This window comes from Macrotis lagotis, chromosome X (assembly GCF_037893015.1).
Source record: "Macrotis lagotis isolate mMagLag1 chromosome X, bilby.v1.9.chrom.fasta, whole genome shotgun sequence".
In the NCBI taxonomy this organism is placed as follows: Eukaryota; Metazoa; Chordata; class Mammalia; order Peramelemorphia; family Peramelidae; genus Macrotis; species Macrotis lagotis.
This window is the reverse complement of record NC_133666.1, coordinates 305,349,573-305,637,930: the sequence shown is the minus strand read 5'-3', so window position 1 is coordinate 305,637,930 and position 288,358 is coordinate 305,349,573. Positions and strand designations below refer to the sequence as shown.

The 288,358-nt window shown below is 38.4% G+C and overlaps 1 protein-coding gene across 1 annotated transcript; it reads left to right on the top strand.

The window, feature by feature from the left end:
• The first annotated feature begins 57,648 nt into the window (after positions 1–57,648).
• Positions 57,649–285,399, top strand: MAPK4 (mitogen-activated protein kinase 4). The gene is made up of 7 exons (XM_074202705.1): positions 57,649–57,772; positions 112,135–112,262; positions 208,179–209,786; positions 257,726–257,870; positions 264,559–264,720; positions 275,083–275,284; positions 282,549–285,399. Exons 3-7 carry the CDS (start codon positions 209,238–209,240, stop codon positions 283,231–283,233), a joined length of 1,743 nt encoding a protein of 580 aa, XP_074058806.1. The 5' UTR covers positions 57,649–57,772; positions 112,135–112,262; positions 208,179–209,237; the 3' UTR covers positions 283,234–285,399.
• Positions 285,400–288,358: the final 2,959 nt, after the last annotated feature.

Here is a 288,358-nt window from a genome sequence, read left to right as displayed (position 1 = left end):
AGGTTTTTTCCCCCTTACTTTAGTTCATCTTGTTTGTTGCTCATGGTTTTGGATTTGCAGGCAGATTTCTGAAACCAAGGATTTTTAATACCTGGTTGCTTTCTTAGATTTTTTTTTTATCATGTAAACTTTTGGATGTTTTCTCTATTCTTCCTATGTTATAATTATTCACTATGATATCTGTCTTAGCAAATATATGTTTAAAGCATATTTGATTTGATTTGCAAGATTATAGGTAAATATACTTTTATCAGTCCTTCCTAGGTAGACTCCTTTTCTGACCAAGGGTTCATCATTCTTATATTTTATGCAGATGTTCATAAGAAAACTTGTTTCCTCATTTTTTTTAACTTCTACTACCACATACCCCAGATGAAAGTTAGGAATTTTCCAGGGTTTATGCACAGGGAAAAAATATATGACTATCAAAAATGAATTTGAAGGTAATAGACTTTCAGTTCCTTGAGAACAAGAACTGTTTTTTGTTTGTTTTCCTTTTTTTAAACCTTTCTTTGTATCACTGGTGCTTAGCACAATGCCTAGTAATTAATTAGGTTATTAATAAATAATCAGTAGACTGATTAAATGTTTGTTGAATGAGAATGGGCATCAAAGGAACTATTCCCTACAGACTATATCTGAACTTTCTAACTTCAGTTTCTAGTTAAAATTCCTCAGTTCCAGCTCAGACCCAAACTGTTCCTCTGTTGGCTATAATGTATTTCAATCCCAAATGTGTATATAAGAGTGTTGGGGTGTGTGTGTGTGTGTGTGTGTGTGTGTGTGTGTGTGTGTGTATACATTGTTATGGTAGTAACTATGTTTTTGGGTCTGTCTTTGATCCTCCTTGGTTTAGTTCAGATAAGAATAAGATTCATGAGATGCTCCCTTCTCCCCCAGAGTAGGTGGCATAATAAAAAGTGCTAGGAGTCAAGAAGACTAATTTTCCTGAGTTCAAATTTGGTCTCAGACACTTGTGTGATCCTTGGACAAGTCACTTAACCTGGTATGCCTCAGTTTTTCATCTGTCAAATGAACTGTAGAAGGAAATGGCAAATCATCTATTATCTCTGCCAAGAAATCCCTAAATGGGGTCATGAAAAGTTAAACATGACTGAATGTGAAATGACATATATTTTAGCTCCTGACTGTCCAAATGTGTAACTGCATGCAACAGAAAAAAAACTCATTACAAATATATTTATCATTCTAGATTTCTCTGGACTCCTGTTTTTGTCTTTCAAAGATTCTACCCCACTTTTATCTTTTTATCAGAAAAACTTAAAAATCGTCTCTTCTATTATAGATTCATTTTTCCTCTTGTAGGATTATACTGTTTTGCAGTGTAAATTATTCTTGGCATTATGAATCTTTATCTTTTGCCTCTTGCAATATAATATTCTACTTTCTCCTCTTTTTTATAAGCTCATTATTAAGTCTTGTATAACTCTGACTATGGTCTCTTGATACTTGAAACTTTTTTTTTTCTGGCTGCCAATAGTATTTTTCTTTGATCTAGAAGCTCTGGATTTTGACTGTGACATTCCTGGGTGTTTTCAATTAGAGTTTCTTTCAGTAGGTTGGATTCTTTCTATTTTCACTTTGTCCTAAATTCTAATACATCTGAGGAGTTTTCTTTATGACTTCTGGAAATATAACATTTAGGTTTATTATTTGGTCATTATTTCCAAGGAATCTAAATTATCCTTAAATTAACTATCCTATATCTTTTTTCCCAAATCAATTTTCTATTAAAACTCAGTCTAGCTTCCACCACCCCTGTTGCAATACCTCTTTTAGCATCTTCAGACTTCTGATTATCTTCTTGTGTGGTTCTAACTCCTTTTTGGGAGAGAGGATTTTACTACTGCTTTTCTTTGACTTTCTTGATCATTGATCTTTCAGATACAGTTTTAGATAATTGTTGGAGCATTTGTGAGAGAGTTGGAGTCCTCTATAGTTTTTTTTTTTTTTTGCCATTTTAACAGGAAATACCATAACCATGTATTCTTGAAAGTTATGCCAGGATGATGCCAACTTTGAAGGTTTTCTTTTTTGGAAAGGGTTTAAATATGTTCAAATTTTATGAAGACTATACTGAGTTCTCCTGTCATCACTAATAGCTAGACACCAAGTAATTTGCTTGAAGAAAATTGCTGTGATAGCTATTTTCAGGTAATAGAGAAGCAAATCAAAGAAGGATTAGATCTTTCTGTCTGAATCTAAAGAGCAGACTAGGAAAAGATGTTGAATATTACATATATAAGGTTTGGTTGTGTTTTCATGGGGGGGGAAACTGTTTCCATTGGTGGTTTAATTGTGGTTCTTGATAGATATTGACAGAAATGATTTGAAGTCTGGCCTGCTCCAGTGGAAAAAAGAATAGTTAGTACAATAGAGAGCTCCACCCCACCCCTCACCCCTGCCCCAGGGGGAGAATTCTTTTCTCCTATCTCCAAAGGGTTATTGGAATAGAATAATATTTTATCTGCCCACTCCACCAATATTGCTAGTCTTGATACAAAATAAATTCAAAACAAGTCATTTCTCATCACTTTATTTTATTTTTTAAATTTTGGGGTGCTTTTTGGTTGTTTTTGCAAGGCAATGGGCTTAAGTGACTTGTACAGCTGGGTAATTATTAAGTGTCTAAGGATGGATTTGAACTCAGGTCTTGCTGATTCCAGGGCTGGTACTCTATCCACTGCACCACCTGACTGCCCCTTAAGAGGAAATTAAAAAAAAAGAATACTTACATCTAAAAAAAAGCATTTCCCACTCCTAAGAAAAAGAATAATTTGATCCAAAGCCCAGTTGTCATTGTTGTCTTTTATTTTCAAAGAGATTGGATGACATCATGGGGTGATGTCTTGACTAGTTCATGAAAAAGTATCTCTTTCAGTGACTTGAGCACTTTGTCTTTTACATTTTTGTATCTCCCAATGCCTACTGTCAAGCTCAGGAATTATGTGATAAAGTCAGATGCTACATCTTAGAAGTCAGTTCCCTTAAATCTAACTGGACTGAATTTGCATCAAACTACTTGTATTTAAATATATGTATTGTACAAACACACACTCACGGACACACACAATTGCTTTGATGGATTTGCAATCTTATAAGAATTTCTTCTTGTATACATGTCGTAAATATTCCATAGATGATTCACTCAATATATACATCCAAATTTCTAAAATACATATTTTAGAAGCCTAATTTTTACTTCATAATTTCAGCATTATGGATTTCCTATGTCCCCTATGCTAAGTATCAGAAGTGATAGAGACACAAACAAGTGATGATCCCTACTCTAAAAGCACTTACAATTCAATGATATTATTACAAATATTTGTATATAAATATTATAAAAATTAGAATATGTAAAGTTGACAAGAGGAATGTAAATGCTAAGGAATCAATACTGGATGGTCATCCTGCAGCAAACACTTAATAAATTCTGTTTCATTAATTCATTCATTCATCACTTCAGAGATCAGGGAAGACTTCTTAAAGGAGGTGAAACATAAACTGGACCTTGAAGGATTGGCAGAAAAGTGGTAATTGGACATTTCTGGCTTAGAGAGCAGCAAGAGAGAATGGTCAATTCTCTCTTTGATTCTTGTTCTTTAAGCAGCTTTATATAACAGGTATTACCAGAAAGTGATACTTGCAAACTGCCCAGGAGAAGGGGGCCCTAGGTATTTCCAAACCAGGAAACTCTTACTTGAAATGCCCACTTAAAAAGATGGATGGAGATCATATCACAAAGGGCCTAGAAGCTGGTGAAATCACATGTTCCTCACACAAAAGAAGACCAATATTTTTCAATTATATCAGTCCCTCATCATGTGTAGATTGATAACAAATACCTTTTAGATTGATTCAGCTCCTTCTTGAATATCTGAAATGGTAGGAGTTCACAACCTCAGAGGGTATCCCATTCTATTGTTAGGTAGATGTAATTAGAAAGTTAGAAATTTTCTAATTTTAGTCTAAAGGAACTAAAAGTTATCTTTTCTTAATAGATGACTAGTCTGAGAGTCAGAGGGCCTGACATAAGTCCTGACTCTAATATATATTCTTGAATTCCATAGACAACATATTTAACCATGTAATGAGGGGCAATTCTCTAAGATGTTGTTATAAACTAAGTACCAATCTATGTGAATGAAATGAAACTTCCACACTAAATCAGAAGGCATAGAATCATAGACTTAGATTGAAAGGAAATTTGGAAGCCACCTAGTTTAATGTCTTCATTTGTAAAAAAAATATACATATTATTTTATTTTTTCAATTACAGAAAAAGACAATTTTTAACATTCATTTAAAAAAATTTGGCTTCCAAATTTTCTCTCTCCCTTATCATCCCCTCTCTAAGATGGTAATTTGATAAAGGTTTTATAAATGCAATCACATAAAACTAATTTCCATAATTGTCATGTTGTGAAAGAAGAAATAGTTCCAAAGAAAAAAAACAACGAAAAAAATAGAGTGAAAATAGTATGTTTCAATCTGCATTCAGATTCCAGCAGTTCTTTCTTTGGATGTGGATGGTATTTTCCATCACAAGTTTTTTTGGAATTGTCTTAGATCATTATATTATTGAGAAAAGTTAAACCAATCACAGTTGATCATCATATAATGTTGCTATTACCTGTATAGTGTTCTCCTAGTTCTGTTCACTTCTCTTGGCATCAGTTCATGTAAGCCTTTGGAGTTTTTCCTGAAATCCCCCGTTCATCATTTCTTATTGCACAATAGTATTTTATTACAACCATATACTACAGCTTGTTCAGTCAATGCCCAATTTATATGTCTTTATTTTACAACTGAGAAAACTGAGACCCAAGAGAAATAAATGACTTACTAAGTTCATACTCACAATAATGTTCAGAAGTAGGAATCCAGGTCCTCTGACTCCAGAGCTGGTAATTTCTCTTTATTGAAGCAAGAAGTTCTTTATATTATGCCAAAATTTGCTCTCCCATAATTTTCTCTTTGGTTCTAGTTTGGATTTCTGAAGGAGCCTAGAATAAATAAAATCTCTTCTCTCCTCTGTGTAAGAACCCATAACAAGCTGTTGAATTCCATTATGGTACAAATTTGTAGAACTGAAGGACTGTGGAAGCACAAACGGCCTCCCATGTGCTATCAATCCTGTTCCCTGATAGCCCTACCATAATGGGGTCTCAGCACAGCTCTCCTGACTGAAATCAGAACTCTCCATCAGAAAACCACCTGAAATGCCTCACTGCTTTGAGACTTACATCCTAAAGACCAAGGACTCCTACAGCAGCCAGACCATCTCCAGAAGTCCAGTTTCCTACTAGATCAGGTCATGGGGTGATGATAGTTCTGGAAAAAGCAGTCAGAAGGATGTCCTCTGCACAGCATTTCCCCTTGCTATAATCAACATGATGGTAAGTCATGCCATCTTCCATTTTATGTCACAGGCTTCTTCAATTATAAAGGGTAGCAGCAACAACAACAACAAAAAAGTTCACATCCAAAGAGGTCCTTTGGTAAAACCAACTCTTTTTTTAAAGTTTTTTTTGCAAGACAGTGGGGTTAAGTAACTTGCCCAAGGTCCCACAGCTAGGTAACTATTACGTATCTGAGGCTGGATTTGAACTCAAGTTCTCCTGACTCCAGGGCCAGTGCTCTATCCACTGCACCACCTAGCTGCCCGTAAAACCAACTCTTAAATTTGTCTTTGGTTCCTTCCCCTCTCTATGTCTGAGTCCATGCTCCCTTCTGTCATGGTTGTGAGGATCAAGTAAGCTTAAAATCTGGTTGGTAAACCTTTGGCTACACAAAAGTCAGCTAGATACATTGAAAGGCTCTATAAAAGAAAGGGCAGCTGGGTGGCACAGTGATAGAAGACTGGGCTTGAAATCAGGAAGACTCATTTTCCTGAGTTCAAATATGGCCTCAGTTACTTACTAGCTGTGTGACCCTAGGCAAGTCACTTAACTCTGCCTCTCTTCCTCACCTGTAAAATAAATCAGAGAAGGAAATGGCAAACACCTCAGTTCCTTTGCCAAGAAGACACCAAGCAAGGTCATGAAGAGTTAGGCATAGCAGAAATAATAAAAAAGAACAACATAAAAAAAATGCTGTAGTGACATCAGGGGAGACCTGAATCCTGCCTCTAATACCATGTAGATGTGGTTTGTTGGATGAAATCATTTACCCTCTAAGTTTCAAATCCTTCATCTGTAAAATGGGGATTACAATACTTGTAATGCTTACTTCTAGGAGTATGCTGATAAATGGTTAACAATCAGCTATAGAGGAGAGATGTACCCATTACTCACTTTTAAGTTTAATCGGCACTATTAACATTTTCTCTTTCACTTTCTTAAGCCTAGACAAAAATTGAAACAATAATTCAAGCTCTGATTTGTCAAGTTTGCCAATTTCTGAGACATAAATTTGGGAGCAGAGGGTCTTGCCAACTATACTCTCAAAACATTGCACATTGGTGGCCATCTACTAAGCCTATGATAAGGCTTTCTGGTACCTATTTTCCATAAAACCATTTCTTTCATAATTGTATGATAGAATAGAAAAGATCTAGATTAAAAGCAATTAGTATTGCTTATTATCTTTGAACCACCTTCTTTAATTCCAAATAAATATTTTTGTTTTTAAATAAAAACCCTGCCCTAGGAAAACACACCTAGTTATCAGAAACCATTGCAAAGCTTGAATCAGGTGTCTGTAGTCAATGACTGTGCATTTGGCAGCTCTCCACTCCTGGGTTTACTCCTCATCCATTCTTCATATAGCTATCTGAGCATGCCACAGGGACCTGTTCTGCAAATACTGTTGAGAAATTAATCCTTCACTCACAGAGCCACTTCTGTAACTGGGATGAATGACTGAGGTAGTGTGTCAGAAGACAGTGGGAGAAGGAGCTGGGGTAAATCATAGACTGACTTTCTTAAACAAGTTATAGTTACAATGGCCCACCTCCTGCATAAATGCATCCTACCATGTCTGTAAACCAGATGAAAGAGAGGTTTATTTTTTTTTAGATGTGCCTGACAGGGAAGATGTGGGTCTAGGTATAAGCACCATCAATGATTAGCTACAGGCAGGACCCGTGAATGTGGCTAGCAGCTCCATGCTCTATCCTGTCAATTATCTTTGCAAGGATGTAATATAGAAGGTAAGCATTCCAGTTCTGCAAGGTGGGGAGCAGGGATGAAGAAGGTGGAAATAGAGTTCACCCCATTCATCCACTTTCTTCCTTTTCTCAAATTGATTTAATTACTTCATTCATTTAATTAATTCATTAAATCAAATCATTAAATTCATTCAATGAATTCATACTAATCTCCATTCATTCAGCACATTCTTATTAAGCAAACACTGTAATCTGGGTAACATGATAGACACTAGGAGACTATGTTTAAGTAAGACATGGTTCTAATCTTTATAAGCCTACACAAGGTATATATATATATATACATATATATATATGTATATATATACATTATATATATCTATAGTATTCAATATGACATAATAATTGTACTGTTGTTTTTCAGACATTTTCAGTTGGATCTAACTCTTCATGATCCCATTTGAGGTTTTCTTGGCAAAGATATTGGAGTGGTTTGCCTTTTCCTTCTCCAGTTCATTTGACAAATGAGGATATTGAGGCAAATAGGGTTAAGTTACTTGTTCTAAGGTCATACAGTTTAATAAATATCTGAGGTCAGATTTGACCAGATTACCAATCTATCCACTATTCCATTTAGCTGCCCCTCAGTAAGTGCATTAGAGAATTACAAAACAAGAAACAATATGGGGCCTGGAGGAAATCTTGCAAGGCTTCTTGGAAGAGGTTCCTTAAGTTGAGCTCTAAGGGATGAATAGGAATTCAAAAGGTAAAGGAGGGGAGGGACCATATTCCAAGTCCAGGCAACAACATGAACAAAGAAAGGCATGGAGTCAAGAGAGGCCAGACCATATCTGTGGACAAAGTAGTCTCATCTTTCCCTCTCTGATTCATTCTCTGAAACAACTGTTAAGATAATCCTCCTGAAGCACAGGTCTGACCTGGTTACTCCCCTGCTATAGAATCTTCTCTGGTTCTCTTTTCATCCATTCATTCAACAAGCATTTATTATTAGTGAGCCTGGTGCTGTACTTGATACTGAGAATACAAAGACAAAAACCGAAATGATCTATGCCTTCAAGTAACTTACATTCTAATTGTCTAGTAGTTCAATGGAAAGAAATGTAGAGTCAGAAGAAGGAACAGATTTCTGTCGAAAGATAATAATGTTGGTTTTAAAATGCTGAATTTGATGCACTGATAGAACTTCCAATTGCACATGTCCTATAGGCATTTGGAGATGTGGATCTGCAACCCAAATGATAGGCCACAGAACTGATTCAAATAAGTCCTGCACAGAGGCAGTATCAGAAATCATCAAAAGAAATGAGAGAGGAGAAAGAGAGACAAAGAAAGACAGACAAGGGCAGATAGAGACACACAGAAAAAGAGACAGAAAAAGACAAAGACAGAGAAAAAAGAGACAAATAGAAAGAAAAAGAGAGACAGAGAGAAAAAGAGAAAGAAAAAGGAAAGAGACATAGAAAAAGAGAGAGACACATTGAAAGAAAAAGAGAAAGAGAGACAGAGACAGAGATACAGAAAGAGAGAGAAGCAGACGAGAGAGAGAAAGAGAGAGAGAGAGACAGACAGACAGACAGACATACAGACAGACAGAGACAGAGACAGAAAAAGAGAGAAAGACGCAGAGACATATATATATATATATATATATATATATATATATATATATATAGAGAGAGAGAGAGAGAGAGAGAGAGAGAGAGAGAGAGAGAGAGAGACATACACACAGAGACAGGGAGGGAGAGAGATAAAGACAAAGACAGAGAGAGAGAGAAGCAGAGAGAGACACACACACATACACACAGAGACAGGGAGGGAGAGAGACAAAGACAAAGACAGACAGAGACAGAGAGAGAGAGAGAAAAGAAGGAGGCAGAGACAGAGATCCCTCTTTTCTACTGGACTCTTACTCCACGACATTTTCATGCCTTAAATACCATGAATACCCTAGGGCTTAGCTATTTTAATTTCTCCTCCTGTATGGCAAATCTGTGTTCCACCAGTCTTGGTGTTCCTTCTAACTTAATCAGGGTTGTACATACTTTGTAAATGGGTCACTAGATGTGGCTATGATTTTATAGTTAATTTAACATCTTGTTACCACATTAAGACCTCATCATCACTGACTAAATCCTGTGACTAAATCAACTGAGGTAGGATGGAGGGGGCTGTTAGGAGGGAGGGGGTTGCACACACATCCCTTAAAAGTATATCTAGGTCCTAATTAGTAGGAATTATGAATCACTCCCAAAGTGGTCACATGTATTCGAATTTGTGCTATTCAAAGTTATAATTATATAAAATATTATAATTGGTTCCATCTCAATGGAAACATAGAGTCCTAATTCATGTAATAAGACCACTTCAGAGGATTCAGTATTAAAACTTACCTGGGCCTAGCTGTAATTAGAATGAGGTCAAAGATCAAAAAGGTCCCAGAGTTAAATAGTCCAGTGGATTAGCTAAGAGTCCTAAAATGGAGCCCAAAGCAATAATCTGAACTTGGAGTGGGCAATGTTTTTGTAAATACAGAGTGGCTTAGGGGAAAGGTACCAGGAATTTGGAGTCAAAGGATTTGAATTTCCATCCAAGCTCTATTTGTATGAATTTGATCAAGTCCCTTAATCCTTTGCACCTCACTTTCCTCCTTTATAAAATGACAGGGTTAGACTATATGGCCTCTGTCGTTCCTTCCAGCTTTAAATCCATGATTCTTTTATGGCAATAATATACCAGACCCCTGTTCACTTGACTGTGTCCTTGGGACTGTGAGTACAAGCAAGTAAGATTTCCACAAATGAGTTATCATGGAGAGAGGACATTCCAGCTGAAATCTGAAGAAAGATGTTGAAGTACGAAAACCTGAGTTGTACTCTTGTAGGACATTGAATAGTTGAGTTTGGATAGCTTCCTATCCAAACTACTGAGTCATTTCAGAATTTTGAATGGAAGGAACTTTAGAGATCATTTAGTCCAACCTCCTCATTTTTCAGATGAGGAAGTTACATGACTTTATACACAAGAGCAGAGGTTTGACCCAGATTTATTGATTCCAAGTCTTAAGCTCCTTTTACTCCACAATGTGAAATGTGGTAAAGCATGACTGGAGAGGGTCTTTCATGCCAACTTAAGGACTCAACTTTTGGAGTGAGCCATGGCAGGCTTTTGAGCAAGGAGTGATGTGACATTTGAGACCAAAGGCTCTGCATTTCAGGTGTCACCACAATGTGATTAGATAGAGAACTAGGTCTGCTACTGACTTCCTCTGTGAACTTGGACAAATTATTTCTCTGGGCTTCTGTCTATAAAATGGTGGATGATAAAGTCTCTTCTAAGAGCAGGTCACCACTCTGATTCTTATGTGTATGGAGCCACCTAGGCGATCTGGTAAGAATGTGATATTTTTTTCTGGGGCCAAGGTTAAACAAACCTACCCAGTTTATAAAAATTGGCTTCTTTCTGATGGATTCAATTTTGAGGGTAGGTCAGAGAGTAGGATCACAAGACTCAGTTAGGGATGTTTTGGTAAAATCTCAGGTAAGACAGACATCCTGGAACAGATGATCTTTATAAGATCTCTGACCCAATCTCTCTCCATGGGGGGAAATTCTACTAATTTGTCTGCCACTCTTAGCATCTACTGGAATCTCCAATGCATGCACTCACCTAGAAGAATAACTCTACTATTTGGTGGAAATCTGTGAGTCTTTGCTTAAACAAGAAGGGATGAAAACTTGGGTCAGAGTCCTTGCATACCTAATAGCAATGGTTATAAGATGAAGAAAAAACATACTTTAGTGATATGGAAGGGAAAAAAATCTCCTAACAATGAGAGTTATGCCAAAGCATACAAAGCTTCCTCAAGAGACACCAGTTTCCCCTTTACCATGGAAAGCTGCTAAACAGAGGCTAAACGACCATTTGTCAGGGATATTGCAGAAGAGATGGAATCAGGGTTCTTAATGTATGGCCCATAGAATTTGACTGGCTTTTAAAAAATATTGTGATAATTATATTCAATGTCATTGGTTCCCTTTGAAATATTATGTTTTTTATTTTATGCATTTAAAAGCATGATTCTGAACAGGAGCCCACCAGCTTCAGCAGAATACCAAAAGGAGCCATTATATTCACAGCAAAGGCTGTAAATCTCTGGCCTTAATCTTGGTTTTCTCCCACCTTTGCAAATGTGTAACAAACCATTCTGGTTGCCCAAGGAAGTCTAGCCTCTTTCCTCATTGCAACCTCTTACACTTGACATCTTGGGTATGTTCATATTTCTCAGCTTAAGACAAGAACTAGCAGTTTAGATCCTTAAATATCAATGAAAGGAATGGGAGAGCAAACAAAATGGGAAGTAGTTGAATGTATCCATCAGTTTGTGGATACCTAATATAATAAACCTTTTTGGTTTGCTTGATTAGGTTATTATTTTTTGCAGTCATGTTTGCCTCTTTGTGACCCCATTTGGAGTTTTCATTTCAAAGATGCTAGAGTGGTTTGCCATTTCCTTTTTTAAGCTCATTTTACATTTTGAGGAAAGTGAGGCAAACAGAGTTATGTGACTTGCTCAAAGTCATACAGTTAGTAAGTGTTTGAGGTCAGATTTGAACTCAGGAAGAGGAGTCTTCCTTAATACAGCCCAACATTCTAATGTACCACCTAGATTGTTAGGGTACCTTTAAACTGAATGAATAATCTTTCAAACATCAATATGCCTTATCTTGGATGGGAAATCTTGGGTGAGGGAAGGGGTAGAAATGAATTTTCTCCTCACGGTTTCTAGCTAAATAGGAGCTTGGGAAGAAGACTGGATTTTTTTTAAATTAATATTTTATTTTATTTTTCTAATTACATGTTATAAAAGTTTTTCAACATACATCCACTTGCATATTTTATAGGTTACACAATTTTCTTTCACCCTCCATTACAACCTAGTGGTAAGCACTTTAGTGAAGGTTGCACATGTACATTTTGTATTTTAACATGTTTACATAGTAGTCATTTTATTATGAGGAATTAGGCCTAAGGGAGAAGAAAGAAAAACCATGGGATGGAAAGTAAAAACATAAGAGAAATTTTTAAAAAAGCAAGCACAGGGGCAGCTAGGTGGTGCAGTGGATAGAGTACCGGCCCTGGAATCAGGAGTACTTGAGTTCAAATCCAGCCCCAGACACTTAATAATTACCTAGCCATGTGGCCTTGGGCAAGCCACTTGACCCCACTGCCTTGCAAAAAATCTAAAAAAAAAAAGTAAACACAGTGTTCATTCAGATTCTGTGTGGTTGCTTTTTTGATTTTTTTCCTTTAGCCTGGATATGGATGGTGTTGTCCCTAACAGGTCTCCCAGGATCATCCTAGCTTTCTGATCTGCTGACAAGAGCTGATGATCAACTTGCACCATTGTTGTTAATGTATACATTGTTCTCTTGGTTCTGCTCCCTTCATTCATCATTAGTTTCCATAATTCTTTCCATGCTTCTCTAGAGTTGGACCATTCCTGGTTTCTTATAGAACAATAGTGCTCCATAACATTCATATCCCATGACTTATTCAGCCATTCCCCAAGGGATGGGCATCTCCTCAATTGAGGACTGAATTTTAACTTTGAAAACTGTTCCAACAATCATAGAATTGCAAAGCTGCACCTGAAAAGTAGTTTAGAGGCCTTCCAGTCCAAGACCCCTCATTTTACAGATGTGAAAACTAAGCCTAAGGAAACTAAGCCCAAGATAGTAAATATCAATTTTGAACCCAAGGCTTCTGACCCTCAATCCATTGATCTTTTTCACTTTTCCACTTGCCTTTGATCCTTGACCTTGGAAGGTGGAATATTAGCTTGATTAGAGAGAGAATGGATTTCAAATTTCCTTCCATTCCTATTGGCTTACTTAGGGTGGAATCTGAAGTAATGGCCTTAACCAGATTGACCAGTAATCTCTTTCTACTTCTGGAAAGCCACTGTGCCTGAAAGTTAAATAATCATTCCCTGAAAAAATTTTGAGCCAATTATTCCTTTAATAAATATCTCTGAATGTCATTGATGCATGGCTCATTTTTCACTGGTGCTGAAAGCTACTGAGCTGAAGAAGTGGAGGAGAGAGTAGACAAAACCACTTGCACCACCCTGCTTTATTGTTTTCTTTATTGTGAGTGATCAGCTATAGAGATTATTGGAGGTAGTTTGGGGGGAGATGTTAGCTCTGTCTTTCCTTTTCTCCCTTATTCCACCTAGTCTACCCCAGCCCAACTCTGTCAGAGGTCAATTGTTTATTTGTTGCTTTTCCTTTCATGTCCTTGGGCAATTCTGGTGGTTTGGATGCTGGTCAGCAGCTGCTAGTCACCATGGTGTTGCTGTTCAGGAGTGACATCACTCCTCCAGCTGGCTGGGAGAAGTCCATGTGCAAATCATAACCCTGGGACTGATGAGGTCCAGGGCTGCTGCTATTCAGAGACAAGAATGTGTAGTGCCTAGCTGGAATGTACTTGTGGGGCTGCTCCTATGGGCATTTCAGAATTGTTTTCTTGACCTAGACATTCAAGGATTTACAAGGTCTAACTCTGATCTCCCTTTCCAACCTTTTTTTTCCATTTCTCCCCAGTGCAAACCTTCCATTTTAATAAGGATGTTTTTCTCAGTGTCCCCCCCAACCCCTCAACCATTTCTGTGCTTTTCCCTTTTTTCATTGCCTTTACCTACCCACTTCTCTCTGTCAATCAAATTCTACCTCTTCTTTAGTCCAGTTATTTTTTTCATGAATAACGTACTTTTTTATAGTCTATGCTTTACAAGGTCAGGGCGCCAGATTCGATAGTTTACTTCAGAAAGGATCAGAATTTAACTATTTGTCATATATTACACAAAGTCCAAGCTAAGCACTTATAATATTGCAGATAACTTCATCAATGTGTTATCTCTGTTATTATTGTTCTTTAACTCATACTGTTATTTCTATTATTATTATTATCTAAATATTTTATCTATTCTTCTAATTACATGCATCAGCAGTTTTCAACAATCATTTTTTTGCAACCATGGTAAACATAGATCCATATTAATCTGTTGTGAAAGAAGAATCAAATAAAAATGGTAAAAAAAAAAACATGAGAGAAAAAAAGACATAACACATGTAACAACTTTTTTAAAAAATGAGCTTTGGTCTGCAATTAAAACTCCACCATTCTTTCTCTGGATATGGTTGTTATTTTCTATCACAAGTCTTTTAGAATTGTCTTCCATTCTTGTACTGCTGAAATGAACAAGTTCATTATAGCTGATCATCTCCCAATGTGTATAATGTTCTTTTGGTTCTGCTCACTTAACTCAGCATCAGTTCATCTAATTCTTTTCAGGCTATTCTGAAGTCCTGTTCCTCATGATTTCTTATAAAGCAGTAAGGTTTCACCACACACCTACATCACAATTTCAACTCATTCTGTTATTGAACCTTTTATAAGTCCAGTCTTCTCAACTAAATTGCAAATTCCCTGAGGGAAGGACCTTGTTTTACAGTATTCTTATACTCCATCCCCACCTCTTCTTCCTTTACCTTATCCCCAGCACCCAGAACAAAGAATTTACTAAATATTTGCTGAAAAAATGAAGAACTTTTTTAACAGGTGAGGAATCCTTTTTCTGCCAAGGGTCAAAACTTAAAAATTAGCCTGCTATATTTGGTCAAACATTTAATTAATTCACCCCTAAAAAGTCACCCTAGATTTATTGAATTTCAAGTCCTACCTGTGGCTGCCTTAGCAGAGCCAGACCAAATGATTTTGAGGGTCTTAAATGAACTTCAGGATGGATGGTTCCTGGACCCTGTTCTGTAACATCAGTCCAGAAATTAGTGGTCAACTATTCTTTTTCATCTGATTAAGTTCCATTCATTCAATTCAATTCTGATCCATTGAATTGTATTCCATTAGCAAACTTTTATTTATTGGTTCTGCACAGGTGACCCAGACCTAGTCCCTAGGCCTGTATAAAACCCAGCAAATAAATAAATCTTCTTTCTTTTAGTAAAAAGGTAAGAATCTGCAGGTATGGAATATTGCTTACACTCAGTCAGTTGGTTTTGCTTCTTGTTTTACTTTGTTACAAGGGAAAGCACTCTCTCTCTCTCTCTCTCTCTCTCTCTCTCTCTCTCTGTGTGTGTGTGTGTGTGTGTGTTCCTGCACCTGCTCATGCATTCACACTTGCCCTCAAAAAGATATGATTGTGATGTAAAAACAAAAGGCACCAGAAAAAAACAGTTTTTTACAAAAGTTCTTAAACACACTCCTTCCTCAGTGATAAAGAGATGAGGGACTTGGAGACAACTTAGTACAATGTAAAGAACACTTGTCTTTGGGTTTAAATCTCTGATTCTTCTACCTGTATGAGTTACTTTATATGAGTCACTTCTTTTCTCTGGGTTTCAATTTCATTATCAGTAAAATAATAGATTATACTAGATGACTTCTGAGACTACTTGGAATTCTAGTATACACTGTCAGATACTGGAAAAATTATGCTTAATTGCTTTTCCTAGGCAACTAAGTACTACAGTGGATAAAGCCCTGAAACTGGAGTCAGAAAAGACTTAAGTTCAAAATCACTCTCAGACAGGTCAAATTGTGTTTATGACTTGATCTCTGTCTCCCTCATTTTAGCCCCTACTTCACAGTGTTGCTATGAGGATCAAATGAAGTCATATTCATAAAACATTTAATAATATAGTAGGCACTTAAATGTTTGTCCTCTTCTTCCCCCTTCTCCCCGCATTATAAGGAAAAATTCAGAGGGAATGAGTGAAATGATTGTTATATAAAGAAGCATCAAGCAACAGTAGAATTTTCAAAAAGCTTCTTGGAGAACAGAAGCAGGAGACAGGGCGGGGGGGGGGAGTTACAAGAAGGATAACTTTGAAAGGAGCATTGGATTGCTTATACTTGACAAAAGAAGTTTTCCATAACTGAAGTTAAGTCTCTTTTTCTATTCTTCTTTACTTTGTAAATATTCATATTTAATTGATATTTGCTGAGCTCAAAATAACCAAAAATGCTTAAATAATAAAGGCTTCAAGATAGATATAAAGATAGCATTTGGGCTGGATCTTGAAGAATGGTGGGGAGAACATTTGAAACCACTGGTGAGTGAGAGAGCAGTGGCCCATATCTGCTCACTCACTCTGCACTCATCTTAATGGATAGGGACTTTCAGCTTTGAGAAATATCCCCATATCAGGGCTTTCAAGGGCAAAACAGATATCTGAGGAAACTACTCTCTTTCCTCTGGCTCAAAGGCATTGGATGTGTGTCTACTTGCTGCTAGTTTTTTTTTTTTCTCAAATTGAGGTCAGGAGATGATCCCTCATATTCCAGGGGATGTTGATGAGTGTTAGAATGACAGAATTTCTATGAAAGTATATACTACTCTTTCTATTCTCCTTATATAAAAGAGCAGAATTATTTACCTAACCCTTTGGGTACTGGGTATTAATTTATTTATGGAATGATGGAACCTTGGACTCTAGTTCCTATTCAGCCACCCTATGTTCCTATTGGTGAGAGTTGATTATATCCAAACAACTCTATATCTGCTACACTAATTTCTGGTCATTTTTATGCTATGACAAAACATTGCTACATTTCCTGCCACCATCCCCTTTCCACCTCTACCATCAACAATAGCAATAAAATCAACATTACCATTCCTGGGAAGGTATTTCTCTGTGACTCAGCATTCCAGATCAAAACACTTCTGACCATTGTTCCCCTCTGTATATGATCTTTCCCTATTAGAATGTAGGTTTCTTGAAGATAGGGCTATTAATCTTTCTTTAGCCCATATAGTCATATGATAAGGATGAAATGAATTTTTTATTCATTCATTCATTGATTCTTTAATTTGCTGACTCATTCCAAATGTGTTGGAATTATAGCGATGAAGATGTGATAATCATAGATAATGATAATATCATTACCTGGCTCCTCATTGCAGCAAATGAAAAATTCTCATTAGAAATTCATTATGATAGTATTGCTAATAATTTCATTATACTATTTCTTAGTGTTATGAATAAAGAATTCTCAATAGGAGTGCATATGAAGGAAGCAAATGAGGTTCTGTAACAAACTAAAAGTAATAGCTAATATCCAGGGATATATTGGATAAATGTTTATTAACCAGCTCTCCAATATAAATAGATAGATATGGATATCTGTAACATTAACATAGATATACCTGCATTATTAACATTTTCTCAATCACTTTCTCAGCAATCTCCAAAATAATAAACCAAGCCCTAATTTGTATCACCTGCATCCTAGTGTAAATGCTCATATTGAAAATTTAACAATAAAAGCTGTCCCAGGCTATGTCCTTTCATTAATTCTCTGCTTTGGAATTTCCAAAGTACAGAAAGTGACTATAGTGTCTTCCTGTTTCAGATATTCCCTTTTCCACACCAAACAGCATAGTATACTCAATAAAATCCTAATCCTGGAATCTCAAGACTTGGACTCTGATACCCCAATTCCCACATATACTACCTCTGTGTCATTGAATATGTGACTTCTTCCTCTCCAAGTCTTAATTTCCTTATCTGTAAAACGGTCATTCTACTAGTACTGACCTTAAAAGATAATTGTGAAGAAAACACATTAATACAAACCTCCCAAGGTCCTTTTTCTGTGAACTTCTTTCTAGAACCTCATCCCATATACCTCTGTTCAGACTAGTGTTTCTCTTTTTTCCTTCTATGAAAAACTGCTATTAAGAAAGAATCCCATAAAATGTATTTTATGCTCCAGAATGAAGGGGTTTATGGCAAATTGTTCTGTTTACCAAGAGGCTTAGCATTAAAAACCTTTATTTACTATGAAAGCAATGAAATAACATCTGTGAAAAGTGAAAGGGTCTGTGAAGTGAATATCTCTTTAGAACTAGCAGTTCAATGGTTCTATTTTATATATTTTTCCATGTCTTCTAGGCATCTTTGGTACCTTCTGGTCTTTTGAGCTCTTCTGAGTCTGCTGGCATTCTGATGAGAAAGGAAAACACCTTGCTAGAGTTCTTAAAATCTTGAAACAGAACTCTAAGGGATTTTTTAGCAATCAGGAAGAACCTCATATAGGACAACTGAAGAAATTGAGATTCAGAATATTCATATAGCCTTCTCAGATTGCAGCAGCTTGACTGAGTGAAACTACTCAGGCCTCTTAATTACCAGGCCAGTGTTCTTTCTCCAATGAGAAATGGACCAATTTATGCCATCCAACCACCCCCAAGTCCCAAACTCAGATATTTTTCTTCTAAAACCAAAATGAGAAGTGATCTCAGATGGTCATGGATTCAGATAACATAGAAGACAGAATTTGATCTTTCAGAATTTCATTATTGTTTCCTCCTTTCTAGCTTTGTATCCTTTCATAAGGTGATATTTTCTTTATTGGAAAAATTGAGGTAAAGAACATTTGCATAAGAAAAGGTGATTAAAATCAACTTGAAAAGAAATATACACTTTAGGGTAAAATATTGAAGTGAGATACAAACTGACAAATTGAAAAGCTGACCCTCAATTAAAAATACTGAGAGAACCTTTTTGAAGACAGAGTAACAACTGAGGTAATGATAGATGAAAGGTGCCAGGATCCATATACTTCTTTGCCTGAGGCTGTTTTCAGAGTTTTGAAGCTCTATAATTGAAAATTTATAAATCTTGCTTCTTTTTTTTTTAGTTTTTTTTTTTTGTAAGGCAAACGGGGTTAAATGGCTTGCCCAAGGCCACACAGCTAGGTAATTATTAAGTGTCTGAGACCGGATTTGAACCCAGGTATTCCTGACTCTGGGGCCAGTGCTTTTTATGAAAAATTATAAATCAAGCAACTATTTGTAACTATGGTAGGCTTATATTGGCTAATAAGCTCACACATGATAAGAGGGCGAAGAGTTTGGGTTTTGCATCATAAGTTAGGTCGCTTCTTATGAAGAAGCTCTGATTTGCAGCATTAGAAGAAAATAAGTAAAAAGAAGAGGAACGTCAGAGAGATTCGGAACAGGAGGCATAGGAGTTGGTAAAAGTTACTTAGAGATGACAGAATAGGGGCAGTAGATAGAGCATGACCCTGGGGTCAGAAGGACTTGAGTTCAAATATGGGCTCAGACACTTAATAATTACCTAGCTGTGTAACCTTGAACAAAAGGAATGAAAAAGAGAAGACAGAATATAGAAGCCCATTAGAATCAAATGACAGGAAAGTGTTGCAGTTTTCTTACTGGGAGTTGTGATGATTGGAAGAGTGTCATTCTTTTTTTTGCTGGGAGCTGACTGTTTCATCTAAAGAGTAATGGATGAACCAACCCTTTGCTCTTTGTAGAGTTGACTTGGCTTATTGCTCTCTAGCACCATCTATAGCCAAAGAGGAAAAACTCAGTAGTGGCCAGGTTGCCTTCTACTGCTCTCTGTGGTTTGAGAGGGAGTCAAAAAAAAGTGCATTTTGGTTTTTTTCTCCTATGAGAGAAAATTTGGCATTGCTGAGAATTGATTGGACAAAGTAGAATTCCTTGAGATTGAAAGAGTGAGTTCGGGAAAGGTTGACTGCCTCTGTCACCTAACTACAGAGTAAGAGGGGGAAACTCAGGGTCTTAGAGTAGATCCAAGGAACTTGGTGATTCTTTGGTTTACAGGAAATATTTGTCACTGAAAGAACATAATACTTTCTCAATCTCCTTCTAAGGATAGCTATGTTTTAAATGAGTTTGTCACTGCTTCAGATGCCCATGAATAATCAAGAAGAGGCTTCATCCAGAAAGAGAGATGTGAGAGCCAGAATTGGACCAGATCACCGTATTTGTTTTAACTAGTGCCATATGGTAAAGACTATTCACTAAGAAGACATAGGACATCAAAACCTGTCATCTAGAGTCATAAATTGCCTGGGTTTGTAGGTTTCCCACCTTGATAAGTTGACTCCTTGTTGGCTTTATGTACATACAATACTGATTCTCCCACAAAGACAGAGTGTGAATTAATTAAGATTATTGCCTTGTCTTAAGTAAATGTCATAAATATTCTTGCTTTTGCTTTATCATTAAACTCACTATTAGTGGAACTCTGAATTGATCCAATCATTCTGGAAAGTAATTGAGAATTTTGTCCTAAAAAGTACACACCCTCTGATCTAGCTATTCCAGTAACAGACTCAAATGACCAAAGAAAGCAAAAAAAGAAGCATATCTATAAGAACAAAAGTAATTGGAAGATGGTGGCAGAGAAGACAGGCACAGTGCTAATCTCCTGATCTTCCCTCATAAATAATATGAAACAAATCTCTTAACAGAAATCCAATCCACAAAACCCAGAAAGAGAAAATAGGAGAAGCTCTACCTCACGGTTTATCCTCCAGGATCTTGGGTGAGCTGGGCACAGAGGGCTGACTCTGCCAGGAGCACAGGATAGGGTCAGAGCCTGAGAACTCAACTAGCCTGATCAATGGGGTGGACTAGAGCCTGAAAGCCTAAAAGCTAGGCAAGCCTGATAGGCCAACTAGGGAGCAGAGGCATTGGTTGTGGCACTGAAGGTCTGGAGCTTGCTGCAGAGCTGGAGGGAGAGTTCCAGTGCTTCATTTCAACTGAAGCCTCTTCTCAGAATAAACACAATTACAGCCCACCTCTGCCCCAGGAATGTGAGCAGAAGACCTCCCTCAGCTGTGAATAGTGAGAGCAATTACCTTGCCCTAGGGCAAAATCCACCTTTGATCAAAGATAAAAACACTCAACAGCTTCATCCACCCATTCCAAGTTAAGGAAAAGGGCCTCTAATTAAGGTCACAGGCACTCCAGAGAAAGCAAGCAACACAGCCTACTGGCCAGCCCACTTGGAGTTACTAAACCCAGTGAGTAAAGCCTCTAGGGATCTCAGCACCAAACCTCTTTGAACCAGCCCTTTGCCAACATAAGGTCTTAGTAAAATGAAGAAAGGCCAGAAGAAGGGGAGTCCATGAAGGAAAACACGCTAACTCAGAGAGACCCAGAACCTCTGAGAATATGAGCTGGTCTCCAGCACAGAAGGACTTCCTTGAAGAAATCAGGAAGGTGTTTAAAAATCAATTGGAAAATTTGGGAGAGAGAATTTAACACCTTGCAACAAGAAGACAAATCATTAGAAAATCAATTGGAGAAATGCAAAAAAAAATTCTCTCAAAACCTCAATTGGTCAAATGGAAAACTCAAAAATAGAATCGAACAATTGGAAAAGGAGTTGCAAAAGGTAAATAAAGAAAGTTCTTCTCTAAAAACAAGAATGGAGTCTGTGGAATCTAATGACTTTAGGAGGCAGCAACAGCCTGTTAAACAAAACCAAACAATGGGAAAAATGGAAGAAAATATAAAATACCTCATCAGCAAAACCACTGACCTTGAGAACTGATTGAAAAGGGACAACCTGAGAATTATAGGTCTTCATTAAAACATTGAAGAGGGAAAAAACCCTGGATTTAATGATGGAAAACTGCCCTGATATCATGGAACCAGAGGACAAAATTGTTATTGAAAGAATACATCCATTCCCTCCAGAAAGTGACCCTAAAATGAAAACACCAAGGAATGTTGTGGCCAAATTCCAGAACTATCAGATAAAAGAAAATCTTTCAAGCAGCCAGAAAGAAACAATTTAGATACCAAGGAGCCACAGTAAGGATTACACAGGACCTGGCTGCATCAACATTAAGGGATCAAAGGGCCTGGAATGAGATATTCTGAAGAGCAAGGGAACTTGGAATGCAGCCAAGAATCCACTACCCAGCAAAGCTGAGCCTTCTCTTCCAGGGGAAAAGAGATCATTTAACAAAATTGGAGACTTCCAACATTTCCGGATGAAAAGATCAGAGCTTAATAGAAAATTTGGACATCAAACAGGAGGCTCAAGTGCCCAATGAAAAGATTAAAAAAGGGGGGTGGGTAAAGAAAAAAAACCCTGCTATCTAATAAGATGAAACTGGCTATATATCCTCTTGGGAGAAAGGTTCTCATAACTCTTGAGAATTGTAACTCTATTAGAAAGAATATACTTAGCCAGAAGTAATGGACACTTATGACTTTTCTGTGACTCAGATAGAATGATTTAAAAATAACACCTCCTTAAAAAGGGGGGACAGTAAGGAGATGAGAAGAGGGAGGAGATTGAATGGGGTAAATCTCATTACATTAAGGGGTACAAAAGACTTATTGTAATAGAGGGGAAGAAGGGAAAAGCTGAGAACCACCTTCAAGTGGCTTAAAGTTAACTTACACAAACATTCAGTTATGTTAAGAAACTTATTTTACCTTTCAAGTATTAAAAGGAGAAAAGGGGAGAGAGGAGACAGGGAGGGGGAGAAATGGGGAACTAACAGAAGGAAGGGAGGGAAGAAGGGGAAAAGGGAAAGGGGAAAAGAAAGGGGAGGAGGGTTGACATAGGACGACAAACACACTGAAGGTGGCGGTATACAGAAGCAAAGTACTGGGGAATATGGATAAAGGGGAAAAGGGGGGAAATACAAACAGAGGGAAGATAGCATGGAGGACAATAAAGAGTTAGTAATTATAACTTCAAATGTGAATGGGATGAACTCTCCCTTAAAACATAAGCAAATAGAAGGATACGATTTCTCTCTTATCAGATTCAACTTAGATCAATGTACCATGGAAATATTGTAAAGACTAACACACTGACTTCTGTCAGGGGGTGGGGGGGGGGGGGAGAAAGATTGGAGGGGAATTGTAAAACTCAAAATAAATAACATCTTAAAAAAAATTAATACCTTCCTCCCAGGGTTACTGTGAGGATTAAATGAGATGATAGTTGTAAACTGTTTATAGTGGTGCCTGGTACAGAATAAATATTATATAAATATCAGCTAAAAAAAGAACAAAAATAATTACAACAGTTCTCTTTGTGGTAACCCAAAATTAGAAATTAAGGGAATATCCCTCTATGGAGAAATAGGCTAATCAGATTTACCATATTTGAATGTAATGGAATAGTGTAAGAAATGTGAAATGGACAGTTTCAGAGAAAATTAGAAAGACCTTTGTAAACAGATGCAGATTAAAATGAGCAAAACTAGAATAATTGATGCAGTGATAACAGAATTTTAGAGAAAAACAACTTTGAAAGTCTTTAGAATTCTGATCAATAAAATGATCAATCATTAAGTCCTAAAGTATGAAGATGAACTATGTCACTCATATACTGATAGAGCAGTGATTAACTGAAAATACAGAACAGGACTTCATTTTAGACTTGACCATTGTGGGAATTAGTTTTGCCAGACTGTGCAGCTTTGTTTTGAGGTCTTTATGTTTCAGAATTTAATTTTTACTCAGTATGGGAGGAAGAGGGAATGGAAAAGACAGATTTAATTGATAAAACAGCAACAAAAACAAAATTTATTGCCACAAAGGATAAAATGCCACACTTATTTCAATATAATTTATTGCTTTGTGGAGGTGTTGCTCTGAATTAAAACTTCAGTACTGAACTATATTGTCAAAGAATGGTGAAAATCTACTGCATCAATTTGCTACTAAGAAAAAAAAGGATGACTTAATTCACTGTCTTTGTCCTATGGGTCTGCTATTGATATTACTGTAAATGGTTGTGAATGGGCATTATTTATTGTAAAAAATGTGTCAAATATTTATAGTAGACAGCATTTATATTTTTAAATCATTTTATTTCTAGGACACACATGCTATTAAACAAGAATCAATAGTTATATGATGACTGATATTGTGTAAATCAGAAGTACTGGGCTAGAACTCATAAATTACAGTAATGAGAAATCCAGGTACATTCTTCTGCCTTCCATTCCCTCTGTGTCCCCCTCATATACCTTCCCTCCCAGGTAATCTCTAGGACTGAGAGCTATAAGCTGATAGATGTCCATGAGTAGAATCACCTCTCTGGAGATATCACCCAGTCCTGACAAAGTGGATGAAAACAGAATAAGCAATGATCCCCATCCCAGAGAGAGAGAGACCCTGTATAGGTTAGAATCAGTGCCACTCCCAGGCTACACTGCTTCTATGAGTAGACCTGATGCCATATCCAGGCTATACTGCTATACTGTGATTATATAGTGGAGAACAATAGAGAGTAAGTCATGGTAGAAACACTGTAAACTATCTCTATTCTCATTCCACATTTCCTTCAAGGCCACTTCTGAATGATATTCATTCACAGCAGCCATTCTGCAGACCTCTCCATCTTTGCCATTATTGCAAAGCCGTTGTCTTGTCTACTTAATAACGTGCCCATGCGTCAGAGATTATTATGATTATTCATGGCTTCTCTTATATGATAGTCAATACCTGGAAAAGCCATATGATACTCCTGGTATATAGGGGCCATCTCTCCCATGTCAGTATACAATTGATAAACAAAGTTTCATTACAACAAGGAAAAGAACAAAAAAAATCCTAAAATGAATAATCATTTTTCCCATATTATAAATAAATCCCTACGGTTTGTTTTCATGTAGGGTATAAAGGATTTTCTGGCAAAGTTCTTCTAAGTCCCATCTTCTCCCACTGCTTTTTGCTGGTTACTGATGGAGATATATTATTTTTCCTTTCTCTTAAGTTCTTTCTGTAATTCCTCAGTATTATATACAAGTTTCTCAGGTGATTCTCTGGAGTTCTCCAGTTTTTCACAAGAGGGCAAAACCCTGAATTTTCACAAGAAGGCAAAAACCTGAATATGGGCTAAGATCCCAAAATGGAGAACAATTATAAACAAATTTATTGATAAGTATCTTGTTTATAGTAGTACTTTGTGAAGAATAATCACCTGTAAGTGTAAACCAGACTTTGGGACTTTAACTGTTTTTCTGTGAAAATACACAGGTAATTTTGGGTCCTTAACAGAAAAAAAATATTTATATAACTCACATGTACTTAGAAAAATACAAGCATGTTATCTCTTACTGACAAGTATAGTTAGGACAAGCTAAAGAAGATCAAAATTAAAATAAACAAATGATTATAGTTGCTTCTAGAACTGTAAACATGATCCTAATTCATGAATTTGCTAATCCTCCCTTCCTAATATCCTAGTGTAAATACTAGACATGAGATACACTTTATGTGTTCTCAGGTTTAAGCAAATCCTTTTTTTACTGAAATGTTCCCACTTCCTGAAAGATCTTAGGTTATTATTCTCTTAAATCCATCAAGTAAAATATGTTTTCTGATATTTGATAGCTGAGCAATTGACTTAGCAAAATAATTAGCATCTCTCACGCATTCAAAGGAGATTTGTGTAGATGTGTTTTTAAAGAAAGTAATGTAAGCACATGTGGGTTTAATAGACTTAGCCACAAATGATTTTTTTTTTCCCTGTGTAAATTACTCAGGCAAATTGGACTGCTCAGAAAAGATTCCATTAATAGTGAGACTCCTGCTGCCTGGTATATTGGCTGGTTTGTACATGTGTTGAAGTTTCATAAATTACTGCCTCTATGTGCTTATCCTGTGAGTATAAGATGATTGTCTCCATGGACCCATGGACATTTGCTGATGAAGTAAAAATTTGTTCCAACTCAAGAAAAAAAAATACTTCCAAGCCTCCCTGGAGGTTTTGGTTTGCCTTAAAAAGATCATATAGGGCCCATTTGAGATTATAGTTCTGGAGTTCACCTAATATGTGTGTGTGTGTTGGGGAGGAGGTGAGGAGTGGCCTGGGTTTGTTGAACTACATACAAATCTTTTTTTAATTTATTTTTATTAAAGATATTATTTGAGTTTTACAATTCCCCCCCAATTTTCCCCCCCAATCTTGCTTCCCTCCCTCCCCCCCACGGAAAGCACTCAGTCTTTACTTTGTTTCCATGTTGTACCTTGATCCAAATTGGGTGTGATGAGAGAGAAATCATATCCTTAAAGAAGAGACAAGAAGTCTAAGAGGTAACAAGATCAGACAATAAGATATCTGTTTTTTTCTAAATTAAAGGGAATAGTCCTTGCACTTTGTTCAAACTCCACATCTCCTTATCTGGATACAGATGGTATTCTCCTTTGCAGACAGCCCAAAATTGCTCCCGATTGTTGCACTGATGGAATGAGGGAGTCCTTCAAAGTTGAACATCACTCCCATGTTGCTGTTAGGGTGTACAGTGTTTTTCTGGTTCTGCTCATCTCACTCAGCATCGAACTACATACAAACCTTTACATATATGTTTGGAAAACTCCTGGTTATCATAGTAGAGAAGGGGAGGAGAAAAGGAAGTGGGGGGGGGGGGAGAAGAGGGGAGAACCAGAGCCATGGACAGGGATTTTATAACAGTAGAGCCCCTATTAGGCAAGCTCAGTTCAAACCTAGGATCACATAATAGTGTAGCCTAATCCATGTAACCAAATGAGAGCATGTGATGAACAGAAGTCCTGGAATTGGGATCAGAGGGCCTGATTCAGATCTCAACATTGTTCCTTGCTAGCTATGTGAAATTTAATAAGTCATTCATCTCTGGGCCTGAATTTGCTCATCTGTAAAATGAATGGTTGCAGGAGATGATCCCTGACATTGTTTCAAACTTTGAATCTTATGGTCCTAAGTCATTTAATCATTTTGAACTTTTGTCTTTGTCATCTATAGAATGGTCATGGCCTTACCTATTGCAGAAAATTATAAGGAAAGCTTTTTATAGCGTTGCTCATAGAGCAGCTTCCTCCACCACCTCAAGGACTACCTTGAACTTACACTGCTTGGCTGTGATCTTGGGATCAGTAGTTTTCTCTGGGTTTTTCTCAGTTCCAGAGGAAACAACTCCACTGAAATCTTTAAAATGAAACTTAAGTATGTATTGACTTTCCTTCTATGTGATTAAGAGGGTCTCCATTTATAAAGGGATTCAGAGTACAATATGGGTATCATGTATGGAGTCATCTTTATTTTTTATACCTTAGAAATTGCGTAAGATACAAAGGACTCCCATTTGCCCACTAATAAATACTGGAAACAAAACATTTAAACAGACCATTCCCTCAATAGGTATCTGGGGAGGTAAAAATACTTTCCACTAAAGAAATATTTCCCTTTACCTAGGACCTTTGATCACCTCAGAACAGGATTATGAAGGATTATCAAAGTTAAAACCTTCTGGCTTGTCATGACATGGTTTTTAGTTCTTCAGCTGGAGGTTCCTGCTGGTTGAATTCTTTTCTCCAAGCAGTAGGTTGTTGAGGAAGCCTTCTCCCTCCGATTGGCCAGTACCTGACCCTAAATCTCAGAAACTCTCAGATTCAGGGATAAGACCCAAGGAGGCTGAGAATGTTCATTCTTAGGCTCAATAGTCCCTGACCTCTCTAGTTGTCCTGATCTATATCTTGATACTGGACCTAGATGGCTCCAGAGGAGAGAGTGAGACTGGTAACTCTGCATAGCCCTCCCTCATTTAAATCCAATTCACTTAAAGTCATCTTCCTGATGTCATGGTCCTCTTTGAGAACAAAGGGCATATAACAACCCCAACCTATATTCAGGAAAGGAAACAGAAAGACAGAAGACATCTAGGAGATAGGAAGGCCAAGAACTCCTTTCTGAGGTCACATACAAGCACTATTAGGTACATCTATTTTAAGACCCAATTGTGCTCTCGATGGAAAAAGAGAAGAGTGAGAAATCCTCTTCTTTCACACTTGCTATTCTATCTTCTGAAAGTACAAGGAAGAGATGATGCAAAACCAGGGAATGGTGAAGATATTTCATAGGTCATTGTTCAGCCTGGGGAAGGGCAGTTTCTTTGACCCAAAAATTAGGTAGGAGAAGTATTATAATCTCCAGATGGGGAAACTCAAGGTCAGAGAGAAAAGTGGTCTTTCCCAAGGTCACACAGTAATTTTTATTCCAGGCCCCAGTCAACAAATTATTCAGAGGCAAACTCAGTCACTGAAGACAAATCAGGAAAGCTTCCTGCCCCTCATAAGGAGGGAAGGAACATCAAGAAGGTAGGAAATGATACTTCTAACTCTATATAACAAGTATTTAAGTAAGTCTTGTTTGTTGTTGTTCAGGAATTTTCAAACATTTTGAACTCTTTGTGATCTCATTTAGTGTTTTCATTTTTATGTTTTTGCAAGGCAAATGGGGTTAGGTGGCTTGCCCAAGGCCACACAGCTAGGTAATTATTAAGTGTCTGAGGCCGGATTTGAACCCAGGTACTCCTGACTCCAGGGCCCATGTTCTATCCACTGCACCACCTGGCTACCCCTAAACTTTTGTATTTAGTGTTTTCTTGCAAGGTTGTTAGTAGGGTTTACCATTTTCTTCTCTAGCTCATTTTACAAATGAGGAAACTGAAGCAAACAGGGTTAAGTGACTTGCTCAGGGTTATACACCTACCTAGTATGAGTCTGAGGCAAGATTTGAACTTAGGCCTTCCTGACTCCAGGTTTGGCACTCTATCCATTGCATCACTAAGTGTCCTGGCAACATTTTTGACTAATATATTAAGCTATTATTACTGTATGCATAAAACATTCTGAATATTATGAATATGTAATAATGGGATTCTGGAAACTATTCCTTAGGGGAAACTGAGTAACGAATCATCCAAGGAAAACTAATTGAGAGGGTATGGAGCTGATCTTCTGAGTATGAGATAGGTGATTACCAAGGATAAGGGTAGCTCACATTTTTTAAATCAAAGTTCCTTTCCCCCATCCCATAAAAATCCTGGGAGTTATAATAGTCATCTCTGGGGCAAGTGAGCTAAGATTTAGAGACATCTTTTAGACCATAAACTAACAAACAAACAAATAAAAGCAATTTGGGGTATGGTCATTGTGAAGTAGATTTGGAAGCAAAAAGAGATGTTTGCCAAATGAAAGAAACTTAGAAAGTTCAGAGAGATCAAGGACCAAAGGATCATAGATGATGGGATTCGAAGGCACCCTGAAATCAATCATAATGAATTGTTAATGAAATATGATTCAGCAAAGCAAAAACACTACTTGGACAGAAAGAAATGACATATGAGCTAAGGAAGGATTTCCAGAAACCCATTTAGGCCATGTAGGTGCCCCAGGAAAGTGAGAAAGAAGTAATTACAAGTTCAGAGCTGGATGGTCTGAAGCCAAGAGGAGGAATCTTTGGGGTTAAATAAGAAACTTTCTTCCACAACAAACAGAGTTCTCCAGACAAGGTTAACATGAAAGATATTATCAGATTATAATAATCTATTAATTTATCAGATTGAAAACTCCTAACAGATAATGAAGAAACAACTCTTACTCTTTGCAGACAATATGGTAGTATTCCTAAGGAACCCTAGAAAGTCATCTAAAAATTACTGGAAATAATTAGCAACTTTAGCAAAGTCACAGGATTTAAAGAAAACCTACATAAATCCTCACCGTGTGTGTATATGTATATATATATATTACTAACAAGATATAGCAGTAAGAGATAGAGAAACCCCGTTTAAAATAACTGCAGACAATAGAACAGAGGTCTACCAAGGCTTTTGATATCATCAGTCATGAGGGTATATGGAAAATTATGTCAAAATTTGGTTGCCTGGAGAAGTTCATCAGTATTGTATGTCAGATCCATGAATATTTTGGCCATGCTTGCCTTGGTTCTGGATAGTGGATGATGCACTCTAGATTTCCCAGTCACCAATGGAATAAAACAAGAATGTGTCCTTGTTCCCATACTTTTTCTAATGATGTTTTCAGCCATGTTATCAAACACCTTCAAAGAAGATGAACATGGCCTCAATGTCAGTTACTGCACTGATGGTAAATTCTTCAATTTGAAAAGGCTACAAACCAAGACCAAAGTGGAGGAGTATTGATGGATGATCGTCTGTTGCAGATGAAGCTGAGATGCAACAAAATTTGGATTGATTCTTTGTTACTTGTGCTCATTTTGGTCTAACAATTAACACTAGGAAAACATAGGTGCTGCATCAGCCAGCATCACACCATCCATATGTGGAACCATTGACAGCAAATGGAGAGGTTTTGAGTACTGTGGATAAGTTCTCTTACCTCAGCAGTATCCTTTCCAAGGAGGCTCACATTGAAAATAAGGTTGACACACACATTACCAGAGCTAGCTCAGTATTTGGGAGACTCTGAAAGACAATGTGGGAGAGAAGAGGTATTGGACTGATTACCAAACTGAAGGTCTACAGAGCCATTGTGTTGACCTCATTGCTGTGAAACTGTGAAACCTGGACAGTCTATAAGTGCCATGTCAGGAAACTGAATAGCTTCTATTTGAATTGTCTTGGGAAGATTCTGAAGATCACCTGGGAGGAGAAGACACTGAGGTAATTTCTTGAGCTAAACTGCTTAGCATTCCAACATTACTACAGAGACTACAAATAAGATAGACTGGACATGGTATTAGAATGTCAGATGTACATTTGCCAAAAGTCTATTTTATGGAGAACTCACACAGGGCAAGGGGTCAGAGGAAATGATACTAGGACCTTGAAGGTCTCTCTTAAGAACTTTAGAATTGATTGTACAGCATGGAAACCCTGGCACAGTTCTGTTTATAAGCTTTTGAAATTGTTTTGATTTTCCTTGTTTTTACTAATGTAAATTAGTTTACTGATTTAATTCATTTGGTAACTAAGTCTCAGCCTTTGACAAAACTAATTGGATTTATCTTGAAAACCTCTTTCAAAAATCTCTAGGGTTTGGGCTCATGTTTAGGCCAAGAGAATGGAAAGAGACAAGAGCCCCCAGAGGCCAAGGTGGGGCAAGCAGTAGTTGTGCCTCTGCCAGGTGGAAGCTGATGACCTGGTGTTGACAGGTGAAAATTCAGGGTAGAGAAAAGATAGAATTCAATGGAAATAATTTATCTCTATCTGGTGAATTCCTGAATTCATAGTTGGTGGTATAATTTATATGATTAATTCAAAGATCATTCCTCAGGCAGGCAAGGTCATTTTATAATCCTAAATCTCTCACAGTGTGGTTCCAGTCTACCTTACCAGATGATTCCCAGTACAAATGGCCTCTTCATTTCCTTCAGCATGCCATCTTTTGCTTCTATTACTTTGCTTGGAGACCTCACTTCCACCTCTTAGAATTTTTAGCTTCAAGGGATATGGAGCCAAGATGGTGGCATGAGTATAAGCTTTCCCAGGAGCTCTCCCCAAAATATTCCAGAAACCTTAAAATTATGACTCTATCTAAATTTTCAAGAAAAAGAACCTACAGGAAGATCCAGTGAGGCAATTCTCAAGCCCAAAGTAACCTGGAAGATCATGGGAAGGCTCTGTTCCATAGGTTTGGAGGGGGCAGCAGCACAGCCAGGCTCACTGGGCCAAAGTGAAGGAACTCCAGCCTTCCAGGAACAGCCTGTGGGGTGCCTGGGTCACTGGGAGTGCTGGCTCCTGACAATAGAAGCAGCTTCCTGACCTGTTAACCCAGGGAACATCAAACAGAACTTATCAGCGGGGAAACCTCTGCCAGAGCAAGCATGGAGTACAGGCTAGTGGGGCCTTCAGCGTAGTTGCAGCTCTCAGTGCAGCCCAGGTCCTGGGAGATGGAAGTAGGTCCACAGAGCCACCCATCAGCTACAACCAGAGTGTTCAGCCCACTGAAGGTAAGGGGGTGAGGTGGTGGGGAGATTGTAGAGGCCTCTCTACTATCCCTGGGGCAGGACTCTGTTGTTTTGTCCATATTCAGACCCAGATCACAATCTGGGATCCCCCATTGCCACAGCAGGGACCTTCCTCATAGCCTCAGGGCAGAGGGGAGGGCTTATGGTCATCCACAGACCAGAGCACAGGCAGGAGAGCAGTCAGTCTCATAAGACTTTGAAGGAACTTTGTGGGGGTATCCCAATAACAAATCAAAAGCTCAAGAAGCACCTCAAAACTAGGGCATAGGCTGGGGAAATGAGTAAACAGGAAAAAAGAAACCTGCCATAGACAATTACTTTGGTCCCATGGAGAATCAAAAACACTCAGAAGATGACAAAGTTCAAGCTTCTGTATCCAAAACCTCCAAAAAAAAAACCCAATAAGAATTGGGCTCAGGCTATGGCAGAGCTCAAAAAGATTTTGAAAATCAAGTAAGGGAGGTAGAGAAAAAATTGGGAAGAGAAATGGGAGCAATGTAGGAAAATCATTAAAACCAAGTTAGCAGCTTAGTCAAGGAGATAAAAAAAATGCTGAAGAAAACAACATATTAAAAACCAATTTAGGTCAAATGGAAAAAGCATTCCAAAATGTTAATGAGAAGAATATCTTAAAAAGCAGAATTGATCAGATGGAAAAGCAAATAATAAAGCTCTCTAAAGAAAACAAATCCTTCAAATGTAGAATGGAGCTAAAGAAAGTTGATGACTTTGAGAGGAATCAAGACACAATAAAACAATACTAAAAGAATGAAAAACTAGATGAAAATATGAGATATCTCATTGGAAAAATAACTGACCTGGAGAACAGAGCCAGAAAAGGCAATTTAAAAATTATTGGGCTACCTGAAAAAGTCATGATCAGAAAAAGATCCTTGACTTCATTTTAAAAATTTCTAGGGGAAGCTAGGTGGCACAGTGGATAAAGCACCAGCCCTGGAGTCAGGAGTACCTGAGTTCATATCCAGCCTCAGACACTTAATAATTACCTAGCTGTGTGGCTTTGGACAAGCCACTTAACCCCATTTGCCTTGCAAAAACCTAAAAAAAAAAGAATTTCTTCAGGAAAGAAGCAGAGGATAAAATAGAAATTGAAAGTATCCACCATTTTTCTCCTAAAAGTGGTCCAAAAAATACTCCCCTGGAATATTATAGCCAAGTTCCAGAATTCCCCAGTCAAGAGAAAATATTTTAAACAGTTATAATTGTGGATCTATAGTCAGGATTTTACACAGGATTTAGCAGCATCCACATTAAGGACTTGTAGGGCTTGGAATATAATATTTCAGAAGGCAAAAGAATATGGAATACAACTGAAAATCAATTACCCAGCAAAACTGAACATCCTCTTCTGGGGCAAAAGATGGGCATTCAATGAAATAGGGGAATTTCAAGTGTTCCTGTCAAAATGGCCAGTGATGAACAGAAAGTCTGATCTTCAAGTATAGGACTCAGACAAGAAAGGTAAATTATGAGGAATTTAATGATGTTGAACTGTGTGTATTCCTGCATGGGAAGATGATACTGATAATACTCATATGAACCTTCTCATTTATTAGAGCAGTTGGGAGCAGCATATTTAGACAAGGGAGCTGAATTTGAAGGTATAATATATTGTAAAGATGGTGTCAATGAGTGAAAAGGGAATGTACTGGGAGAAAGAGAAAGAAGAGATAGAAAGGGCTGAGTTATTTCACGTAAAAGAGTCAAGAAAAAGCTTTTGCAATAGAGTGGAAGGGGGAATGGTAAAGGGAAATAAGAGGCTTCATTCTCATCGGAAATGGCTCAGAGAGGAAATAGCATACATGTTTAATAGGGTATAGAAATTATTTATCCTAGAGGAAAAAGGAGAGGAAAGGGGACAGAGGGAGAGGAGGGGAAGTGTAGATGTTAGAGGAGAGGGTAGATCATGGGAGAGGGTGGTCAGATACAAGATATCTTTTTGCTTTTTGTAAGGTGGTGGGACTGAATGGCCTGCCAGTATCATGGGACTGGGTGATTGCTGGGTCTCTGGGGTGGGATGTGGACTCGGGGTCTTCTGGTCCCAGGACCTGTGCTCTGTCTGTCATGCAACTCAGCTGCTCTACAGGCAGAGTGGAACAGAATGAAAGGAGAGAGAAAATAGAATAAATGGGAGTGGGGAGGAAGGATGGAGGGAATTACAATCAACAATAGCAACTGTGGGAAAAAATATGGAAGTAACTTCTCTGATGGATTTATGATAAAGAATGTGATCCAACCTAGAGACTGAGCTGATGGTATCTGAACACAGACTGAAGCACAATTTTTTCTCTTTTTTTCACTTTATTTCTCATGAGGTTTTTTATTTTTATGGGAGATGGAGGGATTATGATTACTCTTATTTTAGTAATGTATAAATAAATAAAAATATAAATTAAAAAAAAGAATTTTTAGCTTCCTTCAAGACTTAGCTAAATGTTGCTTCCTAAAAACAGTCTTTCCTGAAGCTCCCTTAGAAGTCAGTGCCCTCTTCCTTCAGAATTTAACTTTTATTTACTTCTCTGTTTAATATTTTCTACTCTAATAGGATTAAGCCTCTCAAGAGAAGAGTCCCCAAGTATATAAAACACTGCTCTGGATTTGTAATAGGTGTGTAATAAATATCCGGGGTATACAAGAACAACTAGCATCTCTGATGGGAGGACTTGTTGGGTCCTTCCTCACAAAAAGCTGACTGGGCTTCCCACTAAAGCAGGTTGAGGGTAACTGACAGTTCTCATAGCCATCAGTGAGTTGGGTAATCCTATCTGAAACATGTGAAGACTTTCTCTGGTGGAATGGACAGTTGAAAACAATTTGTTCCAAAGGCCAGGAAAGCAACTGAAGCAGATGCTGTGATGCACTTAGAGCCTGGTCAGCCATTAAAGATGCCAAGGTCACCCACTGTATCCTGGTTCATCATCAGTCATCCTGACTTTTGTCTTACCACTGGAGAGGGAGACTGACTTTGTATAATTCTATCTCACTTAAATTGGATTCACTCACAAGTCAAGACATCATCCCATGATATCATTGATCCACTCTGAAAACAAAGGAAAAATAGCAATTATAAATGATTATTGAATTGTGCTATAGGCCTTCTTACACAAATAGGTTGTAAAACCTATAAAATTGAAGACATGCATCATCTGTCGTAATAAAATCAGTAAACATTTATTAAATATCTATCAGGTGCTAAACACTTAGGGATATCTCCCTCCCCCCCAAAAGAAAAAAGACAGTCGCTGTCCTAAAGGAGTTTACAATATAATAGAGGAGTCAACATACAAACAAATATATACCAGGCACGCTATATACAGAATAAATAGGAAATAATTAACAGAATAAAGGGACTAGAATTAAGAGAAGTTGTGAAGCATGCAAAAAAAAAGCATGGACTAGGGGAGGGCACAATTAAGAAAGAAGGATCAGGATAGGTAGTTAAGAATTTGGGGGCACTCTTCATCAACTTGTTTGAAAAATAGTATCATAAGATTGACTTAGAGATCTTTGAGGTAATTTAGTCTAGTTTCTTCATCTTAAAATTGAGGAAGGTAAACCCCACAGAAGAAGCCAAGGAATTCTCAGAAATTAGAGCTTTTTGAAAATGGAATAGGTAGGTCTTGAGTTATCTGAGGTATGCATACAAAGAGGCTAAATCACTTTTTGGAAATGTCGAAACTGTAAATCAGTGCTTTGGATAAGGGTTAGACTATCAATGACCTTTGATGCTTTCTTCTAGGATTCTGTAATTCTGTTCTAAGTGCCTTGCCCAAGGTCACATGTATAAAATAGCAAAGAATAGATTAAAATTCAAGGTAGCTTGTTTTCAGTCTGCCTTTTCTGAAGGGAAAAAGAGGGAGTCCAGGTGTGTTCCTGGTAAATACCTTGGTTCTGATAATTCAACCCATACCAATCCAGCATTTCTTAAGGGATCACAGTCTTATACTTCAAGTGTAATATAGGCAGAAGAAGAAAGAAATGGAATCCTGATGTTGATAGCAAAGTTGTGAAGGGAGAAAAGATCTTGTATCTCCCTTTACTCAAAGAATGGCAATGAGTGCTATATTTGAAGTCAAAGAAGATGGATTTGAATTCAAATTTCCTTCCTTGAAAAGAGAGTCCAGGTGGAGTAGTTCCTGACCAAACCAAAGAATTTCCTTAATCCACATCACTGTCAGCAATGTTCTTGAGTAGAAAGGGCAAAGGTCAAAAAGTCCAAAGATTGCTATACTTCTCAGTGGTTGTATAATCTAGGACATTCCTTCCCTTCCTGCCCTCTGTGATTCACCCAAATTGTTCTTTCTGCTCCTCATTCATTCTTGTCCCTCTACCTTTGGACTGGTGATACCCCATGTATAGAATGTACTTTCCCTTCCTCCTCCTCATAGAGGCATATATTGAGGTATGTAGATACTGCAGGAGGTTAAAAGCAGGTTAATGCTTAGGTAAATCACTCTCTGTCCTTGAGAAATTTATGATCTAATGGGAAATGAGACATCAACATGACCAGCTAAACTATGTAATATCACACTATAAGGCTTTAAAGTTACAAAATAAAGTGCTTTCTAAGAGCTGAAAGGAAAATCTGGGAAGCTTTCCAAGATGATTGGCCTCTGAGTTGTTTTAAAAGATGGATAGGAATTCCACAGGTGAAGAAGGAAAGGGGACAAGACATTTAATAAATCAAGTAAAACAAAAGTGAGCAGTCCCTACCCTCAAGGAGAGCATTCTAATTGGGGAAACAGCATGTGCCATAACATATACAAAATAAATAAAAACATAAATATATGAGAATTTTATGGGGCAGAGGTATCCATGGGGGTGGGGTTGAGGGGGTAGGACTTGAAATTAGGAAAGACCTGAAGTAGATTATAACACTTGAACTGCCAAAGAAACTAGATGCTAGGAAGCCAACATGAAGAGGGAAGGCATTACAAGCCCATGAGATTTCTGTAACAAAGATTTATGGGGAGTGGAAAGAGCAGACATGATGAGACCTGATGTGTTACTCCATGACAAGAGTTTGCAACTTAAAAGAGATTCAATCCCTAGAAACAGTAAGGCTTAAACAAAAGAATGAATCACTAATGGAATGATTTCAGCAAAGGGAGATATTTTTAGAGGAGTTTCTTGTTCCCTTCCTCAAATCACATGATATAGACCTCTACCAGATCATTCTGGGCCTGTGGGCATTTGCAGAGCTTGGTATAAAGGAGTGAAGGCTGTAGAGGACTTCTTAAAGAGAGAAAAAAACTAAAGAACCCAAACTCCATCAACTTTTAGATAAACCTAGAAAGAAAAACTAGACTCCTTGAGTATGTAAAGCAGCTACTTCTTTTCCTTCTATAGTTGCCCCAGTTAGCATACTCTCTAGGAGACTTCTCTTAGGCACAAGAATGCTGACCAACCTGTCTCCAGCCCAGAGAGCCCAGAAGGGAACAGAACCAGGTGACATAAATCTGATGAACAGCTCATCAATAAATACCCTCGTTCCTTATTTATTCCCTTCCCACTGCTCCATAACAGACTTAGATATTAAAATGTGTACTTCACAGAGCATTGGGTTGCAATTACCAGGACAGCCATTCACTATGCATGAGCCCAGTCACTTGTGCTGCTTACAAAAGAAGACTGCTCCTTCCTGGGTGTTGAATGAAAAACATCCATCACTTTCTGTGATTAAGCTCCCATCACTCCAAGGGGCAGGCTTTATTTCCTCTGGTTAGCTATCAGAAACAGAGTAATGAATTTAAGTTTTCTGATCCAGGCCTAAATGGCATTCAAGGGGGTATTGTGGCCTGTAGCCTTAAGAAAAGATCATTATATGAAGACTCGTAGAATGAGAAAAAAGGTAGAGAGGACCTAAACAACTTCCCAACTGTGGCCCAGAGTGGTCAAGTGATCTACCCAAAGATATTCATGAAATAGGCCCCCAGGTTACGTTTGAGCTGACCACAGAGATTTTGTTGACGTTCTGACTCTCTGTAATCCCATTTGCGGTTTTCTTGACAAAGATACTTGAGTGCTTCACCATTTTCTTCTCCAGTTCATTTTACAAATGAGGAAACTAAGGCAAATAGAGTTGTGAGCTGCCCAGGGTCATACAGCTAGTAAATGTCTGCAACTGTGTTTGAATTTAGGCCTTCTTGACTCCAGGTCTGGCCCTCTCTCTACTACCCACCTAGCTGTCCTGGTCACAAAGATACTAGTTATATTTTTTCATAGTTTGGGAAGAAAGGAAGCTAATCCAAATCTGGATTGGAAGATGGGATTTTTCTCTATCACATAAGCAGAAGTTTTGAAGATTTTTCTTTCTCCTCCTCATCTCTATTTTTTTTCTCTCTCTCTCTGTCTCTCTTTGAGAGTACAAGTAGCACAAATAATTGAATTGTGAGAAAGAGAAAAAGAGGGGAAAGATACAGAGAGAAAGAGAGAGGAGAAAAGAATGTGGTGATCTTTTACCAAATACATAGAGCCAGTGTTAGCAATATCTGTAATCTCCTTTTTAAGTCCATGCTTCTCTCTTCCTCTAGAGAAGTCCTTAAACCTCTTGCTATAGGAAAACCCTCCCCTCCAGTCTTGACCTCTTCTCTTCCCAAAATGATAGGAAATATGATTCCCAGAATCTTTTGGCCTGCTCAAAACTTACTAGAGGTTTTTTCCACACAGATAACAAGGAGCAGTGGAGTACTTGAACCCCCTGATGACAAATCCTATGTTCTTCTTAATCCTAACTTCTTAGAAATTTGGGAGACTATAGAATTCCTAAATGAACCACAAATCTACTAAGCAAGAACAATTCTGTCTTCAGTCAGCTATCTGGTTATCTGTGAAGCCCACTCACTGGAAAACCAGTATCCTTCACAAATAAGACAACAGGGTTTACCTTAAATAGGTAAGAACATTTAAGAGTTCTACTTCATCCAGGGTTGAGTCTTTCCAAGAACTTTGAATAACCAGGGTGAAAGATTTCAGTCACAAGAAGAACTCCAATGGAGCCACTTTTTACTTGATGAGAAGCAGGATGGTTTAGCAATGGCATGCTTGCTTGTGGAAAAGGAAGGTTCAGATTCCATCACTGAATTACTTAATGGCTATGTGACCACTGGAAAATCTCTAAATTTCAATTTACTCATTTATAAAATGGGATAATAATACCACTATGAATTGATCATTAATTTATGAAGTTATGAAATGGGGCAGGTGCTCTAGGTTCTTTGAGAACTCATAAAGAAAGACCACAATTGGATAGAAGCAAATAGGACAATCACACTTTAGGGCAGCTAAATGATACAGTGGATAGGGTACTGGACTTGGAATCAGGAAGATTCACTTTCATGAATTCAAATCTAACTTCAGACACTTAATGATTTGTGTGGCCCTGGACAAGTCACTTCCCCCTGTCTGCCTCAGTTTCCTCATCTATAAAATGAGTGAGGGAGGAAATGGCAAACCACTCCAGTATCTTTACCAAAAAGAACCCAGACTGGGTCATGAAGAGTAGGACACAACTGAATAACAACAACAAATCAGATTTTAATTAAGCATAGAGGGCACGGTGGAGAAAAGCCCATAAAGTGATAAGCAACGAAAGAGGTACAGAAGTAGGCAGTGTGGCTTAAGGATAAGGGAATGGATGGGATGGTGAAGGAAGGCAGTGTGAGGAAGAGGATGGGGAGGGCAGAAAGGCAGAGAAGATCCTTCACATAACCATGAGGTGGGAGCACTAGGTAGCTGGGTCCTTAAGAGATGGAAGAAAACTCAGTGGCAGGATTTTGCTGTTTCATTTTTTTTATTGTTTTGGGGGTTATTTTTTTTAAATTGAAAAACTCCTATCTGTGCTACCTTGAGGTAAATTCATCAACAACTCCAGATCATCTCAAAGTAATTGGTAAAATTTCAAAGTTACATCTCAAAATTGTTTCAGCACCTTTTTGATGTTTTGCTGGTCTCTGGCATTTGGAATTTGCATATCATAGGCCTGGAACCCCTACAAGCAGAGCCTGGATGGTTTTGCCTCATTCATCACATATTAACAGGGTGAGAATTCTGGATAATATATGTTACAATTTGTAAATTATGCTTCTTTGATATTTTGGATGATTTGTAGGACTTCCAGATTCCGTTATACAATCTTATTTCCTGTTTTTGCCTCTTTGTACTGGCTTCTTATAAACTTATTATACTGACTAGAAAGTGGGATGTAGTCAAATAAGATACAATTTTAACACACTCTAGTGGGTTGAACACACACAAGACTCGGTAAATAATATGTGTAAAATGCTTTGTGTACTTTTTGTGAAAATAGATAAAAACTAGAGATATAGATGGATATATACTCACAAATACAGAAAGAGGGAGAGAGAGAGAGACAGAGACAGAGAGAGAAAGAGGAAGAGACAGACAGAGGGAGGGAGAGGGAGAAAAAGAGAATAAGTGAGAGGAAGAAAGGGAGAGAGAGAAATAAAGAGGGAGAGAGAAAGGAAGAGAGAAAGAAGGAGAGAGAGTTATTTTTGCTGCTATGTCAATTGTGCTTAAATCTCTCCTGTCTTCCTAAAACCATGGTGACACTGGCTTATCTGGCTGAGTGTTGGGCTGGTGGCCTGAGCTAAGTGGGGAGCCTGTACTCATGTCATATCACCTGGATTCTGTTTGGTCTTGCTCCATCACCATGACCTAGGTTGTCTTGCTTGGCCCTTCCAGCTTCTCTGTGGCATCCTGTCAGTCTGCCAGTCCAACTCTGACAGAGCTCCAATGTTTGTTCAGCTGTGGGCTTCACATTTTAGGAGAGGATGGTAAGAAGCTGGAGAATATTGGGAGGATGGCGACCAAAGTGGGAAGTAGATGAAAACAAATCAAGAGAGGACTGACTAAAGGAACTGGAGATGAGATCAAATCAGTCAGTACTTAAAGAAAGTAAAGTGGAAGGTTAAACACAGTAGCTGAACTTAAGTACTTTGATCACATAATTAGAAGATGGGACTCATAAGAAAAGACCCAAAAGATTGAAGGCAAAAAGAAAAGGGGACGATAGAGGATAAGATGCCTTAGAAACAATGAACATGACCTTGGACAGACTGTGAAAGATAGTGGAAGATAGATGAATCTGATGAGCTATGGTTCAAGACCCACAAAAACTCAAATACAGCTGAACAACTGAAGAAAAGGAACTGGAGAGCTAATTCCAAATACAGTTATCCCTTGGGTTGATAGCAAAAAGTGAAGACCCATGGACACACAATTGAATATTAGGCTACTGGCATGGCTCAGGTACTGATCAGTCTACAGAGGCTGAAGAAATTAGGGGTTTAGTTCTGAGGCAGAAGGCAGATGAATCCTCCAGGCTAGGTTGAGTAAATAGTAGCTTCCCAATCATGAGTAGGACTAATAAGACTAAACATCAAGATTAGTAGAAGTGCTTGGAGTTAGGGTCTTTCCTCTTGGGTTTTCATCAGTCACTCTAACTACTTCTATCTGTATCTCCCTCCTCCTCTGCAGCTTCCCCCATTCCTAAGTGAAATATATTGATCTATCTAGGCTCTTTCAGTATCTTCCTAGTCTGGGATATTCTGGCATTGACTAAAAGACTGATCATAGGGGAGGGATGAAGTAAGAGAAAAGTGTTTCTTATTTGCCTACTATGTGCCAGGTCCAATACTAAGTGCTTTACAAATATTATATGATTTGATGCTATTGGTGACTCTGTGACCTGATTTGAGAATCAGCATGCTTAAAAAAACAATGAACCCTTGAATTCAGTGCCAGGAAAATTTCTTCTCACTAGACTTGTTTCTGGTGCAATGGATAGAGCACCAGCCTGGAAGTCAGGAGCATGAGTTCAAACCCAGCCTCGCTAGCTATAAGACTCTGGACAAGTCACTAAACCCTGTTTGCCTCAGTTTCCTCATCTGTAAAAATGAGCTGGAGAAGGAAATGGACAGCCATTCTAGAATTTTTTGCCAAGAACATCACAAATGGGTCACAAAGAGTTGAACTGGGCTGAAATGACTGAACAAGAACAATAGACTTGGGTCTGTTTGTTACCCTACCACTGACTTATTTTGGACAAATCACTGAGTCTCTATGTCCTCTGCTGCATCTATTTGGATTTTTAAAAAAAACAGGGTCATTTTAATTAATACTTGATTTATTCTGCCTGAAAGAGATGTTATAAACAGAACTTGAGGAAGCAATTGTTCAAAATGTTCACTATCAGCTTCTGTCCATTTTTGAGAATGCCATACTCCCATGGACATAGTACTTCCTGTTGCATGGTGAAGGACCTTGAGGGGACAATTGGAGTCTTGAGGACTGAATGAATTCAAAACTGGAGTTAGAGAGGCAAACATTAATTTTCTGGATTCTACAATGCTGGGCTTCAACCCTTGGGCTCCCTTATCAGGAGATTTTTCCTTTGAATCTGGCATTTCATTTTTCATTTGGGAGTCTCAGGTGTCATAGTTAGAGGCGTTTTCTCTCTCTTCCTTTTTCTCCCCCTCACTCCTAACTTAACCAGAAATTCCAACCTATCTCAAACTCTAGTACTAATCAGGAGAGTTATAAGCCCTTTCTCTTTGACCCTGCTCTATGATGGATTGTCAAGTTTTTGAAGTTCCCCCTTCAAAGAGTCTCTGGTTGAGGGGCATATTTGTCTCTGAGCTTTCCCAAGTAATCAATGAATATTTTAACCATTGTCCTTCTTTCTCAAAAAGACCATACACCAGGCAGGTGATGCTATGACATGAAAGTGAATTGTATTTGAGTAACAGGGGTGCTGCTAGGTCACCAGCCTCACTTTCTCCTCTGAAATCATCTAGGTCTAGGGGCCATATGGACATGACTGGATTCAGTGACTCTGGAGACCTTGGCCTTTTTTTCAGCTAAGTCTTTGACAGGTCTGTTTGAGTGAGGTAATGACCATTCCAGTGATCAAACAACTTTGTTTTCAAGGAGGAACCTCAGTGTGTGCATGCATGTGTGTGTGTGTGTGTGTGTGTGTGTGTGTGTGTGTGTGTGTGTGTGTGTGTGTGTTTGTGTGTGTCTTACTGGGTATAATCTGTCAAAGACAAACTATTACGATGTTAAAAAAACTCTCAAATTCACAGGACTCTTGAAACTTGTGTATACACTGATGAGCAATCTAGTTTGGGTGGAGAATCTGAAGAGTTCTGTTATCAGGAGGGAATGACACACACACATAAACATTTCTTCATTTCCTCCTTGTTCTGCCCATCTTCCAGGCAAATGAGGATTGAGAAACTCTGCCATGGTTCTCTTGCTAGTACACATCTCCAGCTGATCTTTGTACCCTATAAAAATTTTCAGAAATGTCTTAAAATCCAGGTGCATTCCTGGAACAAGCAATTCAACTCAATGAGCATTTATTATGATTTACAAGTCACTGGGTTACATACTAGGGACAGAACATATAACCTGCCTCATAACTACCCAAAGGGGCATTAACAGGATGGGCTCTGAGAGCTTGTTTGGGGAGGGGATTCTACCTAGCATTCACAAAGTTCCTAGGGTCTGACCCCTCATCTTGAATGTGAACCAATTTTGGGGAAGGAGAAACCAGAAGGGGTCATGGTAGATTAGCTATAGGGAAGACATCATGAACAACTGAAGAGAAACAAGGAGCTTACAATGCAGCAGCCTATATGAACAGGATGAGAACACTGGTAGCAGGATAGTTATAAACTTGATAGTCATCACAAAAGCAATTCCAACAGGATCCTATGAGAATATAGATGAGAGTGAACACCTTGACTTGATGCCATTGTCTTTTAAGAACATAGTAGAAAACTACCATGTTTTTATCTATATGGATAAATATATCCTAACATTCATTTTAAGGTATTTATTTTACTGAAATGCTTTGTACATAAATATGAAAAGTTTTAAGTCTCTTAGGACATAGAAAATACAAATAATATATTACTTTTCTTATTGCTGTATTCATGTCATTTATCTGTTTTCCTGTGATAGTGGGTTCTCTAGGTTTTATTCCTGTCTTAGTCCAGTCATGCAGTAATCAATAGTTGGTAAATGCTTATTAACTATCTACTACTGTGCTAAGCCCTGGGGTAACAAATATGAAAAACAAAGATTGTTCTTGCCCTTAAGGAGCTTACAATCTAATGACAACACACAAAAGAAGGTTAAAATGGGGTGGGGAGGGAGTATACAGGGAAATGATATGGGGTGGGGGCAGAGAAGTCCAAAATGAGTATAGCCAGAGAAGTCAAACCATACCATACATCTCCAAATGTCTCCAAATCCAAAAGACAATGCTAAGAGATCTCAGATTCAGTTCTGTAGTGTAGCAAACAGCATGTTTGTTCATCTTATTCTCTTCTCCCTTTTCCTTTCCTAATTGCTGCCAGCTTCCAAACTGGTGGCTTGCCCCATCTTAAAGTTTGGCTACATTCTTCTTATTCCTTCTCATTAACTTTATTATTTCTTTAACTTTATATATATTTCTTCTTCTTCTTCTTCTTCTTCTTCTTCTTCTTCTTCTTCTTCTCCCATATACCCCTCACACCCACCCACCTACCCCTTAAGGGAAGGAATTGGATCATTATTCATCTCTGTATCCCTTAGCACAAGCCATTATTATATCAAAATATCCAATTTCATCAGTGTCTTCTCTGACACTGTCAGAGCTGTGGTACAGGCTCTCATCAAGTCAGGCTTAGGCTATTACAATAACCTGCCAGTGGATCTCGGCCTTAAGTCTTTCCCTACTCCAATACTCTTGGCTGTTAAAGTGATCTTCCATAAGTAAAGGCCTGATCATGTTTTTACTACCCTTTCTCCTCTCCCCCCCCCCCCATTCAATAAGCTACAAGGGCTTCCAATCACCTCCAGGATTAAATATAAGAGTTTCTATTTGGCATTCAAGACCCTTTATAGCCTGAATTTCCACTCCCCTACTTTTTTTTTTATACCATACACACTCCCACACCCATGCTCCATGATCCAGTGATACTGGTCTCTTTGCTGCTGCTCTAATGAGAAACTCCATTTCATGACTCTTAGTATTTTCTCTTGCTATTCCATGCCTGTAATCATCTCCCTCATGACCACCTCTTGATTTCCCTGGTTTCCTTCAGATCCTAGCTAAAATCTGCAGAAATTTATGTCCTTGTAAACTAAGTAAAGACTAAATTTGTGAATGAAATTTCTCTGCTGTAAATTCCCAAATTTAATGTTTCTATAAATACTGAGATATTTTGGTGAGTTCTGGTGTACCGCTCTGTAGAGTTTATTTTATTTTTTATTTTCTTAATGCAAGATAATTGGAATTAATTGACTTGCTCAGGGTCACACAGTCAGTAAGAATATGAGACCAGATTTGATCTCAGTTCTTCCTGATTCCAAGATAGGTGTTCTATCCATTGCACTACCTATGTACCCCTAGAATTTGTTTTAAGGAAAAATAAGAATTAAACACTGTGAAAGTTATATGAAAATATTGTTTAGTCTTTTAATAACTCTTTCCCAAGAGTGACAGATTTATTGTTTTAATGTAAGAAAGTAAAGTGATTTCATTGATTAGAGAAAAGATGGGGGGGGGGGTTTTTTCCCATTTGTAGCTTAAATGTATCTGGTACTTTCTTGACCATGAAAAGGGAGATCTGTTTAAATCAAGAAGTAACTTATAAGTAAAAAAAAATCAATCTGAAAGACTATTTTGTATTTTGTATTTGTACTATTTATTCTGTGAATGATATAACAGAACTTAATTGTTTAGGTGAACTAGAAGCAAAGTCACCAAAAGTTATCAGGAATAGATTATGTATTCATAAACTTTTAAGAACATCAAAGGCAACAGTATTGTAGTTAATTGGTATTGTATAATAGAAATTTGTGTTAAATTGTAAAGGAAAAATTCAGTGAAGTCTTGGATGTGATTGAAATAAAGAGAAACCAAGCCAGGTAGGGTTAGATTAGTTTGAAAAAAAAAAAGGAATTGCTTTGATTCCTTGGGTGATTTTAAAGAAAAAGAAAGAAAGTTATGAAGAGGTAGGGGTATCACCATGAATTTTTTTAAAAAAAATTTATAGAGTAATCTCATTTACAGTAATATATAGTCTTCTATAATAATAATTATGGTGAATTGGAATTTGATGCAGGATATGTTTGCTATTGACAGTAAGGAGACATGCTTGAAAATACTCATTTTCCACATGTATAAAATGGTATAATAATGGCACAATGAACAAATGATTTGATAATTGTAAATTGCTTAACATAGTGCCTGGCACCATATAAGTATTATATAAATGTAAAATATTATTATTATTTTATTGGATGCTTTTAGAAAAGTAACTTCTCTTTTAATCTGCATGCTATTAGATTATAAATTGAGCAACTAAAAGAATGTAATAAAAATGTCTGAAAACTTTAAAATATTTAATGTAATATATTTGTTTTAAAATAGATATAGTAATAACTTAATGTTGGGAGAAAAGTAGCAAGGTCCTCTTTAAGTTATCCTTATATGTGAGGTTCCTTGAGATTTTCTACTTGAGCAAGGTCTTGGATCTTATGTCAGACAAAGCTGAAAAATGTGGATAAAATTCTAAAGTACTAAAATTTGAGAAATTAGGACCATATCCCAAAAAAATGATACATGATTTGGCTATCATTTATGAAAAGCATGAAATTATTCCTTTTAATAGTCTATATTGAAGTTATATCTTTGAGCCAGCTAACATGTGTTTATATGTAAAACTCTAGAAAGTGAACATTCTTAATTTATAAATGAAGGAAAATAAAATATTCTTATCTATACCTATTAATGCTTGCTTTCTCTCTCTCTCTCTCTCTCTCTATATATATATATACATATATGTGTATGTGTATCAACTGATGATGGTAATCATCATCATCATAATAATTAATAATAATAATAATAATATATTTTGATTAGTGAAATACTATGCTTTGATTAGTGAACTTTTTGCTATTTAAGATAAATCTTTTAGGAGTGCAGTTTGATGTTGTTCTAAGTTTTGATCTCAAGTATGATTGTATGAATTCTCATGAAGCCACTACTCATGAAGTTCACTACCCTAGGGAAATATCATGTGCCACTCAAATGAAATGGAGTCTGAAAACTGTTACAGGTAGATGTCCCAGGGAAAAGTTGAGGGTATGTCCCTGTCATAGCCAAAGGTAGAATCCTCTTGACTCTGTTTCCCATTGTACTATTTCCTTTCAGAATAAAAACTTTTCTCACTTAGTTAATTCTGAGGCTATAAATAATGTGGAACTTTGCCACATAATTGATCAGTAAATATGAATCATGCCTAAAGTCAAGTGTAGCCAAGGGAAGTTTTCCCCTGTAGTTCAGTTTATATTGAATATTGATATAACTATGTCCCTTCTTAATTTTATAGCAAATTTCTATAATGAGGACAGGTGAACAGTGGAAGTTTTTGTCATAGAAATGCCAAATCTATTTAAATAATAGTTTAATACTAAAAATTTTGAGTTATAATAGTCTGAAAATATTAAAAATCTTACTGTTTTTGCTCAGTATTTGTGTTCAACTCCATAACCTATGAAACTAAGTAAATGAATTTTTAGCTTTGCCATTCTCTTGCTAATAGTTAAATATTCATGTATAAGATTAGGTCCTTGAAGTAGCTCATTTTTTCAGGATGATATGGATATAATATCTCAAATGAAATAAGATAAAGATTAAAAGTTTTCTAATTAAATGGAGTAGTAATCTTTGAGAAAACAGAATCAAATTGTTCATATATATGTGCATGCATATATATATATACATATATACATATATGTGAGTGTTTATATGTATATGTGGGTGTGTGATTGGCTTCCAGATTTTTCTATTGGAATATACTGGTTTTGAATGTCTTTTAGTAACAAGTTCTCAAGATTGGATTAAGAATTTTACATAGAAAATTTGCATTGATAATTGTAAAGAAAGTGAAATTATTTTCCTATTTTTAAAGTCTCTGAAAATTTAAAAGACAGAAGATCACATTTTCCAAATCAGGCCTTCATGAATTCTTTTTTAAGATTCTTCTTCATTGGGGCAGCTAGGTGGCACAGTATATAGAGCACAGGCCCAGGAAGATCTGAGTTCAAATTCGGCCTTAGACACCTAATAATTACCTGTGTGACCTTGGTCAAGTCACATAACCCCAATGCCTTGCAAAAACAAACAAAAAAAGATTCTTCTTCATCCTGTTTTTGGTAATGCTTATATTAGATATAGGGTTTAAGCCAAGATAGAAAGAGCAAATGGTATGTAAACTAAAATTCTCCAAAGTTTCAAGTGATTTATGGATTTTAAATTTCTTGTTCTTCTTATAGATCCATTATTAATAAGATTAGATTCATATGAATTGAGTTGCTTTTCACCCCATGAACTAGTTGCTGGAAAAACAAATTTAAGACATTGTACTAAATTGTATTAAGTCTTGTTACTGGCAGATTTTAGCAGAAATACCCACAAGTGATTCAGAAACAGAGGAGATATGTTAGGAGGAGTCCCCTTTAGAGCTGTCCTAAGAGTGTGACCTATTCCAGAATATCCAAAGGAAGATGTTTCCAGGAACCAGACAACAATATGGAACATCTAAGATTCAAGATGAAATGTGATTAAATGGACAGTGTAAGAAGGTTATCAGGTTACAGAGGAGACTTTTAATATTGACAATTGCTATTATATTGTTTTGACTTTTTGTTTCATGGTTACTTCTCTAAATAGTTTGATCTTGGGGCAGCTAGGTGGTGCAGTTGATAGAATACCGGTCTGGAGTCAGCAGGACCCGAGTTCAAATGTGATTTCAGACACTTAATTATCTAGCTGTATGACCTTTGGCAAGTTTTTGGCCTTTCAAAAACTAAAAAAAAAATAGTTTGATCTGTATCACATCTACCTATATAGTCTTTTAAAACAAGATTTGACTTCTTAAGGGATATATGAAATTATAATTCAGTTTGTGTTCTTTGTGCCCCTCACCCCATCCCTTTAATGCTTTTTAACATAGTCTAGCATTCCATTCAGAAATCCCTAATAGATGAAATGCTTAAGTAAGTGATCCTGGGGATTGAGAACCATAGAATTAAAGTGGGGAAGATAACATTAAAATAGCATTAGTGATCCCATTTTACTCTTAGCCACATTTTTGTGAAGTTGAGCTTCAACTTCTTGGAAATTATCTGATTTTGGAAGTCACAAGATCATTCCATTACCCAAAGGTCATTTGACTTAAAGGATGTCACAAAATTACCCTCCTCTCTCACCTCAGTGTCTCCAGATCCTCTCCACCTATAGTAAACCAGGTGTTTTAATCCCTATAACCCTATAATACTGATAACAGTTTCCCACTCCCTCAAAATCCTATATTAACTGTGTAGAGACCAACCATCATTGCTCGTGGCTACTGTTATTTCCTGCAGCTGCATGCACTGGTAAATAAATTGTTGTCTTGATGCAACTATTCAGTTTCTTTATTCTACCATAACTCTTGGTCACTGGAAAAAACCTTTGACTGGAGTGAAAATATTTATTACTGTAAGGTTGACATTTTCTCATTTATAAATTGAGGGGGCTAGAATAGATAGCCCAAAATCCCTTTGGTTCCAGATCTATGAGATTTATGAGACTTTTGCCTGAACCACCCTCCCCACTTAGAAGCCAAAGAGTTGCCATCAACATAGACTGAAGAAAATATAGGTTAGTCAGGGTAGGTTTTTTTTTTAAATAGACAGATGAGTAAAGAATAAAATGTCTGTATATTTCACTAAACTTGTTGCCCATATTCTGGTAATTCTGGTTAATCTGAACTGACAATAATATACAAACATCTTGCTGATTTAACTTCCAGATAAGCCTGTTTTTTTCTTACCAAGAGACCTTTGCCTTTGATTCTGAGCCTTTCAAATTTCATTTTGTTCTTCCTTGAACTCATGACCAATAATTTGAGAGTCTTTTGCTCTTTTCTACTACCCAAGTCTGCTTGGTTCCTCATCTCTTTTTATTCAAAATCAATCATAACTGATCCCTGATAACTTTCTCTTCTATTTTCTGCCAATTCCAAGACAACTAGATATTCAAGTCTGGTTCCAACTTTATAATTATTATTGTTATTATTATAATACATTACCATAATTAAGTATATAACAATTATAAATATTATTATTGTTATATTTATAAAACACTTACATAGTGCCTAGTGCATAGTAGATGCTTAATAAATATTTGTTTCTTTTTCCCTTTTCTTTTTGTATTTGCTATAATTCTGACTACAAGAATGATTTTTCAGTATTTTTTTACAAGGACAGAGCAGTGTGGCAGAGAACTAATCAGGAAGACCTGTGTTCAAGCCTCACCTCACATGCTAGGTGTATGACCATGAATGAATCATACCACTTCTATTGCTTCAGGAATCTCTTTAAAACTATAAACTGTGTGAAAAATGGCTGAACAAGTTGTGGTATATGGTTATAATGTAATGTTATTGCATTATAATGAACAGACTGATTTTGCATTATATATTGAACAGACTGATTTCAGGAAAACTTAGACTTATATGAACTGATGCAAAGCAGAGTGAGCAGGACCAAGAGAACATTGTGTTCTATATGATGATCAACTATGAATGACTTAGCTATTTTCAGTAATACAATGATCGAAGACAATTCCAAAGGACTCATGATGAAAAATATCTTTTTCTAGAGAAAGAACTGATAGTCTAAATATAAATTGAAGCTTATTGTTTATCACTTTTTGTATTTTGTGTGTGTGTGTGTGTGTTTTCTCCTTTGGAGTTGTGTCTTCTTTCACAACATGACTAATATGATGATATATTTTGCATGATTAAACATATATAATCTATATCAAATTTCTGACTGTCTCATAGAGGGGGGGAATTGAGGGAGTGAGGAAAAAACTGAAATTCAGTTTTTTAAATGATGTTAAAATTTTCTTTACATGTAACTTGGAGAAAAATAAAATATTATTTCAAAAACCATAAAATTATGGAAAAGATTTGATATTAAATAATAACAGTTTCCTAAAGGAGAATTCCCTATATTAATGAAATTCAAGGATTTGGGTTTTCATCTTAATTAGAAAGATCATCCCATTTCTTACCTTCTCAGTGATTGGGGAAGAGATGAAGTAAGGGAGAGAATTTAAAAGTGAAAATAAAAATTTTTTAAATAAAATCATTCAATAGAACCAAGAACAATGAGAAGAATCAATAAAGCATACAGGGTGGTATGGTAAATAGAGCACTGGCTCTGGAGTCAGGAGGACCTGAGTTCAAATTTGGCCTCAGATACTTAATAATTACCTAACTGTGTGACCCTGGGCAAGTCACTTAACCCCATTGCCTTGGAAAAAACCATACAAATTCAGAAATACTGTTCCAAAATAATATTTCAAAATAAAGTCAATGTAAATTCATATAAAAAAATCTATCCAATTCCAGAGTGGATGATGGAGGAAGGAGGGGAGTGTCTTGCCATCTTCCTTTCCTTGAGGCAACTTTTCTCTGATAATTTGCATATTCTCAATTAAAATCTACTGCCTGCTCTTTGCCTAGCCTGAAAACTCTCAACACAGGAAATACTCAAGACCTCTTAGGATCTGTGGCAATGCTAAACACAACAGTCTTAGGGTGTCCTCAGTTCTCTTTCTCTTCCCCTACCAACTAAACTTTCTCCAAGTACTAGAATTCTGAGTTATAGCTCTGAACTTCAACTAGTGATTATTTCAAAAATAGGATATAACTTTCTCTGTAAGTATCTAGTGATGAACTTCTTCCATTATAATCCTTGAATCACCAATGTTCAACATTCTATTAAGACTTTGGGTTCAGTTAATTCTACCATTTCTAATTTCTACCTACTGAGTAATAATACAAAAAAAAAAAGAAGGAAGATTCCATATTCTCGATGAGTTTATATTCTACTAAGATTGGGGAAGATGCATTATATATACAGGTAAGTAAAGTAAAGGAAGTTTGAGGATGGAGAATGCATTAATAATTCTGAGGGGAGGTAACATTTGATCTGCATTTTGAAGGAAAATAAAATTTCTAAGCAGAGAGAGAAGGAGGAAAAGTATTCATATGAGGTAGCTTGGGTGAATGAATCAAGGTAGGAGATGGAAGGTCAAGTTCTGGGAAGAAGTGGTCCTCTTTGGCTGGAACATAGAAATGAGATGATGGGAAATAAGACTGGAAAATTTGGTTGTAGTCAGAATTTTAGAGGGCTTCAAAAATCAGGTTGTAGAGTTTCTATTTTATCTTGGAGGCAAATAAGGAGCTTTGGAACGCTTTTATAGAGGGAAGTGACCTGGTCAAATCATGTTTTAAGATTATATTGGCAACTGTGGAGAAAAATGATTACAGAGGGAGACTGGAAGCACAAAGGTCAAATTAGAGGTTATTACAATGAGGCAGGAGAGGCAAATGAGAGCTTGAATCAGAACAGTGGTAGTTTGAGGGGGGGAAAGAGATTTGAAAGATGCCATAGAGGTAGATTCAAGTAGACTTGGCAATTGATGGTAGGGTGAGGGAGACAGAAGAGTCAAGGGTGTCTGAAGTTTTGAACCTAAATAATCAAAAAAACATGGATTTCCTGAACAGAAATAGGGAATTTTGGAAGAAGGTTATACTTAGGAGAAAGATAGTAATTCCAGATTCAACATGTAACCTTGAAATGTCCATATCAGGATTTTGATTCTGGAGAGAGACCGAAGTTGGAAATATAAATTTGGGGAGTATCTGTGTAGAGATCCCAGGATTATAGATAAATAATTGTAAAGGACCTTTGAAGTAATTGAAGTAATTAAATTGAAGTAATAATTAAGTAATTAAATCAATCCCCTTCTTTTATAGTTGAAGAAATGGAGTTTAGAAATAAAGTTATTTGCCTTTCATCACACAAGGAGTAAGTGTCAACTGGGATTTGAGTCCAGATCATCTTACTTCAAGTCCAGAAAACTAATGAGATAACTAATGAAGAGAGTATAAACTGAAAAGAAATTTGAGGAAAAGAGATTTGGGAAAATCATATTTGTGGGGGTAAGAAAAGGAATGTATTGAAAGGTATTAGTACCTAAATAGCTCTTAATCCCTGTCATCCAATATTACAACTCCAAATGGAAGTGCTCTTCCTCAATGGTTTTCTCTTATTTTTATCCACATATAACTCAGTCCTTCTCCTTGATAGCCCAGTCCACTGGATCCACTGGAAATTTTAATGTTACATGGTGTGGTAGATAGGATACTACAACCTAGGTTCAAATTCTGCCTCAAATACTTACTATTCATGTGAATTCAGTTAATCTCTCTCTCTCTGTACTTCAATGTCCTTGTCTATAAAATGAAGGGGTTAAATTTGATGGCCTCCAAACCTATATCAAGGAATGCCCCTCTCTCCATATTTTCAATTTTTTCCTCCAACACTCTACTTCCTTACTTTAACAGAATCCAAAATTTCTCTTGAGGATAGCACATCCATCTCTCAATTTTTATTATCTTGGAGGCCATTCCACCAAATCCCCTTGCACCATTGCTAGGATTTGTTCCAAGGTGTCTCACTTGGTTTGCTCCTTGCTTCTCACTCTGCATTCCCTAGTTTTTCCTGTTCTTTAAAATAAACAAAATCTGATTATTCCACTCTCCCCTCAATTTACTAAACTCTAGATTAGCCTCTCTACTTTCTCAGTAAACTTAGAATCTAGTTTACCATCTTTTTCTCCAATCCACTTTTTGCTAATATCCTTGGGGTTTTTAAAAATATTTTGTTTGTAATAAATATCTTCTGCCAGAAGTACTCATGGTGATTTTCTTTGCTTTCCCCTATTACACCTCCCAGAAATTTTCAGAGGTCAGAGGGTACTTGAGTTCTCAGAGGCCCTTGAGAAATGATGCATGTGTTTGTCTGGGCACAGGACTTTCAAGGTGGAAAGGTAGAGAAATGGAGGACACAGGGAGAATCTCTTTTCATGCATTGGTCTATCTGTGTCTGATTTTAAAATTTTTTCTATTTTCCATTAGTAAAAGCTGGAGGTATGAATAGAGGACTGAGTGAGACTGTGTTGAGCTAAACTGATGGGGAGTAGCACTGTCCAGACAAGCTGAGAGAGAATAGGATTAGCATTTTCTGGGACAGGGTCATGGTGCCTGCTGTTTATAAAATGATTGGTGAGAATCCTGGAAATAGACTTCACCAGGGGAAGATATATTTTTCTCCCTTTACTCAAAGATATGCATTAAGTTCCCAAACTTTGGTGCTTAATTCTGGATTGAGAGCCAGTGATAATGGAATTCTGCCCTGATCAGGGAAGGGGGAAATAGAGATGTTTGTTACTTTTTATACAGGTTAGTATGCTTACTATCCACCAAATCGAAAAGGGAAGATCTGAATTCAAATTTGTCAGATACCTCAGAGAAGTCACTTAATTCTGTTTGCCTCAGTTCCTAATCTATTGAGTTTCAGAAGGAAATGGCAAACCACTCCAGTATCTTTGTCATGAAAATCCCAAATGAGATCACAAAAAGACACAACTAAACAATTGTCTAACACATTATCTACTTTTCCTAGGTTACTAAGTATCACTAGAGGTGGTCATGAAATTGTAGCAATGGTAACTTCAGCTCGTTCCTCACTACTACTTGGATATCTTTCTATTCTGGACTTCTTGAATCCCTCCATAATATATCACATCAAATACTACAAAGCTTTTAATTCTTTCCTGTTTCTTACTTGTTCTTTTACGCTTAAACTTTATAGTAGATGATTTAGATTTCTAGTTCATTAAGAAGATTGTGACCATGTGATGGAAATCTCCTTAGATCCCCCTCTCAGCAACCCTCCTACACTCCTCAAAATCTTTCAGCACCATCATCCATACTTTCTTTATTTCCCCTTGTTCCAAGGAAGATGTGTCCCTAGATTGTCTAAGGTGTAGCCTCCTGCTTATACCTTTCATTAAATGCTCATGTCTCCTTCAAAACATTGTTTCATCAGTCATTCTCTTTCTATTAGGCTCTTAGTCAACTTCCTCTGTGAGGGCTCTTAGTCAATCTACAACCATATTCAATTTCCCTGCTCATCAAAATATGCCTTCCAATCTAGTCTGTTCTAACTCTTAGAAAAGTATACTCTGTTCCACATCTCAGTTTCCTTATTTTTTCTATTTCTCTCTCAGTTCTTGGAGATCTAACTTTTGTCTCCATTGTGCCCCATCAAAATTCCAATAGCCTTTTTCTCAGTTCTCATCCTCCATGACCTTTTGGTAGCATTTGACATTTATTGTTGACATTCTTCTAAATGTTCTTTCTTCTCTTGACTTCTGGCATACTACCTTTTATAATAGGAAAGATTTGGAAGTCAGGTGATGTGAGTTTGAATCTAATACTTATCAACTTATCAACTCATGCCTCTGTGCTTCAGTTTTCTCATCTTTAAGAAAATTATTTCATTATTTACTGTACATGGTTAAGAGCATTAAAATAAGTCTTAAAGTGCCATATAAATGTGAGTTATTATTATTATTATTGCTAATAAACCCAACAGTTCATTGAGCATTTATTAAGGGGTAATTCACTGTGCTTAGATCTTGGGGATTCATAGATTATTTTTGCATGGTTCCTATTTTCTACCTATTTTTCTAGCTATCCTATGGGAATGAGAAATACAAATACTGAAAAATCTCTGAAACTGGGGAGAATGAAATAAAGGCAAAACAGAAGACTGAGCAAAGTATTTTGAGATATTTGAGGGAGGAGAGATCACCTGAAAGAGTCAGGGAAATTTCAGAGGAGGTGTCTTCTGAGTTGGATCCTGATGGAAGGGAGAACAGAGTGGAAAATATAGATAGGAGAGAAGAAAGTACATTTCAGATTTAAGTAAAGGTAAACTTGTGAGGGAGCAAGATTATAATGATAGGTGGAAAGTATTCCAGATTGGCTGGATTGTAGAATACTTAAAAAGGAATAATATGAAGAGTAAATTTGAGCAGGTAACTTGGAGCCAGATTGAGGATGGGGGTGGAAGTGAGGAGGAGATAATAATCTTCAAACAGGACAAAGACAAGTTGAGTTTGAGGGGAAAAGGACATCTAGATGAGGGTCTAGAGTTCAAGGGAGAAGTTAGAGCTCAATGTCTGAAGTTGGAAGTCATGTAGCTCCATAGCTCTAAATAGATGGAAGAGTGGATAGAGTGCTGAGCTTGGAGTCAGAAGACCTCTATTCAAAGCTGGTATTAGACACTTGTTAGCTATGTGACCCTATTAACTGTTGTTTGCCTCAGTTTCCCTAGTTGTGAGGTGGGGATAACACTGCTTCCCAGGGGTGTTGTGAGGATCACATGAAATAATCTTAGCACAGTGTCTATCACAGAGTAATGTTAAATAGTATTATTGTTATCTAGCTCCATAGTACTAAGTAGTAGGAACAGTAGTCTCTTGGAACATCACTCCATCTGGAGATGGAGTCAGGAAGACTTCAATTCAATCCTGCCTCAAATACTAGCTGTGTGACCCTACCCTTCAGTTTCTGAATCTTTATTTATTTATTTACTTACTTTTGGTCTTTTTTTGTTTTGTTTTGTGAGGTAATAAGGTTAAGTGACTTGCCTAAGTTCACATAGCTTGAAAGTATAAAGTGTCTGAGGCTGGATTTGAACTCAGGTCCTCCTGACTCCACTGCACTATCTAGTTGCCCACCCCAGTTTCTTTATCTTTAGCAACAAAAAGAAACCAATAAAATTTACCCGGGAATGAAAGCATGCAGAGCCCTCTCCAAGCAGTCAGTTTACAGGAGACTGGTGGAAGATGGTCAGAGTGGAAAACAGAAGGGCACAATCCAAATTCCTAACAGCCCAATAAGTGGTTGGACACATTATTCCCTAAACCCCTTCCAGCTCGAATCTAGAGTGCTATGACTTTCTGTATTTTCTCCTCTGGGGATCTGTGTACATGTCACGTCCTTTACTCCTGTGCAAGCTTCATGAGGGCAAGCTCATGTCCCAATTTTGCATTTCTTCTCTTAGCCCAGTGAGTGCTCGCCCTACAGAAATTGTCTGCTCAGTTGAATCAAAGTCTCTCCTGCAGGGAGGGGACCTGGATCCCACATATGACTCCTCCTTCCCTCTCAGGGACCCCAGATCTGTGGGGTGGGCACAGCAAGCTGGGTGGGGGCACCTCTTGCTGTGTGTGTATGTGATCACTGTGTGTATATGGGGTGGGGGGTCACTGTGTGTGTGTGTGTGTGTGTGTTGGGGTGGTCACTGTGTGTGTATATGGGGGTGATCACTGTGTGTGTGTGATCACTGCATGTGTGTGTGGGTGATCACTGTGTGTGTATGTGGGGTGCTCACTGCATGTGTGTGTATGTGGGGTGCTCACTGCATGTGTGTGTGGGGGGGTGCTCACTACGTGTGAAGCCCGCTGTCCGAACCGCCAATTTCTCAGGAACAGTGGAAGCAGGTCAAAGAGTTGGCAGGCAAAGTGGGGCGCGGGCTGAGGCTGCCTCCGACCTCCGGGGCAGGCAGGGGCTCGGGCGGGGCAGAGTCCGCCGCCCCGCGCGTGCCTCGGCCCGGGGCTCCCCCTCGGCACGGCCCGCGGCCACGGCTGCAGCAGGTGGGGCCCCCGGCCGGTGAGGGGCGGGGGAGGCGGGGCCGGAGCCCGGGGCGGAGCCGGGAGGAGAGCGGGCCGGGCGGCGGGGAGGCGAGGAGGAGGAGGAGGAGGAGAGGAGAGCGAGCCGCGGCAGAGCGAGGCTGGCTCCCGCGCCCGGCCGGCGGCTCTGCTTCTCCACGGCCGGTCCGAGCTCGGGGCTCGCCCAGGCGCCCGGCCCCTCGGCCGGTGAGGCAAGGAGCGGGCGCGCGGCGGCGGCGGCGGCGGCCGAGGCGCAGACAAAGGCGCCGCCGCGGGGGGACGCGGGCTCTGCTGCGGGAGCGGACCTGGGCAGCGGCCGGGGCTCCCTGGGTGAGTGCGCCCCCTCCTCCGGCTTGCTTTCTTCTCCGCAGTTGCTGCTTCCCCGGGAGTTCAGGGCAGGGTCCTCGCGCTGCCCCCCGGCCCGCAGAAGAAAGGAGGGGACGCTAGTGCCCCCTCTCCCCGGCAGCCCCAGCCCGACCCCCCCCCGAGGAAGTTCCCAGTGGGTCCCACCGAGAGAGGGATGCCTCAGGGCAAGGCAGTTCCGACCCCCTTGTGGGCAGCCTCCGCTAGGTCGTGCCCAGAGTGATTGGAATGGAATGGTTGCTGTAGATGTGTGTGCGTGCGTGTGTGTGTGTATGTGTGTGTGTGTGCGTGTGTATGTGTGTGTGTATGTGTGTGTGTGTGTGTGTGTGTGTGTGTGTGTGTGTGTGTGTGTGTGTGTCACTAGAGGACTGGATCTGGGAGGAGGAAAACCAGGTTCCCAGAGGGTCACATAAGGTTCTTAAGGTTGTTTGAGGGGGATGGATACAGCTACTTCCCGATTTGGTCCCTCGATTAAATAGACCCTGTCTTAGTTTCCTTGTCTTCAATCCTCCTTGTTTTTTTTCCCCCCAAGAAAGGGTTAATGTAATAGTTCCCACTCCCACTCCAAACACACTCGGGTTTTCCCGGTGTCACCGGGAAAATGGGGTCTGCTGCTGTGGGTCTCACAGCAGAGAGCAAAGGCTCCGTGTGTGAGATAGACAGAACCGGGAGAAAGGTAACCTTACCTTTGTAATTTCTCCTTCTCAGACTGAGTCCTTCATTCTTCCCAGGAGGAACTGGGAGGACAAAATCTGAGGGATTCTTTTTCCACGAAAACTCAGTCTAATGCAGCATCTATCCACCAGCATCTTGCATTCAATGCGCCTTATTCTTAGAAGCAACCCAGAAACCGAGGCAGCTTTAGCTTTTGTTCTTTCTTCTACGTTCCCGAGGAGGCAAGGTGTTAGGTAGCCTAGGGATTGTCACAAGATCCCCTAGGAGGTGGGGAGAGAGGAGATGTAAGGGGAATGGAGAGAGAGGTCAGTGGGGTTCCAGGGCTCTGGAAGGGGAAAAGTGGATTCAGCGGTGCTGCACAGAAATGTTCTCGGGACCCAGGCAATTTGTCTTGGATTTGTTCATGAATTGGAGCATTTATTAGACTGCTGCCTCTCACCCCATCATGTGCCTCTTCAAATGCGCTCACAAGCTTCACCCTCCCAAGTAATTTCCATTCACATAGATTTGCAAGGGACTTTCTTAATGTAACCTCTCCGCCTGTCATTGAAGCTTGCTACTCTAACTTTCTCTTCAATTCAACAAACATTTATCCCTGCTCACCATGTGCAGGGAACCTGTTCATTGGGAAATATTCTTTAGCTAGCCTTGTCAGAGGAGGGAAGAGAGAGATATACGATTTAGCATCTTTTGGCTTATGTCCTTTTCCCCCCTCTCCCTCTTTTCTCCCCAACTGAGCCCTGACTGCCTAAGACAGTCTGAGAAAAAAGGGACAGCCAAGCGTCGAACCTTTCTGAACTCCTTATCGTATGGTGTAGGAAAAGCTATAACCATCTGTTTCTCCCTACTGAAGACAAAATGTGAGAAAATGTGCCTAAGATGCAGAGTGAAAGATTTCGGTTAGATCCAGGGAGGTTAGCTCTAAAATAAACAGCAAGGTAGAATTGAAATAGCCCTTGGCTAGGGATCAAGAGACTTGACTTGTAGTTCTGGCTTGGACTCAGACTCACTGGTCAAATGGCTTTACCCTTCCAGGCCCTAACTTTCCTCTGGTATTAAAAGAGGGAGGTGAACTAGATGATTTCTAAGAGTCCTTTTCAGCTCTAATAGTTTATGCAGCTGGTGCAATGGGAAGATATAAACTTGGAGTCAGAAGACCTGAATTCTTATTTTGGGTCTGCCACTTATTTATAACCTCTGTGATCTTGAGCAAGTCACCCTCTTGGGACCTCAGTTTCCTCATCTGAAAAATGGGACTAGATGTTCTCTAATGCCCTTCCAGCTCTGATGCTAGTGATCTGAGTTTTATTAGATAATGAAATAGATCACCAAAAATGGTAATGGGATTTACAGTCAGTCACTCCAAAAATATATTGAGTCAATACAATGTACTCAAGCAATAAGGGTAGGCAGAGTGAGGGATGCAGCCTCCATCCCCAGTCTGAAAAAAACATACTCTTACATGAAGTCTTTCCATCCCATCAGAATATGCTCTCAAAAGAATCTGATATTTATATCAGAACTTGAATTTAAATTACTCCCCCATGCAATTATCCTCAGGCAGTTTGCATTTTAGGAAAGGTCTCGACCTCTTTTTATGGAACTCTGAGCATCAGCAGGCAGATGTTTTTCTGGCAGCAGAGTATCCTCTCTAGGGTTCCTAAAATCACATTGCCCCCATTTCAACCCTCCCGGACCTGGTCTCTTCTAGCTAGCCTTTGAGTTCTATAAAAAGTTGTGACACTGTCATTTTTTTGTCAATTTGTTGTAGCTAAAGTGAAACTTTGGGGGTTTTGGTCAGGTGTCAACTGAGGAATCATATTCTTGGTTTAGTTTAGATCATACTTGGGAACATTTTCACAAGGAGAACCCTTACTCCTCTCTAGATCCAAAGAGGAAATTTATTTTCTTATCACTAGCTTCATTCTGTGGCAAGATTCTCGAAAGGGGGAGTGAGATATCATGTTTTTTGGTATTCAGACAGATCTAGTAAGGGTTGTTATGTTGTGTTGTTGGGTTTTTTAATCACCTTTTGGGCTGATGTATACACAGGGGACATTGACTGCTGATTTCTCCCTGCCCAAACTCATAGCAGCTATACTTGATAGGCAGCAGCCTGCTGCTTTTAAGCATCTGCTAATGGGCTAATGAGTAGCATTGGGAGAAAGAAGAGAGACTGGGGGGATCCCTTTCTATCAGCAGCTGCTAAAGCAGCAGGTCAGGGGAAGCTCTTCTGTCAGTAAGTGGCAGCAAGTGAAAGCAACTTCTGGAGGATAGACCTGTGAGGGAAGTCAGTACCAAACTGGAATTGTTAATCACAGTATTCAGGGTGACCTCTATCCCTGATTGACTTCTACCCCACTGCGTGTGATCAGTGTTCCCTTAGTTTCTCGTTTTCCTATCGGTCAATCAATAATCCCCCTAAGGGACATAACTACATATAATAACATACAATACAACAGTAAGACATATGATATACAGTAAGACAATTTAAAGAATTGAGAAATGAAACTAGTGAAGTATATAGATTCTCTTAATGGAAAGAGGCTGCTGCTTTTTTCTTGTCTTAAGTCAGAGCTTCCTAGTATCCAAATAGAAGACATTAACTCTTTTTATACTTCCCCCTGTGGAAGTCTGATTATTTTTTCTGCTACTAGAGTGGCATCTCAATTCCAGTGTGTGCTGCAGCCAAATTATATAGGCTCAGAGCCAATTGTTAAATTTTTAGCATAAGCTTCTATATTTCAGAAATCAGCAAACATGACACAGACCAGAGGTTGATTTATTGTTGATTATGTAGCTCAGTGTATAGAAATGTGGGTCCAGAATCAGAAAGATGTGAATTCAAATATGGCCTCAGACTCTTACTAGATGTGTGTGTCTTTGGACAAATCACTTGACCTCTATTTGTCTCAGTTTCTTCAGTGCAGACTGAGGATAATACTAGTGCCTACATCCCAGGGTTTTTTGTGAGTATCAAATGAGATAATATTTGTAAAGCACATACATATACACACAGAGTTTATGAATGCTGTCACTTCTTTCTCCTCCTCCTTCTCCATAACTCTTCTCTTTCTCTTCTTTGACACCATCATGACCATTATTATTATTGTTTAGAAAATGTTGAAGAAAACATTAATAGTGCAGATTAAACTAAAAGTGTGTACATGTGTCCATTTTTCTCTAGCAACTCAACATACTGCTACATCTAATATATTTACAGCAAAACTTCATGGGCTATTTTACTAACAATTTGTTGAATTACAAGAATTTAAAATAGAAGGTATCTCAGAAGTCCCCTAAGCCTGAGCAAAAATATCCTCTATTTACAACACATTCTCTGCCTGGTAGTCAAAATTTTGCTTTGGTCATAGGGAACTCACTACCTCCTGAGGCAAACTATTTTACTTTTGGAGGACTCTAATTGTAAGAAAGTTATTTTGGGGTTTTTTTGTTTGTTGTTTTTCTTCTTCAATCAAGTCAATATAAGCTACTCTGTGTTCTTGATAGCTAGTCCAGGTTGGCATTTAAAACTGAGAAAGAAACTTTATCATCTGCACCAAAAGTTCATAGTCTTAAATCCTACCTTGTATGTAGTGTCTGAGAAGAATTGATTAAATGACTGAAAGAAAGGGATTTCAGAGCAAATTGATACTATAAAATAAAATCATTGTGGAAATGTTTAAACTACTATATTAGTTTAAATTTTATTTAAATTTATTATGTAATTACATCTAATTTAATATATAATTTTTCTGAGTCAATGACTAACTTCATTGAGATTTAAAGTGCTCATTAGAAGTACCCCCTTTTTTCTATTTAATATAACAGGTTACCTTGGATGTCTACTAGGCACCACTTTTCAATAGACATAATCACTTGACTAGGACTCAGAATATTCAGATTGAGCTCTTCTCTTCCCTTGGACCCACTAGGTGGCACAATCTCAGGCCTGCAGTAAGGAAGACTCACTTCCTGGGTTCAAATCTATCCTCAGACAATTACTAGCTTATGTGACCCCAAGCAAATTTCTTAAATCTTTTGGCCTCAGTTTCCACAAATGTAAAATTATTTGGAGAAGGAAATGCCAAACTACTGCAATATCTTTATCAAAAAAGTCCCAAATGGTATAACAAAGATTTGGACAGGCTGATCCAACAACAAGCTTGTCATATGACCTCCAGTAAGCCACTTAACTCATGTGAGCCTCACTTTTCTCTTCTGTGAAATGTAGCATGTGGATTAGATGAGTTGCAAGGCTCCTTTAGTTCTAACAGCCCTAGTTTGCTCAAAATGTTCTAAAACCCGATTTGTAAAAAATAGAAAATTCTTCATTAAGAATGTTCCTAACAAGTGGTAGTTAAGGACAGCAAGGTGGTGCAGTGGATAAAGTACCATCCCTGGAGTCAGGAGGACCTGAATTCAAATCCAGCCTCTGACACTTAATAATTATTTATGTGACCTTGGGCAAGTGACTTAACCTCATTGCCTTGCAAAAAGAAGAAGAAGAAGAAGAAGAAGAAGAAGAAGAAGAAGAAGAAGAAGAAGAATGTTCTTAACCAAGCTAGTCAAAATATCTTAGCTTCAGTAAGGAAAAATGCTCCAATTAATACGTAGATACAACTTCACATTGTATGAAGTCAATCTTGAGAATTTTAGGGAAAAAAAATTCAGATTTCAAATTTGTTTGTTCACTAAAGCAAGTTACAACCCAAATTCTTGTTAGGGGGAAGGGGATGTGACCATTGACTTTGCAAAATGATTTGTTATTGTTGTTTTTATAAAAGAATTTGCAATAATGTTGGCTCTTGTGCATTTTTGAAAATTCAATATATATACAACCTCTCTTGGAACAAGATTCACCTTTACTAAATCATAATCCAGAGGTCCAAAGATTAATGTAGCTTCTGGTTGTTTAGTCATTGGGAAAATTTGGTCCTTGAAGCCACATAATCATAGAATATTAGATCTACCAGGGACCTAAGAGGTCATAGAATTTTAGAACTGAAAGGGACCTCTGGACTCAAATTCTAGTCCAATGACAAGGCTGGAGGGCAATCAGAAGTTGGTATAAAGAAAAAGAAAAAAGAGGACTCAGGACAGAACCTTGGAGAGCAAATGTAGTTATTGTGTATCAATGAAAATCCAACAAAGGAACTGAGGAATGGCAGCAGAAGAGAGAGCAATATCATAAAACTGAGAGAAAAGAGAGTATTGAGAAGAGGTCAAGAAGAATGAGAATTGAGAAAAGGTCTGTTTGGTTTGGCAATTAAGAGAGCAGTTTCAGAGTGAGGGGAAAGGAAGTAAAGACATTGATTGTAGACAGCTTTTTCAAGGAGATTAGCCACAATAAGGAAAAATGATTAAGGACAATAGATAGCAATGATAGATGCATCAAGTTAGTTTTTTTGAGGATGAAAACTTCTAGACAGTAGGGAAGCAGCCAGTAGACAGAAAGGGATTGAAGATGGATGAGAGAATGGGGAAGATAAAAGAGACAATCTGCTGAGGAACATTGGGCTAGAATGGAATCATTTGTACATGTAGAGGGGTTTGCCTGGGCAAGAGAGACCACTTCGTTATATGAGGCAGGAGAGTGTAAGACTTGACATTTATCCTTATTGAATTTCATTTTATTAGATTCAGCCTTGTACTCTAGTCTGTCAAGATCTTTTGGGATCCTGACTATCATCTCTCATGTTAGCTATCCCTCCCAGCTTTATGCCACCAGCAATTTTGATGTTTAAGTCAACTATGCCTTTATCTAAGTTGTTGATAAAAATATTAAACAGCATAGGTCTGAGCCCAAATCCTTGCAATATTACATGGAGATCTCTGCATGCTAACAATGAACCATTGGGAAATACCCTTTGAGTGGGGCTATCTTACCTGTACTGAATTAATCTAATGATATTATTATCTCATTAATAGTTCTCCAAATGAACTCCTTGTTAACTATCACCCCTTGGTCATAGTTCTGCCCCCTGGCATCCAGCAAAACAGCTAACACATGAAACCTTTCAATTAGTTCAAAGATTATCATTGATTCAGTGCAGTATTTATTAATCACCTAAAACAGGTATCTTTCCCTCAAGCAGCTTGTAGTCTAACAAGGAGGTTAAAACAGCCATATGGAATAGTAACATTCAAGGAGTAGAAATACACCAAATAGACTTAAGGGTCATGGATGCCAAAGGAAGTGATCTGTTGGGAGAGGGTTGTGTTAACAGTAGATGCTGCAAAGAACTCAAGAAGAACCAGGACTTGTTTTTCTTGCAGTAGAGTTTTGATTTTCCTTACTATCTTGTTCTTTTTTTTTCTTGGATGCTGTCCAGTTTGTTACTGCCCTTTTAAGACATGTCACAAAGAAACCAAGAAGCAGAATATTAAGGCAGGAGGATTATTGGATTTTCAATCAAAAGCTCTGAGCTCATTTTCCTGCTCTGCCATTTACTGGTTGTGATGATGTTGATGCTATTGTTAATGACGATGATGATGCTTGTCCTTCGTTCGTGATATCAGTGAGGTAATGCTATGATAAGCAAATGAATTGGGTTTGAGTGGGGGCGGAGCGCTATGCTAAGTCACCAGTGTCATTTTCTCCTCCAGAGCCATCTGGAGTTCAGTGGTAAATTATGGATCAGGATGACTGGCGATGGCCCTGGATGCCAGACAGTCAGGATTAAATGACTTACTCAAGGTCACATGGCTAGTGAGTGTTAAGCAACTGAGGTAAAATTTGAACATGGGTCCTCCTGACTCTGCTTGGACAAGAACCTTAATCTCTCTGTTCAGCTCCTTTCATTTAATATATGTTATCAGCTGTTGTCCTTTGGATCTTATAAAAACAACTGTTTGTGCTCTGTTTATTGCAACCTGTAGTTCTTCTTTAAATTAGTTGACTTATCCAGGGTCATACTGTAAATTAATAAAGACTAGGATTAGATCCTTGACCTTTCCACTGATTTTCCTACTGTCTGGCTGCTTTCCTTATTTTCTAGTTTTCAAATCAATTCCACAAACTTTTTAAGCATCTGTTATGATCAAGACAACATCTTAAATGTTGGGTGCCTCTGGTTCTATAAGATTTCTCCATTGTGAGTATTCCCACTAACAATGTTCTTTACTTCTATGTGCCAATCTCTTGTCCGTATCTCCCCAAAAGTTTGCCACATAAGATCCATCTAATGTGCTAGGGTTCTTCCTCAATTTCTGACAGCCTAAGGATCCTAGTAGAAAAAGGAGTTAATCAGATGCTGTTTGACATGTACCCCTGGTAGTCTTCCAGTTTTTTTGGAGTCATCTTTTGCATGACTTCTTATTTTTAATTCCTTTTCTGCATTTGTTGCAGTCTGCTCATGTCTACTGTGGTGCAGCAAGGTGGTGAAGGGAATAGAGTGCCAGGCCTAGAGTCAGGAAGACTCATCTTTCAGGTTCAAAATGGTTGCAGATACTTTCTAGCTCTGTGACCCTGGGCAAGTCACTCAACCCTGTTTTCCTCAGTTTCTTCATCTTATAAAATAACCCAGAGAAGGAAATGGCAATCCACTCTAGTATATCTGCTTAGAAAACCCCAAATGAGGTCACAAAGAGTTCTACAGTACAAGTGAACAACAAGTCTATTATGTTCTTTAGGTGATCACATTGTGTCCTTTTGATATTACAGATCTATGACTGATGGTCATGCAACATCATTGGGAGATTAATATTAAGAAGATGGGCCTTTGTTTCAGAGAAAACATGGGCTCATTAAAAGAACTTTGAAATTTCTACAGGCAAGCTGGCTCTCTTTCTTGGTTTAATTCTGAGTCCTACATGATAATACAACTGCTTATGTGAAGTGTTATGTATTCTTCATCCATTTAGACTTTCCTGTGTGGATAGTTAGGTTTGATCCATTAAATGGATTATGCATCTCTTTAAGGAGCCTCTACAGCACTATTAGGTCTAATGCAATCAACATATCATCCAAAAACAGGACCTGTGAAAGGCTAGACCATTTAAAAGGAATCCCTCTAATACATGTTCTATACTAGAACTACTCCGAATCAAGGGTGAAACCCTTTGACCAAAGGTGCTAGGTTCAAAAAAAAAAGGGGGGGGGGGTGGCTAGGTGGCTTAGTGGACAAAGCACCAGCCCTGGAGTCAGGAGTACCTGGGTTCAAATCCGGTCTCAGACACTTAATAATTACCTAGCTGTGTGGCCTTGGGCAAGCCACTTAACCCCATTTGCCTTGCAAAAACCTACAGAAAAACAAAAACAAAAACAAAAAAAAAAAAAGTGCTAGGTTTGGGTTTTGAGGTTCCCCCCAATATCATTGAATTGGTGTAAGGAATATCTCATGAGGAAATGCTTCCTAATGGGATGCAACATCAATTCTGTAACTTAGACTCTTAGAGAGTTGCTTGGGGGTACTAAGGAGTTAATGACTTGCTCAGGGTTACATAGTATGTATTGGGTGGGTCACTGCAGAAAGGGGATTCAAAAGAAAAAATTAAATAGCTGATGTCCTTGGATACTGTCCTCTTTCCAGAACTCTTTTTGAAAGGCTAATAGTTTAGTTATTTCTGCCAGATACTTTTGAGAGCCACAGGGTCACCTTTCTCATCTTGGCAAGAAAGAAGTCATGTCCAAGAGGTGGATCTTCAATAAACCTTGTCTCTGTGGCCAGTTCAGTGGACATAGACTAAGCCAAGGTTCTGAGATCTCTTAGCCTTTCTTTCCAGGCTGATGACCCATCACTGTCTCTCAAACTGTCTGAATTCTAGACAAACTGGACTCCTGAAAGTTCCCCAGAAATGTCACTCTATCTTTCATGCTTTGTGCACACTGCTTCTACTAACACATTCTCCCTCTTCATCTCTGCCTCTGGGAATCCATACCTTCCATCAAGACTCATGTACTACCTGTTTTGAAAGACCCGAGTCTTCCAAATTTTAGTGTTCCTAGCTTTCTGAGATTAATTGTTATTAAATTTGTTTATACTCTATATTTATTTACTTGTATAATTGTTATTTTCATATAGTAGAATGTAAACTCCTTGAGAGCAGGGAGTACATTTTTTTTAATATGCCTAGCATCTAATGCAACAAATAATAGGTATTTACTTTGTGCCTGAATTGACCCTTTCTGAGGTTTATATGCCCAGAGATTGGGAATATAAAAGTTTCCTTCCTCTCCTGATGAGGGATCCTGGTAAACTTAAGAAACAATTCCCAATTTCTGCTAATCTGGTGAATTGAAGATTATTGGATCATCTCATTGACCTCCAGAGCATCACTGGCATATGAAACAAGTCAACAAACATTAAATGCTTACTATATGATGAGTATTGGTCAAAATGCTGAGGATGCAAAGACAAGGGGGAAAAAACAGTCCCTGGATTCAAAGAGCTCACATTCTAATGGACAGATAACTTGAGTAACTATGCACATGGAAGATATATAAATTGGAGGCAATTTCAGAAGGAAAAAGCTAGCATTGGGGAGGGCTTGGAAAGGCTTCTTGCAGAAGATGACATTTTGAGCTGAGATTCAATGAAGATAGGGAAGCCAGGAAGTAGAAATGAAAAGAGAGGGAATTCTAAGCATATGATTGCAATTTATTGTCATTCACATCCTTTGTTCCTTCCTAGTACCAGGATGATTGGTGGAAGACACTAAAGACCAGAGTATAGAATGATGGCTCCTTTCTGACATGCCCGTGATTTAGCTAACTTTCCTAGTTGCCTTTGAGATATGTACTGTCACCATTTTAATTTTGTCAGTAAAAAAAGCCCAAGATATGAATCTTCAACCAGTACCATCAGAGAGTTGATTCCCTGGAGAGGGATATGTAAGTTCCCAGCCCCATAATCCTTGCTGAACAGTGCTCCTGCCTTCTGGTAGCATTCTATTTTTTTTCCCATGTAATAGGTCATTCTGCTGTCAGTATGTCCAGAAAGATACCCAGGGATAAATGCAAAAACCCTCTCTCAACATTCTGCCCCAGGCTTAAACAAGAGAGCTTTACCCCACCAGCTACTTCCCAGGTTTGGACTTGAGAGCAGAGGTTGGCAAGAATGGAATTTTAAATACAAAAAAGTGGTTGCATATCTATGGCCAATGTGTCCATACTTAGGGAGACTTAACAGCTGAAGCCAGAACCGGTGCCCCATTAAAAGTGCTGTCAGGAAGGCAGTCTTCCTCTGTAGATCAAGCTTATCTGCCTATCTTTATATCCTTCCCTGTCTTTCATTGATTCCGTGTGTGTGTGTGTGTGTGTGTGTGTGTGTGTGATACATGTGCACAACTTGCACAGTAATTAGATGAATAGTGACTGAGGTCAGTGGGAAAAGAGAGTGAGGAGAAAGAGTGAACTTTTGCTCTATGAAAATACAAAATATTTGGATAAGTGTAACTGCGTGAGGTTGCCCAGGTGCAGCTCTGGTTTCCTTGGGCCCCCTCAGCATTCCATTTTGAAAGCAGCGAAACCAGCCAGGGTCCCCATCCTTGAGGTATTTATGCAGACTGAATTCTTGATGAAGAAAAGGAGAACTGGAAGGGGGCATCTGAATATCAGGCCTGGTTTTTCAGGCAAATTCCTTAAGGAACCCTTTTATTTCAGAAGAGGGAATCTATTCTGACCTTTAGAAGGCATGTGTCTAGATATCATTCCTGTGATAAAACATTTTTCTCACTCCTTCCCATGTTTCTAAGTAGTTCTTTCCCCTAATTATTTTTGGTCACAAAGTTTGAGAAATAAGGAATGAGGAAGACTCATTAGCAGAATTTGCTAATGGGTACTTCTGGATTGGTGATGTAAATGGCAACCTGAATCATGTCCTTTACCTGACCTTGAAGAACTGTGCCAGTGGATAAATTCTTACCTCTTTAGGTCATTTTCAGTTCTTCCCTCTCCATGTTATGCTCTGAGGGAGGACAGCTGGCACTGATTTGCCCAGTTACCTATGGGTAACTTGCAGATTTTGCATCCTTCCAGGGCAATGGAAAGGGAATAGTGTGGGTGGGAGTGAGAGAGAAAAGACAGAGCACATAGTGGAAACATTTGAGTTTGAAAACTCATAGGTTTGCTTTAGAGGTCACTGAGTAGTTAGTTATATAAGCTATATAAAAACTATTCTTGTGAGACAGGTCACATAAGGGCCTCAGTTTCCTTATCTGGTAAATGAGAGCATAGGATTAGATAAATTCTTCTGTAAAGTTTCTTCTAGTTTGAACACTGTCCCATTAATCTGCATCCTGTCCTCGTGGCCTGGTTTTGCAAGAATTTTCAATCTGTTTTTCTGAATTTATCCCATTTTGTCCACCATTTCTGCTTGTTCTGAGCTAATTTATAGTACTGGGTTTTTCCAGGGTCCAATGATGATTTTTTTTAAAACTTTTTTTTCTTAAAGGAGCAAGTTTAAAAATAAAATTCCCAGGTCAGAGTTCCAGTCTGGCTATGCCTATGAGGAATAAAGGTCAATGAACTAGTTACTCTGGAGAAAGGAACTGATCACACCAGAAAGAAAAGCTGTCAGGGCAGTTGGATATTTTTATTACATATCCGCCTAGAGGCAAATGGAGCTCAATGGCTTAGCTAGCTATGTGAGTTTATGAAATATCATTAATCGAGCTCTAGATTTTTGAAGTTAATTACATCTCCTAGTGCTAGGCCTGCACAAAGGTATACCCTTGAGTCCTAACCAAGAAAAATTAACCCTTCCAGCATGATTAATTATAGGAACAAATCTCCATCATTGTTTGATAATAGTATAACCTTCAGCTAATGTCCCCAAATGGAAAAAATAAGTGTTATCAAATTCATCCATCATTTACACAGCTGCCAAATTGATCTTGCTAATGTATAGATCTGAGCATTTTGTTTCTCTGCCATCCCATCTTTTCTGGCTTCCTGTTATCTCTAGGATTAAAAGGTATGCTCCTGGACACCAGCTACTGTCAGAGTTGGAAGTCAAACTCAGGGATTTCCTGATTCCCCAATCAGTACTTTTTCTACTAAATCATACTGATTAGTGTATATATCCTGTCTCCCTTTTATTAAGCCAGGTCTGACATATGATGCTTCAGGTTCAAGCTATCTGACAGTTTACATAGTGTTTACTAGTCATAATAGGGGAAGGACATTCAGAGAACAGAAAAGATGTTCAGTATGTTATTAATTCAGTTCAGACTAATGTCCCTGAGCCAATGTTGGTCACGCTGCCCATCTGCCTAGCAGGAGCTAGGGGGAACAATTAGGTGACTGCCCACTTGGGTACCTCAGCCCAAGACTTTACTTCCTTGAGCAACTTTCTATCCAGAGGCTGATTTCTGTACTTTTAAAGGAAAAACTCACTAGTTTCTATGAGATAGGATCTTACGATATTGCTTATCCCCTCATTAAATGTTAAGCTCCTAGACAGTAGGAATTGTTATTTTTCAGCATTGTAACTCAGTTCTTAGAACGGAATCGTGTGCAGTTGGGATTTAGTAAATAATGACCTGAAATTAATTAGTAGGCTTGCTGTTTATACTTTTGTTAGCAATGATAATTCTTTGTTGGAGCTGGTTCTCTTCTGTTTAGGAAAGAGCCCTCACCTAGAAATGGGGGCCCTGGATTCTCATCTGGGATCTTACATTTACTAACTATACGATCAGAAGTATGTATGTGAGTATGTTGTCTATAAAATGGGGAAACAATTTATTAAATGGTCAAGCTCAGTCAGGAAGTCCTGGGTTTAAGTCCTACCTCTGACATATACTAGCTCCATGACCATGAGTACTTAACCTCTGTCAAAGTCACCAGCAGATTGCTAATTTCCATTAGTGGAAGGCATTTCTGTACCAGATTCCCTATATAATTTAAATCATAAATCTGTGGTGAAAGGAAAGGAAAAATGATATATTAAGTCAACCAGCATTTATTAGGCACTTGCTGTGTACTAGGAACTAAAGTTTACAAAGAAGGGAAGTCCTGTGTCTGCCCTCAATGAGGGTATATGTCAATGTGAAAGATAATATGTAAATAAAAAGGAACATTATAGGATGTATATGGCGTGAATTGAAGGAGGAAGCACTTAACTGGTCCTACCTATCACAAAGGATAACTGGAAGTAATTGTGCTGTCTGTGATGGAGTCCAAGAGCTTAACTTGAAGTCAGGAAGAGCTGCATTCAAATCATGACTGACCTTTATGTTTTGCAGTCAACTCTTTAATTCTGTTAATAAGCAGACCGCCATCTGCATCAGTAGAGGGATTTCTCAACTGAGGACATCTTGCCAATAGCTGACATTGTATTGTTAGAGTTAATACTCCATCAGGAAGAGAGAATGTACTGAAATTTCAGAAATGGGTTGAGCAGGAAAAAGCTGGCTAGGGAAGTCCACTGGCTTACTCCATAGTGGCTCATGCTTTTTTGCTTCTCAGAGTTACAGTGTTTTGGAGTGCTGAATCAAGCACTTAGAACTTTAGGGAAGACCCTAGACCCAAAGTCCCAGGGCTTTCCAAAGACAAGTGAAAATTAGCTGGAATAGGTTGCTGGGATTCTGAAGCTGTTGTGTTTGCCAAACTGGAATAAGGAAGAGAGTGGCAATAAAACACCTTGGAAGAGATGTTGACAAATTAAAAACAATGACACAACTAGAGTGAACATCTGCTGTGGGCCCTTGCAGCCTAGAGGGGAAAGAGGGTGAAAAATTCCCCTGCTAATTAGAATAGAGTTCAGTTGTATGCTTCCACTACCCATCCATCTGCCATGTGACAGCTTTCATGAAAGATGGACCACCTTGATGAAAGCACCTTCATAATACACCCAGATGGCACTGGGTGCTAGGCATCACTCTCTCTCTTTCCTACCAACAGGAGCATGAACTTGCTCTGTAGTACTGGGAAGCAGGTGTCCAGGATGTTATTTCCATCTATTCAACTTGGCTCCCCTCACTCCAATCCTCACTTCATTTGATCTACTTTTTTTTTTTAAGATCATATTGGAAAGGGGAGAGGGAAGAGATGGTTCAGGTTCTTATTTATTTTCTTGAAACTCTGGATCAAATGATCTTAAGCAGATACTTCTTGTTTGTTTTAGGTTTTTGCAAGGCAAATGAGGTTAAGTGGCTTGCCCAAGGCCACACAGCCCTAGGCAATTATTAAGTATCTGAGGTCGCATTTGAACCCAGGTTCTCCTGACTCCAGGGCCGGTGCTTTATCCACTGCGCCACCTAGCTGCCCCTTAAGCAGATACTTCTTAACAAAATGCTTAGCATTTACACCCTTTTAGGTGGAAAGGGGTAACAAGGGAATGGTAATAAGCTCATTAGTTCATGTTCCTGCTAAATTCTTGCAGCACACTCTCCTTTGAAAAGAAAAAAATCCTTTCTTCATGCTCTTTTTTAAAAATTGCTGTCAGGACAGCTAGGTGGTATAGTGGATAGAGCACCAACCCTGAAGTCAGGAGAACCTAAGTTCAAATCCGACCTCAGACACTTAATAATTACCTAGCTGTGTGGCCTTGGGCAAGTCACTTAACCCCACTGCCTTGAAAAAAATTTTAAAAAATTGCTGTCATTTTCCAAAGACCCTTCCTTAAAACAAAGATGAGTTAAGTAAGTGCAATAAATCACAATACTGCTCATGTCTGACAATATATGTATGTCTCGTTCAGCTTCCCTAGTCCATAATCTCATTGCAGAGAAAAGGAAGGTATGTTTACTGTCTGCCCTTTGCAGCCTTCTAGTTCTGTTTTCTTTTAAGTTTTTATGATTATCAGTCATATCTTCAAAGCATCTTGAAGTATCCTACAATTTATCCTCAAAGCTCCATTGTCCTCTTGGGTAAATTCTATCAATGTATCTGAGTCCATCAAGTAAATAAAATGGTACACTGGTTTCTTGCTCCAATATTGATACTAGGAGCATGAGAAGAACATAAAATACATTTGCCAGACTGGTAATTACAAATTATTTTCGATCATTCTCCCACTTTGAACATAACAGTGTTTTACTCTGTCCTTTGGATCCTAAGTTTGGACTTTGACTCTTTTAATATATTGAATTACCCTTTTGTCCTCTGTATCACCTTGTTAATTGGTAAGACATAATAATGCTATTATTATTTAATTATCACCAGTAGGGTAATGTCAGATTTCAGTAATTTAAAACTATATTGTTCAGTAATCTAAAACTATATTTAGTAATCTAAAACAGACTTAAATTATATGAAATAAGAGCTTGCCTATCAGATAATGGAGATCTCGGAAAAGGTGGTGCTCATGAATAAATGGCAACTAGGTGGCCCTTTGGTTAAAGTGTTAGACCTGGAATCAGGAAGACCTGAGTTCAAATTTGACCTCAGACACTTATTAACTAAGTGACCCTGGACTAGTCATTCAACCTCTGGCTGCCTTCCCTTATCTATAAAATGGGGATTTTAATAGCATCTTCATCTCAGGGTTATTGTATAGATAAAATGAGATTGTATTTGTAAATATTTTACAAATTTAAAACTCTATATATGCTAGTTATAATGATTTTAAAGTATATACTTGATATTTTATTTTTCCCAACTACATGCAAAAGTAAATTTTATAACTTTTAAAAAAATTTTGTGTTCCAAAACATTTTTCCATTTTATTCATGTTGTGAAATAAAACATAGACCTCCCCCCCAAAAAAAACTCAAGAAAGTTTTTTTAAAAATATGTTTTAGAGGCGGCTAGATGGGACAAGTAGATAGAGCACCAGCCCTGGAGTTAGGAGTACCTGAGTTCAAATCTGGCCTCAGACACTTAATAATTACCTAGCTGTGTGGTCTTGGGCAAGCCACTTAACCCCATTTGCCTTGCAAAAACCTAAATAAAAAAAGTATGTTTTGATTTTCATTCAGATTCCATCCATTATTTTTCTAGAGATAGATAGCATTTTTCATCAGGAACCTTTTGGAATCATTGGATCATTTTCTAAGCTAATCATTTAGCTAAGTTATTCACAGTTTATCATCATACAATATTGCTGTTATTAGGTGTAATATTCTCTTGGGTCTGCTCATTTTACTTTGCATCAGTTCATGTAAACTTTTCTGATTATCTTGCCCATCATTTCTTAGTAGTATTCCATTGCAGTCATAGTCTAGGTATAATTATAATACTATTACAAAAACTTGTCATTTTCCAGGTTATTCTCTGGAATCTTCCTATAGGACCAAATTAAGTTCTTTATAAATTCTTTATCTCTTAATAAATAGAATAATGGACATCTATAATAATAAAGATATGATAAATATAATCAGTGTCTATCTTATATTTTATAGGACCTTCAGTATTGAATTTTTCTCTTCTAAAAGAATTACCCATTTCACCCAAACATTATGACCTTGATCAGTTTCATATCACACAAGTCAATGAACCCTCTCAGGAGAAATAGGAATCATAGACCTTTTGACCTGGAAGACACCTAAAAGATTATCTGGTTCAACCCAGAGAAGAAAAAAAATCTCACTCAGTGATAGGGTCAAGAACAGAATGATCCTGAGTCTTCTGATATCTAATTCACAAATTATACTTTATCATTTATTCTAGAGAATGGTCCTTTTAGACATTAGATATTCAAAGAGTAAATATCTACTATGTTCTAGGCACAATGGTAAGTACCAGAGATACAGATTAAAAAAAGCAAAACCAGATCCTGTCTTCAAGGAGTTTATATTCTTTTGTACTGCCAATAGTTCCTCTGTAGATATGTGCACACAGTATAAATTCAAAGTCTTTTTAGAGGAACCAGGAAAGGCATCTTGCAAAAAAATGGCATGTGACCTGAGTCTTCAAGCAAGTCAAGAGTTTTAAGAGACAGAGTGGAGAACAGAGGCTCATTCCAGGTTTGGGGTAAGCCTGTTCAAAGTCACAGAGACAGAAGATTAAGGGTTGCATCTAGGAAGTAGATCAGAATGAACCATGGAGTGTATGAAGTAATGTGCAAAGAAGATCCCAAAGACAGAAAGGGGCCAGACTGGGAAAAAGCTTTAATTGTTATAAAGAAAATTCTAGAGTCAATAGGGAACTATTAATGAGAGTTTTTCCAGTAGAAGGCTAACATTGTCAGACTTGTGCTTTAGCCACTGTGTGGAGGATGGATTGGTTAGGGGAGAGACTTGAGGCAAAGAGACTAAGAGACAGTTGTATTAATCTAGGCAAGAAATGATGAGGTTCTGAACTAAGGGAACACACATAGAAATGTATTTGGAATAGCCTCTGAGGTGAGTGGGATAGATTTGGAAGATAATCTTTTTGCAGTGAAGTCCCAGATGAGATTAGATGACATCAATTTGTGATAGACCCTTGAAATGAATAACTGCTTCAGGAAGCCATGAATTCCAGCAGGGAATGAATGAACAGCAATATTAACTATGAAATCAAAGGTCACACTAAATTAAACCTAGCACGTGCACAGATCGTATATTAAAATTTGGATCATAAATGATTCCAGAGTTGGAGAGGGAGATAAGATTATACATTGCATAAAAGGATTCCCCAGTGCCTTTGCTGTGTTGGAAACCTTTCCCAAGGTTCAGTATTGCACACACCTATTCAGTATCATTTGTATTGTGTAAAGCCAGAACAGCATGCATTGATGTCTCAGAATGAGAAGCAAATACTGCTTTGAGTAGCATCCTGAAGGCAGTCAAGCTGAGAAGAATATCTGTCCTGGTAAGTGTCTCTCCAGCAAGAAGACAAGGTTGTTTGGCTTCCTGAAATCACCTCTGGTTACCTCTGAGCCTGAAAGTTTCATCTGTACTGAGAGCAGCCAGCCAAGACAATGAAAACGATGAGCCAGAAGGATTTATTTCAAAGCAGCCCTAATTGTGAAGCTTGTCCAGAAAGCAGTACAGGAGAAGGAATATGATAAAGGGATACTCTAGAGAGAAAATGAAGAAATTAAGAGTCGGAGAAGTCCAAAGACAGGGAGCTTTAGCAAAGAAACAACTGCATGGGTTGTAGCTCATTCACTTTGTAGTGTAGAATAGAGGACAGTGTGTTGGACCTGGAGTAAGGAAGACTTGTGTTTCAAGTCTACCTCAGATACTTGCTAGCTGTGAGACCCTAGGAAAGTCACTTAACCTTACTAGGTTTCAGTTTCCTCATGTGTAAATGAGGGGATTAGACTTGATGAACTCTAAAGTAGTGTTCAGTTCTAAATCCATGAGTAGATGGAAGCTGAGAGATGGAGAGAGGAGAGGAAAGGGTTAGGAGAGAGCCTGGAGGAGGATATATCCATGTAAAAGAAACAATAGTTGGATGATTATCAAGCTAAGGAGATTATTACAAGACTTGATCAAACCAGGAGAACAGAGCTATCAAAACCAAGGTTGAAACAGTGTGTAGAATGAGGGAGTGGTTAACAGCATCCAAAGTTAGAGAGAGGTCTATAAGGATAAGGCCTGAAGAAAGGCTATTGGTTTTAGCAATCAAGAGATCACTGGCAGAAAATTATTTCAGTTGCTTTATGGGGTCAGGAGACAGATTATAAAGGCTGGAGAAATGAGTGGAAGATGAGGAAGTGAAAGGGGACAGAGAAATAAGATGTGGGAGTGGAAGGATCAAGATCCTACCTAGAGTTATACCCAGGTAATAGGTCAAGATGACTGAACTATGGAGGGTATGATGTAATGTGCAAAAAAAGATCCCAAAGCTAGGAAGGGGCCAGACTGGGAAAAGCTTTAAATGTTAAACAGAAGATCCTGAAGTCAATAGGGAACTATTAATGAGAGTTTTTTTTTATCAGTAGAAGGCTGACATTGTCAGAATTTGCCTTAGCCATTGTGTGGAGGATAGATTGGTTAGGGGAGAGACTAATTAGGAGACAGTTGGATTAGTCTAAACAAGAAATGATGAAGATCTGAATTAAGGGAACTTACAGAGTATGGTCAAATCAAAAGGTTTATAATTTCTAATTCTCTTGAGAAAGTTTGTTGTCTTGTATCATGAAAATGACCAAGTTTCTTTTTATTTTGAAATTTTAAAAAACCCATAAAAATGCACTTTTTCACAGAGAGAGAGAGAGAGAGGGAGAGAGAGAGAGAATGAATGAGAATAGAAGCACTGGGATCTGTAGACACCTACAGATTTCAATTTTATACACAAGAGAAAGTTGTTTTGTTAAGAATGGAGAGGAAGGTAAGAGGATGAGGGTTTATTTCCAGGCATTAGGGAAGAAGTCAATTGATGAAGAAGGATTGAAAGAGGGAAAACCTCTCCATCACCCAATTCTGTTAATCAACTCTTCTTCAGTGAGATAGAAGTCTACAGTGCTGTTGTAGAAGATGTGCTGAGTTTAGAATTGGAGAACTTTAGTTCATATCTCAGATCTTCAAACTCCTTGTGTGGTCTTGGGCAAATATCTTAATAACTCCTAGCCTTTGCTATTTCATTTTTAGGATGAAAGGGTTAGGCTAAATCATTTCAAAAGTCCCTTTTGACCTGAAATCCATGATTGTATGGTGGAATTTGGAAGGTTGCATGGTTTCCATATGCAGTCTGGGTCTCTTATTTCTACTTGATTACTGTGGCAGGATGGAAAGAGCATTATGATCTGGACTTTATGGAAAGCAGTTTGGAACTCTGACTCCTAAAGTGACCTAATTCTGTGTATTCTCTTTAAGCAAGGGTGACCACTAAGTATTGCACAGATGTTATGGCAGCTATTTCTTTAGTACCAAAGAACTGAAAACTAAAGGAATGTCTATCGTTGGGGAATGGCTGAGGAAATTGTGGTATATGAATGTAATGGAATATTATTGCTATATAAAAAATGAAAAAAGGATAGTTTCAGAGAAATCTGGAAAGACTTGTAAAAGCTGATACATAGTGAATTGAACAAATCCAAGAGACTAATTTATACATTAATAAGAAGCAAAAGGAAAATAACTTGGAAAGACATGAGGACTCCAATCAATGAAGTTGATTACAATTCCAGAAATCCTTTGAGGAGGTATGCCTCTTACTATCTGACAGAGAGTCAAAGGACCCAAAGTGCAGAATGGGCTATGTGTTTTTGTACAAGGCACATGTGGTCATTTGTTTTGCTTGACTGTCTTTGTAATAAATATTGTGGTTTTCCTTCCTATAAGGGGAGCTAGTATTTGTATTGCAGGGAAAAAAGGGAGCAGCTACGTGCTGCAATGGATAGAGCACTGACCCTGGAGCCAGGAGGACCTAAGTTCATGGCCTCAGGCACTTAATTATCTAACTGTATAACCTTGGGCAAGTCACTTAACTCCATTGCCTTGAAAAAGGAAAAAAAACCCAAAGTATTGCAGGAAAAAATTAAAAAGACCTGAAACATCTTTTAAAATGCTCAAAAGGGAACAGATGGAAATTCAGAGGAAAACACAGAAGCTTTGAAAATAACATTGAATCTATTATATACTTTTCTTTAAAAAGCAAGAGGTGGACATAGTAGGTTATGATATTATTACCATCCTAGCATAATGTCCTAGAAGTAGGAAGAAAAGGCAACATGAGGTCTGATTCCAACTGGAGTCTACTTCTATGACTCTCATGTCCTGGTAGAACATTGATAATTTCCTTCTTGTTCTAAGGTGAAGGATAAAGCTAGGAAAGTAGAGATTTTGGTATTTCTAAGATCTATGATTGGGTATACATCAAAATCTTATTAGTACAAAGGGTAGAGGATCTTCTTGAGTTACTGTGGCTTTAAAAAATCATTTCTTTGGGGCGGCTAGGTGGTGCAGCAGATAGAGCACCAGCCTTGGAGTCAGGATTACCTGAGTTCAAATCCGGCCTCAGACACTTAATAATTACCTAGCTGTGTGGCCCTGGGCAAGCCACTTAACCCCATTGCCTTGAAAAATCTTTAAAAAAATCATTTCCTTGAGACCAGCTTGGTGGTGACCCTCTGATCTGAGCTAGGCTGGCCATTGGGCAATGACCATTCACAGGTCTTGTCCCTCAAGCTCTTCTATTTGGCTGAAGCTATCAGAGATGTTGGTGTTCTGTTTTCTAAGCCATTGAGAACTCAGAGACCCTACCACACCAAGAGGAGAAATCAGTGGAACTTTAATGAAAGACAGTGTTGTGTTGATGGGATCTATTTCTTTGAAATTATTGTGCTGAACTGCCCTCACATGTTGTTCTGGCTTTCTAGTTCTTCAGAGAATATGCCAATTAGATGACTAGCAGTTGTTACCACACACCTATCATGTGCTTTATATTTTGCTGCATAAGTTGCTCTTTGAGACCCTGGAGCCATTTTTAGTGTATATGATACCTGGTTAAAATGATGATTAAGAAAGCACTGAAGAAACAAAGAGGTGTGTTGTATGTTGAAGGGGAGAGGCATGGTCTTACCCCATGCTTTGTTCAGCTAGTGATGGAGAGTATTGAGTTAATGTTAGAGATATCCATGAAAAAATCTCAAGTCTTTTACATGATATGTTGGGGGAACCACTTTTTCTTCAAGTTTCTTCCTTGGTATTGCAATTGCCCTGATACCTGCTACTAACAGTAGGAGCTCCCCCCCAAGGTTTGACACTTTCCTGGGGTGGTTGCCCAGATTCCCTCTGCCTGATGGATGACCATTATGGTAGGATGGTGTTGGAAAAAGGAGGTAGTACCCAAGAAATGTACCCCAGTGATCCCTGCCCATTAGCAACCCATGATCTGATGTGGAAGAAAAGTGACCTACAAAATGAGAGACCAAGGGAGTATATGATGTCTTTGGTGTGGTGCAGACAAGTAAGACAAGGGCTCATTGTGGGTTATTTATCTCTTCCTGGTCTATAATATTAAAATTAAAAAGTCAACAGCTATGGATTTTATTTGTGGTCACCTACATAATGGACATTTGATTTGTGGCTTTCCCCTCACATCACATTGTAATTGATACATCTTCAACAAGTAGCTCTTGGGGAAATTAACTCTGGCAAGGAACCATCAGTGTCAGGAGAGCTCAAGAAGGATTTATAGCACTCTCATTTCATTCCTACTCCTTCTACTACTGTTTCCTAATGCTCCCCTTTCCCAGTTAGAGTCTTTTGGGGGCGATTCATGTTCCAGGCTGGAAATGTCTGGGGATGGGGGAAGGCACCTTGAATAGAATTGTTGGTCAGATATGATGAAGAAGTGCCAAAACTCTGAAGTAATTGCATCAGGATTTATAGGTCACCTTCCTTGAGGTAGTTTTGCAGTTTCAGGCCCATGAGGTGACTTATGGCATCTCTAATGGTAGGGGGCCAAGCTGGAGGGGAGGAAAGAGCCTTTACCTTCTGGTTCTTGGTGACTTCTAAGGTAATTACTAAAATGAGTAAACAAATACAGCCCATACCCATCTTTGTACCTATCCCAGAACAAGTTCAGAATCATAGCAAATTTAGCTCTTGATAAGTGAACCCCACTTCCATTCCACCTTATATTCTTCCTCCTAGGATTGTTTCTATATAGTACTTTAGATATTAAAATATTTTTTAAACAGCTGGGCAATTGTTTCCTGACAACTGAAACCTGAAATGCTATTTTATTTTATTTATTCATTTTGATTTGGTCAGGTGATTTCATTACCTTAGGGAACTGAGGGTAAGGGATTCTTTCTAACAATTTTCCAGTTTTAGAGAGTTGCCTGGGAGCCCCAAGATATTAAGTGACTTGCCCAGGGACACACCACTAATCATAGCAAGGGGCAAAACTTGAACCCAGCTCATCCTGCCTTTGTGATTAGCTTTCTATCTGCTACTTGATGTTGCTTTTCTATAGCTTTTATATTGCCTTGAATTATTTGCAACTAATTTCTTCCCAAGTGGATGGTATAACTTCAAGACAAGAGACTATTGCCCCTGACAAAGTGCTGAGTATCCAGTAGACACTCAATGTGTATTTATAGAGTAAATGAATTAATGAACAAATGAATGCTTGTTGAGTGACTGCCTTGAGCGATAGAATAGGATGATTGAGAAAACATTCTATGAGCATAGTAACAAGACAATTCTGATTTTGCTAGGAGGATTCTAGATGTATTTACTACCAGAACTATTAATGCAATTCTTCCTCCAGATTCTGAATGAATGAAATAGAAATTAGTAAGTAATAACTACATGCCAGAGGCACTGTGCTGCTGGATGGTAAGTCTAGAAAAACAAGCAAAAAGGACCCTTCCTGCCCTCAAGGAACTTAGATTTGAAAAGAGGAGGATAGTAAATAAAGGGCCACTAGGGTCAGAAAGTTTGGAAAAGTTAGGGAAATGATGTGGTTGAAAGCTCTTCTCTCAGAATCCCTGATTCACTGTCAATAAGAGGAAGAGAAGGACTGACTATAGGTGGCATTTTGATATAAATTATCTTGTAGTTTCAAGGATCTTTTAACTTTGGCAGTAATACAAATTGACAAGTAGCATATGAAGAATCAAACAGACATACACATTTCTCCTTGAAAATGAGTGTATGTGAATTGCCCAGAATTATAGTATGTATTTATTACTTTGGAGAAATTTTAGCTCAAAAATAAATATGCCTTGCTGCTAAATAACTATTTTGCATGAGGAAATGAAAGCCTAATGCAAATATCCTGATCAGTCCTCACAGGTCAAATGCTTATACAGGAAGAGAAAATCCAAGAAGATTCTACCTTCATAGGTGTCCTGATGGATTATTTAGGTACTTGGTCCTCCAGTTTTGAAACCTCATTGGGCTTGAAGATAAAATGACCCAAGAATAAGAGCTCTGTAGAGCTTTTCAGAGAGAAGCCCAAAGGCTGTAATTTCAAAATGTTTTAAGAAAAGGAGAGAAAGATGTCAAGAATAGCTGAATGTCCCCAGGTCACAAAAGACTTGTTTGAGAAGGAAAACAAGGCCTCCTAGCTTTATATCCTCTTCACTCTTCCCTGTTAACTGTCACATTTCTTTGACTATTTTTTTAATATCACCAGAGGGGAAGAAGAAGAAGGGGAAGATGTCAACCAGGAGGCCCAGGGTCCTAACCTAGATCCTGTTGTTTTTGACATTTTTATCAATGACTTGGTTGAGGCATAAAGGTATCCTGATCAAATTGCAAAGGACACCAGATGGAGAGAAATGGATAAAATGCACTGTGCATTCTGCAACTAAAAAAAATTTGGAATACAAGCATCAAACACAGGACTGTAAATGGGCAAGATCAGAACTAGATTAAAATGTTATTGGGAAATGTTTAACAAAACAAATAAAAATATAATACAATATAGATGGTGTCAATTTGTGATTTTCTAAATCAATATGCAACCATAGGTATTCATTCTATTTTGTTTGATACCATTAATGTAGCAAGGTGGACTAAAGATAATAAAGTGTAATAGAGGAAAATGCAAAGTTATACCCTCTGATTTAAAAAAAAAATCAGTGCCCAAGAACAGAATGGGGGGCAATGTGACTAGAAACCAATTTAAAGTGAGAATGTGGAGTTTTTAAACAACTAAAGTCCACTCAATGAGTGATGGACAACAAATGTAGGTTAGAAAAAAAAACAGAAGTCAGTTTGAGAGAAGTTGTCATTCTACTGAACGCTGCCATGGTCAAACCATTTGTGCAGTATTACATTCATTGATATGTGTGTACATATGTATATATATATATATATATATATATATATATATATATATACATATGTATATATATACTAAAATGAACAATATTGTTATTATAACCTTGCTGTTTTTGTCATTTTTTGGTCATATCCAGCTCTTCACAACCCATTTGGGATTTTCTTGGCAAAAACTATAGAATGGCTTGCTATTTCCTTTTCCAATTCATTTTATAGAGAAGAACACTGAGGCACACGGAGTTCAATGACTTTCCCAGGGTCACAGCTAATGTCTGAGTCTGGATTTGAACTTAGGGAGATAAGCCTTCCTGCCTCTAAGCTTGGTGCTGTATTCATCATGCCACCTGGCAATGTGAGAAATACCTTAAGGTTTTATTGGGCTGCAGTCCATTCAATGAGTCAGCAGTGTGGTAGACAACAGATATAGCAGCTTAATAGAAGAATAGAAATCAAGTCAAGGTCATTCCCTTATGCTCTGCCTTGTCAGACCATATCTGCAGTATTATTTTCACTGATGTAGTAGAAGGGACAATAACAGTTTGGAATTGGCTTAGAAGAGAGTGATCACAAGGCCAGGAGAAGAAACTAGGAATATACCTGGATGAGCAAAGATTGAGTATGAGAGTAATAGAAGAGTAATTGAGAAGCAATGCATAATCCTTAACATCATTTTTAATATTTATATGTTGCTTTAAGGTTTGCAAAACATGTGATCATCACAATAACCCTGAGAGACAGGTGCTATTATTATCCCTATTTTATAAATGAGGAAACCAAAGCAGGAAGAGGTTTGCTCAGGATTGCACAGTTAGGACAGTCTTTGCTTTCTCCACTCGGCCTGAGTTCAAGTTCTTTGTTCTATCAAGGAAGTCACTTCCTGGGTAGTGGGCCAACCTGCCATGGATTCAAATCTTGCCTTTATGCAATCTCGTTTAAGTCTCTTAACCTCGCTTTTTTTTTGTTTGTTTGTTTGATTTTTTTTGGGGGGGGGCAATCTAGATAACTCTCAAGAACACAGATTCTTATCCTGGGTCCATTAACTTAATTTTGTGTCTGTTTTTAATTGAATTAGTTTCCTTTGAACTTCCAGGTATTTTATTTTATGCATTAAAAAAGAGAGCTCAGAGGCTTTATCAGACTGCTAAAAGTGTCTATGGCAAAAAAAGGTTAAAAATCTACCATTACTGTATCAGTGTGCCCATGGTCCTTCCAGCATTTATCATTTATCATTTTCTTTTTTGTGCTCTCTGCTTTTTTAATGGCTTTAAGGTGAAATCTCAGAAATGCTTTAATTTCATTTATTTGGAGCATTTTTAGTAGTAGTATTTATTTGGAGCATTTTTCTTCATATAGTTGTAAATAGCCCAGATAACTAGCTTCAAGTCAGGAAGATTTGAGTTCAAATCCAGCCTCAGACACTTACTGGTTTTGGTATCCTAAGTAAGTCACTGAACCCTGTTTGCCTCAGTTTCTTCATCTCTAAAATGAACTGGAGAAGGAAATGACTAGACCAGGATCTTTGCCAAGAAAACCCCAAGTGGGGTAATAAAAAAAATTTGTATGTGGGGCAGCTAGTTGGCACATTGGATAGAGCACTGGCCCTGGAGTCAGGAGGACCTGAGTTCAAATGTGACCTCAGACACTTAATAATTACCTAGCTGTGAGGCCTTGGGCAAGCCACTTAACCCCATTTGACTTGCAAATACCTAAAAAAATTTGGATGTGACTGACCAAAACATAGATAGCCCGTATTTCTTTTGCACTTCTCTCAATACTTCATGCCAGATCTTCAGCCAGGTCTTTGAACTTAGATTTAGAATAGGGAATGACAGTGGAGACAAGAGAAAAGCTGCTCCATTTTTCTGCAGATAGCAATGTTTCTAATCTAGGTGCATTTCCAAATATTCTTTCCTAAAGCTTTTCCTATGCTTTTAGATCACTGGAAAGACTACCCTTCCAAGCAGGTTGTCAGTTGAAAATAGAAGACTTCATAAACCATATTTTTAGTGTTGAAGTGCCTGCAGCTTCTCATACTGACTTTGCCAAAGCAAATTCATAAGACACAGAGGATGAGAGGGAAGTAGGTGTTTAATTGTGTAGAATGGGGAAAAGGAGAACCTAGAATGGAAGAAAGAAAATAGCAAAAGCCTCTCTAGATATTTCAGAAAGGGAGAGGAACTTTTGAAGACATTGAGAATACAAGGTATCATTGACTGAAGCAATCTGGATGGGCTACAATAGGAAGGAAATGAGGATAATAATGGGACAAGGGGAGGCTAGAGAAAGAGATGATGAGGGTAAAGGTGGGTGAGCTTTCTGATCTGGACAGAACCACAGGAATTGTGGCTGGTGTTCAGTCATTTTCAGTCATGTCCAACTCTTTGTAATCCCACCTAGAATTTTCTTGACAAACATACCAGAGTAGCATCTGAACATATTTCAGAAAGATGAGTTCTCCTTACTCTAGATTTGGTACTTCATCTACTGTACCGCCTCAAGGCTGCATTAGTAGTTGAATGTTCAGACCAGGAGAGGTATTGACCCTCCATGCTTTTCATAGCTTAGATTATACCAGGGGTACCATGTTCAAATATGGGCATGACATTTTAAGAGAGATACTGACAAACCTGAATAAGGTCAGGGAATGGTGCTCAAAGTGATCTTGAAATTTTGTCATTGGAAAACAGTCAAAATCATTCAGATTGCTTTGCATCATTAGATCAAAATTTCATAAATTTAGAGCTGAAAAATAGGAAACCATTATATGTAAATGGGATATGCTTTTTAGTCCAGAATAAGGATACTCCCCAGTTGGAATGAGACCCAGATGGACTATTGATGATGTAGACTTGAATGGGAGGTATGGATTTGTGGGGAAGCTGATGCTGGAGGCATCATGAAAGACTTGAGGCACAGGATGGTGGTACCTGAGCTAACACATGACTATCCCAAGAACCATCTTTCATTTCCAGTGTTAGATTCTTGTAATGAGCATTTATTAAATGCCTACTATGTAGAGATATAATGCAAAACCAGTTAACCGCCAGCCAACCAACCAACCAATGAAATCTCTCCCCTAAAAGAACACATTTAATCACTTAGGGCAAATTTGCTGCCTTCTGTGGACATCAGCTCTGGACATTTTGAACCTCTTCTGGAAGTGAAAGGAGAGAAAGCAGGATTTAGACCCTGGAAGAAAAATTGGAGATGCTGGTTTGCTAGAGGAATGGTCTTGCATTCCTGTTTTCCCATGCATCTGTGATCATGAGAATCACTAGAGTAAATACAGCTCTTTCCAATCCTGTTGTCAGTTAACTTCCAGTGTTGCTCTTATTTTCCTGAAAGATGGAAAGTTTCTTATAAGATACTGAACTTTTGGGGTTAGCTCTTTCACATGTTATGGCTGGGAAAGGGGAGAAAACAGACTTCAACCTGTGGGTAGGGTTTGTTGTGAGATTGGAAAAGGAAAATGTTTGGAATGTTTCATTTTATAATATTAATGTTGAATGTTATGATTTTTTTCACTATGCTTTCCTCTAATCTAATTAAACAGCTTGTTTAACCATGACCATTGAGGTTCAAATGACTGAAAAAACAAGCTGAGTCAGGAAGAAATAGGAGGGGTCAGCAGGTGGGAGTCATACCCCTGGGGGACAGACACATTCTAAATGACAAAAATTCTTATAAGAATGGGAAGGGGAAGCTTGTACCTACCACCCATTATGTGCCAGATAACTTGCTAATAAGCACTTTACAAATATTATCTCATTGATCCTCTCTACCCTGGGAGGTAGGTGCTATTCTTATCCTTATTTTTCAATTGGGGAAACTGAGGCAGAGAAAAGTTGAGTGACTTGTCCAGGTCATAAAGCTAGGAAGTATCTGAAGCTGGATTTGAATTCAGATATTTCTGATTCTGGGGAAGCTGAGTGTTGCAGTATAGAGAGTGCTGGGCCTGGAATCAGGAAGACTCATGTTCCTGAGTTCAAATCTGCCTTCAGATACTTTCTAGTTAGGTGAACCTGGGTAAGTCATTTAGCCCTGTTTGCCTCAGTTTTCTCATCTGTCAAATGAGCTAGAGAAGGAAACGGCAAATCATTCTAGTATCTCTGCCAAGAAAACCCCAAATGGGGTCACAACAAACAACAACAATTCTTGACTCCAGACCAAGCATTTGATCATCTGACTGACTCTAAGGTAAGAGCCCAGGATATCCATGGGGCAGAGCGCAGTATGCTCCAAGGTCTTGACTCTTGGTAGGAACTAGACTGATGTACTTGGTTACAAACAGGTGAGAAGTCATACACTCAAAGAGGTGATGTGACCTGCTCCAGAACACCCAACTAATGTCAGGGCTGGGCTTTATAGCTGGAGGAAATCTTAGAAATATCAGCTATCCTAGTCCTTTGTTTTTACAGTTAAGGAAACTGAGGCCCAGAGAAGGGAAGTGAATTACTGGCCCAAGGATGCACAAGTATTAGGTAGCATTGGAAGTAGTTTGGGATTTAAAGTAAGGGAGCTGAGGGTAGTCAGTCAGTGAGTGAACAATTAAGAGCCAGGCACTTTGTTACCTGCTGGGAATACAAAGAAAGGCAAAAGACAGTCCCTTGCCCTTGAGCAGCTCACTATTCAAAATTACAAGGTGGCAGGTAGAAGTTGGACATAATGAAGATATTGTCTTAAAAACCATATCTGGCCAGTCACACTACTGGTTGATAATAGCTCTATATACGTGATCAGGCAAGTAGGTGGTACAGTGGATAGAGAGAAAGCCAGACCTGGGTCAGGAAGACTCATCTTCCTCATTTCAAATCTCGTTTGAGACACTAGCTGGGTGACCCTGGACAAGTCACTAAACCCTGTTTGCTTCAGTTTCCTCATCTGTCAAATGAGCTGGAGAAGGAAATGGCAAACCATTTCAGTATCTCTTCCAAGAAAACTCCAAATGGGATCATGAAGGGTCAGACATGAATGAAAAGGACTGAACATCAATGTTCAAGCACATACTGTCAATAATCACCTACCAGGGTTCCTGCCTTGTGCAAAGGAAATGTACCAGATGACCCCCAAAGATTTTAAGAATCCATGATTCTGGGGCAGCTAGGTGGTGCAGTGGATAGAGCACCAGCCCTGGAGCCAGGAGTACCTGAGTTCAAATCTGGATTCAGACACTTAATAATTACCTAGCTGTGTGGCCTTGGGCAAGCCACTTAACCCCATTACCTTGCAAAAACCTAAAAAACAAAAAAAAAAGAATCCTTGATTCTGTAGTTTGGTATATTTTATAATAGATACAGTCTCCCCTCAAATAATTACTGAGGTCCCCAAGATTGCCAGGGCCTGACTTATTTTGGGACTAGTACTTGAGTAAAGATGCACTTAGGAGAAATTTTTGGAAGAGAACCAAATACAATTTATCACCAGTAAGCATTTATATAGTGTTTGGTATTTGACAATTATGCTTTAGCTATTACTGCAGCAGTCCAATGAGGTAGGTCAATGTGATTCCACTTTAACAGAAAAGAAGAGGCACAGAGAGATTAGGAGAGATCTGGCCAGGGCTATGGGCTGATGCAGGAATGGGAATTCACAATCATTTCTCATCCAGATTGACTGAGTGACCTTGGGGAAGAGCTATAACTTGTGCAGGCTGATCCAAGATGCCAACAGTATAAGGCATGCCCATCTTCCCTTCCTATGACCTCCATTCTCATTCTTTGCCTCAAGATTCTCCAATGGTTTGTCTCACCACCTGGTAAACTTGCTCCTGAGTCATGACCCATTCCCCCAGGCTCACAAAGACATTCTAAAATCCTCACTATCTTTCATTCCCCTCATATCCAGGCTATTGCCAAGGTCTAGTAATTTCCTTTCCTATATCTCTGAAATATGTACTGTTCTTTCCTTAACACCGCTGCCACTCTAGTACAGACCCTTATCATTTCATGCAGTGATTACTGAAATAACCTGATGGGTCTGTCTGTATCAGAATCCCTCCCCACTTCAATCCATCCTCTCTATTCAGTCACAAAAGTGATTTTCTTAAAGTGCAAGTTTGACCATTACCCCCCTACTCAATAAACTCCAGCGGCTTCCTATTGGCCCCAGGATCAAATACAAAATGCACTCTTTGGCATTCAAAGTCCTTCATGACCTAGCCTCTCCTATCTTTCCAGTCTACAACCTCACATATACTCTTCCGTCTAGGGATGCTAGCCTCCTGGTTGTTCCATGAACAAGACAGTCCTCCTTTTGACTTCTGGAATTTTCTCTGGCTGTCCCCTGTCTTGAACACTCTCTCTCTTCTACTCCACATATTGACTTCCCTGGATTCCTTTTAGTCCTGATTAAAATCCTTTCTTTTAATGGAAGCCTTTTTGAACCCTCTTAATTCTCATGCCTTCCCTCTGTTCATTACTGTACTTATCCTGTATATAGCTTGCTTTGTATGTCTTTGTTTCCTTATTGCCTCCTTCTTTAGATTGTAAGCTCCTTGGGTGGAGGGACTGTCTTTTGCCTCTTTTTTTGCAACCCCCCCCCAACATTTAGCACATTAACTCAAATATAGAAGGTGTTTAATAAATATTTATTGTTTCATTGCTTGATGACCCTAAGGGTCTGGCAGCTGTGGTGGTCCTCCTTCTAGGGCATGCTTTTACTCCTCACCAACAAGTCCTATGGAGGCAAAGACCAGATTCTGCAAAGCATACAGTCTCTGTCCTGGCACAACTGTTCCGATGGTCAGCCTGTTGTCTTTGGAAATGCCACTCCCACCCCTGCCTCCAACTAATTTCCCTAGTTGCTTTGGGGATCCCAACCAGCCTCACTTTTCTCATCTCTGACTTCCTTTCTATTGCCTTGGAATATAATATCACTTATAATCTTAAATGTTTATCCACTGCAAGTGTATAGTCTCTCTCTCTTTTTTTTAGGTTTTTGCAAGGCAAATGGAGTTAAGTGGCTTGCCCAAGGCCACACAGCTAGGTAATTATTAAGTGTCTGAGGCTGGATTTGAACCCAGGTACTACTGACTCCAAGGCCGGTGCTTTATCCACTACGCCACCTATAGTCTCTTTTTTTAAAAGACTTTTCTTTTACTTTTTCTATACCATAGACATTTCCCAATTTCTCTCTCTTTCCCCCCCTCTATAGAATTCTCCTTTATAACAAAGAAAAAAATGAATAAATCAATCAATACAATTATCAAGTCTGACAGCATATGCCAAATTCAGTTCTCATAGTTTCCTACCTTCTTCTGAGAAGAGAGTGATATGTTTTGTTGTCTGTCCTCTGGTAACAATTTTGGTAATTGCATTTATTTTGAGTTCAGCTGCCTTTTAGTATTTTCATTTTACCTGACTATTGTCATCATGTGCATTGTTCTCCTAGTCTTCCTTTTTTCACTCTATACCAATTCATAAAAAGATTCCTTAATTTTTAAAACAATGATTTTAATGCATGACAGAGTGTGGTTGAGTGGAGATGAGACCTAGATGTACCTGACTGTAAGAGCAATGATGGAGTTTAAATTTATGGACTCGTGAAACTGTTAACTTTTGTTCCATAGCCAAAGACTGGCAAGCCAATCATCAGAAAGGAGTTTCATCTATTAATCTGATCAGGGAGAGGTCTGATCAATGCCCCTTACATCTATATAACCTGAGAATGGAACCTAAAATGGTTTGTGGGGTTTTTTAAAATCATGGCTAGATGTTGTTCAAAATGTCTCAGAAAATTATTTTGAGAAATAGTCTCTTAACTGAAAGTGGTTTATAAAAGATTAGGATGCTATGTGTTGCTAGGAAATAAGTTAACTAAGTAAGGGTTGCATGCAAATAACTTTAATTTAAATAAATTGTCCCCAGTCAGCATCTCCTTCTGGAAATAGCTGATAGGAAGGGAGAAATTGAAAAAAGTAAAGAAGAGTAAAGATGAAATTGGGACAGAAATGAATGTTCCCTCTCTGTCTTCCTTTCCTCCTCCTTCTTCCTGTCTCTCCCTCTTCTGGAGAAGGTTAAAAGATAATCCAAAAGTTCTAAATTTAGAGATTTTGCCTCTAAACTAAAAATTCAAGGTAATTTATAAAGTGTGTCAAATAATTAATGAGAAAGGCATTGTATTGTAATTTAGACTTGTCTTTAAAAGATGCTCCAAGTATTTATCTTTGAACTTTCCCGAGTTGCATCAAATTGGCAAAGCTGGCAAAAAAGTAAAATGTCACGTGCTGGAGGGACTATGAGAAAACAAGTACATTCACTGCTGGTAGAATTGTGAACTAGTACAACCATTCTGGAAAACAATTTGAAACCAAAACCTCAAAGCTATTAAACTGTATGTGCCTTTGACCTAGCAATTCTATGACTAGGTCTATATCCCAAAGGGATCAAATCTAGAAGAAAAGGGTCCACATGCATAAAAATATTTATAGCAGCTCTTTTTGGTGTGGCAAAAAGTTGTAAACTGAGGAGTGCCTGTCTGGTGGGGAATGTCTAAACAAATCAAGAATGTGACAGAATATTTGTGCTGTAAGAAAAGATAAAAGCAAAATCAATCCCTGCCCTTCATTCTTAATTCCTAGTTCAAAACAGATGGTATTTGAACCTCAACTTGAGACAGCTGGAGAGTCCTATTTGGAACAGAGCCCTGGATCTGGAGTCAGGAAGACCTGAATTCAAAGTTGACCTTAGACATCAACTAGCTGTGAAATCCTGGGCAAGTCATTTGACTCTGCTTGCCTCAGTTTCCTCAAATAATAACAACACCCATCTCCCAAGGTTGTTATGAGAATCATAGGAAATTTTTGTAAATAGTATTTAACACCATGTCTGACCTATTGCAGGTCCTTAATAGGTCTTATTTCCTTCATTTCTTCAGATACAGAGGCATCTGTGGTAGTCTGTAGCTAAGAAGAATCTTCTTTCCCCAAGGGCCATCTGAGTTTGCAGACTGTCCTCAGATCTTACCCAGGAGCTGTCCTTGGAGGTGATCTGAGAACTTTGCTCAATCAATTGTGAGCCTGGTTAATGAAACCACTAACAAGCACAGCAGGTGTGAGGAAGCCAGAGGAGGGGAGTGGGAACCTCTTCTAATTACCAGTGGGCATCAGCTGCTAACACCCTTCCCTGGCTGCCCACTCAGGTCTGAGCCCAGCTGCTGATCAAATGAATGGGGGAAGGCTTGGCTCCCATTAGCAGTCCCTGGAGCCTTCCCACTAGCGGAGAACACCTTGAATAAGTTAATAAGGAAACTTTCTCAGTATCAGCTAATGACCCTTCCTGCTGGGCTGAGATTAAAGCTGAAATGTAAACACAGACATATCACTGAAGTGGAATAATAATGTTAGGACCATATGGGGCAGTTGAAGGGCAGGCTCATAATTTCTGCATCGGGAGTGTCTGTTAGGCACTGAAGTTAAAAAAGAAGTTTAGTATGGTCAAGTCCCAAAGGATTCGGAATCAGGAGACTTGGATTTGAATCTTGCTTTTGCCAAGGCCAGCTGTGTATCTGGGGTCCATCTGAGCCTTAATTTCCCAGGAACAGTGATTGCTTTAGTGTAACTCAGATAATGAAATCTTCTCCAACAAGGCATGTTGGCACCTTCTCTCCAAGTTATTATTTTATTTTTATCTTTTTGTGTCCTGAGATACAGTTTTCAAAATATTTTTATAAACAAGTTCTCAGATCCAAGGTTAAGAGCTTGCCTCAGAGTGTTTGCCTAAGACCTGAGAGGTCAGGATACTAGCCTAGGATCGCTCAGACAATGTGGGTCAAAGGCAGAGACTGAACACAGATCTTTATGATTCCAGGGTCAATTTCTCTCTCCACTACTCCAAACGGCTTTCCTGGAAAAAAAATGCTAATTGATGAGTTACCTCTCAGTATTATGGAGGAAGAGCAGTTTATAAATGGAAACTATGTTAAAAAGCAATCCAAAAGATATCAATACTTAGTGGATTTGGGAGCTCAGTGTTGGGATTTCCTCCATTGGTACAACCATCCCCATCTTCTGGTCTCATAGGATTTTTGACAGTGTTTCTCTATAGATTCTTCATTGAGGAGAATAATGATGATAATATAGAGATCAAATTCAGGATTATTGATAGTGTTGAGGAAAGGATATGGATTGTGCTTAAAAAAATTGTTCCCTCTCAAGATTACTGCAAAAGTCCATCATATTAATTAAACTTTTTTATAATGTGAAAATACCTTTGGTCTTTTGACCAAGGATCTTGTGCCTTTCTGAATCACCCAAATTGTGTGATCTAAGTTCAACCTCCAGGTTCAGAATTTACTAGTTATATGATCTAAAATGGATATAATATTCATGAACTACATGCCTCTTAGAGATGCTGTAAGAAAAATGTTTTCTAAACCTTACCATGATTTAGTACAAGTTATTATATGTGGACCTGGTTAGGCAGCTAAGAGGAAAAGAAACTCAGAACCCCATAGACAGTTTACAGAGCATATAATAGTGCCTTGGAGGGGAGGCAATGAGGAAGAGGGAGGGAAAAATGACAGACAAAATTGAAGCTATGATTTCATTGCTATCTTGGTTCTAATCCAGTGTTCTTTTCATTATCCATGCTGCTTCTCATCAATGCCTTGAATTGCTTATATTTCTCTAGTTAAGAGCATAACAAGTTATTGAATGAGAAAACAATTTCCTCATAGCATTTGGAGCTGAAAAAAAAAACCTTAACAACCATCTAGCCCAGCTTTATACCCCCATTTCACAGATGAGGAAACTGGGTCCAGGGCCACAGAGATAGTGAATAGTAGAGCTGTGGGATTGAGCCCAAAGCCTCTGACTCCACATCTTGCAATTAAAAAAATTTTTTTTTGGTCTGCGGTGATTTAATATCTATGTTAATAACATTTTATTAGTCCTGTGTAACTTAAGTGATGACTTTATAACCTATTTGAAAAAGATTTTCGTTAATATTATTATTGGGAAATGAGTCTGACTTTAGATATAGTAAAGTTTTCATAATTATCCATTTAACAAAATACTGAGATGGTTCCTCTCTCCTGATATGGCACAAGTTGTGTGGCTGCCTCCTGAAGTCATCAGAAATGCAGTCTCCACCTTTGAAGCAAGAATAGTTTTGATGACCAGGAAAAACTCAAAAGGCCTGGAAGTTAATTAACCAGCTTCTCAACAAATAAGAGTTAAGTGTTTCAGAATGTGATTAAAAAAAGATGGGAAGACTTAGAAGCAAATGTCACTTGTAATGCTTGTAAATCACCCTCTCTGGTCTTGCCCAGAAGAAATGATGGATAGGGATCTCTCCAGGGGGCCTGTAGAGATTGAAAAAAAAAAATAAAAACAGCTCTGGGGGAAGCTCAGGGAGATACTGAGCAGATCCTCACTTAGGAAATAGCATCCCTTTCATTTATTTATTTGGTTAGTTGGTTGGAAGTAGGGAAGAGAAGTCAGTCTGGAGTGACAATTCTACCTTATTTCTTTTCTTTGTGTTTTGGTTTCCTCAACTGTAAACAAGAGAGCAGAACTAGATGATTATTAAGGCCCTTTCTACCCCTAAATTCTGTGATCCAATGACTCAGAGGTTCTAACCCAAAACCCTTAGAAGCAATAACCATCCACTGAGCACCTGGCTGAAGAAGGAAATACCATAAATAATGAACTGGGGGGGTGGGACAGAGGAAGTCTGAACCTTCTCAGTTACCTCCCTGGGAATACCATGGACTTTGATTGCCAGAGCTCATTGACAGGATCAGTGCTGATCCTCTGAGCAAACAAACTCAGCATTCAGGAAATTGGAGTTTCCTGCTATGAGCAAATTAATGGGAACAACTCCATCTATATTAGATTTTTTGTTGTTATTTTTTAATATCAACATGGATGCCTGAGACTAGAAACTGATTTTGATTGCTCTGTTTTATCTAGAGCAGGGGATATTAATCTACAGCTAGAGCCGATGAACTTTTTTTTGATAACTATATTTCAGTATAATTGGTTTCTTTTCAAAATTCCATGATTTTAGCTTTATTCTTCTTATGTTACTATTCTGATAAGATCTGGCTTTGCCAGACTGCCAGAGGCAACCTTGACACACAAAAAAGTTAATCCCTTATAGAGATTTTGTGTCCTGAGAGGTTAGAGATATACACATTGATCAGATTAGCTGAGGTCTCTTCTTCAGCTCCACCATATGAATATGGTCTTTTATGGGTCATATAGTTCGTGTCTGCATCTCTTTCAAAAATGTTAAATGAGTTGGATGAAGTATGGAAGCCAGCAACTGTGATTCAGCCTGCCTTATGAAACAAGATGGTGGCTGATGAATGTAAAAGGGAGGTTTTAGTAATGTCACTCCTAATTAACTTGGTATATTTTCGGTTACCATGATGAAATTATAGAGTATGAATCTTTGTTTGGAGGCCTCTGGGGAACAATTCCCCATAGGTGGTGGGGGGGGACCTTGCTGCCAGGATACAAGTAATTCATAGTATCTGAGTTATTTTTGGAAGGGACTTTTGAAGCCATCTAGTCATGAAAGTATTTGTGAATCCTAAACTCATTATCATCATCATGACTCTAGACCTAGAAATGGTCTCAGAAGTCATTTAGACCAACTCCTTCATTTTCTATATGAAGAAAATGATGCTCAAGGGAAGCTAGGTAATAAATATAAAACAGAAATTTGAACTTAGGTCCTTTGCTTTCAAAGTCAGTGCTCTTTCCACCATACTAACCTCCTACATGGAGGAGAGCAAAACTGAATTATCTAGGCAGGGTGATCCTGGACTCTAGCCTTCTTGCCAGAAAAGAGAGATTTCCTAGGTAACACTAACTTTGGGAGTTGCCTTGGAGGGAGCCCTGAGTTTGAGAGTTTGGGAGTTGGTCCTTGAAGAAGACTTCTGCTGTGCTTCATAGATAAGGAAGATCACTGACATGACTTCTGTGGCTAGTGAACTAGAACTATGTCATAGTGGGGTATATGTGTGGCAGGAGACCTGGACCTTTCCAACACTCCACACTGTTACCATGAGTTATGAAAACAATTGGTGGTGAATACTTGTTCAGTAGTTTAAAAATGTGTTTACTTTCTGGGGGGAATCTTATGGGCATTTTGAACTCTATATGTTTTTGTATCTGTGCATGGACTCCTGTGAGTCTTTTGTGCTGTACATTTTTTTTGTGGAGTGAAATAACTGATCTGATATGCATTTTAGTCCTGAGTACCTGTTCAAGACAGCTTGAATTGGCACATTGACTAGACTCCAAGGCTGGAGTCAAGACTCATCTTCCTGAGTTCAAATCCAGCCTCAGACGCTTTCTAGCTGTGTGGCCCTGGGCGAGTCACTTGACCCTGTTTGCCTCAGTTTTTTCACCTGTACATTGAGCTAAAGAAGGAAATGGCAATTCACTCTAGTATCTTTGCCAAGAAAACCCCAAATGGGGTCATGAACAACTGAACAATAATAATATTATTGTGTTTGTTTTGTTAAATATTTCCCAATTACATTTTAATCCGGTTCAGGCAGCACTTGGCAGTGTTGCTGGCCTTCTGTTGGATGTTTCTGGGTCAGACTAAAAGCTATCTAAGGTCGCTTCAAGCTCTGAATACTGTGTCTTATGATTCCTTCTCTATTAGCATCCTCTTTTGAAATTCATTGAATGCCTTGTTATTCATAGTATTATATCTGTCATTTCAATTCATCAGATGTTTATTACTATGAGGCACCGTGCAGGAAAGGGCATGAGCGCTTTTTTCAGAGCCCCTGGGTGAGGGGTTAAACAGAAGGGTACATGCCAGTGTCCCAAGCAAACCTGCAGAGCAAGGGGAGCAGGCAGAAGAGATCATCAGCATGGCCTCTGTATCCTTGCTCCCACTGTTCTCCTAACTAAAGTGCAAGCCTTCCTTCTCATTTCAGAAACCCTATGTTTTCAGTAGTTTTCATCCTTCAGTGATCTCTCTCTAAGTTCTACAGCCCTCCTCATTCTTAAGCCCTTATTTTGATACTCAGCACATTATCTTACATAATTTACTTTTTTATGGTTACATTTCACTGAACTATAAGCTCCTTGAGACCAGTGACCATGACTTGTTAACCTGAATGCCAAATTGAATAGGATAAGTTCAATCACTAATGTTGACTGTGAACTTGAATAAATCATCATGCCCAAGGGCCTCAGTTTCTTCCATTTGGAAAATAGAGGGTAATAAAATTTCTCTTATTTATTATCAGGTTCTAAGAGCACTTAATGAATGGAAAATATCATTTGCGCTTAGGTTCCCAGAGGAGAGAGTTCTTTGCTTTCAAAGTCAGTGCTCTTTCCACCATACTAACCTCCTACATGGAGGAGAGCAAAACTGAATTATCTAGGCAGGGTGATCCTGGACTTTAGCCTTCTTGCCAGAAAAGAGAGATTTCCTAGGCAACACTAACTTTGGGAGTTGCTTTGGAGGGAGCCCTGAGTTTGAGAGTTTGGGAGTTGGTCCTTGAAGAAGACTTCTGCAGTGCTTCATAGAGAAGGAAGATCATTGACATGACTTCTGTAGCTAGAGAACTAGAACCATGTCATGGTTTCTGAATAATATCAACACAGTGGAACCAGGAAGGGAGGTAGACAGGTTGGACATCCTGAATCAGGTGGAAGAGATAACTCCAGGTACAGAGAAATATTATAGGCCACCAGATTGTCTACTCTTTGCTGTTGATCTGTTTTACTCTTCCCCAAATGTGTTCCAAGTCTTCCACCTTGAACTGTGGTTCTTCCCTTAACACTTTCCTGATTCTGAAATTTGGCATTTTGGACCCATAGATTCTCATAATGAGAATGATAAATAGGAATCAAGAATTCTTCCTGTTATACTTTTGGCAAATGGTCATCTTATAGTCTCCACTTGAACACTTATAGCTGCTGGTAGCTGACAACCTCATGCCTTTCATTTAGAGTAGCCTATTGCTGGGCTGTTCTAAATTGCTAAGTGGTTCTTCCCCAAAGAGAAATAAAATTTTATGCTTTCTTTAAACATCTACTCTCTGGAGCAACACAGTCTACTTACAATGATTTTTATTGTCGGTTAGTTGGGTCCAACTCTTCATGACCCCATAGACCATGGCACGCCAGGTCCATCTTTGCCCCACTATCTTTCAAAGTCTGTGCAAGTTCATGTTCATTATTTCCATGATACGGCCATCCTCTACCACCCCCTTTTTCATCTTCCATCTTTTCCAACATCAGGGTCCTTTCCATAGTCCCTAAGACTTATATAACATTTTGCCAGTCACTGTGTTGCTCCCTTTACAATTATTCTCTCCTTTGATCCCCTCAACAACCCTGGAAGGTAGGTGCTATTATTATCCTCATTTTACAAATGAAGACCCTGAGGCAGAGGTGAAATAACTTGCCCAGGGTCACACAGCTGAGAAGTCAAGTCTCCTTGCCTCTAGACTCAATGTTCTATCTATTGAGTCATCTACCTGCCCTTTAAATATTTTAAGAAACAAATTGTTCCCTTCCCCTGCTAAATCTTAATCTGATGGTCCTGACTTTGCATCTTCTTTGCTAACGTAGTGGAAAGAACACTAGGTTGGAAGTCCAAGGACCTGAACTTGGCTCTGCTCCTCAGTTTCCTCATCTGTAGAAGGAGGGGGGAGGTTGGACTAGGTGATGATCTCTAAGCTTCCTGCGGTGCCAGGTCCTATGATTCAATGATTGTGTCTCCTTTCAGCTCTTGATTTTATTATTGTCATCTGGAGGTGGGTTACAGTGGCCAGCCAGAGCTCAATTTATGGTGAAAGCAGGGTCAGAAAACTGTTTCAGCCTGAGAACACTAAGGGATGACATCCACAGAAGGACAGAGCTTATCCCAGTGAGTTTCCTTAGCACAGACCCCAGACTAATGTTAGCTCTGTCTCTGATACAATAACTGTCCTCTTTTTCCAGACTGGTGGCTCCAGGGAGTCTGCTAGGATCAAAGCTCCAACTTCCAGAGAAGGCTGACAGGCTGAATTCTGTTGAAAGTCCTCCTGGGAAGTTCAAGGGTGTCAAGGATAGGGTTGCTTTTTTAAGAGTTATTAAGTGACACCATTTTTTTCTTTGGAAATAGCTGGGGTGGCTGTCTTTGAAGTCATAATAACTTGCATTAATATAGGACTTTGTTGAGGACTTTGTTTTATTTTGATATAGGGGTTCTCCCCTGGTGCTCACAATTCCCCTCTGAGAATGGGCTGACATTCTTCTTTTCTCTATTTTATAGAAAATTCTGAAACCAAGAGAAGTTATTGACTAGTCTAAGGTCACACAGCTAGTAAGAGATAAAGCTAGGATATGAACTTAGGTCTCCTAAAACAAAGTCTAGTTTTGACTACTTATGTCATGTTAAAACTAGATAATTTTATATTTTTCATTGTAGCATGTTGCCAATCCAGTAGAGCCCAAGGTATATCTAAAGGACCACTTACAAACTATTAGAAAAGAACTCCCTAGCTCCTAGCATAGTGTAAAGCACATTTTTTTAGGCAAGCACCTAAAAAAGACTTGTTTGAATAGAGAAACATGGAGTCTCCTAGCTCCCCTACTGATTAGTCAGGTAGATTATCCTGATCAGTCTTTCATATCTATCGTTTCTCACTTATCCATTAGGGAGACTATCTGTTTGCCTATTTTTCAGGACTATTATGTGAAATAGTGTGATATTGTTCTGCAAATGTATAAATCATTGTATAGTATAAACAGGTGCAGTGGCTGGATCAGGGGTGGGGAAACCTTTTTTCTGCTAAGGATCATTTGGGTATTTATAACATCATTTGCTAGCTATATTTGGTCCAACATTTATTAATTCACCCTTTAAAAGCTCCTAGATTTATTGAATTTAGACTCCCACCTGTAGTTACCATTGCAGTGTCAGACAAAATGGCCCACTTCTGGGATAGAGCATTAACCCTTGAGTCAGGAATACCTGAAATCAAATCTAGTCTTAAATACTGACTTTGTGACCCTGAACAAATCACTTAACCTTGTTTGCCTCAGGTTCCTCATCTGCAAAATGAATTGGAGAAGGAAATGGCAAACCATTCCAGTATTTTGCCAAGAAAATCTCAAATGGGGGGGGGAGGGCAGCTAGGTGGCACAGTGGATAGAGCACCAACCCTGGAGACAGGAGTACCTGAGTTGAAATCCAGCCTCAGACACTTAATAATTACCTAGCTGTGTGGCCTTGAGCAAGTCACTTATAACCCCATTTGTCTTGGGTTTTTTTTAAGTTTTTGCAAGGCAAACGGGGTTAAATGGCTTGCCCAAGGCCACACAGCTAGGAAATTATTAAGTGTCTGAGACTGGATTTGAACCCAGGTACTCCTGACTCCAGGGCCTGTGCTCTATCCACTATACCACCTAGCCGCCGCCCCCCAATTTGTCTTGCAAATAAAACCTAAAAAAAAAATCTCAAATGGGATCGTGAAAGAATTAGTCACAACTGAACAAATAATAATTAGTATAAACATATGCCACTATATTGGTTATTCTCAAATGCCTTCTCCTGAAATATCTAGGCCTTCTCAATGTCCTAATATCTGGTCTGGTCCTTTAAGGTCCCCTAGAACAATCTGAAAAGGATATGATTTTAGTGGTGAGATTTCAGCCTCCAAATATTTTTTTCTCCACTGTCCATGACCAAGCCTTAAAACCTATCATAAGAAACTTTGAAGGATTTGGAGTTTTGAAGTCTCTTATTAAAATGCAACTACCTCCCAGAAGGAGTTCTACCTTGAACCTTTATCATATAATACTTGGTAATGCTTCCCTGACTGGTGAAAGGAATAGAACACCAAAAGAAAACTTTATTTATTTCACAATTTTGCTCACATTGAGGGTGAGTAGGAGGAATAAAATCATGATGTCTTCATATTTTGCAATTCTATATAGCTAATGCTCTTCACTTCATATCTATTGTTCCTTCATAAAACAAGGAACAGAAATCCCATTAAGGCTATGAGAAATGGGAAGCAGGTACTCTTTCATTAGAGACAGCTGGACCTGGAGTCTGGAAGATCTGATCCTAAGCAAGACAATGAACCTCTCTCTGTTTGTGTTTCCTCAAATGTATAGAGGTAATAATTTTAATAACACCCCCCATTCTAGGACATTATGAGGATCAAATAAGATAACATTTGTAAACCACTTAACACAGGGCTTGGGCATATAATAGATGCTATATAAATACTTGTTTCTCTAGGAGACCAGTGGTTCTGTCTTTTCAGTTGTCTCCAACTCTTTGTGAATCCATCTGGGGTTGTCTTGGCATAAATGCTACAGTGGCTTGCCATTTCCTTCTCCAGCTCATTTTATAGATGAGGAAACTTAGGCAAACAGGGTTAAATAACTTGCCCAGAGACACACAGCTAGGAAGTGTCTGAGGCCAGATTTGAACTCAGGTAGAGGAGTTTTCCTGACTCCATTCCCTGCACTACCTAGCTACTTCAAGAGACTAATTAAATTCATTTTAATATAGCCCATTCCAGTGAGCCAGGCAGATAAAAATCTGTAATATCAAAGCAGTTCAAATAGAACAAAAATAGATGTATACAGTAAAAACCAAGAATTCTTGATTAGAAGACAGCCCTTGAATCTTGAAGGATGAATTATTAGGGCAAAAAAGAGTATTTTCCTAACATGATAAATAATAAATATATGGGACTAGTTAGATCTGAAGAGTCTTAAAAGTGAAAAGATCTTGAAAGGACAAATTCATGGGTATTTGAGACCTAACACATGATGACAGGAAATTGAGGCATGTCCAAGGCACTTTTCCAACACTGAATAGTTAATACATTGGATAATAGAACTGAAATACCTAGGCAGGATAAAAAGATGGGTCAGATCTAGTAAGATGAAATTGAACAAAATTAAATATAAAGTCCTATACTTGACAATACTAAATTTCTATAATTCCCATTTATAGATTAAGAGAGGTGTGGCTAGACAGATTGTGTGGAAAAAGATTTTGTTATTTCAGTGGACTATGAATTCAGTGTGAGTCAACAGTGTGAGACATGACGGGCAGAAAAACTGAAGGAAACCTAGACTATATACACGTATAATAGTGTCCATACAGAGGAAGATGATCCTACCCATTGTACCTTGTCCCGGTCAGACCAGGACATCAAAAGTATCATGTTCAATTTCAGTTGCTGTATTTTATTTTATTACTTCTATCCCTTAAAATAAACTTTTACCAATGCACTCTGTTTTTATGCCACAATTATTTATACTATCACTTTCCATCCCTTCCTCCAATCCAAACCAAAAGTCAGCCTTATATTGTAATTAAGAAAAAATTAAATAAAATGAATAAATGCAGTAAAAGCATCTGACTGTGTATGTGTGTATATATATATATATATATATAACATTCTATAATTAGACTCCTCTACCTCTCTTCTCTTCTGAAAAAGAGGGAATTATTTCTTTGTCTCTTCTATGGTTCCAAAGATTGGTCAAGGAATTGTTACCACCAAAGAGTTAGTGCCTGACTTTGTTTTAACAATGTTCTTTTTGTTTACTCATTGTAAAAATATATATACATACATACACACACACATATATATATATATATTCCTGATTCTGCATACCCCTCTCTGCTTCTGTTCATTCAAGTCTTAACATGTCTCTCTAAATTTCTTATAAAATAGCCTGATCAACTATGTCATATTTTTCTACTATATTTGTATACCACACTTTGCTCAATCTTTTCCCACATAAAGAGTGTTTTGGGAAGAAATGGATGAAAAATAAAACAATTAGGGTGACTAATACACTGGTGGCCATGCCACATGATCTAGGGTATTTAGACTGGAGAAGAAAGAGCTTATATATTTGCAGTTTTTTAAATTTTTTTTTAACAGAAAATCACATTCTCTCGCTCCCAAATCCCTTCAGGCCTCCATTGAAAAAGAAAAACAAAAATCTGTTACAAATATGAACAGCTAAGCAAAAGAAATTCATGCATTGATAAACACCCACAAATACATGTGTATATTTACATGTATACATGCATATAATAGCCTCCTTCTGCATCCTGTGTTCATCATCTTTCTGGTAAGAGGCAAGTGAACAGCCTGTGTCTTCATGACTACTCTGGAATCACAACTGGATGGCTAGTCATTGAGTTGATCAGAGTTCTTAAGTCTTTCAGAGCTTTTTTTTTTACATAATACTATTGTTATCATATAAATTGTCCTTCTGATTCTGCTCTCTTCACCCTGCATCTAAGAAATAACTTTATTTGGAGAGCTGTCAGGGCAGAAAGAGTAGACTTGTTCCCATTGGCTCCAGAAAGCAGAACTAGGATTAATGGATAGAAGTAGCAGAGAGGCAAGATTTAATCCTGAAGTAGGAAAACAAAAAAACAAGACAAATCAAAAACAACTACTTAGCTCTGTCAAAAATTGGAATAAATTGACTCAGGAGGAGGGAGTAAATCCGCCTTCCTTGGACATCTTCAAGCACAGATTGGGCAACCAATTTTCAGAGTTTTGGAGGAAATTTGTTTGGGTCAGGTATAATACTAGATGGCTCCCAAGGTCCCTTTTAGTTCCTTAGAATTGGTGGTTCTGATTTCGGTGGCAAAGTGGATAGAACTTGGAGTCAAGAGGGCAGGAGTTTGAATCTGGTCTCGGGCATTTGACTCCTATGAGCTGTGTGACCTTGGACAAGTCACTTAACCCTGAATGCCTCACATCCAGGGCCATGTCCAATCATCCTGATTCATATCTGACCACTGGGCCTAGATGGCTGTGGTGGAGAATGAGAGACTGGTGACTTAGCACAGTTCTCCCTCATTCAGATCCAATTTACATGCTTGTCATGGCATCAGCTCCCTGATATCATAGTCTTCTTTGAAAATGAAGGACAAATATCTCAAGGAAAACAGCAATGCTATTCAATGGCTTGTCCTTAAGAACATGGTCAAGGAATGAATCTAATCTATATATACTGTTCTCCTGCTCTTGATGTGAGCATTCTACCATACTAGACCCTTATCCTATTAGCTAAAACCCATATTATCTTCTCTATAGCAAGGGAAGAATTTCAAAACAAACCTGTTTTCATTTACACACTGATGCTACTGATATTCTTCTATAGCATTCATGAGAGTTAAATCAGGTCACCACTTTTCCACACTGAGGTTGAATCCAAGACAAGTAGCCTTTGTAGCCTGAACCTATCATGTCTGCTAAGTCACAACTAGACTGGATATCATTATGTCCTAGAGTTCACTTATGGATAATACCTTATTTTCATAGTTCAATGTCTGAAAAGTTTTTGTTTCATTTGAAAATTAGCAAATAAAAACAAAGGTGCCCCTGAAAAAAAATCTTAGCCCAAATCCATTGGTAACACTAGGTAGCATTTTAAAAAAATTATCTCCGAAGTGTTTTATGCATATTAGGTAATTAATTCTAATTAGGCATTGCAGTGGAACCTCACAAATTCTCACCTGACTGATTTGTAAAGGAACAGGTTCTACTTAGAAAGAAAAAAATCAATCTAACCTCACTTCTTAGCAAAGACTTATTAGCCAAAAGTGGCAATGATATATGTAATCAATGAAGCCTAGGATTTTCTTTCTAAAGAACTTATCCGAAGTGTCTTTCAGCACTTGTGACATTTATAAATACTTCACATTGTATTTTCTGTTCTTCATGGGAATGTTAGCCTAAATCATTGGGAGAAAATTGTGAGATACATTTTAGGTTTGTGCTTTTTTGTGGAAATTTATTATATTCTAGCCTACTAATAGGACACCTTTAATAATAATAAGAAAGATGTTTCAGTCATGTAATTAGAAAAGAGGTATCAAATCAGGACCTTCTTATAACATTTTTCTTAGAGAAACATTCATCTAACCCTTGCATTCCTTCCAAAAGGACTTAGTTTGTCTGCCCCTTAATTGCCCTGCCATGTTTTGTAGTTTTGGGGGGTTTCTGTGAGAAGCATCTGAATGTAATGGATAGCCAGCTAGCTTTGAAGCCTGGGAAACTGGGCAGTTCAGCATTTTAGAATTTAGAAGGTGCAGAATCTCTAGACCAATTATGTCCTTTACTGGAGGGAATTATTTTGTTTCCTTAATTTTCCATCTCATTCAGCCAACCATAGTTAGTGCCTTGACATTAGTTATTGTTTGTTTTGTTTTTCATTCTTTTTTTTTTTTTTTGCAAGGCAATGGGGTTAAGTGGCTTGCCCAAGGCCACACAGCTAGGTAATTATTAAGTGTCTGAGACCGCATTTGAACTCAGGTACTCCTGACTCCAGGGCTGGTGCTCTATCCATTGCGCCACCTAGCCGCCCCTGTTTTTTATTCTTGAAGAGGACCACGACACCAGGAAAGTGATGCCTTGACATGCAAGTGAATTGGATTTACATGAAGGAGAAATGAACAAAGCTACCAGTTTTACTTTCCATATGGGTCCATGGCCAGATATGGATCAGGATGACCAGAGATGACCTTGGATGCTGTAGGATACCTTGACCTTAAGCTAGGATCTAACAGGTCATTCAGTGATTAAGGCTAGGTAAAAAAGAAATGAGGCAAAGAGTGGTCTCTTTAAAATAGTGAAAGGGGAAGTTAGAGCATTGGACCTGCAGTCAGGAGGACCAGAGTTTAAATCTGACTTCAGACACTTAATACTTACTTAGCTGTATGACCATGGGCAAGTCACTTAACCCCCACTGCTTTGCAAAAAAAAAAAGTAGTTTAAAAAAAGTGTCTGGAAGGGGATTACCCTCAGAGTTTCTGGCCAAAATAGTAACAATTGATATTTACATTCACTCTGAGACAATCAGGACCCAAACAATACCCTAATGGGGCTTGGCTTGGAACCTATTATTGATCAATCAATGAGAATATGTCTATTGTTTCTGTTAATTCAACTAGTACTTTTTAAGTACCTAGCAGATGCTTAGATGGCTTAGTGTATAGAGCACTAGTTTTAGAATCAGGAAGAACTGGGTTTAAATTTGGCCTTAAAACACTTACTTACCTGTGTGACCATGGGCAAGTCACTTAATCCTATTTACCTCTGTTTCCTCATCTGTAAAGTGAGATGGAGAAGGAAATGGTAAATCATTCCAGTGTCTTTGCTGAGAAAATCCCAAAGGGAATCATGAAGTTTTGGACAGGACCAAAAAAATACTGAGCAACAGCTAGATATAAGTCTAGATCTTGGGAATATAAAAACAAAGCAATCCTTCTAACAAAAAGACCTCATTAGAAGCAACACACCCAAAGCAGATGAATTCTGAATTGTTTTTATTGAGTTATTTTCATCTATTTTGGTTCTTATTCTCATTTAGGAAGTTTGGCAGAGTGCCAGGGCTCCAAACAGTTGGTACTATGTCATTTACAAACAGAAGCATCTGGAGAACTTCACCATATATAGGAAATCCATCTTTGACATAGACCCTATATGGGATCTCCTATTAGGTCAGGGTAGTGGCAAATGTCTTCTTCATGTCTCCCTTGATATTTTACATGGTTGTCTCTGTTTTATGTCATTCAAGGAATTCTGACATAATATGATTTTGATATGCATGAGAAATCCCTTATTGCAGCAGAGTCTGAAAGGAGGCAGTTTACTCTGTTGAATCAGATGTTTTTTTAATAGTCAACAAACAATAAACACTGGAATCTTGTATTCTCTGTATCTTTCAGTCATTAATGTGATGAAAAAGATGTGGTCTCCTGAGGAATATTACTTCTAAAAACCTGCTCATTTGCATTCTAATACTATCATCAGTTTTGTTTTTCTTGTGCATCTAGATAATTCACATAAAATCTTATATACAGTACTAGAAGAGGGGGTTTATAGATTGATAATGTTTTCTTGGTCACCACTCTTAAGTAGTAATGAAGTTGTATATCATGTGAAATGTGTAACAATGAACCATATATTTATCAAGTACTTTCTGTGAGCCAGACATTGTGCTAAGCTCCAGTAAAGATATAAAGAATGTTTAGTAGAGAGTCCAAATAGAAGACAGTATAGATTATGAGGACCTTCAAGTGCTACCATTTGTGAATGACTAATTGCAACAAGCCCTGCTTGATTGTAAAACCATTGCATCAACAGAATTTCAACTAACTATCCAGACATGTGATAGCAAATGGATGAAAAATGTCTCTTGTTCATATTATAATATAAACTCAAATGGACAAAACATAAAGCTGGTGCATTTTGTGTATATATGAACCAGACTCTGTGGTTGGACAATGAATAAGACCCAGAATTAAACAGAAGGAAAATGAAAAAAAAATTATTTTGGGAAATTGTATGGGGTTCTTAATGACTCCAAGATTCTTTTATGAAATAGGCCCATCTTTTTTTTATTTTTTAAATTTTTTTGTTTATTTTATATCATTATAATAATCTTGTGAGAGTAAAGATAAACCCCACTCCTCCCCCAGAAGATGAAAAACATCAAGAATACTGACAGAAAAAAAAGTGTACTTCAGTCTGTGTTCAGATTCCATTGGATCTCTCTCTCTCTCTGGGATGAATTGTCTTCTTTATTATAAGCCCACCAGAGAAGGTGCTTCAATATCTTTTTTCCCACAACTGCTATTACTAACTGTATTTCTATCCACTCTATTCCTCCCACTCTCATTTATTCTATTCTCTCTCTCTCTCTCTCTCTCTCTCTCTCTCTCTCTCTCTCTCTCTCTCTCTCTCTCTCTCTTCTTCACCCTGTCCCCGTTCAGAAGTATGTTGTATCTGAATACACTCTCCCATGATCTTCCCTCTCTTCTGTCGCCTACTCCCCCCCATTCCCCCTTCTCCTATCCCTTTCCTCTCATTTTTCTCTTGGGTAAGATAGATTTCTAAACCCTATTGTATATGTTATTTCCTCTCTGAGCCATTTCTGATGAGAATGAAGGCTCACTCATTCCTCTCACCTTCCCCCATTCCACTCTGTTGAAAAGTTTTTTCTTGACTCTTAAGTGAAATATCTTAGCCCCTTCTTCCTCTCCTTTCTCTTCCTCCCAGTACTTTCCTTTACCACTCATTGACTCCATCTTTTTACTACATTATACCATTATATTCAGCACCTTCCTGTGCCTTATCTATACATATGCTCCTTCTAACAGCTCTTATAAATAAGAAAGTTCATATGAGTTATCAGTATCTTCTTCCCATGCAGAAATACAAACAGTTCAACATCATTAAGTTCCTCATAGTTAGTCCTTCTTGTTCACCCCCTCTGTGGTTCACCTGATTCCTGTACTTGGAGATCAAACTTTATGTTCAGCTCTGGTTGTTTCAGCAGGGAAGTTTGAATGTCCCATATTTCTTTGAAAGTTCATCTTTTCACCTGAAAGAGGATGTTCAGTTTTGCTGGGTAGTTGATTCTCAGTTGTAAACCAAGGTCTTTTGCCTTCTGGAATATCATATTCCCATCCCTACGAGTCCTTAATGTAGATGCTGCCAAATCCTGTGTAATCCTGACTATAGAGCCATGGTAGTTGAATTTTTTGTTCTGGCAGCTTTTAGTATTGTGTCCTTGACTTGGAAGTTTTGGAATTTGGCTATAATATTCCTGGAAGTTTTTCTTTTTGGATCTCTTTCAGGAGGTGACCAGTGAATTCCCTCAATTTCTATTTTGCCCTGTGCTTCTAGGATCTCAGGACAATTTTGCTATATTATTTCTTGAAAAATGAAGTCTAGGCTCTATTCCTAGTCGAGACTTTCAATTATCCCAATAATTTTTAAATTATCTCTCTCCTGGATCTGTTTTCAAGGTCAGTTGTTTTTCAAATGAGATATTTCAAATTGTCTTCTCATTTTTTTGGTACAGTTTTATTTTTTCCTGATTTCTCACAAAGTCATTGGCTTCCTTTAGTTCTAGTCTGCATTCGAAGGAGTTATTTTCTTCAGAGAACTTTTTATCTCCTTTTCCAGATGGCCAATTCTGCTTTTTAAGAATGCCTTTGCCTTTTATGTTGCTTTTCCATTTGGCCTAAACTGGTTTTTAACATATTATTTTCTTCAGTATTGTTTTGTATGTCTTTCACCAAGTTGCTAACTTGGCTTTCATGATTTATCTGCATCAATCTCATTTCTCCTCCCAATTTTTCCTCCACCCTCCCTTATTTGCTTTTCAAAGTCTTTTTTTGAGCTCATCCATAGCTTGAGCCTATTTTCTATTTCTCTTGGAGGTTTTTGATACAGAAGCTTCAACTTTGTCATATTCTGAGTATGTATTTTGATCCTCCTTGGGACTAAAGTAATTAATTTTCTATGGTCAGATTCTTCTTTTTTTCTGTTGTTTGCTCATTTCCTCAGGGGTTTGGGGGACAATCCACAGGGACTTTAACTCCTCCAAGGTCTTATGAGAGGCTCTAACTGCTGCCTTCCCTGCGCTCTGGGATTTGGATGACCTCAGGCCCTCCCCTCTGCCCTGTATCTGTGAGGAGAGTCCCTACTCAGCTATGGTGGTGTGGGACCCAAAATGCAACCTGTATTTGGGCATGGGCAAACATTTGAGTCCTGCCCCAGGGAGAGCAGAGGGACCTCTGCAATCTCCCCCAACCCCCTTATTGTCTGTGGCTGGGAGCTCTGGAAGTGCTGACTGGCTTTGTGGACTTCTGCTGCAAGTTTTCACCGCAGAGCTGTTCTGAGGCTGGCATTCCACTTTGGTGCAGCAGAATTCTCTCACCACCCCTTCCAACTGTCCCCAGTGATCCCTGGGCCAAGAGGTCTAGAAACTACCCCCTCTGCCACTGACCCAGGTGCCCAGCCTGGCTGCACTGTGCTGTGGCTGTGCTGCAGCTGTGCTGAGGTTGGTGCTCTTTTCACCTCCCAGTTCTGGTGAAATAGACCTTTCCTATGGAATTTCTAAGATGTCTTGGACTAGGAAATGGTATCACTCAGTCTTTCTGTGGGTGTTGACCCTCTAAATTTTAGCTAGAATCATAATTTGATGGCTTTTTGGAGTTTCTGGGAATTCCTGCCTTCACTCCGCCATCTTGGCTTTGTCCCTGGGCCCATCTTTTTTTAAATAAATTTTTGTAGACATTTTTGTTTTCATATTTTATGTCACTTACATTTCCCAATATAACTTTTGCTCTTCCCTTCTTAGGGAGCCATCCCTCAGAATAGGGATCTGCAAACTATAGCTTCAAGGACCAAATCCAGTAGGCAGTTTGCCAGTTCTTATCATATAACATAGAATATAAAAGCAGAAAAAGAAAAGTTTAGCAGAATTAACCAGTACATCAAAAAAGTCTGACATGATACACAATATTCCAAAATCTTAGTTATCTACCTCTTACAGAAGGAGGTAGGTGAAAGGCACATCTTATTAACATTGCTATTTTTCTAGTAATACTGTGAGGCTTCAAACCATGAGATCCTTTGAAGAAATTGTGAGTCACCCCAGACAGTGATAAAGAAATTCATGCTAAATATGAGTTCTACTTGACCCCAGAAGGCAGAACTAGGAGTCATGGATGGGAGCTACAAAGAAGGACATTCAGACTTGACATCAGGAAGCACTTGCTAATAATTGTAGCCATCCAAAACTGAAATGTAGGATAAGGTGGTTAGGTAGCATCAGTGGATAGAATGTTGGGCCTGGAGTCAGGAAGATCTGAGTTCAAATTTGGTCTCAAACTTTTATCAGTCATGTGACCCTGGACAAGTCACTTAATCATGTCTGCCTCAACTATAAAAATGAACTGGAGAAGAAAATGGTAAACTATTTTTTTTTTTGCCAAGAAAACATCAAATGGGATCCTGAAAAATTGGAAATAACTTAAAATGTCTGAACAACAGCAAAGTAGAATGAGCTACTGGGAGATATGATGGATTCCTTTTCTTTGGAGTTCTTAAAGCCTTTGTTTATAATGGGGATTCCTTTTTATGTGAGGATTGAGCTAAATTGTGAACTTCTATAGGACAGGCAATAGCTTTTGCCTTTCTTTGTATTGCCAGCACTTAGCAGAGTATTTAGCATACAGCCAGCACTTAATAAATGCTTATTGAGCAACCAACTAAATAGCCACTGAAGTAACTTCTAACTCTCAAGTTATGACTAGGCATCAATATATTACAAATGAATCATTGTGCTGGAGAAGCACCTTAAAGGATGTCAATTAGAGAAGTATATAACCAGAAAAGAAAGAAGTAGACCAGCCATCTAGTGAGGTAATCCAAGATTCAGTGGTTATAGACCTTGGGGTTGAATCCAGCCTCAGATGATGATTATCTGTGTGAACATGTTCTAAACACATAACCTATCTGTCCCTCAGTTTCCTCCTCTGTAAAATGAGGATAATAATGTTTTTTGTCATGGGTGATGTCTTGATTTGTATGAGAATTGGATTTAAGTGAGATTGAACTTCACAAAGCCATCAGCTTTGTCCAGTGACAGGATGAAAGTCAAGATGACCGTGATGTCCTAAGATGTGGTTGGTGACCTGTGAATCTTTGATACCTGACCAAGTTTTTAAGAACCACACAGTACCTGCATCAGTCACCTTCATGGCTGTTGAAACAAATTGTTCTCATCCCCTCTTTCTGTCAGAGAAAGTCTTCGCATTCTTGGGTTAGACATCCCCTTCACTCACTGACAGGTTTGAGTCTTCTTGGTTCTAGGTCCATCTGCTGAGATGGCTGCTGCACATTCTCCAGTGGAGATAATAAAAGCCCCTATCTCATAGATTTGTGAGAATCAATTGTGGTTAATATACGTAAAGCGCATTGCAAATCTTAGAGCTCAGTATATAAAAGTGAACTTTATAAAAAGAAATAACTTGGTGAGATAAGCCAATTTACCCTTTTGATTTACACACTAGGACTAGAGAAACAAGAATCACTTACCGAGGATTTATCAAATATCTACTTTGTTCCAAGCCTTCTTAGCCACTGGAGATCAAAAGACAGAAAAAGGAAGCAATCCTTGCTTTTGGTTGGACCCCCAGTGGAAGATGTATGAGAAGACATACATTATGAAAATATGACCCATGATCCATCCCATGGGTCAGAACACCCATGTCAATGAGACCACGGAGCCATCAAAATATCCAGTCCACTGAAGCTATTGTTTTCTCTCTTTTCAGCTGGCTGCCAAATCTTCTTGGTTCTGGTCAAGTAATGGGAATGGTGTTTTTCACATTGGAATAAGTTCAGAGAAGATGGCCCTGATTGTTACCAAATGCATTATCTCTTCAGTTTAATCTCCAGCATGGTAAGCTATTAAAACGTTTTGTCCTCTGTTTCTGTGCTAGTCAGCTTGAAATAGTAAGGGTCTAATTCACAGTGGGTGACGTGGAAGGTGTTTTGCAGGCCCCAGAAAATGGGCTTCACATGGAACAGTTTAGTGGTAGAACATTTTAGCAGTGTGACTAGGGCCATAGGAAACATTGAGTTCGGCATGCTGGCAATTTGCCAGGTATGCTTAGTATTTTGTTTTCTTTTCTTGGACCTGGAATTGAGAGTGGGGATGTGGAAGAGGACTGAGAGAAGGCTAGTATGTCAACCTAAATTCATCACATTTTTAACCATTCCCTAAGAACCTTCAGCTTCCTCAAGTCATATTTTCTTCTTTTTCACTTTATCCTGGCATTAAAGGCTCTATATAATCTGGTTTCTTCCTGACTACTCCATTCCTGTCAAGGTCTGTCTCCTTGCTGTTCCACACATGCTTTATTTAATTCACTCTCCATTCATTTCTCATGCCATCCCTACACCTGGGAACCACTCATCCATCCATTCTATTTAGCAACATTCTCATTCTGGCTTAAAACTCTCCCTTCTATGGGGACTGTAGCTGAAAGAGCAAAAAATTGGGAGATGGGGGTTCTAGTCCCAGCTCTGCCTTGACCACTTGTGTGATGTTGAACAAGATGCTGAATCTCTCTGGCCTCAGTTTCCCCATCTCTGAAATGAAGGTCTTGAATCAGATGCTAAGTATCCAGCTTAGAACCCCCCAGCTCAAAGTGAGCATTCTTTTCTCTTTTTATATCTACATATCATTTGATTATATCTGCTTGTTTCCTCTCTCTCTCACCACCTACTCATTTCACATAGTAAAAATCACAGTGTCCATTTATGTGGCACTTTACAGTTTTATTGGTATTCAGAATTTACTCTGTTCTAATATCATTATCAGTCTCCATACTTATGCATCTTCAGTTGAGGGAATATTTTTTCTTTGCGTACAAATGTGGTCAGATCTCTCTTTTCCTTAAAACAGAACACAGAATTTTTTTCATTTAGTATCTTCTCCTTCATGGTCAAACTTCAAGAAAGAGTCATCTACATTTCTGCTTTTGGCCTTCACCACCCATTCTCTCATCATAAAAATAGCACCCATGCATGTTATTTTCTAATTGATTTCTTATTCAGAACTATTTACTCTTATAATACATGCAATTCTAATAAGCTTTGTTATCAGATTCCTAGCCCAGAGTATTTTGGAAGTAGCAAATGAGAAGAATTTGGGCCTTCTTATAAAAGTAGAGATGTAGGACCACTTGACATGGGGTGTGATGAGGGTAGAGAACATAGGAAAACTGAAAAAAGTAGGCAAAAAAGTCCACAGAAAATGTAACAACTTAAAGGAATTTACTATAGGTGTCATTAGCTCCATATTCTTCAGTAGCTGATAGGGACATCCTCGTTGTACATCACCCAGGCCTAATGTACAAAAGTTTAAAAGGTAGTTAAATTTCAAAGGGATAATATTATAACTGGATGAGGTATATTTTTGGATAACCAAACTTTGAGCTACTAAAGTCTAAAATAGCCCCCAAAATGCAGATGGTATAAGCTTTATACTGCTAGTACCAACTTCTCCCTTCCTATAACTTTCCCATTTTCCTGCTTTATAGACCGCAGCAGGTAGAGGATTCCTGGCAGAAGACATTAATCATTTTTACCAGCCTGTTGGCTCTATCTACACTCAGTAGTTAGAATTTGGGGTTAGAGAAAGGGGTGATTTTGGGACAGCTCCCACTGAATATGTGACATTGCAATTTGGAATACCATCCAGACCTATTCAGTAAACTATGATATACCAGGGGTTTCCCCATACTTCTGTTATTGTTATTTAGTTGTTTCAGTTGTATCTGTCTCTTGTTGATTTTATTTGACGGTTTTCCTGGCAAAGATACTGGAGTGGTTTACCATTTCCTCTTCCAACTCATTTTACAGATGATGAAACTGAGGCAAACAGGTTTAAGTGACTTGTCCAAGGTAACCCAACTAGTAAGTGTTTGAGACCAGATTTGAATTTAGGAAGATTAGTCTTCCTGATTTCAAGCCCAGTATTCTCTTCATTGGGGCAACTAGTTACCTTCCCACACAGCTACATTCTTGATAATCAGATGCCCTGAATTCCAGACTCAAGGGGTTGAGGGACAGAGTAGACTACTACAATTGAGGAGGACAGTAGATCAAAATTGCTAGGGACAAGGTGGATTTGGGGAAGGGATGGGGTGGGGGAAGGGTGAATAGCATAATTCTTAGCTTCCTTAGAAGCAAATTCCATGGGCCACATCCTATATGAGGCCTTTACTGAATTCTCCTTACTTAGCACTCTCAACTTTTTGAAATCATTTTGTATCTATACAAATACTGGTATTGAATAAGTACCTGGAAGTTTCCATTGCGAAAGGGAACCATTCCATCAGTTGTATGCAAACACATTTTCTAGCTCCTCACGTCCTTTACAGGTATGGGCTGGGCCTGCCCTAGGGAAGGAGGAGCCCTGAAGACCTGGGATGGAAAGGGTCCTCCCTATAAGGTGACTTCATATTTCCCAGTTTAGATATAGGGACTGGCCCATGTCAATTGATACCATTCAAAGGAGTCATTCAAAGCTAGTTCTCATATTGATATTCATAATTGATTGAATAAAATTCTCCACTGAGTCTGATTTTGCCATTTAGGCAGCAGCACTGCAAATATATGCCTGGCTCCTTGGAAAAAGGAATTCTGTGACCCAGAATGATAGCAATCCTGTGATTCCATACATACAATCTAGGCAAAGTAACACAGAAAACAAAGACTTCTTAAACAAAGACATTTCTCCCAGTCTCTCTCTCCACTAAGTACTCTAAGTACTCCCTTCCACTGTTGCACAATTATTTCAAAAACAGGGAGAATTTGTTCCCTCCCCCTCCTGTAGCTGATTTTATCACAAGATGCAAACATAGATGACAGTCTATTAACAGACAAGATATTATATTAGCAATACTAAATATCTCTCTCTCTGAAATTTGGAACTATTCCCAGAGATTTGTAAAACCATGCAACCCTTTGACCCAGCAATACTACTTCTAGATCTGTATCCAACAATACTTTTTTAAAGGCAAAAGGACATATATAAACAAAACTTGATAGTAACTCTTTTTCTGGTACAAAGAATTAGAAATTGAGGGAATGCTCATCAACTAGAGAATGGCCAAACATAATGAAGTATATGATTGTGATGGAATACTTTTGTGCTCTAAGAAATGCTTTCAGAAAAATCTGAAAAGACTTACATGAACTAAAGCAAAAATGAAGTGAGCAGAACCAGGAAAACAATGTACATAGTAACAGCAATATTGTATGATGATCAACTGTGGATGACAACTCAGCAATATAATCCAATACAATTCCAAAGGATTCAGGATGAAAAATGCTATCCACCTCCAGGAAAAAGGACTGTCTGAATGCAGACTGAAACATACTCTGTTTTACTTTCTTTATTTTTCTAGGTTGTTTTATTTTGTCTGTGTTTTCTTTCACAACATAACTAATATGGAAATATGTTTTGCATGACTTAATATGTACAGCTTATAACAAATTGCTTGCCTTCTCAATGAGGGGGTAGGGAAGGAGAGAACTTGGAACTTAAATTTTAATAAAATTAATGGTAAAAAGCATTTTTTAATGTTTTTAAAATATTAAATGTTAAATAATTTTTGAAATGTCTGTCTGATAGAGAAGTTAGCAATACCATCAGAAGAGTGAGAATTGTTCAGTGCTCTTAAAGTATTTTTAAATAATTAAATCTTGGACAGTGGAAAAGAGTTCATGCTTAGTAAAGAAATCACTGGGTATTAACATATTGTTAATACATTAATATCTCAGCCATTGTTTCATCCTATGACTGTATCAGTTGAATTAGAGGAGTTGGGAAAACAAATCTCCCTTCCCTTACGTCTTTAGAACAGAATCTCTGAGGTTATCTCATTCAGTCCCCTCATTTTGCACTTGAGGGAGTTGAGACCTGTGGAGGAAATGTACTTAGTCCAAGATTATAACAGCAGTATTAAGTGACAGAATCAAGATTTGATCCCAGCAGGGCAGCTAGGTGGCACAGTGGATAGAGCACCAGCCCTGGAGTCAGGAGTACCTGAGTTCAAATCTGGCCTCAGACACTTAATAATTACCTAGCTGTGTGGCCTTGGGCAAGCCACTTAGCCCCATTTGCCTTGCAAAAACAAAAAAACAAAAAAACAAAAAAACAAAAAAAAAAAAAGATTTGATCCCAGGTCAGCAATTCTTGTTTAACAGTCCTCTAATTTCTCTACATCCAGTCTCATTCCCTCAACCCCCTTTTCCTTCCATACACTAGTGATCTGCCTACTTCTGGTCTTCCCAAAGTGACTCCAAAGAATTAGAATCACTTTCTCCCTTTCCCAGACACTGATGAGGATGAGAATGATGATGGTGGTGGTGATGATGATGATAAATCAACTAGAATTTAAGTAGTGTTTTAGGGTTTGCAGATCCTTTGTACAAATGTCATCTCACAACAACCCTGGGAGATAAGTGCTATTATTATCCCCATTTTACAGTTGAAGAAATTAAAGTCAACAGATGATAAGTGACTTGCCCAGATTCATACTGTTAGTAAATGTCTGAGATTGGATTTGAACTCATCTTCCTAACTCTAGATCCAGTGTTGTTTCCACTCTCCCATCTCACTGCCTTTATTGATGTTAATTGTGGAAGCCCACGCATCACTCTTTTCAGTCCATCAACTTCTGTCACCTAGATAATAGAAATTGCCTCCCCTCTAGAGGAACCTCTCTGGGAGTTAAGTCTCTTCTGACTTTGTGAGCCTGTCTTGGTGTGTAAAGCAGTAAATGGGTTGAGCATCATAATGGTAGGTTGTGATAAAGAATGCAAGAGGTAAGATCTGGAGCCTTTGGCCCTGTGCTCAGCAAGAATTGCCCTCTACTATAGCTCCAGAAGCTTGAGATACCCCACCTCCAGGTGGAGCAGCAGAGCAGAAGGAGGCAGGAACAGGAGTGCTGATGAAGCACAGTGAACATTCTTTCCACTCCACTTTTTTAAAGGCAAAAGGACAAATATAAACAAAAATTTATAGTAACTCTTTTTCTGGTACATCTCGCCACATGTCAGGTGGTCCTACATCTCTACTTCCACTCTTTCCACTCACTAACAAGTGCCACTGCTGAAGGCATTTTCCCAGTTCACTTGGAATGGGGTGTTCTAAAATCAGCCAGACCATGTAATCAATTACTTACTTAACCCTCAAGTCTTTTATCCTCCTTCGATTCCTCATTGCTAGATGCTGCTGTGAAATGTAGCCCAGGAAGGTCAGAGATTTTAGACCATTTCTATTTTTTCCTTTGGGTGTAAGTGTGGGGGAACTGGAATTGACCTGTAATTTCTTTCTATAAATGCTCTAAAGGAAGTGAGAAGGAAGAATGGATAGAGAAGATAAGACAAGCTTATTTCCTAGATAAAAATAGTGGTGATATAGATGTGTTAAATATATTCACATATACGTATCTACACACTTGTATATGCACACATATATAAATAATATTCTTGGCAAAGACACTGGAGTGGTTTGCCATTTCCTTCTCCACACATTTTATAGGTGAGGAAACTGAGGCAAACAGGGTTAAGTGGGATAACACAGCTAGTAAATGTCTGAGACTGGATTTGATTTCAGGACTTCCTGATTCCAAACCCAGTGCCCTATCTACCAAGCCATCTAGCTACCTCTCATATATGTACATATCTATATTAAAAGGGGATATATAATATACACAATATATGTATAACTATAATCATATATTTGTATACAAATACTTATATGTGTATGTATAGATTTGTATATATGTTTATTTTTCCTATTTTAGTTATTTCCTATTATCGTGTTAATAGTTTTTTATATGTTTGTTTTCATGTTGTCTTTCCACATTCTATTATAAACTCAAGGTTAGAGAGTATCTTTTGTTTCTTTCCGTATTTCTAGAGAGAGCACATATATGTATGTGCTCAGCACATACATATATGTGCTCTCTATATATACATATATGTATATATACACATATATAATATCAATATACATATAAAACTATATATACATATATTTTATGTTATATCTTTGAAGTTTATAAGACACTTTACCTACTTTTAAAAAATTTAAACCTCATAGCAATACTGTGAGGAATGTTCTAGACATTATTATTCACATTTTACTGATGAGGAAACTGAGGCACAGAGAGCTTAAGTGATTTGCTTGTAGTTATATAATGAGCCTCAGACATGGGATTTGAACCTAGACTTTTTGGATGTGTCCTTTGGTCCAGGATGTTGTCTCTGGTGCCAGGAATCTTTGAGTTAGAACAGTCTTTTCATCCTTATTCTCTCAGCTCCAGTTGATACTGCCACATTCCTTCCCTGGTCACATGCTTGCTGCTTTTTCTATTCATTGTTCATTGTCTTTACCAAGGTCCCAGATAGATTTGTGCTTCCTTACACACTCACAGAAGAAGAAGCTAGACATGGGATCCTTAGTGATAAATCTCAGAGGAAAAGAGTAGCAATAGTCAGACTTGGATCTGAGGCCAGACAATTATGTACTCCCTTCTGAAGCATAGAAAGGTAAGGTCAGGGAAGGTTTGAAAAGTCAGAAGCAGCCATGGGGGAAGGTCTTGGATTTATACAGAACCTGGTTTGGTTGACTGGGGCTAACCCGTAGCCCTGGGAGCAATAAGTCAGCTTTTTTTTCTTTATCCTTGACATTTTTCTCTAGGCAGCACCTCTCATATCTGATCCTTTCTCTCTGTTCATACCATAGCTACTCCACTTCAGGTCCATTTATTAACAAGGCTACTGATGTCACATATCTCTTCTCTGACACTACCATTCCCCTGGTACAAGTCCTCATACCTGAGCTATTGCAATAGCCTGCTAGTAGGTCTTCCTGCCTCAAGTCTCTCCTCACTTCTTTTCATCCTCCAGTCACTAAAGTGATTTTCCTAAAGCACACCTCCCTACTCAACGGACACCATTAATTCCCCATTGCCTCTAGGATCAAATACCAGATGCTCTGTTTGGCATCAGAGTCTTTCATAGCCTAGCCCCACCCCCACCTTCCCAGTCATCTTACACCTTATCTCCATACTCTTGGATTCAGTTAGACTGGTCCCCAAGCCATTCCACAGTCCATCTCTTCACTTCAGACTCCCTTCAGTTCTTCCCAAGACTGGAATATTCTTCCTCTGCTCTGACTACTTTCCTCACTGACTTCCTTAAGTCTTAACTAAAATCCCACCTTCTCCAAGAAGCCTTCCCTAACCCTTCTTAATTCCAGTGCTTTCCCCTTTCAATTCTTCCCTATTATCCCATACATATCTTGCTTCATGTATATTTGTTTGCATGTTGCCTCCCTCATTAAACAGTAAGCTCCTTGAGGACAGGGACTATCTTTTACCTCTTTATAGTCTTAGTGCTTAGCATCCTGCCTCTCACATAATTGCTCTTTGTTTTTCATTTTGGAAGAGGACCATGACATCAATAAGGTGATAGCATGATATACAAATGAATTGGATTTAACTGAGGGAGGATGATACAAGTCACCAGCTTCACTCTGTCCTCCCAAGCCACCTGGGTCCAGTGAGCACATAGTAGGCACTTAATAAATAATAAATGTCTATTAAATTGAATTGAAATTATTACCTCTCAGCCAGACCATTACATTTTGCTAATTACCTTACAGCCAGCCTTTCCTCTCTTTACACATTGACAAATCTGATTTTATCAGGCCACTCTCCTATTCAAGAAACTTCAGTAGCTCCCTATTGCTTCTAGGTTAAAACATAAAGTCCTCTTTTGAACATTTAAAGACCGTCACAGTTTTAGCTTGGCTTTTTTAATTTTAGTTTAGTTCCGATCTCTCTTTCCTGTTTCTTATTATTCTATGAAATATACTCTATGTTCTGGCCTACTTACAAATCTCCATATATGAGGTTCTGTCTTCCACCTCCAAGCTTTTTCACAAGCTGTTCCACATATCTGTTGTGTTCCCTCTCCTCATTCATATCCGTCTCTTGCAGTTCCTAATTCTCTCCAAGTTTCAGCTTAAATGCTACCTTTTGCTCAAGGCCTTTCCTAATTTTCCCAGTTCTAAGTGCCCTGCCCCACATATGATTTGGTATCTATTTGTATGTATATATAAATACAGACATATATCTTACATTTATTTATCCATGTCCCATAAAACATAAATCCTTTAAAAATGGAGGGCTCTCTCCTGAGTATCTTGTATATCTGGAGCCAAACATAGTTCCTGGGAGGTACTTAACAATTGCATCTTGAATTGTTTTGGTTTAAGCACTAATATGAAGTTAAGCTTAGCTTGTTTTCTTTGTCAAGTCTTCCTGTTCTTCCATTTTTTTCTTTCCTCAGTAACAGGTGCTCAGAGCCCTGAAGATTCCAATTCTCTCTCTATTGACCTCATAAAAAAATCTGCTCATAGAAAAGCACACAGAACTTATTTATTCTAAAGAATAAATGACTGATAAAAGTTATCTTATCCTGATCCACGGGGACTGTTTGCATTTGAGACTGGCTTTACACCAAAAGAATGACCCTCTTTGTCAGTGGACCTTCACAGAGGACCAGAAATCACAGCATCTATGATTTTAAGCTGTCAAATACAGTCTCCCTTGAGCCTAGCAATAATTAGAAATATCTGCAAGAACTTTTCTCCTTTGTTTGAACTCTCTTACAGCACTTGTAATAGTAAGCACCTTTATACTTGTAAATGCTTTTAATTTTGTGCATAAAAATCACAGAATCTTAATGGATTACTCAGATGAAGCAAATCCTGGCAGCAAGTTAGCTAGCTAATGAGTTGCCATTTTCCAATTACATAATACTTTAACTCGATTAAAATGCATAAATGTTAATAAGGCTAATGGTGAACTTTCAGCACTGCAGGAAAATGATAGTTTTGGTCAGATCAGACCCACCCTTCAAATCACAGTCTATAGCCTGCTCCCCTTACAGTAGAAGTGATGCTGACCCACATGGTGCTGAGCAGAGGTTTACTGGTAAATGTTTAAAAACCATCTCTCCAGAGGGGAAGAAATATATGCAGGACACACTTTTGAATTTAATCTGCATTATTAACACATTCTTTTCTTTTGGAATGTTATTTTATTTTATTTTTTCCCAATTACATGCAAAGGTAATTTTTCATCATTTTGTAAGTTTTTGAGCTCCACATGTTTCTGCTTTCCTTTCTTCCCTCCCTCTTCCCCATGACATCACATAATCTGATATAGTTTATACTTGTATAATCATTATTAATATATTCTTAAATCTAGACAAGAGGCAGCTAGTGGTGTAGAGGACAGAGACTGGAGTCAAGAGGATGTGAGTTTAAATCTGACCTTTGACACTTGCTAGCGGTGTGACCCTGCTGCAAGTCACTTATCCCTGTTTGCCTCAGTTTCCTCATCTACAAAATGAGGCTGGAGAAGGAACTACTGCAGAATCTTTTCCAAGAAAGCCCCAAATGGTGTCACAAAGAATCATATATGACTAATGGACAAAATTATAAGATCAAAAAGGCTAGATAGACAATTAACAAAATGGTAAACTGAGCCCTTATTTGTTGCTTTTGCTGTTTTCCAAAGTATTTACACTGAAAATTTAACAATAGGCTCTCTAAAGTTCTCTGAAGCTTATTCCATTACACCTTGGGAAAATTGTGGACCTAATATCCATCTAGGCTAGCTGACCTTTCCCTGTTTCATGGAGACAAATAGCACCCTAACTACAGCAAGCCTCCTCAAAACAAATTTATTCTAAAAAGGGGATTTGATGTGAAAAATCTAGATGACTCAGTCTACAGACATTTCTTGTGCAAGGATCACTTGTTAGATATTATGTTAGGTCTTGTGGGGGATACTGGGTTAGTGTATCTTCCCCTGCTTCCATTTCCTCACTGACTTACTTCTCATCCCTAATTGTTTGTCCTTCCTTCTTGAAGAGAGCCATGACATCAGGGAGGTGATGCCATGACTTGCAAATGAATTGGATTTAAGTATGGGAAAGCTGTGCAAAGTCACCAGCCTCAGGGACCAGATATGGATCAGGACAACTGGGGATGGCTCAGGATGCACAATCTGACTTTATCCACAGCACTTCCCAAGATGACTAGTAACCTTGTAATTGCTGCTTATATAGAACGTATTGCAGTGAATCAGTCTCTTCATAAAAGTCTTGACTTCCAGAAGCAGTGCTTTGGTGATTTAACACACTCAACTATGGAACTTACACTGCTCCGATTGGTAAGTACCAGAGCACAAATTTGCACAGCCCATTATATGGAGCTGACCTTGGCATGTTTCCACGTCATTGAAGCTATCATCCTGTTATCAGTCCTTTGCCTGGAGGATCACCAAGCCTCCAGAGACTATGGCTTGGGGGATTTATCACTTTTGACTCTGGAATTCCTGCCCTGGGACTGATGTTGTCCTGATTGGTGAGGTGAGCATAAACTCACCTGGCCCCCAGCCATGCTCCCATTCCATCCAAATGATCTTCTTAGCAGCTACCCTTTAGCTGCCCCTTCAGAAATCCTGCCCATACCGCGGAGGACTTAACTCACTCAATACCCTCCCAGTGGTCCCACTCACCATCCCAGTGACTCTCTCCCAGTCTAAAATACCTCTCTCCTCCATGGCTTTCCTCCTCATTAGAAATGTAAGGAACCTTCAGGGCAGTGACTGAATTTTGTATTTGTACGTTCAATACTAGAGTTATAGTGTTTGACTTTTTTGTTCCATCTTTTAAGTCTTGTGGTCTCTTCATGACCCCATTTGGACATTTCTTGGTAAAGATACTGGAGTGGTTTGCCATTTTCTTCTCTAACTCATTTTAAAGATGAGGAAACTAAGGCAACAGGATTAAGTGATTTTCCCAGGGTCATCTAACTAGTAAGTGTCCAGGGTCAGATTTGAATTCAGGAAGATGGGTCTTTCTGACTCCAGGTCCAACAGTCTATCCTTTTTTTTTTAGGTCTTTGCAAGGCAAATGGGGTTAAGTGGCTTGCCCAAGGCCACACAGCTAGGTAATTATTAAGTGTCTGAGACTGGATTTGAACCCAGGTACTCCTGACTCCAGGGCCAGTGCTTTATCCACTATGCCACTTAGCCGCCCCCCCAACAGTCTATCCTTTACTCCACCTTGCTGTCCCAGTAAATGCTTAATAAATACTTTTTTATTCATTCATTCCAGTACCCTGCAGTTTCCTAGATCTCCTTTGAACTTTCTGATCTCCCCTTTCTTGTTGATCAGCTTGGTATTGATTATTTCCATTACTAGTTCTTCTTTCTTTCCCAGTGTAACTATTTCCCCAAATACTTTCCTCAACTCTCCTCCCTCCTTTCTTTATACCATCTCCTTCTTTGAAGGTAGAATCATGATGGAAGCTGCTTTTCCATTAAGTAATTTAGTTAGTTTGGGGTAAATTTTGGAGTTTCATCTTTAAAATGAAGGATTGGAATTGGTCATTCCACATGAATATGAGCTGATGAACTTGCAAAGCTTCAATATCCCTTCTCTAGATCACCGAGTCCTTATTTCTAGCCTTGACCATTCTCTCAAATTCCAGACAACTCTTCTTTATCTTCTGTTTGAATTCTCTACCATGCCAAAACTTCAACTCTATTTGTCCTAAGATGAGCTGATTATCTTCCATATACAACCTGGTCCTCCTCCTGATTTCTGCTTCTGTTAATAACACAGAGGTTCAAAACCATATTAGTATAATTGATATCATTTTTCTTGCCTTATCAATACTTGGGGAAGGGGCTGAAAAGGAGAGAATTTGAAACTCAAAAATTTTTTAAACTACTGTGATCCCTTCCATATCCACAGTTAGGATCACGGTGTCCCAGAGATCTGGAAAACTCACATAAAATTTTTTTGGCCCTCCCTTCTTACCAGAAAAGGAGTCTGAATTTTCTCTTTTTCTTTTATGGTGTGTTTATAGTACCTTATTATAAAATTTGGGTTGTCTCCTTTTTTTTGCCTTTTTTTTTGCAAGATGATGGGATTAGGTGACTTGCCCAAGATCACCCAGCTAGGTAATTATTAAGTGTCTGAGGACATATTTGAACTCAGGCCCTCCTTATTCTAGGACCAGTATTCTATCCACTGTGCCACCTAGCTGCCTTGGTCATAGACTCTTATGTTATCTGTTGGCTTTCATGTGTTGTCTGCATTTTTATAAAACTCCCCCAAAATTCCTATTTAAATTCTTATACTCTCAATTAGTGATATGGAAGGGATAACTATAAGTTTTAAAATAAATAAATGGAAAAAAATTAGTCTTTGGCATCTAGTCTTTGGCATCTCCTTTTCCCTTCTCCTCATTAGTCAATTGCTGCATACAACAGACTCAACTCCCATAATACTTCTCTTGATTGTTTTCTCTTTTCCATTCTCACTGTCTTTACCCATGAGTCTTCTAATATAATTTCTTGCCTCCTTTTAACCCATCATCTATGCTACCTCACTACCAGAGTAATCTTTCTCTGATCATGCTTCTTTTCTATGCAAAAGTTAATTATGCATTGAATATTAAAATAGAATTCAAACTTTTTTGCTTGGCTTTCAGTCCTTCCAAGATCTGGCCCTACCCTACCTTTCAAGTCTTCTTTTTTTCATTTCTACCTTACAGAAATCCTAGGTGGTGCAGTAGCTATGGTGCCAAGTCAGAATTAAGGAAGATCTGAGTTCAAATATAACCTAAGACACTTATTAACTGTGTGACCCTGGGTAAGACACTGTTGGCCTCAGTTTCCTCATCTGTACAATGACTTGGAGAAGGAAATGGCAAGCCACTTCACTGTCTTTGCTAAGAAAACTACAAATGGGGTCATGAAGGATCAGATGCAACTGAACAACAATAATATACTTCAACCAGAGATCACTCCCCAAATATGCCAGGCATAGGAATTTGGATTTTATCCTATTGGTAATGGGGAGCCATTGAAGGTTATTGAAAATAAATTTAGCATAATGAAACTAAAAGTATGGAGAGGTAAGCTTAGTCATGGCCCACTCCTCTTCCACAGTTACTCAAATTTGGTGGCCAGTGAATGATGTCCTCTTTGGATATGAACTATTATAACTCAAGTGTGTTGAGGAACAATTTTTTCCTATTCAATATTGGCAGCATTCACCCATATTGTGGTCTGTGATTATTGACTTGCTATGGTCCAAAACAGAACCTTCTGCCAGTCTGAGATGAAAAGAATCTCCTCCAACCATTGCTCTTTTGAGCAATGGAGTGGACAGATGGCAACAGCAGGAATGATGGAGCTGTATTGGCAGCCAAACATGCACAGTGCAAAATGAGCAAGTTGGCAATTGATGGAGCCCTCAGAAATGTTTGGTCACATTCATGATTGCTATACCCAGGTATCTTTCCTCTTGAAGAGGTGTTCTTTTTCTTCTGTCTCTCGTGTGAAAATATTATATTCTATAGTTTTACTAGATGCCCTTTAGCCCCTAAGGCATAGAGAGCAAAGAACTCTGAATTTGAACTAGGATGACTTCCATGACTTTATATAGTACTTCCTTTCTCCAGGCTTCAATTTCTTCATTTGTAAAATGAGAGGTTAGGTGAGATAGTTTCTAAGGTCCCTTCCAATTCTAAATCCACTTGATAAACAAATCCTAATTTTACTTCTGTGGTATCTTTTTAAATGTTTCTCAGAACCCAGATTGCAGAACCAGCCTCTCTTCACCAAAGCTCCCTCATTGGATCACAGATCTAGAGCTTGGGAGACACCTCAGGGAATGACTAGTCCAATCCCTTTATTTTTCAGATAAGGAAACTGAATCACAGAAAATCACTGAGCAGAACAAGATTCAACTTTAGACCCTTCTATGTCTCTTCTTTATGACTGACCTCTCTTGTTTCTAATTGCATCTCTTGACATTGTGAACATTTGTGTTTGGAGAAATTAAGAAAACACACACACACACACACACACACACACACACACACACACACACACACACACACACAGAACTCCTTTACCACAATGACTGTGGTTGTTAGACCTAGTTTCAATCATTCCAGTTTCAGGATAACTGTTAATGGCTAGATAAGATATAGATGAAGGAAGTCAAGTATTTGGCAGGGGGGAAAAAAGCAGCAATAAACAATAAATGCTCTAAACTAGGGATTTCTTAACCTAGGATTCAGTTCTTAGACAGCAGGATAACTGTGAACTTGATAGAGAAAAAAATTGTATCTTTATGTTACCTTAATGTAATCGTTACTTTCCTTTGTAATACTATGAGTTTTAATATTTTGGCACTGTGTAGTAATACTGCATAATTATACAGATCTGTGTGTTGTATACATACATATATGTGTGTGAATATATATTTACACATACACACACACACATATATATATATATACATATATCCATTGAAAAACAGTATTCTTAGAAGGGGTCCATAGGCTTCATCAGAGTGCCAAAAGAACCTATGTTACACAAAAGATTGAGAATCTTTGCACTAAATCAAGCATTTATTAAAGTGTGACCCCAGTAATTTCTTGGAAATTGTGCATATTTGGTGCATCAGAGAAATAGAAAATATAGAGGGATGTAAAGAGTGAAAATAAATATTAATATAGTGCCTACTATGTCAGACACTATGCTGAATGATTTTTGCTTTTTACAAATATCTCATTTAAATACATGCATGTATATATGCACTTATATCTATAAATCAATATGTTATGGATCTATGTATGTCTATATATATTTATCTATATGGAGAGACAGAAAGAGAGAGAGAGAAGAAAAGAGGGAAGAAGGAAGAAAGACAAAGGAAAGAATGGAGGAGGAGAGAGAAGAAAGAAGAGAGTGAGAGAGGAAAGGGGGGAGAAGGATTAAAGGAAGGGAGGGAGAAAGAGGAAAGAAGAAATGAGAGAGGGAGGAAAGAAGATGGAAGAAGAAAGGGAATGAGAGGGAGGAAGAGTAAAAGAGAGAGAAGAGTGAGATAGGGAGGGAAATTGAGAGAGAGAGAGAAGAGTGAGAGAAAGAAAAGAGGAAGAGAGAAGGAGGGAGGGAGGGAGGCAGGGAGGGAAGGAGGTAGAAAAGGGGGAGTGAAGAGAGGGAAGGAGGAAAAGTGTGAGAGAGGATCAATCTTTTTAAGAGGACTACGACCTGGCCTGGCCAGACAAGGCAGAGATATGATACAAGAATTAGCAAGAATATGCCACTAACTTGCTGATATAGTGTAGCTGAGTATTGGATGGAGAGCTGGGTCCCTAGCTGGGACTCTGTCACTAACGAGCTCTGTGAGCCTGGGCCGATCACATTATCTCCCAGAGCTTCTGTTTTTTTAATCTATAACATGAGTGTATTCAACTAGCTTGGAACTCTAATAGCACCCTTTTGAGCTCTAAAATCTGTGAGCCTAGTACACATTATATATGAGTGCTGAGGAATTCAAAACAAGGGAGGAAGGAGTATAGACTGCAGAAGATAAGGCTGTTAAGAAAAGCACCTGGATGCTGAGCATGGTAATCCCTGCTGTAGTTGTTGCTGTAGGGAAGACTGAAGCTACTGGATTGTTTGAATTTAAGAACTGATTGGTTGTCCAGACTAAGACTAACACCAGTCTGGCAAGCACTGGGAATAGGAGGCCACCAGGATGCCTAAAGAGGAGTGAACCAATCCAGGTAGAAAAAAATCCACTCAGATCACTAATGGGAAAGAGGAGAAAGGGAAGAAAGGGACAATTGGAACTGATATTATCTCATTTTCCTCCTCCCCAAGTAATGACTATAATCCTGCTTATCCTGGTTAAAATAGGTAGCTTATCAGGCTCATCTTGGTAAATATATTAAAATTGGATTTTTATTAGCATAATTTGTTTCTATATTACTTATATTCCCCCCAAAAGCCATTCTTTTTAATAAGGAATTTATATTTTTAAGAGGAAAAAAATTGGCAGAACCAAGTCAAAAGATCTGCTATATGCAATATTTTACACCTCCTTGTCTCTACCTCAGCAAGAAGGGACAGAAGAAGAGGTCTTTTCTCATTTGCTAACCTTAAAGTAGCCAGTTGTTATTATAAATATAAATGCTAATTATTGTTATTACTATTAAGCTTTGTAAGAACAAACTTGAAATGCTAGTTAATATAATATTCATTATTTTTAGCATTCAGATTTATTTGTAGTCTTTCCATTTACATCAGCAAACATTAATAATAATTGCTAACATTTATATAGCACTTTAAAGTTTATCAAGCACTTTACATGTATAATCTCATCTGTATTTGATCTTCACAATATACCTCTATAAGGTAGGTATTATAATTATCTCCACTTTAAGAGGAGATCACCGAGTCTAAGAAATTAATTGATTTGCCACAGATCCCAGAGTTAGTAAATATTTGAGACCAGATTTGAACTCATCTTCCTCTTATCTGTGCCTCCAAACTGTGTGTTTAATGCAAATATTCTTTAAACATATGTGGGAAATGCAAAGAGAAGAATATGAATTCATTTCTGACAATAGGCACTTAAAATATTGATAGGGACACAAGTTCTTCATATACAATAGAGAGACCTCTGTGCCATGAGTGTGACCAGGTCAGAATGAATATTTCAGACTGAATGGCCACTGAACCAGTCCAAGCATAGATTTGTCTCCTTCCTGAGAGGGACATTTGTTCCCTGGTTTTAAGAAATGTTTTAGTCAGCCAAGGACTTTAATGAAGCAATGTTTGGTCTCTGAGGTCTATGGAGAAGGGCAGCATTGGCCCAGAGGAAATGGAAGTAGGCTCAAGAGACTCATACCCACGTCACTAAGACTTGGGAGCCACCAGATGAAGCAACCCTGGTGACCTGTAGCAGTGTTTCTGTCACTCATGCCTTTGCTTGCACTTTATGTGCCTTAATTTGTATCTTGGTCTTGTTTTACCAACTTGATTCTAAGTTATTTAGGAACTTTTATTTATTTAATCCATGCCTTTTCTGGAGTCCCTTATGGTCCTCATAGCACATGGTGAGCAGTCAGTAAGTATTTAATGAATGAATGAATCAATGACTGCTGCTTCCCATATTTCTCCACATTCTCAAGACGTTTAATTTTATATATTCTATGCTTTTCCCCCCAAATAGATAGGAAATGGTATAAGCCCTTGTTTCTTTTTCTTTTTCCTTTTTTAGGTTTTTGCAAGGCAATGGGGTTAAGTGACTTGCCCAAGGTCACACAGCTAGGTAATTATTAAATGTCGAGGGTGGATTTGAACTCGGATCTTCCTGACTCCAGGGCAGATGCTCTATTCACTGTGCCACCTAGCTGCTCCTAGGAGTTTCTTAATTTAAAAAAATGCTTCTCTGGAATATAGAACTGGGTGATACCACAATATAGTTGGTTTTAAGTGGCTTGGCAGGGATGGAAGACTTGAGTTCCATGATCTTACTTTTAAAAGAATATTATTGGAAGACAGTATGTAGGTCTTAAGTCAAAAATTTAGAACTAGAAAGACCCTTAGAGGATATTTAGTTCAGCCCTCATATTTTATAGATGGAGTTACTGAAGGCTGAAGCAATTAAGTGACTGAATGATGTGTCCAAGGTCATCAAATAGCAATTAGGTGGTACAATAAATAGAGCACCAATCTGGAGTCAGGAGAACTCCTCTTCCTGGGTTCAAATCTGGCATCAGAAACTTAACACTATGAGACCCTTGGACAAGTTGCATCTCTAAAATGAGCTGGTGAACGAAATGGTAAACCTCGCCAGGTCTTTGTCAAGAAAACTCCAAATGAGGTCATGGAGAGTAAGACATGACTGCAAAAACAATAAGCAATAATCCATAATAAGAGACTGAATTTGGACTCCAAATCCAGTGCTCTCAATGGTGTTCTTATTCATCTTTCTCTGATATGAGGAACTATACCTACTGTTTTACTGGACATAGAATCAGAATACTCAAGTTCAAATCCTGATTCTAGCATTTATTAGCTGTGTGTTTGTAGGGAAAATCATTTAATTTTAAAAAGTCTCAGTTTCTTCATCTTTAAAATAGGAAAATGACACTTTCGCTACCTACCTCACAAGACTGTTATGAGAAAATGACTTTGCAAATGGTAAAGCATGATGAATGTGAGCTATTATAAGGTGGTTAAGTAGGTGGTATGGTAGGAATGGGCTTTGAGTCAGGAAATCCTGAATTTTAATCCAGCCTCAGACAGATACTACCTGTGTGAGCCTGGGTAAGTCACTTAACCTTTTTCTGCCTCAATTTCCACAACTTTAAAATAGGTGTAATAATAAACCTTACCTGACAAGAGTGTTGGGAGAATCAAATAAGATTATATTTGTAAAATCATTAAGTATGGTTCCTTGGGTAGTTGGATGACACAGTGGATTAAGCACTGGGCATTTACTAGCTGAATGACCTTGGGCAAATCACTTAACCCTGGTTGCCTTGAATCCAGAGCCATCTCCAGTTGTCCTGATTCATACCTGGCCACTGGACCCAGATGGCTCTGGAGGAGAAAGTGAAGTTGGTGACTATGAACAGCACCTCCTCCCTCAAATCTAGTTCATGTGCTTATCATGGCATCACCTCCCTGATGTCATGGTCTTCTTTGAAAATGAAGGACAAACATTATTATTAAGCATGATGCCAGATATATTGTAGGCACTAAAAATATACTCATCTCTTTCTCTTATCATTATTATTATTATCATTAATAGTTATCAAAAAATCTTTTTCTTTGGGGCCTTTGGGATAGAGAAGTTCTTAGCTGTAATCAGTTTCAACATTTTTATTCAGTTCAATTCAATGGGCATTTATAGAGTGCCTACTGTGTATCAAACCCTGCTTTGGGTTCTGGGACTATCAAAATAAAAAATGCCAACAGCTCAAGTCCTCAAAGAGCTAAAATTCCTATTCTACATTTTAATCTCTGTATAGTCTTGCCTTAGAAGATAGCGGCAAACCTTTTTATGGCTTTTTATTCCATTGATTTTTTTTTTCATTGCCAGCACATTAGAGATAACCTATGCTCATGAAGGTTTATACAAATCATGACTCATTTTTATACTATGCCTTTATGTTCACAAAGTACTTTTCTCTCAACAATACTGAGAAGCCATAGAGCAGGTAGGTAATATTGCCTCTATTTTTCAGGTGAGGATGCTCATTCATGGTCATATTGCTAGGAGTGTTTGAGATGGGATTCCAATGCAGCCCTGGGGCTCTTTCCACTGGACCATGCTGCCTCTCTAGGTGGTCACAGTTAACTCCAGGCCCCATCCAACCCCCTCTACCTCTCCAGCATCACAGTCTACTTAATATTCTGTCATTTGGAATCTGTTGTATTAAGGAAAGAGACCTGTCATTCTTGCTTTGATTCAAAGTTGGGACAGTTTAACTGAAAAAAAATGAAGATTGCTTATTATTTGGGTCTAGCTAACTCTAATCAGTAGGTGTATGGAAATAAAAGGCACCTTGAAAAGTAAAAAAAAAGTCTATATAGATGTAAGGAGGTGTGATGATATAGGAAAATATGGCAATTGGATCACATATTTTAAAGGATTGAAGGGAATTTTTGATGAAATCTGTGGTGAATCCTTTTTTAAAGCTCAAAATCCTCCTACAAAGTGAATCAGTATCATCTGCTTTACCTGTATGGCCAATTTGGATTTTTCCATGCCATAGCTTCTTTAAAGGAGATCCCTGAGCAGTAAAACTCATCCCAATAAGATTAACTTGATTTAAGCAAGGTAGGTGAAGTAGCATGATATAATAGAAAGAACAGTTGATTTGGAACCAGGGTACTTGGGTTCACATTTTAGCTCTTAGGCTTGCTAGTAATATAAAAATGTGTAAATTTCTTAACCTTCCTGGACCTCAGTTTCCTCATCTGAAAAATGGAAATAATGCTTTATATACTTCACAGGTTTATAGTGAGGAAAACCCTCTGTAAATACTTTTTTTTTTGGTTTTTACAAGGCAATGGGGTTAAGTGGTTTGCCCAAGGTCACACAATTAAGTAATTATTAAGTGTCTAAAGTCAAATTTGAACTCATGTCCTCCTGACTTCAGGGCCGGTGCTCTAACCACTATACCACCTAGCTGCCCCTCAAATCCCTCTGTAAATCTTAACAGGCTAAATACAAATGTGAGTCAGGATAATTCTTCCAATACTGTTCTAAAATTTATTTTTACTCTTTTAATCAAGGAGAAAAATGATTCTGCTTTCTGAATAATATGAAAATAAAGTAATAGCTTAAAGCAGTTACAAAGGGATAAATAATGATAATAATTAAAATCCCTACAAACCCTTTAAGTTTTATAAAATGCTTTTCTCACAAATGCTCTGTGAAGCAGGTGATAGATTATTTCCTCCACTTCACAGATGAGAACATTGGCATTCAGAGAGGTTAAGTGGAAACACCCCCTAGCATTAGTCAGTCAGTAGACGTTAATTAAGCACCTACTATTTGCAAGGCACTGTTCTAAATACCGGTTATAAAAGAAAGACAGAGACAGTCCCTGTTCTCAAAAAGCTCATAGTCTATATGCACACAAGCTATGGGAGAGGATAAATTGGCAATAATGGAAAGAGTGAAGAAGATAGTACTAAAAGAGATTGAGAAAGGTTTTCTTTGAAAGGATAAGACTTGAAGAAAGTCAGGAGATGGAGATTCCTCCATTGGCCTGGCTACTGCCAACTCCTGGACCACAATAGCTAGGTGTCACAGTGGATAACATGCTAAACTTGGAGTAAGAAAGACTTGAAATAAAATCCTCCTTCAGATAGGGACTAATTGTATTATTCTGGGCAAGTCACTTAACCTTCTCAGTCTCCGTTTCCTTATCTGTAAAATGAACTCATTGGCTTTTAAGTTTTCCTTCTAGGTCTTGATAAATGATTGTCCAATCTTTTAAGTTCCCTCTCAAGTGTCTATTATTTGACCTTTGCCAAAAAAAAAAAAAGCAAAAGAGAAAAGCAAATGATGTCTATGAACTTGGCACCCAAGTACTATCTTCTTGGTTCATGCAAATGAGTGAAAGTCTACTGCTTCCATGAACTTCTGACATCAGGAAACCATTCATAGGTTTCTTTCTACCCTTACCTCCATAGCTTATGTGCACATAGATTATGAGGTTCTTGTGTCTGCTTTGAGGATGCCTTTGAACAAAAAGTAGAAAAGGGAAAAGGGGAAGGAGATTGAGTTCATAATGAAAACTTTTTTTAGAGGCCAGCACAAAGGGTGGCTCTTCCCAATTGAAACTCCTAGGTCTGAATTAATCAATTCATCTTGGAGACAGCCCCACTAAGGAAACTCATCCACTAAATGACATTATAGAACACATCTATACCATCTCCAAAGGGAGGTGAAGTCAAAGTCCTAAATAGATGCTTTCTATCCTGCAAGTTCATTAAGGTGACCATTAAAATGAAAAAAAGAAAGGGAACTAAATATATGTTTAGCCTAAAAGAAAGAACTTAAAAGCAAGTATTTTAATAACTCAGTCAATGGTGGTGTGTCCTTAATTGATGTAGACTGAAATTTGTCCACATCTTCTCATGTGATTATTGTCTATGTTCTTCCATGAGTTCTTTGTATGGGATCTACTCAAGGGTAGATATTTTTTATTTTATTGGTTTCAGTGTAGCATTAGGACCATCCATCTCTTTATTTTTCATTTTTGCTATTTGTCTACTTAAATCTCTTTTCTAATTATATATTTCATGAATAAATCCCTTGTGTCATTTCTTACATGTAAGACTTAGCTGAAAATAGAGTGTAACACTACAAAAAAATCTTTCCATATACTTTCACTTCACCCACACATTTGATTCCTCAGAGATATTTCAAGAATTGAAACCATTGAGTATAACCAAGAAAAAAATTTGTGTTAAAAAGATAGATTTGGGGGAGAATAATAATTTCACAGGGTGATTGTGAAGGAAGGAAGCACTTTATAAAGCTTCAAGTGCTTTGTGTAAATGTGAAAACATGAAATTGTTCAAAAGCAATGCTCAGTCTCTTAAAGGGATTGTCTACTCTTTGTCTTAATTCAGATCTGGGCCCAGTTCACTATCCATTCTTAGTGTCTCCCTCAAATAAATTACTAATCTACTCATTGAGTAGATTAATCATTAACTATGGTTGGAATAATGGGTGGGTTTTGTCTGTTTAGCATTTCCTATAAAGATTGTTGTACTAATCTCTTTTGAATAGTCATGGATTTCTTTTAAAAGTCCCTTTAATGTTCTGAGGCTTTAAAATGTAGTAACCACAGTACCATCTGGTCCATCTGGAAGATTTCGCCATTTATGAGGAATTCCTCTTGCATTAGGAGTCTGTGTTATATCTCCTCTGTGGCAATGACAATACCTTAAGTGAATATATATCTTCCTATTTTATCCCTATCCATACTAATATGATGTTATTAAAAGCTATCTCAAATAATATTGCTTAATTTTATTGCATGCATTGGAGATAGTTTGTTATTAAGGTTGTATTTTGCTCTTTCACATATTAATATTCAGGACTTTCTCCCTTGAATCAAACAGTACCCTGAAATAAATACTTGGTGAATCATTCAGTTTTAGTGAGAGAAGCTCAGTGCTATCTTGTATTCTCCCCATATTTCAGCTGATTGTGTAATTGTTAAAATGTGGTCTACTATAGAAAGTCATTTGTCAAAGAATGACAGATAATGAAAGATAAGTACAATGAGTAGCATGGCCTTAGAAGAGTAGTGTCAGAGATGCTAAAGCCTGAGTATGAGAAGAGGTTGGCAATAAATGCTAAAGATAATAAAAGAAGTCATAAAACTAGAGTGGGAAACGAAGATTCAAGATGGGATGAAACCAAGACTCATTGTGGGCGTGGTGATAGACAAGAAGGAGAAGGCTGACCTCCTCAATTCCTCCTTTGCTTCTTTTCTTTAGTCTGGAAAGGAGAAAACAAATAGGACTGACAAGGTCTTGAATCCCCCTAAAAGGAAAATGATGATGATAGAGCACCAACTTGCCCTCATTGAGTAGTTCCCTAGGTTTTATATGTGTGTGTGTATGTCTATGTCTATTTATTTATATGTATGTATATGTATCTATGTATAATAGTCATATTATATACATATATATATATGATAATATAAAATTCCTTTAGGTATTTAAAGAACTGACAGAGGTGAAAAAAAATTGAAAATGAAATATCCTAGTGGAGAGAGTAGAAGACTTTGACTCAGGAAGACCTGAATTTGAATCCTACTTCAGAGACTTGTGTAACCCTAGGCAAATCAATTCACCTCTCTGGACCTCAGTTTCCTTATCTGTAAAAATGGAATATAATAGCACCCTCCTGATTAATGTTGTGAGGATCAATTAATATTACTAAGTGATATGTTTTGCAAACCTTACAACATAATATAAATATCTATTATTACAATAATGATGATGATGATGATGATGATGATGATGATGATGATGATGTTATTGAGCTACTGTCAGTGATCTTTGAAAGACTGAAGAATGGGATATATACCAGGGACCTGAAGGGCAGATATTGTCTCAGAATTCAAAAAGGGTCAGTCAATGTTTTATACATATATTTTATATATATATATATGTATGTATATACACACACAAACACACACACAATGTAAATGGAAGGCAGTTTCTTGCAGAAGGTAAAATTTGAGCTGAGTGTGAAGCAGACCAGGGAAACTTCTTTCTTCTATGGTGGAAATATTAAAGACAATGAGGACAATAAGTGAAATGATATGAAAATGGAAAAACGGAGTGTCACATATGCATTATATCAAAAAAGCTAATATTACTGTACTGTATAGTGCATGGAAAGGAGTAGAGTGTAAAAAAGATAAGAAAGATATTAAGCGAGCAGATTGTGAAGAACTCTAAGTACCAAATATACATATATATGTATGTGTATATATATGTATATATATATATATATATATATAATCTTATATTTTATTTTGGAGGTAATAGGAGACTGCTGGAGTTTATTCAGTAGGAAAGTAATATGGCCAAACTCATATTTTAAAAAGATTAATTTGATATCTGAGTGTAGGATGAATTGGAATGGGAAGAGACTTGAGGAAGTGAAACTAACCAGAATTGTTATAATAGTTAAATTATGAGGTAATTTGGGCAGCCAGGTGGCACAATAAATAGAACACTGGTCTTGGAGTCAGGAAGACTCATGTTCCCAAGTCTAAATCAAACATCAGACACTTCCTAACTGTGTCATTTTAGGTTAGTCACTTAACTATGTTTGCCTCAGTTTTCTCATCTGTAAATTGAGCTGAAGAAGGAAATAGCAAATCACTTTATTATCTTTGTCAAGAAAATCCCAAATGGGTTCAACCATGTATCAGACAAATTGAAAAACTATTGAGCAACAAGATGAGGTAATTAGGGCCCACACCTGAGTGGTGGTTTTGTGAACAAAGAGAAGGGATATTGTGAAAGTAGAAACAAGATGAATACAGATTGTGGATTCAGGGTGAATGATGAATTAAGGGTGGCAGCAGGGTTACTAGCTTGGGTGGCTGGGAGAAAGATAATGCTTTCAACAGTAATAGGAAAATTAGGAAGAAGGAAGTTTGGGGAAAAGATAAAGAATACTGTTGTAGACATTCTGAGTTTGAAATACCTATAAAACTTAGTAATATCAAGAGAAAGATTAGGACTAGATTATACATACACACACACACACACACACATATGTGTGTGTGTGTGTGTGTGTGTGTGTGTCTGAGAATCATCTGCATAGAGATGATAATTGAATCTCTGGGAATTGAAATCATTAAACAAAGTTGTATTGAAAGAAGAGGGCCAGGGCGGCTAGGTGGCATAGTGGATAAAGCATGGGCCTTGGAGTCAGGAGTACCTGGGTTCAAATCCGGTCTCAGACACTTAATAATTACCTAGCTGTGTGGCCTTGGGCGAGCCACTTAACCCCATTTGCCTTGCAAAAAAAAAAAAAAGAGGGCCAAGGAAATACCCTTTGGGGACACTCATAGTACATATGTCCTAGATCAAAATCCTTCATAGGAGAATGAGACAGAATAGTCAGGTTGGAGGAAAACTAGGAGGGAGCAGTGTGATGAAAACTGAGAGGAGAGTATTTAGGGGGGAGAGGATGATCAACACTTTTGAAGCCTGTGGAAAACTCGAGAAGGATAAGAATTGAGAAAAGACCATTAGATATCTGACATTTGATATATCACTGTTAACTTTGGAAGAAGCTGATGAGACCAGGAGTAAGATTTTGGAGAACTTATAAGAAAATGAGAGATGTATAGGGTAGACCATTTTCTTCTCAAGAAATTTAGCTAAGAAGGGGAGGAGCCTAGTCTCAAAATCAGACCCTGGCAGACTAGCATCAATGACTTTTTTTGACTGGGTTTAGATGATACAAAACTGAGTGAGGATAACTAACAACCAGATCAGAATCCAAAAATATCTCAGCAAAAATCATGGACAAAATTTAATAAGATATAATATATCCAGAAAACAATTTATGTGAAGATCAGGATTTCATGAACTGAAAAGCTCAAAGCAATACCATAAAATATAGTGGCAGTCAGGAATGTGAATGTTGATCTGGGTTACATTAGGAGAAATACAGTGTTTGAAGTGAAGGAGGTGACGTAGCCATTTAGGAAGGATTTGGACATCCTTTAATTTCTTGAGGGGAAGACAACCAGGCCCAGGGGGGTGGCATAAGATGTTTAATTTGGAGAAAATAAAAGGAGAAATTGGTGAGATGAGCATATTTGAAGCTTTGTCAAGTGAAAGAAAAATTAGATTTCTTTTGATTGATTATATTTATTCCACTTTGCCGCCAGAGGATGAAACCAGAATAAGAGAAGGCAGGTACATAGATTTAGAACCTTCTAAACTGTCTGGAAGTGAAATGGACTACTTTAGGAAGAATGAATTCCCCTGCTCGATGTTTTCAAGTGGAGATGGAATGACTATTTGGAGGTGACAGGTGGGATTCTTGTTTAAGTACAGGTTGGATTAAATGGTCTCTGAAGACCTTTCCAATTATAAGATTCGATGATTCTATAAATCTTTTTTATGGTTTGCATGTTTTCTGAACTCTAAAGAACTAAAAAAAAATTGATTAAAACTCTCGTATTATGTCCCTTGAAATATCGACTCATCCTTTATCCTTTTTTTCTTTCATTAAACAAGCCCAACATTTTTAATCAGTCCTACAATCATCTTATTGATCATTTTTGCTTATAGAATTCCAGAATTTAAAGAGACCATATTGAATTTCAAATCCGGGCCCTGCTACTTTCTAACTATATGCTTGGGCAAGCCATTTCATCTATTTATTCTGAAACTCAGTTTCTTCATCTGTAAAAAATGGGAATTCTTATAATACCTGCCTTTTAAAAGTTGTTTTAAGAAATCTACAAATTCCAAATTGCTATATAAATATTATTATCACTCCCAAAGCAGTTCATCATATCAGATGGGCTATAATTATGTTGCTGATTTTGGGGGTGCTGGTCCTTTTACTTCCCCATAGTTGAGGCTACAACACTATGGAACACTTAGACTTTGCTCTAATTTATGAACGTACTTGTAAAATCTGTTATCTGAGTTGCTAGGAACTCCAGGCAATTAGGTATCATTTACAAATTCAACTGATGCATGGTTGATCCTGTGATTCAGATTTAGTATAACTAATGAAAGATAGAGATTTGATTTAAAAAAAAAAAGAAATAATAGAATCATGGGATTTAAAGCTTAAAGATCATCTAATTCATGGATTCTTTTTTTTGCAAGGCAATGGGGTTAAGTGACATGCCCATGATCACACAGCTAATATATGAGGCCAGATTTTAACTTATGCCTGATTTCAAGGCCAATATTCTTTTCACTGTGCCAGCTAGTCCTACTCCATGGATTCCTAACCTGGGGTTTGCAGAGATTTTCAAGTGGTGATGTAATAAAAACTTGGAGATGAAATGTCCAAAGAGATTTAGGTGTAGGGATGAAGACATGAACTTAGATGGGAGGAAAATGACATCTTTATTTTCATTAACCTCTAACTTTATTTAAAAGCGCTATTCTGAGGGCAGCAAGGTGGCACAGTGAATTAGAGCACTGGCTCTGGAGACAGGAGGCCCTGAGTTCAAATTTGACCTCAGACACTTACAAGTGACCTTGGACAAATCACTTAACTCCATTGCCTTGTTAAAAAAAAAATTCTAAAAAAGGATTTATATCTGTTCTTTTTGTGGTGACAAGAAATTGGAAACTAAAAAAGTATCCATCAACTGTAGAATGGCTAGAATATGAATGTAATGAAATATGAAAGTAATGAGATTCTTGTACCATAAAAAATGGCAAAGGTGGAGATGATTTTAGAGAAACCTGGGAAGACTTGAATGAACTTATGCATAGTAAAGTGAGCAAAACCAGGAGAAATGTACACAACTGAAAAACTTGAAGAACTCTGATCAATGCCATGACTAAACATAATTCCAGAAAAATGAAAGATGAATAATGCTGCTCACTTCTTTATGGAGAATATTGATGGAAAATGCTGATATAATGAAAACTACACATTTGTAAACATGGCCAATATAGAAATTTATTTTTCTTGACTAAGCATATTTTAAGAAGGTTCTAGGGCAGAGCAAGAGTGAGAGAGCGAGAGCGAGAGAGAGAGAGAGAGAGAGAGAGAGAGAGAGAGAGAGAGACAGGATGGATGTGCTAGTGGTAGGAATTAATTCTTATTTAATTTAAAAAATAATTTTTTTTGCAAGGCAAACGGGGTTAAGTGGCTTGCCCAAGGCCACACAGCAAAGTAATTATTAAGCATCTGAGGCTGGATTTGAACTCAGGTACTCCAGACTCCAGGGCCGGTGCTCTATCCACTGCACTACCTAGCTGCCCCTAAAAAATAATTTTAAAAAATAATAAAAACATTATTTTCTAAAGGTATTCATAGACTTCACTAGACTCAAAGGATCTATGACATACATAAAACGGTTAAGAATCCCTGACCTAGACCAGCTCTCTCATTTTATAGGAGCCTGAAAGACTTGTCCCAGGTCCTGGAGAGAGTCAGTGGTGAAACCAATACTAGCTTGCTCTTTCCACTTCAACTTACCCAACATTAAAGTGTACTATGCTACTTATTGGGGACACAAAAAAAAAAATTCCTGCCTTCAAGGAACTGGAATTCTACTGTGCAGAAATGATGAGCAAAAGTAAATAAATTTGAGAGAAGGTAGAAAATACTCACACCTGAATAGGGAGTGGGGATGGTGAGGGAAACAGTAAAGTCTTCATGGCATCTGATCTAAGGCTTACAGGGAGGGAAGAATTCCAAGAGGAAGAGAGATGAAGTTTGAGAATATCCTAGGCATAGTGATCAGAAACAGAGTAGAGATGGAATATTATCCAAGTTGTTCCTTGGTTTTTCAAGTTGAATCTGGCTCTTTGTGAACCCCTGTGAGATTTTCTTGGCAAAGATAGTGGAGTACTTTGCGATTTCCTTCTCTAGTTCATTTTACAGATAAATAAACTGAGGCAAATGTGGTTAAGTGACTTACCCAAGGTCATACAGCTAGTAAAAGTTGAAATCCAGATTTGAAGTCAAGAAGAAGTGTCTTCCTGACCCCAGGCTTAGCATTCTATCTACTGTATAATCTAGCTGCCTTAATATTACCTATGGGAAACAGCAAATAGGATAATTTGGCTAAAATAGAATGTGCAAAGGGAAATGATAGTAAATCAATGTGGAAAGATTTGCGGTTGCCAGATTCTTAATACCCTTTAAAACAAAGGAATTTGTATTAAGTCACTGAAACTTCTGGAACAGGGTGTTCATACTTAAGAATATTAAGAATGATGGCCCTGTGGGAAATGGATTGGAGAAGACAGAGACTATAGGCAAAAAGATCAATTAGAAGTTCACTGAACTAGTTCTTGAAAGATGTAAGGGAAGCCCTTGATTAAAGTAGAAGCTTTGTTAGCAGGAGATTCTATGGAGGCAGAATCAGCAAAACTTAGCAGCCAATTGAGGGTGAGGGAGAAGAAAGAATTGAGGATGACTCTCTGGATGGGAACCTGAGTACCTGGAATGACAGTGGGGACAACAAAAGAAATGGGTTTAGGAGGAAATATGATTAGTTCTATTTTTAACATGTTGAGTTTGAGATGCCTATGGAACATTCAAATAAAGTTGTTTAGCAGACAATTGGTAATATGGGACTAAAATTCAGGAGGGAGATTTTGACTCGATATATAGATTTGAGAGTTGTAAGCAAAGAGAAAATAATTGAACCTATGGGAGCCGATGAGCTCACTAAGGGAGGGTGTATATACTGAGGAAAGAGAAGAGGGTTCAGGAAAGAGCCTTGAGGGATGCACACAGGGTGGGAGGATAAGTATGATTCTACAAAGGACACACAAAAAAAAGGAGAGATCAGATAGATAGAAGGAGAACCACCAGGGTACAAAACTAAGGAAGACAAGGGAACAGAGTCTGCAAGAAGAAGCAGTAGCTGACAGTGGCAGAAATATCAAAAGCTCCAGAGGTTAAATTGAATAAGGATTAAGAGGCTGTTGAATTTAGCAGAGAAGCTCCCGGTATTAGCTTATCCAGTGTGGACTGACTGGAGAAAAGACTATCCCAGATCAGAAAGAAACAACCTAAGATATATGGGCCACTGGCATTAAATGAGTAGCATTAGTTCAGTTACTTCATACTGAAAGAAGCATTTGGAGTCAGAATATCCACCCCTCCCCCCTTGTTGCCACCTATGTGGCCTCAGGAAAATTTTAAACTCTCTTAGGCTCATTTTTCTCATTTCTAAAATGAAAAGCTTGGACTAGATCAAGATCCCGCAAACTTTGGTCCTAGGGCCAAAACTGATCTACCTTTATGTGTGAAAGTAGTAAACTAAGATTTTTTTTTTTTACATTTTGAAATAAAGTTGTATTGTGTTTAAAAATGTAAAAAATAAGTCTTGACTGGCATTGATGACTGACCAGATCTGGCACTTAGGTTGTAATTTGCTGATCCCAGAACTAGATAACCTTAAAGGTCTCTTTCCAGCTCACAGTTTTTATCTTATATTCTACAGTCCTATGATTAAGTTGACATAATTGTCTTTGTTCAGCACTATCTACACTTAGGTCATTCTTAAAGTTCATCCTGTTAACTACCTAAGTCCTAGTCAAAATTCCTGGAAAATTCATAATCTTTAATTTGTCCATTTCTAAATCTGAATTTTCCTTTATTTGGTTTGCTTAAAGGGAGGGACATCCTAGCATAGAACAACTTGTGGGTTCCTGGTGATAATCTTTCAAATCAATTGAGAACGTTTATTAAGTTCTAGATATAGCAAGTCTATTAGCTTCCTTCCTGTGTCACTCTATTATTAGAGAAAATTGAATTGGTTTGGCATGATTTGTTTTCCCAAGAACCATGATGATATTGGCTCAGTAGCAAGAAATTGTCTCATCAAAAACCAGAGGGTGGTCAAGAAACACTGGACGGCAGTTCCTCACTCTCAGCCACTAAGACAAGTTCATCTTCATTGTTTTGGGTGCCTCTCTTTCCCACCTTCCCTCCCCTTATGCAGAGGGCTCCGGACTTGGTCAGTGACTCAGTCGTGTTCCAACTCTCTCTCTAGCTGTGCGACCACCTCCTCTCTCTGAGCTTCAGTGTCTAAATCTGTCAAGATAATAATACTTGTGCTATATACTTGACTCATAGGAGTGCTGAGTGCTATGAAGTATGAAGCTCTTCAGAGATAGGAGTTATTCATAGTTGTACATGTATAACCTTTATCAGATTACTCACTGCCAAGGGGAGGGGGAAGAGAAAGGAGGAAAAGAGAAAATCTTATTTAAAAAAAAAAAGAATGTTGAAAACTATCTTTACATGTAATTGGAAAAAAATTTTAAAGAATTTTTCTACTTTCAAAAAAAAGAAATGAGTTATTTTTTTTACCTCAGGACAGAGATAGCATAGAAATATGAAATCCATAGAGCTAAAAGGGATCTCAGAGATCATGCAGTTCAATTCCTTTTACTTTAGAGATGAGGAAACCAGAGCCAAGGAAGTTAAATGACTTTCCTAAGATCGCACTATTAGCAAGAGCCAGGTTGGATTCAGGTCCCCTGAAACAAAAATCTAACAGGCTTAGGGCTGCTAAGTGGTTCAGCGGTCAGAGCACCAGCCCTGTTGTCAGGAGGACCTGAGTTCAAATTTGGATTCTGAAACTTAATAATTACCTAGCTGTATGACTTTGGGCAAGCCACTTAACCCCATTGCTTTGCAAAAATAAAAATAAAAGCAAAATAACAGGTTTTTTGCTACCCCATGCTGCCCGGGGAAAAAAAAAATCTTAACCATGATCTCTAGCTATTACCTCCACCCAACCTTTTCCTTATGCTGATAAGGAAGACCAGTGTTTCATTCTTTCTGGGAGTGGAGAATGGGGAGGGAGCACCCCAAAGAAAAAGTACAGGAGACAAAAAAGTGAAGAATAGAAGGGGGTGGCCAGTCCACAAAGAGACCACACAGCTCCTAAACTGCCACAAGGCTTCAGTGAGGCCTACTTAGACTGACCACCAAGGAAACAGGTCTAAGTGAGCGAGAAGTGAACCCTAGGATAGAGATACCTGCCAGAGAAACTGGGTGTTCCTGTGGCAGTGCCCAGCCCAGGAATCACAGACTCTGCAACTTCTCTGTTTGGGTTGGCAACAAGAAGCATGTGTTGCACTTTCTCTGAGGCCTGATCACTTGCTGAATATTTATTTGTCCCAACAATTATTTAGTTATCCTCAGGAATCTAGGGTCTGAAGCCAACTTCTCTTTCTTTTGTATTGCTTCCTGGTAGGGGAGAATGACCCCTCATCTCCCTTTGTACTTGGAGCTTAGTAGAGCCATCACCATCAAGTTAGATTCAAAGCAACATAGAAAACTGAAGAAATCATCTCAGTTAATCACCTCATTTATTAATTTATCTATTTTATTGGTGGTTGTTGTTGTTGTTGTTCACTCATTTCAGTCATGTCCAATTTCTTGACAATAATACTGGAACGGTTTCATTTTACAGATGAGGAAACTGAGATCAATAAGGTTAAGTGACTTGCCCAGGGTCATACAGCTAGAGGCTGGATTTGAACTCAGGAAGATTAGTCTTCTGACTCGAAGTCCAAAACTGTGCACTATAGTGACACCTAGCTGCTCCATGTTACAGATGAGAAGCATGCAGCTCATATTGACAAAGAAATTTGCCTATGGTTATACTTCTAATAAGTGTCTTAGAATCTTACAGACTCAGAGTTGGAACCTCTGAATGGACCCAGAGGCCATCTAGTCCCAGTAGTATCTAATTTAGAATTTCTCTACCGCATACCAGATGACTTTCAACAAGTGGTTAGCCTTTGCCTTCTATAGCACCCCAATCTATTTGGGGACTGCTCTAATAATTAGGAAAGTTTTCAATAGAAATTGTCATTTCTACTCATTGCACCTAGCTCTGTCCCTCCTTTACAGCATGGCAGCCAGTTATATCCATAAAGACAGCCACCATCTCAAGTCTTACCTTCTCCGGGCTAAATATTCCCAATTTGTTCCGCTGGCCCCATTATGACCTGGACTCACAATCCTTGCATATCCAGGAAAATCCCTGTTCCTTCATTTATCATCATCATCAAATTATAATTATGTGATTATAACAGAATATGTTATAATTGTAATATTATTTATTATTATTATTGATAATTCAAAATAATAAATTCAAAGTTAGACTTTAAATCAGAAAGAAGATTCAAGTCCTTCTAACATATATATGTGTATATATATATATATATATATATATATATACTAGCTATATGACAGTAAGCAATTTATTTAACCATTCCCCTTTCCCAGGCAACTTTCTTATTCATATAGATACCTAATTAGTAGAGGACCAATTAGGAGTTTCTTCACATCAATGAAATAACAGCTCTGGAGTAAGTAAATTATTATACCTTTCCTACTGTTAATATAATCAACATATTATCATAGAATCCATATAAAACTAATAATTACACTTGTTGAATTCTCTATAATATTATATCATTTGATCATTTTGATTCTATCTTCCATCATTTGATCCTTTAAAAATCCTGTGAAGTAGAGAGAGCAAACAACATTATTATCATTTTGCAAACTGCAAAAACCAAGTTTCCAAGAAGGTATGATTTTCTGTAGTATGAAAATCAATATTTTAAGGATAATAGCTACCATTTATGTAGTACCTTGTGGTTTTCAAAGCTCTTTACCAACATTATCTCATTTTATCCTAGGAGCTTTTCTTTCCACTTTACAGATGAGTGAAATGAGATAGCTAGAGGTTAAGTGATTTGCCCAGGTAACATAGCTAATGTCTGAGGCTAGATTTGAACTTGGGCCACCTCAAATCCAGATTCAGCATTTTATCTATTGGACTGCATGGTTGCCCAGGAAGTCAAAGTTAGTAGTTAAAGGTAATATGGGTCAAAGGGAGAAGAGATCAGGAAAAGTGAGTTGTCCAAGTGGAATTGTGAGAAGTGGAGTGGAAAATCTCCTTCGGTGCCTATTACAGTGATATGCATATAGTAGGTGTACATTAATTAACTACTGAATTAATAAATCCTATATAGTACTAACACATAAGTTTTCTGGTTGCCCATATCACGGTGATTAGAATTAACTAACTAGAAGAAGGTAGAGTTTTTGTTAGATGGAAAGCAAGCATGACAATGAAGGAGAAAGAAAAATTCAAAAGTGGATGTAGAACTGTGATATATGTGTGTGTGTGTGTGTGTGTACATAACATTGAAAACTCTTTGTTATATAACATATAACTCTGCTACATATTAGAGAATACTGTTAAGAGAACAGATACTCATGGGAATGACCCTGAGTCACAAAGAAAAGATTAGATTTTGTTCAATAGCTTCTGTTTATATAGGCAAAGAATTATATAGAATATTTGAGAACTATTTCTATGAAAATAGTTATAATGAATGACGTTTTGGTGTTTGGAAGCATGAACTTTAGTTAGCTGGAAAATTCCTTTATTGACATAAGACATCCCCCCTATGTTAGCCAAGTAACATGTTATTTCACAAGAGTTCATACTACTTTTTTTTTTTAACATTTACAAGCCAGAACACACTATCTTGATACTGATGAGCTTTCCATGGGCAGCCAAGGAAAGAGAGGCCTAAGTCCTTGAAATGAACTTAAGCAGTCTTTGAACCTCAAATGATGGGGATGCATTGTTAAATAGGGGTAACAGAGTTGAAAATGATCTCAGAATATTATAGGTGCATGCCATAGGTTGTTAAACAGGAAAGATTTGTGTCTGTCTGTCTGTGTCCATGTTTAATTCCCAGAGACTGAGTCCTTGGAATCAGATTTATGTCTGTGTGCATAGATTTGGTATTGTTATTCACAAAAATACCACTAAGACAAAATAATTTATAACATTCCCCTTTCAGAAATCTTAAATAGCTCTTTTGGGATTATTTATTATAGTCTACATGGCAGACCTATGAGGTAAGAGAGGCAGTAATCACTCTGTCTTTTTTTTTTCAACTTGGTAGAGTTGGAAGTCCCATTCTTGATATGCAGAAAACGATTTCAATCCCAATTCTACCTTTTACTAGCTGTATGACCAAAGGCAAGTCTCTTGGGTTCTCCAAGTGTCAAACAGCAATAATAAAGTCGGCACTAGTTATTGTACCTCCTACTGCTGGGTTGAAAAATCAAATGAAATAATCTATATAGAACTTCTAAATCTCATGGGGCCCTATAAATTCAAACTGTCGTTTTGTTGTTTTTAATGTTATTCCCTAATTTCAGTCCTGTCTGACTTTTCTTGTGGTCTTTTCATGATCCCATTTGGGTATTTCTTGGCAAAGATACAGGAATGGTTTTGACATTTCCTTCTCATTTTACAGATAAGAAAAGTGAGACAAATAGGATTGAGTGACTTGTCCAGAGTCTAAGGTCAGATTTGAATTCAGGAAGAAAAGTCTTCCTGATTCCAGGCCTGGCATCCTATCCACTATACTACCTCATTGTCCTAAACTGTCATTAGAGAGTCATTCCCTCCCATTTACAAAATAATCAAATGGACATACAAAACAAGAAACAGAATCCTAGATAAAAATCTTCAATATATGCTTTTGTTTGCTCATTTTTGGACCTGCAATTTCTTTAGTGTAACTTGATTTGAGGAAAGCCCCTCTACCTTTTCAGAACGATCAAATGATAGGCTTAGAAAATAGTCAGGGGATCATTGCAAGGTTTCCATAAAAGTCAGGATCTTTGGACTGCAAATCCAGAGTGGGAAAGGACTTAATTTTTAATAGATGAAGACTTCATCTAAGTCTTTCTGACTCTCGGCAGACCCTTTGCTGATCTTTTCTTTTAACCTTGAAATCTTACATTTTAATGAGGCAGAATAAAACAGATTGAGAAATAGCAAACAACGAATTCTCTTATTTTTTATACTTTTCAATTTTTATCTGAAATTCCTTATGGTTTATTTGTTTTTAGTTCTGTTTTAGGCATCATGGGTACTTTCCCCCTCTTTCCAATTTGCTGTGGGAATCCCTTAATATAAAGCTTTCCATGTAATCTTGTATTCACATCTATTATTTGTCTTGGCATCAAAAAACTCTTTTACATTTGTGTGACATAATTTATTCAACTATTTTCTAGGGGCAGATTCCTGTTTTGGGCATTATAAATAAAGGTATTTTTAATATTTTGTAGGTGAGTGCTCTTTTATTTTTAATGATATTTTGATATTAAGTCCCAATGGACTTGGAGAACCAGAGGGTCAAAGAATATGGTCCATTTGGGGAATCCCTGCACACTACTGTATTGCTCCTCTGAGAGGCACACATCTCAAGTACATACGAAGGCCTAGTGACAAGATTGGGTGCAAATCACTGTTTAAATTCCTTTAGGAGTTTTTTTTTATTTTAAGGAAATCAATGGTAAAGTCTTTTTGGAAAGTAAAGAATCACCTGATTAGGCATTTAAAAATAGCCAGCTTTTGAAATAGTGTGTTTGTTTAAAGAATGGTCTACCTGCATTGATTTTCTAAATTGTGTTTACTTTAAGCACAACTTGAGTAAGAGATGAATGATCTTTTTTTTAATTTATGAAATCTCTTCCAATAGGTATAGATGGTTTTCCTGGGTAAGCAAAACCATGCATTTTTTCCATCCTTCTACAATATTGCTTTGATATGACTAATATGGAAATATGTTTAACATAATTGTACCTATATAACCTATATCAGATTGCCCACTATCAAGGGGAGGGAAAGGAGGGAGATAGAAAAATGTGGAACTCAAAATCTTTCATAAAATGAATATTGAAAACCATATTTACATGTAATAGGAAAAATAAAATAAAAATAAAACAAAAATATTGGTTTGATTGTATGTTAAATTTGGAAAATGTACCAAAGAGCCAAAATCAGTGGATGCTGCTCAGAAAGAAGCTTTGTCCAAAGAAGGTGACAGCTGGTCATTGGAGATATCTAGAGGATAAGACCTATGAAAATGAATCTTGTCCTCTAGCTGGAGTGTTTTCCCCTAGATCATACTTCTTTAACTTGGAAAAGATGAATTTTGAGATAGGCTGATCATTCTCCTAGTCTTATTCCTCATCAGGGCACCCTCTGGTTGGAAGCATACATTGAGAGATACTGGGATCCACTATGCAAATATATGTCCTTTGTTTTGGGGATGTGTGCTGAGTGATGTCTGGCATATGATAGAACATGAGAGATAAATGGAAACCCCTATTCCTCCCCCCAAAGAACTATAAACATAAAGCCACAAATATTTATTCAATTACCTACAATGTGCAGTATGGAAATGTACAGAAGCAAACATCATGGCCTACACTCTTTTTTTAAAATTTTATTTATTTAAGGCAGTGGGATTGAGTGACTTGCCCAAGGTCACACAGCAAGGCAATTATTTAAGTATCTGAGGCTGGATTTGAACTCAGTTCCTCCTGACTTCAGGGTTGGTGCTCTATTCACTGCACCACCTAGCTGCCCCAATGACCTCCACTCTTAAGAAGCTTGAACTATAACTATTGTAACATCTGGGTCACCCCATATCACATGTTGTACCACTGGAATAGTCACCCTGGGATAAGGGTCAATTTGTGGGTCAGCATTTAGCCAAAAATGCGGCTCATAATCTCCACTGGAATATTTGCTTTTACCAGCTAGCCAGATAGCTCAAAAGTTCAACCAAAAAAAAGTTCATAAGTCCAACCAATAGCAATAAGAAAAGATATCCCCACCTGTACTATATATTCTGTGATTCAAGTTCCCATTCTACCAATAAATAGAGACTCCCATTCAGAAAACACATGTGTCCAGGGCACACACATGAAGGACATAGGGAGAGTACATGAATGACCAGGAAACATGTATGACCAGGTGATACCTAGAGGTAGACTCTATATCAGATTGTTTTCAGTCAGGGCAGGGTTATGGGAAGGGCAGGGAGGGAGGGAGAAAAATGTAAAATTCAAAACCTTGCAAAAAAAATGATTGTTGAAAACTACCATTACTTGTAGTTGGAAAAATAAATAAAATATTTCTTTGAAAAAAAAAAGAAAAAGAAATACAGGCTTGGTGGAATATGGTGAGTCTCTGACTCCAGGCTTAACACTCTATCTACCATATCATATGGAACCCATTTAATGGAGGTCTTACATCCTACAAAATCAGTTTTTGTACTAACAAAAACAACAACAACAATTTAGCTGTGTGGATGCTAGGAAGTTCTTTCTCTCCAAATAAGCCTTTTTTTCTCCCCAAATCTCCTTTGATTGGCATCCAATCTTGCTCACAGACAACCCAATTGGAAAAAATACAGATTTCCTGTTTTATAAATGAGGATATTGAAGACAAGAGAGAGTCAGCATCTTGTCCAAGATGACCCACCTCATAACTGTATCTTCTAATCCAAGCCCATTGTTGTTCTCCTTTGTACCCCATTGACAAAATGCACATGAATAACAAGTTTATTCTTTTTGTTTATGCAAAAGCTTTTTAATTTAATGTAATCAAAATTGTATAATTTGTTTTTAATGATGTTCTCCATCTCTTCCTTGGTCATAAATGCCTCCCTTTCCATAGATCTGACAGGTAAACTATTCCTTGATCTCCTAGTTTGTGTATAACAATTGTCTTTTATGTCTAAATCCTGTACTCATTTTGATCTTATCTTGGAATAGGGTGTGAGAGGCTGGTCTAATCCAAGTTTCTGCCATACTAAGTACCAATTTTCTCAACAGTTTGTATCAGACACAGTTCTTATCCCAGAAGCTGGACTCTTTGGGTTTATCAAACAGCAGATTACTATAATTGTTTCCTGCTGTCTCTTTTGCACTAATCTATTCCACTGATCCACCACTCTGTTTCTTAGCCAAAACCAGACAGTTTTGATGACTGATGCTTTACAGTATAAATTTTAGATCTGGTAAGGAAGGCTAAACTACCTTCTTCTGCACTTTTTCCCATTAAATCCCTGTATATTCTTTGACTTTTTGTTTCTCCATATAAATTTAGTTACAATTTCTTCTAGTTCATTAAAGTAATTTTTTGGAAGTTTGGTAAGGTACTAAATAAGTAAGTTAATTTAGGTAGAATTGTCATTTTTATTTTATTAGCTTGGCCTATCCACAAGCAGGTGATATTTGCCCAGTTATTTAAAACTGACTTTATTTGTGCAAAGAGTTTTTTATAGTTGTTTTCATAGAGTTTTTGAGTCTGTCTTGGCAGGTAGACTCTCAAGTATTTTATATTGTCTGAAGATACTTTAAATGGAATTTCTCTTTCTACTGTATTTCTATTAATATGTATTTCTTATTTCTCTATTAATATGTATTTCTTTCTACTGTATTTCTATTAATATGTATTTCTACTGTATTTCTATTAATATATAGAAATGCTATATTAATATATAAAAATTTATGAGAGTTGAAGCGAGTGCGACTTTATATCCTGTGACTTTGCTAAAATTGCTAATTGTTTCTAGTAGTTTTTTAGACAATTTTTTAGGATTCTCTTGGTATACCATCATGTCATCTGCAAAAAGTGAGAGTTTTGTTTCTTTCTTCCCAATTCTAATTCCGTCAATTTCTTTTTCTTCTATTATTGCGGAAGCTAACATTTCTAACACAATATTAAATAGTAGTAATAATAAGTTTAGTAATCTAATAGGACACAAATATTAGCTGCCACAGGATTGATTGTCAGAAGAATAATACATAACAATGTTCCCAGACTAATTTGGCCACAGAATAGTTTGGAGACTCCAGATAGATTATGGTGGCTGTATCTGGGGTGAAAATATATTCAATAAGGATAAAGGGCAACTGGGAAAATTAAACCTATTTTTGGAGCTAAAAAAATTGGCAACAGAAGTATTTTTGCTCAAAAACCCAAATTCATCATTGATATTTAAGAGAACATAATTAGCATCAATATTTTCTATAGACCACTAGGGTTCTCTTGAACATACAGTTTGGGAAATAATGGTCAGTGTCATAACGTGGGGTAGGGTGGGCAGGGGGGTCAGTGTGGGCTGCAGTTGTAGAAGGGAGATTGGAAAAGGTGGCACAAGATTATTTCTTCTCTGTAATGTTCATTACGGGGCTGGTTTTTGGCTGATCTGCCCCAGTTTTCCTTTTCTTCCCACTCAAATACCAGGCCCTTTGAAGCAGGCATGGTTGGTTAAGGAGCTATGTACTTTCACTAGGGTTGGCAATATTAAGATCCCTATGGTAATTGCGCCCCTCCCCAACTGTGTGCTTTTGTTCCTTTTAAACTTCCTACCTTGCCTGATCTACTCTCCCTCCCTTTTATTCCCTCCCTTTCTTTGCCTTCTTTTTTCCTTTATCCCTCTGATTTGTGTCTCACACTGAATCTACCCACACTCTGTCATTCATCAGCCCCCAGTGGGAGTCTAGGGCAGAAGGATTTGCTGACCCTGATCTCCCCCACCTCCCATAAGTACTTGCTTTTTTCTCAGTATAACAAACAGATTCATGGATGTAAAGGGGGTCCCTTCAAAGGATTTTTATGTCCATTCAAAAATAAATAACTACCTACTGCACCCTCTTCACCTTGGTATCTCACCCTCCCTTTTCCATGCTGTGACTTCCACTCCTGGGGTAACTGGTGCATAATATCATTCCTTTCATAGACATCATTTATCCCGGGGGTCTTTCCTGGGTCCTTCCCCCATTAATCTGGAAGATGAATGGATGTTTTTACTTGGATATGTAACAGAAGGAGAGAAGTGACGGAATGATAGTCTCTGCTTACATTTTTACTTTTTTTCCCTGGAGGAAGTGAGGTATGGCTTAGGTGACCTTCATTTCATCTGACACTTAGGTATTTTCTCTCTTGGCTCCTGTCTGCCAAGATTCCCCTCCAGCCCGGATGCTCCAAATTAGGAAAGGTCAGACCAGGAGTGAGCCCATTCAGTTTATAGAGTTGTTATCAGGCTGCTCCAAACTAAGCTGTGGGGCTGTGAGAAAAAAAAAAAAAAAAGATTTCCTATTCAGGGAGAACCTGACATATTGGTGATACAGAGCCAGGGGTAAGTTACCAAGAACAGAGGAAGTGGTACTTTAAAACATTAGAACCTGTTTCTAGGGAACTGCACAGCTTCCCCCTACCCCACCCCCAGAGGGGCTCATCTACCCTGAATGGATTCAGTCCTGGGGAAGCCTCACCTCTAATAAAAGCAAGGCTAGGCTTTCTTTTCTCACAATCATTAAATCTTCCGCCTTGATGTCCTGGGAATAAATTACTTAAAGCTTGTGTTTTGGTCAATATCTGGGTCTTCCCAAAAAGAGAGTAAAAATCAGCCCAGTGTACAACATCAGTCAGGTATGAGACAAGTATTTTTTTCTTACACACAAAGGAAATACTTAAAATTTAACAACCTTATAGAATCGATTGATTGAGTGACAGAATTCAGTAAAAGTTATCTTCTCTTGAGAATCTAATAATCAGAATTCCACAGAACATAAAACAATTTGTAGGACCAACAAAAAAGCATGTCTACATTTCACCTTGACTCTGCACTTTCTAAACAATTCTTAGGTATCCCTCTTCTGATGATCCTCTCAGATTAAAAAAAAAATCCCCTTTTCTGACTGACAGCTGGCCCTGATGGATCTCCAAGTCTGGATACATGAATCTCAAGGTTGACCATTTAGTCACCTACTCAGGAAAGGAAATAAAGTGTTAAAGGCAGTCAGGAGCCCAGGTTCAAGTTTGCCTCTAAATATAGTTGCCATGATACTATGATGAACCAGGTAGGGCAACTCTGAGCATATTCTGTACGATGGCTCTTTCTTCACTCTTGCCCTGGTTAAATATTTTCAGTCTTCAGAAAATGAACTGGTGTGGATTTAGCCTATTTCCCCACATTTCCAACACTTATCCTTTCAAGTAATTTCTTTCCCTGGTATATCTTACACTAAAGAATCTTACTCCAAGGCCAAGGTTTAAACAACTCTAAATTATTGTCTTAAGGTAAAACACAAACCTACCAGCCTCTAATTAGAGATCATAATCATCCCCAAATACAAAATCAAACAAATTCTATGAACATTTTACAAAGTTAGCAGAGATTTCTGTCAATTTACTATTTTAATCTCAATCCAGGTTATAGAAAAAAAATTAAATTGTAAAAAAAAATTTAAAAGGTGGAAAAGAACTGGGGACCAAAGTTCAAATCATGACTTAGGCATTTACTACCTGTATGACCATGGATAAACCAACCTTTCTGGGCCACAATTTTCTCAACTATAAAAAGGAGAGGTCCTTTTCATTCCTAAATATGTTAGCGTTGCCTTGACTTCCCTTTCAGATCTTAACCATTGAGCATTAGAAGTTGATAGGGACTTGAGGTTATCTAATTAGACTTCATTTGATGTAGCTCTTATTCCAGGGCCAAACACAGAGCTGTCCAGGTCAGGTTGTCATGTGTCACATTATTTTCAATTCACATTCCCTACCTGGAAACTTAGGGGAAATGTTTTAATAGAAAAATCCCATCTATTGCCAGAAATTCCATACATTAGAATATATGTTTCATATCTATGAAATCATACTTTGCACAACTCTATCTCACTTAAATATAATATTTCTGTGGGTCAAAAGACATCACACATACCATTTGGCCCCAGAGGGCAAAACCAGAATTTACAAGGAAGAAAATTAACATGATGTCAGGAAAAATTTTCATATGATTCAAGTAGTCCAAAACGAAATGACTTCTTTAAGAGTACATTATCTCTCCTTAGAAGTGTTCAAAGAAAGGCCAAAGTATCAATTGTCGGATGTTGTATTGGAGATTCCTTTATGCATGATTATGGGGCTGTCCAACCTTATTTTTTAAAGTTTTTATTGAAACAATAGACATATTTTGATTTGCCATTTTAGTGAGAGCTCTGTGGTAGCTTGGCTTCATTTATTAATGCATTTAGTAAGCCTACAGGTGGCTGCATAAAATCGCCCTGCAGCTTGCATTTGTACTAGAGGTCCTTTCCCTCAAGATTCAGCATTAGAACTCATGATTTGATTTCCAAACCATATTCGTTCCACTGGTCAATGCAGCCCTTGGTAACCACTACTCATCAATGGATTGTTTTTTTTTTTTTATTTTTACTTTTGTTTTTTTGGCATTAAATGAGTAATAAACCACAATGGTTTTGACTTTATGGGCCTCATGAAATTTGGGAAACCTCTTTACTTGATGAAGCTGAGGTTCAGTCAGTCAATAAGCATTTATTAAATTCTTATTATGCAGCAGGAGCTGTGCTAGGCAATGAAGATGCAAAGCTAAGCCAAAGACAGTCCTTGCCCTGAAGGAAGTGGCATTTCAGGAGTTAAGTCTTTTTTAGAAGTGAAATAAAGCAAAGTAAAATTTAAAAGATGTAGTCCACATTTTATCAGCTTGTTTTGCTCCCTTTTGATTATGAGAACTTTCTGGGGCAATCTCCAGAATTCCAGATTTCATTATTAAATGTTGTGTTCACATCAGTGCAAGGAAGGGGGTTGGGAGAAGACCCATCAGTTCTGGGTCCTGCTCTGCCTGAGGATTGAAGGTGCTGGAGCCTGGAATAGGAACAGACTCTAAGAAGTAGCCTAATGATCTTTGATGCGTGTGGTGAATTCCCTAAACAGTAGCCGAAAGCTCCCAGAGGATGGAATTGATCTGGTTTATGGCAGGAGGAACAAACAATATGATTATATTTCACAGGTTAGTTGGCTCCATCCACATTTGTTTGGGATGGAAAGGTTTTGAACAGGCAGTTACCACTTGCACAGACTTGTCCCCAATATTCCAGTTTGACAATAACAAAATTGGCCTTGTGCAGTCATGGGCAAATAGAAGGGGAGGGTGGGCCAAAGAATTAAGGCTCAAGAGAAGGTGTGAAGTGCAATGGACCCAGATTCACATGGATATGTACAATTGGAATGGGCTTGTTCCTTTTTGAGTCAGGATGATGTATAGCATGTTGCACTGACTCTTTAGTCTGAGGACCTGAGTTCAAATCCTGCTACCGACTTTTAGCAATGTTAAATAACAAACATAGCCAACAGATTCCTTATCTACAAAATAAGGCAGTAGGGTTGCTCCTGGGGGTTCCCTTCCTCCTTGAATTTCTTTCATTTCTTTCTCTCCCCCAGTTCCCCACCCCTCAGTCCCAAGGGGACAGCCAAGCTGGAAGAGAAGCATGGTTGCTCATACCACTTAGATGAATTGAGGACCACTAACTATGGTGGTGAGATGGAGAACCACCAGGCCTTACCTAAAGTCTTTGGTACCATCTGCCCTCCTGTTGAGCTCTGTTTCTATGTCTTTGTCCCTTCCACATCCAATCTGAAGCCAAACTCTACTTGATGTAGTATCTCCCCTAGTTAAAATGTGAGATCTTGAGAGAAGAGATTGTTTCAAGTTTTCCTATTTGCACTCATTTTACACTGGACTGCTTTCCAACAGTAAATCTGTGATTGTATAATGAGACCTTATTTTACCCGTATAACAAGTCAATTCAGCAAACATTTATTAACTACAGTGTCCACAGTACTGTCCTAGGTGTGGCAAGGATGTGCAAAGTTTAGTTAAGATACCAATTCCAGAATCATGAATCTAATACTCTAGGAGAGAGATAAGGCACAAATGTAGAAACTACAGTATTCTTTTCCATCAAAACAAATAACAGTTCCTTTAAAACAGGGATTCTTAACCTGGAGTCTGTGAAATATGTTTTTAAAATGCTGATAAATGCACTTTAATATGTATGGCTTCCTTTGTATTTTACCTCATGTACTGAAAAACATCATTTTGAGGAGTCCATAGACTTTTCCAGATTGTTAAAGGGGCTCATGACACAGAAAAGGATAGGAACTCCTAGTTCAAAGAGATGCTGAATGAACTACTTCCCAAGTGAAGGGGGAAGACAACCTTCTTCTGAATCCCCAAAACTCTTTGCTTTGTACCTTTTGTTTGGCATTCATCCCATGCTCCCTTGTATTGCTACAGAGTTGGAAGGCTTGAGTTTGAGTCCCAGCTCTGTCTGGACTAGGGAAATCATTCAAAAGTTCTCAGAACATTGGTTTTCTTATCTGTAAAATGGGCTTGATGAGAACTGTGGTGAGAAAGAACTTTGTAAACATCTGAATGTTAGAGAGTGCAATTCTACAATTATTAATTAAATGCCAACTCTAGGCCAGGCATAGATGTGAGTGATGAGAATATAAAATGGGACAATTTCAGTACTCAAAGAGCTTATCCTCCATCAGGGGAAATGCACATAAGAACAAAATATATGCAAAGTACATACAAAATAGTTGCAGGGAGAAAAAATGAAGCTATGGAGGATCATGCTTGGGTTTTCTATAGCAGGTAACTTTTGATCTGATCTTTGAAGGAACATAGGTAGTTGATGAAGTTAATATTTTTATATTATTATCTTCTCAAAATTAAACCATATCCTATATAATTGAATCCTATGGTTCCCTGGCCCCCATGCTTTCCATATAATAGCGAGCAAATGAAATTACCACTTTGAATATCGTCAGTCAGTAAGCATTTATCCAGTGCCTACTAGATGCCAGTTCCTGCCTTGAAGAGCTCACAATCTAATGATTATGCCATTGATTAAAGTATCTTGCTATCATTCAGAAAAAATAAGGAGACTCATTCAACAACCCTAAACTCTTCATCTTCTCATCCACTACCTCTTTTCTCCCCATTTTCCTAACTCATTGAAATGTGACTTCAAACCTCATCAGTCAATTGAAATTGTTTTTTTTTCAGAGTCCTACAGGGTCTTAAGGCACAAATACAATTAACTTTTCTTTATATTTGACACTAATCACCTTCTCCCCTAATTGGTCTCTCCTCTGAATTTTTGTGCCAATATTCTCTTGATTCTATATGATCCTCCTCAGTCTTCTTTGCTGGATAAAGCTTATATATTGCTCCTTCTGTCACAAGACTTTTTCCTGGGTCCTCTTCTCTGGCTGTACTCTCTCTTTTGATTTTGTCACCTCCCCGAGTTCACTAATGATATGTGAAGGACTCCTAGATCTATAGATCCCTCCTCTTTCCTGAACTCCAGTGTCTTATCACCAAATGCCTATTGGACATTTTGAGTGGCATCCAGGAAAGGGAGTTTTGGTCTGGGGACACACAGGATGGAAATGATATCATAGGGTAGTCAAGTGACATGTCCTTTCCAGTAGCAATAGTAGTTATGAGTTGATTACTATTCCTAGGGAGAAAGGTGGAAACTGAGGCATAAGGGAGAAAAAAGAAAGGAAAACTTCTCATAGTATTAGAGCAGATGACAAGATATTTTTTTTCATTCCACTTGACCAGTAATAGACCTCCTTCATTAGCTTAGTTCTAGGCTTTCAGTCTTGCCTTAAGCCAAGCATCTCCTTTTTTTTGGCACATGCTAGAACTGTTTCTCCTTTCCCCAATAGAGGATGGAGCATGGTTTCTAGATTTCTCTTCCACACAGAGAGGAATGGGCCCACAGCAGGGCACAAGGCAAGATGTCCAGATGCATTCTAATTGGATAATCTTTAGTAAGTCACTGCAGGGTCTCAGTTTTCTTTTCTATGAAATAAGAATGTATTGTAGAGGATCTATAGCTGCAGATCTGTTGTTGCTTTCTCCAAAGATCCCTTCTATCAAGCTGCGAGCAGTCACTAATTAAGGTATAGGTAGGTATCAGCAGAATTAGAGTGAAGAGCTAGTGAAATTTGCTTAACAGCTTTTTTGTAGAACAGAAGATTTTTTTTCAGCATTTCAAACTGTGTATATAATATATTCGACAGTTCTTGAGTTAATAGGGAAGCCCTTGAAGTTTTAGAGATTGATTATGAGGAAAAACAATACTTTGTCCTTACATGACATAGTTTATCCAAGGATACAAACAGGCTTGGTGAAAGGAAAGCCATACCTGGTGTTCTAAGACAGTGTCATCTTCCCCTTGCACATCGGTAACCAGGGGTCATGATTCAAGGACATCTAGGACAAATATCATTCAGTAGGCATTTTAGAGTTGCCCATGACTGGAATATACAGGAGCTTCCTGCTGAAAACTGCCCATAAGACTCACTTCTGAATTAGTTTATAGAGAACACCCTTGTTCATCATTTTAGTCATATCTGATTCTTTGTGACCCCATTTAGTGATTTCTTGTCAATATAATGAAAGTAACTTGCCATTTCCTTCTCTAGTTCATTTTCCAGATGAGGAAACTGAAGCAAGATTGAATGATTGCCCAGGGTCAAACAGATAGTAAGTGTCTGAGGCCAGATTTGAAATTAGCAAAATGAGTCTTCCTGACTTCAGGCCTGCAGGTTGTCCACTACACCAGGTAAAACACTATTCATAGTGAGAAAAACCCCCTCCCCAAAATTCTTAATGTGCTTGAGGTGATCAGCCTAGCTGGAGCCAGGAGTATTAAACTATAATCATGTGGTTGAGGGAGGGGTAGGCTGAACCCCTGTAATTTCATCAGTGTGAGGAGCTCCCAGTGATTAGTTACCTCTCTCTCTTTTTTTTTTAAGGTTTTTTTGCAAGGCAAATAGGGTTAAGTGGCTTGCCCAAGGCCACATAGCTAGGTAATTATTAAGTGTCTGAGGCGAGATTTGAACTCAGATTTGACCCCAAGGCCGGTGCTCTGTCCACTGCACCACCTAGCTGCCCCTAATTACCTCTTTCAATGCAGACCTGCAACTTCTGGTCCTAGAGAGTTGCCCAGTCACTCAACCAGCCCTTATATGTTAGGGATGGACTCAGGTCTCCCTGACTGCACAGCCAGAACTCTGTGTCCCATATTAATTCCATGTTGATAGTCTAAATTAAGATGTTTTAACTGTGTAATGTAGATATATGCTACATACCTCCCTGAGAAAAGGTAGATGGAAGGTAGAAGCATGGCAGCTTTGAGGCATTGAGGGGGCTGACTTGTTAGACAAATGGACTCTTGAAAGCTTAAAAAGAAGAATCTTAAAAGAGTTTTAGAAAAAAAAATTGGGGTTAAAAAATAAAGACCCAAAGATGAGTACACTGACAATGGAAGGACTAGTATAATTATCTCATTAGAAAAGTATTAAAACCAAGAATAGAAGATTAGAAGTAAGGGGGTAAAGAGAGATTAGAGGGATAGAAAAAGAGGCAGAGAGGGAAAGAGAGCTCAGAGACCTAGTATGTTCCAAATGAAGGATGATGCTCGACTTAGATTGAGCTCAGAACTAAGAAAATAGCTAATGAGAGATTTCTAAGGGCTGAGTCCAAAGGTTACTAGTCAAGTCAATGGGTCAGGCAGTATGAAAAGGATATTTTTAATTTGAGACTGAAATGAGAGAACCTAGGATGTAGACAAGAGAAGACGGGAGAAATGCATTAGAAAGCGAATTAAACCTCTGCTGGGGGAGGGGTGAAAGGGGGAAGAGAAATAGAATGGTAATAAGCAAAGACTTTTAGATCTAGAATTGGAACCTGATAACAGGAAGGGGAATCAAACCAAAGTGCACCCCCTGAATTCTCTGGTCCTTGAATTCAACACTGAGCCAATCAACACTGAGTCAATCAGTCAACCAGTAAACATGTATTAAATATCTTTTATGTGCCAGACACTGTTAAGTACTAAGGATACAAAACCAAAAGTGAAGCAATCTCTCTCCTAGAGGAATGTCGAAGAAAATATATTAATGCTGTACTGTGTGATTTAGGCACAAGTGTGCCAGAAATTATGTTATTAATTTAACTTTAATCTAATTTTCAAGCATTTTTAAACTAGAGAGAGAAAGAGAGATCCTAATTGGCCTAATTCCTTCCTTCCCCAACCCACCAAGCCCACAGCTCCACCCTGACAGGATATGAGATAACATAGGAATCTTGAACAAAGAAAAGTTTTTAATAGGTTAAATTACAGATTATATAATGACTACCCAATTTCTTTCCCTAACCAATCCCCACAGGTGTTCTCCTGCAGTTATCAATTGGGACCTCCTCCGGATAATAAAGAAGTGGGTATTTGCCTCAGGGGGATCACAGGCAGATTTCTTCTGGGGATGGGGGGAAGGCATTGGTCTGAAACAGAAGATTTTGTTTGGTTTTCACCTTTTGGTCCATTTCCCGAGATCTCTGGCTTTGTTCTTTATCTTTTGCACATTGTTAAATAAAGACAATCTTAGATTTTTTTTTTGTCAGAGAAACTTTATTTCCTAATGTTTTCAGTTGAACTAAAAAAAATGTTTTTACTATACTTCTAGAGCAGTCAAAACTCAAAATTTACCCTCAAATCCTTCCTACAAGATTTTCAGTTTAATGGAGTCCTCCTAAGCTTATATTTCATGATCATAGCCTGGGAAAATCTAGGAATTACCTTGGTACCATGAGTAGGCTTTAGAGAATAATTACTAGGGAGGATACATGCAGTCATTTGGAAAAACTTCATCACACCTGAGCAAGATTGAGCCCGGTGGAGAGGATCAAAGAGACTTGTTGCATTCAGGGCTTTGTGTTTTCAGTGTATTGGATTGACATTGGGTGATAAAGGGCAGCAGTTTTGAAGGACTTCAGAATTTGAGTAAAAGAGAATGCCTTCAGGAGACTGATTATGAAGTAGGCCTTCCATCTCTTGGCAGAGAAGTGATAGATTAGAGGTAAAGAATAATTTGTTGCTTTGTTCTTCACAAGAGATGACTTCTCTTTGGAGGTAAAGTAGGGAAGTGTGGTGTATTATGTTAGTGGATAGTGATAGAGATAAAAATGAGTAGTAATAAGACATTACTAATACTTCAAAGAAAGAAAGAAATTCATAAGGGGGTTCAAAAACATGTTACTATCTTATTAAATGTGAATATAATGCATGGTTGGGGGAGCAGTATGTAGGTATATATGGGTTGGCTTGGAGTCTGGGTATATTAAAAAAATCCAAATTGTATAACAGAAGTTCACAATTTCTTATACAATCTTATTTTTCTGTTTTTCTTCATATATTGAAATTTGTATTTACTGATGATTGTGAAGTTCATAATTTTAAAAGAGAGATGAGGAGTCCTGACTTCTTGACTTATAATTTCCAACTAGTGGTTCTCAACATATGATTTCTGGACCACTAAAGTCATCCTATGACTCTTGACGTAGCAGTATTGATAACAATAGCCATGCCTTTGTATATATGCACACATAGCAGGGGCAGCTAGGTGACACAGAGCACTGGCCCTGGAGTCAGGAATTCTCATCTTCAAAGTTCAAATCCAGCCTCAAACACTAGCTGTGTGACCCTGGGCAAATCATTTAACTCTATTTGCCTCAAGTTTCCTCATCTGGGAAATGAACTGGAGAAGAAAATGGCCAACCACTCCAATATCTTTACCAAGAACCCCCTAAATGTAGAGACAGACACAACTCAACAGCTACATACACAGCAAGATAGAGCATAAAATAAATCCACATATGCCTTCTTTTTTTTGTTTTCAGCTTATCGTAGACCTTTCTCTTCATAGGTGTTACACTGAAGCATTGCAATTGGTTGGCTTCTTCTTCTACCTTATGGTATCCCTTCTGTCTAGCTCCATCCATGCCAACACAGTAGGGTAGGGAGTAGAAAGGACCTGGGACCAAGGAAGTTAAAAGGCATTTGAATTTGGCTTTTAGAAAGTGGTAACGGAGCCAGGTTTGCCTAGGTAAAATGTTAAGTTTGCCTTTCTTTCTATTTTCATCTTTTTTCAAATCACCACTAGCCCTCCAAGGGAGACTGCTTCCTTTTCCCTATTTTGGTCTCACTTTTCTCCCTTTGACATTGTAACCATAGATTTAACTGTTCAATTTTGCACTCTCTTTAATTCTTTTAATTGATCTCCCTCTCCTATTACTTTCTAAACTCTATCCCCAGATTACTGTTACCATCCATCCACTGCTCTTCTTGTACTATTTTTCTGCTGGACTCAGCTAGAGGAACTCACTGTGGTACTGACCATATATTGCATGTTTGTTACCTAATATTGCTGGGTTCTCACTATGGCAAAGCAACCTTTAATTTTTTTTTCCAGATTGACTTTCTATTGTACTTCTCACAGAGTTTGTTCAAAGCTTTCTGTTTTTCTCTGTATGGACTTTTTCTCTTCCATTTCAGCAGAGAATCATACCTTATTTTATTTTTTTAACATTACCAAAATAATCATGTTGTAAATGTAAACATAAATTCCCCCCTCTCCAGAAAAAGAAAAACCTCATAAAAATAGGGTAAATAAAATGCTTCAATCTATATTCAGACTCAAATCAGTTCTTCTTTTGGGATAGATAGTATTCTTTCTCATAAATCCTTCAGATTTCTCTTGGATCCTAGCATTGCTGAGAAAAGGTAAGGTTTGATCATCCTACAACATTACTATTACATTGTATATAGTACTTTTCCTTTTCCATTTTTAATGGAGGTTTTTTTTTACTGCATTTTACTGTTCATCATTTCTTTTAAGAGAATAGCATTTTATTTTAATCACATACTACAATTTGTTCATCCATTCCCTAACCAATCAACATCCCCTCAAGTCTCCAGCTCCCCGCCACCAGAAAAGAACCGCTAAAAATATCCTTATACAGAAAGATCCTTTTTCTTCCTATTTCTCATCTCTTCTGGAATATAGACCTAGTAATTGCAGTGCTAGTTCCAAATTGCTCTACAGAATTGTTGAATTATTCCACAACTCCTTCAAAGTGTATTAATGTCTCATTTTCTCTACATCCTTTCTAATATTTGTCATTTTCCCTTTTGTCCTATTAGTCGATCCAATATATATATATATGTATATATACATATATATATATACACACACACATATATATGTATAGTAGCACCTCAGAATTGTTCCTATCAATAGTGAGTCAGAACATTTTTAAATGATTTAAATAGATAGCATTGATAACCTTGTTTGAAAATTGTTCATATTTTTTGATCAATTATCAATAGGGAAATGGTTCTAATTTTTTATAAATTTGACTCAGTTCTCTATGTTTGAGAAATGAGATCTTTCAATATTTCAATTGTTTCAATATTTCTTCCCACAATTACTATTGCTAACTGTATTCTTCTCCATCCTAGTCCCCCATTCCCATTTATTCTAGTCTGTCTCTCCTTTTACCCTGTCCCTCCTCAAAAATGTTTTGCATCTGACTATTTCTCCCCATAATCTTCCCTCCCTTTAATCACCTTTCCCCTGTCCCTTTCTCCTATCCCTTTCCTCTGCTACTTTCCTCTAAGATAAGAAAGATTCTCTACCTAATTGAATGTATATATTATTCCCTCTCTGAGCCAATATCGATAAGAACAAGGCTCACTCACTCCCCCTCACCTTCCCCTCCCCTTCCACTCTACTGCAAAAACTTTTTCTTATTTCTCCCTTTCCCTTTTCCCCTTCTCCCACCCATTAACTCCGCCTTTTTAATATACTACTCCTTCAAATTCAACTCCCACCTATGCCTCATATATGGTCCTTCTAACTGCCCTAATAAATGAGAAAGTTCATATGAATTATTAGTATCGTCTTTCCATGCAGGAATCTAAAGAGTTCAACATCATTAAGTCCCTTATGATTTGCCTTTCCTGTTTACCTTTTAGACTTTATATGAGTCTTGTATTTGAAGATCAAATTTCCTGTTCAGCTCTTTTCATTTCATTAGGAAAGTTTGAAAGTCCCCTATTTCATTGAATGTTCATCTTTTCCCCTGAAAGAGGGGTTTTGCTGGGCAGTCAATTCTTGGTTGTAATTCAAGCTCTTTTGCCTTCTGGAATAACATATTCCAAGCCTTGTGATCCCTTAATGTAGAAGCTGCTAAATCTTTTATTATCCTGACTATGGTTCCACACTATTTGAATTGTTTTTTTCTGGCTGCTTATAATATTTTCTTCATGCCTTGGGAGGTCTGAAATTTGGCTATAATATTTCTGGCAGTTTTCATTCAAAGATCTCTTTCAGGAAGTGATGGGTAGGTTCTTTCCATTTCTATTTTATACCTTTTGCTTCCAGAATATCTTGTCAGTTTTCCTTTATAATTTCTTGAAATTATGGGCTCTTTTTTTGGTCACGACTTTCGAGTAGTACAATACTTTTTAAATTATCTCTCCTGGATCTGTTTTTCCAGGTCAGTTGTTTTTTTTCTAATGAGATATTTCACATTTTCTTCTAGTTTTTTTAATTCTTTTAGCTTTATTTTAATGCTTCTTGATTTCTCAGAAAGTCATCAGCTTCCCTCTAGTCTATATTTTAAGGAACTATTTTCTTCAGTGAATTTTTTAATCTCCTTTACTATTTGACTAATTCTGCTTTTTAAGGCATTCTTCTCCTTTTTTTGGCTTTTTTGGGACCTCTTTTTCCATTTGTTCCAGTCTGGTTTTTAAGATGTTATTTTCTTCAGTATTTTTTTTGTATCTCAGTTTTCATGATTTTCCTTCAAACACTCTCATTTCTCTTCCCAATTTTTCCTCTCTCTCTCCCTTAGTTGATTTTCAAAATCCTTTTTGAACTCTTCCATGACCTAAGAACAATTCATATTTTTCTTGGAAGTTTTGGAAGTAGAAGCTTTGACTTTGTTATCTTCTTCTGAGTGTGTCTTTTGAGCTTCCTTATGACCATAGTAACTATTTATGGTCAAACTTTTTTTTTGTTTGCTCATTTTCCCTGCCTATGACTTGATTTTTGAATATTAAGTCAGGGTCAAAGATGCACTGTCCCAATTTTTTGAGAGTTTTTGCAGCTGCTTTCAGAGATAACCCCAGGGACCTGCAAGTTTTCAATTCTTGCAAGGTCTTTAGGGGAGTTTATGACTACTCTCCTTGCCTGTGCTGTGTTCTGTGAGTGATTATAAGCACCCCTTCCTTTCTGCCCTGGAACTGAGGGGAGTCCCTGCTCCCCTGAGGCAGTAAGCTCGGTTGTGCTTCTACTTCTCTTCCTGGGATTGGGGGCCCAGACTGCAACACAGATCTGAGTATGAGCAAAGCAACAGGGTTCTGCCTCTGATAGCAAAGAGACCCCTATAATGTCCTTCTGACTTGCTTACCACCAGTGGGCTGAGAGATTCAGAAGCGGCCACCTCTACTGATTCAATGGCCTCTGAGACCTTCTCTTGGTCTGCTGGGGTTGGGTCTGTGCTGCTGAGACCTTCACAGGATTGTGCTCTGATCTCACCCCAGTGCAGCAGACTTTTCCTTCTGACCTTCCAACTTGTCCTTGGCAAGCTGAGAGGTCTAGAAACTGCCACCATTGCCACAACCCAGACTCACTTGAGTCTGTTTCTGGATGCCTGGAGCCAGTTCACTCTGGCTTGGCCCAGGTTTCACTGTGGGTCCTTTCTAACTCCAGTTCTGCTAAGCTTCCAAGTTGTCTTGGGCTGGAAAATTGTTTCACTGTCTTTTTGTGGGTTCTGCCACCCTAGAATTTGTTTAGAGTCATTATTTAATGGCATTTGGAGTTGTTTGGGAGGGAACTCTGGCAAATCCCTGCCTTTACTCTGCCATCTTGACTTTACCTTCCATGTTTTATTTTTCAAAAGTTGAAGATATCTGTCATGAATTCCTCCTCCTTCTAAATACAGTACCTCAAATCCCATCAAGCTGTTATCCTTCCTTACTTGTGCTTCTCTCACAAATATCCTTTGGAGGAGCATTCATATCCTTCATTGATCTTCAATTTATCCCATCTATATCTTGTTTATACTCATTATTTACATGTGTCTTCCATTAGACTGTGCATAAATAGTATATAGCATATACACATAGAATATTCATATAGTGAGCCTTGTTGAAGTGAATTATGCCATAATGTTTGCCATTGCCTATTCAAAGACCCTGTGGCTTTGGTGCTCCTATCAGTGCTGCCTTTGTCCTTTGAAATCAATTCACGCTAACACCTGAATAAAAATTCACTACTATGCTAAGTTCTGGGGATACAAAGAGAAATGAAAGACCATCCCCATTCTCAAGGAAGTCTAATGGAAGAGACAACTTGCAAACAACTTTGTACAAATAAGATTATACAGTATAAACTGAAGGTAAATGTAAAATGAATGAGTTGCAAACCTCCTATTCCTGAAGTGAAAAATGGGGAGAGGTGGTCCCTTTTAGGGAAAACTTGTGCAATTCTACTAGCTGAGTTTTCACGTAGCAATGCAGCATTTATTTTTTGCATGTGTTAGTTATATCCAGACACATGCACATAATGTAATTATTGGATATGACATATAGACTATATTTTAGGGTGGTCCCTGTATTGTGAGCAGCTGTTCACAGAATTAGTAACAATGGGTTGGGGTAATATTATTCAGTAGAAAGAGCTCTGAATTTATAGTCAGAAGACTCAGGCAAGTCAATTAAATTCCCTCAGTTTCAATTTCCTTACCTGTAAAATGAGGGGTAAGGTTGAAACTAGATGAACTTTGATATCCCTTCTGAGTACTCTAAAGCTCTGATTCTATGATACAAAGGAAAAAAAAGACTTGTAGGCATTTTGGATACTTTCAACTTTCTAAAAAGTCTTGGTCCAGGAGTGGAGATGGGGCTGCTAAAATAATCAGTTTACCTAAAAGCATGCCTTAGTTTACCTAAAACCATGAGACTGCATTTGAAGTCAGATTTTTCCTGAGTCCTGATCCAGTATTCTATCCACTGAGTTGCTTATTTGGTGATAGACCTCACCAAATAATAAGCCTAGCTATTGTCCTGGAGGAGATAAAGAACAATATGCAAAACTGTGAATCAGAATTTCTTATTCTAGTTAGCTTAAGAGAAATCACAAATCTTAGAACTGAAGAGATAATGGAGAGAGGTCCTCCCTCAAGTATGAAACTTCTGTATAGTATTCTCAGTAAGTGGTCATCCCCATAGATAATAAACACTTTGAGGACAGGGGCTTTCTTTTGAATTAAATTTATCCTTAATAAGTGTTTATTGATAATTGATTGATCCAACTTATGTCTGGACATCCTCAGGGCCAAGGAACTTACTCACTAATGGGACAACCCTTCTCATTTTCAGAGAACATTCACTATTAGGAAGTTCTTACTCTGTATAGAAAGAGGAAACCTGTCTCCCTATAGCTTCCACTCACTGGAAATATAATTTTTGCTTTCTAGGGCTCAGCAAAACAGTCTTATCTTTTGGGATTCTAATTAATCAAATGAATTGTTATTGGGCCAATACAAGAAGAATGTTGAATGAAATAAGGTCCCAATTATGACAAGCAAAATTGGAATGCTATTTCTAGCCCTCTCCTTTGGAAAGTCAATCTTCTATCAGAGCCTCTTGTAAGATGTTCCTTCTGTGGAAAGTAGGTGTTGATATTTGCTCTTATTTCACTAGTCTGCTGAATTAATGACTGATTTTCAAATAGTCTCTTAATCTCATGGGGTCACCACTCATCCATCTCTATTGCTGTCATGTTCAAATAATCTTTCATTGCACAATAGGGAAAAATACTGGATTTGGAGTTAGAAGTCATGTTAGAATCCTTGCTTGGCCACTTTCTTCATTAGATAACTAGTTAAGTCATTTCCCTTCTCTAAGCCTCAATTTCCTTTTCTGTTAAATGAGGCATGAGATAACCTCTGAGATCCCTACTGGTTCTAAATATATAATCCTATAATCCTAATTAATAAATGATCTTTTTACAAAATAAATCATCTTTTTACTGCTATTTGGCCACAGTTTGGTCTCCCACTGAAAGCAGGGTTTTGTATTGGTTTATTTTAAACCATTTTATGTAATACTTGACTTGACCCACAAGAGAGCCATAGAATTTTAGCAATGGAAGGAGCTTCTAGTATTGACTAGTCTTATCCCCTCAATTTTTCAAGGCGAGAAAACTCAGGCCCAGAGAGGTTAAATGGGTTCCTTGAGGTTATAAAGCAGAGCCAAGATTCAAACCCTGACCTCCTAATTCTAACTAACTTTGGTTCTTTTCCCACTACATTGGAGTGTATTTATAGAGACATTTACTTGAATACTGTATTGCTTGAAGATGAATGAGATGATAATGTTTCAGGTCATTTCTAGTCAATGTACCAGAGAGAAGGAATTATATCCCAAGGGTTTCTAGTAAATAGGTTTGGGGTGATTGCTCAATTGATCATTCCAAATTTAATTATTTAGTACTGACTGCAGATTTAGAGTAGGAAAAAAATTTGCTGCTATATGTGTTTGGTCTTCCTCCATTTATTTATCTTCTTTAATAAAACAACCAGTGGAGATATCTGAAATAAAACTGTAAAAAAAATGACACTTTAGCCCTAAACTGTCTACACTGGGAAATCTCAGGGAAATAACTTCCATAGTAGCTGTTGTTTTGTCCCATGAGGTACCTCAGAGAAATTACAATCAAGTTGGAGACCTTAAATAAGTTATTATAGGGAATAATGCTGTAGCTGCCCCACTTCTGGACTACTCCCTCAACTTGGACTATTTCTTTTAGGTTGGGGGCCTCAGAAGGCAGCTGCTTATTTCTAAGATATTAGCTCACTAACTTCTACCAGTGTAGTTCTTATTAATATTTGGCATAATTATTTTAAACTAATAGCATTTACTAAGATATCATAATAAGAATGTTAGCTATAAAATCTTCTCACTATAAACCTCTAGCATACTCTTCCCCAAATATACCCAAAGTGCATAAGAAGAGTGAGCACAAACTTAAGAGAATATTGATAATAAAGTATACGTGGAGGGAGCAAATGTGGTCAAGGCAATTCAGGCCTTTGAAACTGCAGTGCTTTCTACTACCATTTTATTTCTACCAGGTTAGCATTGAATTTCCTCTCTTCTATCCCAACTTTTTACAATGTAAAACAAAGCAGAATTTGAAGGCTTTTTTTTAAATCCTGATATCTGTTCATCATTAAACACTTATTAAATGCCTTCTGTGTACTAGGTTCTGGGGAAACAAATAAAAATATGAAATGATCTCTGTTTACAAGGAACTTATATTCAAGCAGGGAGGAAACAAATACATATATGACTGCAAGAAGAATAAATATTTTTGCCTGAATATTCTCTAAACTTCAGTATATTTTTATTTTGCTTTTTATTTCCCAATAACAATGATTAATATGTGGTTTCTAAATCAATATATACCTCCCCCCCTTTCCATTTGAGTTTGACTCCACTAATGAAGAAGGTGGTCCTTTAGCTGAGTTTTAAAGGTAAAAAGATGAGGAGGGATTGCTTTCCAAGCAAAGGAAATAATTAGTGCAAAACATGAAGTCAAGAGATAGTTGTCATGTGTAAGGAACAAAGAGACAAGTCTAGTTTGATTGGACCATATAGTATATGAACAGGGTAATGTATAATTATGCTTCAAAGATTGCTTAGGACTAGATTATAAAAACTCTAAAATGAACATTTATCTTGTATTCTAAAGGCAATTGGATGCCAATAGAGTTGACTGACATGATCAGAGCTATATCTAAGGAAAATTACTTTTGGCAGCAGTGTCTATGGAGTAGAATAGAAAGAAATTTAGATATGAAGACTAATGATGTTATTGCAATAATTTATGTGAAACTGTTTGATAATAACTGCTAGGAAAACTGTAAAATAGTATGACAAAAACTAGGCTAGAGCCACATCTCACACCCTATACCAAAATAAGGTCAAAATGGGTACAGGATTTAGACATAAAGGGCAATACCAGACCAATTAAAAGATCAAGAAATTTGTGACCAAAAGGGAAAAAATTTATGACCAAAAAAGAAAGAGTTGTGAAATGAATGATTTTGACTATATTTGATTAAAAATGGTTTGCACTAATAAAACTAATACAATCAAGAAGGAAAACAGAAAACTGGGAAATAATTTTCACAGTTAGTAGTTTGAATAAAGGTCTCATTTCTAAAATATAAAGAAAATTGAATCAAATTTATAAGGTTACAAGTCATTCCCCAATTAATAAATGGTCAAAGGATATGAACAGTTTTCAAATGAAGAGATTAAAGCTTTATATAGATATATGAAAAAATGCTCCAAATCATTATTGATGATGCAAATTAAAACAACTATGATGTACCACTTCATACCTTTCAGATTGTCTAAGATGACAAAAGAGGGGAAATGATTAATGTTGCTGAGACTATATGAGAAGATCTGGATGTTAGTGCACTATTGGTGGGGTTGTGAACTTAATCCAACCACACTGAAGAACAATCTAGAACTATGTTCAAAGAACAATTAAAATTGATCATACCCTTTGACCTAGCAGTATCAATACTAGTTCTATATCCAAAAGAAATCATAAAAAATGGGAAAAGTCTCACATAATCAAAAACATTTATAGCTGCTATTTTTGTAATGACAAAGAATTGAAAATTGAGCAGTTGCCCAACTATTGGAGAATGGCTGAACACTTGGTATTTGAATGTTATGGAGTACTGTTGTTCTATGAAAAACCATGAATGGTTGGACTTTAGAGAAGCATGGAAAGAATTATAAGAATTGATGCTGAACAAAGGAAGCAGAACCAAGAGAACATTGTACATATTAACAACAACATTGTGAGTTAATCAAGAATGCTGGATGCGGCTCCTCTCAGCAGTTAAGAGATCAAGGACAGCCCTGGGAGATCTGTTATGGAAAATGCAATCCACATCCAGAGGAAAAATAAACAAAAACCTCACAGAATCTGAATGGATACTCTGTTCACTTTTTAAAAAGCTTCTCTTTATTTTTCCTTCCTATCTTAAGGTTTTCTTTCTTTCCCCTTAGTCCCAATTCCTCACACATAAAATGACAAATATGTAAAAAACATTAAATCCAAAAGTATCTATACAACTTTTATCAGACCATTTGCCAACAAGGGCAGGGGAGTGGGAAGGGAGGATGGTAGAAAATTGTGTAACTTATAAATATGCAAGTGGATGAATATTGAAAAACTTCTCTAGAATGTAATTGGAAAAATAAAATAAAATATCAATTTTTAAAAATATATGTGAGAGGGGCAGCTAGGTGGTACAGCAGATAGAATACCAGCCCTGGAGTCAGGAGGATTCACACCTAGCTGTGTGATCTTGGGCAAATCATTTAACCCCGTTGCCTTAAAAAAAAAAACCTATGTGAGAAATGATGAGGATCTGAAGTAAAAATAGTTAAGTAAGTGAAAAAAGCTGACTATGGGAGATAGGGTAAAGGCAGAAACAGCAAGTTTGTTTAATATAGGGTGAAAGAGAGTGAAGAGACCAGGATGATGCTAAAATTATAAACCTGAGACACTGTAAGAATGGAGCTTCCTATGAAAGAAATGGGGAATTTTGAAAAAGTGGGGAAGGAAATGAATTTAGTTTAGCATATATTGAGTTGGAGATGTCTCCAAGATATATAGTTCAATAGGCAATTTGTGTTGAAGGTTTGAAATTCAGGGAACAAACTGGATCTCCAATTAAGATCTGTGGTCATCTACATAAAAACTGATAGTTCCCGGCTGGCTAGATGGTGCAGTGGATAGAGCACTGGCCCTGGAGTCAGGAGTACCTGAGTTCAAATGTGGCCTCAGACATGTGACCTTAGGCAAGTCATTTAACCGCATTGCCTTGCAAAAACCAAAAAAAACAAAAAAACAAAAAACAAAAACAAAACTGATAGTTTAACCCATGGGAGGTAATGAGATATTGTGTGTGTGTGTGTGTGTGTATGTGTGTGTGTGTGAGAGAGAGAGAGAGAAAGAGAGAGAAGAAAAGAAGATCTAGGACAGAATCTTGGATTCTAAAATTAGGGCATATGATATGGATCATGAGCCAAAGGATATTAAGAAGGAACTGTCAGGAATTTCAAAGGGAAAAATCAGGAGAGAATTGTCTCAAAAATGCAAGGAAGAGTATATTCAAAGAAGTGTGGTCCACATAGTCATCAACTAGGTTGAAAAAGATGAGAATTTTAAAAAGACACCAGATATAGCAATTAAGAATTATTGGAAAAAATAGTTTCAGTTGAGTAATGGTATCTGAAACCAGATTACAAAAGTCTGATGAGTTCATGGAAGGAGAAGAAGGAGTTTGGATTTAAAAAAAAAAAACATTAAAATGAAATTTTGAGATGACAGGGTCTAGGAAAGACTTTTTTAATGTTTAAAGATGGCAGAGACAGTCATATTTGAAGACTTTAAGAAAAATGATAGGGGTGACTAGGTGGCGTAGTGGATAAAGCATCGGCCCTGGAGTCAGGAGTACCTGGATTCAAATCCAGTCTCAGACACTTAATAATTACCTAGCTGTGTGGCCTTGGGCAAGCCACTTAACCCCTAGTTGCCTTGCAAAAAAAAAAAACCTTAAAAAAAAAAAGAAAGATGATAGTGAGAGGAAAAGGATTCAAAAGAGAGGGTATAGGGGTCAGCTAGGTAATGCAGTGGTTAGAGCACTGGACTTGGAGTCAGGAGGACCTGAGTTCAAATCCAGCCTCAGACACTTAATAATTACCTAGCTGTGTGACTTTGGGCAAGTCACTTAACTCCAACACCTTGCAATAAAAAAAAAGAATAGAGGGTATGACTGAAGATGCAATCTGCTGGAAAAATGAGAAGAGATGGGGGGAAATTAGACATTTTGAGGAATTGAAGTTAACAAGCAGAAGGGCCAACTCTTTGTAAAAGACTGGGAGAAAGGAGGAAGGTGTGAGAGATGATATAAAGGGGTTTTAAAATAAAGAGAAAAGAGAGAGAGGTCACATTGAGTGATCTCAATTTTCTTAGTAATATACAAGACTAGGACCTCTGCTTGGGGTGGGAGATAGAGGGCAACTTGAGGAAGAAAGAGAAGTTTTGAAATAGCTTCAATTAGGGCAGAATCAAAGAAATGCCTTGCTGCTGTGAGGACCCAGTCTAGATTGGGAAACATGATTTTGTAATGCTGTGTGAGTTTGAGATAGCTCCAAGATATATAGTTTAAAATGTTCAATAGGCAATTTGTGTTGTAGGTTTGAAGTTCAGGGAACAAACTGGATCTCCAATTAAGATCTATGGTTATCTACATGAAAACTGATAGTTAAGGGGCTGCTAGATGGCACAATGGATAGAGCACTGGCCCTGGAGTCAGGAGTACCAGAGTTCAAATCCAGCCTCAGACACTAAAATAATTATCTAGCTGTGTGATCTTGGGCAAGTCACTTAACCCCATGGCCTTGGAAAAAACAAAAAAAAAAAAACAGTATGGTTGTGAGACTTTTTCCTCCTACATTCAGTGGCTCATAAGTAGGAACAGAGATGGTAGGTGGGAGGAGAGTAATACAGAATTGAGATTTGGTAATAGATGAGTGGTGCAAGAGATTTGAGAGCAGAGTATGGTGTGCAATAGAAATAGGCTGAGAGCGAAGAAAAGGAAGTCAGTAGGAGTGAGACAGTACTGAGGAATGAAGGTTCTGGAGCTTTCAGGGAGATTCAAGAAAGGGTTTAGGAGGAGTGGGATTTTGGGAGAGGTGGAATGATAGGAGGCTGAGACAGCTAAGTGCACAGTGGATATAGGACAGGTCTAGAGTCAGGAAGATTCATTTTACTGAGTTGAAATCTAGCCTCAGACACTTATTAGCTGTATGACCCTGGACAAGTCACTTAGCCCTTTTTGCCTCAGTTTCTACATATCTGTAAAATGAGATGGAGAATGAAACAGCAAACTACTCTAGTATCCTTCCCAAGAAAACCCCAAAAGGGAACACAAAGAATCAAGCATGAATGAAATAATTGAACAACAACATAATCAGATAGGGAGATGTTGTATCTCCAGATGTTAAAGGACTGGAAGCTATGTTTCAACTTCAGATCACACCCTACTCCATCCCCCACCTCTTTTATTTAATAACTATCTGTAATTGTTGCCCTTACCACAACTCAATATGGTACTAGTCCCATTATAGAGATGTACAATGGAAATTGAGCTTGCATTGCTTAGAAAAGGGTCTCTCTCTAGAACAATGTAGTGCCCATAACACATGCCTGGGGGGATTGGGAGGAAGGAGGGTGAGGGTCTGGATCTCAAGTTCCTTTTCACTAAATGCTGTTGCTGCCTCACAATACTTATACAAAAGTGTAATTAGAGCAAAGTAAACATTAAAAAGCAGTTGTGGAAGAGATTTTAAAAAGAACAAACTATGGGAAGAGAGTTTGTGTATGTGTGTATATGTGTCCCAAGGAAGGATATGCCATCTAGTTAGTTTGTTATAAACTGTGTGTTCATATGAGCCTCAGGTTATTTTTTAACAACAGCTGAACTACTTCAGCAAAGATCTCTATGCATTCTTGTTTTAAGCACCAGAAATGCTGAGAGAGGCAATAATGGGTATATATTGATATGAGCTTTGGTCCTTGTTGAGGGACCTGGAACCACCTCCTGGCTCTTCTATTAACTTATTGTGGAACTTTGGCTCAATTTCTGCATCTCTCTGGGCCTCAGTTTCATCTTCTGGAAAAGAGGGGATTGGATGCAATGGCTCAGGTCCCTTCCAGCTCAAATATTCTAGAACATCTGTGTAACTGAAGTGGAGAGACCTACAAGTCCAGTCATCTTGATTCATTTATCCTAAGAATGTTTTTGACTGGTAAAATAGGATCACTATGTCTTGGAAAGGGTCGGAAACATTTCTTAAGTTAACAAAAAAAAACGATAGTTTAAAATAATTTTGGTACTTGGTTGCCATGGCAACTACCTCCCTTTACAAAGAGAGGGAAAACCTTATTGGGGAAATAGAAGGCAAGGGGAAAGAGATGGAGAGAGAGTTGAATGCTTATTCTGGAAAGAGATTTAAATGAAAAGGGGAGGAAAGGGGAGAAAGATCACTAACCTGGAGTCACTGAGTGACATGGATCAGTCTAACAAACAAATATGTGTGTGTGTGTGGAGGGGTTGGGGAGGGGATGCTTTATTGGATGTTGCCCATCCCTGACAGGTGGTGTACACACAAATTCTCCTTTGTTCCTTGTTCTATTAAGGGAAGGTCTGCTCAGGTGACTAAAGAGCAACTTAGAGAATGGAGGGAGTTCTCTCAAATGAAAGGGGACAGGAAGCAGAACATGTAGAGGATAGGAAGATCCTCCTTCATTTGGTGACTAATTCTACTCCTTACTCAACAGTAAGGGAGTACTCGTACCTTTTTTCCTCTTTTTTTTCTCTGCCCTTTAATTATGGTGAAAGAGCCTTCTCCTTCTTAATTTTTCTTCTCTATGGCTACCATCCCCTCCCCTTCTCTTATTCACTAAGTACAAAGTGGCAAATGTTTAGGTATGGGAAAAGGAGTAGTTCTAAGGATTGGGGATGGGGTGAATAAAGGTAAGATTGGTGAATGGTGAATACAAGAGAAAAATAAAGAGAAAAAAGAGAAAATGCCAAGTAAGAAGGAGCATATAGAGGGACAAAATCAGTGAAAATAAGATCCAGAAAGAAGTTGAGAAAGAAGGGAGGGAGACCCGGGATGAGAAGGAGTGGGATTGACAGCAAAGCAGAAGAGAACAGGAAGCCTCTGATGTGTGGGGAATTTTCTGCTGAGCAATTAAAGATGTGGGAGCTGAGATGAGGTAAGAACTAGAATGTGTCATCCAAAATGGCCTGGGAAGTTGGCAGGGCACCACAAACTTCCCAACTTGGCAGCCACACTTTGACTGCGTCAGAGGAAGGAGAAACAGTATGTAGAAATACTAGCAGGATTATGCCATTCTATGTGATTATTAGGCACTATATATAGGCACTTGATACTAGCAAAGACCTGCACTGGTTATTCCTAACAGAAGGCTGACCTAAGGTGATGGATACTCTTATGCCTATTCCACTGCTGAGGAAACTGAACCCCAAAGATATCAAGTCAATCATATCAGTTCTGTGCTGTCTCATGTCATGCGCCATAAACAGTTCATGCACAGGGATGATCAGCTGATGTGATGCAGAGGCACCATGATGTAATAAAAGGACTCAGGACTGGAGGAAAGAGTAGGTGGCTTGATCTGAATGTGCATCCTAGCTCAATAATTAACACTTTGCTCATTTGTAAAATAGGAATAATACCCTTTTGATTCAAAAATAGGCTATACCTCAAAAATGATCTTTTTAAAGGGAAAAAATAGAGAGAGAGATATACATATATAGAGAGAAAATAGATATGGGTGATAGAAATTAGGTGACACAGTGGATATAGTGCCAGTGCTGGAGTCAAAAATACCTGAGTTCAATTGTAGCTTCAAATACCTCCTAGCTGTGTGACCCTGGCAAGTCAGTTAAACCTGTTTGCCTTGGTTTCCTCATCTATAAAAGGAATTGGAGAAAGGAAATGGCAACTCCCTTGTATCTTTGCCAAGAGAACCCCAAATGGGGTCATGGACACAAAAGGATTCAATAAGATATAGATAGATAATGAATATGATTAAATTAATCATAGGTTTCATTTAGGTCAAAATGTAATCCAGATCAATTGTATACACCAGGATACTGTTTGGGAAGAACTGACACATACTCTCTTTGGTACTTACCCTCCTCCAGGAAAACCTGAGGATTGTCACTATCTGACTCAAGTACCCTACATCTCCAAGTATTTCTTAATACTTTCTGCTTCTCTTCCCCCAATAGATTTTAAGTTCCTTGAGGGCAGTTTACTCTTGTCTTATTTATTTTTACATCTCCTCCAATACCTAGCACTTACTGTTCACTGCATACAACATTACAATATGGAATTTGATAAATGTTCATTGAATGAATTAAGTCAAGGAAACATCCAAAATATTGGCACCTTCTGAAAGATTTGGAAAAGGCGGTTTGGGCTAAGATCTGTTTCAACTTATCCACCAACATTTAAGTACCTAGTATCTGGGTTCATGATGTTAGGAAATTTAAGAAGAAACAAGACAACCCCAGCCTTCAAGGTTCTTATAGTCTAGAAGAATAACTTCAGGGATAAGGACTGGCCCTATGATTTCATTGGTATGGGGTATTTCTGGTGAAGCAAATTCCTGATGGAGGAAATTGTAGAGGCAAAGCAGTGGGCATCTTCACTGCAACTTATAAATTTAGAGAATTGCCTTTCCTGATCCCTTCCCCCTACCTCTCCTCCCCTCCACCATCACCGACACAGACTCAGACTCCCTCCCTCCCTATTCAGGGTTACACAGCCTTTATGTATCAGAGGAAAGACTTGAAGCCATGTCTTTCTTTTTTAATATTTTATTTATCTATTTTTCCAACTACATGCAAAGACAATTTTCAAAAATCATTTTTTGGTAAGGTTTTGAGTTTCACATTTTTCTACCTCCCACTCTTTCCTCCCCCCACCCCCTTGACAAAGTAAGCTAATATAGAACCCGTGTCTTTCTAGCTTCAAGGACTGCTCTTTCTCCAATTATCTTTTACTAACTATATCTATAACTGTAAATAGGACTCAGATAACTGCATAACAAGCTATGATATGATAAATACATCTAAGGTGCAGACAGACAGTGGTATGAAAGATTTTTAAAAAAATGAGATCTTATATTGGAGGATCAGGGAAGGCTTCAGGAAAGAGGTGACATTTAAACGCAAATTAATTAACATGGATTTCAACATACAGGCATTGAATGGCTTAATGAGAAGGGAAGATATCTTTCCAGTGTGAACAGAGATTTGGAGGTGAGAAAGTATGAAGTGGGGGGAGGACGCTGCTTAACAATCAACCCAGATTAATTTAACAATAGAGGTTGTGAATAGAAATAATAACAGAAAGGTAGCTTGGAACTTGATTGTGGAAAATCTTGAAAGCTTAAATTACATAAAGAATAGGGTTCTACTGAAGGTTGCTTTTTGGTGGATGGGGTTAGGGTGCTATAAGAAGATGAGTGTGGGTAGTAGGTAGGATAGTTTAGAGAGAGGAGATAGGAAGACCAATTAGAAATCTCTTATGCCAGTCCTCAGTAGGAGGAGAAGTGAAAAGGAGGGGGTGAATGAGTGGGATAATGCAGAGTTAGAATCAGACAGAACTTTGCTGCTTCTTTCTACTTTGTAATGTTTCTGCTCTTAAATCCAGAGAGAAGAAAAGTCAACCTGGGGGTGTAGCCTTTACCTAGGCTTGTAAACAACTTGAAATTAGCATCTTGAACTTGACAGCGTAGATCTGAGAGCTCTAGAAGAAAGAAGTAAACACTTCAGGAGTATCTTACAACCACCTAGACTTGTTTTGTTACCAAAGTGAATCTGTGGTAGACATTCAGTGATTGGTGTGATACATGAGAGATTGAGCTCATGTCCAGGGCTAGCAGTAAATTGCCTATAATCAAAATTTATTTTTAAGAAAAATGGTGAAGTGAATTTGGAATTAAAGAGCATGGATTTGAATCCTATCTTTGCCTCTTAGTACCTTAATGTCTGGTATCTTCTCATGTAATCTCTCAGTCTTAAAGTTCTCATCTGTAAAATGAAGGGGTTAGTCTAGCTCATCTCTATGGTCCCTCCCAGCTCTGAACTTGTGATCCATTGGTCATTTTTCATAAAATTCACCCTCTTCAAGAGACCTTTTCCCCATATACCTTCCCTGATCTCTATAGTTCTCACTGAATTCTCCCTTACCTGGGCTCTCATCTGCAAGTATCCAAACCACATTGAAAACATAGCAGCTTCTCTTTCATTTGTATACTTTGCTTTTGGGGTGTTTTGTCTCCTCAGCTCAATTGTACACTTCCCAAAGCAATATATGTCTGTGTTGAAGCAAGTATGAGAGGTCTGAAGAGTGTTTTCAAAAGAGATCATCTCTCAAAAAAATAAATATAGAGTTATAAAAGTAGTTCAATACAATGTATTTGGAAGGGAAGGCATTAGAAATTGAGGGTAGAGAGAAACGAGAATCAAAAAAAGCTTCAAGTAGAAGATGGTATTTGACTTGCATCTTCAAGGAAGAGAAGAATTCTATGAAATAAGGGTAAGGAGAGAATGCATTCCAGACACTTGATGGCTAGTGTAAGGACACAGAGATAGGAGATGGTATAGCCTATATAAGGACCAGAGAAGAGGCTAGTTTCATTGAGTCACAGAATGTAGAAAGAGGAATGATGTCCAATAAAGCTGGAAAGATAGATTGAGACCAAGTTATATAGGGCAGAAGTATCAAGCATGCAATTCACAGAACTGAATGCAGTCCATATCAGATTAAAATGTAATTGGGAAATATTTTTTAAAATAAATAAAACAAAATGAAGATAGTATTAGTATATACTTTTCAAAGTCAATATGTGCCAATTAGGATTGTTATTTACAGTTTGCTGGTTTGATATCACTGGTATAGGAGTTTTAAAAGCTAATTAGGAGTTTTATATTCTAAAGGAGAGATGAAGCCATTGTTGTTGACTGAATAAGAGACTCTTGTGGTCAAATTTTTGTTTGAAGAAATTATCATGGCATTATTATATTGAACAGAGTGAATTAGAAAGAAATTTGGTGTAAAGAGAATAGTTAGGAGACTACTGCTGTAATCTGAGTAAGATGAGATAAAGCCTTGGTCTGAGATAGTATCTGTGCTAATAGAATAAAAAAGTTTAGATAAGAGAAATACTATGAAGGTAAAAATAATGTTGAGGTTAGAGAGAAGTTTGGAAGAGAGGATTTAAGGGGAAATATTATAATGAGCCCATGTTGAATTTGAGATGTCCAATAGGTAGGTGAAAATAGGAGACTGAAGTTCAGGAGAGAGTCTTGGGATGAATATTTAAATTGAAAGGTCATCTGTGAGATGATAATTCAACCAATGGGTTCTGATGAGATTATGGAGAGAGAATATAGGGGGGAAATAGGATAGCACTTTGAAGAATACCCACAGTTAGTGATTATGATATGGATAATGAATCAGTAAAGGAGACTGGGAAGGAGCATTCAGACAGATAGAAGGGGAATCAAGAAAGCAGTGTCTTGGAAACCCAGGGAGGAGATAATATCTGAGAGAAGAGAGTGATCAATAAACATCAAATACAACTGATTAGTCAAGAAGTATTAGGACTGAGAAGAGGCCATTATACTTGGCAACTGAGAAATCATTTATAATTTTTGAGAACGGTGTTCAGTTGAATGATAAGGTCAGAAACCAGATTGCAATGGGAATGATTACAAGACAAAAATTTCCCCATACACTAAAGGGTACGATTTCTCTTAGATTCCTTTACAGTTAATGGAAAAGATAACTTTCCTGGCACAACTCATGGTAAGACAGGATTTGCATTTAAATTTGCCTGACTTTAAATCCAATGTGTTCTTTCTACGTTCCTCTCAATTATATACATACATACATACATAAATACGTGTGTGTGTGTGTGTGTGTGTGTGTGTGTGTAAAACGTGTCAGCTTAACCTTGTTATAATTTTCATTTGGTCAAACTTTATAGCCCTATTGTCTCTATAAGCATAGTTGTCTGCTTCCCAACATACACCTAGAAGGGATTTTCCTCACAGGAAAGAAAAAAGACTTAGTACTCTACTCCATTTTTATATCTTGCGTAAGAAGAGTAGAATAAGGTAATTCCAAAGGTTTAATAAACACCATAATCTATCAATATTTTGGAAACTTCTGCTATACAGTATACTAAATCTAACACTTCAGCTGTAAATTTTTGATTCTATTTCTAATTGATTAGGAAAATTCTGTAAACTTTGGTATATCCTTTATAAATAAGACTCCCATTGTATTATGTTCCAAACTTATTGAGGCCAGGAATCAGAGGGTGTTTGAAGAATCTATTTTTGCTAGCACTAGGGATGATAATTTTGTAATTTCTGCAATTAAAACAGATTCACAACTAAAAATAATTTGTACTGTTCCATGAGGGGGAAAAAGAAAAAGGAATGATTTATGAACTGGCAGCACAAAGCTCCTTACCCAGAGCAACACAACATTATCATCAGCCAACATCGGGTGTCATTGTATTCTTTCTCATCCATCCATTCTGTGCTGAATCCACCCAGAGTGGTTTTCCCCTAGCAGTGGAATGGGTAAAGGATTCTAATTCATTCTTCGCAATTATGACTTTCACCAAGAAAACGGATACATTCTCTCTTATTCCTTCCCTGAAGAGCACTTTTCTCTGAGGCCCTTCTGGAAATCTCCCCACATTGACTCTTTTCTTCCCACACAGGACCTCTTTGTTTATATCTTAGTGGAAATAAGAAAATGTAGAGAATCCCAGAGAAGTTTATACTGACCTGAAAGTCCTGGTGTCTCAATTCTTTCTTCCTTTCTTTCATTACTCCTTTGGTAGCATGATATGATGGAAGGAACATTGAATTAACTGAACTGAGATTTAGCTCAGGTTCTTTAGCTTTCTACCTATGTGACCTTTGACAAATCACAAATTCTCTGGGCTTTAAATTCTTTAAGTGTAAAATGATGGGGTTGGGTTGAGTATTCCTTTTCAGCTTTAGAATTTTATGAGTTTATCATGTCTTCAAATTCTCTCTAATGTCATATAAAGTATACTTCACTTAGATATGAGCGAGAGTCTGAGAGGTCATCAAGTAGACTAGGCCAAGAATATTCTCAGAATGTTGGCTTTTGAAGGAACCTTTGTGATTTTCCCATTTTACAAATTCAAATTCAAGAAACATTGGTTACATACCTATTACGTGTTAAGCACTAGAGACACAAAGACAAAAGTGAAATTGTCCTACTCTCAAGAAGAGTATAAGAAACGAAAATCTAGGCATCTAAGGTCAAACAGCTAGAGAGTGACAGGACTACAATTTGGATCTCCTGATTTTTAGACCACAGATCATTCTCCTAAAGCTTTGACAAATCACTGAGTAAACCTGGGAGGTAAGGCTTCTGGAGGTCAAGTTGAAGGCATAGTAGAAAACTTCTACTCCATTGTTGTCTCCAGATCTGTGTATTGAGTAAGTTGTCTTACAGGCCATTGGATGGGAGCCCAAAAGCACCCTGAGGCTGTCTACGTCTGCCATGGTCAACCTTCACCCAACTCCTGGTGATTTTCCAATTGCTGCAGAGCATTAAAATGCCTAGGTCATTACAAGGAGACAGAGTGCTAGTTTTCAGAACTGAACTCAATCCTGAGGAAGGACTGAGGGTGAGGATTAGAAAAGAAAGAACAAGTAAGATTACATATATATGTTCCATTCCTTTTTTCTACTAAATATGAGCAATTAACACCTCCTGAGTCCCTCTCCAAACTAAATTCCAATATGACTTTGGAAGCACCAGGCCAGGATTGTCATTGATGACCTTGATAACCAGATGTGGAGTCTGGTTCCAGTTTCTGGATTTGCTTTACCTAAGAGTACCAGTGAGATCTTGGCTGCTGCCAGGATTTCATTTATAGGGCTAAGGAAATGGATTGTTTTGTTCACAGTGCTGCTGCTGTTACAGTTCTGACATTACCTGCATTATGTACTTTATTGGTGTGTATTGATAAATACATAAATATATATACACAGAGTTAGCTAGAAACCAGCTATGTTAAGTATGAATAAGAGCAGATTTCTTCTATTCTCCTTTATCCCTTTATTTCCCCTCTGCCTCCCTTTCCTCTCCCTTCTTCTTTGAACCTCAGCTCTTCCCTCTTCCCTGAACTGTTCCCTCTTTCCTCCAACTTTCCCACTTTTCACAATCTTTTTGATTTTTTCTTTACTTCTCATTCCCTACATTTTCGCTTTCTCTTTCTCCTATCTTCTCCTTCCCTGTCCTTCTTCACTGTCCCCTAAACTACCTCATCTTTCTCTTTCCTCTCCTCTCTTCACTTTTCTTTCTTCTTCCTGCCATATTGCTTCTGTTCTCTTCTACTTCCCCTTTCTCTATTCCATCTTCCTCTTCTTTTCTCTCTTACATTTCTTTTATCCTTTCTTTCACCTCCCTTTTCTCCTACCTAATTCCTCCTGTTCACTTCCCTCTTGCATCTCTGTTTTTTCCTGTTCTATTTCCTCTCTTCTTTTGCATGTTTTTTTCCAGTCTTTTATCTAGTTTCTTCTCTCTCTTTCTCCCTCTTCTCTTCAACACCTCAGAGTGGGCCCAGCTTTTTTTTTAATTTTTTTTAACATTTTTATTTAGAGTTTTGATTTCTATCCCTTTCTCCTCTTGCCCTCCCTTAGATGGTAAGCAATCAGATATAGGTTATACAGGAGCAATTATGTAAAACATTTCTATTTTTCTACAAGAACACTTAAAAGGAGCAGCTAGGTGGTACAATGGATAGAGTACCAGCTCTGGAGTCAGGAGTATCTGAGTTCAAATCCAATCTCAGACACTTAAAAAAAAAATTACTTGTGTGACCTTGGGCAAGTCACTTAACCCCATTGACTTGCAAAAAAATGACTAAAAAAAATGAAAGAAAGTGAAAAACAGCATGTTTCTGTCTTTATTCAGTCAATATCAATTTTTTTTCCTCTGGAAGTGAATAGCATTTTTTGTCATTAGACCTTTGAGATTGTCTTGGATCATTGTATTGCTCAAAATAGCAAAGTCATTTACAGTTCCTCATTAAATAATATTGTTTTTATTTTAACAACATTCTCCTGGTTCTGTTCATTTTACTGTGCATCAGTTCATGCAAGTCTTTTCAGGTTTTTTTTTAATCATCTAGCCTGTCATTTCTTATAGTACAATAATATCCCATTACAATCATATAACACAATTTATTTAGACAATCCCCAATAATGGACATCTCGTGATTTCCAGTTCTTAACCACCACAAAAAGAGTTTCTATAAATATTTTTATACAAATATATCCTTTTCCCTTTTTTTTGGATGTCTTTGGAATAAGAACTTAGCAGTGGTATTGCTGGATCAAAGGGTATGCACAGTTTTATAGTCCTTTGGGCTCCCAGTCTATTTCAGTAATGCTACTGGGGAAGATAAAAAACCAGCAAAGCACCTAAATAGTAGTATTTACATCTACATGACTGATTCATTGACCTCTTATAAGGACAAGGGTGAAGCACCTTTAGGTTCCAGAACTGCAGTATTCTCAGCTCCCTAGGTTTAACTGAAAATAGATATTTTCTCACTCAGTTACTATTTACTGGGTCTCTGCAGGGTATCACCTGCATTCACTATACAGGTGTCAAGCTTCTGGGAGGGCCTAGGGAGAATGTCTAACAAAAAATAAATGGAAGTTCACAGGAAGTTCACATATTTTAGCACTGCTATCAATTAGGAAGAAGGCTCTGATTTTGAATGCAGATAAACTACAGAGGCATGAGGATTCTTCCATGACAAAGAATAATTTCTTAATAATTTTATGGGGAGGAGCTGCTGATTAGTCCTATCTATGCAAGGATTTGTGATGGATGAGCCAGGGTCAACTCTCCCATTAGAAAGAGAATGGGGGAAAAATGGCAGGGAAGGCCTTACTGACAGTTTGAAAGTGACCTGCTCCCAGCAAGCAATGGTTCTTAATCTTTTTGATCACAGACCCTTTAGTGAGGGCTGTGTATCCCTTCTTAGAAGAATGTTTTCAAATGCATAAATAAAGCACAAAAGATTATAGAGAAAACCAATTTGTTGAAATATAGTAATCACAATTTTTTTTTAAATCATGCTCAAAAACTCCTAGGTTAAGAATTCCTATTGTAAATGGAAAGAACTCTATGATTTGGGGTTAGGTCATTTCCCTTTATTGTATCTTAATTCCCTCATCTGTAATGTGGGGAGAAAGTCGTTAAACTATATGATTTCCAAAGTGCTTTCTGCCTCTGACATGCTAAGAGATGGTAAAGGTCTATAACTCCTTATAAAGGTTTTGAATCAATGAATGATAATAGCTCCTATTTCTGTAGTAATTTGAAATTTACAAAGCACTTTCCTCCCAAGATCCATATGAACAAATGAGTGTGCAAGGATAGCTGGAGATACCCAGTTTTAATTACTTACCCACTATTATGACACTGACAATTGAGTAATTGTTCTTTTTCTGAAGCATAGTGGGCATATGGGTTTTTAACTGGTCTTTCAATCACTTTTTGATAGATCCCCAGTCTTTGGTGCCTAGCTATTTAGCTCACTGAGTTAATTCACCTAATTAGAGCATAGCTTTTAGGAGGCCAAGTCCATGGGTCTGATTACTTAGGATGGAGAAAGATGAATAAAAGAGAGGTAATAGGGGCAGCTAGGTGACATAGTGGATAGAGCACTGACCCTGGAGTCAGGAGTACCTAAGATCAAATCCCACCTCAGACATTTAATAATTGCCTAGCTGTGTGACTTTGGGCAAGTCACTTAACCCCATTGCCTTAAAGGAGATAAATTTTAAAAGAAAGAGGTAATAGCTATCATGTAAAAAAGATTTTTAAAAAAGAATTTTAATTTAAAAAAATTAAATTATAAATTAAATGTTCAACCAAGTATTTTTGTTTAATTATTCATTTGTTTAATTATTCTTACCTTTCCTCATTAAAAACTAAAAATAAAAACAAAATCTACATAACAAATAAGTATAGTCACAAAATAAATTCAAAGAGAAAACTTCCTATCAGAACAGTCCACATGTGAAAGGAGCTGCTTCTGGATGGAACAGTTTCCTAAGAATTTCAGGCTTTCAAATGCAGGAAAGAGGGTCACCTGTCAGGAGTGTAGTAGAAGGGACTCCTGTCTAGGTATGGGTTTGACTCTATGGTCTCTGAGACCATTACCACTTTTAGATGCTTTGGTTCCATGTCAATCATGTCAGATTTAATATAAGATTATTATTAGAGGATTATGGAAAGAAATCAGAGAGGGATAAGAGCATGAGAGCAGGGGAGGATGAAGCAATTAGGAACTGAGCTTGCTAAAGGAGAAGGGTTATAATATGAGAGAGTGAAAAGTAGGTTAGCTAGGTAGGCAGAGCTAGGTTATGGGAGGGCCCAGAGTGCCGGCTCTCTCCTGACCTTCTGATAATCTTCCCTTCCCCCTTTGCCATTATACCATCTGTATCTTTCCCATTCTCCATTTCTCTTTCTGAGAAAATCCACTCCTTCCATGTATGAATCTCTGACTCCCAAGCTAGAGTCTACTGGGACAATGGATCTCTAAAAACTCAATTATATATTTATTAAACATATATTAATCAGTATGAAAATCATAATTTCCTTTCACACAAGAAAACCTCCTCATGGATCTAATTGATGAGATGACTTTCAAGGGGATCCTGATGCCTGGAATCAGCAAATATTATTCATTTTTGACAGAGGTTAAAAATAAACCTATATCCCCCCCCCCCAATTCATATGTACCTGGGAGGAGCAATGTGTTTATTGTGGCAGAGGATCTTAACTAGTCTTTGAATAGATCTCAAAGGATCTGTGAACTTAAGGGGCGGGGATTATATCTTTATGTTGGTGTAGTTGAATTCCTTTGTAATCTTATGTATTTTATTTAATGTATATACTTAAAAGCAGAATTCAGGACACAGAAAGATTAAGTTCTCCTAGGTTAGAAGAAATAGTTTTGAACTTTTTTATGCTATCTATATATCATGAAACCCAAGTTCAATGACCATAAAGAAAATTAACACCTAAAAATTCTTGTCCAAAGAGAAAATCCATATGATCTGGCCCTACCTAACATATATATTGAAATTTTTCTCCTACTTGAAACCTTCTCAGTTCCTCTCTGTATATTCACATGCCACCTATACTTCCTGCATCAATCAATAAATATTTATTAAGTACCAACTATGTTTTTTTTAAAGAAAATCTTATTTATTTAAGGCAAAGTGGTTAAGTGACTTGCCCAAAGTCACATAGCTACGCAATTATTAAGTGTCTGAGGCTGGATTTAAACTCAGGTCCCCCTGACTGCAGGGCCGGTGTTCTATCCACTTACCACCTAACTGCCCCCAGCCAACTATGTTCTGACAGTGCTAAGCGCTGGTGACATAAAGGCAAAAGTCAAACATTCCCTACTTTCAAGGCATTTTTATTCTAATGGCAGAGATGCACACTTGCTGATATTTGTGTGTATATCATCCTCGTGTGTACAATCCATAGATACACACATGCATATACATATGACATCTATATATGTGTGTATATATGTAGATATATGACATGTAACTATGGCACCTATATTTTTCTCTATCTACCTCTCTCTCTCTCTGCCTTTCTATCTATAAGACATAAACAAAGTATACCTAGCAACTAGCAGCTCCAGGACAGTTTTCTTTCAATAAGGCTTGCTTGAGCTAAGCCTTAAAGAAAATCTGGGATCCCAACAGGTAGAGGAAAGGAGGAAGGACATTCTAGGTGGAAGTGGAAGGGATGGAACATGAGGATGGGAGTGGAGCATTGAGTGTGAAGAACACAAATAGTCTAATATGGAAGGGAATTCACCTCTTTCATGAAGTACTTCCCAGTTCCTCCAGGTCACACTTCTCTCTTTCTCTATAGTCCTATAGCACTTAATGTGTCAATACTTTGATTCCCTAATTTCTATTATTATATTGGTTTTAAATCTTGTATTCTTTAATTATGTTTATTTCAGCTATGTGGCTAAGTGGATAGAGTGCCAGGCCTGGAGTCAGGAAGACCTGAGTTCAGATTTGACTTAAGACATTCATTAGCTGTTAGACCCTGGATGAGTCATTTAACCTTATTTGCCTCAGTTTCCTCCTCTTAAAATTAGCTAGAGAAGGAAATGGAAAAATGCTTTGTATCTTTGCCAAGAAAACCCCAGGATGAGTCAAATACATCTGAAAAATCTGAAAAATAATTATCTGAATTATCTGAAAAATAATTCTATTTATGTGTCAGCCTTGTTTTTTCAATGAAATGAGCAGTTTCTTGAAGGCATGCATGTATCTTGGAATTTTTGAGGCAGTCATACTTGCTGCCTTTTGAATAGCAGATCTTAGTTTGCTTCCAATTTCTGTCCTTATTCCCTGTATCTCAGACAAGTTACTTAACTCTTCAGAGCTTCAGGTTCCCTTTTGGTTCATCTTTAAATGAAGCACTTGTCCACCCCTAAATCCATGATTCTATGTATCCCATACAGTTCCCGGTCTTTTGTTGAGTTGTGATGTTGAACTACATTCCTGACAGGTGACCCTCTTTCCTACATTTGAAATCCTGCAATTATCAGGAAACTATTCCATCCAGAAGCAGCACCTTTCACATTTGGACTGCTCTGATAAGTTTTCTCTTTGAATTTGTTTTGTGACTATACTTGTTACGTTGGTTTTGGTTTTCTTCTTAGTTTTCAATGAGGAAAGGTAAGAGAGAGAGAATAGAGTTTTGTTACATGAAGTCGGAATGCCAGGCAGGGAGGAGGAAGATTATATATCCTCTACCTAGAATCTAAACTTCATGAGGACAGAAAGCATGCCTCACATAAACTTCTTTCCCTAGAGACTTGGAGTAGTATTTTGCATTTAATGATGGATAGCTTATCCTAGGCAGAAACAATCCTGGACTACCACTCTTCACCTGGTGGTAATTACCTAGTATTCTAGTTTAACAGTAATAACTAACATTTATGCAGCACTGAAAGGTTTGCAAAAACGGTTTACAAATGTTCTAATTTGATCCTCACAACAACTCTGAGAAATTTTTTCCAAAATGAAAAAAATTGAGGCAGAGGTTAAATGACTTGTTCAAGGTCACACAGACAGTGAGTGTCTAAGGTCAAATTTGAACTCAAACCTTCCTGACTCTATGTCTAGAACTCTATTCACTAAGTCATCCTAGCTGCCCAACTGGCCAATTGGCATTGGTCAATGTGGAATGGTCAGTCAAGAGGATGTGTTTGGACCAATAATCAGGGCTGGATTTCCTCAGAAGGTAACTAGGCCTTTTTCATTGGCTGTGGAGTAATTTGCACTTTCTGCTTTTAGAGAAGTCTGAAAATGGAATATCCCTGGCTAGAAAGTCTACTTAAAGTTCCATATTGGGATTGTGTCCAGCCTTGCTGTGACTGGGAAAATGATACAGAATTTTTAATATTCCTTTCCTGTGTCCTCTTTCCTCTAATGTTAAATTGCATGGGACTTTATTGTTGCTATATAATATATAGAGGTATAGCTATATCATAATTATATATATAAAATATAAATATAATACCATTAATGAAGGAAATATGTTCCAACACTTTGCAACTATAAATTTTATCAGTCAAAAAGTAACATAGTATACATAAATTATCATTTATGATAGATGAAATATCACACAAGTTTTAAGTAGCAAGGAGCCAGGATTCAAACTTAGTTCCTCTGATACCACATCAGTGATCTTTCTACCATGTCACAATAGCTCCTAGGGAATTGCTTCCCTGAGGTATAGAGAAGCATAGTTTTCCTATCTCTATCAAACACTGCAACTTCCTGGCCCTCATAGTGTCTCTGTGGGATACTTGTCCTCTCCAAACCCACAGCCAGTGATTTAGCAACCATCTACCCTGTCTGAGAGGGGAGCTTCCTCCACCTTGAGGCAACTGATCCCCCTGAAGAAAGCCTTCCCTCCAACTAGAGACCGGGCTCTTTCTCCTGTTATTTTTGGGTCTATCACAGCAGTGGACAAGTAGACAACCTGTGCCCAGGCTGCCTTTATTAAAAGGTGCTTTCTGTTGAAAAGAGGACTAATTATTGTGATCTCAGTTTAGTCAAGAAGTGGTTATACAGTAGAAAAAATATTAGACTAGGAATCAGAGGATGTGGGTTCATGGCTCAGTAGGGCCATTTCCTAGTTGTGTGACTTTGGATAAGTCATTTAATTTTTCTGATCCCCAAAGGGAAACACAACAAAGTCATTTAGCTGGTTGGAAATAAAGATTACTTTGTTCTTAGTCCTTGTATACTTAGTGCCCTCCCATAGTAATTGACACATACTAGGCACTTGAAACATATTGTTGATTGATTGTCCAGATAAAAAGAGAAAATGGATTCAAAGTTCTTGGTAAATCTTTATTTTAATTTCATATTTTTCCTTGCCTTTTTGAAAGGAAAAAGAAAAAATTTTCTAACAGTCATATAGAAATAATATTACTAATAAGGTGATCATTATTTAATAATAATCAGTTATGCTCATACTTATAAAATCTCATAGATTGAGAGTTAGAAGGGTCGTTGACTATAAACTCACCTACAGATGACAAAACTGAGGCCCAGAGAGGACAAATGGCTTATGCACTGCTGCTCAATGTCTGAGGCAGGGTGAGAACTCAAATTTCCTGACTCCAGATCTAATATTCTATTCCCCCATCCCACTGACTGCTTAACTCTTAACCCTTCGAATGCTTTCACATATACAATCTCTTATTGTTATTGTAACATTCCTATGAGTTAATAGGGCAGACATGATTAGTGCCATTTTACAGAGATGACATGATTTGCCCCAGGTCACCCAGCTGGTTTGGGGCAGAGTTGGAAGGAGAACCTAGGTATCCTGACTCCATTACTTTTCTCCTTAGTCTTTCAGACCAAGGATTTGGCCAGCCTTAGGTGATAGACCCTCTGGGTCCCCTGAGCATTGTCACAGATGAACTAACAGATGGTCATAATACCATTCTTTCACCATCTAGAGAACAAAACTGTAGCCAGAGAGAAGGGACTTCTTTTTTCTTCCTGTACTAAAAAGAAATTTCTTCTGCCCTCTGTGCACAACCTCTGTGAATGATTGACCTCCCTGGGAATAATGGGAGCTAACCATGCATTTCCATTGGCCAAGAACAGGCCATTGCAACTTGGTGAGAATCAGATCAATGAGAGGAAGTCCAATATTATGTGAAACATTTCAGTGTTTCCTGTCTGTAATGACCTCCCCCTCACCTTTCCCCCATCCCAAAGCACTTGATTCTGTCTTTCTTTGTGCCCTTGACAAGTTGTGTGTTATACTTGCCTATATGCAAACTTTCTCTTCCTTATGAGAGCAGGAACTATGCCTTATCTAAATTTTGTATCTTGCTTGGTGCCCTTCCATCAGTGTTCTGTTCATAGTAGGTACACGATTAAATATTTCTTCAATTAAATCAAAGGGCTTTCTATCAGGCCTTGAATCAAACAAGCTATCAAAGGATTCAGTAGGTGTTTCTTAATAATGTTTATCCATTTCAAAGACCACAAGATCAGGGAAGTGATGCCATGACAAGCATGTGGATTAGATTTGAGTGAGGGGCCGGGGCTGCAATAAGAAATCAGCCTCACTTTCTCCTCCAGAGCTGCTGGGTCCAGATATGAATCAGGACAACTGGAAACAGCTCTGGATGTGGGACAATCAGGGTTAAGTGATTGTCACTTAACTAAGTCACACAGCTAAGTGTCTAAGTCTAGAACTCCTGTCCTGACTCCAAGGCCAGTGCTCTATCCACTACTCCACCTCCCACTACAGGCCAACAACCTTACTCTTCTACTAGGTGACGGCCACCTACTTCAGCAAAGCAGCCTCTCTCCCTTGTGCTTGCCTTTGGCTCTCTCTTTATCCATGGAATTTCTCCCTCCTCTTCCTCTCCACCACACTATATATTTAAACTTTGTGAAGTTCTAATAGAATATTATAATGCATCTTATGACTCTCCAAATCCAGTCCCATGAAATGTAATTACCTAATAATTTGAGCTCACATTCATGCTCCATTCTGCTGCTTTGCCTGGTTTCATTTCTGAAGAACAAGACGCTTCCCACCCCCAGGTTAACTACATCTTACCTATAACTCAACTCTAACCTTAGTTCTTAACTCTAACCTTACCACTCTGCTGCTAATTCCCCTGATACTACCTCCCTCTGCTTCCTCTCCACTCTAATTAGAGGGCTGAAGGGGTCTTCCTTCCAGGGTTTTCCTTTTTAGGAGTATTTTAGCTCACTCCACTGTGCATCTGCTGCTCTTCCTGTTACCAATGCTGCAGAATAAAATACCCTCTCCTCAGGTATTCTCTAGTCTCTCTCCCCGCCACACACCAGTTTTCTGCCTCCTTTTGTGTGTGGTCTTCCCCACCTCATCATTTCATTGGTCCTCTGCATGGATGATCATTATATTGTTCCTATCCCTTACGACTTTCTAAGTTATTTGTCCTTGTAGTGTTGTTGCTATTGTATAAATTGCTTAACTGATTTTGTTCATTTCATTCTTGATCAGTTTATAAAAGTCATGAAAATTGTTCATTTTTTATGATATTTGGTGTTATATAGTATAAACTGTTCTGATCCTGTTCTTTTCACTCTGCATCAGTTCATGTCTTTCCAAGTCTCTTTGAAGTGATCCATTTCCTCATTTCTTAACATCAGAGTGGTATTATATAGTATTCACATACCATAATTTATTAAAATATTTCTTAATTGAGACATTACTTAATTTCCAGTTTTTTTATATTTTTCCACACCAAAAATATTTGCTATAAGTATTTTTGTACATAAAGGAACTTTTCCTCCTTCTTTTGATCTCTTTTGGGTATAGGTCTAGCAATGTTGTTGCCAGGATAAATGATATTCACTGTTTAGTAACTTTTTATTTATATTTCTAAATTGCTTTCCATTTACAAGTCCACCAATGCTGCATCAGTGTGCCTGTTTTCCCTCAATCTCTCCCCAAATTTATTATTTTTCCTTTTTTGTCATTTTTGCCCATCTGGTGGTGTGAAGTAGAAGTTTACAACTGTTTTAATTTTCATTTCTCTATCATGAAGTGATGTGGAGTGAGATGCCTACAGCATCCTATGGCTAGAGATAACCTGAGAATTACCTATTCATATTCTTAGGCAATTTATCAGTTGGCAAATGGCTCTTATTCCTAACCGTTTGAATCAGTTCCTATATATGTTGGAAGTTAGACCTTTATCTCAGAAACTTTGCTATAAAGATTTTTTCTCAAAATTGTCAGTGCAGAACTTTTTAATTTTATGTTATCAAAATTTTCCATTTGATTTTCTGTGTTCTTCATCCCTTATTTGATCATGAAATTTTTTTCTCATGCATATTAAATTTTTTTCTATCTTTCTCTAATTTGTTTGTGATGCAACCTTTTATATCTAGGTCATGTATCTATCTGAAGTTTATCTTGGTATAAGGTATCAGGTAACATTTGATTTCTTCCCATTTTTCCCAGAAGTTCTTATCAAATAGCCAATCCAGTAACCAAGATCTTTGTGTTAAGCAAATACTAGGCTTCTAGATTCATTTGTTTTTATATTGTAGATTTAATCTGTTCCATATTTATCTCTCTGTATTTTAATCAATACCAAATTCTTTTGAAAATTACTGCTTTTGAGGCGGCTAGGTGGCGCAATGGATAGAGCACTGGCCCTGGAGTTCAGAGTACCTGAGTTCAAATCCGACCTCAGACACTTAATAATTACCTAGCTGTGTGGCCTTGGACAAGCCACTTAACCCCATTTGCCTTGCAAAAAAACCTTTAAAAAAAAAAGAAAAGAAAATTACTGCTTTTTAGTACAATTTGAGATCTGGTACTGCTAAATCTCTTTCATTCCAACTTTTTTTTTCATTATTACCCTTGAGATCCTTGACCTTTTTTGGCTCCATTAAGAATCCCATTATTATTTTTCCTAATTCTACAAAGTAATCCTTTGGTATGAAATTGGTATGGAATTGAATAAGTAAATTGATTTTGCTAATTGTGACATTTTTATTACATTGACATTTTTATTACATTGAACCATTAATATTTTCCAGTTATTTAGTTCTTTATTCATTTCTGTAAATAATGATTTAAAGTTGTGTTTGTATGGTTCCTGTATATCTTGAAAGGTAGACTCCAAGTATTTTTGACATTAAGAGCTCAATAGACTATAACTGGGTTCTAATACAGTTTTTACTTCTGTCTTTGAACATCTCACCTGTCTGATTCTGAGTTTTGCTAAACAGTTTGTTATTATTTATTCATTCCAATGAGCTTTTATTAACCACCTACTATATTCAGGACACTGGGCTAGATGCTAGGGATACAAAGTTGAAGTGAAAACAGTCTATCCTCAAGGAGTCTACATTCTGCAGAATGAGAACTAGAAGCCATCTCTAAAGCCTCTAATCCACTTATCTTATTTTACATAATAAAGGGAGTTCTAAATTCAAATCCTGCCTCAGACAGTTACTAGCTTTGTGACCTTGGACAAATCACTTAATCTCTCAACTTTAGGCTCCTGATAATAGCTACTGTAGGTCAGGAAACTGTCTGGGGGGTTAGGCAATTTGATCCATGGTCATAGGGTAAAAGAATATCCAGAATTTGAACTCAGATCATCTGACTCCAAGTCCAACATTCTTTCCACCACACATGTAAATCCAAATAAGTGTACATGATAATTTACATAGGGTATCAAAAAAAGGTTTTCTGTAGGAGGTGAAACCTTGCCTGAGCCTTGTAAAGAAGCTAAGGATTCTCAAAGCAAGTTGAGTAAGGAGAGAATGAGTGGGGGTACATGGGATGCTGAGTTCTCTCACATGCTATACTTTGAGCTTCTTGGGATTATGGATTGACTCTCTAAGTTTTATTCTTGGTCTTCCTTCCCTCCTATCATTCCCTTGCCATAGATGCTATAGAGGGGACAGCTATTTAGACTGAACTAGATTGTCCCTGAGGACCCTTTTTGTTGTTGCTTTTATTTAGTTGTTTAGTCTGACTCTCCATGACCTCATTTGGAGTCTTCTTGGCAAAGATGCTGAGAGGTTTGTTATTTTCTTCTCCAGCTCATTTGACAGATGAGGAAACTGAGATAAACAGGGTTAGGACTTACCTAGAATGTCTCAACTAATGTGTATCTGAAGTCAAATTTGAACTCGGCACTTCCTGACTCCAGGGTTTGCACTATCTAGCTGCCCTATGAGGGCCCTTAAATATCTGAGATTTCTAAATGCCTTGTGTCCATTCTTCTCTCTTTTTCCTCCTCCAACAAATGTTTATTGAATGCCAGCCATTTGCAAAGTTTTCTGTTCCTCTCTCTTTCTTGGTAAGAAAACTGGTCTCTTGTCCATTGTGAATACTTAAACATTTGTTTATTGGATAGAATTGATTGAATGCACTCTAGGAGCATATCTTTTCCCCAAACCTCCTTTTATTGTAAAGGCCATACCCCATCAAAGCTGGTGAGCTCAACTACAAAGACAAAACAGAAAAGATTTCCTTCCCTCCCCTTGGCACTGTTTCTTTCTCCTTTCTCTTTTCATCTTCTAAAGTCAGGGTGGAAAGACAGAGACAGAGACGGAAAGAAACAGAAAGAGACAGCCAGAGAGACAGAGACAGAATGAGAACAGATGCTCCCCTCCCAAATCCACCCTGAGCCAGAAAATATTAAATGTTAAAGCAATCTTCTTAAATTAGAGAGGGAGGGATGTTAAGATGCCCCCACATAGAACAGCCTGCCTAAAAATCTCTACCCTGAAAATAAGACCCCCACCTGGGGGAGGAGGGCGTCTAACTCAGAATGTGCCTTTGGGGGCATGGAAGTAAGATAGTTCATGTGCAGGTGGAACCTACCTGCCCTTCCCTAGTTCTGTTCTGATATGAGAACAGTACTCTGAGCAGAGAACCAAGAAGTGCTTACTATGCTATTTTGGTCATGTTGGGAGGCTTTGTTCTCCCTGGCTAGTTACATAATTTAATGAAATAAAACTATGCAAAGGCTGAAGTGCTCAGAACTGGTTCTAAGGTGGCTTTCATTCCCCAGGCCCAAGGGTCTCTCCATGCTCCCTTTTCCCCTCTATTCTTTTTTTTTTCCTTCCAGACACATGCTGCCCCTGTTTGGAGCAGCTCACATAGAGGTAGCTGCTCTGTGGCAACTTCAGGGAATCCCCTGCCCATATGGTACCTCATATCATCAATGACAACAGGTTCTCCAACAAGCTCAGGGCTGATTTAGTGGTTTATAAAGAAAAATGAGCCATTGGGGGCAGAACAAATGAAAGCCAAGGAAAGGGATCCCAACAACTCAAGCCTAGAATCAGTCTATTTATTAGTTTACTTTTGAATTTGAGCCAAGTAGAGGAGGGGAAATGGGAAAAAAAAGAATAGACTTTTTGCTGTTAGAGAACAAGGGAAATCTTCATTTCTGACATTTTTGCCTTGGCAACTCAAATTTAAACTTACATTGTGAGTTGCTTCCTAAATGGCTTGGTTCTGGGAAAAATTTATTAGGATAAGTTCTCATTTCCTTTATCTTTGGGGAAAAGAGAAGGATTTGGTAATACAAAAGAAAAAAATACTTTATTTATTAGCTAGAACAGCTCATTTTCAAACATTTTTGGTCCCAGAATCCCTTTATATTCTTACCAGTTATTGAGGACCCTAAAATGTCTTTGTTTCTGTAGGTTATTTGTTACTTCTGCTCAGTTGTACAATCATGTCTGACTCTTGTCAAATTTACTAGAGTCATTTGTCATTTCCTTATCCAATGTGTCTCCATTTTACAGATAAGGGTCCTGAGGCAAATAGGGATTAAGTAACTTGCCCAGGGTCATACAGCTAATAAGTGTCTGACACCATATATGAACTCAGAATTTTCTGATTCTAAATCCAGTGCTCTATGGAGCTTCCTTTATGTGAGCCATAGCTATTGATGTTTATTATGTTTATGGGTATCAGTTTCCTCATCAGAAAAAGCAGAGAGTTAAGATTGGACCAGTTGACTTGTAATACCTTTCCAATTCTAGCCCTTTGATCTTAGATCCAGGAGATCAATTACTTCATGGAGTTGGCATTTTAGAAAGTGTAGTACAGAAGAAAGAGCTAGAAGCCATGAAACACTTATTAACACATAACTGTCATTTCACTTCTATATTTCACCTTTCTCTTTTCTAGCAAAGGGGATTAATATTCCATGAACTATCACACTCCTGAAGTTATTGGGTGCTTTGAAAACCTTAAAAACTATATAAAATAACTAATTATTGTTATTTCAACTTTAGAGTCTGGGGTCTGTCCACCAAAATCCTGACTTTCTGGAAGGAAAAAGGCTCTCTAATTTGGACAGATCCAAGCCATTTAGAAACTAATTCACAATATAAGTTTAAATTTTAGTTGCCAACGTGAAAATGTCAGAAAGGATCTTCCCTGGATCTCTAACAGCAAAAAAAAACAAAACATTTTTTTCCTCTTCCCCACTTCTTCTCCCCTGCTTGGGTAGAATTCACACTTAAGCTACCCAACATTCCCTAAATAGACTGACTCTAGGCTTGGGATGCTGGAATTCTTTTTCTTAACTTTTTCATCCCATTTGCTTTTATCCATAAGCCCTACTCTCCTGGACAGAGAGGGTTTGTTTTATTTCCTTCAGAACAAAGACTTGCTCCCCTCCTCTGCTCCTCACTCCCAGAGGAGAGTATTGAAACTAGTAGAAGGTCAAAAATACAAAATGGCACCCATAGTATGTTCAATGACCTAAGAACTCATCAAATACGGGTAAAAGACTAAAAAAGGGGATTGATTTCCTATCATTTTGCTCAAATCAGGCAGTAAACCCTCTTCCTTCTCCACTGTGTGTTTCATACATACCCTCAAATCATCTAAAATTTTAACTTAAACTTTCTCTCCATGAGAATGTTATTAAGCACATAGCCCCAGTGCCTCTATCAAGGCAAATTTCTGAGGTCCTAGGCCAAACTTGAAGTATACTCTCCAAGGGCTTAGATTTCAACAGCTTCTTCTCTTTCTTTGGCAGCTAGAAGGACTAATTCTAATAATAACAATTATTATTATTATTATTATTATTATTATTATTGTTACCATTCTATAGAACTTACAATGTACTGGGTACAATATTAAGTGCTTTATATTTTACAATTATCTCATTTGATCTTCACAACAACTCTGGGAGATAGGTACTATTATTATCCACATTTTAAAGCTGAGGGTCCCGAGGCAAACATAGGTTTTGACTTGTCCATGCTAGTGAAAATCTTTTTTTTTTTTTTTTTGCAAGGCAAACGGCGTTAAGTGGCTTGCCCAAGCCACATGGCTAGGTAATTATTAAGTGTCTGAGACCAGATTTAAACCCAGGTACTCCTGACTCCAGGGCCCGTGCTTTATCCACTATGCCACCTAGCTGCCCCACTAGTGAACATCTTTAAGTGGATTTGAACTCCAGACTTCCTGACACAAGGCCCAATGCTCTATCTACTTTGCCACCTAACTGCAACCCCATCCATGACGTCTTCCTGCTGCACTCTTTGCCAGATTTTAGCAAAGTTTCCCTGCCCCTGGACATATTCATTGGTTTCTGAAAAGAGCCTTCTCTGCATCCTACTGGTACTAATCTAATTCAAACTTAAGGCTAAAGGAAAGAGGACCACAGAGACATACTGAAAAGAAAGGAGTCAAAGAACTTGAATTTGAATCCTGACTCTGCCACTTATGGTTTGTGTGATTACAGAGTCATCACTTCTTTTTGTGCCTCAGTCTCCTCACTTATAAAGTAAGCAATTATATTAGATCTCTAAAATTTCTTCCAGCTCTCCTAAATCCATTTATGTTTGACAAGAGTAACCTGGGATACTGAGATTATTGATTTTCTGTTGATAGTTTCTATATGGTGATGTCATCCTGTTTCTAATTGCTGTCTCCAAATTTATACTTTTATAAAATAGGACCTTGAAGACTAAGGTTGGTAAATGGATGATTCTGCCTAGGGAGCGCCTACCTTTTTGATGCTGAAGTGGATAAGGAAGACATAAAAAGAGACTTTTTGAAGTCATGTAGTCTGATTGTATAAGGTCCTACTGAGGCCCATCCATCTATCTTCAACCAGCATCTAGCAATTCCTCAGTGCTGCCCATTTTACAAAAGTAGAATCTGAGGGATAGAAAATCAAAATAAGCTGACCTAAATTTAGACATAGTTCATAGAGAAGTCATGAACTGAACCTGTCTTCTTGGAGGAGGTGGATTGGGTTCCAAAAAACCTGTGTTTTCTGTACTTTCTAAGGTAGAAAGAAGCACTGCCTGAGCCTCTCAGGGACCTCTAAACTACTTTAGTTTAAGACAATGTTCCTCCCAGATAGAGCCTTATTAAAATGGAGCTGTTCCCCCAGAAGTGGGGTGCATTAACACATTAACCCACTATGACATAGTGACCATGTTATCACCTTGGGAAGCAGAGAGCTGGGGGTCCTAAGAGAATGGGTCAAGGGACATGCTCTTCAGTGAAAGAGGAAGGGAGGAAGAGAAAGTCATGAGCAGGAAATGTGGCTGCAAACCTAGGCTACATAATGCAGAGTCTGGGGGACGTAGGGTGAACCATGAGGTCATTAGCATAGAAGCGGGAGATGTGGCTTAGCAGGGTAAGGGCAGGAGAAGTAGGAAAAGCGGCTCTGAAACCAAGGAGCCAGCCAGAACCCTGAATGTGGCCTTGTATGGGCTAAACTAGATGGTCTTAAAGGTTCTTTCCACAGCTAAGATTGCACAGGATTTTAAGCCATGAGACAAATGACACAAGAGTCTGAGAACGAGTCTGTAAGTTCTCAGGATTGTTCAGGAGAAGGCTGCTTGCAAGATGCCTGTGAAATGTCATAACCTCCAAGGGAGATGTCACTTTTGATGAAAATAAACAACAGGGTGAAATGGGGAAGTCTGGAAGGTCAGAGGAAGAGATCAGAAATTTAGATGCCTCAACTCAGGGGAATGAAATAAAACCATGGAGATCCCAGAAAGAAAACAGTTCCTACCATCCGGTCTCCTTGATCTGCTGCCATGTGGTAGAAGAGAGGCAGGGTTTGTGAGAAAAGGGATTGGCATTCCCAATGAGTCTTGCTAGAAAATGTAATTTTAAAAAGAACAGACTCAGGAATGGAATACAAGTTTTGGGCTGTTTTTAGGACCTGTATTTTTCTGCTGATGGTTTTATTAGAGGTAATTCTGAGCAGAACACTAAGGAATTTGTTATGTCCTCTAGGAACTTTACATTCATTCTTCTTTCTGATCACAGGGTAAAATTCAGCTGAATTTAGGACCCTTTCCTCTTTCAGACTGGTGAATAAAAAAAAAAAATCAAGTTGGAAATGGAAAATTGTCCCTCAGAATAGTTCCACCCACTGCTATCCTCATACCGGAACTCTAAATTCACTAGTTTTGGAGAGAAAAGAAGTGTTATATAGTGGAAAGAATATTGGATTTGGAGGTACAGGACCTGTGTTCAAATCATAGGGCTTATTATTTGACCTTGGGTAAGTCACAATTTCTTTGGCCCTCAGACCTTCATCTGTAGAATGACAGAAATAGACACAGAGATGGGCTCCTGCCCACTGGTCACTAGAAAGGCAAAGGTCACATCTGGTGAGCACCTTTCAGGAAAGCACTCTCATTTCTCTCTGTCCACCTCAGGACCTAGGATTGGTGCCTAACAAATAACTGTTAATCTGCTAGATGATTTCAAAGTGGTAAACTCTATTTGCTTTGTAATCTATCCAGAGGGGCAAAAAGCTCAGCATGGACCCATATTCCATAGGGAATAAAAGGAACAAGTTGAGGGCAGATGCTTTAGGAAGAGATAGGGAAACAGGAAAGTCAATAAAAGGGATGGGAGAATAGTACTGTGATAATCGGGTTCATTCTGGGGCTCCTGTATCATAAGATGCAATTTCCTAACAATTAAAGCTATTCAAAAGGACAATGACTGAATTTTTTAGGTAATGAATTTCCCATTCCTGGAGATCTCCAAGTAGAAACTGGACTACCACTCATCAAGTATGTTAAATATAATATTCATGGGTAGATGTTGAGTAACATAATCTGCAGTTTTGAGATTAAAAATATCCAAAAAAAAATCCTGATTGGGAACAGAGAAATGTAAGAGTCAACTGTATACTTGCAATAGTACAGGACAGGAGTCCAATGATCCCATGAGGTTGAATCAATTGATTTTATCTAGAGCATAATGGCAAATGATTCCCTATCAAACTGAGGGAGAATGTACTTCCCCAAGCCCCTGTCTACAAGGGAGTGCCCTAGGGACCACAGAGCAGGCAACTGGGCTCTCTGTTTCTCAGAGATCAATGTGTCCAAGGCACTGAATGATAAGAGCTACAAAGACTTAAGACCCAGAGCCTGATCTCCATAAGCTTGGAGATTCACAGCCCAAGGTAAGATTTTCTAAGTTAGCATTCCTTAGAAGCATCCTATTGAGAATGAGGGAGGTTAGAGTTCTCTCATGCTCCCCTCAAGACAGACCACATCTGGAGTATTGAGTCCGGTTCTTGGCACCGAATTTAAGGGAGCACATTGTATTATTCAGAGGAAAGCTATGGACTAGGAGAACTGGGGGCGTTTTGCCTGGAGAAGAGATGATGATGGAAAACATGAGAACTGTTCAAGTATTTGAAGGGCTCTCAGGGAGAGGAATTTGACTTATTGGGATTGGTCCCAGTTGTTAGACCTAAGAGCAATTGATGGAAGCTACAGAGGCAGATTTTGATGATGTAAAGAAATGCTTCCTGACAGAGCTATCCTAAAATCAGAGGGGCTAAATGAGGAGGACATGTTTCCCCTTCCATTGAAGGCTTTTTTAATTGACTAAAGGATTACTTGTAGGATTATCTGTTGGATCTGAACTGGGAGGCTTCTGAGATCCCTTCAAATCCTGAGATTCTGTGATCCTAATCTCAGACAAATCATGCCTATAAGATTGGTGGGGGGCTGGTGGTGAAGCCATTTGAGATTGAGGGTACAGGTGGGAATTATAGTTTAGGTAGCTCTTGGATTAAGCCAAGAGGTAGAAACCTTATTCCAGGGAGGGCAGTAGTACATCAGAAGTGCAAATGAGAGTGCATAAAGTGTATTCAGTGGCCACTCAGTCAGCTGGCATTTATTAAGTCCTTCTGTGTGCTAAGGGCTGGAGATCAAAGAAAGGCAAAATAAACAAAAACAATCATTCTTCTCAAGGAGCTCACTTTCTAATGAGTAAGATCACTGGCTAAAGGTACATCACATGCAAACAAGGATGAACAAATGAGGATAAATTAGGGAGAATCTCAGAGGGAAAGCACTAAGATTGAGGAGTTTTGGGAGGGGCTTCTTGTAACAAAAAGCTTCAGCTAAAACTATTGACCATCACATGTGAGGAACATATAGTCACACATCCTCAAAGAATGGGATGTTTCATCCCAAGGAGAGGGAGGAAAGAGTCTCAGGGGTTTTGTTTGGTAGGTTGGTTTTATAATGTCTAATATTGTCTTGCAGTTGTATATGCAGTTTATCTGCCCTCCATCCTATCTCCTAGGTATGTGGCTTTGGACTGGCTTGTGATGCTGGTGCTTTCCTACTTTATCTGTTATTGATAACATCTCTGTGGCAGCTCCCTTTTCTGTAGCTTTTATTTCTCTGCTTCTGTTTACAGCAGGCAAAAGTGGGAAGGGCAGAAGGTTTAAGTTTCTCTCCTTTGAACACTCAGCAAAATTCAACAATTTGAAAAATATTTCCTTCTCATTTCCTGGTACATACAAGGTGCTAGGGTCATTGTTTCTGGGGATACATATATATTTTTTAAAAAAAACGAAAAACATCAGTTTCATTGTTGGGAAAAGGGCTTGGGGGGAGGGCAATAATACTTGTATACAGTGTGATACAGAGTGAAATGTGACCAGGATATAAGTTAAATTAAGACAAAGAACTCCAAGAAATTGCCTTGATCTGGGACAAGAGAAAGATAAGAAATCAGGGAAAGCTTTCCGGTGGAGTTGGCCTTGAATTAGGTCCCTGAAAGGATTTCAGCAGGCCAAGACAAAGAGGAAGAATATTCTAGGTGTAAGCAATAATTCTTGAATACACAACCATGGGAAAGAGGAGGGCAAAATTGGAGCACAGCTGGTAATCCTTTGTAGAAATATCTGGGATACCTCCCATAGCTCTGTCTCCTAGAAAGTAAGCAGAGTGTGTGAAGCAGAACAGTGAGTATCTAGGAAACAGAATATGTGAAAGGTAAGTGTGACTGGACTGGAAAGGGAATCTGTATTTTATCTAGGAGGTAATGGGGAGCCATGGAAAGTCTTTGAGTAGGTGTGAGCGATAGGCCAGACCTAGGCCCTAGGAATGTAATTGTTTCAGTTATGATGAGAATGGTTAGAGAAAGGGAGCTACTGAGAGACAGAGACACCAATTAGGAAAATGAAGAAGGCTTGAATTATGGCTTTCTTGGTTGAGAGGCAGAATCAGCAGGAATTGAAACACTTAATTACCTTCTCTGCCAAGAACAATGCTTAAAGAATTAAGTCAGCTCTGATTAGGCTGATGATTCCCATTCCCAACACAGAAGCTGATGGGAAAGCAATCAGCTTCCTGGCTTCTCCTGTTTGGGGACTTCCCAGATTGGCTTTATTAACAGGTTAGAGCAGAAAGGTACTGAGCTATCAGCCAGGAACGGGGTTTCTAGGTCTGACTCTGTCAATAATTAGCTGTTGGCTTGCTACTGTTTTGTTTAGGCAAAGGCTTTACCCCACTTCAGCCTCAGTTCATTTATCTATCAAATGAGGAGGTGGAATTAGGTGATCTCAAGGGTCTTTCTCTCATTCTGAATTTTTAAAATTCTTTCATTCGTAATGAAAGTAAAATTATTAGAGACAGCTGTGTCTTATAATGGACTGTGCCCTGGTCTTGGAATAAAAAGGTTCTTCTTGATACAGCTTTGATGTGTGCTAAGCATGTACGTAGTGTATCTCTTGAGTCTCAGTTTCCTCATCTGTTAAATGGGATGATAATATTTAAACTATGTATCTCAAAGGGTTATTTGACTCTGTTTAAGACTTATTTTGGGGGGACAGTGGCTAGAGCACCAGCCCTGGAGTCAGGAGGACCTGTGTTCAGATGTGACCTCAGACTCTAAATGATTACCTAGCTGTGTGACCTTGGGCAAGTCACTTAACTCTCCATTGCCTGCAAAAAACAAACCTTAAAAAAGACTTATTTACTAAGTGCCTATTGTGTGCAAAGAAATTGAAATGATAGATGCAAGGGATACAACATAGTCCTGCCCTCATGGAGCTTGCTCTCTAATAAGAATAAAAAATGTACACAACTCCACAGTAAAGGAAGAGAAAGATGGGTATAAAGCAGACACTCAGACAAATTTTATGAGATATCTGAGGAAGAAGAGAATACTTTCTCTTGGATTTAAGGACTTACATTTAAACCCTTCCTCTGGTGCTCACTACCAGTGGCCTTTGGGCAAGAATTTACTTTCCTTGGGTCTGAGTTTCCTCATCTATAAATTGAGGGGGTTGGATAGAACAGTCCCTTTCTAGCTCTAAATCTGTGATCACATGGATATTCACTGGGATGGGGAGTGTAGGAGGGTAGAACAGTAGATTTGAATCAAGGAAGGAAGGTTACATGGAAGAAGTGTCATTCAAGCTGAGTCTTGAAAAAAGGAATATCAAGGGGTGGGGGGGTAGAGGTATTGGAATTAGGGGTTGATTCATTCTAGGAATGAGAAGGAGAGAGAGAAGAACAGTACTGGGATACATAGAACAGTTTTGCCTCAATGTAGAACATTGAAAAAGATTAATAATGAAGAAGGTTGGAATGGAGTCAACCTATGAAAGTCTTTCAAATCTAGAATCATCAATTTTTACTTTATTTGATAGACAATAGAGAGCCACTAAAGTTTTCTGACTAGAAAGAACTGTATTTGAGTCCTGAGATCTGGTTTCAAATCCATAACCCTTGGCAAATCACTTACCTTCCCTGAGCCCCAGTTTTCTCAGCTATAAAAGGTGAGAATTGAACTAGCTTGTGTCTAAGGCTACTTCTAGTTCTGTTTCCTAATTAACTATGACAACAAAAATGTAGCATGGATCCCATATGACTCTAGAATCCCTCATTACCACAAGCTTGGGATGGGGAGTATATTGGATTGTTTTATTGTTCAGTTGTTTTTAGTCGCATCCAACTCTTCATGACCCATTTGGAATTTTCTTGGGAAAGATTGTGGAGTGATTTGCCATTTTCTTCTCTATTTCATTTTATAGATGAGGAAACTGAGGCAAGTAGGATCACACAGATTGTAAGTGTCTGAAGCCAGATTTGAATTCAGGAAGATGAGTCTTCCAGACTCCAGGCCTGGCATTTTATACACTGTACCACCTTAACTGCTTGAATATTGTATAATCATAGTTAATGAAAATATAGCTAAAGCCCTCATCTAGTAATTTTCTACTAACTAATCAGATGTAATCCATAAATTAAATAACAAGATACCTAAATGGGACAAAACAGTCAAATAAATAGCAGATAATTGAATGATAGACTTATTCTCTTTCACAGACTCCCATGCGGGTGGAGGAAGTGAAAATTCCTTGGACAGTCTCCAATGAGATTGTGTTGTGGCTAAGAGACCTTTCATATCTCTGTGTCCCAGAAACCTTCTGGGATTTACTGCTTCTTGATTCCACCAGATATGTCTCCCTTGGTATGGTCCCAGAAGATCCCTTGCCATTTCTACTCTACTCGGCCTTCAGATCCATCATCTGCCAAAGCCCCATTCTCTTCCATCATCATCTATATCTGAATCCACTTGCTAGTTCTCTACTAAAACTCTTATTGGTTATTAATGTTGTTGCTGCTTCCTCTCTGGGTGGAACAGGGAAAGAGTGTTGTCCCTCTCTTGAGACTGGCGTAGGCCAATATGCTTGTGTGCTAATCAACACATTTTTCAATTCTTTGGGTAGAAAGACCACCCCATATCTTGATAGACACAAAAGACTCACTTATGCAGTTAATCAAGACCTGTCAAGGCTTGTCAAGACCTATCTTGCTGTCTAGATCTTCTCATTTTATTGACTCATAACCCTCTCACTGAGTTATTTCAGTGAAATTCTTTCATTTCCCATCATGGCCTTGGCAATCATCTATGTGGTCCAGGTAAATTGGCTTGGAATTTCAATGTCTCAGTCAAAGTGACACTTGCAGGAAAAAGGTATAGTTAATGACTTTTGCACTATTTCCTATAAAGTAGTAAAGATCTTTGTATCCCTATATTTTTGTCTTTGTTATTATTGTTTATTATTTTGAGAAGAATCTCTAGAATATATTTACCCAATATTCACATGTAAATGCATTTGAAATTTCAACAGAAATGCTTTTTAAAAAATTACTTGCCTTTTGTATCTCCCCTTGCTCCTTTTCCCTACTCTTAATCTTAGAGTATTAAGAGCTGACTGCTGTTTTGCTTGATTATTTCTCCTCTTGCATTTCTCAAAATGATGCTGCTACTCATTTCATTTGAGTGGGAGTGGGTTGACAAAGTTGGAGGTAAAAGAGCTCATCAAAGATGGTCTCCATGCAACTTCTGCCCAACTATAAGAATTTATTTTAAGAAATTCCTGCAAGGTGAGCACATGGTGGTTATCCAACAAAATGTTTCTCCTGTTTCCTTCCTTTGTCCTGAAGATATATTCATTCCTTCTGGTACCTGGTGAATGTGATTTCTCCCTACTACCATGAGGCTTGTTAGCTGCTTATGTTTTAGAAGCTATGACCTTGGCTGTTATTTTATAGATCCAAGTCTGTTCAGGTAGCCTTCCACAGGTTTTTCCCTTCTAGCCATTTTATCTGCCATTTGAGCAAATTGCCACCAGGGGGATGATAGTGGTGACTTCATTTTTGAGGATGGTCTGATCAGCTGTGTTCCTTTTAGATGTAGTTAACAGCCAAAGAGACTATAACTCACTGCAGAAGCAAAGGAGTGTTCGGTGTACTCAGCCCAAGTGGGCTGATGAGGAAGTTACTGACAAAAGACTGCCTTGTTTGTTGTGACAGGATTTTCTCAATTTAGTGGATAAAATTCAGTCAGTAAACCCTGGGCTGAAGTCAGAAAAAAATAGAGTTCAAATATAGCTTCATAAACTTAATAGCTTTGTGGCAGGTCACCTAAGTTCTGCCTCGCTCAGTTGGTAAGAGCATCTATCTCTCAGGGTTGTTTTGTTATTATTAATAGTAATACAAATATGGCAACTATATTTATACCATCTAAATAGAAAATTTAGTAAAAGAGATCTCAGTCTAGAGGAAATAATTTCTTTAGGCATTCAAATATTTGCAAAAGAAGGGAGATTGAAAAATGTGTAGGAGAAAAGCTGGGATGTGGCTCCTTTGACTTCTATCTACAGTGAGTTACTTTTTACCTCCTTTCAGAGAAGCATTGATAATATGTGTGTTTGAAGAGCATAACTAATGAATTTCCAAAAGGTCAGGGCTAATGGTTCCCACCTACAGCTTTGCTCATGTTAACCTTCAGAGAACAGGAATTTACATAAAAGGCTTACCATTTGATGGTCTTATCAAATCAATCAATCTTTCCTTTCTTCCAGGAGAAGAGCTGTGAACAGGCAACAGAGTTAGCCAGACTGCCTGCTCTATACCAGAAACTCCACTAGTGAGCAGTGTTTGAACCTGCTCAACGGATCAAATAACATTTGGGCTGATTAACAAAAGACATGCAAGTGGGAAGATGTCAGAAGCCAGAGTGTGGAAATTTACCCAGGGTTGCTATTCCAGGGAGACTCAGTCTGAAAGATGCTGCAGTTAAGAGAGTCTTGGATCTATTTGGAAGTGGAATGGGAACCAGAAAGAGAGCAGCACCCATGAAGAGGTGAGAGAGGGTGCTGCTTAAGCTGTTCCCATCTGAAGCTATAGAAAAGAAGCTGAATATCCCAGGATTTGATCAGCATTTGGTCCACGAGTTCCAATGTGAAATATAGCCTGAACTTTCTCCAGCATCCTCCATCTATGCCATTCTGCCTACTTTGGACACATGGGTGGAAGCACCAAGAGCTGGATATGACAGTCAACCCCTTGAATTTTGGGGAGCAAGGGAAGAAGCCATTAAGCAGTGGAAGGCTGGATTCCCACTAAATTTTTGAAACCTTAAGTCCTCAAATATCATCAAAACAGTCCTTGAATTGCAGAGCTGAGAACCCTCTCCACTGGAACTCTTCATTTGTAAATTAACAAAGGATTTAAAAGGAGACTCTTTTTGAAGTTCTTATTTCAAAGACTGGAGTTAAAGAGGCCCCAACTAAATGATGGTAAGCTATCTGAATAGATGTTCATCCTTACAAATACATTGGTACTTTCTACCAAGATGCTCCATTTCAAAGGATTTTGAACTGCTTGGACACAAAGAGTGCTGAGAATGAGGAAGAGCCTTCTCCTTGATCTTATTTGAAACTATTTTCCCTGGTCCCATTACTAGCACACATACACCCCTGTTGGGTCTTGACATTAGGAGGTCAGCAAGTCCCCAAGATAGGACCTTCTTCCAGATGCCTGACTTGTCGGGATGAGCAGTGTTAGTGGAGACACTGACTTGGGCTTGGTCTCCCTCCCTCCCATCTCTCTCACACAAGTAACCCTACAGCACTGAGCTGATGATGGCCGAGAAGGGTGACTGCATTGCCAACATGTATGGCTATGACCTTGGTGGGCGCTTTGTGGACTTCCGACCCCTGGGATTTGGTGTCAATGGTCTAGTGCTTTCTGCCACAGATAACCAGACTTGCCGGAAGGTGGCAGTGAAGAAGATCGCTATGAGTGATGCCCAGAGCATGAAGCATGCCCTACGGGAAATTAAGATTATCCGCCGCCTGGACCATGACAACATAGTGAAGGTGTATGAGGTCCTTGGACCCAAGGGGGCTGACCTTCAGGGAGAGCTTTTTAAGTTCAACATGGCCTACATTGTCCAGGAGTACATGGAGACAGACTTAGCTCGCTTACTGGAGCAGGGCACACTGGCCGAAGAACATGCCAAACTCTTCATGTACCAACTGCTTCGTGGGCTCAAGTATATCCACTCTGCCAATGTGTTGCATAGGGACCTGAAACCAGCCAACATCTTCATCAGCACAGAAGACCTCGTGCTGAAGATTGGTGACTTTGGATTGGCAAGGATTGTGGATCAGCATTATTCTCACAAGGTACTGGGGATGCTCTGGGTCTGGGGGGTTAGAGAAGGGCATGGGAATATTTAGAGGTGCTAGAGAGGATTACCTGAGCACTTCACATCCATGACCTTCTCTATAACTTAGCCATCTCTTGACTCTTAAGAGGGTTGGAGGAGTTTGCATTCAGCCTTTATTAGAGGAGAATACTGGACTTCCAAGATAAGAGTCCTGGCTTCTGGTTCACTGTGTGACCTCAGGCAAGTCAATTCCCCTCTCTGGCTTTAGTTTCCTTATCTGTAAAAGGAGGGGTTGGGTAAAATAATTCTTGAGCTCCTAAATGGTTCTACTAAAATTATGATGTTTAATTCTTTCCTCCCAGAACACTAGGGACCTTATAAAGGTCCTTCCTGGGGCCTCTGAAATCATACCTAGAAAGCAGGATGTTTTTGACTAAATGGGATCTAAAGAGGTCATCTGTTCTGGTCAATCTGAATTTTAGGCAGGTAGATGTCTGAATAGTATGAGAAATGGCTCTGAGTTCTTTTCTGAATTTTGATCCTATAAGACTGGACAATTAAAAAGACTTGAACTTGGAGTCAGTAGACAAAAATTCAAGTCTAGATTTTATTAACTAGTGGTATAAACGTGGGTAAGTCACTCTGGGTATATTTTCTCATCTATAAATTGAAAGGATAAGAAAAAATCAGGGGTTTTTTTAAACCTTTTTGCATGACATGACAGTCTAGTTAACAAAATATGTAAGCACTGAACAAGATGATTTCTAAAGTCTCTTCCAGTTACAATTTTCTATGACTCTATAGAATGGAACTTAGATAATTCCATAACTTTATGGTAAACAGACAAACCTTTTCACCAAGGCAATCAAATTCAATTTAACAAATTATTTTAAAGCACCTCCTCTATGCACGGCACTTGGAAAACACAAATTAAAAGCAACATAGCCCTTGCCCTCTGAGCTCATTGCAATTGAATTAACTCTTCTTGTTCCTGGACCTACCTTCGACAAATGGGGCAGAACCTGATGACCAAGTAATGAGAAGGGAATAGAGAAGAAGTAAAGAATTGAGTGCAGACTCATTCTCAAACTGAATACTTAGCCCTGAGGGATAGCAAGGAAACTCTCAAGATCACTCAGGTAGGTTTATAGAATATCAGAGCTGGAAGGAACCTTGGAGATTATTCTAGATGATCGAGTCTCAGAGTAGAGACTTTCCTGAGGTCACAGTTAGGAGCATAACTGGTACTGGGACTGGGACTGGGACTGGGACTGGGACTGGGACCCAGGACTCCTGCATCTCCACCCAGGTCTCTTTCTGTTGGACCATTTACTTCCCAGGGTTCTTTGCCAAAGGCTAGCCCTTCCCTACTCCTGCCCCCATTTCCATCCAGTCTTTCAATACTCAAAGCATTTGAATAATATAATCTACCTTCAGTTGGAGGATCTCTGAGACCCAGAGTCCTGTTAGTTCTCTAAATTGGGAGTTTGGTTTAGAAGGAAGATCCTATTGGATGAGAGGCCATCCAGCCTAACCAGTGGCCACCCTTGCAGAAGAACCATAGACCTCTGAAAGTCTAAATGAGTAGATCATGAGATTCTATCATTTTTGTAACTTCCTTAACTATACCTAGGTCCTTTTTAACTCCCTTTCTTTCAATGCAGCCAGGCCATCTGTCCAAACAGTCTGTGGGGATTTTGTCAAAATGCTCATATACACACACACACACACATAAACACACACAGACACACACACACACACACACACACACACACACACCCTGCTTTCCTCTTGCTGCCTTTCAGGGCTTTCAATCATCTCTCATTTCCTTGGGACACCTACTCCAAAACATTAGCTTAGAGTTCCAGATAAGCTTGCACCGAGCACAGAAGTCAAGGGAATTTCTGCCACTCTTGACTTTGGCATGCACTAGCTTGTTGTATCTTGGGGTTGATCAAAATAATGCATTGCAATAAGGACACAGTGTGCCACTGGAGCGGTAGCCCTGGTTTGACCTCGGATAAGGGCAATCCAGGTTCCTGTCCTAGTTTCACCACTGATGAACATGGGAGTTTGCTTTGTTTCACTCTAATAATAATAATAATAATAACAACAACAATAAAAGCTAGTATTTATACAATAACTACCGTGTGCTGGTTATGTTGCTAAGCACTTTATAATTATTATCTCATTTGACACTCACAACAACCCTAGGAGGTAGGTGATATTAGTATTCCCACTTACAGATGAGAAAACTGAGGCAGACAGAGGTAAAGTGACTTGCTCTTGGTCACATAGCTGATAAGTGTTTGGGGTCAGATTTGAACTCAGATCTTTCTGTCTCCAGGACCAATACTCTATTTGCTGTGCCTCCTTGTTGACTCATTTGTTATAAAGGTTTTCCCTTTATAAAGGTTTCCCTTTCCCCTCCTCATCCCTCCCATGAGGAAGATGTGGGAGGAAGAGAAAATAAAGACCTTAAAAAAGAACCAAAGAAAACTATACAGAGTATTCCTAAAGTCTTAGATGTAGTTTTAAGCTCTTAAAGATGAAAGTTTCCAGATTTTCTCCTTGATAACTCTTTCTTGAAGCTGGCAAAGCTTAAAAACTGCACTTAAAATTTAGGGACACCTTGTATGATTGTTCAAGGTATTGTTTTGATTGCTCAGATGCACACTGTCTTTTAAGAAATCTCTAACAAGGGTTTTTTTTTTCTTCAGCCTGTGAAGGCTTTAGACAGCTACATGGTCTTGGAAGTTTATTCCTTACTTAATTTCTTGGATAAAATTAGCATTGTCAAGCAGCAGAGGAGAATCAGGGATATGGCAAAAAGTTCTCTAACTGCCGAATTCATGGTGTAGAACCCCCAGCTTCTGCCTCCTCATGGTCCCCTCAAAATAATAATAATCTAATTAATAATAATAATAAGCCCCTTATATTTGATGTTTTTAATTTATCTTTCATATTCATATTGAACTTCTGATTCAGATAGGGTTATCCCTATGTTATAGATGAGAAATTGAGGTCAAATTAGCAGAGCTAGCTCTTCTGTCCCAGATGTCCTGGTTCCTGACTGGTTGTTCTTGACCCTATAATCTGAGGGAAAGATTGGCATAGCAGGGTAAGCAGGAAAGACTGCCATAGCGCATTCCCAGTGTGCCTCTTTGAGAAGGGTTTTGTTTTTCTTCAAGGTTTCTGTGTTCCTCACCCATGATGAGCGGGGTTTTAATTGTGTGCATCTGCTCTTAGGAAAAGAGGCATTATGTGACCCTGACCCCCCCAGGGGTTCAGAGCTTCCCTGTGGGGTGGCTGGTCTTCCTGTCCTTGTTTTTAAAAGAACATCGGGTCCTTGGCCCCAGCTCCCTCAGCATGTCATTGGTCTCAGTGAGTTCTCAGCCCAGAAATATAGGATGCCTGGGGGACACACTGCATCGGGCCATGCTGCCTCCTTGGGAATATGAGTTCTGCTTGAATCTGAAGGGAAAGGGGAGGCATTTCTTCAAGAAAATCAATCATTGCTGTGGAAGCAGGGAAGAGATCCGTTTGCTCACATGGAAGAGTGGAAAGAGCACCAGACTTGGAATCTAGAAGATCCACATACTCTATAGTATACCTTGTAAGGTGTTGAGCGATTTCAATGTGAGAATATTTGCCAAGGGTTTTATAAACCTTAAAGAGTTATATGTTCATCTATTATTCTGTACCTCTGTCACCATATAGATTTATGATCATAATATATCCCCCAAAATTACCAAGTTCACTAAGTCCTGGTGAAGCTACCCAAGAACTCATGCCTCTTCTTTCTGGGCTCCCATGTCTTACAGGGTAGAACTGAGTTATTAATGTGAATACTTCAAGTGGCATCAGAATGCCAATGTCTGGACCCTCTGTACTTCTCTTGTCTTCCCCACAAAGGGGAAGCTTCAGTTTTAGAAAAACATGTTAAATCTTCTCTAAACAAAAACCACCAGCCCAAACAGCCCCAACAGGGAAGGCTGAAGTAAAGGGGTATCCAGGAGACTAGGAGATAATTTGGGCCAAGGTTAGCCTGAGTGGAGGGAGATAACCCTGAAATAAAAACTCATACTGCTTCTTTAATCCTTGCCTGTCCAGTCATTTATTTCTATGGTTTGACTTGGGCATTGATTTTGCTGGAAGTATGTGTCCCTGTGGTTTCTCTTTTACCCCAGAAGTAGGTCTTGTCCACATAAAACTCAAAGACAAATGTCTTCTTTCTGTTGTCAGTGGTGTGGTGCAATAGGGGGAACATCAGGCTAGGAGCCAGGACCCCTAGTCCAACATTGTCACTCACTGGTCAGAGTGTTATTGTTGCTGTTCAGTTGTTTCAGACATGTCTGCCTCCTCGGGACCCATTTGGGGTTTTCTTAGCAAAGATACTGGAGCAGTTTGCCATTTCCTTTTTCAGCTTATTTTGTAGATGAGGAAACTGAGGCAAATGGTATACAGTGACTTATCCAAGGTCATACAGTACATATCTGAGACCAGATTTGAACTCAGGAAAATGAGTCTTCCTGACTCCAGGCTTAGTATGCTTTGTGCTATGGAGCCACCTAGCCATAAGGTCAAAATGTGACCTTGGACAAATCAATCATTGAATTTTAGAGCTCTAAAGGGTATAGGAGCCAATTCTATCTTCATTTTGTAGATGAAAACCAAGGCACAGAGAGAAGTGATTTTTCATAGGTCATACAGTTAACAAACAGCACAACCCAATCTGGAATCCAGGTCTTCTGAATCCCAAGGTAATGTTAGGGTTCTAATCCATCCAACATATGGTCTACATGAATTTTCTCATGCCTTAAATGCAGATAATGTTCCCATGAATATTGCCATGGCACATAGTATGAGCTAAGTAAATGTCTTGTTTCATTCATTTCCTGCCTCATCTACCTCTCTAAGTGATTATGAGGATCAAATAAAATAATGGATGTGAAAACAGAGGGTTATATGGGTCTATAGGGATATAATTATATTTAATTTAACACATGTTGATATAGTACCTACAAAGTGCAGTCATAACTGTGATCATCAGTCTGGGGTGTTCCTCATTCACAGCTCTTTCAAATTCAGAACTTGCCTTTCAGCTTTAATGCAGAATTCACTTAGAGGCTCTTCTTCCTAACTGGGAACTCTTAAATTGGGGATGGATTGGAGGAGGGCTGACCTCTTTTTGGAATCACCCAGGATAACTGCTGCTTGGAGGGTCCTTTCCTTGTCTCACATAGGTCTCTGCTCCCATTAGGAATCCCTTTCTGTCCTGACAGATGCTCCAATAGATTCCCTCCTCTTTGTGGCAGTGAAGAGGCATCTGAAGGATCGGAGCATGTTCACATTTGAATTTATCTTATTAGTAAGTAGACTTTAAAAAAAAAACTATATCACTTGTGGCTTCGTTGAGCATTAGGTAAATTTCAAGAACGATCAGAAACCTGCTGAGACAGCTCCAGGGTACCTGAGCAGCATCTTAAATGTTTCATTAACTGAACATATTTCTCCTCTGGAAGAAAGAAGCTAAAGGTAGCTCCTCACTCAATGTCCCTGAATCTTTAGCTTAAGGAACAGAATACTAGGTTATTTGTGGAATCCACAAAATCCACCTAGCTATTGGCAAGTCCTTTAATCTCTCTAGGCTTCCATTTCTTCATCTGTAAAAGGGAATTGGACTAGGCAACCTTTAAAGTTTCTTCTACCTCTAAATTCATAATCTAGAAAAAAGTATTACCTTTTAGTCTGGCATTCAAGACCCTCTGCAAGCTGGCTTCAACTCTCTTCTCATTTATCTCACAATATTCTTCTGTTGCTGTCCAGTCAAACTGGACTTCCCACCATTCCCAGTCAGTCCTGTTCTCTCTTACTTCTGAATAATCTTATCCTTAGAATGAGTTATGCCCCAGTCCCTCCCATTTTCCTACTTTTGCAATTTTTCTCTTCATTCCTGGCCCAACCCATGACCCAACTCTTCTGGGAACCCTTGATGGTCCCTGGGATGGAAACTCATCCTATCCAGACAACTCTAGGAGTTTTCTACTCTCTTTGTATGCATTTAGCTCAATACAGTTTGCATTGTATGAAAATGAAGTGCCCAAGAGCATGCAGGGAAAAAGAGAAGAGCTAGAATTCAAGGTGATCCTCTGACTCAGCTCTCTTTACCCTGCACCTCTAGTTTGTTCAATTGTACTGACTTCTCATGGTGCCGTTGCCTGTTGCTGGGCTCCCCTTGCACAGAAGGTTCCCCTGCTTAGTCAATAGTGATTGAGACTACCTAAACTTCTGTTGGGACCATCATCCATCACCATCACCCATCTCCAGCACACTTTGCCACTGTGCTGAAGGATGTGCCTCAGGATAGTTTTGATTATAGGTTGTTGTTTTTTCCATAAAGAACTAGTCAGGACCAGATCAAGCAGTGTTCCTTCTGAGGACAAGTCTGTAGCAATCCACCAAAAACAAAACAAAAAAAAAAAGACATTTAAATCTAAGCCAGGAAAACACCCTCTTGCGAAGAACTCACACTCAGAGGCACTTTGTTTCCTGCTACAGAGGAGCACAGCACAGCCTGCCCTCTCTTGAACCACATCATTTACACAAATGAAAGGAGAAAACGCAGAAAGTGTGTTCAGAATGCAGGCTCTGGAAGGGCCTCTGAAATCCACCTGTAAGTACTAGCTGACTCTAGTCTCTCTCTGAGGAGATTTGGAGGCAAGGGAAGTGTCTGCCCCTTCAGGACTACCCTTTCCCTTGGTTTGGCTAGTCATAGGTTCAACTGAACTAGGTGACTACCTTGGCTGATGTTTTAAGGGGTAACATATAATATAGACCCTTTCGCTTCCACCCAATCTCTAAAATTTTAGAGCCAATGAATGAATGAATGAAAAAATATTAAAGTTTTTTTTAATAATTCAGGCATGTCACCTCTATGTGACCCCATGACCTTTGTCTATGGGATTTTCTTGGCAAAGATACTGGAGTGTTTGCCTTTTCCTCCTCCATTGTACTCCCATTTTACAGAAGAGGAACTGAGACAAATAGGGGTTAAATGTATTATCCAGGGTCACATAGCTAGTAAGTGCCTGAGGCTGGATTTGAACTTTTAATTTTCCAGATTTTGGGCTCAGTGATCTATTGGCTTGTACCACCTAGCTGCCCCTTTATTAAGGACTTAACCTATATGAAAAATACTGTGATGAGAAGGATAGGAATTGAAAAGAAGTCCACAATCCAATGGGAAAGACAACACTTGGGTGATTTCACTTTGAACCAGTTGGATAAGTCCCATCATTCTTAGGGAGCTGTAGCAAAGCAGATAATAATGCCTCCTCTTTTATGCCATTTCTACTGAGAGAATTATAGCATTTACTTGTGTTAAACTCTTACAATGCCTCTCCATAGGGGTTGCTCCCCAGGATGATGGCTGGGGTGGGAGGGAGCTAGAAATGAAGCAGGATTGGTGGTCTGTGTGTGTGTTGAGGGGGGGAGTTGCTTCCACTCCTAGGACTTGGGCTTATGTGCTCATTAGTGGTACTTGGTGATGATGATGATAAAAAGGTGAAACGACCATAAGAGTGCAGATATCCAATCCAATTTCTTCATTTTACTGATGAGAAAACTGAAGCTCAGAGATATTAAGGTAATTTGCTCCCAAGGTCAGACAGTAAGTTAAGGTTAGTACTTGGATTACTGCCCAGGTAGCCTGATTTCTGGTCCACTGTTTTTTTCCTACTATATTTTACTGTGTCTAATTAATCCTTGTTTTTGAATTTTTCACTGTTGGGTAACAACTGTTGGAATTGCTATAGAAGGAGTTTATTGATCAGGCAAAGAGTTGACTTGTAGGAGCCCTAGGGTCCCATCTAGCTCTAAAAGACTGTGATTCTACTGTTTCACCATTAGAAAGTCATTCTTTTTGGCTAAGGCATTATCTTCTATTAAGATGCAAGCTCCCCTAGAAAGGAGAACATTAGGATGAATGAATTTATGAATTTATCAGATTCACTGAGCACATGTATACCAGAGATAATTAATTGAAATCAGGTTTTCATAGAGAGGGAGGAAAGAGGGACAGTAATCAGGAGAACCCTGGGTACCCAGGAATGGGAGTTGGGAGAAAATAATAGGAAATATTTCAGTAGTTGTAATGATTGTTACTTAAGTTTTATCACTGAAAATTTGTGAGTCTTTTGTGATAAGTATTTCTTTTGTGTAAAAGAAATAAGTAGTTGTTGCACTATGGGAGTGGGGGAATGGAGAATCAACCCTGACCATTTGCTTCCTGGGTTAACCCGATTTTCTGTCCTCAGTCTCTTGGTTCTGGAATTGGACTAAATTGAACTCCAGGGGCAGCTAGGCGGTGCAGTGGATAGAGCACCCGCCCTGGAGTCAGGAGTACCTGAGTTCAAATGTGGCCTCAGACACTTAATAATTACCTAGCTGTGTGACCTTGGGCAAGCCACTTAACCCCGTTTGCCTTGCAAAAACCTAAAAAAAAAAAAAATTGAACTCCATACTCTCTGTCCAGTTCTCAATTCAATGACCTTAAGTGCTTAAATTGTGTCAGAGTTGAGAAGAGGAAAATTAACAGGATTGTAATGGATAGGGAAATCTTCCCCTGATAAACCCATAAACAACTTGTATATTATGCTACAAAGGTTGAGTCCAGGTCCCTGACCCCTAAAGTTAGGAGTACAAACACCAACTCCCCCTCCCTTGAGTTCAGTGGTTCTGCAAGTGTCGTTCAAGGATCCCTGGGGGTCACTGATACTTTCATGATATTGGTAAGGTCAAAACTATTTTCATAATAATGCTTATTCATTATTTACCCATTAAAATGATCTTCCCTTTTCCAACTAAATAGGTCAGATTTTCTTTACAAACTTTAACCAAAACAACTTCACAACAGACTGAATGCAGAAGATATGAGAGTTCAGTTCCCTTCTATTAAGCCATATATTGAAGAGATTTGGGGAAAAAACTTAAAAATGCTATTCTCACTAAATTTTTTTATAATTTTGGAAAATATAGTTATTTCTCATTAAAAATTTTATGTTAACATACAATAGGTTTCTTACTGCTATTTCAAATGAATTAAATGAATTTTTAATTGGTCAGTTTTAATTTCTAATTCATTAAATACTGATGAGATAGCCCACCTAAGTGAAAGCTCTTTATGGACTTCAATAACTTTCAAGATTGCCAAAGGATTCTGGGATCAAAAAGTTTTAGAACTACTGCCCTATACTAGTCTTGTAGACATCACTTTGGCCCTTAACTGTCTCCTTGGTGCTAAGAAGTCTTTCCTTTGCCCCTTACTTTGCCCCCTCTGTTTCTGTTACAGTTCCATGAATTACTAACTAGGTGTTAAAAGTAAGCCTTCCTTCTGGTGAAATTGGGATTAAAAATGCCAGAGTTCTTGTTCCTTCTGGATCATTTCTCCCAAACCCTCTGATTTTACAGATGAGGACATCTCTTTTTTAGAGAGAAGAACAACTTAGAATTTGACCCAGCACCACACATCCAGTTACTAAATGAGCCAGAACTAGAGTCCAACTCACTGTATTTCACTTCTATGGCTCTTTCTACTACACTGCTGTTCTTGTGTATACAACTCTTAGTGACCCCAGGGACTGTCTATGATGTTTTCTTGACAGAGATACTAGAGTAGTTTGCCATTTCTTTCTCCAATGGATTAAGACAAATTTGCCTGGGATCACACAGTTAGTAAGTATCTGAGGCCTGGTTTGAATTCAAGACTTTCTGACTACAGGGCCAGCACTCTATCCACTGAGTCACCTAGTTGCCTTCTATTTCACTACATTACACTGTTTATTTGTCTGTTGTTCTGAGTTAAAATCTGTACTCAATCTCTCTAGTGGTTATTTAACCTCTATGGGAGGCACAAACTTTACACACTCCACTTTTGTCCTGGCCTGTCCATATCCCTGCCTTTCAGGGCTCTCCATCCCTCTAGGTCAATTCAGCAAATAGCTACTACATACGAAGGCCTGGGCCAACAAAAACAAAAACTAAACAGTCTCAGGCCCTCATGGAGTTTACAGGATCCTGAGGAAGATACAACATCTACACAGATAAATAAAAATGAGATAATTTGAGGAGAATCGGAAAGGTTTCCCAATGGTAGATACATTTGGGAAAAAAAACTTGAAGAAAGCTAGGCATTCTGAGAGGGAAGATGAGGAAGGAGGATCTTCCTAAAGGTCTAGAGGGCAAATTGTCTTGGGGTAAAACACTGAGAAGTTGACTAAATATATGCTTTCCTGAGACTCAGTTAGATGGCACCGTGGATAGAATTCCAGGCCTAGAATCAGGAGGATCTGAGTTCAAATCTGGACTCCGGCATTTATTAACTGTGTGACCTTGGGTAAGTCACTTAACCCTGAATGCCTCAGTTTCCTCATCTGCAAAATGAGCTATAATGGCAAACCACTCCATTATCTTTGGGAAGAAAACCCCAAATGGACACAAAAAGAATCAGATACTGAAATGACTCAATAACAACAAGATATGAAAATATGGAAAATGAGGAGGCAGTATAATAGAGAACTGACCCCCAAAGCCAGGAAGCTCTGAGTTTAAGTCTTAAACTCTAACTCCTCCTGGTTTTGTGAGCCTGCAAGTAACATCTCCATGGTATAAGCAACTCTACAAGCGTCAGCTACAGAGAAAGAAGGAGGAATGCTATAGCCAGGAAGTTCCCCAGGCCAGGTAAGTCAGAGGTCAAGCCCTATTTGTGTCTCCCCTTGAAAAACTTAAAGGGGATCAGAAGGAACACAATTATTCTTTTTAGTGAATTGGCCCTGAACATGTGGATACATGCTTATCTTCATGATTAAAATTAAGTTTTCATCAGAACATTAAGAATGTTCCCATCTGATATGTTGTCTGGCCATACAAAGGATTATTCTTCTTTATCAAAGAAAATACTGCAGAAAAGACTGGATTCAAAGTCCCAACGACCAAGGTTCAAACCCTAATTCTACTACTTACTCTCTTGGTCACAATTCCCCCATCTACAAAATAAAAGGAGTGAATATCTTTTGAAGCCCCTCCTAGCTCTAACTGTATGACCATAAGCATCATTTTACAGATAAAAGATAGAACAAACACATAGAGAGAGGCTCGTGGCACTGACAAAAAGTCCCCCAGTCCAATCCATTGAACAACTGGGATTTCATCAGAAATTAACCTTGGGGAAAGATAGTTTGATAAAGCTGAAGCCAGCAAGGCAGATTTTTAAAACTCCCAAGTGTGTTATTCCAAACCACTGAAGCCAAAGAGATTTATTTAAAAAGATTATGAAATAAAGTTGGGGAATGGAGACACGAATGAAAGATCTAAAAGAGAGTTGAGAAGCTATGTGTACTGTCCTTAGATTGTCAAAGCTCAGGTATCTGCCACCAGGCAGTTGCATAGAGTTTGGCTTTGGCACCCCCTGGTCTTATCTTAGTTTCCCTTTGCTCCTTTCAATCAGGTCTCCCTTCCTCCCATATCCAGAGTCATTATGTGCACTCCAGGCTCTTTCACTTCCTTCACTTGGGTCTGTCCTTCCTGGGTGATATCTCTCCTTCCTTCCTCCAATCAAGATTTACCACTTTTGTATATTCTATTTTTGTATGACCCTATTTTCTGTTCTAATTTAGTTGATTTGTTCAAGCCTTTCAGTTGTGTCTGACTCTTTGGGAACCTTTTTTTTTTGTCAAAGATACTGCAGTGGTTTGCCATTTCCTTGTGTAGCTCATTTTCCAGATGAGGAACTGAGGCAGAGTTAAGTGACTTGCCCAAGGTCACACAGATTTGAACTCATGAAGATGAGTCTTCCTGAATCTAGACCTGGAACACTATCCAGTGCTCCACCAGTTAATGCTCAGGTATTAATGTCTTTCTCCTTTGAATCCCTTATCTATTCCATGTACGAACTTTTATCCACTTTAAACTACCAGGGACTATGTTGACCAGGTCAGAGTTTGCCTCACCCAGAAAAGGAAGCAATAATTTAAAAAAAAACAGCATGGTTTACCTAAGAATAAATCATGCTAAGCTCATCGTATTCCCTCTATTCATAGGCTTTTAGAACTGAAGGATCTTCTTTTATCGGATGCAAACTGTCTGGGGTGACAGTGCTTGTCAGAGGTTATCTGTAGGGATTAGTCCACTTAAATACTTGGCTCGGCCCCTTGTCCCTAGAAAACTCCATCTTTCTTTCTTGCCATGGTTCAATGGACCTTAATCACATCCTTCAATCAACAGTATTTATTAAGTGTCTACTCTGGGCCAAGTTGGGGAAGCAAATCCAGAGGCAAAAATCACCAAGTTTTAAGAAGCTAACCTTTTACAAGGGGGATATGAAATGTGCACAGATGACTAAATGAAGAATATATGGTGAATAAAGGCAAAGTGATGGGGGGAAGGGGAATCAGGAAAGGTCTCCTGAAGGAAGCTACGCTGAGCCTTGAAGGGAGTTTGAAATTCTATCAGACCTGGGGGGGGGGGGGGGGAGTGCAATAGGGAGGAAGGAGAAAGGAAGGGGGGGATGGGGGTGTATCACATATGAAAGGCCATGCAAGTAGGAAATGAAATGCTATGTTAGAGATCAGCAAATAGAATGTGAGAGGGAGAATGTTATTGGCCTAGAAAAGGAGACTGGAGCTAGACTACAAAGGGTTTTAAATACCAAACAGAGGAGTTAACAATATAAGTATGTTTTGACTACATATAGCTCTTTGCAAAAGAATAATGAGATAACCTATGTAGCCCAAAACCAATATAAAAGAGTGCCCCAAACTCAGAAATTTCTAGAACATCAGTGCTTCTACACAAACCTCCCCCTCAGTAAATCGCACCAGAATCTGGCAAGCTTCCCCAGTCTGCTTTTTCATTTATGGTCTCCTGAAGAGTGTCCAGCAGGTGGGGGGACTCATTCTTTATCCACCCCCTTTGCCCCTCTCAACACTCTAACCAACTAGACCTCTGATCCTGCCCTCCAATTGCTTTTCAGCACTTCTGCTGAGCTATATTTTTTGACGATTACTAATACAATGAGGTAGGTGCCATTATTATACCCATTGTCCAAAAGGGGGAACTGAAGCAAGCAAGCAAGCTACCCTGTATTACACAGTCAGTGTCCAAGGCAAAATTTGAACTCAGATCTTTCTCACTCCTGAAGCCAATGTTATGGCTCTCTTTTTTATAACTAGAGGGCAAATTTTTGTTTTGCAAAAGATCTACTGTAGTTTCTTTAAATAGGAAACTCTCCCTGTTTACTCAAGATGGGATCCAACTTGCTAAAATTTGATATGAAGGCAAGTTTTCTAGGAATACGACATTACACAAAGTGAAAAAAAAGCTTGTGTCATCTTGGAGGAACCAGAAAATGATAGAGAATCAGGGTGATGAGAGCAGGGTGCAGGATTAAGCTCTGACTCAGGATATTGCTCAGGTTCTGTTGGGAAGGAGGATAAAAGCCCCAGCTGCCAGGTTCTTGGATTTGCACTAGCCAAGGTCTAGGAGTAGGGGAAAAGAGCTCAGCCCTGGCCCCCACGATCCCCTCAAAGTCAGTAACATCTATATCATAACCCATAAATAAATAATTTAGGACAAGTCATAAACTGGGAGAGGGAAGTTGAAAGGTAATGACTTTTCCCTATCCTTCCCACAGACTGAGACAGACTTAGGTCTGGCTTGCCCTGCAGACTGCCTTACCTAGAGTGGGTGAGTTTGGGGTCAGAAGACTCTAGGACAAAATGAAAGGTCACCCCTTTCAGTTTAACTGCTCATCCTGGGTCAAAAGAATTTAGAGCAGGGAAAGACCAGTGCCCTCAAGTAAGACCTGGGCATATGCCAGAAAGCCAAAGCCAAATTTAAATATACAGGGCAACTAAATGGCACAGTGAATAGAGCACTGGCCTTGGAGTCAGGAGAATCTGAGTTCAAATGCAGCCTCAGACACTTATTAGCCTAGCTGTGTGACCTTGGGCAAGTCACTTAGCCTCATTGCTTTAAATAAATAAAAAAAATTAAAAATTTAAATATACAGGCTTGTTGTAAGGATCAAATTAAATCATATTTATAAAGCACTCAGCATAGTACCTAGTACCCTGTGACATATTATTTATATATATATATATGTATATATATATATATATATTTATTTATTTATTTGTTTGTTTGTTTTTTTATTTATTTAGGCACATGCTATCATCATCATCATCATCATCATTAGAACCCCTAGTTTCTTTCAAAGGTGCAGGAAGGTTCCACAAAGGATAGAATGCCAGACCTGGAGTCAGGAAGACTCATCTTCGTGAGATCAAATCTGGCCTCAGACATTTATTATTTTATATATTTTATATATTTTTCTATGTACATATTGTTTTGTCCAGTAGACTGTAAGTAACCTGAGGATCGGATCATCTTTGTCTCCCTAGCATAGTACCTTGCGCTTACATAGAGCTATGATTTCATAGATTCAAAGGTTTCCACTAAGAATGTAAATTGAAACCCATTCATTTCTTGCATAAATCCATTCAATTCTTGCTGAATTAAATATTAGTTGTATAAAGGTAAAAGGTAATATAAGAAAAATTTGCTTGGTACATACCGAGTCAATGACTCTGGGCAAATCACTTAACATATCAGTGCTTCCAATACCTTTCTAAGATTGGGATTCTAGTTTTGTGTCATGGACTCCTTTGGCAGACTGGCAAAGTCTTTGTTCCCTTTTGTAGAATAATGTTTGTATGTAATTGTAGGAAATGCTAAATTTCACTTGAAGGTTAGTGAAAATAAATATAGATTTTTTTTCCCCTAACCAAGTTCATAGATTCCCCTGAAATCCCTCCATAGAGCACTTAGAGGTCTGTGCGCCCAGGTAAGAACCTCTGCCCTAACACTCTAAATTACAGAGAGGATGCTGACTTCCATTGATAGGGGAAACCCCTTATTACAGAGTTCTCCTTACATGCAGATTGCCCACAACATTTCCAAGTAGAGCCTGAACCAGATTAATTTTTTTAAATGGTTCAGTCATTCATTGTAATTGGAAGATATTTAACAAAATGAATAAAAATACAATAAAACAAAAATAATATTACATTGTAAAACTAAATCATTATGCTGCCATGGGGATCTTTACGTATGCATGAGTGGCTCCTATTTCCATTTGTCTGACATCACTGATCAACAAGAATGAAATTATAAATCTAGCCTCTGTCTTCTTTTCTAATAGCTATAGTCATGAACAAGCTATTTGATTTCTTTGTAATGCTATTGTCTTTCCTCTGGAATTATTTTGCATTTACTACTTATACATACTTATGTGTGTGTATAATCATATATATGCACTCAAGTATACATATACATAGATGAATATATTGTTTACACATGATTTGCATGTTGGCTCTCCATCAGACCATGAGTTCCTTGCCATGAGGGGCTGGATCTCTGTGCCACTGCTTTCTATGTATCCCCAGAGCCTACCTGGAACATATTAGGTACTTAATAAATGTTCATTGACTTGATTGCCTCAGCTGTGAAATAGGGGCAATAATAGGTAAAGGCCCTTACTCTCAAGAGATTGTTGTGATGAAAAGTCTTTATAAACTCTGCATTGCTATGGATGTGTAGCTTTTGGAATAATCCTTGATTCACAGGACCTGCCTTTCTTGTCTTCTAGGAGAAGAATTTTTCCATATCAGAGATAGCACCTTACAAAATCCCTTTCATAAATGCCCAGTTTTTGATTATGGGATCATGACTACAGAGGTGTGTTTGTTTTTTTTTTTTAGCAAGAGAGAGTCCACCATGGAGTGACCCATCTAACTGGTTTCCTTGGGTTGTCAGTTTGGGGGAAATAGCAAGGGGTCATCTTGGCCAGGTCACTTAGCCTAATTAGACCCTGCCTAACTAACAACACAAGCCAATATATAACCAGCACCAAATAGCTAATGACAGAGAGACTATATTTAGAGGAGGGGTACTGTGGTGGGCAGGAAAGGTGCCTGTGGGTAGAAATATGACCATGAAATGGAGGGGAGGGCATAGTAGGAAGGAAGAAAGTGTAAGCAAAAGTGGAGAGATAGAAATAAACATGGCATTTTCAAAGGATAGTCAGTAAAACAATTTGCTTGGAACAGGGAGTTCATGTGGAAGAGAAATGAGAAAAAAAGACTAGAAAGGAAGTTTGGGGGCAGATTGTATAATACCAAGCTAAGAAGCTTGAACTCCTTTGTGCTATAAGGCAGTGGGGAGCCACTGATGGTTTTTAAACCTTGAAGTTATATGTATAGAAAGACTTGAGAGATAAGAAACTAAGAATAATTATGACTTTACAGATGAGAGAACCAATTAATTGTAAAAGCTTTTTGACCTATGCCAGGTCACATCATAAGAGATAGACTGGAAATCCTGACTCCTGAATCCTCAAGCTAAACCCATTGAATTGTACCCCCCTCTCTCTGCTGCTATTGTTCCCCAGTGAGGTGGCTGCTGTGCCACTGGGAGGCAGCCAGCACCCACTCCACTGTCCCTGCAGCCTTCCCACTGGGCTTCCTTCCCCCTCCTCTTCTCATTAGGAGCTCAGTGATGCATGCTGAGCCCATTGAAAGATCCAGAATATGCACCGGCCCACCTACCCCACACTCCTTAGAGTATCAGTGAATAGGAAAAACACCTCAAGCTGGTTTCTAACCCTTATAGTAAGTATCCTACGGCAAAATGATTAATTTAGATTTGCCTTTTAAACTCCTGAACTCCTCAAATGAGCCAAGTCCATATCCCTTAATGAGGGAACTGCTGTTTCTAACTGTCTTCTAATTACCACAGCCTCCTATTTATCCAGAAACTTGGGAAAGTTGGGTGGTCTGATTAGTGTTAAAAAGTGATTCAACAGGGGTGGCTAGGTGGCGTAGTGGATAAAGCACTGGCCTTGGAGTCAGGAGTACCTGGGTTCAAATCCAGTCTCAGACACTTAATAATTACCTAGCAGTGTGGCCTTGGGCAAGCTACTTAACCCCATTTGCCTTGCAAAAAAAAAAACTAAAAAAAGTGATTCAACATGGACTGCCAATTTTAAAGTACAAAGAATATATTGATTTATAAAGCTAAATTCAGTAGAATTCTATCTTTCTTTGATGGCAATTTTTTTTGTAGATTCACAGAAATTAAAGGTAGCATAGTAGCCAACTTGTCCAATCCTCCCCAAAAAGGGATCTCCACTATAAGCTACCCTAGAAGTGTCATCCAGTTTCTCTACTTGGGAGGAGAGTTCCTCTCTACTGGAAGGAGGAACTTAAGGACATCCTGAAGTAGCCCACTACACTTTGGTACAACCCCAATTGTTAGGAGATTTTTCCTGACATTTGCTCACTGTCTTTGATTCTCAGGATACCAGAGAAGAGGGAGATAGAGGAAAAAGGATTATAACCAAGGTCACAGACAGTATCACTTCCAGAGTCCAAATTAGAACTCTGGTGTCTTGGTTTCCATATTCTTCTCCCTAAACTGCTTCTTATGAAAGTAGACTTCAAAGCCCAAAATGAAGTTATTTGAGCTTTTTGATGGCTTAGATCCCAGATAAATGGAAATTAGTTCTATGATGTTCTCTCTTGACCTCATCTATACTCCTTTCAGAGTAATTTGCTCAAACCCCCTTCATCTAAAATCGTTTAACCTATTGCAGCACATTATCTACAGCTATTCATTCCCCTTGTCATGAAGGGGAATTTCTCTCCTTCCTACCTCTGGGAAACCTCCCCTGACATTTGAAGCAAGGTAAGCATTACTTCTCTTGCCTCATCCTTTCTAAAATTTGCTCTCTCTCTCTCTCTCCAATGACCCAAGTTCAACAGCAGTCACCTAGTCTATGGCAGCTTAGGAAGGCTTCCTGAACAGCCATTCAGTTGCACTTTAGGTACTCTCTACTCATTCTATAGTAAATGCTTTGTCCCTAACCTTCCAGCAACATGTTGTTGCCTGATGCTCTGATATATACTCTACCCCAGGCTAAATCCTTATGGATAATGACAGCCTACTTGAACTCATCCTTCAGTGAATAACATATTCTCTCCCCAATTTTCTTTCCCCATGCCAATGATTCTGAACCTTAGCTATCACTATCCCAAAACCATTCTCAGTCCTCCAATAACTACTACTTTATTTCCATTGCCCTGAATCCCACCAATGTTCCACTCTAAAGCTATCCACCCTATTCCACTGTGTTCTCTAGAATGTCTGCACCAAGGGACGACTAGGTGGCGCAGTGGATAGAGCACTGGCCCTGGAGTCCAGGAGTACCTGAGTTCAAATCCGGCCTCAGACACATAATAATTACCTAGCTGTGTGGCCTTGGGCAAGCCACTTAACCCCATTGCCTTGCAAAAAAAACGAAAACAAAAAAACCTAATTCCTCATGCCAAAAAATTACTAATTTGTAAATATGTTTAACTATATATATATATATATATATATATATATATATATATATATATATATGTAAAATCTTAACCTGACTGCTCCCTACTGAGGAAGAATGGAGTGAAATTTTGTAACTTGGAAATAGGTATGTACAAATGGATGAAAATAAAAATAAATAAAAAATTTTAAAAACCCAACAACCTAGAATGCCTTACTCCATAGATAACAAGGTAACCTTTATCTTCAACACTTTTCTTTCTTCTTCCATCAATTTTTCTTGTATACTGAGACCTGATTCTCTCCTGATGCTACATCAGTAATCATTTTTTCCTTATACTGATTGGACTTTTCACTCACATGTCTGAGACTGTCACATATATTTTAATGCTTCTTCAACCTATGCTCATAATAATAATTATCTAACTGTGTGACTTGGGCAAGTCACTTAACCCCAATGCCTTGCAAAAAACAAAAAAAAAGAAAAAAAGAAAAAGATTTGCACTATATGAGCATAATGGATGTAACACAAACATGCCCCTGCAGTGAGACAGATATAGTCACCGGGGAAATTTTTTGTGGGGGTTAAAATCAAGACCAGCAATTCTATATATCCTATATATATACATGAAATACATCATCTAGATTATGGAAAATGACTATATATAACAAAACAGTCTACAAACATTATACTGATGACATACAGAGAAATAACAACAGGCAGGTGCTTACTGTATGGGCTCAACCCAGTTTGTGAGGGATTGTGCAATCTGAGGTAAGACTCAGGTCACCACTGCCTCACCTCATGCCTTTCCCCCATATTTGACACTAAAGCTCAAATTAATCTGTTTTCATCTATGAAAATGACTGGAATCATTCAGAAATTTTATATATATATATATATATATGTGTGTGTGTGTGTGTGTGTGTGTGTGTGTGTGTGTGTATGTATATATATAGTGGATCAAACAAGTAATTTTTTTATCTTTTTCTTCCTCTTTCTGTTATCAGGGGAGGCTCATCTGCCTGCCCCGACCACATATCCCTAGCCTTTATTCATCAATCTCACTAACCAACTCCTCCCCTCCCCCAAATCAGTATTACTAAAGTCTGTCAATTTTACCTTTCTAACTGCTCTCCCATATGCCTCTTTTTCTCCTCCAACACTACTATCCTTCTTTGTACTGCTTAATCACCTTACATTTGGACTATTGCCGACTGGTTAGTCTCCCCGACAGAAGTCTCTCCCCATTCCAATTTATCTTCTGCTAAGCTGCCAAAGTGATCTTCCTAAAGCACATTCATCTCCTCCATTCAGTGAGCTGCAGGGGTACCAGATCCTCTATTTGACTTGTGAAGCCTGGTTCCTTTCTGCCTTTTTCTATCTCCCCACAGGAGACTTTGGTGTTCCTCACACCTAGCACTCCATCTCCTGACTCTAAGAATTTTCATTGACTGACCTTCATGCCACTTACTCCTTAGCTTCTTCTTTTAATTTTCCTCGGTTTCCTTTGAGTCTCAACTAAAGTCCCACTTTCTGCAACAAATCTTTTCCTATTTCCTTTAATTCTAGAGTCTTCCCTGCATTGATTAGTTATAATTTACCCCTTATAGGCTTTGTTTGTACATAGTTATTTGTATATTATCTTACCCATTAGAGCATGAACTCCCTGAGAACAGGGATTGTTTTTTGCCTTTATATTCTAGGTATTTAGTACAGTGCCTTTCAAACAATAGGAGTTTTATAAATGTTTATTGACTGATTTTTTTCCCCAAGATTGTTCATTTATTACCATAGGTTATAACCTTTCTTTTTATCTTCCATCTCCCTGCATCTGCCCTTTCTTTGTTTTTCCCTCTTTCCTCCTTCCTTCCCCTCTTCACTTTTTCACATCTCTTCCATTCCCTCGCTCCCTGCCTCTCTCCTTCCTTTCTTTCTTCCCTCCCTTTCTCTTTTCTCCTCTCTTTCTTGTCTTACCCCTTCCTTCTCACTTCCTTCTTTTTTTCCTTCCAGATAAATTTATTAAATGACTTTCATGTTCAAAACCCTATGCCCTATACAAAGAAAAGCCAAAAAAAAAAAAAGCTAGATATGGCATAAACCCTACTTCAAAAACCATATAGTTGAATACATGAAAAAGACATAACTGAGATATCAGAGTATCAGATCCTCTATTTGACTTGTAAAGCCATCCAAAGACTAGTCCCTTTCTGCCTTTTTCTATCTGACTCCTCCCCCCCCACAGGAGACTTTGGTGTTCCTCACACCTAGCCCTCCATCTCCTAACTCCAAGAATTTTCACTGACTGACCCTCATGCCTAGTATGCTGATAACTGAGATAAAGGAGAGTGATAACAGCTATGCTACAAGTACAAAAGAAAGGTCTAAAAGAAATATCATGAGATATTGAAGGAGAAAAAAAATCATTTTCATGAGTGGAAGGGACCCAAAGAAACTTCAAGGAGAAGGTAACTACTAAATTGAATTTTGAAGATAGGCAAAGACAAACAATTTGGGAATGAGGGGAGTATATACCAGGTATGGGGGACAGTATGAGAAAAGATCAAGAGATAATAAAGGGTAGATCACAAATAGGGATCAAAGAGCAGTTCAATTTGGATGAAATGTAAAGTAGGAGATGAGTCTAGAAAAGTAAATAGAAGCCAAAATATATAGGGTTTTGAATGCAAGAATCAAGAGTTTATTCTTTAATCCCTAGGCACTTGAGGTTGTTTTTTCAATGGAAGAGTAACATGATCAGAACAATTTAGTAGCTAGTTTATTTGGGCCCAGGCTGGGAAAATGAGCAAGCAGAGAAATAAAAGGAAGACCATTGAGAAATACTGTGCATATGAGCCCAAGAAGGATCAAAATTCTCAGTCTGAAGATGAGGAAGCACAAGCTCCTGCATCTAAAGACTCCAAGAAAAACAGAAATTGGGCTCAGGCAATGACAGAGCTCAAAAAAGACTTTGAAAATCAAATGAGGGAGTTGGAAGAAAAACTGGGAAAAGAAAGGAGAGAGATGCAGGAAAAAAACATGAAAATGAAGTCAGCAGCTTAGTCAAGGAAATCCAAAAAAATGCTGAAGAAAATAGCATGCTAAAAACCAGCTTAGGTCAAATGGATAAAACAGTTCAAAAAGTTATTGAGGAGAAGAATGCTTTAAAAAGCAAAATTAGCCAGATGGAAAAAAGAGATAAGAAACTCTCTGAGGAGAACAAATCCTTCAGACAAAGAATAGAATTCAGGGAGATTGATGAATTTACCAGAAATCGGGAATCAATACTTCAAAACCAAAAAAATGAAAAATTAGAAGAAAATGTGAAATATCTCATTGGAAAAACAACTGATATGGAAAACAGACTTAGGAAAGATAATTTAAAAATTATTGGAATACCTGAAAGTCATGATCAGGAAAAGAACCTTGACATCATTTTCAAAGAATTACTACAGGAAAATTGCCCTGATATTCTAGAAGCAGAGGGCAAAATAGAAATGGAGAGAATCCACCAATCCCCCCCGAGAAAGAGATCCCAAAAAACCAACCCCTAGGAATATTATAGCCAAGTTCCAGAACTCCCAAGTCAAAGAGAAAATATTACAAGCAGCCAGAAGGACACAGTTCAAATATCATGGAGCTGCAGTCAGGATCACACAGGACTTAGCAGCAACTACATTGGAAGCTTGTAGGGTTTGGAATCTAATATACCGGAAGGCAAAAGAGCTTAGAATGCAACCAAGAATGAACTACCCAGCAAGGCTGAATGTCCTCTTCCAGGGAAAAAGATGGACTTTCAGTGAACCAGGAGAATTTCAAATGTTCCTTTTGGAATGGCCAGAGCTGAACAGAAGGTTTGATCTTCAGATACAGGACTCAGGTGAAGCATAGAGAGTGGAGGAGAAGGGGAAAATATGAGGGACTTAATGATGATGAACTGCATGTATTCCTGCATAGAAAAATGACACTGATAATACTCATATGAACCTTCTCAGTTAACAGAGCAGGTAGAGGGAGCTTTTATAGTTGAAGCACAGGAGAAAGCTGAATTTGAAGATAAAATATGGTATAAAAATGGAGTCAATAGAAAAAAGGGAAATGTAATGGGAGAAAGTAAAAGGAGAGGGGGAATAGGCTAAGATATTTCATATAATAAGATTTTTTTATTACAATGAGCTATTGCAATGATATGGAAGTGGGGAGGCAAGGGGGAATGAGGGAACCTTTGCTCTCATCAGAGGTGGCTAGGAGAGCAAACAGCAAATATACTCAATGGGGTATAGACATCTGGAGTAAGAAGGAGGGGGGAGCAGGGGGAAAGGGGGGATGTGAATAAGGAGATGGACCATGGGGGGAGAGTGGTCACATATAACACATTTTCTTTTTTACTTCTTGCAAGGGGCTAGGATTGGAAGGCCTGTCCAGGACCATGGGGCCAGGTGGATTCTGGGCCTAAGGGGTGGTATGGGGGCTCAGGGCTTCTTGGCCCCAGGACCAGGGATCTGTCTGCTGCGCCACTCAGCGACCCTACAGCAGAGTCAGAGTGAAAGGAGAAAGAAAATATAGTACATGGTAGTGGAGAAATAAGAAAGGAGGGAGTTGTAATCAGCAATGGCAACGTTGGAAAAATATGGAAGTAACTTTTGCGATGGACTTACCATAAAGAATGCGATCCACCCGTGACAGAGTTGTTGGTGTTGGAACAAAGACTGAAGCACATTTTTTATTATTACTATTTGAGGGGGTGCAGGGCAAATGGGGCTGGGTGGCCTGCCTGGGGCCACATAGCAGGGTGATCTTTGAGTGTCTGAGGCCGGATTTGGACCCGGGTGCTCCTGGCTCAAGGGCCAATGCTCTGTCCGCTTCCCAGCCACCCCTACTATTATTACTATTTTATTTTTATTTTGGGTCTTTTTTTTCCTCTTCTCTTTGGTTTTTGCAGGGCAGTGGGGATCAGGTGGCTTGCATGTCACACAGCTGGGTGATTGGGTCTACAGAGATGGATGTGGGCTCGGGTGCTCATGACTCCAGGGCTACTGCTTTGTCCATTGTGCCACCTGGTCATACCTACAATTATTACTATTATTTTTTTATTTTAATTTTTTCTTCTCTCCCCATTACTTTATCACTCAAGCAAGTCTATATTCATGAGGGGGGAATATTTTATTAATGTAAAAAAAAATTTGTACAAAATGAGAATTTAAAAAAAGAAGAAAAAAGAGAGTATATGGGGTGGGGTGCCTAGGTGGCGCAGTGGATAAAGCACCAGCCCTGGAGTCAGGAGTATCTGGGTTCAAACCTGGTCTCAGACACCTAATATTGACCTAGCTGTGTGGCCTTGGGCAAGCCACTTAACCCCATTTGCCTTGGAAAAAAACCTAAAAAATGAAAAAATAATATAAAGTTGAGAGTATGTGGGGCAGAACCAAGATGGCAACAGGAAAAGAACCTTTCCTAGGTATTCTCTCCATAATATTTCAAAAATCATAAAATTGTGACTCTAACTAAATTTTTGAGAGACAGAACCCACAGAGGGATCCAGAGAGGCAATTCTCCAGACCAAGGTAACCTGGAAAATAGTGGACAGGCTCCAATCCACAGGGTTAGAGGGATGGCCTGCCAGAGTGAAGGAACTTCAGCCTCCCGGAGGCAGCCCCAGAGTGTCTGGGAGCCTCAGCTCACAGCAGGGGGGGGGGGGGGGCAGTTTCCTGACCTATGCCCCAGGGAGCACCAGGCACAACTTGGAAGATTAAGAGGGGCAAGGGAGACCAACCTCTGCCAGAGCGAGCAGAGGAGGCCCAGCCCTCAGGGCACTCAGCAAGCAGTGGTAGCCTCTGCAGCCCATATCCAGGAAACAGAAGCAGGCAGAACTGGTAAGCAGGAGCCCCCAGGCAACTGGGCCTTGAGTGCTCAGCTTACCAAAGATAGAGTAGTGGAGAGAGACTTCCAAGGTCTGTCCTCTTTACCTGGAACAAGACTCTGGGGCTCTGACCACGTTCAGATCCTGATTGCAGTCTAGGCTCCCCCCATAGAACAGGACCCCCCCCACCTCAGCCCTGTGGCAAAGGAGCTCACTTGTGGTCATTCACAGACCAGGAGGGAAGTCAAAGCTTCACACACTGAGATCCTTGTAGGAAGGGTGTCCCAATAATACTGAAAAACTCAGGAAGCACCCCAAAACCAGGCACAGGCTGGGGAAAAAAGAGGAACACCATTGAGAAATACATTGTCTACGATCCCAAGAAGGATCAAAATACTCAATCTGAAGATGAGGAAGTACAAGCTTCTGCATCTAAAGACTCCAAGAAAAACAGAAAATGGACTCAGGCTATGACAGAGTTCAAAAAAAGATTTTGAAAATCAAGTGAGGGAGATAGAAGAAAAATTGGGAAAAGAAATAAGAGAGATGCGGGAAAAACATGAAAAAGAAGTCAGAAGCTTAGTCAAGGAGATCCAAAAAAAATGCTGAAGAAAATAACATGTTAAAAACCAGCATAAGTCAAATGGATAAAACAGTTCAAAAAGTTAATTGAGGAAAAGAATGCTTTAAAAAGCAGTAATGGACAGATGGAAAAAGAGATAAGAAAGTTCTCTGAGGGAAACAAATCCTTCAGATGTAGAATGGTGGTAAAGGAAGCTGTTGACTATATGAGAAGTCAAAACACAATACTTCAACACCAAAAGAATGAAAAATTAGAAGAAAATGTGAAACATCTCATTGAAAAAACAACTGATCTGGAAAACAGATTCAGGAAAGATAATTTAAAAATTATTGGGATACCTGAAAGTCATGATCAGGAAAAGAGCCTTGACCTCATTTTTAAAAAATTCCTACAGGAAAATTGCCCTGATATCCTAGAAGCAAAGGGCAAAATAGAAATGGAGAGAATCCACTGATCTCCCCCAGAAAGGGATCCAAAAAAAAAAAACCCCAGGAATATTATAGCCAAGTTCCAGAACTCCCAAGTCAAAGAGAAAATATTACAAGCAACCAGAAGGACACAATTCAAATATCATGGAGCTGCAGTCAGGATCACGCAGGACTTAGCAGCAACTACATTAAGGGCTCGTAGGACTTAGAATATTCCAGAAAGCAAAAGAGCTCAGAATGAAACTAAGCATCAACTACTCAGCAAAACTGAACATCCTCTTCCAGGGAAAAAGATGGACTTGTAATAAACCAGGGAAGTTTTGATTGTTCCTGTTGAAGCAACCAGAGCTGAACAGGAAGTTTGATCTTCAAATATAGGACACAGGTGAAGCATAGAGTGGAGAAGGGTAAAATATGAGGGACTTAATGATGATGAACTGCATGTTTTCCTGCATAGAAAAATGATACTGATAATACTCATATGAAACTTCTCATTTAATAGAGCAGGTAGAAGGAGCTTTCATAGATGAAGCACAGGAGAGAGCTGAATTTGAAGATATAATATATTGTAAAACTGAAGTCAATGGCTAAAAGGGAAATGTAATGGGAGCAAGAGAAAGGAGAGGTGGAATAGGCTAAGATATTTCATATAATAAGATTTTTTATTGCAATGAGCTATTGCAATGATATGGAAGAGGGGAGGCAAGGGGAATGAGGGAACCTTCACTCTCATCAGAGGTGGCTCAGAGAGGGAACAGCATATGTACTCAATGGGGTATAGACATCTAGAGTAAAAAGGAGAGAAGGGGGACAGGAGAAGGGGGGGAATGTGAATGATGGAGGAGAGGGTAGACCATGGGGGAGAGAGGTCAGATATAACACATTTTCTTTTTACTTCTTGCAAGGGGCTGGGAGTAGATGGCCTGTCCAGGACCACAGGGCCAGGTGGTTGCTGGGCCTTAGGGGTGGTATGTTGTGGGCTTGGGGCCTCTTGGTCCCAGGGCCGGTGATCAGTCTGCTGCCAGCTACCCTACAGCACATTTAAGAAGAGAGACAGAATGAAAGGAGAGAGAAAATATAGTGTCTGGTAGTGGGAAGGTATGACTGAAGGGAGTTATGATCAGCAATGGCAAGAGTGGGAAAATATGGAAGTAGTTTTTGTGATGGACTTATCCTAAAGAATGTGATCCACCTGTGACAGAGCTGGTGGTGTTGGAGCACAGACTGAAGCACATTTTTTCATTTTTTTCTCTTTCCTTTATTGCTCATGAGGGTCTATATTTGGGGGGGGGTATTACATCTACTCTTAAACAAGAGTAATGTATAAAATGTATTAAAAATCATTTGTACAAAAATAAAAAATAAATATATTTTTTAAAAAAAAGAAATTGAGAGTATAAAGAAGTATAATCTTAATTTAGAATAGGAAAAATGGGGGGGGGGGGGAATGCCCCTGTGGTTATAACCACAGAATCATATTTTTGGAATGGTGGATAAAAGTACAAATACCTGTGGCCTAATCACTTAAGTCTGTTGTCAGAGGGTCCTGTGTCGCCTTCTCCTATCCTCCCCTTCTCTTATTTTTGTGTCCCTTTCTCCCTCTTTTTCTAACTTTCCTCTCCTCCTCCTTTCTTCCTTGCCCAAATCTCATGCCTCATGATTCTTCCTACTCCCTGTAGGTACTTCTTAGTCTGATCAGAGGCACTCAGGACTGAATCCCTGAACATAGCATTCTATTTCCTACCTCATGCTTTTGCCTGGACTGTGTCTCCCTACCCACCCAAATAACTTTTAATACATTCCTTCCTTACCTTCCTCTTAGAAATCCATGCTATCTTCAATCCTCAGTTCATGTACCATTTCCTATTAGAGACTTTTCAATCCTCCCATTCACTAGTGCTCTTTCCTCAAATAATTGTATATATTTTTTGTTGTTAATTTTTAGAATAAAGCAAGCATTTCTATAACATAGTACAATATAGTACAACAAAAAAGATGATTGTACATGAAACTTCAAATCTACTATGCCAAACTTGTAATTCTTTTCAAATATAAATTATTATATAAATATAAAATTACTATTTAAATCTCATTTTTTCTTCCCTCCCTCCTAGTACCTGTCCTAAAGATGCCTGCCATTAGATATAAATGGGTGTTTGTGTGTGTATGTAAAATTATTCTATGCAGACTTCTTTTTTATCAATTATTTCTCTATATGCAGATAATATATCCTTTATAGTTAATTTTGGTCCTAATTATAGTCAAAATAATGTATTCACTCAAAATTGTTCTTAAAACAGTTACAATTACAAACAAATACTATTACAATTGTATATTTTCTTGTATAAGATGTATATTCTTATCTGTTTACATGGCTTATACTCTCCCCACCCATCTGGGTGTAAGCATCTTGAAGATATGAGCTATCTTTCCACTGCTCTGGATCTTTACTTTCAATGGTGAAATCCCTGATGAAGAAATTCACTCTGTCAATATAGAAAGGCAGCTTTGTCAATAAAGAGGGCACTACTTGAATTCAGATCTTCCTGACTACAGGGCTCTATCCATTCCCTCACACAGAGGAGTCATTTGATAGAACAATTTGGTCTAAGTAGAAGACCTGGCATCAACTTGATGAGGGAAGGGAGGAGATAGACACATTCTAGCACCCACCTGGCTTTGCTCATCCCAACGATGGGCTCCCTTTTGTCTTTGTTCCCTTGATGTCAGCAAGACTTTGCTCTTCTTGGAAGAAGAAACCAGATTTAAAGACTATCATCTTCCTGTCAGGGAGTACAGAATAATGATAATAGCAGCTTACTCATTTTTTTCTGGGAAAATCACTATGATTTCCATAGTACTTTGCTGCTTTAACAATGCATCCTGCTGGGGAAAACTAACATGTCAGCTCTCTCACTCCAGGGCATGGGTCTTCCAGATGGAATGTGCTTCAGGATTATAGAGGCCATTGTATATGTACTAAAACCTTCATTACTCATCCTTCAAACAGCCAGGAAATCTTGGATGACATAGAATCATGTATTTTTGTTGTTGTTATTGTTCAATTGTTTTTCAATAATGTCTGAGAAGGAAGAAGGAGAAGGGGAAAAGAAGAAAAGAGGAGCAAGGGGAGAGATCAAAGGAGAGAAAGAAGAAGGGAGGCAAAGAGGGAGAGGAAGAAATAGAGACTGCCTGAAGTTTTCTTGGCAAATACTGGAATAGTTTGTCATTTTCTTTTTTTAGTTCACTTTTACAGATGAGGAAAGTGAGGCAAAAAGGATTAAGTGACTTGCCCAAGGTCAGATAGCTAGTCAGTATCTGAGGTCAAATTTGAACTCAGTTCTTCCCAGATGTACCACCTTAACTGCCTAAAATCATGGATGGTTAAAACTAAAGGGGATTTTAAAGAGACAAACTAAAATCCCTTCATTTTACAGGATGAATTGGTTGTGTGAAATATAGAAAGATACTTCACTTTGCAGAAAGTTTTCCTTAAGTTGTGAATTTCCCAGGACATTGAAAGTCAGGTTCTACTTACAAAAGTAGAAGGTTTAATTTTTTATCAATGTTTAATACATAAAGCACTTCCCCATAAAGCAGTACCCAACCACATTCAGATCAGCCCACATCACCATTATATCAATAACAATAGTCATCATAATGACAGAATCAGAGAGTTGCAAAAAAATTTTATTTAGAAGTCATCTGTTCATCAAATGGAGTATCTAGGTGGCACAGTGGAAAGAGCACCAGGCCTGGTCTCAGGAAGACTCATCTTTCTGAGCTCAAATTTAAAAACTTCAGATACTTATTATCTAGTGATCCTGGGCAAGTCACTTAACCCTGTTTGCCTCAGACAGAGAAGAAAATAGCAAAACCAATCTAGTATCTTTGCCAAGAAAACCTCAAAAGGAATCACAGAGTCAGACACGACTGAAAAAAAATAACAAAACAAAAAAATATTATTATTATTATTATTATTATTCATTCAAAACCATCAACTAGTCTCTGCTTGAAAGATGACCTATATAAGATGACCCATTACCCTTTGAGTCAGCCCTTTGAGACAGGTTACTCTTTCGTACAGTAATTCTGGGGAAATTTTCCTCACATCAAGCTAAAATCTGCCTCATAAACTTTACTCCTACTTCTTCCCTCAAGGACTAAGCAAAGTGAGCATGTTCCCCCTTCCACATGATAGACCTTTAAAAAGATTGAAGTCAGAACAGTTACTTCCCTTGTTCTGGACACCACTCCTCTCCTAATACAGCCCAAGATTCAGGTCCTGTGTAATTTTTATTCTATAGCCCTCAGGATATTTGTTCTAAGATTCATTCCCAGCCATAAGGTTTTATTAGCAGGTGAATTTGGGGGTTGGTTTGATGACCATTTGTGGCCAGGAGCAGAGTGGGATCATTGAAAGTATTTCACAGTCTACCAGATATAATCCAGCCAGGTTTCCTGCCTTATTTATTTGGGGACCCAGATCTTGATCCATCTGATGAGCCAGTCCAAGATTCAATCCAATAAACCCCCTATTTCACCATATCTAGACAACTCTTCTCTATAGTTCTTGTGGAGTTAGATTTGTTTTTTTTAAGCTCTGGTATATAGACTTTTTCATTTCACAGTAAGAAACATAGAAGCCAGTGAACAGGTATTTCTGTCTATGTGTACAGAAGGAGTAAGGTGCAGTGTGTTGATTTGCAGACAGAGGACTGGGTTCAGTTCCTGGCTCTGTTAAAATCTTCCGCATGACTTTGGTCAAGTCACTTAATTTCTTTGGGTCCCAATTTCCCCATCTATAAAAGGGGGGTTAGACTTTAATACTCTAAAATCAGTGACTGGTGAAAACATTGTTTTAGGAAGATTCTCTGGATAGTGTTTTGCGAGGTGGATTAGGAGAGAAGGAAGAAGGAGAAGGGGAAAAGAGAAGAAAGGAGGAACAAGGAGAGAGATCAAGAGAGAGGAAGCAGAAAGATGGCAAAAAGAGAGAGGAAGAAAGAAAGAGAGGCTGGCTGAAGGAAGGAAAACGCCAGTGGGAGATACTAGGCACTTACTTAGTAATGGCAATGGGGTGTATAGGCAGAAGTGAATTTATGGTCAGAGGACCTGGGATCAAATCCCTACTTATTACCTTTGTGACCTCTCTTCCTGTGTGAGGGTAAGCAAACATGAATTCACCAAAGTAATTCAGTGGATAAAACACTGGACCAGGAGTCAGGAAGACTAGAGTACAATCTAGCCTCAGATACTCACTAGCTGTGTGACCTTGGGCACATCATTTAACCTGTTTGCCCAGGAAACAACTGAGTAATTCAGTGAATAAAGTGCTGGGCCTGGAGTCAGGAAGACCTGAGTTCAAATCTTACCTCACACATTCATTAGCTGTGTGACCCTGACCAAGTCATTTAGCCTCTGTTTGTCTTAATCCACTGGAGAAGAAAATGGCAAACTACTCCAGTATCTTTGTCAAGAAAATCTGAAAGTATGGTCAATATGGTTCTGAAGAATCAGACATAATTGAACAACAGCAACAAAGCATTAACACAAGGACCTCTGTTTCCCCATTTGTGAAATGAGATGGTTGGACTAGATATTTTCTAAGATCCTTCCTTCTCTAAGACTATGCACGTTGCAGCTCCTTCCTCCAGAAGGGGAATAAGATTGGCACAAGGTGAGACGAGAGGTTGATGTAAAGCCAGGTAATCCAGTAGAGATCCATGTGCATAGTAGGTGTTCAGAAAATGAAGCGATTAATACAGTGCTTAGTTAATTGGGAGAAAGCTCTAGAGAAGAAGGAAAAAGTCTTAAAAGCCTAGGAATAAAAAACCATCACCCTCAAGAATAAAGTTGATACTTAGAAAGCCATTTATATCAAAGAAATATGGTATTGCCTTCCGATGTCACTTTTAGAAAGGGAAAATAGTCTTATTGTCTGACTCTTAGAGAATGACTGGTGCTAACTCCCTTATATTGAGCCTGTTGCCTATAATTATAGCTTGAGAAATCAGTCTCCATAATAGAGTCCTTTTTAGCAGTGTATCTCTGTTTACATGAATTATATGTGAGGACCTGCTTAATTAGAGTAATTTTACACAGAACCCCAGATGGTGGAAGGCAGTGTATACCAACACCAGGTGCCAGTGTTGAGGACAGATGAGAGACAGAGGAAATATGTGGCAGCCCCCCCCTTAGGTATGCCCAGAACCCTCTGAGATAGTGCTCATCCCAAGAGGAGAGGAGAAGACCCTACCTTAGTAACTGAGAGTCAAGAGACAGGACTCTCAGTCCTGACTCTGCCCTGAATGGCTGTGTGACCTTGGACAAAGAAGATCACTTCTCTGTAAAATGAGAGGATGGGAATAAATAACTGGTCTACTTCAGGGTCAGGGGCTAAGAGCCTAAATGAGGACTAATCATGTTATTACATCTACCAAGGGAACATGTTGGGGAAGCTAATCACAGTGGAGGCCATTTATCTTGGACCCTGAACCACACTCAAATACAATTGTGGTGGATTTTTTTAACCTCCTTAATCCATTTGAAATGAAGTTAAAATCCTGTCATGGAAATGTTGCTTGGAACAAACCAACCTAAGAATCTTAACAACACAGCTTGATCCAGAGTGACAAGTTTTTCTCTGAACCATTTGGAGAGCCCTGAATTATCTGGTGCCTACACTATGCAATGACTCTTTCCAGCCCACCTGTCCTTCTCTTCCCTCCTGGGATAATTCCCTCCTGGCATTTCCTAGAGTTCATCTCTTCAGGGAGCTTCAGAGCTGAGACCTTCTTTGAATTCTTCCAAGATGTTAATGGAAATTTTATAAGGGTCTTCCAAGGGAGTCTGTAATTCTCTATGGGAGCTCCAGGTCCAGAGCAGGAGAGTAACTTACCCCAATCCTGTAGCTCTGGCAGAGCTTGTCCTAGAACCAGAAGAGTCTATGGGATCTAATGTATGTCAAACCCACAAAACAGAATAAATGATCTCCAACTTCATCATCAATGACATATTTGACCTCCATACCTCCATCTAACTTACTAAGCCTTTCATTTGGTCCCAAAGAATATTTCTGACTCAGATAAGCCTATTTGGGGCTTTCTTGGCAAAGATACTAGTGTGGTTTGTCATTTCCTTTCCCAGTGCATTTTACAGATGAGGAAACAGGTAAATAGTGATTTACCTAGGATCACAAACCTAGTAAAGTGTCTGAGGCTGGATTTTAACTCAGGTCCTCCTGACTCTAGGTCCAATACTCTATCCAATGTGCCATTTAGTTGCCTCTCTAGATCTATGTTTCTATGATATCTACAGATAGTAATAGAGAGACCCTGGGCACACCTAAAACATTCTTTGACCCTGTATTGTTGTGATAAATAGCTGATTCTAGTCTTCTCCTGGTCATACCGGGACCCTTTAGAAACCTTGCCCTCCTCCTCTAATAGATACAGACTCTGGGAAGACTCTTTTATGGCTTGCTTCATAACATGGTCATTAACAGGTAGTAGCATGGTCTCTGCTCTTATTTTGGGAAGAAATGCACTTTTCGGCAGGTATTTCCTATCCTCAGGTTCATATCTGGTCTCTCTGTCCTTGCTTACTTGGTGGAGTGAAGCGCCTGGGGCAATATTTTCCCCTTTAGGATAACTGCAAGAGAATTTTTGTTGTTGCTATCATTGTCCACAGCTGTATGATGAATGCACCTCAAGAATAGAAGCATAGTTAAACTTTCTCAACACAAATACTGGTTAAGTGCTCAAATCTGGTAGACACTGAGAAAGATTTAAAAAAAATAAGATTTCATATATATCTCATAGAGCTTTATAGGCGGCTTGCTCAGCAAAGTATATAGAACAGTGGAGCTAGAGTCAGGACGGCTTGTGTTTACATCCTGCTTTGGATACTTACTAGAGAGGGAAATTATTTTATTATTTTATTAATAACCAATGATTAAATTAGGATTCAGACTTTTCTCCTCAATATCCTCATTAAGACCCAGCTCCTATAAAAAGTCAGTCTGTGAAGGATATGATTGAGGAGATTACTCCTGATCCTCAGGGAATATGCCCTTCAATATTGGACTGGACTCTACCCAACTAGGTGACCTAACTTTTGTTTAGCATATAAACAGAATCTAATCCAGATAGGTTCTTCCCCTAGGGAAAAGAGCCTCTGTCCTTGTACATCTTCTAAGAAGGTGTACCCAGCTCATGAAGGAGAAAACCAATCAGATTGGTCAGAATGGAGATGGATTCCCTTATCCAGATTGCTGGAGGCAGTGAATTTCATAATCAAGCCACATTCTCAGTTGGAGGAACTGAAGACTTTTTAGTCCATCTTCTCATTAGTCTACCAATTAGGGTTGCATTTCACTTGTCAGGAGGGTTCTCCTTTAAAAGGGATTTAAGGTGATTCAGAGTCTCCATTGTCAGATAATCTAATTAATAAATGCATTATTAATCATCCAGAAACTATCTCTCAAAGCTGTTCATTCATCACTTTAGCCATGTGACCTTAGTCAACTCAGTCAGTTTCCTTATCTGTTAATTTAGGAATAACGATAGTATCTATCTCACTGGGTAGTAGTGAGGATCAATTGTGTTAACATGTAAATTAATCTTTTAAGTGCTGTAAAAATGTTAGCTATACTGTTTATTCAAGTAGAAGTTTTGGCAGTTAGATCATATAATGGATAGTCCCCTGAGTTTGAAATCAGGAAAACCTGAGTTTCAATTCAGCATCAAATACTCACTAGCCATGGGATCCTAGGCAAGTCATTTATTCTTGGTTTCTTAGTCTGTAAAATGGGAGGCAATAATAGCACCTGTCTCACAAAATTGTTCTGAAAATCAAATGTCATTGCAAAGTTATTATTATTATGTTCTTATAGGAATAAGAAAACATGTGCACAAATAAATATGCTAGTAGTTTAATGGAAGGCTTTGGATACCAAGAATTTTGAATTACTTGGTGGGCAAGGGCAGCCATGAAAGGTTTTTGAGGAATATAATGATGTGATAAGACTTATTTATGAGAAAAATTAATCTGACAGTAGAAGCAGCAGGACTTTGTGACTATATAATTGGATATGTAGGTCAAGGGAGAAGAAAAAGTAAAAAATGAAGACTGAGTATCAACATGAATGACTGTTGACAGACTGTTATTTGTTGACAGATATATGGAAGAAATAAAGAGGACTATTTGTGGGGAGAAAGTCAGTAAGTTCAGTTTTGAACATGTTGAATCCGAAATGATAATGGAACATTTCAGGAGAGATGTCTGATGAACAACTTGAAATCAAACTCTAAAGTCCAGGGATGGACATATAAATTTAAGGATTATTTGCATAGAAATGATAAAGTGGAAGTAAATGAGATTAGCAAAACAAGGAGCAGAGAAAGAAGAGAAGTCAAAGTCAACCTTAGGATACTACCCATATTAAGAAGACAGAAAGTGAAGCTAGGTGGCAAAGTGGATAGAACACCAGCCCTGGAGTCAGGAGTACCTGAGTTCAAATCTGCCTTCAGACACTTAATAATTGCCTAGCTGTGTGACCTTGGGTAAGTCACTTAACCCCATTACCTTAAATAAAATTTTAAAAAAGAAGATGACAACAGAAAAAGCAAAGGGTACCAGTCTCCATCCAGTCAAGGAGATAGAATGGGAAGGTGGGAGGGGGAAGTGAAGTTAGAAATGTAAGATAAAAACTGTGAAGGAATAGTGTATTTAAAAGTCAAGAATAGAATATCCAGAAGGAAAGGGTTGTCAGAAGCTATAGGAGAGGTTGGGAAGAATGAAGAATTAAAAGAACTTCTTAAATTCTTTTCCAGGAAAAGTAAAGTAATAGCAGCATTATAATTAAAAAGCTAAATTTCCTACCATAGAAAACTTTGTTCTCCTTATTCTCTGTGTAGCTCTCAGTAACTCAGGTAGGATTGATGAACCAGGGAAAAGGAGGGAACTGTGTGGAGGAGAAGGGCACAGGAAGGAGTCAGTTTTTCAAGTTCATATTTTTAAGAAGTAAGAATCCTTTGGTAGTTAAATTCTGTGATTGGGACCAAGAACCAAGTGGTTTCAAGGAATTGATTTACTCTGAAAATGCAATGCTCCTTAAGACAGCAGAATGACTTATAACGTCTATATTTCTCTGTCAACTCCACTGAGTACAAAATGCACATTCCCTTGAGTAATAGAGGAGAGATGAATTCTCCAAGGATAGGCACTTTCTTCTTCAATAGTTGGATAGCCACCTGATTGCTAGAATTTGGATGGAGAATTGAGCTGAAAAGCTATGAAAACTTTTTTTAAATGTGAAAGAAAAAGTAATCCTCAATCAATCTGGGTTTTGATTTCTGGTTATTGATGCCTTGTCATTTTTTTCTATGAAATATTGATGATGCAAATCTATCTCAATTATAAGCATCCTTGTCCCTTTCCCAATTAAAAATAATATTTCTGAATTCATTTAGGGGAGGGAGAAAAGGAGACAAACCTGGAAAGAAGTAGAGTGTGACCTTGGGCAAGTCACTTAACCCTGATTGCTTTGCATCCAGGGCCATCTCCATCATTCTGATTCTTATCTGGCCACTGAATACAGATGACTCTGGAGGAGAAAGTGCGACTGCTGACTCAGCTCAGTATTTCCTCACTCAGAATCAATTCATGTGCTTGTAATGGTATCACCTCCTTGACATCATGGTCTTCTTTGAGACTAAAGGACAAACATCATCATTATCATATCAATGGTACAGGAAGGATAGTGGATGTACTAGATGAGAAAATTGAGTTCCAAAGAGATCTTGACAATGTGGAACAATGGACCAAAGCTACAGTCTAATAGGAATGACTGAAAAATGCTGGACTTGATTTCGAAAAAAGCAAAATTGGACAAGCACAGAATAAGAGAGAGATGATTAGAAATGAATTAAATGAGAAAAATATTTAAAAGTGTTAGTAAGTCTAAGTTCAATTTGATAACAAAATGATATGTCAGTCAAAATATATAATTCTTTCATAGGATAAGTTAATAGAAGTATAATGTTCCTAAAAGCCCTGCTCAAGAGGCTAGAGACTATTCAGTTCTAGGGCCATATTATGTTGAGGGGACCTGAAACCCTTTCTTTCTAGAATTGGTTGGAGAACCTAGGAGCTTTTATCCTTTAAAAAGAAAAGAAGGGGAAGGTATAATAGGAAAAATAATAGCTATCTTCATATATTGCCATATGTAAGGGGACTAAGGCCTGTTTGATATGACCACAGAGGATAGATAGAACTAGGAGTGATGAATAGAAGCAACTAGGAGGGAGATTTTAATTCAATATAAGAAAGCCTTCTTAATCATATGTTCAAAAGTGGAAGAAATCTTTAGGGAGTATATTCCCTATTACTTCAAGAAAAGGTTAGATGACTGCTTATCAAGGATATTATAGTCTCAAAGAAAGAGTGACTAGATGATTGCTACTGTCCCTTCCAAATGCATAATAAACTTCCTGAAAATTAGAATGAACAAAATGGAAATCAATGACTCTTCAACTCTATATAGACTATAAGAAACACTAGAACAAAGTAGAAGAGACTGAAAAGGTAACCAGTGGTTCAGTGGATTGAGCACTGGACCCAGAATCAAAAAGACCTGAGTTCCAATACAGCCTCAAATACTTGCTAACTGTGTGACCCTGGGCAAGTCACTTAACTTCTGATTGCCTACTGGATTGGAGTATCCAATATCTTTGTCAAGAAAACTTAAAATGGGTCATGAAGAGTCAACATTCAAGAAACAACTGAAATGACTGAACAATAAAAACAACAAAATGAAACTGTAAGTTATCTTCTGTGAAAAATAGCCAATCTTGAAAACAGATCAAGGAGCAAGAACTGTAGAACACCAATTTGCCTGAAAATTACAACTAAAACAAGAATCCTATGCCAAATTTCAAGAAATCATGAATGAAAACTGCTTATTCAACCTATCACCTCCTGAAAGAAATCCCCAAAAGAAAGTTAATAGTTATTTTCTCAAAGGGAACAATCCATTTGCTTACAGAATAGGCTCTTTAATAAATTAGCATATCCCAGCACAAAATGTTGGATGATGTCTGTGATTTAGAATTGGAGACTTTCAGAATTAGGAAAGGTCTCAGAGAACATCAACTCCAATACTCTCCTATTTTAGAAAAGCAAACTGTAGAAACAATAAAAATAAGACAATAATAATAAGATAATGATAGCATTTATATGATACTGGTTCTGGGTCAAGTCCTGTGTTGAGCACTTTACCACCGTTATCTCATCTGTTCTTCACAACAAACCAGCAAGGTAGGTGGTATTATTGTCCCCATTTTATAGGTGAGAAACCTGAGAGAATCATAGAGTAAGTTACTTGAATAAGGTCACACAACTGGTAAATGTGTAAGATTTGAACTCAGGACTCCTAACTCAAGTCCCCTCAACATAATATGGCCCTTGAACTGAACAGGCTCTAGCCTCTTGAGCCAGGATTGATCACAGTATGCTCATCTTCCCTTTGAGAATATTAGACTTTTATTAACTCAGCCTTAAGATGCCACTATTTCTTTTGACTGACACATCATCCTATTATCTCATTGACCTTGAAGTCTGTTAAAATCTCTAAATATTTTTCACACTTAATTCCTTTCTAATCATCTCTCTCTGTCTGATGTTGTTTATACTTGTATTGTTACTACAGTGTAGGAAACATATCCAGAATCCTCTAGGATTGGCATGTTAACACCCCAGTACTAAGGTGGCATCAGGCTGGTTGAGAATATCTCAGTGCTCTATCCACTGCATCACCTATCATTTCTTTATTTCTTGATAATCTCTGCAAAGTACATACCTAATTCATAGTAGCCCTTTAGGGTTAAACAATGCAAATATTATCCCATTTTGAAGACGAGGAAACCAAAATTTATATAGAAGGGAAGTGATCTTGACTGTGGTTCCTTGGGATTAAACTGTTTTTTTCTTTTTACTTGCAATTTGACTTAGATTTTGCCTGTGATATTTCTAAGTATTTTCATTTAGTATTTCTTTTAGGAAGTAACCAGTGAATTCTTTCTGTTTTTCACCTTGTCCTCTGGCTCTAATAGATCTTTGTAGTTTGTTGTTTTGGTTTGGTTTTTGTTCTTTGTTTTTTAATGATTTTATGTGATATGATATTTAGGTGTTTTGTTGAGTCGTGGTTTTCAGAGAAACAGGTGTTTCTAACATTGTATCTCTTCGATTTGTCTTCAAAGTCAGTTGTTTTTCACATTCACTCTCTCAGCTCCTGTAGGCTTCTGGACATTTTCTTGTATAGAGCTGGATAAGATGGAAGAGTGTATTAGTTTTTCTCTTTGGTTTTGTGAGTTAATAAATAAGCATTTATTAATCACGTGCTATGAGCTAGGGACTCTGCAAAGTACTGATATAAAAAAAAGAAAAAAGAAAAACAAACCCCCCCAAAAACAAACAATCCCCCCCAAAAAACCCAGTTCCAGCTCAGTCTAATAAGGCAGGTAATAAACAAACAACCATGTACACACAAAATGCATAGGTATATTTAGATATGAATGTATACACATCACACACATGTCTTAAGTTGGAGATAATCAACAGAAAAAGGTACTCGGATTAAAAAGGATCAGGAAAGGTTTCATATAGAAGGGGGAATTTTTAGTTGACACTTAAAGACAGTCAGGAAAATCTAGTACTAGAGATAAGGAGGGAAAGAATTCCGTCATTAGGGATAACCTATGAAACATCTCAAGAAAGGTTGAACCAGGCCTGGTCATTGACTGACCAAGAGTAAGTCCCAGGTCAAGCCCCACTTGGTTATTTTTTGGCCCTGATTGGCACAGAGTAAGTGTAAGTAACAGTTGTTTCTATTTTTGCTGGAAACTCTGAGGTCTTCCCCTTCCAAATTGATTTTTTTTGACTAGGTAAAAGAAACCATTCTTTGCCTCATTTCTTAGCTAGCCTTCATCACTGAGTGGTGTTGCCAAATTGACAGCTGTTAAAGACCCTAGTGTAAAAAGACCAAGGTCTCCAACTGCATTCAGGGTCATCTCCAGTTGACCTGGTCACTGAACCCAAACAGCTGCGGAGGAGAAGGTGAGGCTAGCTACTTTACACAGCCCTCCCTGACTTACATCCAAAAAACTTGCATGTCATGGCATCACTCCCTGATGTCATGGTCTTCTTGAAAATAAGGGCAAATAATACCACTCAAGTAGAGAGTTGGAATGGTTTATAGGAGGAACAGCAAAGAAGCTAGTTTGATTGCATTACAGAGTCTGGGGGGGTGTCAAAGGGAATTGGCTTTGATCATTGCTTTTTGTGGTGCCTTTTCACCAGAGGGGTTTTTTTTTTAGGTTTTTGTAAGGCAATGGGGTTAAGTGGCTTAGCCAAGGCCACACAGCTAGGTAATTATTAAGTGTCTGAGGTCAGATGAACTTGGGTATTCCTGACTCCAGGGCCAGTGTTCCATCCACTGCGCCACCTAGCTGCCCCTTCACTAGTTTTTAATGGAAGAGTTGGGCTCCTCAGGGAGGAGTCTTTTATATCATCTTCTTAACCAAACATCATTTCAGCAATTATTTAATACTTACTATGTGCCAGGTTCTATATAAGATTGTAGGGATATAAAGACAAAAATAAAATACTTTCCTGCCCACAAGAAGTTTAAATTTTATCAGGGAAAGCCACAAGCACATTTAAAAAAAAAAAGTACATGCAAAATAAATGCATCTTAGATGAAGGGAGAAGTACTAACAACTGGAAAGATCCAGAAAGACTAAGTAAATGCTAAAAAGAATGCCAATTCAGAAACTGGCTTGTATTTTGGATTTACCCTTTTCTCCCCCCTCCTTCCCCATTAGATATAGCTTTAAGTTGCTGGATCCAAAATCCTTTGCTTTTGTCCCCATATATCACATTTCTTTATGATGCCTACCTTTATTCTGTCTCTGATGGAACATTTATATACTCCCTCTTCCTTTTTCTCCATCTTCCCAAACATGGATTGAATAAAGAGGACTTTTCTTCATTTAATCAGTGACCAAACTTATCAATCAAGCTTCCCAGCCCTACCCCCTCACACTTCATTTTCAGTCACTTTCCAGAAAGTTTTCTTCCATCCAGGAAACAGGGGAAGATTTAAGGGAAGACAAGATTTTTTCTGGCCAATCAGAACTTTTTCATCCTGGGGAGTTTATGAAAACTCTGTGACAAGCTAATTTCATGGTATTTACTGTGTTAATTTAAGCAACATAAATAAGAATGTGGGGGGGTGACTAACAGAGGAATAAAAGAGGAGGCTGAGCAAATCATGTTCTTATGTCAGCTTCCCTTTTGCACATCTTCATGGAAATGAGTTTAATTCTCTGCTGAGTCAGAAATATGAAAATATGGTGGCTTGTTGTTTTCTTTGCTTTGATTTGGTCTTTCCTTGTGCTGCTGTAATTGAAACAGATTAAAAATGCTATCCTGAGAGACATTGTGGGTTTTAGAACCAGAAGGCTTCTTAGAGACCATATAGGCCAGATTAAAAAATTTATCCCCAGAGAAAGGGAGCTATTTGTTCAGGATCAGCATTCCCACCTGGTTCTACCCACACTGAACTTCTCTTCTTTCCTCTTCTACCTGGGAGAAGAACTAGTTGCCATAAAAACTAACAGTTTTCCTCGAGGTTATGAAAACCTGTCTCTGCAGAGCCAAAGAATAAATGGGATTCTAGACTATGGTTTGATTAAGAACTCTTCTAGCCCTGATTGTAAAATCCTCAGAAGCTCTTCCCCTGAAACATAGTCAAAGCCCCTAGGAGAGAAGGAGAAGAGTAGATGGAGAGTGTGGACTAAATAATACTGCACTATCCCTTGACCCCAACATACATTTATAAATCATGTCAAGTTTAAAGGAGAAGGGTTTTATATCTCAAAGGGACAACCTGAAGCTATATGTACAAGGAAATATAGGTTTTGTAGGTTCATAAACTTGAGTCCTTTCATTTTATAATTAAGGAAACTGAGACTCAAAGTCATGAAGTGATTCACCTAAGGTGAAGTAGTAAAACTAAAACTTAAACTCACATCCCATAAATCCAAATACATAGTTCTATCTACTTCTACAAGCTGCCTTCAATTGAACTGAGGGAAGGGTAAAGAGAGGGAAGGAAGGAAGGAAGGAAGGAAGGAAGGAAGGAAGGAAGGAAGGAAGGAAGGAAGGAAGGAAGGAAGGAAGGAAGGAAAGAAGGGAGGGAGGAAAGGAAAAAGGAAAGAGGAGTAAAGGAAAGGAGAAAGGAGAGAGAGAAAGGAAAGAGGAAAGAGGAGGAAAGGAAAGGAGAGAGAAAGGAGAAAGAAGATCAATTTATTCCAGAAAGAATTCTGCCAAAGTACAATTCTTTAATAAGAGGCTATGCCCTCCATCAAAAATAATATAACTTTAATACTTTTTCTTTTAATTCATTCTATGTAACAATCCTATCTTTCCTAGGACAATCATTGCTAATTTGTATCCCAATAATGTTTTACACCCCTTCCCCTTGCTCCTCAATGATTAGAAAGATCCCATGAATTTATGTGAATCTTGTCAGATAAGAGAGGTCTAGAAGCCTCAAAAAATGGGATCTTCAGAAGAGAAACCATACCCAACTTTCCCAGGCTTCCTACTCAGATCTAGAGTTCCTTCTCTGCCCAGAGTGATGGCAAGGCAGGACTAGATGAAGAGGCAGAATAATGGCAGAAAGCTTCCCAGCCCTACCCCCTCACATTTCATTTTCAGTCACTAAGGATGTTTGGGTCATCTGCTGAGGTAAGCAACTTTGTGGTCCTCTCAGAACAGTGCCCATACCCAGTATACTTGGAGCTTGCCTCTGCCTGTCCTCTCATGCCCTACATTCAGACAATGCCCAGCTTGTATCCCCTGTTTATGCTTGATGGATGAGCCAGGGCACTGGCGCCACCAGCTTGGGAATAGTACTGGTCTATGAGGCCCCCTGTTCAGGTTGGGGGTGGGAAAGGACTACTCTCTTCCCCAAAACATCTGAATGCATTAGATCCTTTTGTAAGATGCTCTTCTAATCCGGATGAAGCTGGAATACCCTTTATGCTACAGATTCAGGCAGATGGGTTGCTGGAGGGTAATTTCTGAACTCCTGCCTATAAGCCATCTGGAGGCCTTCCTAACAAGTTTAGGGTGTCTACTCCTGAGCTAATATTTAAAAATTTTATTTAATCTGGAAAAATCCAAGAAAATGGACCAGATTTATTCCCTATATTACTGGCATATTTGTCTATATGGTTGCTTCACTCATTTCCCTGGCCACTTGTTATATCTGTGGCTATCTGAAACCAGATGTTCTCCTCAGTCAGAGCTGACACATTATACATATATTGTTCAACTAATTTTAACCTAAATGTTAATAATATATTGTATTCGCTTGGTGTTTTGTACTGTTCAAAAAGCATTTTCACAGCCATCATCTTATCAGACTGACACGTTGTGTAATAATCTGACTATCAAAACAAAGTACAAACTTCCCCAAGATGATGTGCTCTCCAAATAAACCATATTAGCCTGTCTCTGTTCTAATTCAGAAATATTCATATTTAAAGAAGGGTCTAAAAGAATTATTATTATTATGAACTTAAATTAATGAGTTTCAATACATATATTGGTCATAGTTCATAAAAAAAAAAAGAATGATTGTTGAGCATCTTTTAGAAGACTCCTAGTCTCACTCCAGGGTCTGTGACTTTGGACATGTCCTTAGATTCTTTCCCTCCTCCCCATTTATCCCTTCAGAATATACATCTCTCATTATTTCCAAGGGAAACCTAAGACTTCAATATCATCCTTCCTGGGCACAAATGGTATCATACTTCCTCTCTCCCCAACACCTTCATTGTCTCCCTTTCCATTGGGTATGTTCCCTCTTCCTTGAAACATATATCAGTCTCACTTTCTTTGAAAAAAATTAATTCCATGCCACCACCTTTAGCTTCTATTGTTTAATCTCCACATTTTCACTATTAAAATTCTCAAAATTAATTAATTTAAATAGCTATTGTTTTATTGATATTTTGTTGGGTTTCTAATAAAATGTTTCATTTTTTTTTAAAAGAGTGATGATTGCTGAGCATTATTTGGAAAGGCCTCAGCTTCTATTTTATGGTCTATGGCTTTGGACAAGTTCATAGATTCATTACCTCCCTCTCATTTATCGACTAATGTGCCCACTGGTTCCATTTCTAGTCTGCCCATTCCTTTTTCAAACTCTTGCAATGCAGCCTTACCACTCTATTGAAACTTTTATACAATCATAGCTCAGCAAAAAGAGAGAACCCAATTTTAATTCCCAGGTCTTCTCATTATTGCTTTGTGACCCTGGATAAATCATTTCACTCACCAGGTTCCAGGTTCCTCCTCTACAAAATGACAAGAATAATGAATTTTTTTAAAAAAAAATAATCATGATTCTTGCACTTTCTACCTTGTGAAGATGTTATGAGGTCAAATGAGATCATTTGGGTAAAATATTTGGTCAATTTCATATAACTACCAGGTCTCATTTTCAGATATTGTCCTTGCCCTTAAGAAGCTTATATAGGGGGCAGCTAGGTGGCACAGTGGATAGAGCACCAGCCTTGGAGTCAGGAGTACCTGGGTTCAAATCTGACCTCAGACACGTAGTAATTACCTAGCCATGTGGCCTTGGACAAGCCACTTAACCTTGAAAAATCTAAAAAGAAAAAGAAGCTTATATAAATATATATGTATGTATGTATGTATGTATATACACATATATATGATTATATCAGAGTATCAAAGATAAGGATCATAATAAGGGTACAAAGTACTCTGGGAGTTCAGAGGGAGGAGAGAAAACTTCTGACTATGGGAATCAAGAAAGAATTCAGAAGTGATTTTGAACTAAATTATGAATTAAAAAATTATATTATCATTTCTTCATTCAACAAACATTTTTAAGGACCTTCTCTGTACAGAATCCCTTGGATATAACTTAACTTCTGTCCTCAAGGAGCTTAAGCCAGCAGAAGGGTCAGACACAAACATTGATAATTTAGACATAAAAGAAGTATTTATTATTGTTATTGTTGTTGTTTTTAGTCGTGTTCATATCTTCATGACCCTATTCGGTTTTTTTCTTGGTGAGAATATTGGAATGGATTCTCCAGTTCATTTGACAGATAAGAAACTGAGGCAAATAGGGTTAAGTGATTTGTCCAAGGTCACATAGGTAAAAAGTGTCAGAAGCCAGATTTGAACTCAAGAAGATGAGTCTTCCTGGTTTCAAGCTGCACTGCATCTTATTTACTTTTAGAAAGGGACAAAACAAAGTACTATGTAAAGTCTCAAGAGAAATTTTCAAACCAATAAAGAGAATTAGGAAAAACTTCATGAGGAAGGTAACATTTGATGGAGGCATGAGCCAAAGCCCAGAAGTGAAAGTATAGGACAAGTCTGGAAGACAGTCCAATTTAACTTGATTATAGAGTGCTTGAAGAGAAGTGCAAGACAGCTAGAGGGTGCAATGGATAGAAAACCAGCCCTGGAGTCAGGAAGATTCAGTTTCCTGAGTTCAATTCTGGTTTCAGATAACTTATTAGCTATGTCACTTAACCCTCAGTTCCTCATCTATCAAATTAACTGGAAAAGGAAATGGCAGACCATTTCAGTATCTTTGGGAAAAAACTCAAATGTGATCACAAAGAAGCAGAAATGATTTAAATGACTGAAGAACAAAAATATAGAGGGAAATAATCTGTGATAAGGCTATGACATACAGTAGGTACTTAATACATGTTGATTAATTGGCTGAAGGTGCAGTAGTGCCAGGTTATCAAAGACTTTGTATATCAGGTAATGAATATGAACTTAGTGGATAAAAGGACCATATTTTCAGCATCAGAGTGAGATTTTGAAAGGTTTGAGCAGAGGGGTGACATGGCCAGATCTATTAAATGAACATAATGTATGTAAAGTCTTTACAAACCTTAACATTCTACACATTATGATTTCTTCTGTCTGCATAATAATAGTTAACATTTCTAAAGAAACTGTTACAGTTTCTACAACTTCTATAGAACTGTTAGCTCTAATTATTTTATTATATTTTAATTTTAAAATATATACTATTTCTTGTATAATATTACATTTACATATAAAACTATTAAACATTTATATATTATAATTATTATGCCATTATCTGAGCTAGCATTTATATAACTACTATATGAATGTTCACTCTCATTATTATGTATTATGTATATAATATATTATCTTATGAAAGCAAACATTTCTATAGAAGTTACAGAAATGTTTGCTCCCATCACCATCATTATTATCATTTTAGTAGTGTGCAGAAGGAAGATTCTTCTGCAGATGTATGAAGGCTAGATTGAAGGAACCAGGAAGTAATGGAAAGACCTAGTAGATTATTATAATAATTCAGGTTGGTGTTAATGACCACGTCTGGTAGGGTCAGGGCAGTGGAAATGGAGAGGTGAGAATGACTATGACAAAAGAGATAGAATAGGTTGACTCATTAGCTGACTACATATGAGAGCTGAGGGAGGAACTGAGTCCAAAGTTGCCTGGAGTTCCAAATCTTAGAAACCAGGTGACAGATAATATAGTGGTTTCTAGTTTCAGAGATAGAGAGAAGTAAGACAAGTAAGATTTTAACAGGTAGGAATAGAGCAAAAGGAGGAAGAGTGGGCTTTTCCAATGAGGAAGGAATAGTATGTGCCCAAGTATGGAGATACAAAAGTATAAGATATGTTTGGAGAACAACTAATAGGACAGTTTGGTTTTGGAGAGATATGTGTAAGAGAACAGTGAAGGCAATCCTAGAAAAGTACAGTTTTCTCATGGAGCTTCTATCTCTTTGTTTACCCTTCTTCCCCTTTCACTGTCCTCTCCATAGAATCCCTGGCTTATCCCCTTGCTACTCAGTGGCTTAATTCATGGACATCCTTAGAGAATAGTTCATGTTATATCTTGTATGTCTTGGGTGCTTAATATTTGCCCACAGTACATATTTAATAAATATTTGTTTAATTAAATTTATTTGTGTCTTTCTAACACACCATTGAAAATTGTGTCTGTCTCATTTCCCACCCTCAGGGGACTGATTTAATAGAGAATGGTGTTGTAGACAAGGTGTTGGATTTGGGGGCTTGACAAGGTGTGATTGAATCATGGCTACTTCCTATAGTAGTAACTGTGAGTGATGTCCTTTGTCCTCTCTAAGATTCTCTTCTCTCCTCCAAAAAATAGAATGGGACAGGATGGTCTCTAATTTTAGCTAAACCCATTTATTTGTTGTTGCTTAGTTGTTTCAGACTCTGTGACCCTATTTTTTTTGGTGAAGTGATTTGGAGTGCATTTTTGCCATTTACTTCTTCAGCTCATTCTGAAGAAGAAGAAACTGAGTCAAGAAGGATTAAGAGACTTGCTCAAGGTCACACAGTAAGTATCTGAGGCCAGTTTGAACTCATGAAGATGAGTCTTCCTGACTCCAGGTCCAGCATACCATAGACCATGCCACCTAGCAGCCCATGAAATCTATGGTTCCCCAATAATCTAATTTGTGGTGGATGGTGAGTTAATGTGTTAGTCTTCCTTTGGAACCAAGGGTTCCCATCCAGATAATTTTGAGCCAGGCTATCCTGGAATAGCATTTTTTATGTCCCTTCTCTCCACCATTATGTACAGCTAATCTAGTGCTCCATTACTTGCTTCTCCTCCAAATTGGCTCATTCTGCCAACACTGTAAGTTCAGTACTCTACTATGATGCACTGCCAATTCTGGTTGATAACTCTTCAGTGTTCTCTCTCTTGTGACTATTTCTAGTCTCTTTTATAATTTCTTAAACATCCTTTAAGGAAACAAACTCCTACCATCAACTCTTCTAACCTAACAACACTGAATTCTCTAGTTGAAAAGTTAGCCTATAACTGATTTGCCAACCAGATCACCAAGTGCTGTGTAAAATTGACTTAAATATCTTCTGTGTTTGAAAAGAGTTAGCTATGGGGCAGCTAGGTGGTGCAGTGAATACAGCACAGCCTTGGAGTCTGGAGGATCTGAGTTCAAATGCGCTCTCATATATTTAACAATTACATAGCTGTGTGTCCTTGGGCAAGTCACTTACAGATAGATAGATGGAAGGAAGGAAGGAAGGAAGGAAGGAAGGAAGGAAGGAAGGAAGGAAGAGAAAGAAAAGAAAGGGATGGAAGGAGAAGAAAGAAAGGAAAAGAAAGAAAGGAAAAGAGTTAGCTGTTCCATAACTGCTATTTTCTCTGGACTTGACTTCTTTACTTACTCCCAGATTCTATAATTCTACCAAAAACTTCTAAGATCAATGTATCAGACCAAGACCCTCTACCTGACTTTGTCCAGCACCATGACTGACCGCAGATCTGAGCCATGATTCACCAACTGCCTCCATCTTCCTGCCCATATAACCAGAAAGAGACAGAAAGGACAAGTTCTTCCTATTTCACTCCCATGTCTCCTATATGAGACTGGGCCATTAGAAGATTTGGAAGAAGTGTTATCTCAGGAGGTGTTACTTCCTTGTTGGTCTGATGTTTTTGTCTTTTTCTCTTCCAGGGTTATCTTTCAGAAGGGCTGGTCACAAAATGGTATCGATCTCCACGCTTGCTTCTCTCTCCCAATAACTACACCAAGGCCATAGATATGTGGGCAGCTGGCTGCATCTTGGCTGAAATGCTCACGGGGAAGATGCTATTTGCTGGTGAGTTCCTGCCTTTCCTTACAACATTTCATCTTATAAAAAGGAATAATTAAATGGAAATGTACCTCATTTGACTTATTTCTGGTTGAAATCTGACTCTCCAGCACCCAGTCAGATTGAGTGAGATCAGTACCAATTAACAATATATGTTGATATCATGCCTTAAGGTTTAGAAAATACATTTCTCATCATCATTTGTGAGGGATAGGAAGCAAAAACATCATTAAACCTACATCTACTCACTTCAAAATCATGTTCTTTCTATACCACAGGCCTGGATCTACAGCAGATAGTCAAGAAATATGGGTGTGTGTGATATATATGTGTGTACATATATGTTATGATATTTAAATGTAAGATTTATCCTCTACTCTGTTTTATATAATATATATATGTGTGTGTGCATATATATTCCTACATGCATTAAATATAGACACAAATGTTATAAATATCCTGTATGTATATATATATATATATACATATAACATATACATGCATATATATATCCAAATAAGAGATCTCTCTATGAATTTTAAGTACACACACTTATATGGTATAGATATGATATGCCATGTGAAGTCCAACAAAATGATTGTTATTCAATGGCAAGGTAAAGTTGAATGAGTTGAGATTTGAATTGGATACTAAAAGATGAACAGGAATTCATCAGGCAAAGAAGAATAAAAGGAAATAATGAGAGAAAAGACTTGGATATTGGAAAACTGTATATTTGGGAGAAGCAAGCATTCTAATTTGTCAGAGATATAAAGTATATGATGGAAAAGAATAAATACTAAGGCTGAATAGGAAAGGTGGCACTAATTTGTAGAGAACCTTGAACATCAGAGAAGAATTCAAACTTTGCTTAATAGGTAATAGGGAGCCACAGAAGATTTTTAAGCAAAAGAGTTACATGACCAGATCTGTGTATAAGACATAAGTCTAGAAGCAGTCTAAGGGCATGATAAGAAGAAGAAAGGGAGAGAATAGAGGCAGGCATGTCACTTAGAAGGCCAATATAATATTTCAAATAAATAATGGCAAGTCTTATCTTTGTATGACAGAATGAAAAAGTATGGTTAGAAATACCAGGGAAGCAGCCTAGTGATGTAGATGGATGTCTCAAAAACACATTGATATACCTTGGATTGTCTTGTCTTTGGAAATAATGACATGGAAATTGTAATGTGTCTATGCCCCCATCACCTGGAAGCTGTCTTTGTCATAAATAGCTATGATCAAGACTGTCCAAGGTCTCAGATGCTACATCCCCGAGAATACCCACTCCTCCACCACAGGATCAGCAGCACATGCAACACATTCCTTCACTCAGAGAATTTACATTTATTTTTAAGGGCAATGTATATCAAATAATTAGTCATAAAGGACATTGTTTTTATCAAACTCAACCTTAACTAAATTTAATTTTCATATAATTAACCAATAAACTTTTATTAACAATATAAACTTAAAAAATGAGACAAAAGGGGCAGCTAGGTGGTGCAGTGGATACAGCACCAGCCCTGGAGTCAGGAGTACCTGAGTTCAAATGCAGCCTCGGACACTTAATAATTACCTAGCTATGAGACCATGGGCAAGTCACTTAACCCCATTGCCTTGTAAAAACTTTTTTAAAAAAAGAGATACAAAAAAATAGTTTTGGGAAAGAATATTAGAGTGTACCAGGCACATTCAACACATCCTATATATGCACCTGAAAGTAAGACCCTGTTGATCAGCAAACTCTGGCCTGTTGTCCATCATACTGTATAGATCTAGATCAAAAAAAAAAGCTATCCTTTACATTGGGATTGGATAAGAAAGATTTTATAGATAGTGACAATGGGTCTTTAAGACTATGTCTTTTTACCACTATAGAATATGCTCAGCCCAAGTATTTATACATTTATTTATTATTTATTTATTTATTTGATTTATTCATTCAATATCTATTAGGTGCTTGCTGTTTATAAGACTGGGCACTGGTAAGATACTAAGTTTGAATAAGACACTATCCCTATCCTCAGGGAGCTTACATTCTTGGTAAGAAAATAAAGAACAAGCATCAATAAATAAAACACCACATTAAAAATGTTTGCAACACAGAGAGGTAAGTCCTTGAGGAAAGATGGTTGCTAACCAGAGAATCAGGAATGGTGAGTTGTTTGCCATCACACAATACATTTGGATATTCAGCTCTCTAGGCTCTGAACCAGGCAGTGTAGTGAAAGAGAGTACTGGATTTGGAAATCAGGAAAAATCTGGATTCAAATCTTGCCTTTGACACTACGTGATTAGGAGCAAGTCATTTAACCCCCTTGAGACTCAGTATCTCTCTTCATCTGTTTAATGGGACTAGGGATAGGAACTGGACCTTTGGTTTCACTGATATAAGGAATTCCCAGCTGAGGAAATTCCCTCTACCAAGTCAAATTGGCACAGTTTCTGCAGCTTATTGTCTTAGAGAGTTGACAATAGACCACTGAGATAATTCCTATCCATCTCTTAATACCCAACTCATATCTCTACTTGTGCATGAAAACTTCCCATCCCTGCCTTGTCATTTGGCTCTGGATCAAACAAAAGTTTAGCCAATATGAATCAGAAGTGGGACCTGAACCCCATTATTTCTGATTTCTAGGCAATTCTCCAGCTGTTACATGGCATTGCCTCTGAGACAGAGTAATATCTAAGTAGCCACCTAATGGGTTCCAATGAGATCATGTTTATTCAATGCCTTGTCAAACTCAAAGGACCTTGTTACTATTTTTTCCTGGTCTCTCTGTCTGTAATTCTGATTGCTGGTACAACCGAATACAGGTGCCTGTTAATAGGTGCAGAAGTCTAGTAGTTGCTCTTTTCTAGAGAGACATTAGATTAGACTTTGGGGTAGGCACTACCCACCCTCTTGGCCAAAGTCATTTAAAAAGGTCAAAATATCTCCCTACTGGAGTCTAGCTGAAGAAACAAGAAATGTACATAGGAAAAAAGATAAGGGTAATAGTCTAGTATGGTAGAAAGAGCACTGTCTCTCGAGGAAGGCGATTACAGTAGGAATCCTACATTTGAGGCTTACTATATATGTGACCTTGGGCACTATAACTAAAGTGAGAAAGTTGAACTAATTGATATTTAAGCTCCTTCTTAATTCTAAAATACTTTTACTCTAGTTGGCATGTTCCAGGTTCTGAGCAGTACACAAGTAATATTGTTAGAGTCCAAAGGAAAGAGAGATTGGAAAGAACAGGGAAAACTTCATGGAGAAGGCCACATTTAAACTGGAATTTGAAGGATTGCTTGGACTTAGACTCACAGAAGAAAGGGGAAAATATTCTGGGCCAAGAAAACTAATACTGGAAAGAGAATATGTAAAGATATGTTAAGGGGGTCACTGAAATAGAATTCTCATAGGGAAGTGAGAGTTGAAAGGGGCTATCTCTGGATAATTGTCCTTCAAGTCCCAACTATGACTTTGTATCTTCCACTTACATAGGTCCAAAGTCGGTTAATATTGTGGAAGAGTTTGTGATACTCAGGGCTTCCCTGCATTAGGCTGACTTCAGGAAGGCTGACCAACTCTCACCAAGTGAACTGGCCCCACTTGGTAACAGAGTGGAGGCCCTTAGGGATGGCAGAGATAAGTTTGTTTGCACAGGATCCAATCCAACTCTGGAATATCCAACAACAGGGCATACCAGAGCTATTGTCTGAGCTTGGGTATAATGATGACACCCAGCATGATAAGCAGAGAAGGTCAAATGATGCCTTATCTTAATGTCTGGGAAACATAGCCCCTTTGTGAGTGACCTGGGAAAGCTCTGTGGGGGGGACCTTGGCTCTGGGATCCCACTTCTACTCATTTATTTACTTTCCTACCTGATGGAAAACAAAGTTTACCTTTGTATAGAAGAGAAGGCAAAGACCAAAGGAATATGTTAAGGACTTGGGGGAGGATCAGGGAGTGGATGTCAGAGCTGGATCAGAACTATCATCCTGGACAAAATAACAATCTCTTTGAACTATATCAGTTTCATAGACATTCCATATACATACTACATACAGCATTTCCAGACACATTTTCAGCCTGTGAAATAGATAAGGATTCTTATCCCCAATTAGCAGTTGAGGAAATCAATGTTCAAGGTTAAGTGACTTGCACAAATTCACCCAGCTAATTTTAGGCTTCAATAGATGTTTTAACTTAAGCAGGCTTTTTTGTATATCAAAACATGACTTTGAAATGGAGTGAAAACTTTTTCATTAATATTTAAATGAAGTCCATACTGCTAAAGAATCCTAATTGTAAATAGTTTTTCGTGATTTTTTTAGATTTGTTATTGAATTTGTAATGATCAACTAGGAAGCACTACTATGTTTTCCATTTATATACTTTGATAACATTGGCACTCCCTCAGTCAGTTTCCCATTTTTCTTATAAACTTTGTCCTGTTTCTTAAGCTTTTTATTCATTTAGATTTTACTTTTGTAAAGTAACTTGATGTGAGAAATTTAATTTGTTACTTTTGAATTTTTGTACCTTTAAAATTTGTTTTCATTAAGGAGTTAATTGAGACTATAGTACAAGAAATGTACATATATAGTACAAGAATGTTGGAAAAGCAGAAAATTTCAGGATCACTTAAGGAACAAATATAGGCTCCTGAAATCTCAGAGTTTAGAGAACTCTTAGAGCTAACCTAGTCCAAACCCTAGCTGAAGCCCTTTATTTTCCAAATAAAGAAATTAAGGGTCACAGAGGTTTAGGGTCAGAGCAGGGACTAGAACCAACTAATTCCTAGGCAAAGACTCCCTCCACTTGAGCAAGAGATTCAGAGAATCCCTAGTTTTTTGAAACTTAACTAATGTGGAAATGAGTCAGAAATACTGAGAGGTCTGGTCATTGATTCTTCCTTCAAGAAGCATTAGGTCTCCTTACCAAGCTCCCTGGGGTATCATTAACTGACCTTCGGTGACCCAATGAGGCCCTCCAAAGAACTTTTTTTGTCCTCAATCCTCTCATTCTTACAACTGCTATGTAATTTATGTCCTGTATCAGTATGGGATAGATCCTATATCAGAAGGGGATGTAGATAGGCAGAGTCACTCATCTTCCTTTTTTTTTTTAAAAAAAAGATATCAGATTCTTGGGTGGCTAGGTGGTGCAGTGGATAGAGCCACTGGCCCTGAAGTCAAGAGTACCTGAGTTCAAATGCAGCCTCATACATTTAATAATTGCCTAGCTGTGTGACCTTGGCAAGTCACTTAACCCCATTGCCTTGCAAAAAAGAAAAGATATCAGATTCTTTTGACTTTTGCTCTAGGCTTGTCTAGAACTGTGCCTATAAAAGCCATCTACATTATTTTTCAAAATTACACAATATCCAAAAGGACTCGAATATAATATTAGACCTTGTGTGGGTCAGTCAAGTGTTAGATTGGCTTGGTGCACACTGTGATTATTGTCCTTTGTTCTACAAGAGGACCAAAATGACATCACTGGGTCAGAGTCAAGGTACACTGTGTCCAACTGTGTTGGTCACCTGACCAATACAAGTTTTGAAGGTTCTACCACAGGTCAGGAATAAATAGTCCAAATGAACATGAGGCATAGAAATCTCTCTAAATCTGTTCATCTCAATTGGCAGTTCAATGAAGGGAAGAAAGTATTTAAAACTGGGCTAAGCTGCAAAAGCTTCATGGAGGAGGTGCTTTCAACTATAAAGTGAAAAGGCTCTTCCAGGTAAGAAGAAAAGAATTAGCAAAAGTGGGAAATGAGGAATAAGAAGACTAGCTTATAAGAAAATAAGATAAGATGATGAGGGATTGTGCCCCTCTGTGTATGCATTTTTTTTCTGATCCTGACTGCCTGTCTTGCAGACTTGACCTCTCTTGTCCCCAAGCCTGTCTCCCAGAGAACATCAAAGCATTAATTTCAAGGCAATATCTGTGTGACACCAAACATTTGGATAATAAATGTTTTTTTAAGTGATATTAGTTCTGTTGGCTGAAGTACATCTTAATCACTGAATAGACTTTTTGCTGATTTTTTTCTACTTAAGAGTGTTAAAAAAAATCACCTAATTGGATCATGAATTGTCAGTGTCACATTTGTTTTTATAGTTAGCAACTTCTCTCTTGGCACAAAGAAGACAGAGAGAGACATATGAAGCTATATACTTGGAAAGTCAACTTGGGGCTCTTGGAACACTGTCTTTGCCAGAGCCTGTAATTTAGAATAATCAGATCATAGATTAAAAACTAGAGGAGCCTTAGGAAGACATTTAGTTGGAGTCTCTCACTTTATACCTAAGTCTCAGAGCTTAAGTAACTCTTATAAGGTTGCAGTGGCAGAAGTGGCAGACTCTAGATTTGAGACCAGTGTCCTCTAATTCAAAATCTAGCAGTCTTCCCATAGTGCCAAGCAGAGAATGGAACTGAAAGGGAAATTCTTAGGGATTAACTGATCCACCTCCTTTATTTGATAAGATACAGAGACTCAGAGAGAAAACATGATTTGCAAAAGGTGACCGCTAATTGGAAGGAGTCAGGATAAGAATATAAGGCTCCTGACTTCCAGGCCCAGGTTCTCCCATTGTACCAAGCTACCATTCTCAGAGATCCCAAACCTTCCTCTTTGAACCCAGGCCTTTTTTGACAGATGTAATTTCTCTCATATTTCCTTTCTCAGGGGGTCACGAGTTGGAGCAGATGCAGCTTATCCTGGAGACAATCCCAGTAATCCGGGAAGAAGACAAAGATGAACTGCTGAGAGTGATGCCCTCCTTCATCAACAGCACCTGGGAAGTGAAAAAGCCATTGAGAACACTGCTCCCAGAAGTCAACAGTGAAGGTAGCTGAGCTTTATGAGAGACTTTTTTTGTCTCTGGGAGTTCTGGATAATTTGTCCCTCCTGAATGGAAATAGCTGTCCTGCCACTGGGGAATGAGCAGCTCCCTTACCTTGCTAAGTCATCCTTCCTAACTACTTACAATTTTCAAAACTTATTTAATGACCTAGTTCAGAGGTTGCGCATCTGTGAACCACTGACTGGCCCCAGTGGTATTTGATGGTAATTTTAGAGGCAGGGCATCCCAAATGCAACCAAAAGCAAGAATTTGTGTTCTGATGCTGAGTGAGGGGAGAGAATCCCCATAAAAAGCAGATTTAAGTAAAAAGTAAATAGCTTTATACACCTTTATAGCTCCTGGGGGCATCTTTTCACTATAGCTTAGTACAGGACCTGATTCAGGTTGGATTGGATTTTAATAGATGATAATAGATCTTAACAATTAGCTGAAGTGTTAAAGAAAAGGTAAAAATATGTTCAATGTCCAGTATGTAAGAATTTAAAGAAGGTTTTCATCCAAAATAAATGTTTTCCTTTTAAAATAAATTTTATTTTTGAAAATAATATGAGGATTTCAGTTTTATCATCCTCTTTTTTATACCACTGTCACTGTCTAATGAACATATACACACAAACACACATATACCCTAGAACTAAAGAAATACAGATAAACAGAATAAATCAGTGCATTGAAAATGTAAGCTTCATTTTCCCCCTATTGGCTACCATCTCTTTACTTTATCATGAGTTCTCTGAAGTTACAATTAATCATTGATCAGATTTTGTTGTTTTTTAGTAATGTTTTCCTTTACATTATTATGTGGTTAATTGTTCTGTTGGTTCTGCCTTTATATGTGTGCCTGTTGTGCATTCAGTTACCAGTTATTGTAAGTCTTCCCAATTGAAACAATTGTTTAGGGATATTTTAATAAGTTACTTCATTTAACTGGAAAATTCCCTGGAGTGATCAATGAGGTTTTCTCAGAGAATCATTTTTGACACACAATCTCCTCCATTTCATTCTCCAAGGAGCTCAGGCCCCAACTGCTTCTTACCACTATAATCAGTACCACAGTCAGAGCCACAGCATCCTGAAGTCAATAGATTTGACTTTGAGGCCCAACTCTGCCATGTGTCAATAATATGACCTTAGGCAAATCATTTCATCTCTTTGACATTCATCTGTAAAATGAAGTGTTTGAACCAAATGATTTTTAAGATCTTTTCCAGACTGAGGATTCCCCCCCCCCCTTTGCTTTTTGGAACAGATGCTTCCCAAGGCATGATCTAGAACTGAAAAAGTCCTTACTTATCATTCCATTTCAGGAATTCAATGGTGGGTCTTAGACATTTTTCTACTTCAGATTTCTCATTTCTTGAATTAAAGCAATATGAGGCACAAGTAATGAGGATGCCAAGTTAAGATACTTATTTTCCATGGTGCCATAGCTCTCCCTTTGTAATAATTGATCACCCTGTAAAGAAACAGAGCAAGAAATAACAATATATAAAGCTTCTCTAAGGTACCACCTCATACCTCTCAGATTGGCCAATATGACCAGAAAGGATAATGATCATTTTTGGAAGGGATGTGGGAAATCTTGGTGGAGCTGAGAACTCATCCAACCCTTCTGGAGAGCTATTTGGAACTACACCCAAAGGGCAACAAAAATGTGCATACCCTTTGACCCAGCAATACCACTACTGGGTCTATATCCTGAAGAGATGATGAAAAAGGGTAAAAACATCACTTGTACAAAAAATATTTATAGCAGCCCTGTTTGTGGTGGCAAAGAATTGGAAATCAAGTAAATGTCCTTCAATTGGGGAATGGCTTAGCAAACTGTGGTATATGTATGTCATGGAACACTATTGTTCTATTAGAAACCAGGAAGGATGGGAATTCAGGGAAGCCTGGAGGGATTTGCATGAACTGATACTGAGTGAGATGAGCAGAACCAGAAAAACACTGTATACCCTAACAGCAACATGGGAGTGATGTGTTCAACCTTGAAGTACTTGCACATTCCATCAGTGCAACAATCAGGGACAATTTGGGGCTGTCTGCAAAGGAGAATACCATCTGTATCCAGATAAGGAGATGTGGAGTTTGAAAAAAGTACAAGGACTATTCCCTTTAATTTAGAAAAAAACAGGTATCTTATTGTCTGATCTTGTTACTTCTTAGACTTCTTGTCTCTTCTTTAAGGATATGATTTCTCTCTCATCACACCCAATTTGGATCAAGGTACAACATGGAAGCAAAGTAAAGACTGACAGATTGCTTTCCATGGGGGTGGGTGGGGGGAGAGGGAAGTAAGATTGAGGGGGAAATTATAAAACTCAAATAATATCTTTAATAAAAAGAAATTAAAAAAAGAAATAACAATATAGGACAAAGAACTTTTCTTGCTGCTTGTGATTCCACTGAAGATAGAAAGTTGTTGATCCCCACAACCAATAGGGATACTGCAACTCACTTGGATCCCTAAAATCTCAAGACCATCTTCAAGACTATACCAGGAAAATCAGTTTTAGTGCCAGGAGAAAACCCATCACTATTATCTCTCATTATCTTCATAAATGTAGAGTCAAGGAAGCTGGCTCTTCAATTTATCTTCTGTGTGATTTAAGGTGAATCACTTAATCCCTCTGAAGTCTTTTATTTTTCATGCAAAATGACAACAATAGTAACCTGACTCATAGAGTCATTATGAGGAAAGCACTATGCAAACCTTAAAGTGATCAATTAATGCAAGTTATTTTTACATTACCATCATTGTACATTGAGTACTTTCGTGTAGAATGCTATGTTAGAAACTAGTGAGATAGACCTCACTTGTATAATATAGTCTCTGGCCTCAGAAGCCTTCTATCCTTGATGGAGAAACAGGACATGACATGAAAAGATGAATAATTAAAGGAGATGGCACAGACTAAAGCCCAAGTAAGTGATAGGTAATTTGTGCTGGAGGAAGCCAACCAGGGAATGACAGTGGTTAGAGCACTGGGACTTGAGTCAGGAAAACATGGGTTCAAATCTAACCTGGATAAATTTCTTAACTTCTATTGCCTCAGTTTCCTCAACTATAAAATGGGAATAGTATAACCCACCTCCCAAGGGTTGTTGTAAGGACGAAATGAAATAATATTTGTAAAGGTAGATGCATAAAAATCCTTCCTTCATTCTTCTTTCTACCAATTAAAGAGAGGCTGAGGAAGACTTCTCAGAGGAGGTAGCAACCTTGAAAGAGCAGGATTTGTACATGTGGAGAGGAAGGAGCAAGAATTCCAAGTAAAGGAAATCCATATAGAAATATACATGGCATGTTCAAGGAATAACAAATGAGCCAATTTGCCAGATCAGGTGGTTCATGTAAGAAAAAGAAAATAAAGTTTTAGAAGTAGTAAGGGGGGAGGCAGCTAGGTGGTGCAGTGGATAGAGTATCAGCCCTGTAGTCAGGAGGATCTAAGTTCAAATGTGGCCTCAGACTCATAAGGATTGCCTAGCTGTGTGACCTTGGGCAAGTCACTTAACCCCATTGCCTTAAATAAATAAAAGTAGTAAGAGATTGTGGATGCCTTTTAATTGTTTTGTGTGGAGGAATGAACATAATCTTGTTGCAAGAAGAAGATTAACATAATAATCTAAGAGGTATTGTTGTTTGTTGTAGTTCAGCTTTAGGGGGGGAGGGCAATGAGGTTAGGTGACTTGACCAAGGTCACACAGCTAAGTAAGTATTAGGTGTCTGAGGCTGGATTTGAACTCAGGTACTCCTGACTCTAGTGCTAGAGCTCTATTCACTGTGCCACCTAGCTGCCCCTCAGCTTTCATTCTTGAAAAGGAGCAATGATACTGGAGAAGGGTAATGTCTTGACTTACAAGTGAATTGAATTTAAATGAGACAGAGCTGTGCAGTTATCAGCCTCACTCTTAGCTCCAGAATCTGCCCATCATGAATTAGGAAACCCTCAATCAAAGGGATAATTTCCTCAGGTCTGAATACACCCCAAAATTCTAAATGACATCTTAATAATAACTGGACATTGCATGACATAGTAGAAAGAAAACTAAGCTTGAAATCAGAAGACCTCTATTAGAATTCCAGTACTGATAGTGCTAGTTGTATGACCTTAAGCAAGTCACTTAACTCTGAGCTTTCACTTACTAATATTCAAAAAAGGGATAATATTGACTGTGCTACTTACTTATGTAAGGAAAATATTTGGCAAGCATAAAAATACTAGGTAAAGATGATTTGGGTCAGCTAGGTGGTACAGTGGATAGAATGACAGGCCTGGAGTCAGGACTTTAGTTGTTGCTTAACATTGTTTACCTCACTTTCTTCACCTGTAAAATGAACTGGAAATCATTCCAATATTTTTTGAAGAAAACTCCAAATGGGGTCACATAGAGTCAGACATGACTGAACAAGAGCAAAAGTGAATTATTGCTATTTTGATCATTATTAGAAGTCCTTTTGCCTGGGTTGCCACCTGTTGTCAAATATGCCTTATCTGGCAGATGTTTATTAAAGCTAACTGAGCTCTCCCCTCATAGTCCCCAAAATAGCAGTTCTGCCTCTAGTCAAAATCCCCTGCCCGCCTAAGAGTTTGAAAAATGATCCCCATCTGCTTCAATGCCTTGGGATAAAGGGGCATTAAGAAAATTAAACTGGAGCATGTCCACAGCAGTGAGGAGGTCTGGAAACCATGGCAAATGAGGGCTGATTGAAGGAACAAGGGATGTTTACTGTGGAGAAAAGAGTTGGGGGGAAGGGCAGAGCAGGGGCTCCAAAGTATTTGAAGCTTCTCATGTGAAGAGAGCAGATGCTTGTTCTCTACATTTCCAGAGGGCAGAACTGGGAGCTGTGGGTGGAAACTAAAGGGAGAAAAGTTGGGGCTCACTATAAGGAGCTGTTTCATGCTGTTCAATAGAATCCCCTTGAGTTTAAGTAAAGGCTCACTGACCGTTTCAGAAGGATATTTAGGAATATACCAGCATCCAGTAGAAGTTAGACTAGAGGGGCACAGTGGATAGAGCACCAGCCCTGGAGTCAGGAGGACCTGAGTTCAAATCTAACCTCAGACACTTAATAATTACCTAGCTGTGTGGCCTCGGGCAAGCCACTTAACCCCATTGCCTTGCAAAAAAGTTTAAAAAAAAAAAAAAGAAGTTAAGACTAGAGATTCTCTAGGGTCCTGTCTAATTCAGGGCTTCTGGTAGTCATGTTTGATACTGCAATAATAATCATAATGCTCTATATTAGCATTACACTTTGACTTTTGTTTTTTGGGGGGGGAGTTTTGGGGGGGTTCATCCATATGCACATGTAAAATTTTTAGTTAAAAAACTTCTTTCCACTCTTCCTTCCCACCCCCTCCCCACATTGGGGAACAGTCAAATTAATATTATATATACATATTTTTGATAAACATGCTTACAGATTAGTCATTTTTCAGTATGAGGAATTAGGATTAAGGGAAAGAAATACATAAGAGATTTTTATAGTGTTCTTCGGATTCTGAAGAATTGGTTTTTTGTTTTTGTTTTGTTTTGTTTTTCTTTCCCTGGATGGGAATAACATTGTCCATAGTGGGTCCTCCAAACAGCTGAGAGTTGCTTCCATCGAAGTTGACATTGCTATTGATGTGTCCATTGGTCTCTTGGTTCTGTTCCCTTCACTCAGCATCAGATCCTGTAACTCATTCCATGCTTCTCTAGAGTCTGTCCATTTATGGTTTCTTATAGAACAATAATATTCCATAGCATTCATGTACCATAACTTGTTTAGCCATTCCCCAATTGATAGGCATCCCCTCAATTTCCAGTTTTTTGCCACTACAAAAAGAGCTGCTATGAATATTTTGGATCATGTAGGACTTTTCCTAATTTTTATGATTTCTTCTGGATATAAGCTTAGAATTGGAATTGCCAGGTTAAAGGGAATGAACATTTTTATTGCTCTTTGGGCATAGTTCCATATTGCTCTCTCAATTCACAACTCCATCAGCAGTGCGTTAATGTCCCAGTACTCCCACAACCCCTCCAACATTAATCATTTTCCCTTTTTCTCATCTTGGCCAATATGGTAGGTGTGAGGTGATACTTCATTGTCATTTTAATTTGCATTTCTCTAATAGATAATGATTTGGAGCAGTTTTTCATTTGATTAGATATAGCTTTGATTTCCTTTGAAAGTTGTCAATCCATTTCCTTTGACCATTTATCAGTTGGGGAATGACTTGTAACCTTATAAATTTGATGCAATCCTCTATATATTTTAGAAATGAGACCTTTATCAGAACTCCTAGTTGTGAAGATTGTTTCCCCAGCTTTCTGTTTTCCTTCTAATTTTGGCAGCATTGATTTTATTATTACAAAAGTTTTAATATAATCAAAATCATTTTGTATTTTATAATGTACTCTAATTCTTGTTTGGTCATAAATTTATCCCTTTTCCATAGATCTGATAAAGTATTACTTAGTCTAGTAAGTTATTTATGGTGTCTCCCTTTATGTCTAAATCCCATCCTTATTTTGGTATAGAGTGTGAGTTGTGGATCTATGCCTAGTTTTTGCCATACTATTTTTCAGTTTGCCCAACAAATTTTGTCAAATGATGAGTTCTTATCTCAGAGGTTGATATCTTTAGGTTTGTCTAATAGTAGATTGCATTTTCTTTTGAACCTATCCTAATCCACTGATCTATTTCTATGCTTCTTAACCAATACCAGGCAATTTTGATGACTTACTTTATAGTATAGTTTTTAGATCTGATAGAGCTAGGCCACCTTCCTTTACCTTTTTTTTCCATCAGTTCCCTGCTATTCTTGAGACACTTTGACTTTTGTAAAGTAATTGTAAGCAGGGGCGGCTAGTGGCTCAGTGGATAGAGCACCAGCCTTGGAGTCAGGAGTACCTGGGTTCAAATCTGGCCTCAGACACTTAATAATGACCTAGCTGTGTGGCCTTGGGCAAACCACTTAACTCCATTTGCCTTGCAAAACCCTAAAAAAAAAAAGTAATCGTAAGCATAAGGATAAAATGAGGTGATTTAGTTTAGGAATAGTTTAGGCATCTCCCAATAAAGAAACATCTTCTACCATGGATTCTTTGCACCTTCTCTGTAGTCTTTTAACAGTCCTCTTAGAGAGTTTCCTGAGGGCACTAAGAAGCAAAAAGGCAGGTTTTATGTCAGGAGCATCTGAGTCCCGCTTTTGAACCATATTAGCTGGGTGACCTTTGGCAAGTAACTAACTTCTCAGTGTTCCAGGCAACCAAATCTCTTCAGAGTAGGTTATCAAAAAGGTGTGGATCTGTATTAGTAGAGGAATTTCCTCATTGTGATATTCATTTTATCTGTACAGAATCAGGTGGTACAGTGGGTAGAGTACCAGCCCTGAAGTCAGGAGGACCGGAATTCAAATCCTATATCAAATAATAGCTATATGACCTTTCTGTGCCTTAGTTTACTCATCTATAAAATTAAAGGATTGGATTGAATTACCTCTCAGGTTCTTTCTAGTTCTAAATCTAGGATCCCTTATCCTCTTTTTTTTTTTTTGCTTTTTGTTTTGGAGTTTTTTTCTTACAGTGCAATGGAGTTAAATGACTTGCCCAAGGTCACACAGCTAGGTAATTATTTAGTGTCTGAGACCACATTTGAACTCAAGTCCTCCTGACTCCAGTGATCTTTCCTCTGAGCCACCTAGTTGCCTGATCCCTTATCCTCTTACCCTATTATCTTAGGGGCAGCTATAGGTTTCAGTGGACAGAGTGCCTGACCTGAAATCAGTTCATATCCAGTCTCAGACACCTACCAGCTATCTGACCCTTAGCATGTCACTTAACTTTGCCTCAGTTCCTTGTCTGTATCAATGAGCTGGAGATAGAAAAAGCAAATCACTCCAGTACCTTAGCCAAGAAAACCCCAAATTTGGTGACAGAGAGTTGGATAGAACTGAAACAACTCAACAAGAACAAAAAGAATCAGATGACACAGGCATTATTACCCCCATTTGGCCAATGAAGAGACTACAGAGTCCATAGAAATTAAATTCTTTGCCCAGGATCACGGTGTGTGAGAGGCAGAAGGGGACCAGGAACCTCCATCTTCTTGCTCCTGTTCTAGTTGAGTAAAACTGTACTCCTCCTGATACCAGGTGTTCTGTGTAACTTTGCCAAGGTCTCTCCAACACTCAATTCCCTCTCCTGTAAAATAGACTTAATAATTCCTGCCCTGTGTACCTGTAAGGAACGCTGGGATCAAACAAGATAAAAGATGTAGAAGTACTTTCTAGTTCTATAGAAGCTGTGCAGACCTGGGACTACTGGCTTGTAGTGAGGACATGGCTTCACCATGGTCTCCTGCACTCCTTACTGAAGCACCGCCATGTGTCCTTCAGTCCCAGAGTCTTAGGTTACAGAGTGGCACTGAAGCCTCTGGAGAAGGCCAACAACTTTCTGAATCCATTGATTCCCTGAATCATTGATGAATATCCTCAACAGAGTGATCCAGGACAGCAGTGAGTGGCAGGTCAATGTTTGCAGGCTGAGATACCCCTTCTCAGTTTTGCTGTCTCCTCAAAGTCTCCTTGGAAGACAGATAAATCCTGGAGTAAAGATAGGTCCCTTCCTGCCTTTCCCTCTTAAACTGAAATATGATTATCCACTTGAAGTATTAAGTGGCCCTTTTCGGAAGGAGGTGACTTGGGAAGTAACAAGTATATTATGGTCTGGGGGCCAAACTTGGCCCTGGGGTGACACAATCTGAGGCAAGTTCCATTATGGCAATGGCATCAGACAGATATCCAAGTCTCATTGATGCTTTCTATACAGGAGAAGAGAAAAAAGGAGAGGAGAAGGAAGAAAAGGGGAGGAGAGAGGAGAGAGGATGAAAGAATAGGGGAGAGAGGAGGGGAAGAGTGAAGAAAGGGGAAGAAGAAGGGGAGTCTGGTAGGCTGACCTACCTCAGTAAAAGTGTGGAGTGGGTAAATTTTCTCCTAAGCTTCTTTTCATTTTTAGTGTATCATTTACCCTAGATGCTCACTTTGGTGTCCTCAATCTGACCCCTGGGTATTCAAAATTCGTTTCTGAGAGAACATATCCAGGCCTACATTCCCTAAAGAAGTACCTCATTCTAATAACTTTTCCCTCTTCACTCCCTCCTCTTATTCTGTCAAAACTTACTCATCCTGTTCCCATTCCCTCAGATTTTTGCTTAATGCTTTTCAACACCTGCTGACAAACCCCAGAAATGTGTTAATGGCTAATGGCCTAATGTATTACACCTCCTAGGAGAATTTCCATTTTTTAATAGAGGTTTCTTAAAGATAAAATACCTTAACCTAAGGGAATTGGTGCAAATCTCTAGTGATGTAGTTTCAGTTTGGCAAATTATCGGAAAAATGTTTTTGGGTGGAGGCAAGAAAATAGAGAAAGGGAGTCCCAGATTCAAGGCAGAAGGAACTGTAGAATGTTAAAGTCAAAAAAGAACTTTAGAGATTGTCTAGTCCAAACATTCCATTTTACACATAAGGAAACTGAGCTTCCTAACTTCAAGTGTCAACCCTAAACAAAATTGTAAACTGGCAAAATATGACCCAGTTCTTACGTCCTAAAATTACCCACCCATGCATAGGGCCTGGAGCAGTGAGGTGGCACAGTGGATAGAGCATCAGGCATGGAGTCAGGAGGACCTGAGTTCTAATTCAGCCTTGGATAGTGACTACTTGTGTGATCCTGGGCAAGTCACTTAGCCTCTTTCAGGGATAATAAAGGGAATAATAACAGCACTTACCTCACTTTTGTTGTGAAGATCAAATGAGATAATTATAAAGTTCTTACCATAGTGCAGGATACTTTATAAGTACAATGGAAGTGCTGACCACCACCACCACCACCACCACCATCATCATCATCATCATCATCATGCCCATAAACTTGGCAGTTTAGTAGGAAAAAAGGAATGATTTGTCTTGGTCACCCAGCTAGCAAATGACAAAGCCACATGACCCCAATCTTCTGATTTATATCATGCTATCAAGACAGAAATTGAAGAAGAAGCAGGGAGAAAATATAATAATTTGGAACTAGGAAAGAAAATGGAACTTCAGAAGTGCTGACTTAATCTAGTATTACTCAGTTTTTTGCAGCTCCTCTAACATCAACCCATTTATTTCTCATTCCTACCATTTCCAAGCAAAGTTTGTCCTTAATGGGGATTTACTACAAATTTATTTTTATCATAACTTCTCCCAAAGGAAAGTCCCATGGGTCATATATGTTCACCATCTTATTTTTTCAGCCTAATAGGGAGCAATCAATGACTTCTATATCCTGCTCTGCTTTGATTCTCATAGCTGTTGACTTCTTGGAGAAGATCTTGACCTTCAATCCCATGGACCGATTAACAGCAGAGATGGGTCTACAGCACCCCTACATGAGCCCATACTCATGCCCAGAAGATGAGCCTACTTCCCAGCAGCCCTTCCGAATTGAGGATGAGATTGATGACATCTTGCTGATGGCAGCCAATCAGAGCCAGCTTTCCACTTGGGACAGGTGCAGTATCAATGGCTTCCAATGCTGTTATCAAGAGCAACTGACCCACCTGATTCTGTCCTCCCATCCATCCATACACCTTCCCTTCCCTACCTAACTCCAGGACACTGGAGACCTTCCACTTTCCAGCAGCCAGGTTCATCCTCTCTGCTTTTCTCTCATTCCCTCACAATCAAGTGAATCAAGTCTTTCTGCTCTCCCAATATGTGATTCCTTGCTATGAGTAAGTAGATGGATGACGGTTTTCAAAGCTGAACTGGGTAACCACTACCTGCTTTCATAATTGTTTTTTCATAATTGTTTTCTCCATCTGACTGTCAGTGCTGGAGTAAATGAACTATTCACATAACATGCAACCAGTGTTTCTAGAGTATCTAGACCTGGACCAGGAGCAGAAGCTAGTCGAGTGACCTTGGGTAACTTGATTAACCTCTCTGAGCTTCAGTTTTTTCGTTGTTGAATAGGGATCATACTTCTTGCCCTGCCAATTGTAAGGGTTGTTATGAGGATCAAGTGAGATAATGGATATAGAAGCACTTTGAAAACTATGAAACTATGAAAACAGCTAGGTGGCGTAGTGGATAAAGCACCAGCCTTGGAGTCAGGAGTACCTGGGTTCAAATCCAGTGTCAGACACTTAATAATTACCGAGCTGTGTGGTCTTGGGCAAGCCACTTAACCCCATTGCCTTGCTAAAACCTAAAAAAAAAAAAAAAAAAAGAAAACTATGAAAACATAACACAAATGCAAGCTATTATTTTTAAGGTACTGTATCAAACACTTGGAGAATATAAAGAGGTATGAGACATTCCTATGCCTCACTTAGGAAGTCCACAATCCAGTCGATAACAATGCAAAGGAATAGTATAAGAAATCACCAATAATTCTTTCCTGAACACTTTTAACATTCAATTTTAGGTATTCTGAGGGTATGGTTAGGAGTAAGACATAGCCCTTGCCCTCATATGGTTGCCTATGTGGTAAAAGTTATGTTTGTGTACAGGGGTGTGCTGGAGCCAGCTGGGCCTGGTTCTGAAAGTCAATTATTAAATTTTCAGTGTGAGCACTTTGTTAAATAATTTTTCAATTGTGTCCAACTCTCTGTGATCCCAAAAGGTTTTCTTGGCAAAGATATTGGAATGATTTGCCACTTTCTTATCCAGTTCATTTTTACAGATGAGGAAACTGAGGGAAACCCACTGTGACACCTAACTGATTCCAAATAAGTGAGCATTTAGAACCTCAGAAATTGGTAAATACTGGAAAACTGAGGTTTGATTTATTGTCTTATTGATCACCTAGACTTAGAAAGTTATAAATTGTCGGTAAGGTAGATTAAATATAAAAGTGTGCCGTGTGGAGCTGGCACACTCTTGGTTGCAAATAAAAGTACTATGTGATTGGTGCAAATGTCCAGTTCTTATGTTAGAAGGAGAACACAAGAAAGACTTCTCAGAAAAGACGTAATGAACTGAGTTTGGGTTTTGAAACCTATGGGATGGGACTGGGATAGAGGAAAACAGAAAAGCTTTTCAGAGGAGGAGCAGTCGGTACAGATGTATTTGATCTCTAAGGGAGGTCTATTCCTCCTTTTATAGGTCAGAGGGACATGGATGGTTGCACATGGCTTGAAGTCAAGAGGCCTGAATTAAATCCTGGCTCAGATGCCTGCTAATTGGCATGACCCTGAACAAGTCATCTGACCTTCTGAGTCTCAGAGGCTCATAGGTATAAAAAAAATGTTATCTACCTTGTAGGTTCTCCTAAGCAAAGTGTTTTATAAATTCTAAAGCACTATACAAACATGAGCTAATTTGAATTTGCAGCTCTGCTAAGCACAGGAAAGACCTTTGCATTTGATCATGCACAATTTTCCACTTTTAAGAAAATAACCTCAGGGATTGTCTGTAGTGACCTAGGGGTGAGCTTTGCTAAGTGTTACCTGTAAGGGAGCTTACATAGGATTTGACAAAATGCATCAATGGTTAGCTTAATGAGCTAGACCCTCATGCTAATACCACCAAGGCTGCCAGTTAAATCTGCTGATGAATCAGTCAGCTAAGTTCTGTTCAATAACAATAAATGACATTCCAATTCTAGTCAATCATAAAAAAAAAAAATCATACCATTTATCCCAAGGGAAACTGGATAAGAGAGGGCAGTCATCCTCACTCCTCTAGGAGCTTAGTAAATAGTGAGCTCCCCAGGCTAGAGTAATGCTATCACAGATTTTAATAAATCGGCTTCACCTTTTCACTATAGTAGACTATATTACTTTTGAAAATCCTTCCAATGCAAAGATATGAGTATTCCCAGAATTCCCCTCTAATCTGATTCAGGCTAAATCTATACTTGACTGTGAATAGTGAGAAAGAACAAAGCTGTTACTCATTCAAAGGACTGACTTTACTCACAAGTAAAGTAGCAAATTCTTAGTGATCTGAGGACCATTGTGTAAAGTCCTCTTTTGAGAGAGGGAAGGAGAGCATATCTTAAGGACACTTCTCTAAAAGTGATGATAGCTGGCTAAAAGGATGGGTGCTGGGGAACAGAGCTCACTGCAATGAAACAAGAAAGGAACTTTAAAAAGATGAAAGTGCCAAATTTTGCCCATTCACAGTTGTTCCATGGAACAACTCTATTGATGAAAATAACTTTATCAAGTATGAACTATTATTTTGAATTCTTTCAAAATTACCTAAGGCTACCCAAGACTCATGTAGATTTGGAGGTTTGACTCCCTAGTGACTGTGAGAGAAAGGCAAAAATGGATCTACTCACTCTCATGTTTGGTCACAATGATATAGATCAGCTGTTTTCTCATAGCTAAGCTCAGAAAGAAACAATCTGTATCTTGTCTTGGGGATTTAGACATCTATCAATGGCTTTGAACATTATTGTTTCTCAACTCTTCCTCCTACATATTAGGTGTTAGAGACTTTTGATCCACGTGAGTGGAGTCAGTCTGGTAAAGGACACAACATAGACACTACCATCTCCAGCTTATAAGAAAAAAGACCCAAATTCTATATCTGACTCTCTGACACTAATTTGCTGAGTGACCTTGACCTCTGGACCTCAATTTTTACAACTGAAAACAGCAGTAAGAATAATATCTGTCTTCTCTACTACGATGAAAGCATAAAGGATATTTTTATCATAATAATGCTTTGATCTCTTCAAAGATCAGGTGCTTCTTAAATCTGACCATCTGTTGTTTTTCCTCAATTGTTCATAAGCCAAAAGTCATATGGGAGGATGCTAATGACCAGAACCAAATAACTATTTAAAATTAGGCAAAATTCATCCTCAGTACCTCCCTACTACCTTTTAATGTGCCCCTCTCCCACTGCCTACATCCTAACTTGCATGCTTAGGAGGTACCTAAGACCTCTTCATGCCCAAGTCCCTCTATTGAAATATCTGCCTTTCCTTCCTCCAAGCACCCTCCCCAGTCATCTAATAAATGCTGCTACTCTAGTTAGCAAAATAGATCTCATTCTGATCATCTGATTAAAATCTATTCACACTAAGTTGTACATGATTGATTGAGAGGATACCACGTAATGTTGAGTCCAGACCTGGAAGGCAGAGACATGTTCCGACCACAGACTTCAGCTCCCTGAGTTTTGGTTTCTTGGGGTCAGTAAAGCTTGGGCTACCTCCCTCACAGGGTTTTTGTGAGGATCAAAAAGATAATAAATGTAAGACTACCTTATAAATCTTATAGTGCTGTATCAGCCTAAATGACAAATACCCTTTAACTAGTATGGTAGAATAGAATGAACCCTGGGGCCAGACGACCTAGTTTCAAAACCTGTCTCTGTTGCCCTCTTCCTAGGTGAACTTGTTCAAGTCATATTATTCTTGAGTTTCAGTTTTCTCATCTGTAAAATGAAGGAATTGGGCCATGTAATCTTTGCAATCCTTGCCTATGAGATATTAATCTTTGAGGCTTTAACCATCTCTTTTGAGTGGTTTCAATGTTAAGAAAAGTCTGTTCTTTTCCATTCATTTCTCTAATGGCTCATTGTGGAAGAAAGAAGATTTTTGAGCAAAGAAACTTCTGTTGACTTCCAAGAAAAGCATGAAAACACACACACACACACACACACACACATCCATCAGAATAACAGGAGACAACCACTTGGCACCTTTCTATTCATAAGTTGTCAACTTCACCCTACTCTAGAGAAATCTAATCACTTATGACAGTGGTGTTTCCAGGGTTGAGCAAACTTAAGTCTCAAGGTACATAGTTTTTTCCTTAGTCATTTTTTTTTGTTCCAGAACTCTGGGTCTCCACGCTCTGTCCTTCAAAGTCTGAGGCAGAAAAGCTGTCCTATTTTGGACTAGGTCTTATGAGTTGAGAATAATAAAATTCCCCTAGGAACTGCTATGTGATTGCCAATGAGGAATGCCAATGAGAGTCAAGACATATGCCAGAATGAAACTGAGTCTTCTTGGAAAAAGATTGGTGCTCCTGAGGTTGTCCAGTATTGAGAGATAATATAAGGTAGTAGAAGGTATACTAGCCTAGAAATCAGCAAATTCCAGCTCAGTCATTAACTAGCTGTATGATCCTCAGTAAATAATGCCATTTTCTGTGCCTCAGTTTCTTTATCTATAAAATAAGGGATTTGGATTTAATCATCTCTAGGATGTCTTTTGTCACTGTCATTTCTGATTTTTCTAAGTGCTTGTCTGCTAAATCCTGGTTGGGAACTTCTGGCTGCTCAGGGATTAAAAATAGATGCAGACATCATCCTGGCACCTAGAGCTCCATGAGGAAGTAAGGACAAAGGCCAAGTGGGTGTCCTAATATATTTGGGGAACTGACAACTGGTTACATAAGGGAAAGAATTAAATTGTCTTTTTGAATCATTTGACAGATGATGGGTACAGGGTAGAAGGTTACCAAGGGAAGACTGGGATAGTATATTTTTAATAAACAGATTATGTTTGAAGATTTATTTTGTTGTTGCTTCAGAAGTCCCTTCATGTGCATCAGAGAAATTCTTCTGGGACTGAGTGATTCACAAATCATATGGAAAGCTTAGATTAATTAGGAAGCTCTGCCTCCAGCTGTACCCTGTTCTTCACCCTCTAGTCATTGACCTCCACAGTACTGACAGACACATAGCTCTGAGACAGGCTCTTAGAATCAATCATACATCAATGAATTAAAAGGGGTTTACTGAGCACTATCTGCCAAGCAGATTCTAAGTCCTAGATATTCAAGTACAAAAAGCAAGGCTTCCTCCTCTCAAAGAACTTACACTCTTATATTCTTATAAAAAGGGAAGAAGGCTGATTTGGTCAGGAAATATATTGGGATGGTGAGTGGAGACACAGAGCAATCAATTTAGATGGGCTTTCCAAGAATCATATTGGTGATTTGATTACTGTTTCCAGAGCCAGAGGTGAAAAGAGAAAGGGATGAAAGTGGGGAGGAAGATGGCTAGAGTGCAGTGTAGCAGTCCACTGGCTAAATACAGTGAACTCTCCCCAGTTAGAAGATGACCCAAAAATGGGTACTAGAGAACCAGCAGGTCAGAGGCAGAGGGGTAACTGTATCTTCTGGACATCTGGAGGGCTCATTAGATGTAATCTAGTCTAATCTTCCCATTTTACAAATTAAGGCTGGCATTCAGAGCATGAGAGTAATGTCCACTGAAAATAGAAGAACCCAGAGAAGAGCCCCACCTGCTGACTCCAGTTCAGGCTATTTCTTCCTTGCTTCTGTGGATCTTCAAGGCTGGCCTCAGACAAAATAATAAAGTTTGCCTATCCTCCTTTAACTCTGGGTGTCCTATCTCTTCCTTCTATGTATATTCATGTGCCTAGAATGTTCTCCCTCCTCATCTCCACCTCTTAGAATCCCAGCACCTAGGATAATGTCTGATATTTTATAAATATTTGTTTATTTGCATTTATTTCTTTAAAGATTCAACTCAGGTGCCACGTCTTCCATGAAGATCTCCCAACTTAGTGCTCTTTCCTGCAATTCACTTTGTATTACACTTATTTGTGTACATAGTGTATCCCAATCCCTTCTATAGAAAGTAAGCTCCTTGAGGGCAGGAACATTATTTTTTTATCCCCAAACCTTATTAGAGTGAGCCTTTCACATTGTAGGCATTTAATTATGGCTTTCTCTTTCCTTCCAGAACCCTTCTTCCCCCTTTCAGCACCCCATTCAGTCTCTTTTTGCTCCATCTCTTATTTCTAGAGGAAACCTATGTCTCCTATGGGGCTTGGATGCATTTTTAAAGGGGTTCCCTAGTTGGGAATAATGCCTAACCCAAAGGAAATACTGGCTAATGGTGGGCTAGAGGAAATATGAGGACGTTCTTAGTACCTTTCATCACCCCACAAAAAGAACAACCTGCTCCACCTGCCCTTGAGTATTTTTTATACACATTCCCTTCCCTATTCACTTATCAGCTGTCTTCATTTTAGTCCTCCAAGCAGTGGGGATACAGCTGGAGCTTAGTTTGTGGCTTCTTGACTGGTTCTTCCTCTCACCCAACAGTTCCATCTTTCCTAGACTTTAAAAAAATCCATAAAAACTGTTAAAGACCTAAGATCCTTCAACATCTCAAAGATGTAAGCAATCAGAAAAGACGTACCAAGCTCCTAAAGAAACTAAGGGACTAAGGAAAAAACTATGTACCTGTGCCCATCCATGTACTAGGTATAGTCTGAGTGCATTGGGAATGAGAAGTAAAGTCTTAAACTCCTTGATTCTGCTTTTGAGGAGTTTGCAACTTTGTTGGACTCAACTCAACCACAGGGGCAGGGAAAAATTCAAGCTGAGGTCAGAGACTATGCACTGAACTAGAAATCAGGAGACCCTGTTGTAGTCTTGGTTATGTCACTAGTTATTTTTGTGACCTTGGGCATGGCACATTAAGAAACAGTGGGGCATAGACACCAAAAGCCTCAACTGTTTGATCCTTGGTTGCTTAAGTTCTGTTCCAACTCTAAATCTGTGAGCCCATGAACATTCTTCTCTGGGTGTCTTTCCCTTTCTATAAAGGGGAGACCAGTCCCTTCCTGTTCCAATATCCTGTGGTTTTTATTTTGGAATGTTATCAAAGAATCACCCAGAGTGGTGTGTCTATGAATAAATGTTTAAGTGTAGATGGTCCATAAAGAAGTTAGAAGGGAAAACTCAGAGACACTTAATGGCATTTTTCTTTCAAGCAACAATCCAACCTGATTGTCAGCTTCTTGTTTCATCCTCTTTGTCTTCTCTTAGGTATCAAGTCAGTCTGTCCTCTGATCTGGAATGGAAACAAGACAGATATCTCGACACAAGTGAAGTGCAGCGGGACCCCCGTGCAGGCTCAGAGTCAATTGTGGAAGAGGTCCAGGTGGACCCACGAAAATACTCCCAGAGTAGCTCTGAACGATTCTTGGAGCAGTCTCATTCATCCATGGACCGGGTATTTGACTCTGACTATGGGCGGTCCTGTGACTACAAGGTGGGATCCCCATCCTACTTGGATAAGTTACTGTGGAGGGACAACAAGCCTCATCACTACTCAGAGCCTAAGCTCATCTTAGACCTGTCCCATTGGAAGAAGACAGCTATTGCTCCAGCCACTGAGCTCTCCCTAGAGGAGGAGCCATCCAACCTCTTTCTGGAGATTGCACAATGGGTGAAGAGCACCCAGAGTGGCCTTGAGTGCCCCAGCCCCCTCCCTGAGATCCAGGAACGGAGCCTGCCCTCCTCCCCCCAGCACCACAAGGACCCCAAGGAGGGGAACAATGGGGCCGATCCCCAATTTGACTTGGATGTCTTCATTTCCAGGGCCCTGAAACTCTGCACCAAGCCAGAGGATCTGCCAGACAACAAACTCAGTGAGATCAATGGGGCGTGCATCTCAGAGCACCCTAGTGACATCGTACAGACTGAACCCTATCCAAAGGAGAGGTGGTGAAGTGGAGGGATTTGCTATTCATTAACTTCACCCTTCTCCTCAGCTGGCTGGGCCACAGTCCTGTGTTGCAGACCCAGGCCAAGGGGGAAAAAAAGGGCCTGGCATGTCATTTGCAATAGAGTGGGTAGCCTACCCCTTACTTTTTAATCAAAGACAAAAAGCCCCCAGCCTCCTTTCTGATGCCTTAGGATTCACAGGATCCTTAAGGGAATCAGAAAACACAAGTAAAATATTGAATCTATTAAACTGCCTTAATGATTGCGCCTTTTAACCTCTGGAATCTGTTTTGAATTTAAGTCTAGGGTAATAATCTTTTGTACAAAACACTGGGCTGATCAGTTAATGAACAAATTCTTAGGGGTTGATGCTTTAGAAGAAGGAAGATGGGAGGGAGGAAAGAGGGGCATTTGTAATCATGGGAAGAAGAAAGCCTCCTAGAGAAGAGCAGACCCTGCCTGGTTCATAAGGGATGCAATCCACAAACTCAAAGAATATCAGAACCCGAAGGGATATTTGAAATTATCTAGTCCAAACCCCTACTTTGACAGATGAGGAAACTGAGGTCCAGAGATGAAAAGTGACTTCCAAGGGTCATAGAGTGAGATAGTGTCAGAGCAGTAGTAGAACTCAGGCCTACTGACTCCCAGACTTGTCCTTGCCATCTCCTTTGCCATGGAAATGCTTTCTCTTCAGAATCTAAGGGAAACCACAGTCTAAGGGATTTCTTGCTTGGATCAGAAGGTGGAGATCTCTCCTTAATAAGCAAGAACAGTTATATCCTGCAGTTCCTCTAAAACACAGATATTTTCATTTGCCATCTTGGACCAGATACTGAAGATTCCTGGGCTTCAGACCCAAACAACCTAGAGGTCACAAGCTTAAAAAAAAAATACAATCTTCTCACCTCCATTTCCTCTCAATGAAAAGTGGTTCAACTAGTGGTGAAACAGTCCACAAGACAGGGAACCTGGTAGAAGCCACTGAGTTCTTCCTGATTGGTTATGGAACCTAAAGTCAAGTCATTGATGGATATTCCTAAAGCCAGATTCTGCAATCTTTAAATACACACAGACAGAGAGAGAGAGAGAGAGAGAGAGAGAGAGCCCTATAAGTGGAAGAGGCAGGTATCTATGGGGTTCAAGGTGAGCAATAAGATGTGAAAGCCTCTTGCCCCACCCCAAGTCACTCTTCCTCTGGCCCGTAGTGAGCCTGATATCCCATTGCAAGAGTTATTCCTTTGTTTTGAAGACCTCTTTTTAAAATGCAAATTTGTTACCAAGAAAGGTAACACAGTAAGCCATTATAGTCTATTAACACCTCAGCCTGAATTAGTGCATTGGACTAGCTGAGCAGAGGGCAGAATCTTGGAGGGAGCAGGATGCAGGACAAGCACCTCTTCTGATAATGGGTCAGAAGAGATATGAAGCATAGGGGCACTGGCCAGGAGGGATAACAAAACTGGGACCCTAGTCATCCTGTAGACACTGTGAAGAGGAACCCATAGAGACAGTTGTCACTCTTTACAATTTTGCCTGGGTATCTGGTACCAGATACCTTCTACCTATAAACATATGTGAGAGCACACATACACCCTATTGGTTTGTGGGTTTGTGTCAGATCTTGTGACCCTATGAGGATACAGGTCCTTGCCTTTCCTTGGCTCTCAAACTGCCCCCATTCACAGAATATAGGCAGCCCTGTTGTTCAATCAGCTGGCAGTTGGTGTTCCAGCCTCTTCCCCACCAGTGAAAGTTTTCAAGGGAAAGCTAGAAATCATATAAAAAGATTAAACCCTAGGATTTGACAGTAGCCTTGGGGTTCATCTATACCTCTGAGCACCTTAAATGATTAACCTGCTAATGATCATTTATTTGTACATAAAAACAAACAATACGTTATAAGCTTATATTTAAAAAAATGAATTATTCAAGCTGACCAAAACTTTTATAATGGAGAATGTGTAAATAGAAACTATTCAAGAAAAGAATATCTATCTGCTCCTCACTGAACCATCTTGTCCTGTGGGGGGGGAGGGGGAAGAAATCAATTTTTTTGGTTAGGGAAAAAAGCTGCTGTTCTTGACCCTGAGATTCATATATCACTGTTGTACCAGAGTAATTGTTGTTACTACCATGTAAAAAATCTATTAAAAGTTATTAAAAATAATGAAGAGATGTGTTCGCAAACAATATGAACAAAACTAGATAGAACTCACATGCCTTGGTCCCTGCCCCATCAATGAATGCAGCCACAAGTAGAGATGAATTTCCATAGAGATCCATAGCCAGGACGATGGTAGCAAAATCACTTCATTCTTCTTGAGTTTTCATACTGTTGATCTCAAGTCAGGGCTACTTGTAGGGGTTGTCAAATCCATTGTGCCTGGGCAAGTGGCCTGAAACAAATACCCATTTCATTATGATGGTAAGATAATATTGGCTAGATTTGAGAAGACTCCCAGGAAGAGGCAACCTGTGGATTATAGGTGAGAGTGGGTTCCAAAGACCAGAGGTAGAAAATAGTCATCTATGGCTTCCTATCTTAATGAGTTATTCTTGCTAGCCAAGGAATAAACCCAATAGTCCCTGTGCTATTGATGATAGCATCAGAAAATGCCATCAGAAGCTCCTCTAAATTCATCATCCTGCAACAAAGTTCCAATTTTCTTACCCAAATTTCAGCTCTGGAAATTGTTACAAATATTTAGCATAAGGAGTGGAGAAGATCATAGTCTATCCATCTTTACAATGTCTCTGACTGACTGATCTATTGATCATGTCTACAAAAGATGGTTTTAACCAGTCTGATACCGATTTAGTATGAGGTGTTATATATCCATCCTAGAGGATATTAAATATGTTTCCTTTCACCTACACATGGTGACAACACATGGAAGAAGTCTTGGGCAACCATCTGAATATAAAACATATTGCTCCTCCCTGGGAGACAAGACTGTGAATCCTATTTCTGTTCTGTTCTGTTACCACCTGAGAAGTAATTGGAAGGGAGGAGGGAGAAAGACTTCCACTTATAGCTCAGGTGCCCCCCAATGGGGCAATGGCTGGGCATGATTACATGATTACTGCCCTTACTTAAACATTCTTTTGCCCCAAAGTTTTCTGACCAGGGTTGGTCCTAGAGGAAATACACGCATACATTTTTAGAGGTCACCCACAGTGGCTGGTTCAGATCACTGGCCTAGATAGGCCACATCTTCCCCAATATTTCAATAGTAGAGCACTTGCTTTGAGATATAAATGTAGGAATTTTTTTCTGTTAGTAGAGATGGATTTTCATTGAATCATCCAGCTTCCTTTTTGTTGTTCAGTTGTTCAGTATGTCTGACTAGACATGACCTTGTAAACCACAGCATTCCAGGCCCTTCTATCCTCCACCATTTCTAAAAGTCTGTCCAAGTTAATATTTGTTGTTTTCATCTCATCCTCTGCCATCCCCTTTTCCATTTGTCTTCATTGTTTCCTAACTTTACAGTATTTTCCAATAAGACCTGTCTTTCACTATGTGGCTAAACTTCAGTATTTGACCTTCGAGTGAAGAGTCTGAATTAATTTAAGTTTTGACTGCTTTAATCTTCTTGCTGCCAGAGCTACACTCAAAAGTCTTCTCCAACACTATTATTCAAAAGTTTTCCAGTTCTCCTTATGACTCATGGCACAAACATGAAGTGAATGGGAGTAGGTACATATTTTGTGCACATATAGCAAAGTAAATTTAACTGATCCTCATGGTCAATAACTGGCCAACAGTTTTAAGCTTCTTTACAGTATCCCGCAAGATACTCAGTAAACCTTCTGGGAAGATCAGCTTTCTTTGGTAGAAATTAAAACAATTCCCAAATGGAGATTAGCAAGAACAATATCCAACAACAAAGTTATCTGTCCCCTGAACTTAAACCAGGATGATTTCTTTGTGAGCCTCTGGTTCAAGACACAGATGCCAGCAGACAGGCCTTGTTGATGATAAAGCAGGAACTCAAAAATGTGAGCTTTTCATTTTAACCACCTGCTTACATATTTCTTCCAAATGCTGTCCCAGAGCTTGCTAACACAAAACACAAAAACACAAAGGAAAGAACAAATGAGTGAAGTTTAAACTAGCTAAGTAGTACCACAGATCTAAATTCAAATCCAATTTCAGATCCCTATTAGGGATCCTATGGGACTATTTAACCTCTGTTGGCAAAGTTTCCTCATCTGTAAAATAAGAATATGACACTCCCACCCCCACTCAGGATAACTGAGAGAATCAAATGATACAGTGTTTACAAAAAACTTTGCAAAACTTAAAGTACTGTATAAAAACTAGTCATCATATTATTAATAACATCCTAACTTTCTATGTAATCTTGGGCAAACCACTTCATGTCTTTGGGTCTTAGCATCCTTATCTGAAAAAAAAATGCATCATAATACTCTCCCCACTAACCTACCTCCTAGAATAGTTGGGAGAATAAAATAAGGCATATGAACACAACTTGAAAACCATAAATCACTTAATAAATGTCAGGGATTAGTGGTCACAGTATTGCCCACAATGAGTATCCACTAGACAATAAAATGGGCCATAATGGACCTTGATTAAACCAAGAGATGCTTCTGTCCAACAAGAAGACAATATTTTCCCTTTTAGTTGGGATGATTCCACTGACCTTATATCATTGTTTTGAATGATCATCCAGAAAGCTAGATTTTCTGTGTAACCACCTTTCATTCCCCTGTTTTAATAGGTTCCTAAAGTGCAGGTTCAACCATATCACTCCCTTAATCAATAACTTGCAATGGCTCCCAATTATTTCAACACTGCTCTGACTTTTAAAGTTTTCTCCACACTGGTCCCAACTTGCCTTTCAAGCCCTGTTTACTATTATGCCATACCACACTCTGCCATCCAACTAGACTGACTGCCTTGTATCCTCATACTGAACATTGCAACTTACTGTGTTTATGAATTTGTACAATCTATCCCCCCTAGGCTTCGGATACATTTCCTTCTCACTTCTATATCTTACCCCTTGATTCCTTCAAAATTCTGTTTGAACATTATATTTTCTTAACGCCCAAAGCTATTATTGCCCGCAACCCACAAAGTTTATCTTGAATTTGTT

Excerpts from the sequence above, each read along its gene's own strand:
- MAPK4 (XM_074202705.1), top strand. The coding sequence starts at position 209,238 with ATGATGGCCGAGAAGGGTGACTGCATTGCCAACATGTATGGCTATGAC. Across the intron at positions 209,787-257,725 it reads ATCAGCATTATTCTCACAAG|GGTTATCTTTCAGAAGGGCT; the intron begins GTACTGGGGATG and ends TTTCTCTTCCAG. Across the intron at positions 275,285-282,548 it reads CAGCTTTCCACTTGGGACAG|GTATCAAGTCAGTCTGTCCT; the intron begins GTGCAGTATCAA and ends GTCTTCTCTTAG.